The 255,051-nt window shown below is 39.7% G+C and overlaps 7 protein-coding genes and 1 long non-coding RNA gene across 16 annotated transcripts; 4 read left to right on the forward strand and 4 right to left on the reverse strand.

The window, feature by feature from the left end:
• The first annotated feature begins 2,260 nt into the window (after positions 1-2,260).
• Positions 2,261-14,179, forward strand: LOC101483712 (uncharacterized). The gene is made up of 7 exons (XM_004561718.4): positions 2,261-2,274; positions 2,887-2,984; positions 3,235-3,306; positions 10,156-10,461; positions 10,898-10,985; positions 11,315-11,460; positions 13,463-14,179. Exons 1-7 carry the CDS (start codon positions 2,261-2,263, stop codon positions 13,627-13,629), a joined length of 891 nt encoding a protein of 296 aa, XP_004561775.3. The 3' UTR covers positions 13,630-14,179.
• A 1,592-nt stretch (positions 14,180-15,771) lies between these two features.
• Positions 15,772-49,058, forward strand: sh3pxd2b (SH3 and PX domains 2B). 4 transcript variants are annotated; one of them, XM_004561720.3, is made up of 15 exons: positions 15,772-16,131; positions 18,845-18,925; positions 26,119-26,194; positions 32,258-32,334; positions 36,078-36,169; positions 38,888-38,913; positions 39,283-39,318; positions 41,252-41,383; positions 42,316-42,417; positions 43,176-43,259; positions 44,640-44,757; positions 44,958-45,166; positions 45,458-45,504; positions 45,620-45,745; positions 45,839-49,058. In XM_004561720.3, exons 1-15 carry the CDS (start codon positions 16,060-16,062, stop codon positions 47,360-47,362), a joined length of 2,802 nt encoding a protein of 933 aa, XP_004561777.1. In that variant the 5' UTR covers positions 15,772-16,059; the 3' UTR covers positions 47,363-49,058. The 4 variants fall into 4 exon arrangements, with proteins under 4 accessions (XP_004561777.1, XP_004561778.1, XP_004561779.1 ...); XM_004561721.3 differs by lacking the exon at positions 39,283-39,318 and having other exon boundaries at positions 15,773-16,131; XM_004561722.3 differs by lacking the exon at positions 43,176-43,259 and having other exon boundaries at positions 15,774-16,131.
• A 995-nt stretch (positions 49,059-50,053) lies between these two features.
• Positions 50,054-87,677, reverse strand: stk10 (serine/threonine kinase 10). The gene is made up of 20 exons (XM_014414217.3): positions 87,139-87,677; positions 76,198-76,362; positions 71,791-71,839; positions 71,044-71,193; positions 68,239-68,311; positions 67,246-67,440; positions 66,534-66,615; positions 62,258-62,392; positions 60,015-60,368; positions 59,544-59,924; positions 56,488-56,612; positions 55,605-55,728; positions 54,312-54,491; positions 53,985-54,077; positions 53,366-53,495; positions 53,110-53,234; positions 52,801-52,989; positions 52,594-52,719; positions 52,343-52,456; positions 50,054-51,809 (listed from the first exon to the last, which is right to left on the reverse strand). The coding sequence occupies exons 1-20, from the start codon at positions 87,295-87,297 to the stop codon at positions 51,669-51,671; spliced, it is 3,090 nt and encodes a 1,029-aa protein (XP_014269703.2). The 5' UTR covers positions 87,298-87,677; the 3' UTR covers positions 50,054-51,668.
• Positions 87,678-89,766: 2,089 nt separating this feature from the next.
• Positions 89,767-92,058, reverse strand: cytl1 (cytokine like 1). Its single transcript, XM_004561724.3, has 4 exons — positions 91,866-92,058; positions 91,589-91,633; positions 91,210-91,356; positions 89,767-90,553 (listed from the first exon to the last, which is right to left on the reverse strand). The coding sequence occupies exons 1-4, from the start codon at positions 92,016-92,018 to the stop codon at positions 90,509-90,511; spliced, it is 390 nt and encodes a 129-aa protein (XP_004561781.3). The 5' UTR covers positions 92,019-92,058; the 3' UTR covers positions 89,767-90,508.
• Positions 92,059-94,734: 2,676 nt separating this feature from the next.
• Positions 94,735-161,983, forward strand: stk32a (serine/threonine kinase 32A). Of its 2 annotated transcripts, XM_004561725.3 has the most exons (13): positions 94,736-95,056; positions 96,013-96,521; positions 101,392-101,447; positions 103,320-103,471; positions 116,327-116,500; positions 134,120-134,157; positions 140,609-140,698; positions 143,471-143,574; positions 145,852-145,968; positions 147,034-147,159; positions 148,518-148,646; positions 156,663-156,727; positions 159,419-161,983. In XM_004561725.3, the coding sequence occupies exons 2-13, from the start codon at positions 96,470-96,472 to the stop codon at positions 159,534-159,536; spliced, it is 1,221 nt and encodes a 406-aa protein (XP_004561782.1). In that variant the 5' UTR covers positions 94,736-95,056; positions 96,013-96,469; the 3' UTR covers positions 159,537-161,983. The 2 variants fall into 2 exon arrangements, with proteins under 2 accessions (XP_023011293.1, XP_004561782.1); XM_023155525.2 differs by lacking the exon at positions 159,419-161,983 and having other exon boundaries at positions 94,735-95,056; positions 156,663-156,731.
• A 2,626-nt stretch (positions 161,984-164,609) lies between these two features.
• Positions 164,610-210,107, reverse strand: dpysl3 (dihydropyrimidinase like 3). Of its 3 annotated transcripts, none has more exons than XM_076889343.1 (14): positions 209,727-210,107; positions 185,674-185,762; positions 184,313-184,497; positions 182,787-182,951; positions 182,573-182,634; positions 181,533-181,613; positions 179,329-179,397; positions 178,111-178,231; positions 177,184-177,340; positions 176,628-176,769; positions 175,652-175,822; positions 172,506-172,685; positions 170,737-170,890; positions 164,610-166,413 (listed from the first exon to the last, which is right to left on the reverse strand). In XM_076889343.1, the coding sequence occupies exons 1-14, from the start codon at positions 210,090-210,092 to the stop codon at positions 166,319-166,321; spliced, it is 2,037 nt and encodes a 678-aa protein (XP_076745458.1). In that variant the 5' UTR covers positions 210,093-210,107; the 3' UTR covers positions 164,610-166,318. The 3 variants fall into 3 exon arrangements, with proteins under 3 accessions (XP_076745458.1, XP_076745457.1, XP_014269704.1); XM_076889342.1 differs by having other exon boundaries at positions 170,719-170,890; XM_014414218.3 differs by lacking the exon at positions 209,727-210,107 and adding an exon at positions 200,709-200,922 and having other exon boundaries at positions 170,719-170,890.
• LOC143420863 (uncharacterized) lies at positions 201,428-203,388 on the forward strand. The gene is made up of 2 exons (XR_013100616.1): positions 201,428-201,733; positions 201,955-203,388. It is a non-coding gene; the product is annotated as an uncharacterized LOC143420863 (long non-coding RNA).
• A 5,116-nt stretch (positions 210,108-215,223) lies between the features above and the next one.
• Positions 215,224-243,240, reverse strand: jakmip2 (janus kinase and microtubule interacting protein 2). Of its 3 annotated transcripts, XM_004561728.5 has the most exons (24): positions 243,100-243,240; positions 231,446-231,693; positions 229,502-229,756; positions 229,112-229,354; positions 227,660-227,869; positions 227,150-227,248; positions 226,853-226,999; positions 226,605-226,745; positions 224,975-225,031; positions 224,553-224,675; positions 224,189-224,317; positions 223,463-223,546; positions 223,279-223,341; positions 223,089-223,187; positions 221,955-222,056; positions 221,772-221,825; positions 221,623-221,688; positions 221,466-221,534; positions 220,868-220,945; positions 220,608-220,658; positions 220,032-220,184; positions 219,840-219,905; positions 219,448-219,524; positions 217,567-217,705 (listed from the first exon to the last, which is right to left on the reverse strand). In XM_004561728.5, the coding sequence occupies exons 2-23, from the start codon at positions 231,572-231,574 to the stop codon at positions 219,474-219,476; spliced, it is 2,469 nt and encodes an 822-aa protein (XP_004561785.1). In that variant the 5' UTR covers positions 231,575-231,693; positions 243,100-243,240; the 3' UTR covers positions 217,567-217,705; positions 219,448-219,473. The 3 variants fall into 3 exon arrangements, with proteins under 3 accessions (XP_076745459.1, XP_076745460.1, XP_004561785.1); XM_076889344.1 differs by lacking the exon at positions 219,448-219,524 and having other exon boundaries at positions 215,224-217,705; XM_076889345.1 differs by lacking the exons at positions 219,448-219,524; positions 243,100-243,240 and adding an exon at positions 236,947-236,971 and having other exon boundaries at positions 215,224-217,705.
• Positions 243,241-255,051: the final 11,811 nt, after the last annotated feature.

Raw genomic sequence — 255,051 nt, forward strand, 5'->3', positions numbered from 1 at the left:
TTGTTTCAGCACAAGTGCTACTACATGGCTACCTTTTGGTAAATTTTTACTTCACCAGACAGCTTCATTAGAAAATAAAGAGACAGACAGACGCTGGTGAGTTTTTAAAGAGTCTATGGCTCCTTCCACTGTACTTTGATAAGATTTTTGCAACCATATGGTGTAGTGTAGTGTCCCACAGGCTCTGTGCATACACCGCATTATATGATTACATTTGTAGAATAACACTGCAACCATATGATGTAAGGACGCACCTTTGAGGTAGCCGAGGCTTAAGATTTCAGTCACATTCAGTCTCTTGCTCCATTGTCTCACTGCTTGTTACGGCTTGTGAAAATTCACAAGACAGATGAAAAACATAGATGGACATCTGTATATGCTGAAATGTCCTGTCTGGCTAAATGCTGTTGGTTTGTTCCCTACAGATATGGGCAGACTTCAGTTCAATGCCCTTTCAAACATAGGAAATGCTTTTAATAGAACAAATTATTAAGACTTTGGTGCCCCCTGTCTGCTGCCACCAGCACCATCAAGTTTATCCCACACCCTACAGCGCTCTGTTTGTCTGCTCAGGCTGGCTAAATACCCGCTCCCCAAGTCCCATGAATATGTTTACAAATCGACAGAGCCAAGTTGGTGTGACTGGGCCGCTGTGTTGCGAAAGCTGATTTAGACCCTCAAAGCTGTTCCAGGCCATAAACAGACCACAGAGTCTTTTCACAAGCCTGCTTTTGTGAGATGTTCTTTCTACCTAAGCAGCAAAGAGGTGCTAAAGAAATCAAATGAAAGAGTAAGAGTCAGGCTCATGCACATTAACCGCTCACCGTGTAAAAGGTAAAATATTGCTGCATTCTTTTAGTACTTTGTCTGCCAACACTTCTCAGTTGCAGTGCCTTCAACCTTCACAGGGAATAGCCTGGCTGTATGCTTTTTCTTTACAGATGACAGCGGCCTGAATGTCATTTGATGCAGGCCTGGCAGCGTGCTGAAGGGAACTGGAGGGAGAGGGAGGGAGGGTCAGGAGAATTAGAATGTATTTCAGGTCTAAAGCAAGTGCTGCATTGCTGCAACTCGTATCTCAGGGATGGAGGGAGTTCTAGGGGGAGGCGAGCGGAGGAGAGAAGGTGGGAGGAGGAGGAGGAGAAGGGTTTTGCAGCGAACTGTTGCTAGGAAACACTTGTGGCATCTCTTCTCTGTCTCCTTGAAATGCCAGAACTAACTGACAGAGAAGCAGGAGTGAAATGTCAGTTCTGTCCTCCCAGGAGTTTGAAGAATGTGATACATGTTTTTATTTAAGCAGCCATGTTTATCAAAGGGTTTTCACTGAGTCAACACCAGCCTTTCTTTCATGTTTGAGATGCAGATAGGCTAGCTGGAATTTCTGCTGCTTCATTCTCATTTTCTATTTGCCCAGTCGACTGTCTTTGTTATTTCTCTCACTTCCCTGTGTTTTTTTTCACTTGTTCCCTCCCTCACTCGCTCAGTCTTGAGCACTACCACTTCAGCTCTAATTATTCTCTCGTTTTCTGTTCCCTTGTCTTTTATTAGTCTCCCTAATTCCCTCTCTTCTTTTTCAAATTCCAAGCCATATGGTCTATCAGTGTAATCCTCTGCCCAGATATTTGATTATCAAAGCTGTCTGGCTGCAAAAGGCTCAACTCTTTACCGGCTGCTATTGAATCCATTCCTCTGCTCTCAGTAAATTGTAAATTCAGAGAGAGCAACCAGCTGACCACAATACATCAGTAGAGAAAAATACACTTGGACGTACATACAGAGATATAGCCCTTCATTTTTGAAATTAATTTTGATTGGTTGCTGCAACGAAAGAACCACACATTTATCTCTGTGACTCATTTAAACAGATGTTTGAGTTGTACATCTGTTAACTCAATTACTAATTATTTATTATGAATCAACTCTAAATTCATCACAGCAAGGCCTATTCTGAGGGCTTTTATTAGTTTTTGTAAGTGCAGTAACCACATTTTGGGCATTCCCAGTTACTCAAGACAGAACACTTAGCTCCTTTCTTTGGCTAGAATACAATGTGTGTAACCTCAATTAAACCCTTTTTTCTCATCTCTGGCTTTCCCATTCTCTATTCTGCACAAAGCAATGTCTAAAATAGCCTACATTCACGTGTTTATCCATCCATCATTCATCCATGTACGTCTTTTTCACTCTCCCGGAGGGAGAGGAAGAAATTCATCATTGATTAACTTCCATTGCCTCGCGGAGGCAAATTATGCAATGAAAGATGCCAGTCTCACGGTATGAATATAATAATTTTTCTTTCTCCTTTTTTTCTTTTTTCTTCGTTGTTGTTGTCTCATTAAGCTTGACACAACAGTCAAGCACCTGCTGACTGCACCACATATACTAATGAGTTTATTGGAGGGGTGTAATTGGAGCCATGCTAGGAGTCAGAGTTCAGTGCAACTATGCATAACCTAATAGTGCCAGCGGTTGTTCCCACTACTGTGAAATTGGCAAAACAGTATAAACTTTATTTCTTGGAGACAATAAAAAGAACTTTAAAACAACATTTTTTAAATATTATAAGCATTTCATTGTTATATCACCTGTTGTATATTTAGATTAGCCATAACAGCTGGTGCTTTTCCCAAGTTACTATTTACTGTCTAATACATAAAATGAGTTTTTAACTAAAAGTTCTCAAGTAGATTTAATGTTTACTGAAGCCAAGCTGTGTGTGTGTGTGTGTGTGTGTGTGTGTGTGTGTGTGTGTGTGTGTGTCCTAATCTTTAGCTTTTAGTGTAGCAGTAGAAAGTAAGTAAACTTGAGCTTTTTGAGCCAGTAAAAGGGTATGCTTTCTAGCAGCCAATGTCAATATTGACAGTTGGGGGATGTCCTGTGGCTCAGGCGTGTAGCTTCCACAGCAGGCTGGTTTTCCAACAGTCCCTTCTTTGTGTTCCTTCCCACTGAGCTGGGAGCCACTCTTCAGCATCTGCACATGACTGGTAAGTCTAGTTCAATTTTCTATCTCTAAAAAGTCTCAGTATTATTCCATCATTTCCGTGTGTTCCTTTGAGATTTGAGACAGATTTCCTAGTATTATATTTTAAAAAAACCAAAACCCAAGCTATATTTTTAACTTTTTTTATTGAAGGATTTAGCCAGATAGTTGATATTGATACAAAGATTACATTTATCGGACACTTGTTTGATTAGATTAAAAACATTTTCTGTTGTTCATTCATCATTCTACAGAGTTTTTTTTTTCTGACCTGATGATGGGAAGACTGTTTAGGATCTGTGTCATATCTGCGCTCTTATTATGCTGTACGTAAGTCACTTTCGTATAAAATTGCCACCTGCAAAATGCACACTATTCTAGCGTGCATCATAGTGTATGGAATATGTCTGGGATATATTACAACAACAACAACAACCTTTATTTATAGAGCACATTAAAAGCCTAGGCATACCAAAGTGCTTTACAAAAAAACAATAAAATAATACAGTTAAGAGCATTAATATCAAATATAATAAGAACAGCAGACAATGTTCACAGTAGAAAGCCACTAATAAAATGGACTGCAGCACATGATAGAGAACACCAAGAATAAAGGAATACTATTCCTTTACTAATAAAGGAATAGTAAAAAGTTAATGCAATAGGTCGCAGTTAACAGTCAGCATTTAACGGGTAGAAAAGGCAAGTTCAAAAAGATAAGTTTTAAGGCGTGCTTTAAAAGAAAAAATAGAATCAGACTCCCGAATGCCAATCGGGAGGCTGTTCCATAACTCAGGTGCAGCAAAGGCAAACGATCGATCGCCTCTAGATTTCAACCGAGATCTGGGCTGAACTAACAATAACTGCGAGGATGACCTTAAAGCCCTGGCAGGGACATAAGGGTTTAAAAGTTCCTTAAGATAGGTTGGTGCAGTATTATTGATAATTTTAAAAGTAAGCAGCAAAATTTTAAATTGAATACGGTATTTGATAGGCAGCCAATGCAGCTCAGCAAGAACCGGAGTAATATGGTCAAACTTCTTGGTTTTAGTTAGAATACGTGCCGCAGCATTCTGAACTGTCTGTAATCTATGTAGAAGGGTAACATGGAGACCAGAATAGAGTGAGTTACAGTAATCTAGTCTTGACGTTACAAAAGCATGAATGAGCTTTTCTAAGTCATTATACGGGATATAGTGTCTGGCCCTGGAGATGAGACGAAGCTGATAAAAACTAGATCTGACAACAGCAGACACCTGTTTATCAAGTTTAAAGGAGCTGTCAAACAAGACACCCAGATTCCTGACAGTATCAGAGAAAGAACTAGTAAGAAAGCCAAAGGCATCTTGAAGTTTGGCGCGAAGGGCATTACTGCCAAAAATCATGATTTCAGTCTTTTTTTCATTGAGAATAAGAGTATTTGCCAACAGCCATTTCTTGACCTCACTCATGCACTCACGAAAGTTATTTAAAGATAAAGCGAGATCATCATGTAACTCAAAATAAATCTGGATGTCATCCGCATAATAGTGAAAAGCAATGTGGTATTTCTCAAAGATAGCGCTTAAAGGAAGCATATACAGTGAGAAAAGGGTCGGGCCTAACACAGAACCCTGGGGGACACCACAGCAAACAGGTGCAGGGGAAGAGGAAGATGAGGCCAGATGTACCGAAGAAAGCCGATTGGAGAGGTAAGATTTGAACCAGTCCAAGGCAGTGCCCTTTATGCCAACAGAGTGCTCTAATCTTGCGACTAGGATGTTATGGTCAACCATATCAAATGCAGATGAAAGATCCAATAGAACTAAAACAGAAGGACGACCATTATCAGCCATAAGTAAAAGATCATTAAAAACACGAAGCAGCGCTGATTCAGTGCTATGATGTTGTTTAAAGGCTGATTGGAATTTATCATTTATATTATTCTCGTCCAGGTAGGTCTGCAGTTGAAGTAGAACCACCTTCTCAAGGATTTTAGCCAAGAAAGGAAGCTTGGAAATCGGTCTATAGTTGGCAAAATCACTATGATCCAGGTTATTTTTCTTTAAAACGGGTTGAATAAAAGCATGTTTAAGAACTGAAGGTACATAACCAGAAAGCAAGGAGAGGTTCAATATAGACAATAGACAGGGTCCAATTACATTAAAACAATCCTTGACTATACGAGATGGAAGAACATCATGTACACAATTAGTATTGTTTAGTTTCTCAGTTATACGCTTCAGAGTAGGAAGTGAAATTAATTCAAATTGATGTAAGGCAGCAGAACAGTCAGAATTAGACATACTGTCAGCCACCAAAGGAAGCGTAGATCTAAGAGATAAAACTTTATCTAGAAAGTAGTTTGAAAATTTTTCACAGAGACCTGGGGAGCACGAGAGTGGCATTGAGGGACGAGGATTCACCACTGAGTTAAAAATTTTAAATAGGATGCGAGGATTGTCACCATTAGAAGTAATAATCTTAGCGAAGAAGGCTGCTTTAGCCATTCTGGCAGCAGATTGGAATTTCGAGCGGCTAATACGTAAAATGTCATATGATGACTGGAGTCTATCATTCCTCCACCTCCTCTCATCGCGCCTGCACAAACGCCGTAGAACACGGACAGAGTCGTTTAACCAGCATTGCGAGTAGGTTCTGGGGCGTTTGTGTTTGATAGGTGCAATAGTGTTAAGAATCGAGGAACATGTAGTTAAAAAAGTATTGGTAAAATTCTCAAGTGTGTGTGGGATAAAACAGTCCGACATATTAAATGAAGAATTAACAAAAGATGTAGAGAAGTTGACCACAGTATCAGCGTTAATAGTCCGAGTAGGATGGAGAGGAACCTCCAAGTAAGGGTCAGTGATACCCAGGTCAACGTCAAAGATGACCGGGGAATGATCAGAAAGTCCAGTATTTCTAATTTCCTTAATGCATATATCCACGTTAAATGAAAAAACCAGATCAAGGGTGTGACCCTTAACATGAGTAGGTTCATTTACCCACTGGGTAAGATTAAAAGAGTCAGTCAGTGCAGAAAAATAGTAATTGTATTAAGTAGATCATACAGAAATGGACACGTGCATTCCCACAAAATACTTGAATCCACATGCTAAAAGTATGCATTAGGGTACATAGGACACAAATTTTCATTCAGCAGTGTAATAAGATTCCCATTATGGAAACAATAAATGGTGCATAAACATCTGCTTGGCCCTGCAAATTACCATGAACTGAGCCCTATTAGGAGACTGTAAACTCCTGTAAACATGAACCTTGGGGGGTTCGAGCCTATTGCCAGAGAGACTATGAGTTGGCGCAAGTGGATGACACATTTAAAGCATGACTGAGTGCTTAATGCAACATTACATCATTGCATCTAACTAAAAAGCTTAAGGCACAGTAACTCTGGGGGATTGCTGAGCGACATGAAAATGAGACAGCCATCTTTCTACTGAGATGAAAATGATTCGTGCACCACAGTGGACACAACCCTGCAGTTCCATGAGAGGTATCCAGTCAAGTGGAGTTAATGGAAATGTGCTTGCCAATCAGTGCTGTGTCTGTCTTTGCATGTGTTCATCTCTTCAGGTTAACTGTTAGTACCTTAACTGTTAACAGCCTAACACTGCAGCTGCTTTAAAATGTAGTAGAAGCCTGGAAATACATAAACAAACATTTAGTAAAACTGCAGCAAACCTTTAATGCTATCTAATTTTGCTGAGGCAAAAGGCACACTTGCACATGTCAAAAAAATTTGGTCTTTTCTAATTTAGTTCACATGCTGAGGAAAATTGCTTTTCCATGCCACAGCCACAACCATTCTGCCCACTCATTAAGGCCTTCTAGTGATAAGCAGCTTCTTTCAATCACTGAGCCCAATGTGTGTTCTTGTGCCAGGGCAGTGTGATTGAAATATTTTATGTGCTTCTGAGGTTAATGAAGATCAAAGACTCATGCCTGGGCAGGATAATTAGTATGCTGTCAGAATTAAACATACTATGAATAACTGAACTATGACTCTGTCTGTCTATATAGACAAGTAACACCATTCAACCCTGAAAAAAGGCGTCCTACAGTGTGTTAAGACTTACTTGGTGACTTTATTAACTAATCAAGAAAATGCAAGAAAAGTTTTTCCCTTAATACCTAAAAACTGCAATTTTGAAGGTGATCCTTTTAAAATAGTGTTTTTTTGTGGGGTCATTTTGAAGCAAACATCTATGTGAAGTATGACAGAATGTAACTGGTATCCCTAATATCTAAATCTAGTTGTAATATAAATAAACAGTCCAGTGAAAAAGTATTTATCCCCCTTCATGATTTCTTCTTTTTTTGCCATAGTTGTCACTCTTATGTGTTTCGTATCATCAAGCAAATTTTAATATTAGACAAAGGTACAAAACAGTGGATTGGACCGAACAGGTTTGAGCTGTGAAGTGATGTGAAAGACATTGTGGATTTAATCTGGGCAGTAGTCAGATGGGACTACAGGTGGGACCGAGGGTGAATGGGAGTCTGAAGAAGAGGGGAAGGTGGGGAGCTGGAGGACTTATTTCCCGCTAAGCATTCCCTAAGAGAGACTTTATTTCCCAAGCCAAGGAACTGATGATGCAAATAAGTGGAAGGATGGTTTTATTCTCTGAGGTGGAATCAGAGGTGGAGAATTAATGGGACATTGTGTCAGGCTTTAAATTATGGGAGCCAGGTCTGTAAGTGATGGTTAGGCTGAATCTGGTAAAAAGCAAAAGTTTAGATGTTTGGTGGTCTGAAGGTAATGGGGGTTGTCATGGTCGGTAAATACAACAAAGAGATGCTCAGCTTGCTCCATCCAGTGTCTCCGTTCTTTGAGGACTAACTTGATGGCCAGCAGTTCATGGGCGCCAACAATGCACTGAGTGAATTTTGCCATTTTTCTGTTGAAATAAGACAACTCCTACCTCAGAATCTGACGCGTCCACTTCCACAATGAACTGCTGAGATGGGTCTGGTTGAATAAGAACAAGGCCATGGCAAAGAGTTTCACTGGAAGGCAAACTTTGGAGAAGTCAGTAATAGACAAGGAGGTTTTCCTTAGGTCATGGATAGAGTGGCAACATTCAAAAAGCATTAGAGCTCTTCTCTCCATTAACATACAGCTTCTCCAGAAGGCATTGGAGGAGCTGCTGGACTTACAGTGTTCTGAGATGGACTTTAAAAATCAAATTGTCATCCAGGTAAACAAGAATAAAACAAAGAAAATCACATTTCAGAAAGTCACAGAGAATGTCATTGACAAGCATTTGGAAAACAGTAGGACCATTGGTAAGACCAAAGGGCATTACCAGGTATAAGAAGTGTCACAGGTGAGTACTGAAGGCTGTTTTCCTTAATGCACAACAGACAGTGTTGGGAAGGTTACTTTTAAAATGTATTCCGTTACAGAATACAGAATACATGCCCCAAAATGTATTCTGTAACGTATTCCGTTACGTTACTCAATGAGAGTAACGTATTCTGAATACTTTGGATTACTTAATATATTATCGTGCTTTTTACAACAACGTGAATGTACTATTGCTGTGTGATTTATTACTATTACTGAAGGTCCGCGACTCCGAACTGTAGTAAAGGGACCTCTGACTAATACGGCGGGGTCCCTGTCGGCTCATAGCCGAAAAATAGCTTTACTTTGTTGCGTGGGTCAATTTTTCTTGCGAGAGACAGAGAGAGGCGTTGAAAGACTGCTCCAACGGAACTTATTGTTTTCGGAGGAAAACACGAACACGGTGTACAGTCGAGTCTTAATAGCTTACTTACAACTGGGCTCGTCAGGCACTCTTCTTGGCTGCAGTGGTTATTATTATATTTACATGCTTCCAGCTCCCGTTTTTCCTCGACGACAACTCGTACCTTTCCACTCGCCTTTTTCTCCCTCCTCGCGCTCACAGACACATAAAGTGTATGGCAGTCCATTCTCCCTGCAACACGGACTACACTGCCCATGATGCTACATTCTTTAGAGCTATGCTTGTAGCATTCTGCCTGTTAGCTTAGCACAACAACAACAACGAAAAGGCACTCTCTCACCCAGGAAACACACAGTCGCAGAAAGAGAGAGAGAGCGTCGCCCTGTAACCATGGCAACCGTAACGCTGCCGCCTGGAACGAAAGAACGTAGCTGTCAAACAAAACCCAAACAGTCCTGACCCGCGACAAAATGAAACAGGAAAGTACCGCAGTGTAATCCATTTATTTCAACAAAGTAACTGTATTCTGAATACCACCTTTTTAAACGGTAACTGTAACGGAATACAGTTACTCATATTTTGTATTCTAAATACGTAACGGCGGTACATGTATTCCGTTACTCCCCAACACTGACAACAGATGTTATGCATTATGGAGATCCAGCTTGGAAAAAAAAACTGTAGCCCACTGCAGGAGTTCAAAGGCAGATAAAAGGAGCAGTAATGGTACTTATTTTGTGCAAATCTCTGAAATCAATGCAAGAATGGAGAGTTTTCTCTTTCTTCTCGACAAAGAGGAAGCATGCGCCAAAAGGAGAAGAAGACGGATGAATACTTCCATCTACAAGAGAGTCCATGATGTACTTTTCCATTGCTTCACATTCTAGTTTAGTTAAACTGTAGAGTCAACTAGTGGGCAGTGAGGCTTCTGGAAGTAAATCTGTAAAACAATCAAAAGGATGGTGAGGAGGGAGAAAGAAAGCTGGATCGTTTCCGAACACTTCTGCTAAATCATGGTACACTTCAGGAACAGATTATAGGTTAGGTGGTTCAGACTGAGGAGAGAGATTTGGAGGTGAGGCATACTTTAGGCAGTTTTGGTGACACCGTGGACTCCAGCTTGAGATACTTTGCAGCCCCGGTCTATATTGCAATTATGAGTTTTGAGCGACTCTGAATTGGATAAGCAGATGCAAATGGATGTAGCAAAAATGCAAAAAAAAAAAAAAAGTAGAAATCAGGAAGGGAGCATATACTTTTTCACAGACTGTAAGTGGTATTAACTGAACAGAAAGAAAATCTGCTGCTTCATATTCCAAATACTGCATAACTCATTCCAAATATCAGTCTCAGAAAAGTTTGATTTAATCCTTCAACCTGGAAATTTTCTAGCCATTCTCTTTTTTAATCCTTTCTCCATTACACTCTTAACTCTAACTCTCATTTCATTTCATCTCTCCCAAGATGTGGTGTTAAGTGGCGCTTTAGAACATGGAGAGAGAAAAAAGGAACAAATTCAAAGCCCTGACAAGAACAGCAGCAGACTCAAGGTGAAGGGAAATTTCACAAGTTCTAATGACAGGAGGCCAAAGGCTGTGACTCCAGGAAAGAAAGTCAAATCAGGAAGCAAGAGAGTGTTCATGGGACCTAGAAGTGACATCAGCTGCACTAGATTGGGAGGCATCTGCCAGCCAGTCCGTTACATCTGCCAAGACCGATACCTCAAAGACAAGTGTTCAGGGGCCAAGACGCGCCAGTGCTGCATGCCAGGTATGATAGAAATATGCATCTGCCCATATCGAAATGTTACAATAACACAAACCTCCTGCAAACTTCTTCAGATGGTCACAAACACACAGCTCATTCTTTTTTTCTGCCAAGAAGGAATTAAAATGGATTTGCAGAGTTTTTTTCAAGTCTGACTCATGAAAACGTTATTGTGGGAGTGAGGCTGTATGTGTGGGTAACACAAAACTGATGGAGAAGACATCAGTAAATGACATTTGAATAGTGCCTTTCTGCTGTAATTGGCCTTATTTCCACATGAATAGAGCATGAGTCACAGTCAGTGGATGTTAAAACATATTTTTAAAAATATCGTCTTTATGCTTGGCCTTTTGGCGTGCAGTGCTGCAGCTTTTAATATGGTGCCTATTTTGGAAGGAGAAGTATTATCTAACCTATTTCATTTTACCTCTCTCTGTAGTCCAAGCCTGGAGCATGCTTTGTGCCGGTCACCACAACAGAGTGAGGGCTTGTGATGCGTACGGCTGTGGAGCTTTTAACTCCCAAAGGTGACTAATCCTGATCAGATCTTTATCTCAGAGCCCACAGAGGATTACTCATACTGCAACATGCAGACGCTGATACTGCCCCATGTCTAGTTTTGTATAGTATCCAAGCCTGATCCCTACAATGACAAAGCACATTTTTACCAAACCACTTGGAATTAATGATGAGTGAAGCTTTGTCTGGGTAGAAGGCTGACTTTCTGTAGACAAAGATGATGTCCAAATAACTAATCAGAGATTTTTGTTCTGGCCAGATTAAGATGACTAATTGAATCTAGCCTTTTCTGATGGCAAACTAATGCCAGTCTCCTCTGTCACATGTCTTTTTACAGAGGTAATGGCCTTTATAAAGCAGTGGACCATGTATGTGATGACTATTCGATCATCAACACAATATTTTCAGGCTCTCTGGCCGGTCCAGTGAGTCGGAAAGAGCCAGCTGGTTATCAGTTTGATGGAGTCAAACTCCTCAGTGATGGTAAGAGGGACAAGATGCTAGCACAATACCTGAAAGTTAGCAAAGCAAGGAAAATTACAGTGTTTTTAAAACTGTAGATGTGAGTCTCAATCAAAATAAACAGGACAAAGACTTTGCAGGTCTTTACCGATTCCTGTACCAGATAAAGACCTATTTCAGTAGATATTTAGCACATCATTAGGATGAATCAGTGACTGCATGAATAGCTGTACCCAAACATACGTCAAATCATCCAGTACTTGTCTAAATATTTCAGTTGGAACCAAAGTGGCAGACCAGTCAAATGGCCTACCAGAATATCATTCAAAGACCCATGTTGTTAGTATGGCCATAAGTCGGTGTGCAAGTCTGTTTCAATTTCTAAAAAATTCAATTTAGAAGTCCATTGAGATATTTTTATAACTGAAAATAAGCATAAACCAGGTTTAATTAAATCCTTGTAACCTTGTAGTGTTGCCTGTGAATTCCTTTAATCTACTGTATAGTTCCATGGCTAGGGCAAAGGCGAGGCCATGCTATTATGGTAGAGGCATTGCATGAGAATGAAAAGGAATGATTTAAAGGGATTAGTTAAGGTGCTGAAACGCGAGCGGAGACTGCATTGACCTCCTGATAGCCCCTAAGATCGGGGTCTATGTGAAACCCCACTAAAGGCTGTTCATGAGTAATGACCCCCCATAAGGGCCATCATTAGAGAAAAAAGGGAATGCATCTGTGTATGTGCCTAAAATACCCATGTATTCCTTTGCGGTGTATACCTATTTGTATGTGTATATGTGCTCATGCGTGGTAATGTGTTTTGAGACCATCCTGAGCTGATAAGGTGCTGGAATGATGAGTAAACATCATTAGTCCTCATTCTGCCTCTCACCTTATAATTGAAGTGTATTATCAGAAGAACACATGTACTGTCAGCTCCTTTCATCTCCGGGTAAAGCACAGACATGATTAGACATCACAGAGACACATTACCTCACCGTGATGCCCACATTAATGCTGAGACACTGATCATTAAGTGCTTTTAAGATTTAATGATGTTGGTGAGTTTGCTGTAGAACTACTTTTAGGTTGTTTGTTTCTAGGTTGGCAGCCGGCTTGTTTAGGTGGATGGTAAAGGCGAGATCTAAGGTTTTTTTTAGGGTCTTGAGCCTGCATTTGTAACATTTGTAAACGCTGGAAGAGGATTTTAGCTGCACAAGTGAACTATTCATATGCCAACGATAAAGTGAATGCTAAACCCACCTTACCACAGCTATATCCTTCAGCCAAACTAGGGAAATAAGCTAACAGGGTAAAACCACAAGTTGAAAGTCTTGGAGTTTCAGGCACGAGCTTATTACCAAGCCAACCTTCTTCTATCTTGGGAATATTGCCAAAATCCACCCTTTGCTCAGTCCGAAAAACTTGTTCATGCACTCATCTCTTTTAGTTTGGATTACTACAATGCACTTTTTTTCTGGTCTGCAACTTAATCAGAATTCTGTTGCAAGCTTAGTAACTAAAATGCATAACAGAGGGCACTAGTTTTATTAGAGCTACACTGGCTTCCCAATTCTACAGACTTGATTTAAAAATGCTCTCACTTATATAAAATCAAAAAGCCAGACTCACACTCTTATCCCCCACACCCATCTGTCAGATATCCAATACTCCTCACAGAGAAAAACTGGAAATACAGCCATTTTGCTCTCAATTTCTGGATCAGACTGCTGGAAAACATTATTAAGGAAGCAAACTCTACAAATAACTAGAGTTAACAAGCTCAAAATGAGGCCGTCACATTCATACAGAGCATTTTCCTCATCAGTTTCATATGATTTACATGTGATTGATAGCAAGTTATAAAACAGTAAACTCAAACTCTTTGGTGTGTAGTCAATAAGCACTTTATTCAGCTGAGTTAGCTTAAGTCATTGATTTGTCTGAGCATTTTTTTAAGGGTGATATTAAGGAATTAATGCCCACAAAATAATTGATTTATATTTGTTTTGGTCCCATTTAGTACACTGCGTGAAGATCTTCAACATCCGTCCTTATCGTTACTCCGGCCCGGTAACTCAAGGAGAGGCCTTGGGCTATTTACTGCCACTGCAAGAACAGTTCCCTGGCATCACATCACACCTGGAGCTGCAAATGTGTGATGGTACTGATCCTTCACCCTTCATATAAACCTTTATTTCCATGTGTTATACAACTGAGGCACCATGCGTCCTTGTCTTTTTTACGTGGTGCATGCCCCTGCACATAAAATCCCTAATGCTAATAAGAATTTATATAGACTTATTTGCTTTCCGATTTCTTACTATGAGCAACTTTTACTTGGCTACTCTGACACTTTTTGTAAGTGTTAATTCTTCTTATTCTCTATTATAGCCATAAAAAAATGTTGGTCTGTATTTTTACAATAACTTAACAAAGATGCATTGTATTGTTTTTCTTACAATAACACTTATTTAAAACACATTTCTACAAACTTGTGATGACCAGCGTTACTATACTTGATAACTGTCTGTCTCCATTTCTCAGTTTTTACAACCATTTAAATTTTTTGTAATACTTTATATCGAATACAAACAAAAGGATGTTTTCTAAAAAGTTACGAGTCATATGTTTAACATTTTCCTTCTCCTTTTCTGTGAAAAATGTCCCATCTCACATCCCATCACTCATAACCGTGACTTTATTTTTCAACAATGGAATAAATATAAAGTTTCATTTCTTCTTTTGTCTGAAGTGCTTTCTATTTCAAAGTTAAAAATGAGGCTGTCAAATATTTTCCCCATCTTAAAAATAGCAAGTTTATTCAACACAAACTTTATTCAATTTTTTTAAATTATATTACCAATATCTTCCATCATATTCATCTGATATCTACAGATGGGGAGATTTCCACATGTACAGTACTAATGTAATGAGTATGGCACACCAAAAGATGGAGCTATTTTAAAACAAACCTGACACTGGCCCTCAGCAGTCATCCTGGTGACATATCAGCAAAGAAATGTTGACCGTAACTGCAAGTATTCTGAGTTTGTACAAATCTAAATACTAAACAATAAACCATAGAGTGATAGTGTTGTGTTACCAGGATGGAAAAATAAATATTAACACATTTCCAGTTTACTAATCACATCATCTTATGACTAATAATCACATCGAGACACAGGATATCACTTCATGTTTTAAAGTCTGATGTGTGCGTGTTAAGGCATTTCCCACTAACATATGACTCATTCAAGCATTTAAGAGTTTCTACCTTTGCATTAACAACTTGTTGGTGATTTCCAAAGAGCAGTTAAAACATGGCCTCCCCATGTTTTACACCTTCTCTGTACCTGCTGACAAGGATTTCATACAAAAGTGTTCAGTTTAGGTTCATAATGCCATAAGGCCTGCTACCACTGGTTTTCAGAGTAATTCTTGTGTTATTTGGCATCCCTCAGCCTTTTCTCCCCCGGTGCTCTTTCTCACCCTTCCACTGAGATCATTTCTTGTGAGACCTCTGCAGACAGTAGATGTATCAAGTGAGGGCCGGATGGATTTCCCACGACCTGTGTCAGGTCTTTTATGGATTTCTTTCTTTTTTCCCCCCTGTTTCCTAAAGACATAACTTTCAGACACTCAAGTCTAGATATTTCTAGGCCTAACACTTCAATTTTGTGTTATCTTTGGCAATTTTCAGAGATTTAACTAAAGAAATGGAAGAAAATTATGTTTTGCTAGTAACTAAGTGTCTTAAAAATACAATTTAAGGGGGGTTGCTAAGTTTAGTGTTATATATAGACAGCACTGGTTCATCCCAAGAGTGCCTATCTCTTTGATGATTGACTCAAGACTTTTGCACAGCACTGTATATCTGAACGATGTCCTCTGTAGTTTGTAGTTAGCATATGAGTTGAAAAGTAAGCTCAGACTCAAGCCATCTGATTCAGACATCTGCAGCTCAGCTGTACGCACAGTGAGACAACATCCACTCTTAACTGTCATTTAAATTGCATCAGTGTTATTATATTGCTAATGGAGAGCGGTTGGTCGCAAAGAAGGCGAACATTCAAAGTTGCGACAGAGAATTGAAATAAATAGAATTCCAATTTAGTGAGAAATGGGCAAAGTTCGCTCTCCTTAAGTGCTCTTGAGCACGCAGTTTTTGAGTGCTGTCATATTGATTAAAGCCTAACATCTAGCTCTAAGTGTGCAGACTGAAGCCCGAGTGTTCCTGCAGACTGTGGTTTTGCTCTGAAGCTGGAGGGTTGGTCCACGAAGCGTCCCAGTTGCTCAAATGGGAGTAGGCGAGCTGGGATAGGCTGGGAGTTTGGTCGGGGCAGTCAGCGGGTCGGGACAAGGCATGAGAAAGGGGGGGAAAGGAAGAACCGATTATTAACTTCTGGCTTGCGAGAGTCTGAATGTTGGACAGGAAATTTTGACGTGGGCAGCTTTACGGGGAGAAAAAAAGGCGTTTGTTCAGATCGATCCCAGCCATTCGGATGACAAAGAAGCGTCGCAGTGTAAACTTTTTCAGCCGGGTGTGATCGCTCGAAAAAAAACCCGACAGGGATATCTGCTTTTTTTTCAACGGATCCGTAAAAAGAAGGGGACATCATGCCACGGCGCACCGTGCAAGAAGTAACTGTTCAAGATGTCCAGAAGCGGAGGAATCCGAACAAACACTACGTAAGCCTTTTGTGTAATTACCACAACCGTGTGATTTGTTGCGTGAAATGTGCAACAGATCGCGGATATTCCGCAGTCTCCCCCTTTGTCCTGTTGGGAAAAGTAAAAAACAAAGAGAGTGTCAAATTACAGCTGACCAAATCAGCCGAAACGGTCAAGCAGACTTTATTAGAATATGATTTCTGAAAACTTCAGGTCATGCTCAGACTATTTAAATCTGTTGGGATCTTTATTCTTAAGACCAGTAACGACCGACATCAAGATTTACGCTGTTATATTTCAGCAACCTGTACAGTGACCCAAAGTCAAAAGCTCTTGTGTTGTTATCGTTTTTCAGATTGTTTTTGACCTAATAAAATGCTCATTTAAAAAAGACTTGAGGATATCATTAAGAAGCATTCGAGTGGCCGACTCACGTGACCTATGACCCCTTTTCTCAGTGTGCATTTTTTTTAAGTGACTCCCAGAATCACATGCATGTGACCGTAGCCATTGCAGCACCTTACCACTGAAGCCTGCAATGGTGGAAGAGCCCAAGAAACATAATATACAGTCAGCCCAGTCCCCTAACTATCCACACTGGCTAGTTGCCACTGGTAACCAGGAAGTAGGCTATGACTAACATTGTAGGCTATGACAAGTAGGCTATGACTGTGTCAGATATTGTCATTTTTTTTATTACTATTTTTTAAAAATATATATATTTTTAGTTTAGAGAGTTGTGTGTTTCTTTTCCAGTCAACAGTTGGCGAAAGGGAGGGAAAGAAGACGAAGAACTTGGGAATAATTTTCTTTTCTTAATAACCAGACCTTGTGTGGGAGACGAGAATGTCATCAGGACAAAGCCTCTTTTTTTCATAGACAGTAGAGCTTTTATTAGTGACTAGTGAGAGCTAAATGTGGGTGTATTTGCCTGCAATCCTGCACTTAGTATAAAGTCACACATATGACATCACTTGGTGTAGTTGGCCAGAGAAAGAGAGAGAGTCGCAGCCAAGGCCTTAGCAGGTGTTTGTGTTAGTTCCGTGTACATGTTGTGTCACTGTGTGTGTGTGTGTACTTGTATGCATCCATATGGGTGTGCAAATTTAAACCGGGGGCTGAAGGACCAGCAGACCTTGTACCGCTGTGAGTGTTAGTGGTCAAGGGCGCAGAGTTCTTGTGGTCCTGTGTCTTCTCCATCTGTTCGTTCAGTCTCTGGTGTACTGTTATTTTATGCCTTTTCTCTCTTACACAGATCTCAAGGTTCCGGGAAATTTAAAGTCTCAGGTCTGAACATGTAGCTTGAATAGCAAAAAGCTGCGTAAGGCTTGTCTGCTCACCAGAGTTCAGTATATCCTATAGAATTTCTAACACAAAGCTCTAATTCTTAAGAGATATCTGCAAATATCTAATGGCTGAAGTTTTTTTTTTGAACTTGGAACTTTAATTAGGAGGGTTAGTTATGTTTTTTTGTATCAGCTCCTGTTTCCTATGAGTTGTTGCAAATTAGTTTGGATAACAAATATTTCTTAATTAGTTTTATCTGCAGCAAGGACACAACAGGATATCTTTGCACTGATTAGTTTTTCTTCTCATTGATGAGTAATTTAATTCTAGTAGTTGGTCAGACAGAACCTGAACTAGTCCTTTTGGGGAATCTTCTTTTGTTTAATGAAGATGGCCTTGCTGCTTGTCTGTATAGCTCCCGTAGTTGATCAGTCCATCGTAATATCGGATTCGAGTCCACCGAAAAAAGAGAATGAGGCCTGAAAGGGTCTGGGATTGGGGCCAGCAGCATTTAGCCAAACACAGCAAGCCGCAAGGGTGTTTCCAATCACCTCCCTGCGTCTCCCCTTTCATTCTTTAAAGAACCAAATCAAAATCTGCTGCTGTCCCCAAACTCTTGACATTATTTAAAGTGCATTATGATTTACTGCTTTAGATATATGTCTGATTGAAGTTGCAGCTGCACCTACACAGTCAACCTCTTTTTATCTAACCTAGTGCTGCCCATGTTAGAAAGGTAGCACAAACTTTGTGGGTTTTTTATGATTATTATTATTATTATTTCACTCTTCTGCATGTATACAATTATGACAAACAATTATGTTTTCTACAGCAGGAAGTGATGTAACTGCACTAGGAAGTGAAATCATCTGATATCCTTGTTCTTTTCATGTGAACGGATGATGACATTGGGGGCTTTTCATTAGCATGACTCCTGACTTCCCGCACTCAAGTCTGTCTTAGCTCCTCCCAGCTATGGCATGTGGTAGATGTGATGGAGGAAAGGAGAAGTTGGTGGTTTCAGGGTGTTTTAAGTGGAGCAATTTGCTCATAATGGATGGAAGTGTGGCATTTAAATGTCACGACACAAGACTGGAGACTTCTGTGTAGGATGCACCTGTGTTTCCTTTTGCAAGGTTTCTCTGAAAGCCTCCTCTTTCTTTATCTCCTTGAGGTGCATTTAAGGGACCGGAGAGCAATTCTTGGGTCGCTGGAGGCAGTGGGATGTGGGGAAGCATATGTTACAGTAATGAAAACCACTCAGTGACAGCTGCGTGATGCTGCCAGAGAAATGGGATGTCTGCTATATGCAGCCCTCTCTAGGATTCATAACACTCCCAAATAATGGTAGTGACTGAAGAGTGATGCCCCAAGGGCTTTAGTTTTTCACAATAATAGCTGTGCATTAGTTTCAATGTTATTTTCCTTTATTTTGCTTTGCCAGGTTTACATCATCAAAGTGTCCTGGAGCGATGGCAGTACAGAAGCCATTTACAGACGCTACAGCAAGTTCTTTGACCTGCAGGTGAGTGAGCCACTAACTGTGTGCGTGTGTGTCGTCATTTTTGAGTTTCTTTTAATAGTTTTAAATGTGTTCTTTCACTTTTGTCGTTTTGGGGGACTTTTTTTTTTGTTTTGTGCTAGCGGACAAGTGCACAGGGCAGGAAAGGCATGGAAGCACTGTCTCAGTCATACAAGACTAGTACTTGTAGCCAGCCTCTCCCTGCTCCACCCTTATAACCCTGGTAATTATATTGTGCGAGACGAGTCGGAAAATTCCAGTGAAGTTAATAGAGGACAGTGATGAATGCGACTGTGGCACTGATGACCACAGAAATGTCTGAATCATTCTCAGACGTCATGGTGATGGTGCACGCTGCACAATGAGGGAGTCTTATTAGTATCCTAGTTTCCTTTTGTCTTTTTGAAGGTAATGGATCTGAGGGAGGTGGTGGTGGTGGTGGGGGGGTGGCGGCCCTGGCTGCATCAGACACCAGAACATGGACTCCAGGAAATTCAGAAAGGCAATTACTTTTAATGAGCATGTAGTCAATTTCGAAAAGGCGTACTGTCGGCCCTAATTGGATTAAATTCCTTTTAATTGATTAAGATGGTCAATGCATGGGTAATGAAGTACAGAACTATAGTGCCTCACTGAGTTTTCTGAGGCTGCGTGTGTAGCATTTAACATATGGATGTGAAGTATTCATTTCATTCATTTGACTTGACCCCTAGTAAAGCTGCTAATAGAACCATTATCCATTAATTTTGTTTAATCCATACCACCTTTCTGTTGTTGACACAGTATAAAAGCATGGATAAATATGAGCATAATATTACAGATAATGTCGAAAGGCTGCTCTTTAAACATCATCTGTATTGTATAAATGACTGTATATATGTTAGTTGCATTACAGTTGTGTAATTGGTCAACTACTACACACAACAGGCAACACTTTATTTATAACTCAGACTGTATCAGATCAGTGTTTTAGAATAAGAGCGTATAAGATGTGTTATACATAACAGATAATGGCTCATCTTTTGTATCTCTGTATGGTTTGGTACTAATATATAAAAGCCACATTAAAGTTTTGGCATTTCTTGGAGACAAGTAGAAAATTGTAATACTCTGAATATCATCAGTGTCACTATAAGTTTTATATGCAAATAAAGAGTCACCAAGTGCAACTGCAATGGGTGATTCCAGCTTTTTAAAGTCACCATGCAGCATTTATTCCAAGTTTTCTTTGACCAAGTTTAAACTGTACATTTTGTCCACAGCTGCATCAGGTTACATGACCTGCTGTCATGCTCCATTTTATTGGGCTGACAGTTTTTTTTATACAAATAAAATAAAAAGAAAAAAAGAAAAATGAGCTGCAGAATATTTCAATTTCTCTACCATCTGTTATAATTGCATTACTCTTTAATTACACCCCCAAAACACTAGTTGGTGGTGGTATTATTGGGATGCTGTGTGGAGTATCTTAGTGTAATTCTCAGTGTTACAATGCTGACTAAGCTAACCTTGTTGAAGTCGAATAGCTGAAATTACTATAACACAAAAAGAGAGCAGATTTGGAACAAGCTGGGTTTATACATGGTGGCAGTGCTATGAAAACAGCAGATGGTTGCCCCAGCAGATTACTCACTGCTGTGCAAGTGTCAGCATTAGCAACATTAGGAAGCCAATCAGTCCCAGCCCATCACATATTAACATGCATTGTGTTTTAAGGAAGAAAGGTCTCTGTGGGTATTAGTATGCTTTATATTGATTTCCATGATCACACGGTGTCGGTGTATTTGTATCAACTAAAGCAATCACACTAGCTGTTGTCTGCATTGCAGCGTCATGTTGCATAGCTGGAGAGGTGCATGTCAAGCTGCAGGACATGTTAATTAGATTTCCTTGAAATTGAATATATCCAGTGACCAGTTGTGGCTAATCAGCTGGCTTATTCCGATCACTAGCACACTGATACATCCCCCATGTGTCTGATATATTTTTATATTATGTTATCATTTTTCTGTAATCTGTCTAACAGGTTCCTTCATAATGTCTTCCATTATGTGGCTTTGGCTTGTCTTGTAATGCAGATATTAATACATCTCTGGTCATTCCACAGCCTTAGTGTTATGCAGGAAGTGCTAGTCACCACATCCTGTCAACATAACTGCCCTAAGCAGCTGATTCTCTTTCTGCAAACACAGCAGCATGTGCTTTTTGTGTGGCTGGCACAGACTTTGTTGATTTTGCTTCACTAAGGGCTGAAACAAGATATAAAAGCAGTTTTCTCTATTATAAATGTAAGTCTTTTGATGCATGCGCAAAATCAACAATAGCAAGGCTGTTATTTACATATTGAAAATAAAGAACAAATCTTAGGATTAACCATGCAGCAGTAACAAAATAGCAAGTATTTCTTGTTCCTGGCATTCTATCTTTGATCTGACAGATCAATAGCTCATTTCTCTAAGGAAGAGAATAGCTGAGCAAGAGCCAGATGTTCTTGTCACTGAGGATATTTCTGCTACTTTTTTTTTTTTGCACCATCTAGAAATGGAGAATTTTTCTGTTTAATTAACAGCTTTTTTTAATAGATTTTTAACCGTGTTCTCATCAGACAGATTCATCATACTCACAGTTTAAAAACATCAGCTGGGCTGTGACTTAAGCTATATTTACATTGAAAATTGTTACTCAGAGAAAATTAGAAGCCACAGAAAGCCTTTTTTTTTTTTTTCACATACAGTAAACATCCTCTGTCTGGGTAACAAACACTGAGCATGTGCAAACAGCTACTCACTGAACAGACAGAGGTGTGCCTCCGACAGGAGAGAAAGGCACTTGTGCTGTTTTTGAGATTTTTTTTCCTCAGAAAAACAAGAGGGTAAAGTTGTTCCAAAAGTTAGTAGTTGGCAGTTGTTCCAGAAGTGAGAGGAAGGCCAGAAACGTCAAAAACATGTTTAAAACTAAAAATTCTGTTTATTCTATTTAAAATCATGAATTGACCTAAATTCAGTCCAATTGTAAGAAGCTTAACATTCAACCACAAAACTTAATGTTTGTGTTCGGGAATGCAAGTAAACAACTTATAACGCATCTTAATCATAAATAACAATGTGCTTTACGCTTGTTTCTCCGCTTTTTGTAAAACATTACATTTGAAAATGTACAGATAATAACAGTTATTATGTTTTAGCATTAAACAAAACATTAAGCAAAACATCACTTAGAGTGTACTGTCTTGATCTTTGTCAGTTATTGTGTCTGTGTGTGTCTTTGTGGAAAATATCATCCTGGATACACAATACAGTTTAGGGGCTTTTTTGTCTGTCTGTGGATACGTTTTTGTCAACATGATAGTGTCACAGCCATACAAGACACAATCTTGAAACATGACACATCTGCAGCTGAGCTCATGATCAGAGGGGGTGGGGGCACTGGGCCTGGTGTGAGCCCATCCCATGGTGGCTTCTAGTTTCTCTCTTTTTTTTTTTTTCAGTGCATTCATCCTAGCAGCTTTTCAGTTTGCTTCCATGTCACAAAGAACAGTTTCCATTCTGCACACGTGTCCATCGAGCTCTACAGGCTTCCTGCATTCCCGCTCGCCTTGGATAGTGGATATATTTCTACTTTAAAGCTTAAGGGGGGGAAGAAAAAGAAAACATTATTTGCTTATTCAGAGTTGCACAGCTGTCACATATTTTCCATCTGCAGTAATAAACTCAGCTTCTTGAAACGGGGGTTGGGGGGGGGGGGGCAGATTATTTGACTTTGTAATATGAAGTTGCCTCTTGCATTCATTTCACAAAGCAGCAACAATGTGATCATTTCTGTGTACTGTAACTATGGCGATATTTTTAATGTCCTCAACAGTTCATTTGAAAGAAGTAAACTGATGACCTGAGAGAATGAGATGGCTAAAACGAAAGAAGAAAAGTTTCATAAAAATGCTGAACTGAGTGTATCAGGATTATCTTGGGTAGATGAAAATAGACAGTTTTCATGTATATAGTCTATATAATCTTCCGGGATTCAGCTAAATGAATGCTAACAAAGCTATACCAAATGTTATCATATTTGTTAGCTTCATTATGTTCTTGTGCAGATTCATCATTCTTGAGAATGGGAGAGGTTTCTTTAGCAGCATGGCACAGATCTCCAGAAAGTGAAGCTTTGAAATGGGAGCTCTACTCTGAACTTTCACCCCCTGGCTTCTTGTCCACGTTGTTGTCTGCGAAATCACTATCTTTGTTCAGGATTACTCATTTTTGAAAAATGGCCTATTGTTAACTGCTGAAGAGATGACGAGCACAATTGAAACCATTTATTTTTCCCATGTCGTGCATGTTTTCACTTTATGCATTCGAGAAACTGAGGGATCAGAAACCAACAGATCCTCTGAAAATTGGTATTGCTGTAAATTATGAATGTTTATAAGGCATTATCTGAAATTTGTTACAATTTTTTTTTAAATGAGACACATCATGGTGAACATTGCATTGATACTGCACATACCTTCTATTTTGCCCATTGCCATCTTGATGTTTTTGACAAGCAAGACGAGGATCTGAATGTGAAGCTGCATGTTCATTGAGTCAGTCACAAGTGATAGGAAGCAGAAGTTACAATCATCCTTTATATTGCTTATGGCTGAGAGTGCTAACAGTAGCCAGAGCAGGTCTGCTGGCTAAACTAAGCCATCACACATAGTTACCGCATAGTCATTACCCCAAGCATCTTTTTCTGCATTAGAGAACAAGTGTTTATCCGTTGGGATTCTTCATTCTTCATTTGCCAAGTTACTGTGTTAATATGCTTTCGTCTAATTACTTAGTATTAATTAGTCAGTGTTAGAGCTAATTACTATCGCATAATACCGTGGTTAACTTAAATACTTAAAAAAACACCAACAGGTTAAAGAACTCCACAAATGTGAATGGTAACAGTATGTTGCCATGAGAACAGTTTCCCCACAAAGGGTTAAAAAATGGTTTCAGGCTTAATTATGCAGTGAACTGAGTCAGAGAATGTCAGGACTATTGAGACAGGCAAAGAGAGCAACAATTGTTCATGGACCTTTTTCATGCTCAACAGTCTGGAGCTTCTTAGGTCTTTATTTGGTTTTTGATTAAATACTGGTGATGTGGTTTAAAGGGACATAGACAAGACAAATTACAGTCCCTTGAAACATTATGTGACTGTAAATCTGCAAGCAAATGCTGGATGAAATAACAGTGTTTAAAAGATTGCAGGATCATAATAGCCTGGGAATGTAGCATGTAGACAATGTAGAGTTCTGTTCAACTGAGACCTCAGAGCACTTGTGATGCTTGCAGCCGTTACTGGTGTGTTAGTTTACTATTAATATTATTATTATTATTATTAACAGGGAGTCTGATTTAATAGCTTAAGAGGAAGCCTGTTACACAGTGGTCTGGATCTTGCAAGATATATTGGCATGATTGTCTGATCTGAGGGGTTCGGGTGCAGAATAAGGCATTAAGACTTTGGAGCTACAAAGTGGGGCCATTTCATCTAATGATTTACAAGTAATCAATGAAAACTTAAATGCGTCTGTGTTGTGAATGGGACGGCAGTGTAATTCTGCTAGGACTGGAGTAATGCGTTATCTGTCTTGCTGGCTGCATTTAACTGAAATCCGTTAAATACATCAGTTAGGCACGTATGCAGTGAGTGGCAATAATCAGCAAACAGGAGAAAATGGTGCGGGGTTATGGATAGGATGTTCAAGTATGTCATTGAAGAGTATTGGTCTGACCTTGGAAATATTTCTAATCTGTACCAAAATGAACGTAAGATATGTTGTTTGGAGTCAAAGTGTAGACCAAGAGAGTCAAACTGTATTCAGTGTTTCCATTAAAGAGTTTCTTTACAGAATGTTTGCAGGATTTTTCCTTAAATTGTGGAGAATCATAATATTTTCTAAACACCTTTTATCAGGTGAAGAAGCACATAGATTTGGTTGGGGGTATTTTAGATTTTGAAATGAACTTTTAAGTAAATAAATGAATATATTCATTGTATTCCGAGTGCAGTGGAACAGGCACAGAAATAAAGTGCCTAATGTAGAATTTTGGACTTGCATATGTTTATCTATACAATACTAACACATGACTGAGATAAACTCCATAGCACATAACTGAAAAAACCACATTTTAGAAAGTTAAAACCATATGCAGCTTTCCTCTCCTCTGCCTTAGCCTGTCATCCTCACCCCTGTCGAGGATGGATATTTGATGTTGAGTGCATGATGTAAATGGTATGTTGAAGAGATGACTTGACTCGCTCCATATGCCTTTTCTTGTTTGACTGCCTCTGATTACAGAGCAGATACAAGTCTTAGAGTAGACACAGGGACTGGGGTGTGTCTGCACTCGCAGTCAGACACATGGGAACAATTACAGTGTGTGGGGTACTGGCTCCTCTCTGTTTCTCTGTCTCCTTCCCTCACTCTGTCTCTTTTGTCTATGTCAGGCCATCTTTTTGTTTATACAATCCTACTCAAGGTGGTACTGATTCACCGACTAAGCATCTGACTATTTGTCTTGTGATGCATTTCAAGAAAGTACGGAACTCCAGTAACTTGCTTGACTCATGTTCTCTTACTATTCCTGCTTTTGTAGATGAAAGGGATCATTTTTCGGTTCCTTTTATTCGTTTTCATCATATAAAATACAGATTTAGCTTTATTGAGTAAATTAGTTAAATTGCTGTAGCACAGTATTTTGATTTGTAATTAAGCTTGTATTTTATGAACCAGTTTTTGGATTGACCTTCTTGTGATTTCAGGTTTTAACTTAAGGAGAAAAAAAAGCTATAAGAATAGGCTGAGTTTCAGTAAGGTAAATATAAGACTGTTGAACTTCTTCGCTGCCACTGCTTTCTAGCCTTTTAAAAATCATGGCAAAGGAAATGTTCCACTATGTCAGTGGTGGTGCTCCTTAGCTACAGCTACAGCAACATGTGAAGTAGAGGGGGGAAAACCATACCATCTGCTCAGTACATTTATAATTATTGGCAGATCTGCATTTATTGGCCAAATTCCTTGTTGGAACTGCTGATTTGTTAAAAAAAAAAAATCATCAGTTTCTCTTAACCACCCTCAGCTGTCCTGTGTATGTATCCTGCGTGTGTGAGAATGTAAAAACCTTACATGCTAATAACTTTGATTAATCATCGCGTTTCAGATGGAATTGCTGGACAAATTCCCAGTGGAGGGAGGCCAGAAAGACCCTAAGCGCCGGATCATTCCATTCCTGCCAGGTAAGAGTTGAACACACAGTCCCTCAACGACCAATCACAGAAAAAAAAGAAGTGGCACATAACTGGGCATTATTAGGAATAAATGGAGAATACACCATTTTTACAGGCCATCCCAATTAAACTTACCTGATTTAAATTTGTCTAATCTTCCCTTCAAGGCTGTCTTCTGAAGGCCTTGTGATCCACTTCTAGTGCTATTTTTAGAGTCCTTCCTGAAAATCCCATCATGACCACTTATTTTGGGTGCTCTGTGACTTCGTCATGGACCTCAAATGTGTGCAGACAGCAAAAATTTACTTTCATTCAGCAGTTTTCAGTTGAAAGGCCCACGTTTCCCAAACCACAGTGTATCAGGAAACCAGGGTCATGCTCATCATTTTGTTTGACATTCACTGGTTGTGCAGCGTGAATTTGTCCCTTTGTGTAAAGCTGAAGGTGTCGAGCTCTACTTCAATGTCCCGAGGCGTCCTTAGTCCATTAGTTTTCCATTTATGTCCTGACGAGTCTGGTCACGCAAACCTGTGTCAGTTCCTACCGGCCCTACTCAACCAGATTTGCTTCCCTGTCACTTTCTCCATAAAATCAAAATCACATTTAAGGATCGCTGTCTTGACATACTGACAGAGATTCAGCATGCAACACAGAGGTAAAGTGCAAAGGCACAGAATGAGATGTCCATAAAGTGATTGAGGGAAAAATCGGCCAGAATTAAATCAACAAAGTTTAGATTTTTAAGGGCTGATTCACACAGAGCGATTTAACCACAGCTCATGTGCTTATAATACGGAAAGGTTTTTGAACTCCTGTGTCGTGTCCTTGCTGCAGTGTCACGTCCTTGTATTATGTGTGCTCCCTTTGATCCTTCAACCAAACACACTGGGCAGCAATGACTTACTGATGATGACCTTTAAATGAACTGGAGGAAAGCCGAGTTAATCTTTTACACGTGCGCTTAGAAACCAACTAGAACAACCTGAAGCAAAGGTGTTGGGCATAAGCATATTGTTTCTGCCACTAAGCAAGAATATTTTAATGCATGTACTTTTTAAGCATTGGACTAAACCACATTATCTCAGCAAATGGCCTAAAGACACATTATACCATCTATGTGAATCAGTGCTGGAGCCTTTTAGAGAAACAGACTATTTGCCAGTGTTGCATGTATTTTTAACAGAAATCTGAATGTTATACTCCATATTCATTATGATAATCCCAACTCAGCTCCATCATTCTCCTGGCTGAATCATCATTGAGAGAACTGGCTAAAATATCTTCTTTTTAGTTTTCACTATTTTTTTTTCTCAAATACAAATGGCAACAAAGTTTGTTTTGAAAAGGGGGCTTTGGGTGTACTTGACCAACTTTTGAGATCCTGCTGAAAGTAATCCTTTATGAAAGGAAGAAAATCCTTAATGTCAACCCCACCCACATCTCCCCCACCAGGCTTGGGATGTGTGGGGGTTAGGGTTTTTTTTTTTTTTCTTTAAATGCCCATGCAAGTCTGGAACTCATTGAGAGAATGCTCATACAAAAACACACACGCATTCACCCCATTTGATGAAATCTAAGTAGGAAAGGAAGGAGAGGGAGATTTTTTTTTTTTTTAAAGATTGCTTTTCATACCATCCTTTTTACATCTAAGCACTGCATACTGATGCATTAAACATCTACATTGAACTCTGAGCGTGTGCTTCCTGTTTTTATTGCCTGAATAAATTTAGTGCCGCTGAGGATGGCACTAAAGTGCTGCTTCTTTGGTGCTGCTAAGGCACCACAAGTAAAGGTCTGATTGGACTCATGGACATTTGCATGGGACGTCCTCTAGGAATGCTGCTGTGAAGCTGTTTGCATGCTATATGAAGGTTTTTATCCTGAGTGGCTGAATACATGGAGATTCAAATGAAGGCCCATTACTAGCATCAGATCGGACCTCTGTCTGAGAGGGATCCCAAGCAAACAGTCTTCTGAACTGCACAGTATTCATTGACAGCCAAGGGGAAATAAACCCTAAAACATTCACTTACAAAGCAAAAGTCTGGAAAAAAGACGGGGGCCAATCTCACAAGGTACGGAAGTGGTTTTCCCTTTCTGGTTTGGTTTGTTCAAGGCCCCAAGTTGTTTTTACTCCTTGGTATCTCTGCATCAGCAAAGTGGTTTGTCAGTAAGAGTACACACTGTAGAACTTGTGCTTTCTTCTCTTTGACAAGCATTGACAGCATTTTTACTCTGAGGTCAGATTTTGGCCTTTGGAAGGAATATGTTAGAAGTCCAATAAATACATAACTTTATGTATTTTTCATTTACGAAGTCAACTCTTTATCTTTAGATAGATGGTGCCATCTTGGTTTTGTAGATTGATTAATAAATGACATAAAGATAAAATGATACATTTGATGTGTTAATCCCACCATTCAGAGTCAGGTTGAAAAATAGTGAAAATAGTGAAAACCTGTGGAGGAATGTGCACCTGTGTAGTAATTACAACATAGGCGCAAATCAGTATTTCTTCTTATACTCCGTACACGCCTAGACGTTGTGTTATTTAAAACCTTAGTGGCCAAGTCATTTTGTACAAGCCCGATTTAATTACAAAACAAAAATAAGTCACAGAAATATCCTCAGTTTTCTTAGCAACTAAAGTGATATAAGCCATGTCCAAGCAAAGTCCAGAAAATTTCCATGTAGTATGAAAACACGTGGATTTAGAACATTTTCTTTCACGCCGTTGGTGTGCATAGGTAGAGAATAGTATTTATTTTTTAAAAATTAAAAATATATGCCTTTTTGCTGCTTACTTAATTTATTTTTTCCTCAAGACCGACCCTATTTTTACTAAGTCCCGACTGTAAAGTCAAGTAAAATCCGAATACGGTCTCGAGTACACAGTTTTGTCACAAGATCCCAAGTCCTTTTGTGTTTTGTGAAAGTATAAGCAGCTCAAAATCTCCCCAAAAAGGCTAATTGGGTTGGTGAATGTAGTCATTAAGATGTGAGGGATTCTGAGAACAGCTTTCTTTGGGTGAGGTAACAATAACCTCTCTATGTATGGCCATCTTAGCCTGCCTTTTTTCTCCATCTAGTTTGCTCAGTTTTCCCAGGAAACAAAAGCTGTTTGATACTTTTGGTCACTACTGACTCTGAGATTTGCCAAAATGTCCACCGTGCCTCAGCCATGGCTCCAGGGTAGCAGCATTCCACCCTGCCCAAATAAGCCCTTTTCATCGGCTGCATCCATGAGCTGCCGTGCATACAAAGTAGGCAGTGTTGAGTCAGTGCTTCTCTCCTGACCCCAGAGAGCTTTGGAAAACCTTCAAGAACACTTTCTTCTTGAGGAGTGATGAGGGGAGGAGAAGAAGAAAGAGACAGAAATAGAGAAGGAGAAGTGTGTCTGAGGGTTGACTTTCAAATCTCTTTAGTTTTTCAGTGCTGTCCCGACAGCGTCCCCTCGACTGCTCTGGCAGGAGCTTGCCAATGCCATAGAGATTCGGAATGTCTTCTCTAATTCTTCTTCTAGTTAATCTCACTTGTAACAGTCTCCCTTATGTAGTATGATCTTGTTGTCCTTTGCAGTGTGGTAAAATATTAAAGTCTACTGTTAATCAGACCACGCTCGTTGACACTAGATTTCATGTCTTTATTTATTGTTGCAATGCATTTATCTGCAGTATGGGAAACAGTAGTAGCATAATAGTTAACAGCCTTGGTAAACAAACATTATGGATGCATTGCTTATTGTACACATTTTTAAACTCTGCCCAAACACTGAACCTGTGGGATTCACCGAGAGAGATGAACACACCATTTTTAATGTAGACTAAAACTTACAACTGACCGTTGGCATTACAGCAAAAAAATTGCCAAAGTTACTATGCTGTGGCTATCTATTAATTATGTACAGCTTCCATACTGTCCTCATGGGCATGAATGTCGTGACAAATTTAGGATTTTTAATGAATTCTCTGAACTGTTCTTTCTTCAGAGTGGAATGATTTTACAACAAAAATTGGGTGGACAAGCTTGTGTTTATTTTGGACTTTCTCTAATCCACACAGGGTCAGAAAGAAACGTATATGCTCAAATATATACATACATTCACTTAAATCTTTTTAAAAAGTGGTACTATTCTACAATGTCTTTTAACTTGACTAGATCAACTAATTGTTAGTGATCTTGACTGACTATAGCTTGTAGCTTGTCTATGCCAACATAAAAAGGATTTGTTTGGCAGCACTCATTGGATTGACCAATGCTCACTACAATGGGGAAAGTCCAAGGAACTCTGTGAAGATCTAAGAAGAAATTGGAAAGTTCTAAACAACTGCGGATTCCAAGATCATCAGTCAAATCATTCAAACAATTATACATAAATACAAGGTATTTGGATATACAGTATTACCACTTTGCCAGGGTTGGGAAGGAGACCCAGGCTGTCTCTGATGAGAGGAAATTGGTTGGGATGTTTCAGAACAACTGAGGAACCACCAAGACTCAAGCCTGTTATGAACAAGAAACTGTTGGACAACCAATTTTCAATGAAATTCAAATTCACTGACAGAGGCGAGGCTGCCGGACACTGGCGCCACCGGGCCCTCTGACCACCACCAGTAGGCAACAGGTGAAGTGTCTTGCCCAAGGACACATCTGGTAATCATACCAAATCACAACAACAGTCGCCTAAAGACGCTTTAAATTGTAAGGTAAAGTTAAAGTAAAGAGCCTACAATCATACAGAGAAAACCCCAACAATCAGACGAACCCCCCTTTACTTATTATTCCCTGATGGTTAAATTAATATCCACACAAATCAATTTTCCTTTTAACTGACATCATCCGCAGGTTGTTTTTTTTGTTTTTTTTTATATTATAGTAAGCTTCACTGTCTTACTTTTGAGCTTCCTTTTATTGTGTTATTTATACAATATCCTGGGGGGGTTTCCCATTTGTTTTGTCTACCACCTGAGTCAGCTTGTAGGTTGTAGTGAGAGCAGGGATAGTTTGGTAGGGTGTGGAGGTTGTTTCTTTGAACGATGGGTGTTGGTAGTTTTCTGTAAAATGTGCAAGATCTACTTTTTGTTTGGTGTGAAGTCACCACAAATATCTACTCCAGTCAGCAGTATACACTTGTACAACCTTTTATACTTCTGTCTCACCTTGGCCCTTCCTTTCATTATTACTTCTTTTCTTGAATGCTTCAGATTCACAGAACAAAGAGAAAAGTATTAGCATAAACAGTTTTAAGCTGCGTGGGTTAAAGAAGCAGCCACTTTTTTTTGTAACAATAGAGCTTTTATATATGGATGGATGGATGATGTGTCAGCAAGTCTGTTTCAAAAGCAAACACCAGGACTCCTTGATGGCGGTAATATTGTAATCTGTCACCTGCATTTAGGATCTCATTACATACACAACCTTTTGCCCTGCTATACTGTATTTTTTAATTAATATGTCTCAGTGTGTCTATTGTCAAATGAGAACGAAGAAAATATTCACTCTGAAGTTTTTCACATGCCTTTGAATAGAAAAGAGGGCTATTTGTAGCCCTTTCTTGTTATTGTTATGGTGAACTAGCTTGCCCGTGCCTGTGGTAATGCGTGCCTAGCGATAAGAATAAGGGAGCAGTGTTTAAACTGTCAAACGGGCACTCTTTGCCTGTCCTAAATCATTTATTAACTTGGAAAGGCCAGCTATTCACCCACCTCCTTAGCCTCCTCATTGTGCTGTCACTGTTATTGATGATGCGACTGTGTTGTGTCTGCATGCTAATTCACTAACTACATTTTGGGAAAAGCCACGGTTTTCACTGTCCTTCAGTCTACCTGCAAGTTTTTCTTTTAAGTCACTACTTAAAGAAATCAATCAAGGTTTTGTTTGGGTGGGGGTTTTTTTTGTTTTTGTTTGTTTCGTTTTTCAATATAGCTTTTGTGTATTTTATATGAACACTTGCTGTGGAAAAGATTAGAATTATTATTTTTTTCTAAGGTATATGCACATGTTAACTTGACGTATGTAAAGGTAGGTTGCAGTATTTAAGTTCCTAAATCTGATTTTCCTTGTTTGTTCCAGGAAAGATTCTGTTTAGGAGGAGCCACATCAGGGATGTGGCAATGAAAAGGCTAAGACCTATTAATGAATACTGCAGGGTGAGTATTCGTTATGCAATTCTCTACTTATGCTAAGCATCAACATATATACGTTATAAAATGCATTTGTCAAGAGAAAAGAAACCACAATCTGTGTACATTACATCACAGCTAGCTGGGTTCCCCCCCCGTTTTTTTTTTTTCCATCACATTCAGGCCCATTTTTAGTCGTCCAAACACATGCTTATATTAAGTAAAGTCAAGCTTGTAGTCAAACTACAGCATTTGCATAACAGAAAGATTTATACGTTCACTTTGTTGCAGCTTTATGAATAATGCTGCTGCCCTTGCGATCTAAATTGGCACTGTGCGGTGTGTGGCATGCTAAACATCCCGGAGCAAGTCTTTGTGACCGCAGGCATCCACTCTGCCGATGTGTTCTAAAAGGTCCCCAGGTGCTCTGTTGTAGACTCTGACCTTCCTGCAAAAAGAAACACGCCAAAGGAGAATTTTTCTCAAGGGATAGATGTGTATAAGGGGGGAAAAAAGTTTCTATGTAGCTAAATGAGAAGAGAATGTTGTTACACCACACAAAATGTAGGCCTTATGACCCCCTAGAGCAAGACCAGGGTGCAAGCATGCTGTAATGTATGTGTGTGTGTGTGTGTGTGTGTGTGTGTGGTGTCTGTTTTGTCATTTTGAAATACCGCAGCTCATTCCATAAGTGAAAAAAAGGATGATGCAAAACTTGTGCCTTGTCCAACCCATTACATTGCTTTTTACCAGAGAGATTATTATTCACTTAACCTCAAGAAAAGGAAAATCATGCAACTCTACATTCTCAAGCTCCACTGCAGATGAGGTTAAACCGTATAACTGCCAACAGCTAGCAAGTAATTGCTTCATTTCAACAGGAACGCAACCACCACAGCCTATATAAAATAATCATGATTGATGCTCATCTTTTTAGCCTCTGAAGTAAAGTCGAATAGCAGTTTAAAGATTTTCATCTTTCTCAGTGAGGTGCTTTTTTATGGATACATATCTACAAGGCAGATATCTTCTGGAGTTGTGGTGGTTGCCACAGGCAAAGCATTTTCCCGTTGCTGAGCTAGCTCCAGTCAGCATATCCACACAACCACGGGCTATGTTTTTGTTAAATTTTACAGGCGTGACTTGGGGCTTTAAAACATGCACAAACATTTCCTTATGTCTCTCTCTACCAAGGAAACTTTGCTTCTGACTTAGCCTGTACTCGCGCTTTTACGATTTTCAGCTGCCTTATATTTTAATTGCTTTACTTCTCTTACTCCATCAAGACCCTTGTGAAACCATTACGGAAAAAAAATTGCTTCCTAAGGTGGAACTGACTGGTCACTTCTTCACCAGTAAAAACGGCAATTCTTCAGGCCTGAGAGTAAAGCTTTTATGTATGATGAACAATGCAGAGGACCGAAGGGGCTCTGTGTCATCAGGGGTTAAAGGAATGTGCAGCTGGTAGGCAACATCTTTAACCACTTATGTGAACAATAAAGGTAGGGGAGGAAAGGGTAGAGTTGCTGGTTCATGTCTGAGGGTGTGGGTGTTTTATGGGAACGGCTGAGACAATTTCAGTGGAATTGCCACAGTCAAATTTGAAGTTGTGCAAATGTATGAAAAGCCATAAAATATACCTGCTTAGCATTATTGGTTTAAGGATGCCTGCCTTTAAAATGTTTCAGTGCATATAAGCTTTGCTAAAGTTATGTTTAAAGACAGAAGGGAAGCAGAGTGAGACTTAATGTGGTCCAGGAGTGACTGTGGCTCAGGAGGTAGAGAAGGGCATCTACTAACTGGAAGGTTGATGGTCCAATCCCCAGCTGCTCCAGTCTGCATGCCCAAAGGGTCCTTGGGTAATTGCTCTTGATGCGTTCATCAGAGTGTGAATGTTAGCAACACTGACTTGCAGTGAAAAGCACTAAATAAGAGTCAGTCCCTTTACCATATTGCTTTTAAATTCAAGCAATATGGTATCTGTGTCCAACACATTTGTTAGTGATTTAAAACATCCATCAGTCCTTTGGCAGTATCATACATGTCAGAGCTAAGCACTGCCAGCGAAGAAGTTATCGCAGTAGCGGTAAAAACAAGTCAAAACTTTACTGGAGGATCAAAAATGGCATTTCATCCACCCCCACATGTAGTCAGATTGACAAGGTACAACTTTGTTGTTCTTACAGAAGAGCTGAGTCATCTCTTCTGTTGTACAGCTGAGGCTTTGTACTGACTCATTTCAAATTTCCCTGGTTATGAAACCTTGTTTTTCATATTGGGAAGCAAAGTTGGATGAAAGGTTGGATTAAAAAAATAGAAAAAAAGAGATCACTGGGAAGGTCAAATAGCTGATAAAAAACAATCACATAAAACGTCTCTTTAGAGATTTATTTAGACCTCGCTTATACTGTGGAACAGTACAAAAATCACTTATGCAGATAACATGAGCATCAAGATTTTTTTTTTTAACATATGGCTAAGATGCCCTTTATTCTAATTAAACATTCACTATGTGAGAGCATACTATACACTGACCCACACTGCCACAGTGTATTGTACCTTCTGAGAGGTTGGTCTTGCATTTCCATTATATATTTTTCCTTGGAGAATACACACAAACACGCACAGACAGACACACACACGCGTGCAATTACGTTAATGCTGCCTTCTATAAAGAACACCCATAAAGTCCATTTGCCGTAATGTACCCTGAGCCTCCCTCTTGTCTCCTCCCTGGGGAGAATTGTAATGAGCGGTCAAGCCACATGCTCACACGTGGATGGAAATAAATCTAAGGATTGCATCCTCTGCAGCAGGCAGAGATTTTGCACTCTGACCTCAGTTACGGCTCAACATCCTGGGCTGCATGACTAAACGTTGTGTGGGTCCTCTGAAAGTCTTAACAACACAAGATTTTTTTTGAAGCCTAATAGTTTCGAAGCCTAATATTTACCATGAATCAGCAAACAGGAATGAGGACACAAATCTCATCTTTTCTTTAACACAAACATATGACAAGGAAAACATAGTGCATGGGACAAGGACACTCTGGTTACGTCTTTGGCTTCCATTCCACATCCGTCAGTCCTGACGTTACATCAGCACGTGTCAGAGAGTCCAGGAGCTAGGCTGTGCTTCCTGGAAGGACAAAGCTGAAACACTTAGGAGTATTAAAATTAGAGGTAGAGACCAGAAGAGGAATCTTGATGGGTAGCACTGAGCTGATCTTGCCAGCAAATGGAGGAGTTGCATATTTTCTTCATAGCTAAGAGGGATAGTCTCCACAAGGTCATTGATGGGAGTTGTTTTTTTTCTTCTGGTTTGCCACATCAAGCTGGTGAGGTGATTATTCGTTCTCCTGCTCCCCCTTTAGAGGGTTGATTGAGAGCAAGTGGAAAACAGCCAGATAAAAAAATTAATAGCTGCGCATGAGTAATGACTAATAAAGAAAACTGAATGTGGATGTTTGTCTTTTATCTGTTGTCAGGACTCATCTCTCTGCTGCCGGTGATCCTAAAAAGAGGAATAAAGATTTTACCAAAAAATAAAGAATGGAAGATTGTGATTTTGGGATTTTTTTAATACAGCTTTTGTTCTTTCTATTGGAAACCAAGCGTTGCAGGGTAAAATAAGTATGAGAACAGACATAAAAACTTGAGGCCAGGTCAAATGAACACCGTTTTTATCCTCTGGTTGACCTCCCTGTGCACTGAAGTGATTATGCGTGTCAGTTTGTGTGTCTAAGTTTCCTGAAATCTTTGTGCACGCAGGCCCTCATTCAGCTGCCAGTCTACATCTCCCAGTGCGAGGAGGTCAGAGTGTTTTTTGAGACCAGACCTGAAGACCTCAACCCACCCAAGGAGTGAGAAGCACACATGTACCCAAACACACCCTCACATATCTCCTTAACTATTAAAAACCCTTCCTCTTGTATACAATGGTAAATCATTGTTCCACTGGCTCATGGTATGCCATGTCCTGCGAGATCTGCTGGTAATGAACATTCATTATACTCTTTAATGAATATGATTTCATACTCCCGCTCAGCCTTCTGTTGGGGTTTTCTAGCAGAAACACACTTAATAGGTCCTGTTTTTAAAGCTGAGCTTGCATTTTTGCTGGAGCGGCGTGCGGACACCAGCCTCTACACAGCTGAGTCCACATAGTTTCTTGATAATCTCACTCTCAACACATTAGCGCAATATCCAGCACTAAAAGTAACGCAACTGTGTCGTTATTAAGCTTACATTTAGGGCTGTAGGGGTTATGGATGGCTGCCTTCAGCCAAACCGTAGACCCTAGAGATGTTTTATTTAATTAATAAATTTTGCTAACAGCTGCAGAAAGGCAGCGTAGTCATGTCCTCTCCGTCGAAACATCTTGACGTGTGTTGTCAGCTGTTAGGAAATCCACTAGATAAGGCCTGTGACTATATTTATGTATAAACCTATCACATCCTGATGTTTTATAAATGCCATAATGCCATTCAGGAGTGGCATGCACTGAGTGAGCAGCTGGGGGTTCACGCCCAAGGACAATTAACAGGACAAGAAGCTGTTATGAAGATTGAATGTGAAATGAGCTCCTGCAACAGCCTGCCATGTTGTCATATATAATGCGGACAGATTTAATCTTCCTTTGAAGTCTGCTGTGTGCTGCCGTCAAGTACTTTACTGGGGCCAGGCTTTAGGAAGACTGCTTGATTATATTTACTTCACTCTTTTGACAAGATGAGCCACTTTCAGTATAAAATGTGATGAACGTTAGCTAAATAACTGGAATTTAAAACAGCCCTAACTTGTGTGTACGTACTCTTACTTTAAATAGTGAATTCAAGTAAATTTGTGGGGGGAAAAGATCTCTCCCAAAACTGGAATTATCACAAGGATTTGGGTGTTATTTTCCACATGCAGCCCCTCTGTATGAAGAGTTTGCATTTGTGTTCTCTGATATTGGAAAACTTTTCACTCTATTGGTGGTATCAGGATAGCAGATCATGGCAACTGTAAGCTGATACCAAACAAAAAGTGTGTCTAAAAGTTTCCGAAGCCTGTCGGTGGAATATGAATCTATATTTATAAGTTATGACACCCAGTCCGCACTCTTGTTTGTTCTCACACATCTCCACATCTTTTTTTCCCCCTTTCTTACCTCGGGGAAGGTTGCCAAGGACCCATACTTCCCTACTCCTCATACAAAGCCCCAAGCATGTATCAGTAGAGACGGGGGAGAGAGAGGGAGATGTGATTCCTTGAGGCAGATGAATATAGGAAGGACCTTGGTTTGTCTTTATTGAAATTGGATTACTGCTTTCTGCTAGTGCAGCCTGTTGCTTGGCTGACTGACAACAAGGCTGCTGTACAGCAACTGTAGGAGAAGATTTATCATGGCCTATAAATCTACTGCAACGAGTAAGACATGTTATACTTTCTTCTTAAGAGCAGCAGAGAGGAGAGGAAAGGAGAGGACAGGAGAACTCAATTGTAAAGAGGAAGTAGATGGTCAGTGAGTAAAAAGGAAGAAAGAAGTACAGAAGAGGAAGTGTTGCAAGAAGAAGGCAAGGAAAAGGAAAGAAAATGCAAGGAAGATCATTATAGAAAAAAAGGACGTCATATAACCTAATCCAGAGAGAAGATTAGGCACAGGGAGGGATGGAGCGATTTTCTGTGAGCAGTTGTTTACTGTAAAGTTTAGTTTGAGGTTTCAAAACTTCTTCACCTTTATTCTCTGTATGAAAACAAAGTATACACATGCAGTGCACGCGCAGATTCATGTGTTGTAGTCCATTTAGTCGGTCGCCCTGAGTATTTCTTATTATAATACCCTAATTGGCAAGCTTGGGGGTAAACATTCACAGAGATGAGGTCTCTGCAATTAACAGTTCTATCAATCCAATAATCCTTTATGTGGCTGAGAGCATTGATGTTGATGCAGAGAAATGGACACAGAGTGGCTGCCAAGGAAAACAATCAAGGGAGATAAAGCAGTAGGTTGAGCAGACGTGGAAGATGTGAGATGGAAAAAAGGAAGGCACTGGTAGGCTATAAAGTAAGGGTGCGACGTTTAGATAATGAGGGACAAACAGAGCAAATGCTGAGCATTAGCCACCAGTGACTTTTTGAGGCATCTGGCCATTGAATCAGTTCCTGACTCTTGCTGTGGAGTGATGGTCTATTTATCTGGATAATGTCTAAACCAGACACAGCAGATGCTGTATTGAATTTAACATCAGCCCGGATTTTCGGGATCAGCTATCTCAAAGCTTTTTATTCACATTAGCCTGCGTTGCAGACATGGATCTGTTTTCTCCTGCGTGACAGTTTGTAGATCTGATGGGTAAAGAGCCTTTCTTTTTCTCTTGTATTTAATTCCTCCAGCAGTACACGTGTTAAATGATAGTGAGATTAAGTAGAAATGAATAATTGGGGATGCTGTTCTATTGCTGTTGATGTTTGTTTTTAAGTTATTTAAGTGGGACCTTCATGAGTTTGTGAATTATGTTAAATATTATTAGTATGCTGGTTCCATTCCATTTTGGTATGTATGGTGTGGTCATGTAATGTTTTCTTTTCTTTAACAGGGAACCCATTGGGAAGAAGAAATCAGGTGAGATAGCTTTGATTGTGTATTTGAAATGAAAGGTAGGTTAGTTAATCATGAGAATCTTGGCTTTTCTCTGATAAACTATGTATTGAAAGGAATAAAAGCAAGTCTTCAGTAATTACCTCTGTGTCATATGATAGGACGTTATCTCCATCTAGTGGTCACAGGTTGAACAAACCAAAACAATGACTTTATTAGAAGACATTCCTTCTATACTGATGTTACAGTACTGTTGAACCAAGAAACAAACATTGTCCTTCTCTGTTCCTCTTTATATATACTCTGTATCCCCTCAGTTCATCTTTTATTCTTAATTTTGCATCCATGTTATCTTTTTCAGTTTTCTTCTCCATTCATTTTCCTTTCCCTCAGGGTTTGTGGAGAGAGCAACTACTTTCCTAAAGCGAGGTAGTAAACACACTGTCATGCTTGGTCGTGCTGTGTGTGTAACCCCAGTGGGTCGTTAGTGGCCCGTCCCCCCTCTCCTTCCCTGGCCTGGGCAGGTGGGATGTGGCTCTGTTGAGGCTTGGGGCTTGCATTGGTTCTGTTAATGATAAATTGTTGGTGATTGACTTTTGGAACTGGTGTGGGTCATAGCTCAGCTCTATTTATATATGTTGTGTTGGTACAGGGTAGTAAAGTTATGCTCTACTATGAATGCATGACCCTGTATAGTAAGCTTGGTTATGCTAACAGCAATACATTGAATCAGGGAGTTAGAAATAGAAAAATTATATTTTAATCACTAGATTTAAAGATGCATTGAAATGTAAAGGATCGAAGAAGTTGATATTATAAAGGAATCCTTTAAAATTTATACCAGTATGTTTCAGGATGCCATTGTCATTAATTAAGAAATTACAATTAATAAATTTGTCATTTACATTTTTAAATATGGCTCTGTTTCAAATATATCAAATATTATGTTTAAGGTGAGCTAATTACGCTAACCGACTTAAATTGGTTTAGCTAGTGGCGCCATAGTGTAGTGATTTACAAATTTGCCAGAGATCTTTGGTTTGATCCTGGGAGGAAAAAAAAGGTTTGAGGTTTTGTTTGGAAAGGCATCTGGAGTAAAAAATGTGGAACTCAAACACACAATGACTAAGGGAATAGTTGAAAATAGCTTGTGTTAAAAATGACTAGTGTTCCTCCAGTTCTGCTTTAGAGAAATTTGCATTACTAATATTCAAATCTTTAACTAGCACAATGGAGAAATTGCAGATTAAGCAGTACTAAATTTGGCTTTAATCAGATTATTTTCTTAGCTAGCTGCTGCTCACTGAAGGAGGCTAATGTTAACGTATTTTTAAGCTGCCCGATCAAGAAAATCTATTTTGTAATTACTGTACATACTTAATGTTATTATTATTTTGTTATTTTAAATCTGAACTTTTTGTGTGCCATAAACGCATTACTTTAGAATGTGTTTGATAGCACCTTCAGTGATTAGCATGCTGCAATTTATGCTAATGTCCCTTCATCGTGCATTTTATCAGTCAGCCAAGTTTTAGTGTGTGCATTTTTACACAACAAACGTCAATAGAAAAAGCAGAGTTGTTAGAGTTTTTATTTATACATTTTTTTAACAGTGATTATATTGTGAGCCCTCGTTTGTTACTTTATTTTTTTAGTGATGTAGCGCTAACATTGGTGGTGGGTCTTAATGATGCTGGTTTGTTTCTATAGACGTCACAGTCATGGTGAGAAATAAATTAACCATCTACGCTTTTCAATCCATCCCCTTCACTCCCATTCTCCAAATCTTCCTTTATTTCTCTCTCAGCTCGTTGTTTCCCCTCACGCTCCTTTCCAATCACGTACACTGCCTCCTCCGTCTGGACTCTGAGGGAATCTCAGTAATGTACATAAGCCCCCTCTAACAAAAAAACTTTTTACTTAATAGCTTTTGCACAAATTGCGACCTTGGAATTATTCTTGGCATTTCATCAAAAGGCAGTTTTTTTTCCTCCCACTTAGCCTAAAATTGAATTCTGGCTGTTTTGTAAAGGCCTGCTTAAATTGGGTTTTAGTGAAGTTATTCAAAGCCCATATAAAGTCTGACATTTTAAAAGGTCATATTACATTTGGTCAATGAAATGCAAAACCTTTAAAGGTCAATACCTTAAACCCACACTGATGCAATCTTATAATTCCAAGTTCATGGACAGTCCTTTGATATTATGCACATATGAACAGAGCTCTTCAGCGAAGAACAAAAGATATTGAGTGGAGGCTTTTCTCGCATTATTGAGATTTCATTCGTGACTCCCCTAAGAAAGATCAAAGAAGATGTGCTAAACTTCTGTTATGATTTTTTTTTTTATTCTTCCCTTAATAGGAGACTCCTCCTCAGCAGACCCTCTTGTACTCGACCAGTATGTGGCAGTAACAGACTATGAGAAGCAGGAGAGCTCTGAGATAAGCCTGCATGTGGGGCAGGTGGTGGAGGTCATTGAGAAAAATGAGTCTGGCAAGTTTCATACAGAATTAGAACATATATTCTGTACATTTCTCTGATGTTTTCATTGTGGCAGATTGCTGCTTTCACTGTTCAGCTAACCTGTTACGTTAAGTGTTGATGTGGAACTATGCAATTACTTGAAACATTATGGGGGTTTGTGGGATTGTTGCTACTGCTGGACTTGGTCTGTTGCCAGCTATTAAGGTCGAGTTAAATAGGTTTGCTAAAAATACTCAAGAGAAATAGCAGTTGATATATTAATAAAAATATATATTTTAAAAACCTCAGAGTATGCCAGTAATGTCATCTTGTTTTGTAAATCATAGCTATTTATTAACTTTTTAAATTAATTAATCAAATTACTAAAACAAATAGTCATTCAAATATCGGAATATCCGCAATGGTAACATGTACACCCAAGAACAGCGGTCCCCAACCTTTTTTGCGCCACGGACCGGTTTATGTCCGACAATATTTTTACGGACTGGCTTTTAAGATATCACGGATAAATACAACAAAATAAAACCAGTACTGGTACCAAAAAAAGATTTATTCATAACATACAGGAAAAGAACCAGGGAAGCCAAGTTAAGGATAAAAACATTTAAAAAATAACGATAAAAACCCCGAAAACCATAAATTTCACACCCGAGCCTCAACTCTCTCGTACCAAACAACGCCTGGGGGTTGGGGACCGCTGCCCAAGAAGATTAATAGTAATGCATAATAAAAGAATAATTGTAATACATCACATAAACTATAGGTTACGCATGCTTAAAAAAAAAAAAGCAACATATGGTGGTGCTTTGCAACAATCCCAGCAACAAGTCAAATATCAGTCGTGCGTTTTACTGACGCATATAATCCCTTAACTGAATAAGCATTGCATGAGGTGCAGTATCTTGTATATCAGTTTTGTTTTGTTTTTCCTGCCTGTTTAGGGTGGTGGTTTGTGAGTTCAGAAGATGCTCAGGGCTGGGTCCCTGCCACCTGCCTTGAGGCCCAGGATGACCCTGATGACTTCAGTCTTCCAGGAGAAGAAGGTACATCAAGCTTTACATTTGGGTGCTACTGTTTAGATTCAATGTTACCACAAGGAAAGGTTTAGGGTGCAGTGCAGAAGTGCAGAATACACCACATCAGAGGCACATCTTTTGTTACACACCGTTTAACTCCTGTAACTCACTCAGTACTCTGTTGATGGTTAATAAGCAAACCTATTTTGTCAGACTGACTTTTGAGTTGAAGACTGTTGCTGCTAAGACTCTGTGTGTGTTTTGCATTCTAGAGAATTGGCAAAAGAAAATCCAAAAGGATCAGTAGAAAAAAATTACAATTTCATTGCCAAAGCCCTGGTAAGGATATGCTAAAGAAAGGAATATTGTACAGTAAATGACAGGATCTCAAAATAGGGTGCTCTGCCAATATGCAAATTATAGATCTTAAAAGCCTGAGATGTATGAGGTGGCTGGCTGCCCTATCAAAGTCTGGAGAGTTTGTTTGATTCAAACATTCACAGATTTTATTCCGTAAGAGAACAATACAAAATCAACAAACAGCATTATGCTAATCAGCATTCAATTTAAAATGCCACATTAATAAGAAAAATTTTAAAACACCCCAGAGATCCCTATTAACCATTAGATGAAGGAACTATTTGTCAGTTCAAGTAAATAAAAATACCAATTATTTCCCCATAGATCCATCAATACCGAAAGTGTTTTAGGATGAAAATATCCTCCAGATTGCATTTGTAATGTTCACTTCCTATTTTGCCCCAATTACTGTGCTGGGATGTCAGTGCCACGGAGATTCTGGTCACTGCCAAGGCATATGGGTCGTCGCAGAACTTTAGGGGATCTATTCAGCACAGGCTTTGGGCAAGGTGGAGCGCACGCCTTTCTTTTCCCCCTATAATGAATATATGCGTGTGTGTGTGTGTGTGTGTGTGTGTGTGTGTGTGTGTACACACGCATATAAAACTGTGTGCATGTTTGTCCATGTGTGCGCATGAAGAAATGTTGCATGAGTGACCTCAGCATGTAAATAAATCCTCGCATGCAAAGTGAACTGCATATTTGTGTATAAATGTATTTGTTATAAATAATATATATGATAAAAATATATATTTATTTATATATCAAATAAACGACTAGAACAATTTAACCAGCATTAATAAACGCGTGATTGTTCACTGTGTGTAGTATGTAATAGTAGTAGAAATGGTGTTGACAATAGACAAGGCTGTGTTTGATGTTGTAACAAGTTTGTCCTGTGTGTGCGTTTTTGTGTCTTACATTTTCACTCCACAAGATGTTGCTCAAGCCTTGCCTCACTAGATAAGTTATAACAGGTAAAACTAATGTGTGCCTATAGCAACCACAGTATCTCATCTGAAATCTCAATATTAAATTGCTGAGCAGTTTCTGTTAATCAGAAAGAAGTTCCTGTCGTTTTTGCCCTAACAAGAATCTTTGCCAACTTTGTGGGGAAAAAAAGGATGATAGTCTGTGTCTGGTGTTTTTGAAGTTTTGGTCAGAAGCAAAATTCCTCATTTCCTTCTGTGTTCAGTCTTAAAAAGAGAAGGTTTAATTTAAAGTCTGTTGAGGAAAAAGTTGGTCTCAAAAGGCAGCTCAACATCCAACCACCCAGTGCTTGCTTCTGCGTAAATATGTGAAGTTAGAGCTTGTTGTGCCAGTCGTTAGCAGTGGCACAACAAGCTCCACTTTCAGCTTTGTTGGCAGTGTGTCACTGGCAACACGCTTTTACTTGGAGATCACACCCATTAACCTATGTCGACTGCCAGTACTGCCATTAGAGGCGAGTGGGAATAACAAAGATGGCATTCACTCCTATTAAATCCTTTTGAACGCTTTATTTTATTTTAGACTGGTTGCATTATTACTTGAATTAATTTTTTTAAAATGCTGTAACTTTTACTGTCATCTTTGATTCAGTTTCACATTGAGAAAAGTTAAAAAAAAAAAACAAAAAAAAAACAGATCCAGGTAATGGAAATCCCAGACAGTCGACTCTTTTCCAGTCACTTGGTTAAGTGACAAAATGTTTCATCCACTGAAAACGCTGCATCCAGATGACCAGAATCAGCTCTCTGGGGATAAATACTTTAGGCCATTGTAGTTTAAGTGTGTCATTATGTGCTATACGTACCCAGCCTACATTATGCGTTTATTTGTGGCACCCTAACTGTGAACTGATAACGTGTTCTGATACACGTAACAATATTTCCTTTTTCCACGTTCAGAAGAGAAGTATTCAGTGATTTACCCGTACTCGGCCAGAGACCAGGATGAGATCGACCTGGAGAAAGGCATGATTGTTGAGGTTATTCAGAAGAACTTGGAAGGCTGGTGGAAGATCAGGTAGCAACAGCCACATTTTTGTAATACAGTGCAATATGTTCAAATACTTCTTAGTACATTGTTGATAATGGTGGTAATAGGAATGAAAATGCTAATGCATGTTACTGTACAGACTGCAGGAAGGTCCAATTTTTTTGTTTTCGTCCAGCTTTATGTTCATTATATATCAGCCACTAACTGTCCATCTCTCCTCCATTTAGGTACCAAGGCCGTGAGGGCTGGGCCCCAGCGTCCTACCTGAAGAAGGCTGACATGCAGAAGCAGTCAGCAGGCGCTCCTCCTCATGCCAGTACAAATGACCTAGATGGGCTTTCTAAACAAATCCAGCAAAACAACGCCGCTAGAGAAAACCGAGAGAATAGCCAGAAGGAAAACAGGCTCTCGGTTTTCTCTGAGAACAACAAAATCAGTAAGTGAATTTAACAAAACAGTGCCTCTGAGATTTAGTTTTAAAATATTAAAGCAACCAAAGCATGCAAAAGCTTTGCAAAGATAAGCTTGCACACAAGTGACTAAAACCTTTTTTCTGGCAAAGCAACAATGTGCCAAATAATACAGTTTTACCTAATGACAGTCAAAATATTTATTGTGCCAGTGGAGAAAACCTGAATGGAGACGTGTAACAATTTCCCAGAACACATATTGCTAGTTTTCAGTTGGGCTGCGAGCTACTAGTGTGATTTTGTTTTGTTTTTTGCAGAAGTGGGATCAAGACACAGACCTCCTCCACGCAGAGATCTCACCATTGTAAGAATATACCCAGTGGTGATTCTGTATATCTGAAGATAGCTTTCAGTGGCTTAATAAATAAATAAGGTTTTCACCAGTGCAACCTTTATGTGTGCCCTCTCACATCCCACAGCCACGTGGTACAAACTTACCCAAGCCACCCGTCGCTCCCCAAGTTGAGGAAGAGTTCTACACCATAGCAGACTTTCAGACCACCATCCCTGATGGAATCAGCTTCCAAGCTGGAGTCAAAGTTGAGGTGGGTTAGACACGGCCTAAAGTTTTGCTCCTCTGAATTAAGAAAAATGGTTTTTCACTAACATTTGGTTTAAACTACATTGATACATTCTAGGTGATTGAAAAGAATGCAAGTGGTTGGTGGTACATCCAGATCGATGACAAAGAAGGCTGGGCACCTGCCACTTTTATTGACAAGTACAAGAAGACCAGCAATGCCTTGCGACCCAATTTCCTCGCCCCGTTGCCCAATGAGATGGAGAAGCTGAGGCTGGAGGATGGTGGTTGTTCGAATGTTTCAGGTACAGATGACAACTGGTCCAAGCCTTTACCAGATGAGCCAAATGCAGCCTCTGAGTCCTCTACGCGCCCTAAGCTCAGAGATTGGAAGTCCAATGCCAGCAAGGGGCCCTCTTTCTCTGGGCCTTTGCCCCCAGCCCCAACTGCACCTCCCGCTGAGGAGAAACCTGCTCTGCCGCCTCGAAGAGAGTCTATTAATAAGAGCTTTGAATTGGAGGTAGCAGAGAAATCGAGGTCAGATAACTCCAAACCTTTGCCTCCAAAACCCCCAGCTCCTGGGGTCATCGTGCCACTGGTTACACCTAAACCTCCCCCCTTCAAATCAGACAAACCCCCAGAGACCAAGAAAGATGAAAAGAGCAAAGCTCTTCACCTTCGAAATGAGATGGGTCTTGAATGTGGCCACAAGATCTCTGCCAAAGAGGTGAAGAAGTTTAATCTGAAACCTGTGCCTAAACAGCCACCAAAACCCAAGCCAGAATCACAGGAGGAGAAAACCGAGGCACCGGGCCCAGCTGTGTTTATGAAGGCAAAGCCAGTGGTCCGACCTAAACCCGTTACAGCTGCCAAGCCAGATCCCCCAGGGGAGAACAAAGTAGACATCACCAACTTGAGAAGCAAGTTGAGACCATCTAAGCCGGCAGATGCTAGCTCAACAGAGGTGAACCATCAGAATGACGCCTCGCCAGCAGTAAATAGTTCCCACACAAGTTCACCCCCTAGCTCTCCTCCAGTGAGCATCCCACCTCTGAATAACGGTAAGTATTCTAATGAGCCAAAACTTCCACCAAAACACATCAGTGGTCATGGCCAGGAGAGCTCATCGCCTCTTGCAAAACCAGCAGTGCCTCCCCACAAGGAACCCCCTCAGAGACCGCCGGCCACGGTTCCAAAAAGACCACCCCCTCCAAAGAAAACTGATCCATCAAGTCCAACTGAACTTAAATCTCCACCAACTCTTAAAGAAACCCAGGACGTTCCCAAGGCTGGACCACCACAGCTCAGCAGACCACCTCCCCCAAAACCCAAAGGGTTTCAGGCACCAGCAAGCAAAGAGAAGGAAGAGCCCAAGGTGAATAAAGTCCCAATTCCTCCAAAGCCCCAGCTGAAGCCTGGGCCACCCAAGGATAGGCTTCCACCTTTACTCAAGGAGCCCAGCAAGGATGAGCTGTATCTTGCTGTGGCAGACTTTGAAGGGGATGAGCAAACATCCAGCTTCAAGGTGGGCACAGTGTTTGAGGTTCTGGAAAAAAACAGCAGTGGCTGGTGGTTCTGTAAAAACGTAGGAGAAGAAGTCGAGAGCTGGATCCCCTCGAATTACCTGAGCAAGAAACCTTAGGAAGTAAATGTGCTCGCACACATCGCCATATGAACATATAAGTAACTTAATGATCTAAATGAACAAGATCTCACTAATTTCTTGCTACTTAGCCTGTTTTTTTTTTTTTTTTTAATTTATAGGTACATTTTTTTTATTGACACATTTTGTTTTGTTTCATTTTTATACAAATATTTTACCTACCAACTGAACCAGCAATAACACATGACCTTGTTGGGTTTTGTAATGTTTACTTTTTTTGTTTTATGTCAACTATATATGAAATCTTAGGTTAAAAAAAAAAAAAAAGTATCTTGCCTTTGCTGCCGTATGTTAGTCACCGTGTCAGTCTCGCCATTTCTCGGGCTAGAAACTAGAAGAGCAGTAAATGTATCTACACCCTTGCCTTTTAATATATGGTGCCTCAATATTATATGCGAAGTGCTTCAGCGCTTATTAAATGGTATGCAATGGTAGACATAGTCCTTGTTGGAGTCTTGGAGTCATTTTACTATAAAATCAAGAATCGCATTATACATTGCAAGAGTACAGAGTAGACGTTTAAATTAACTCACTGGGGGAGTTCATTGACTACATCTGAACTTTCAAGCGCTAATAGTTGGTTATCTCTTTGCCCAGTGCTGTTTGTTACCTTGGAGACGTGCATATTAGCGTTTCCGTGTTGTATTGCTTTTATTCTGACTGCATAATTAATGTTGCAACGAATTGTAACAGATGTGCACTTTCAGTCATTTCAGCTGAAGTTTAAGGTTTGCACACACTGAAAGAAAGGGGAGAATGCCACGGTGCATTTAGTTTTATAAGCCATTTTCAGACTGCTTTCTTTATTTGTGTTATCCTCACTGTAGCAAAGAGGCTATATTATCCAAACTGAGAAGGCAAGAAGGGTCTATATATCAAAGTATTTTAACATAACTGTTCTCAGAGCCATCAGTGGGATTTGCAAAATGTGAACGGCAGAGCACATCTGCCTATCTGACATAGCAATTGAATACCTACAGTCATTTGTGCAATGATTTACAGTATTGTAAATGTACAATCTGTTCGTAACCGAAGTGTGGTGCTCCGATAACAAAGTATGACCGTTGTGTAAGAATAATGTTTTACATTGACGCTTGACTGGTCTCAAGTATGGTCGGTGAAACAAATTATTTTTTATTGTACAGAAATGAGTCATATCTTAACTATTGTCACTTTTTTTTGATGTTCCATCTATTTTATCCCCCTCTGTGCTGATCAAAGGGTTAGAAGAAGAAAGTTTCAAGAAGGTATTTGGTTGTTGATTTGGTTGATGATAGGATTTAAGTAATTAAGGAAAGGTTTGGGGAAACAACTGGCTGGTAATCTAACAATTGGTCCATATCTCAAGTGTTTACAAAGTACCAATTGTCTGACACTAAAAAAATAAATCTGTTCATAGTTATGAAGATAATTAGACAAGGCTGCAAGCTTTATAACACTAATTCTGTTCTGCTTGTAGTTGCTATAATGTTATACCATCTTCCAATCATACCAAAGTATGTTACCAACTTTAAAAAAAAAAAATCCTAAAGGGAAAGGACAGAAGTACAATGCAAGGCAAGTGTATAGGGGTTATTTCAGTATTGTAAACTGTTTACTTTTTTGCTATGTGTTTTCATTACAGTGTATCTGCTTTTGCTTTAAGTCAATAAAAGTTTTGTGATTTTTCACTTCAGATGCCCCACTGCTTCCACTCAGTGTTTAGCATTTGATTTATTTGGGTTGTAGTTCCTTCAGAACTGCTTAAATTCTTCATTGCACAAATTCTCAGAGATTTTGATCTGTGTCGACATGGTAACATCAGTCATACTTCAGATTTGTCAGCTTCACATCTGTGATGTGAATCTCCCATCGCAAAATGCCATCTACTGATTTGAGATCTGGTGATTGTCGAGGGATTTTCCTGTTCAAGAAACCCTCACCACTGTCAGACAGTATGGATCCATGATTTTGTGGTGTTTAGACCAAGTTTTGTAGCATAATTGAGACTCCTTACAGCAGACAATGTTCCTTCAATCTTCTAAATCTGTGTGAATTGTAGCCTCAGTTTTCTGTTTTCAGCTGGTGTGCTCTTCTGCTGCAGTAACCTATTTGTTTCAAGGTTACATGTCTGAGCTACTGTTGCTCTATCAGCTCAAAGGAGTCTGGCCATTCTCTCACCTCTGGCATCAGCTGGGCATTTTCTCCCAGAGTACTGCCGCTCACTGGATATTGTCCTCTGTCCACTCTGTAAATGCTAGAGATGGTTGCATGGGAGATTATATGCTACCATGTGATTGGCTAATTAAACATTTGGATTTACAAGCAATTGAACATTTGTATCCAATGAAGTGCGTGGTGAGTGTAACAAACTGGAATGTTCTCGCTTCAGTTCCTCCAGCTTTAGCACTGCTGCAATGAATGACTGAATTTGCTATACTATCTAACATAAGTTACATAAAAACATCCTGTATATAGTCACACTCCTGCGTTCTCCACAATACTTTCTTTTTAATAACCTTTCCTTGTGTGTGTGTTTATATATAGAGGAGTTGACACTGGATTTTTAATCCCACAAATCTTTTTTTAACCAACTGTTTAAAAAAAAAAAAAAAATTATATCATCTGACAGTCTTGATGCGTTTTCCAGTAGAACAGGTGGTATCATGTTACAAAGAATCTCCACAACAATCCAGCAATTATAAAATCTGCATTTATTTACAACAGTGGTTCCTTCTGAAAAAAAATTTATTCATACAGTCCCTCCACACAAATAATGTTATGTAAACTAAGGCAGAGAGTCAGATACAGAGCCAGTAAACGGTAAGAAAAGAATTGTAAATGTAAATACTTCTGATATAAGAGAGATTAAGCTGTACCTGATTGTGGACCTGATTCAGTGTAAATCTGCAGGCCAACTGCAGTTAGCTGATGCAAACTGCTCCAATAAAACCGCTCCTCACTCAAGAAATGATGATTTTTGAGCTGCAAACTTTAAGTAGAAAATTAAACAGCTAGAGGCATCTTACAGCAGACTGAATTGTTACATCCCCTTAAAATGATGTGAAGAACTATTGTGTAAAAACCTAAATTATTGCTATTGAATACCTAAAAATTATAAAATGGTTAAATCACTCTTAACCAAAGGCTTTTATTCACCTCCCAAAAAAAGTTAACATATATATTTTTGGGTTTGAGCTCTTCATGTTATTCTTGCTCTCAGTGCAAAGGAAGGCAAAGTTTAAGAAAAATAAACCTCTGTAAGCTTAGCAAAAACATATAATATTGCACATTGGTTAGCATTTACTGCATGTTGCATAACAATTCAAATTTAACTCCCCTCTATAACATCCTGAAAGAAAAACAAAACAAAACAAAAACAAAAACCAAACAGCTCTGGCTTTGTCAGTTCCCATCCAGTGTGACTGATTTCTACAGTAATGATACAACAGAAAAAATAACTGAGCAATACTGAAAAAAAAAACAACAAAACTTGAGTTCCCTTATTAGTTAACAACGAAATCTTAAAAGAAACCATTAAATTCAAAGATACATTGCATTCAGCCTTATCCCTCATTTAAAACAAAAAAGACACAAAATCATCACATCCTTCATTCCATGATTAAAAGACAAAGTAAATCAAAACTATATAGGGGTAAGCTGTATAATGTTCTTTGAGTAAAAATAAATAAAGGCAAACTTTGGCAGCAAAGGCAAAGTAAGGCACAGAGAACAGGAAATAAAAAAATAAAAAAAAAAGATTCAGTAAATCAAAACATTTCTAGAGGAGTTTTTGGTCTTATTTGAAAGATAACCTTGAAAAATTAAGGTAAGCAAGTACTCATTTACTAGGTCGTTAATATTTATAGCATTCCTTGTTATCGTGGAAAAAATGATCTCTGGCTGGGTGCTTTGGAAAAAAACAAAAAACCTGTTGCCTAATCATAAGGTGGTTTTTCTGAATATTTAATCATTAAAACAGATAATTTGGTATCTTCAGCTCACCCCAATAAATGGCCTTTGTATCACATTATTGAGAAATCTGAAGCATGCTTGAAAAGAAAAAGAAAGCAAACACTGTATGGGAGTAGATATTATGTCAGGGTGTCTAATGACGCACATCAGAACATGAATAAAAACATAAATATTTACTAAAACAATAAAGAAACCTAATGGAAGGATCAGTATTCTGCCATTACTGGTAAAGCAAGAGAAAAAAAAAGAAGGCCAGCAGGCAATGGTACCAGTGGGTGTGTATACATTAGTGGGCAGAAGATAATATTGTGTAATGTCACAGCATCTGTTCTCATGTGGTAGTCTCATCTTGATACGGCATAAATTTGGAGACTCTGTTGGGAGAACTGGGGTTTGGACAGTCGGAACTCTCACTCATCCTGAAGAAAGCCTCCTGCTCCTTTTTCCTGGCATTCAGTTCATCTTCAAGGGCCTGGGAATGTAAAATGCACAAGTTTACCTCACAAAGATGTAAACTTTTGCAATGTGAACAAAGTAGAAAACAGAGCACTAAAATCATGAATTATTTGATATATCAACGTTCCTGTTATATGATTGGGAAAGCAGTTATTACATTGTGTCTTGTACATTTAAGTACTTAACTACTACTTTGCTTATTGAATTGCATGGCTACAGCAAAATATGTTATAAGAATGAGCCTGGAACCAGAAAAGTGGAGCTCAGAATGAAAACACTCTCAAAACACCCGAGCAAAAATACCGTAACCATAAATGTTTTACAATTGTTTGCATTTATTACAACTTTAGTAAGAATAAGGGCATTTTTTTATCTTTATCTCAATTCACACCGAGCACATTTCAGTGTGTTTTTGATGAAAATTCCCAGTAAGCCTGCTCTTAAAAATATAGAAATTACTATGATGATAGTATTTTGGGAGTATCTGAGCCACAAAATAGACTCCAATACATTTTTGTTTGTAAGAAATTGTGAGTGGAGACAACATACCTTCTTTTTGGGCTTCAGTTGTTCCCTCCAGTCCTTCATCATATAATTGTGTTGCTCATCCAACATTTTGAGCCTCTGAGTCTCATTCTCAATCAACAGGTGACATTTTTCATTCTGCAGCAGAAAATGTGCTTGTTAAGCAATGTGGGCTAGTTATTATGTTCATTAAGTGTCCTCTATATTCTTTGAAAAAAAAAAAACTACAAATAGATTTGTAATAAAAATGTTTTATTAAATTTGCCCTCACTCACCTGTAGCTGCAGCAGCTCTCTGATATTGCTTTCACACTGACCAGTCATCTCCCTCATCTGGTTCTCGTGCTTCTGCTGCTGATGCAGCCTCTCCGCCTTCTGCCGCTTCTCCTCCTGCTGAGAAAACTGGAGAGCCACGCATGGAGAAAGTTAATAAATAGTTAACTGAATGTGTGAATATGGAGTAAGAAAGCCCCTCTGTCTCACCAGTTTGATCTTCTCCTTGTCCTCTGCAGCACTGCCCGATGAGGTAATGCGAAGGCTCTTTTTGAACATGGTCATTCGAGTCTTTGACTCACTGCGCTGAATCTTAGGCAGTCGGCTCTTCTCCAGCTGCTGGTTAGTTTTCAGGATCTCAACCATTCGCTGATTGTAACTCTGCATCTGTTCCTTTTCCTGCAGGAAAAAACAACAACACAGAATTGGTTAACTTGATTTTGTCATGTAATCATGATTTAGGTGTTACCAAGTTGTGTGTGCAAACTTATTGTGGCAAGATGATATCCACTAGTGTACCTTCTCATGCTTTTTGAGAAGCTGATGCCTCTGGAGGAAGTACTGATCTTTCATCTGCTGCTTCACCAACTGATGTTTCTCATAAAGGTTCTTCTGCTCCATGTCCCACATCGTATTTTCACGCTCTAATCAAATTTAAAAAGTTGACACTGAATGAAATCAAATGGTAACTACAGCAAGGATGGGATAAACACAAAATGAAGAAAACAAAGCTGAAATTGTTACTGTGATTCTGTTTGCTTTACGGATGTTGTACCTCTGATTAGGCTTTGCTTCTTGTTAAGACAATCCCTCTCCAGGTCTGCAATCTCTCTCTTGTTGTTGGAAATGATATTCCTCAGTGTGATGTGCAGATAGTTTTTCTGAGCTACAAGGAATTTCTCTTCCTAAACAAAGGAGAAGGAGGAGAAATTGAGGAGTGGGTGAATAATCAGACAAAAATCAGCAGTTTCATGCAGGTGCCGTTTCCCTTCAAACAATCTACACATGCCAATTACCAGAAGCCTGCAACCAACATAACTCAACTGAGAAGCATGCCATCAGTGTTTACATCTAGTCTATTTCCTGGTAGATGTATACTTCTATTTGCAGTGATAAAGTTGGTTAGTAGTTTGATAGCAAAAGAATAGTTCTTAGATATAGCAGCCATTTAACCAGGTTCATTGTTTCTGAAAAAGGAGCTTTCTCCAGTGCATTCAACATATTTTTTATGATCACGTCACAATTGTAAATATTTCCAAAACTGAGCAACTTGCACCACCAAAGCAATATAGACTGAAAAATAATACTAAATTTAAGAGTTTAAAAAAAAATAAATTTGTTTTAACTGAGCTGTAATTATGCATCAAAATGGCACAAATGACCTAGCATCATACCTCTGACATCTTCATTTCTTGGAAGGAATTCATCTTCTGTTTTAAGGTTTCTTTACGCTGACTTCTGGGCAGCTTATCAACAGATTGTTTTACCTAAAAAGAAAATACACTTCAGTAATTAAACCTCAGACATCAGAACTTCAGAAAGGTATACAAAAATCAACACAGCTGTGCAGTCGCCGAGGTTGAGCACTGAAAGCTTCCTTTGACTTGCACCCTTTCTTTATGTCCTATTGAGATCAAGTGGGCTTAAATAAAGGCAAGAATATGTGAAATAATTACTGGTTATTTTGCTTAGGTGCACACACACACACACACACACTTTACCTCCTTTTTCTTTAGTTTTATTTGGTCCAGGAATTTGTGATAGTCTCGTTCCTGTTCTGCTTTGATACGCCTGGTTTCTTCTTTCAGTTTAACTTTGTGTTCTTCCTCCATTTTCTCAATTGCCTGCTTCTGGTTCCTCTCCAGATTCTCCAGCTCTGTATCAAAGTGCTTCTTCTTGGTCTAGGACACACCAACAGGAGATATGCACATTATAATTTTAGCTGATGGCAAACAAGGAAAATGTTCCTAGTTCAAAAGTTTATTGCAACTGAAACCATCCCGATTTCAGAGTGTTTTGCATATTTGTCACACTTACATGTTTCAGATCGTCAAACAAATTTTAATATTAGATAAAGATAAGCCAAGTAAATACAAAATGCAGGTTTTAAAGGATTTCATTCATTTATTAAGGGAGAAAAGTTATCCAAACCTGCCTGGTCCTGTGTGAAAAAGTAAAAAAGTAATTGCCCTTTGACCTTCTTAAATCATGATTAACTGTGATTAACCACATTTTTTGGAAAATACTCTGGAGTGACGAGACAAAAGGTTTGAGTTCCATTACATCTGGCATAAAACCAACAAAGCATTTTACATCCTACCAACAGTAATATATGATTATAGTGTGACGGTCTGGGGCCGTTTTTCTGCCTCAGGACCAAAACATCCTGAAGGAGCATGTGTGGCCATCTGTTTGTGACCTCAAACTGAAGCACACTTGGGTTCTGCAGCAGAACAATGATCCAAAACACACCAGCAAGTCCACTTCTGAATGGCTTAGGAAAAACAAAAAGCTTGTTTTTCTTGAAGACTTTGTTGTGGTCTTGTCAAATTTCTGGTCTGAATCCGATTGAGATGCTGTGGCACGACCTTTAAAAGGAGGTTCATGCTCAAAAACCGCAATGTGGCAAAATTACAACAATTCTGCAAAGGTGATTACTCCACAGTACTGTAAAAGACTCACTGCTAGTTATTGGAAATGCTTGATTTTTGTTGTTGATGCTAAGGGTGGCTCAACAGTTATTAGGTTTAGTAAACAATCACTCCCCCCCCCCCACACAGGGCCATGTAGGTTTGCATTTTTCCCCCTTAATAATAAAACACCTTCATTTAGAAACTTCATTTTGTGCTTTCATATGGTATATTTGTCTACTATTTAAATTTGTTTGATGACCTGAAACATTTAAGTGTGACAAAAATACATACGACCATAGAATTAATGCAACAACTGTCTGACTAAGTTTTAGCTAAAGACGAAAATGCTGTTGTTAAAGCTGTTAGAGTAATGTGACTCACATTCATCTCCTGGTCAAAACGTCTTTGTATTTGTTCCCTTTGTGTTTCGAGTTTGGCATTCAGAGCAGCCAGGGCTCGCTGCTCTTCCTTCTGCAACAGACGGAGCTCGCGCAGCTCCTGCCGCCTACAAAAAAAACAAAACAAATGTATGTATGTATGTAGCTAAGGACACCTAAAATAAATGAAACTATGTCAGGTAAGATCTACTATAACTGGTAGCAAAATAACACAAGTGCTTAAATTACAGGTTAGAACTTTATCACAGGTTAGATCAGGCCACGGCAGCAGAAAAGTAATGAATAAGAGAGTAGAATAAATTGAGCTTACTTTATAATAAAAACTATGTTTATGCTGGCAGACCACTAACAACACTCTGAATGGTGCAAACCCAATGGAAGCAAAAGAAGATGCAATTTTTGTTCAGCACCGAGTTTCTGAAGATTATTTTCACCAAATTTAAACTAAGAATGATATCGAAATATTACTGCAGCCATAGGTGCAATATCATAGTCCCACCACTAGATGGCAGGAGTAAAACACAGGAACTCACTATGCTTCAGAGGAAGTACAGAAATCAGTTGTTTCAAATGCCAAATACAGATCACCTGAACTTTGACTTAACGAATAAGTAATTTCAGAAATTAAATTTTCCTCTCAGACCAGAGACCAAATTACACTTTTTCCAATAACAGTTCTAATCTCAAGGGACTAAATTCCCAAAGAGCAGGATGACTTAAATAGTAAGAACTAAAACATAAAACAAAAATAAATAAGTCCCAATCCAGTGTTCACTGTGTCCTGAGAACACAAGAGTCCATGCCTCTCATTTAGAGTGAATGAAAAATGGCTTAGCTACCAGGGAATAATAAGATCACCCACATACCTGAGGAATCTCATCTCCTCATCTTTCTTCTCATCGTCACTGATGATCTTGGAGGTGGTCACACTCACCTCCACACCGTCAACAACAAACTTTCTGGTCCGCCTCAGAGTCTTATCTGAAAAGTTCTGATAGGTAGACAAAAACACAGAAAAGTCTGGTTTTAAACTCAGAATTGAACCTTTTTTCATGTACTTTGAGTTTAAATGCTGTTTTTTTTAGTAGTTAAAAGGTCAGTACTACCAGATTCTTTCACTTCCATAGCATAATTAGACTCTCGCAATAGACAGGTTTTCTTTTTGTGTGTGAAAAACAATTTGCAACTTTACTTGTAAAATCTCTGTGCTTATATCAGCCGCAATATAATTTAGTCACAGAGTTGTTTTGTGACTCTTGTGTACTGTGACTGTAAGGAACTACAAACACCCCAATATCGCCCCCCCCCCCCAAAAAAAATCTTCAGATCACTCACAGAAACTATTTTCATGCAAATTCCTACGAATTAACTTCAAATATTTCAAATGTGTCAAGGTTCATCTGTAGTGTAGTCTTTATCTGTTAAAGGAGAGGCTGAGTAAGTATGTATGACAGTGTGTATGTTTACATGGCACTAATATCCTGTATGGCAGGTTCTACTGTAACAAGAAGCAAGATGCTGATCCGTTAGCATAATGGAGAGCGCCATGGAGGTAGTAACAACATCGTATACCAAATATGGCACCATGTGACTTGACTTCTCAACCTTCTTCAACAAGAATACTGGTTAAAGGCCTTCTTTATCCAGACTTGTGGATCTTCACATTGTCCGAAAGGACATTTCTAGACATTCACCCACAGAGCAGATGACCTTTTTCTTAGCCAACGAAGGTTTGTTCAAGTTTGCTCTAGCTCAAAAAGCACAAATCAGGCAGTTCAACCAAACAATGTGCGATGATGTAAACACACATTTCCTTTCAGTCAGTGCATGAGCCATAGCGTATTGTAATTGCAATGCAAAACTGTCACGGTTAACTGGAGCATGTGTAACTGAGAAGTTACGCCTTCTTTGTCCCCTGTCCAAGTCATCCTCCAGGGACAATATTTGCAAAATGATATGAAAAGGTTTACTCAGCAAACACTGGGAAGTTCTGAATGTCGTCACTTCCTGGTGTATAAATAGCTCATATATAATGAAGAGGAGATGAGACCAGAGAAGTAAAGAGAGCGTGAACGCAAGACAGAAGGTATGAAGACAGTAAGAGAAAATCCCAATACTCTCAAAGTTATTTGTGCTTCAATTAAAATAAAAATGAATACAAAACTAAAACAAAAAGCTAATGACAGTTTTGCTTTCACTGTTACATAGTGAATAAGAAGTTATCGCAACTCTTCCTCTTGAGAGAATGATACAGATCTGCCTTGAAATTAAAAAAAAAAGAATGATTTTATTACAAAAAGTAAATCAGAATTATTTTATGTAAACAATTAAGTTTGTTTTATCTTTTAATGTAACAGGGACTTTCTTGTTTGAAGTACTTGTCTTAGATGTAGGCGAGCAGTTTTTTTTTTGTTTGCTTTTTGTATTGTCGGCTTATTTCTGGTCTTTTCTCCATTTTGTTCGAAGAAAACAAAACAATTGGCTGAAGATTTTAAAAAAGAAAAAAAAGAGTAAATATATTAGCACAAAAGGACCCTAGGAAGGTGTTCCCCACTCAGAGGGAATTATTTTGGTTTGCACAAACTGCTGTTCGCCATAACAAAGCTTCCCCATGAAGCCAACACAGCTGAGCAAACACGCTCCATATGAATCTGTGTGAGGCTCCTGTCATAGCTGGCAGCTACCGGATGCTAATGTTGCACTGCTCAGTACTGTTGAATCATTTTCTGCGTAACTGACACACTAACGATGACAATAAGTCTATGTGCTTGTGTGTTCTGGTGTGTTATTAATCGCACATTTACACCAAGATGAAAGAATATATATTCATCACTCTGCATTTCAGCTGTGGCGTTTATGTTTGAGTTCATCTGTGACTGTGCTGACTCCCTGTCACTCTTCATTCACACAAAAACAAAAAGAGTAAACAAACAAAAGAAAAAACACATGTAGCTCTCACACACACCCCATGGATTTATAAGTGCATGTGCACACTGATGTTTGCACTCATTCTCTCATGCAGAAACATAGAAATCATATTAAAAAAACAACAAAAAAACCCCAAGAAAATAATAAAAAGAAAAAAGCTTATAGGCAGACTCGTCTGGTAAATAATCTATTATTTAAAAAAAAAAAAACCCTGACATGTCGAACAGCCATGACTCCACACCCAGTTAATAGGATTTTAATCATGGTCAGTCCATAAGCCTCCAGAAGCAACTCACTGACAATGGGCTGCATAGAAATTTCCACTCACAATAGTGAATGCTGAACTGTGCCCACACAAAGGCCACCACTGGTCTAGATGAACTGAAAGTGTTGCATATTTGGCTTCTCTTTCCCAACGTCTAGCCTCCCAATCGTCTCACTTACAAGGACTGTCAGACATGGATTTGGTGATTCTTAAGCAGAGACAACCTACTATCCTTTTTCAAGCTGGTAAATCAAATAAATAGTCATTTTGGAGATGCCCCAATATGCTTTGTCACCAATTCAGTCCAAACTTGAGAAATAAATCCCAGCAAACCTCAGTCAATAAAAAAAGTTACTTAAGTCCTCATGAATGTAAAACTTTGAGTTTCCCTAAGTGCAATGTGCGTGCAAACCTAATGGGAGACAGGCAATATTCTGTGTCAAACTCCCACACCCTAAAACGACACAATGCTGTTTCAGTTCCGCTATGAGTGCAAAGAAACACTTCTTTTTTTCCCCCCAGGAGGGGTTTTCCTACAGAGCTGCCCTCTGTACATCTTTAACACTTGAGCACTGGTTTTGCCATAAAGATATGTTCTGCAAAAACACTTTAGAGAATGAGGGATCTATCTTCTCTGACCATTCCTTTCTGGCATTTTAAAAAGTTTGAGTAAATGAATCATATGAAAATTCCTTTAAGTACAGAAAGCTTTGATCTGTGTTGGCTCACCCGTGCACTAATGGATGTGTTCTCCCTGTGGACAGACAAATCCATGCTCTCAGATGCCATGCTGCCTGAATAGGACAACTGCTCAATAATCCCTCCATTGAGATAAGATGAACCAGGATCAGCGTTTGCTCCCATTGGTTTCTTCTCAGGGGAATCCTCTATTAGGCTGCCGTTTGCTACCTGGGTGGGAGCAGAGGAAGATGCAGGCGAAGGTACAGGAATCGAAACACCACTTGAAGTTGGCAATTCTCCATTAGCTGGGATCTTGGGGACCTCTGGTTCTGTTGAACCTATAAAGTTTATCGTACATTCCTCAGATCTCTCAGATTCCATATCAAAGAGAGATGGTGGCTGTTCTGTCTCTGGGGTGTCTCCGGCAACCTAGAACAATGATTTTAGTATTAATACTAAAACTAAATAAATAATCCCACTTCATAAATATACACGAGCAGAACAACTTTCAAAAAATACCTTTTCCTCCTCAAGTGTGGGTGTACTCTTCCCATCCTCAATACCAGAGTCTGAGAAGGTAGTCTTGGTTGAGGACTCACTCTCAGATTTCTCAGACTCTGATTTCTCAAGGATTTCACCCATTTTGTCTCCCACCTCATCTGGATCTTTCTTATGGACATTCTGCCGTGGCAGGGGTACAGGGACTGCCATGGTGGAGCCTGGTTCTTCCTCTGTTGATGTATCTGGCTGGTTCAGCTTCCTGGGGAATGGTACTGGTGCAGGTGAAGAAGGTGTGGTAGGGCTTGGGGTGTCCGGGGGCTGGTCACCTTCCAAACTGGTCTGACTAGTCTGGCATGGCTCCTTGGCTGAGGACTAAAGGAACAGAGAAGTGCTGTTAGGCACTGGTGTGACAAAACATTTCATGTTCGTAAGACATTAAGTCATGGGTGGTCTCCAAAATGTTAATGTTTTCAACCTTTGCTTCTGGTCCAAACACTAATGGGGAAAAAAAACATTCAGGCCGTCCACCTTTTTGCTAAGTAACTTCAATCTTTGCTTTAGTATGAATGCAGTCATTCCTGTTTTATACTTGCACATTGCTACTTTTAAGTGTGGCTTAGATAGCTATCTAATCTGCAATGGCGAGGTAATAATTACAGAGGTGAAAAACCTGCGTAAGTCAGGACAGACTGCCAGGACCTGAGAGTTAATGGCATTATCATTATCATTGCTATTATGAAAATCTTGATGCGAAATAATTCAGTGTGCACTCTTTCATTTTTGCATACAGCAGTGCGTTAAATGTATTTTATTATGCAGACAAAGCTGCACTTTACGGTGTCAAAAGTATGTGAAACACCTGCAAATATGCTGCAAAACCAAAACCCAAGACTAACAATCTTAGATAAATTATATTACTGCAGTTAGCATGTACACAGGTAAGGGAATTACATCTCAGAAGCACCCTATCAAATCAGACTAGGAAAAAAAACCCAGCTGGCGTCATACACAGAGAAATAATAACACAAAGTAAGATTTTAAGCAAACCATCTCGTTCAAGTACCATGAAATGTGGACCAGTGTACTTTGGCAGCATTTTAAAGGGTGGTCACACAGATCATTGATTTGATTTAGTTACTTTATATAAAGATAGCTGATTCATCACACCTGCTTTTAAATAACTTTCCTTTCAATGATTAATGTACAACAAGGTGCATAAAGAAGACCTCCTACAGAAAGCTATTCCAAATACCTGTCCAGGTAAGACACTGTTCAATTGTCTAGATGAGAGTGTTTACTGTTCCACCATTTTCCACCAATTTGCACCATCAGTATACTAGAGTCACCCAAATAAAATAAAATAAAATAAAATAAAATAAAAAAGACCCTTGAATGCCACAACATGTACAATAAGGAAGTACAATGTAAAAGGCCATTTGTCTTCATAGAGAAAGGACAAAAATGTATGAAAACATTTGTCTGATTACAGCATTTGTAAGAGTATTTCAAGGATCCTATAAAGACCTGCTATTGCTATGTAGAAATCCCCATGTTTTTGATTAAGGGTCAGAGTATCTTGGCTGAACAATAAGCAACCTAAAATAATTTACTCCTTTAGGGATTATGAGGCAATAGCTGTTTCTACAGGCCAAAAGCAGCACCTATATTTAACCATGTGCGGGTGTGGGTGAATGCCTGTTTTCCGTCTTCTGTTCCTTTGTTTGTGCTCAGGGCAGGCAGCAAAATGCACTTTCATCCTATGTTTCTGTCTAATCTCCAGTTCTCTGTGAATTCATGAATGACTTCAGTGGAATAAACCATCAATCCTTCTGCAGAAAGGCTATATTTAGCAAAATATGCTTTAAGAGGAGGTCAACGAGTCAGGACTACAAACGTGAGGCTCGGTGGTTAAGAAGGAACCTACGTGCTGGGGAACACATGCAGGTAAATGCACGCCTTTTTGTCATTATGTGTGCAAGTTGCAACTTAATTACACAGTCTGGACACTGAAATTAAGGGTAATTTCCATCTCACTGTGTGGTCTGACAGGAAAATGAGGAACGTCACAGAAATGCATTTACTTGTAAAGTCAATACCACTTCTACGTCAAAATGCATCCATTTTCTGTGCCATTATTATGTTTTTAATTTAAATCACAACATTAATAAATTAAACCAATTGAATGGAAGAGCATGGACTGCCCACTCTTGTTTTCGAAACACCAAAATAAAAAGGACAATGATAATGAACAGGTTTGGTACCACAGTAAGGTCCATGCCCTCGTCTTCCTCTCCTTCCTCTCTATTGTCTTCAATTTCCTCCATGACTTCAGCCTTGACCTCAGCCACCAGCTCTCTCAGCGGACGGTTGGTCGTCACCGATTTCACAAAAGGGTGCTGTAGATAGGAGAAGAGACAGTTATTAAGGCTGATCAGAAATTTATTTTAGGGATAAATACTATAAACACTACGCATTTAGTTATTGCCTAAGAGTGAGGCTGACTAAAAGGCTTACAACCATGAAGCAATATTTGCACAAAACACAAGAACAGTATTTTCCACAGGTTTAAATAATTAGCAGATGACACCATTCTGCAACATCTCAACTTTCAATGATATCAATTTCTTTTCAAATAATCTGTAAAACTTTAAAATACAAAATGATGGATCAAGTGAAATAAAATTCTGGTGCTTAAAAACGATACACTAAATGGAACCGGAGTAGAAGACAAGACAACATACTTTCACTGCTGGGAAACTCTATCTGACACCTGCCAGTTCCTGCGCAGCATTAACAATGGGAACATCACAATACAACTCTCCACTTGAGGCAACAGTTTATTCTAACAGAATGCACCTAAAATAGCAACCAGTCTTCAACTCTACTATGTCTAAAAAGAAAATGCATGTTTCCCCGTGCTTCAAGTAAGGCAATAAGAACGCTGTAACAGGAATATAAAAAAGGCAAATTAAAAGTTGAGTGCTGCAAGGATAAAAAGCTGATCATCTATTATTTAGATGCTTTGCACTCCTGTGTAATTTAACTGGAACAGCTGACAAAGGGGAAAAGTCTGCAAGGGGTGCTGGACCATGAAGTGTGTAGAAGTCAGTGTGTGTTGTGAGCCTCCACAGTTGTAGGTTCAGGAGCTTGCTTGTCCTTGAGGACAGCATTACGCTTGAGTTTTAAGCTTCTCCAATGACAAATAACAGTCAGCTATTGCCTAATGAGATGTACACAAATGAGTGCCATTTGACTATTTGTGAGGCAAAATATGAATGCATGGATAAGTTGTATGCTTAAATGCATAGTGTCTACATTTGGATGTCATGATTCTTTCTATGTCAGCCCATTTTATGGCATCAATTGACAACATGAGCAACATAAGATAGAGTTTTTAAATCTCAAACTATTGCTGCACAGCCAGCCCTTTTTGATTTAGTGATTTTTGTAAGAAGAACATCAACATGACTGATGCAGCAACGCTGGTTAATTAAAGACAAACTTCAACTGAAATGGCTCCGATTTCAGCAACCACACGGCCACATCCTCTGTAATCAGCCAACAGATTTATCTTAAAGCCATGTAAACCTGTGGCGTAAACAAGGTCACATGAACATATGGTGATGGCAGTGAATGCTTCAATAATAATTCAGTTTGTCATGTTTGGTAGAGGCAGTGCTGCAATAAATGCATGTTTAAAAGTGAAAGGAGCTAAAATAAACTCAACTTCTGTTTCCACTATCTCAATTCGAAAATTGCAGAGAGAGGCTTTTTGGAAGTAAAATTTCAGACATGTTTTAGATTTACATTAAGCCTAAGCAAGGTGAAACATTGGAGAAAAGAGTTTTAATGTGAGAAGCACTACATTAGAATTACTCCAATTCTGAGAGAAAATAAGGCATCTTATTCTTTTGACATGTTACACATCCAACAAGGTATTTAAGGCTGGGAACTGGCAACTAATTTCATAATCAACTCATGGTTGTTGCTTTCTAATTAAATTAGAGAACTATGAGAAATGTCCAGTTACAAATTCATGAAACCCACAGAAATATCAAAACATCTTTATATCAACTGCTTTAACTAAGAATCCAAAATTTCTGATTTAAAAATGTTTCTCAAATGTTAACAAAATCAAAACTAACTTATAAAGCCATAAAAATGACTTGAAATAAATTCCATTATGTCAATTATCTAATCATTGTTGCTTTAGTAAAGCTCTTTATTTCATTTGAATGCCTACTGAAGATTATAAAAGATATTTTTCTCCCATTGCCATAGAACTTATATGAGGAATGAGTATGAGTAGCTAGTAACTAAAAAAGTAGGAGTAACTGTAGCGTCAAGCACCTACAGCAGTAAACCTCTGAGAAATCTGCTTTAAGCTGTATAATCCAATAAATTATACCAGACCTCCCATACTCCAGGTAAACACATCCTCACTGAGGCAAAACACAGGGCAAAAAGACTAAGTGTTAGCACTGGTGCCTTGTTACACAGATATAGATGTGTATCAGTGGATATATGCACCATTTTATAGGTTTCGCATTGCTTTAGACAGAGAGGGGGGAGATTTGGTGCCCATGGCTTTGTATAAAGATTAAATGTGCACAATATGGACCATTAGGTGACTAGAAGAGAAACCTGCAAAAAGGTCAGGTGTACATGCACAGGAATAAAAATAAAGTGTATGCTTTTGTCCCTCCATCTTTATGGACAGTTTTAGATCTTGAATGATGTAAATTTAACTAGTTATAAAAATTTCATTTTTGAAGGAGGGTTTGGCAGTTAAGACGGTTTTTAGGGTTAGGACTTTAATAAGTTAAGTTAGGGGTAAGAATTTTACTGGGCAAGGTGCAATTTTGGTACTCAACTGACTTGACTTTTATTAACCCAAATTTAGGACAGATTTCTGTCTCAAAGAAGTTGTTTGCAGAATTAGAAGATTACACTTTTGTTTAAGATATACTCTATGAAGTTTAGACAACCAAGATTAACTCAAAGTTCTACTTCAGAAATGTTTATATGCTTTCCAGGGCAGCTCTGCCAAAAACACCATAAAAACCCTGCACATGAGAAACTATGGGAGGAGACGCTGGATTCAATATAATACTAGTCATCCAGACGGTCTCCCGGCCAGCCACACACCCACAGTGACTGATACTGTGTCATGTTTTTTTGTATACATTCCTTACAGCCGCATATGTGGGACAGACGCAGAGTAATTATGGCAAAAAAAGGGAAGAGGTTAAAAAGATGTTTATAACCAATTCTTGTTTCCTGTGAAAAGCTTAGTGACAAAGACTTTGCAAAGCTTTATTTTTATATCCCTTATTTAGTCTATCCAGCACCAGGGATGTTTTTTCTGACTTTTTTATTCACCTGTATTTTTCCACATCTGCTCACTTCACCCTAAAGCCTGTAACATATCTGACGGTAACTGCCGGCAAAGTGACATGATGCAACATCCATCACAAAGCCTCAATCTGACCACGCCCACAAGTGCCTACAGCTGTTAGGAGGCAGTGGACATGATAAACATCTAAAACTTGCAGCACAGCACCAAAAACTGGGCCGCGCCTGTCTCTTTCCCTCCCCACTAGAGAACACATGGAGAATTCCCTGCAGGCCTGACTAGGGTTTTCATCTTTGCCTCGCTCTAATTGGCCAAAGGTGGCAAACTCAAGTTAATCCTGGCACACCATTGGCTGAGAGCAGGAATGTAAATAGCTGGCAGCTCCTCAGCTATGGGATGCAGACAGGAAACTGTGGCTCTGAATTTTAATAGACATTGCTCTTGTTCTGTAATCCACACCCTGCTCATGGCTTTGCTCATTCTACTGGCTCTGAAATCTAGAGTCTGATTGAAGCTCGTCTTTAGATATTTGCATTTCATTGCCACAACTTAGAATTACCATATGATGATGCCTTTAATAATCAAACAGCTGCTTAGAACCATGTCTGCCCAGGATCATATGTATAGTGAAGTCTATAAAAGGCATCAAATAAGCTTGCTGACGAATACAAAATATGGTCAGAATCTGAATTCTGTTTCTGAGATGAATAATGTCGAAAACATTTTTGTAGGGTAATATTTTTTTTTGAGGGTAGGGTGGGGGCATTCGCGAAGAGGCCAAAGCTTCTTATTTCTTTTGTCCTTCCCATCTAAACCTTCAAGGATATTTTATGATAGTGTCTTTATTCAGGATCCTTTACCATTACATTTTGGCTACTGCACATTTTCTACCTAATAATTTTTCACTTTTACACTATCAATTTCTTATAAAGCGTTTCATTTTCACCTGCATGCCTGTGCCCGCCATGGAACACCAACCTGGCACAGATCACTGTATTCAGGTCTTAAAATAGAAGATTAAACTGATCTGTGTGTGTGTGTGTGTGTGTGTGTGTGTGTGTGTGTGTGTGTGTGTGTGTGTGTGTACAAGACAAAGACAGAGTATGATGTTCCATTGTATGTCAAAGTGCAGCACTGTATAATATTCACTACTATTCAGTTACACACAGCATCAAGCCTACCTCCAACATTTGAGCTGCAGTTGGGCGAGTCTCTGGGTTTTTATCCAAACATTTCCGCAGGAAGTCATTAAATGCCTGTGACCTTGAGTAAATAAAAGAGAAAAGAAGTAGTGAAGTGAAGAAACAGTTAAAACAAAAAAATAATTTTAAGTAACATTTCCAACCATTTTAGACCATCTTTGTACGCAGCTTTGTTGTGCAAGAAAAAAAAAAAAAAGAAAAGAAAGAAAAAAAAAAAAAAAGGTCTCAGCAGGAACAATGAATCAGCGGCCCTTTCTAAATCTCCCTCTACCTGATAACTTCACTTTCACAGTAATAAATTCACTGCTACAGCGCATTTAATCTCATTAAAGAAAAGGTAGAAAAAAATTACAGTTTGGCACTCATTTAAGTGCAGCCTCTGCTGGAAAATGGTTGGCATGTGGAAAAAGGGAAGGACAATTTGATGCATGACTGTCTAGAGCAGATTACAGTATACCAAGTGTGCAAAGTACTTGGAAGTGATTGAAATTAAATGACTTGTTGAAATCTAGACAGGGAAATAAAAGTCCCCGTTGACTCCACTTGCCATTTTCTATCGTGTAGCTTATGAATCATGGAGGCAGGTTTCAAACTCCCCACTTTCTGGTTAACAAATTCCTCTTCGCAGCCTGTACATATTATGCTAGACGGTTGCAGGCCAAATGTGCAACAGCTGAATTCAGATTCTCACCATTTCTTTGGCTGCTCCAGGCTAGGAGGCTCAGACTTTGCGATCTTTAATAGCACCCTCATGGGATTGAGCTCGTGGTGTGGGGGTTCAATCTGCGCAAGCTCGATCAGAGTGATTCCCAAAGACCAGATGTCGGCCTTGTAGTCATATGGTGCATCCTTCATTGTCTCACACATGACCACCTCTGGAGCCATCCTGAGACAGATAAATAAGGTTAAACATTAAAGATTGTGGCATGCAAACTCCTCCACAAACGCATCACATGGTTCAGCACATAAATACTCTGTTGACTAAAAACATGCAGCTCCCCATGGGTTAAAAAAATAAATAAATAAATAAAATAACAAAGAATCTAAAATAACCATCAAGATGTAATTAAGTAATAACACATACATAAATGTAATATAAATAAGATACAAATTTTGACTAAGTGTAGTCAAAAAAGTAGCATTTTAGATTAAGTTTTTTTCCCTGATCCGATCAGGACTGTACACAGTTATGATTTAATTGAGCTGGGATGGTGGGGATGAATGATAACCTGTTCTAGTAAATGTTTAACTGTCATATTGGTATAAAGGAAGGCTCAATGGAACAAGGTTCGCTGGGAATCATTTCTAATTTGGAGGAGCACTATTTGACAAGAATGAAGGATTGCAATGAATACTGACTGTATGCACAGTATCATTTTCTCTCAGGTATTAAGTGCTGTGAGCAGTCAAAAAGGGTTGACCCACTAATTTTAAAGTTCATAGATGATATCTTCACAAGTGCTATGTATATGAATTATATTAAAGTAAACATTTAATATAGTTGTTTTGCATAACAGTAATAGATTTACAGATAATGTTGCAAATCAGGGAGCAGGATTGTTATATGATAATATGGGATTTAGAAAAAGTAGAGTGTAATTTATATAGTCATTGAAGGCATTGAATGTAGCGTACTAAGCCAACCCCCCACCCCCAGTGTTGCTGACTGAAACTGTAAACTTACCAGTATGGTGTTCCAATGAAAGAATCTCTTCTTTGCAACGTTTTGGTATTTTTTGCAGACACACCAAAGTCAGCTGCATGAAAAAAAGAAAAACGAAAAGAAAAGTCACGTGATGGAGGAAAGACGTTCACTAGCATTTCACAGAAGGAAGGAATGAAACCAATTCAAAAACTTCCGGCTTTTTTTTTTTTTTTCCACAACCACGCCCATGAGGTAGACAAATACTTTTTAGCTTGTAAAGCCATCCTGACTGTGTGATCTTTGGAGTTACAAATCCAGAAACAGTAAATTTATAGCAGTCCTATTTCCTTAAAAAAGTTGCCAGATTTCCAGATTACAGGGGTCTTGTTTTCACTTTAGTTTTTTCCTCCCGCCTGTCAGAAGGAATATCATGTGTACCATGCCGGGGTTAGAGAAGTGCTTGGCAGTAGCGCTTAGATTTTGCACACAAGGCAGCAGGGTCACATCTTCAATTACAAACTGGCATGTTCTATTATGGGTTCTTAAATGACTTTTGGTTTTGTAGACTACAATTCAAAATCTTTGGCTTCACTGTCAAATGCATCACTTGAAACAGTCTGAGCTTTTGCAGCAAGGATTTCTACATCTCAGAGACATTGAAATTAAGCAGTCCTTTTATTTTACATTGAATAAGAGTTAACACTATGTTTTTGGTAAAAACAACACAAAACAGATTAAATAGTTGTTCATTACCTACAACAGGGCTCTCATTATGTTCTACACTTCCAGGAACTAGTGCACAATAGCAGGTTTTAGCAGGAGTCCCAAAAGAAGTGAAGTAATGTTAGTGGCAACCTCTATGCTTTTATCTTTTACCACTTCAATTATGCCCATTAGTCAGAGTTTATACTCATCAAATTTGAGGGTCTAAGTGTCAGATGCTGCTTGCTGCCTCTTGAAGCCAATTTCTGAGTTTTTCCTTTGTTCCCGCTGCCGCATGTCTACTACATTAGGGTCCAAGATTAACATCACTAATTCAGTATTCGACAAAATATGTAATATGCTCATCTTCCATTACAGTGCTGAACAATGTTTTCTTTGCATAACATTTTGATAGCAAAATGAAGTAGACCATTGACTTTAGAATTTATTATGACCCAAATAATTATTACATGAGATCACATTGACCTTTAAACGTCAAATTCTAATCAGTTGATCCCTGGGTCTAAGCCTATTTTAAAGACACGTCTCAAGGATTTCCTGATGAGAATAAAATTACAAAATTGTGATGGGAGACAGATGTAATCACTGACTCACAAGCCCTCACTGTTCACAGGTTATCATCATCATCAAAAACTGAATTGAAATCCACTGAGAACGACAAATGTGACGTTGTGTTTGAGAAAAATCTGTGTGAAGGTCATCACTGTAGCAAGTCACTTTAAATTCTGACCAGTACTGTAGGGAGTTGTAGCGATTCTTGTGAATTGACGGACAAACGATGGATACAACAACATGGCATAACCGGATTGGCAAATCGTATAGGCTAAAAATAATGTTTCCTTCATGACGATAGCAGGAAGGCATGATACCTCTGATCCAATATTCATTTGCTTTTGTTTTTATCGTTACCTGGATACAGCAACAGGAATTATGAGCAATTTTTTTTTGCCATCATCAACAATTCTTGGCACTGGTCACAACTGCTGTAAATAAGTTCGTAAAAATCATTAAAGACTTTTTTTAATCCAAAAAAAAGAACTGCATGAATGCTTCATGAAGATCAGACATTTTAGCTGACCTCAAAGATAGTTTAATTGCTGTCTTGTTTGAATTAACATGTATTTAGATAAGTTTGAAGACCGTAAATGAGTCCATGTCATGACATAATGGGTTTACAGAGGCAACTCCCAGTGATTATAGGCAACTGTGGTGGAGCTGGAGAAGAATGTAAGCTGGAAAGATTCTTGGCATGCAGCTTAATGAGCACACTTTTTGACAAAAATGTGTCATATGAATTTCTTTTTTTTTGGTCTTAGCTCAGTAAAAATGATCAGAGAGTCAATCAGAGTAAAGAAGGTAAAACATCACGCCACAAACAGTTATCTAAAGTTTCATATCTGAGGATCCTAAATGTTATGCAATCATTTAGACAATTCAGCACTTGCTTACCTGGCACTTAGACAAAGCACTGCACTAGAACACAACACTTCAATCTAAAACAAACTAGAGTGTGGATCCAACTTTTGTCGTCCAGCCATAAAATTTGAAGAATGTGAGGAACGCTTCAAAAAGCCAATAAATGAATAAAAATATGCAATGTTCTCAGATCACAGTTTTCCCACACAGTGCTTGCGATTCGCTGACAGCAGCAAAGGAGGAGTGCAGGACCTCTTACTGTGCATGTTATGTGTGGCATGCATTTATGTCAAAGAAACAATGAACCTAAAGATTAGCCAAGACCCCAGAAATAACCTTCAATAATCAATGTGAATGATACATTAATCTGGGAATTAGTCCCACAATAATTAATTTAGCAGTAAAATGCAACAGTTGAAATTCACAAATGTTTTTTAAGAGGTTAAAAAACTGCTCGAGTCAAATAAGAAAAGCAACCAATACTTTGTATTAGTCTGTACTATATTTTCTGCCTGAATATCAAATAAAATCTCAGTTTTCAAAACAGTACTGCAGTTTTCTGACTGTTCATACAAATGTGGTTGCAAAAACAAAACATCATTTTGTCCACCTTGATGCCTCTATAATAAAAAAAATGATCAATGCATTACACTCTGCTAGAAATGAAAAACCTGAACATCACAACATCTAAAACTAAACACTTACCCAGTTTGATGTCACCATCCAGCATTAGGAGGATGTTACCAGCCTTCAGGTCTCTGTGGATGATCTTCAATCCATGGAGGTAGTCTAGCGCCTCCAACATCTGGCGACAAACTACCTGAATCTGGGGCTCTGTCAGCCCCCGATCCAACTCTGATATGGGCAGGAGAGGAGGAGAGGTTAGAGCAACAGAGACGGAACACTGCATCCTTGTAATTCATACAATCATGGCAAAATAAAGAGTACAGAGCTACCGTGTGAGCTCCATGAGAAAAAAAAAAACAACACTAAACCCACCATAGCAGATCAGGTAGTATTACCCGATAAGTAATCCCAGATTAGAAAAACCTTCACACATCCAAGATAATCCTGCCCTGTAGACTTCGTTTCATCTCTGTCTGTGTTTGGTTAGCTGCAGATGGGGTGCAGGCAGTTACGAGGATGTGGATTACCCAGTGAAAACACCAGGGGGATTTCCCACACAGGAGGACTCCACTATGTCTGACTGTTTCAAGGCTTCAAGGTCAAATTAATAAAGCTGTAGTATGATGCTGTTTTTCAGGATTTTCTGCCTGATAAATTTGAGATTTTTAAATACATATACGGTCATGAAAGCTAAGAACTAATTTTGACTTAAAAAAATTTTTTAAAAAGACAAAAAAATAAAAACACTCTCTGAGGTTTGGAAACCAACTGTTGTTGTAAAGGAAAAAGATTTTTAAATGAAAATACAGAGACAGAATGGCCTACCTAGCATGGCGGCATCCACAGCGCCTCCAGGGCAGAACTCAATCATGATCTGGGGGGGGAAGAGAAACTGGTGTTAAACTTAACCCAGGAATTATAAGTAATAAAACTGAAAGCTGAAAAACAGTCAGTGAAAGTCTGTGTTTCATGAGTTTGAACTTAGCTGTTGATGAAGCTTTTAATGTGTCTGTGATAGCAGAGACATCAATATACTTTAAGATGAAGGATTTTCAGTGGGACATAAAAGCAGAAAATCTAAATTTATATCAGAAGTGTGTCCTTCCTGTTAAATTATGTCATCACTACCTGTAGAGGAAAAACTGCCAAACACACATCAGTTCAGCAGTAAAGTAAAAGAAAAGGCAGATGGAGGAGGTAAAAACTGAAGAGGTTTCCTAAATGGAGTCTTATTAGCCATGTCCTCAAACACACCTATTAGAAAACCATAGTAAGATTGAACTTCTTTCACAGCACATACTTCATTTATAATTATGTTTTGATTCCAAAATTGAACTCTTGGTACTACGAAGCATACCTGCTGTGTGATCTCATTTTATTTTTTACAATCATCAGTCTTTCTTGCTATGACAACACTGCCAAAGCATCAGCCAGGCGCTGGACAAGGCGTGGAGTTTCAGCCCAGACAAACCCGCACAATGAACGACAAATACCAAAAGGTGAAACCACACCATTGCACGTCTGACGGTATGAAACTATGCATACCTCTGTGTACACGCGGTCACGTGAAGGCGCACATACTTTGCAAAGAATCAGAATATGAGGGCTGCCATTCTTGGCATTGAACACCAGGTGGAACAATGCTCTTCTGTCACGCTGACAAACTTCATTAGTTTGGGCTCTGCCATGTGTCATCAGCGATCTTCCATTTTGCTTAGTCTGTTTAAAAGTTAGTCTCATATCAGATTTTTAGTTTTTTTAAATAAACAGCTGAAAGACTGTCTGGCCTGTGTATGACGCATGTTTCCAGCTTTTATATCTTTGAACTAGATCGAAGTTTTACCACGTGTTTAAGTTGTTTTACAGTAGCTAAAAACCTGTTTTAAGATTCCACTGTTTGATCAACAAAGAAGAAACAGAAATCTAACATAGGTCAGGTTTAGCATTTTATTCTTCAAGTAAGAAGATTATTAAGGAAAAAGAGTTTCGCACACACTTCAAAAATTAACATTTCCTGTTGATATGCATCCTTCCACCATTATGATCTGTAAAAGTTAAATAAGAACAGAATGTATTATTTTAAAATGTGTACCAACTGATGTGCAGTTTCTTCCCATCAATATTATCAGTATATATACACTCTGAAAATATTTTGTTTATTCTACATATTCTCAACACTACAGAGGGTGGTTAATCACACCTTTTATTACAAACCACATCCCTGTTCCTGCTCACCACTGCCCATTTTTTTCACTTCTGTTTAAAAACCACTCTCCAAGTTAAACGAACTGCACTTTAGTGGTAGCACAAAGCGCTGGCCAAACTAAACAGCTGTACATTACTCGGCTGTGACAGAGGCAACTGGTTTGTGTAGTCATCAGTGTGTCTGCAGCAAAGATTTGTTCTCGCTGCGTGAAAGAATCTTGGATGATGTGTGATGCTGTGGGTAAAGAATGCGCTCCAACTGGTCAAGCTGCATGATATTCATAACCACTGTGGGCTGAACACACACATACACTCAGTGTCCCTGTGTATTTGAGTCAGAGTGAGACTTTAAAAAAAAAAATAAAAAAAACTAAACAATAACCCAGTGTACTTCATCCCCTGTTTAAAGATATATCTCACATTTTACTCTAAAGGGGTGATTTTTTATCTTCAAGTGTCTTAAAAAGCATTAGGACAATTTATGAGTGTCTTTTTCTTCCGAGTACAGCTGGACACAACTTGATAAAGTCTACAAACCCCTAAAAGCTTTAAAATAAATGGAGCAGGCTTAGCTGACACCGCAGTGTTCCTCCAGTTCGCCACTCTGTACCTTCACAGTGATTTCTTACCTCAATTTAACAGACGGCAAAGGAAAGTAAAAGGCTATTTGCCAGCAAAAAAAATGTTATACAATCGAGGATAACTAAACCTTCAAAAACGCAGGCAAGGTGGTGTAAAAAAACAAAACAAAAAAAAAAACAACAACCCAAAAACCCTTAGAAAGTCTTCTTTCTTTGTCAAACTGTACAGCGCTTGACTAGAGTAATGCACTTACAATTTCTCACTGTATCTAGGACTAGGTACTGTTCAATGACCTATTTAAGATTATATATAATATTATGAATTCAATATAATCCAGGCCTACAGACTGTGGGTGATCTTGATTCCCTCAACTTAGCCATAAGCCTGTCTTAATGGGCAAAACTTGAAGAGTGTAGTGGCATTTAGGCTGCACCCGGTCCACACACACAAAAAAAAAAAAAAAGACTTGACCCATTACCCACTTTAAGCCTACCTCATGAGTTTCTGACCACTGACACATTTGACAGCGCCAAGTTGCACATGCCTAAAGTAACACAGATTTTTGTAGTATTAGACCGTTTAGACATAGAGCACTCATTAGGGGGAAAAAAAAAGAAAAAAAGAAAATTTGCATAGCTAACTATACTAAGGGATAATGTACTTTTACATGCTAAATGATATGAAATATTCTCTTAGCTGTTTAAATCCTCTCTTCTCCTGCGTCTTTCTTTGCCTCTCCCTGTTTGTTCTTCTCGGTGCTGACATCAGCAATCCCATCTCCACGTTAAAGGCCCCGTTTTTCTCACGCTGTGGGCCAGACTGCCTTGCTAACCTCCAGACCAGATTGGAACAAACAGCCTCTCACTGTCTTCTCTCTTTGTGGTAGAAAGCAGAGCGGGTGGGTCGTCACTGGAATGCACTGACTTACACTGCCCAGTCCACCCAATTGGAGGTAACCAGGGCCTGACCACCAGTAACTACTGGGCTAATTGTTGTGCTTACAGCAATGAGGTGTAGAAACTTTTCCAGATTGTGCTCTTGTAAAGACTAATTACAGACAACCAGTTGTCACTTCAGTGACAATCTTTAACACAGATACTTTACATACATTTTAAAAACATTTCCAATACTTTTAAGACACTGAGTGTAATTATGTGTTAGACAGAGAAACACATTAGTTACTGGAGACAGCTCAGAATTCACATGACAAACAAGGCCTGTTACTCTGAAGCCACAAAACACAGGAAACATGTGGTCTGAAAGCAACGGGCAGAGAGGTATGTACATTTAACTTATCAAGCTAACCTAACAGTTGCACAGGGTCCAGCTTTGACTCATGGGCAATGTTCAACCCCCTCCACATTTTATTTAGGTCAACTACTAAATTCATTGTTGGTTTAATGCATGTATGCAATAAAGCATAATTACATTGTGTTTAGCAATTTTTAGTACATTAATTCTTTATTAAAACATGAGTTTGGCTTTGTTGCGTTACACCTCTGGTAAAGTTTTGACTGATCAGCAGTTCATTAAGTGTTAACTTGAATTTTAATAGCTTACGAGTTCTGTCATGCTTGATTTAAGGCTTACAATTCTAATGCTTAATAATTAACTGAAAACTAACAGAAGAGTCACAAACATGCCAAACTAAACATCTACATTTTGCACTTCTAGTAACCGCAATAATCTTTATCTTTAGCTTTAACACTGCCTTGTAATTCTTCAAATATTTAAAATCATGCCCCGACGTGAGGTCACCATTTGTCTTGGCCAGATAGAGTGGGAGATTACAGAGGGAGTTGAAAAGTTTACACTTGACCCAGTGTATGTGTGAGAAGAAGGAATGATTCAAGAGCAGGGGAAACATAGCTGAGATTAATCCTCATTCTTGTAGTATCATCAGGGTCATTTCTGATGCATTATGTCAGCCAGGGGTTCTTCTGTCATTCCTATTTAGGCAATAGACTCTTCTTATCACTATTTTTACAACAAATCTTGCATACGGAGGAGAAATATACTCAAGATAAAACTGTTGCAATAAAAACAGTTGTCACAGAGTGAAACGGAACATCCCACCAGCCGTTCAACATGCACAGTGAAAATATTTGTTTTGACCCTCTTCACTGACTGTTGAGGTTTGTGTGTCATGGCTTTTTTGGGTCCTGGTTATGAGTGGTTTTGAGAGGAAGACGACTGAAGTTCCTTTAGTGCATTATGCACCAATCTAATTTCAGCCTAAAATCATTGAAAAAGGTCGAATTTATTTAATTGCTTTGTTTTGTTTTTCTCCATCCAGATCATGTTAAAATGTGTAAAGATAGTGTGTCAGTGTTTGTGGTTAACCTCTTTGACAATGTTCAGCCAAAGAAAAATAAAACAAAGAGCCAGAGGGCAGCAAGTCTGTGGTTTGTCTGATTTGCTCATTCAGATTTCAGCATTACCTACCCAGAGTTTATTCTCATAATAGAAAGCATCAAGCAGCTTGACAATGTAGCGGTGGTCACATTTAGCCAAGATGTCAATCTCGACTATGTAATCTTCCAACTCTTCCTCAGATTTGGTCTCGATCACTTTGGCAGCAGCCAGAACTCCTGTCTCCTTGTTTCTGGCCTGTGAAAGGAAAACAGATCAATGTTAAATGAAACATGCATGAGTAATGGCAGACCTTTTTTTTTAAACTCAGTTTCCTCCCGTTTTTGTGCTCAAAGACTTTCAAAGCAAAAGTAACCAACCCTGTGAATTTAAGTGTTTCAGGTCTCCAGAGAGACCAATTTTTATCATTTAGTTATACAGAAAACATCAACAGTGCGGGAGGTTATTGCCAACATTAAATTTTTCATGGCCCATATAACAGGGAAAAATAAATAAATACACAGTATGACCAATGTTAAGATTAAGGGCCACATTTACAGTTCAAAGGCCCCCTTTTTGTTTGAAAATCTACAGTTGGTGATTAACTAAAGAGGTGCAGTGTCATGGCGTAGTCAGAGGTATTTTTCCAGCTAGCCATAATTAATACAAAATGTGTTGGTAGATGATTCTGTACATTTTCCACAGTACTTAAAATCATACAAATGTGAATTTTGCAACGTGCAATTTACAGTAAAATGTGCTAGGGGCGCATCTCATTTTGAGCCTCATGTGACTGTGATAGTTTCCCGTAAGAGTGGTAATTTATTTGGAATGTCAGGCGGTGAAATTATCAAAATGAGCTCATAATTGACAAAGATGGATGGCTCAAAGCTCGGAGCTAAAGCATTAGCTCCGTCCTTAAATGAGTCTCTCAATGAGTTCTCACTCTGAGTTTCTAGAGACAGAACAATGCCTGAGATTAGGCACACAGCACAGGAACATCTAATGATAAATGAGGTTTGGCTTGGACGGTCTCAGTCGTTGTGTCCTTGGGCAAGACACTTCACCCGTTGCCTACTGGTGGTGGTCAGAGGGCCCGGTGGCGCCAGTGTCCGGCAGCCTCGCCTCTGTCAGTGGGGCCCAGGGTGGCTGTGGCTACAATGCAGCTTGCCATCACCAGTGTGTGAATGTGTGTGTGAATGGGTGGATGACTGGATGTGTAAAGCGCTTTGGGGTCCTTAGGGACTAGAAAAGCGCTATACAAATACAGGCCATTTACCATTTTTATAACCCTCCTTTGGATAAATGCTGGACTCCACCTGAGTTGTCAGTTTTATGCAGAGATAAGATGAGATGCTCAACAGCGAATTCTAACAGTAGAGTTTCTTATATCAAAAACATATTGATTCTCCTTCTCCAGTTGCCTCTCTTTTATTTGAATTACAGTTTCCAGAGAGAAACACATGTGTAAAACCTGAGCATACACTATATTATCTTACTCACTACCTTGTCAAGTCTGCTCATTTTTGGCAAAACTAATTTGCTCTGCTCTTGGTAGACTGCATTAATAATCTTTTTAAATGAACTAGCTGCATTTATAAATTAGTACGTAACTTTCCACTCCCATCAATGCACTGGGGAATCATGGTAACGTGCCCTGCATAGTTTATCTGGCACCAAGAGTCTCAAGTCTTAGTTTGTTCAAAAGAGATAACTTTGATCACAATCTGTGCTGGACTTTATTGTCCATGCTGTAGCCAAACGGAAGAAGACACTCCAAGATCCACACGACAGCAATTAAAATGCTGACTAACATTTACAGGCAAAACTGGAAAGGAAGCTCCACACCCTCCCCTGAGCAACTGAAGAGTCAGAGGAACTGAAAAGAAGAAAATGCCACTTTAGCCAAACCCATCACACGCATAGACAAAGAATTCCTCATCGCTCTGAGTGGTAAAGAGAAGAAAATAAAGCAACAAAACATTCAAACGGTAGAGTGACTCAAACAGCATCAAACACATGACGCTCTCTCGTGTATGAGGCAGGCTTTTTTCAATGTGTTTCTACAGTCAGAAGTAAATATTCACTCCAATCATTGTTAGTGTTCAACTGGAGACAAATGAAGACTTAAAGTGAAGTCAACAACAAATAGCTAAAGGCGGGGTCATCTGCTACACCTCATTTAAACCTGCCCTAAAAAAATATCAATTCAATTTCTTTGCTGTAAAAATCTAATATCTAGGAAGTGATGGTTTCATCACGATCATGAATGTTGTCTGATTAATATGGTCAATGCATGTGCATATAATGAGCACAAGTGTTTGATTTTATGACTAAATAAGGAAAAAACAAAGAAAAAGAAACAACTGCCTATCCTGGTGAAATCTGGACCCTGTTGTGGTCTACATCCACCCAGTGGGGCCTGCAGAAACAGACTATATTAAGTCTGGTATCTGAATCCTTCATGGTTTACAGAGGCTGTGGGAAAACATCTGAACAAACACATGAGGTTCACAGCGACACATCCTCATCGCAGTACTCCTTGGACTATGCGCGTTTACCTAACAGAGCTCCGGAGAAGTTAAACTTTCACCAGCAGATTAACCTAAAGTGTGACTCAACAGGATGCGATCTCTTGCCATCAAACAATCAGTCTGTTAACAAGTCTCAACAGTAAACACAGACACCAAACTCTTGCAACTGCTTTGCTAACATTACAGCTCTCTGCAATAGCGCTGTATCAGCTTCAACAAAGTCACCATCTGGGGTCAGATTTCCAAAGAAATGCATGTTTTGACAAGCTAACAATTCCAACTACATGTCTGTGGAAAGCACATCTGACACACACAGTCAACACTGTGTGGGTAACCTTATTTTTAGTACAACAGATTTTTTTTTTTTAAGTTCTTAACTTCCTTGTACAAAATGAAACTCTCCAGACACTTAAGAAATTCGAAACAAGATATTTTATTCTCATTTAGTACAATTCTTCCTTGTCAGACCTGCCTTCCTTGTTAAGTAAAAGGTAACTTGAATTCCAGAAGGTTTATTGGAGTTCTAGTTACTAGTAGAGTGTAAAGTAAAATGATTCAGAGAAAGGTTAAACTTACACACTCCTTAAGCATTTTTTTAATCCATCTAGTCCAACTATTACCCATGTTGGGATATTTAAAATTCCAATATTTCCTTTTTTCAGATATTTGCAACTTCCCTGTTGGCAACACAAATGGAATATGTGTTTGGAATATCCCAACACACAACAATATCGCAAACACGACAACAGGGTAGACAAGAACAGTTGGGCAAAGCATAACCGAGTGAGCAAATAGCTAAACATGACAAATGTTAGGGGAGTCGGTGGAGTTTTTATGTGTTTGAAAGAAAAAGAATACAAATATTGACGAATACATTGAAACATTTAATGTTTAAGTCGAATATCCATATCAATCGTTTAATTAAAAAATAAAAAATAAAATCATACATCAGACAGACTCTGCTCAGAAAGGCCCGTCTCTCATGCACACATGCGGGCATGCACGCACGCACATACACACCCCTTTACATCTCAGTGGGAGCAAGGCAGAGGAATGTGCCTCTGGGCTTCAGCTGGTTGGGGGTAGACTCAATGGGCAGACTGAGAGAAGTGAGTGTCCTGCAGTTATGTGGTCCTTTTTGTGTGGAGTGAGGAATGCATTACGTCAATGAGGATCCTCAAGCATGGTATATAAACACAAACGTGTTTATATATGCACCTTACCATCTGTATACATTCCACTAAAAGGAACAAACATCAAATCTCAAAGGACAAGCTGAATTTCTGGAAACTAGCACCACATCAGTGCACAAGTGTACGCAGTCATATGTGCACGTTTTGGTGTATAAATGGTAATGTGCTTATTGCACCCAACTAAAAAATTGAAAATGTTTTCCACCACATCATCCCATATAAGAAGGATTGTACCTTTTTTTGCACTTTATGCAAGAAATATGACAACATTTTCTAACTTGTAACAGTTTTCCAACTTGCAACTCCTACACAACTCATCTGTTATAGAGCAGATGACACACACACTGATATCAGCTGGCCCAGGGGCCACCTACAGCATTCTTAACATGTTCACTCATGACATAACTAAAGTTCCTCCACTTTTTAAAAAGCATACTCGGGCACCAGATGTTAAAGTTGAATAGGGAAAAATATCACGCTTTATTGAAAACATAAATATCTAATTTATTACATAACGACGGCACACCCACAACCCCTTAAGGAGAAGAAATATAGTCAACTTGATACTGTAGCCGTTGCCATCCCACGAGACAACACTGTTTCAAACCCGATGACTCTTTACTTCCTCTGACTCTACTCCAGAGGAGAACAAATGTCTTAGGCTTTGTTTTGGTCTGGTTTCCATGGTTTCTACCTAAAGAACTTGTTTCTTGTCTGTCCTCATGGTTCAAAGCTCTCTGTCCGTTTTACCATTTGCTCTTGTGGCATTTCAACAGACGGCCTAAGCATTTGTTCACTTTGAATTTTGTAAATTCTGAAAATATCTGATTAAACCACACATCAACTAACAGACTACAGAATGCTGAGTTATTAACCTGGACCACAGACTTATAATTTGGGCTGTTGGGCAATTAAATACTGCCATTATTTAATCTGCAGATTAATTTGGTCTATTAAAAACCAAAGAGTTGCCAAAAAATATTTCATTTACTCCAACATTGCATAACTCCAAAGATTGCAACAGAGTTACCATTTGTGAGCCTGTTGCTATCAAATTCTTAGCATTCAGATTGGAAAAATTATTATTTCCCTATCAAAATAGTTTCTGGCAACCTTTAGATCAATAATATCTCAGAGACTGTGAAAAGAAAACATTACTTCTGCATCTTTTCATTTTCTTTATGTTTTTTTAATCAATCATCCACCAGCCTACTATCAGAGTGCCTCTGTACCCATCTTTCTGAAGGTGATTTAAGTCTCTCATATGGTTTTCAGTCTACTTAATGTAACACATGTGCAATAAACCCAGTCCATCCTCCTCATTTTGTATGCAAAGCTGTAAATATAAAATGTGTCTGCCAAACCTGCCTGACTTAGTTTCCCCATACTACTTTCTGAAGCTCCTGCTAGACAAAAGAATTAAAAAGGGGCAAGGACAGATGTTACTGTCCTGTGTGTCCACCTCCACACATACTGTAAGTACTGATAGACTAAGTAAACATAAACATACAAAAGCACACACTTCCAGTCTCCTGTGTTTGTGTGGCAGTCTTTTCAAAAGTTAATCAGGACTGGAAGCAATAATGTTAAATATCCTGTGTTGACTAAAGTATTAATGATTAATGTGGATGTTTTGATTCAAAAGCACATGCCTGGATAATACAGCAGCTAAAACCCTAATCTCAACCTTAAAAATAAACTTAGATTAACGTTTTCCTCATTTTTAAAATGTATCTTTGTTATTGTTAAGAACATTTAAAAAAATTAAGTGACATGTCAAGGGACGAGGTGACCTTATGTGACTGATTACACAGAGAACTTTCTCTGGGGTCACTCACCTACAGGCTGAACAGGCACTAAACACATACAGCTCCCTTCAGGAGAATGTGTGCACGGTAGACCTTTGTCCCTTTATAAACCTGTGAACCGCCTCGCCCCTACAGGCCCTTCCCACATGTCTGCGAGCAAGAATGTGGTTCTTAGCTCACATATACAACTCACACCTCTTCATTACTGCTGGGGATGCCTTTGACTCACTTTTTGTAGTCCTAATTTCCTTTTTATTGCCTCTGCCACCTTCACATTTCCAGTATGAATCAGAAAGCAAATGCTTCTAAAGTGGGCTTGACACTCGCTTAAAGGTGGGAAAGAAATGAGCTGATCAAAATAATTAAAGCTCGTCTGAGTCACCTTTTGCTATTGTTTGCGTACAGCAATTAGACCTTATAGGAAGTAGAAGTGACTGAATAGTGCATTTGCCTGGATTCATCCACCCAGTCAAGTCACCAGCTCTCCTATCTTCTTGGTAAAGGTTGTTGTTCGCAGCTTTTGAGAAGGGCCCAAGCCACTATCTTGGAGCCCCCCCATCCCCAAGCTCCCTACACTTTAGGCCAAACTGACAAACCACTACGGAGTAATGGATTGTGTTTTTTGTGATAAAAAAAATAGAAAATACTGATTGGGCGTAAAGGTCAACAGTATAAATGGTTTATGTGGAAGTATGTTACCCAGTAAAGTATGAAAACTAATGTAGTCATCATCTTTTATTTACTGGATATGATGCATTCATGTGACATAGTAAAAATGTTCTTCCAAAAAAAAAAAAAAAAAAGGCACAAGGAAGCATACCTATAACTCTCACATGACATATTTTTAACAGGAAAGGAAATTACTAATTTGCCACTGCTACTGTTTATTAGGTTTTTTAAGTTCCAAGACAGTAAAGATGAATGATAAAAAGCCTTCAGTGTGGTTGTCACTGCTCCTAAGAGCAGGGCTTCTCTGGGTCTAATCTCAAGAAGAAAGTAAAGTAAGAGAAGAAGAAAAGTGACTAAAATGTTTCAAGGCTGCGTAGCCAGTGCTTACCTTTCACCTAGACATGTGAATGGCTCTGCAAACCCAATCATTATGGCTAACCCCTACCTTAAAAAAATAGATTAAAGACATGAATGTAGCTATGGCTCTATTGTGAAATACCAGAAGCTCTTACAGCGAAACGCATCAGTGAAGAACAAAGATTGTTTGACATATTTTCTTCTTTCAACGCCAGAGCATGACTCTTCCTCCTCTATCAAAACCACTGACTGTAAAGACAGCACAAATGTATGAATTTAGACTACTACTGGGACTACTGGGCAAAGGATACCTGACTGGAACAAATTTGTACAAAAACTGCCTAACAATGAAGCAATGAGCCTTTTCAGGATGTGAAAGTTGTGATCAACATTGCAACATGCCCCAAATTCAACCCCAAAGTCACAAAAACAAAGCAGGTCAGGGAGGCAGGAAGTTATAACATACAATACCACAGACAGCCTTGGAAGAAAACCTGTAACACTTAATTCTTTAATCAGTGATACACCGGCCTTCAAACCTTGACTTTCATGACAAAGGAGTCAAACTTCCTGAGTGCAGACTAGAAGAATTTAAAGCACACCACAAAACCAAGCTCGGGCAAGTACTGCATGATTACCAGATTAATCAGAAAAAGTGTACAAGTGACACAAATGTAGAAAATCTGATATAACTGAAAATTCTAAATCTTTCATTTTCTCGATTGCTAATGCTGTCCGAGTATGAACTCACACATATCAGAAATTATCATGTAGATCATTAACCTCACACCTACAACTAGAAACACAGATCACGGCTTTTGTAAATGCCGATGACAATGTCATCACGAGGATAACAGGGACTCCAACCATTCTGAGCCCACACCCATCCAGCTGGGCTCTTATCAGTCACCGTGGGCCCAGCTGCTCCCTGAGATTAGACCCAGGGAAACCCTGCTCTCGGGAGCAGTGACGACAATGCCACTGAAGTCTTTTTAAACATTCGTCTTGGAGCCACTCTTGATAACTGTGAGCATTTCATATGAACCTTGCGGCTTTCCTTCACAAAAAGGAAGTTGCAACCTTTGCCCCCTCCTACTCACCATGTGAGTTTCTCTTTGACTTCACAGTAGATGGTAATCATATTTTAAGTGATTTTCTGCAAGTCTTACAAAACAACTACATAGAAGAGAAATGTCTTGTTTTATGCCTTTAACCAGTCCAGGATTTCCCACAACATTTTGGCCCGGTGTATGACCACATTTCTCCAACCTAATGTGCATAAATAGAGTTTTTTAAAAGTTTCAAAGATGATCAGATCCGTTACATTAAGTACTGTGGCCTAAACACTTGGCCGACTACCGTACTCGTTTCGTTTTTGCCATAGTTGAGGCCACCTACACACTTTCTACTACACAACATCCAGGCTGAACACACTGTCAGACCAACAGGGACAAGATTCACTGCGCTTTTCATCCCACAAAGGGAATTTGACAGCGCGTAACCTTAAAGCCTGTGTGTGTCTATGGAAACATTTCACTAGCAGCAGCAGGCTAGTGTGCTCAGTGGCACGTGGCTCATTAATTAGTGAGAAGGGCTATACAACTCAATTGTTTCATGCCTCACTTGCAGCCACAACACCTTCATACACAAGCGCAAGACTCCTTCCAACAAGTGCAAACACGCACAGAGCAAAGACATCATCCTATGACACACTGAATCTGCAGGAAGTGGAATATGAAACTTGATTAGCCAGTGATGGTTTATAAAAAAAAAAAAAAAAAAAAAAAGCCTACAGGGAGACAGAAGTGTCACAGTGTTGTGGATGTGTGCATTACATTGCGAAACAAACCAGCAAGTAAAAGACTGATAACAAGCATCAAAATCCAATTTAGCATTTAACTAGTGCTAATAAAATTTAACTGCAATTTGAATCTAAACGTAGCACTGATTGCACACAGATTTTTTTTTGTGGTCAAAACTAACTTACTGACAAGTAAAATGTGCTCTAAGGTTAAAGATATGTTTGGCCCTCGAGTGATAAATGCAGTGTTAGAAACATCGGCTTTCCATTTAGCTGCTCTATAATCCCATTTAACTGCTGCTGGACAGTGATACTTTAACCTCATTAACAGAGCACCAGAAGGTGTAAACAACAGCATGTTTGAGTACATGTTTGTATCTGTAGCGTCCTGTGATACTCAGACTCATTAACAAAATGAATATTCTGCATTCAGGTAATTTATGCATCAAAGTATCAACCAACACAAGTGCACGCTTGTACTTATAGCACTTGGATGACAGATATTTGCACAATATTTTGACCCTCAATCTCCAGCAATAAAAAAGTTAGAAACACAGGCTTAAGTTTTATAGACAGTCATATTTTTTTTCCTAGCAGCCTTTCAATAATGGAAAAGTACACTTTCACCTACAGGGAAGAATATATTCGATAACTGGGGGAGTATATTGCATTTTATGAGATCCTTCTTTCACACTGTTCCTGGGTTACAGCCATGCACACACATAGATTGATTTGTCCTTAGCACTACCCTTAAGCCTGGGAGTTGTTATTCTCCTGCTGGTGACATTAACCTTTGGAGAATCAGCCTGTGTGGAGCACTCGGTACTCTCTAGCAAAACTGCACAATTACACAAATCTGTCCTCAATCTCAAAGACCGAAACAAAAACAAAAAAAGCTCTACAAGCAGCGGTGTCCGACAAATGAAATTTATACTTTCTTCTCCTGCTGCCCATTGCACATCAACAGCCATCTTTTTTGTGACTCCTGCCCTCCCCCAAACAGTTTGACAAGTAGATGATCTCACAAGTGACAGGACACAGAGCCTCCTTCCCTCACGCCTGCTCTATCAAATACTTCTAACATCTGAAAGCATGTACAATTCACCACACAAGGCCTTTCCCTCCCACAGATGGGCCAATTATTCTGAGGTTTGGGAGCAGCGAGAGGAAGCCGTCTCCTGATGCAGTCCCACAGTTTCCTCTCTTGGCCATCGTCTGCTCTTGCTCTGCCTCCCTCCACTCCATCTGACAGCTGCAGGTGTGGAGCTGTCCTCCTCCAACCAACTGAAGGAGGAGAAACAGGAACCCAGGCAAATATAGTGTGGAAGGGACATTACATTTTGTAAGCTTGCCAGTTGTCTAAGTAGCACTTAATCACACTAGATGTACCAGCCACTTTCATTTGGCTTTAGCTTTAAACACTTTGGAGCTGAAGTGGACTGTGTGTACTTCTGCACTTAGAAACCTGAGTAATCCTTAAAACCTGAGTAATAAACAGCAGCTTATTAAAGGTTTCTTCAGATTTAAAGAACCTTGTACCAGGTCCCTGCCTTAGCATCTCAGGAAGAAAACTCAAAGCACTGTGCGTTTTCATAGTATGCTTCACTGTTAAGATAAATTATGCAACTTCACTTCTAGCTATAACTTGATCGCCATGTTACTATTTTCTTTTCATTAAATTGCATCCGTGGCAATAGCTTTGCTGGAATAGTGAGCATTATGGTGCTCTTCACACCCATTTCCCCACATGTATGTAAACTTTCCAGTAAAAACAAAAAAAAGAAAAGTCTAAACAAGGTGGGGTCCTCTGAAAAGACTGCGCTCTCTGTTCAGTGCAGAATTCTGCTTAAAGCATCACTTCTTCCACTGAGGCCCCTGATGTGTCAAAGACCTTCACTGTGCTCCACTGGGCTGTGTAGACACAGAAGGCCTGTGCCCCGCGTTGCAGAGGGCAGTGAATGTCTTACAGAGCCAGATTAAATATCTCCACTGAGTCAAAGTGCTGATGGTGGTGGTGCTGCTGGTGGTGGTGCTAAGGTGCTTTCACTGTCCCTGCAGGCTGACTCAACAGTGGAGTCACATCATGGCATTTTTCTAAATCCTCCACATGGCATACATAATTTCAACTGCATTCACACAAGTTCTGAGAGGTCAGACCTGAGAGAGAAAAGAAGAGAGGTGCATCGAGGAGCCACACAGAAGTAGTAGTCACCCATGCTGATTCTAAATATTTAGCAAAACTTTCACATGACAGCCAAAGTTAATGTAATGACTGCATGGGTCTGTTTAACATAAGAACTCTTGACCAGCAACATAGTTCAGATATCTGTCATATTACAGCAATGCTGGGATGGTTCAGCACCCACAGGTGAATGGAACTAGTCCACACCCAAAGGATGCAAGGCTTTAAAGTGTGTGACAGGTGGGGGAAAAATACACAGAAACACCCATTTGAAATGAAACTGGTATAAAGTATATATTAGGACGTTTACTACATTTTGTCAGAGTAAACTTAAGTAACTTTTTGATATTCAAGGAAGTTTTCATAAGCACAAACAGGCAACTTATCAACATTTCGAGAGGACTACTTCATTTGAGGACAAATGGGGTTCTTGGGGTTCTACAGCATTGTCAGACAACAGGTGCCTCGTGTCTTTTGAGAACACACTTACCTTGTAGACCTTTCCAAAAGCACCGTCGCCCAGCTCGCCAATAATTTCCCAAATGTCGTTGGGATTGACGTCCCGATTGACGTGCTCGTACTGTTTGGCTTTCTTTTTCATATCCATGGTGGGTAGACGAAATAGTTTACTGAATCTACCGAACGCCATTATTAACAATGTACTAACTTCAACTTTAAAAAGAAAAAAATATATTAAAAAAAAAACAAAAACTGTCAACAGTCTTGAGCACGAGAGCACTAGGCACGCAGAAACGTGCAGTCCGCTAAAAAGAAAGTCTTATCTACCAATTTACAGCGTCACTTTCAGCGTCCTTGAGAGAAGAAAAAGAGAACTGGGCTGGTTCACAAAAAAAGAAGAAAAAGTTAATCTATTCCGTCCATTTCAGCCCGTGGGCTCTGTCGTGGAAACTTGGCGTAATCCAATTAACAGGCTGTGGTTAAGTGCTGGGCGCGCGGTGACCACCTGCTGCTACGAAGACACGATGGAATTGCTGCTCGCCTGTCTGGCTGGGCAACTTGTTGATTCAAAATAGCCCCACCTCGTTTCTGAACAGCGCTCGCGCTGCCGACATGGAAATGTAGGAAATGTAGTTCCTTGGGTAGAACGAGTCGGTTGATATACAGCGTCGAGGCGGTAAAACAGGACTTCATGTCCGGGTTGATGCTCGGCGTGCTCTCTGACAGCGGCGGCGTCTCCTTCAACTTCAACAGCTGTGCTGTATACCAAAGTATAACCCCTGTAAGAACATTTAGACTGCATGCATGAAGTTAGGACACCATTATATACAGATTTTGTCTTCTCGTTCTCCTGTTTAGGTGTTCTGTTTGCTTTTTAAAAATATATCATTAAAGGGCAAAAAAGAAAACAAATTTGGGTGATTTTTTATTACAGCTCGTTTACAGTTTTTAAAGCTCATTAATCAATATCAAAAAGAAAATGCACTGGTTTCTTCTTACTTTCGTTTGTATTTCCTGTTAAGCTACATGCTGGTTAAACTTCACTCAACTGAAAAAGCAAGGCCACACCGCCCTCTAGTGGGAAAGTCATTGTTTTTCTGCGTAGTATGTGGGAAATTTGACGTCGGGAGAATGAAGAAAATGATGGTAATGGTAATGGTAAATGGCCTGCATTTGTATAGCGCTTTTCTAGTCCATAGGACCCCAAAGCGCTTTACACTACATTCAGTCATTCACCCATTCACACATGATGGACATATTATCAAGGAGACTTGTCGTCAATCCTGATATTTGTATAAATACGTAATTATATAAGTGGTGTCCGTGGGGCCCTTTCCCAAAAGAAAAATAATGTAATTTATTATTATTTCAACCTCTAATTCACTGCCATTATCTCATTTTCTCTGAAGATCCTATCACCTGACACATTTTCCATGACTTCACATTATCGTGTGAAAGACAATGTTTACAACATGGTAGTGTGAACTGTTATAATGTAAGCTTGGAGACGGTGGCACTGATAAAAAGAGAAGAGGTGGACTTGGAGGTGGCAATCTGACACACAGCCAGCCGTCCACATCAAACAGAATATCAGGGAGGTTATCTATGTTTCTGAAAATGACCTTCCATGACAACTGAGTAAGATTGTTTTAAAGATTATTGTATGAGTATTGTAAAATTTCTTTGAGTGTTGAAATATCGGTGAGAAATAAAACAAGTAATATATATAAAAACGTGTAAACATGCATGGAAATGCAATATTTAAGGCAAAAACAGAGTGTGTATAATTCTAACAAGCTTAAAAGTCAGTATTTTATTCATGAACTCTCTTAGCCAGACTTTCTACTAATTTCTTTAAATGGTCTTCAGGATTAGTTCTCCATGCTTCTCGCAGGACATTCAAAGCTCTTCCTTGGATATTGGCTCTCTTCTGCTCTGTTCTCTGTCCCACACAGCTTCAATAATGTTCAGGCTTGGGCTTTGGGGAGACCAATCCATGACTGATGTGTGTACCATTGTGTGTTTTCCCATCCATGTATGCTTTTACTGCAATGGCAGTGCATTTGGAATCATGTTGAAAAATTAAACCTCTCTTGAAACCTAGTCATCTTCTTTTTTATTTGCATGGCTAGAGACATAAGGAGAATACATTTTTGGACAACTCAACTGATTTAACTTCTATTCTTAGGAAGCCAGCTTGCATCTTCTTCTTTCAGCGGCTCCCTTTAGGGGTTGCCACAGCAGATCATCTGCCTCTATCTCGCCCTGTCCCATCCTCTTCTGTCACATCAACCCTCTGAATGTCCTAGAATACCAGCTTGTATATTAGGTACAAGAAAATGTGTCTTATACTTAAAAGTATAAGAACTAAATCACCAGTTCTGAATAAATCAGCTTGTTTCACACAGTAGATAAAACAGAGGGATGTTTGTTTCAAAAATGTAATGACTTATGAAGTGAAAAAGACCGGTGCACTGTCTTACTGGGGCACAAATGATATTTTCCTGCTATGGCAAATGAAAATGACGGTTGCAGATACCTCACAATCCTTACTGTTGCGTGTCATGTGTTCCAGTTTTGACTGTATTTAAAACATGTAAGGCACAAAAGAATTACTGTGATATTTCCATCGTAAGATGCAATAAAGCTTACTGCTGGATCATGCTGGAGCTTACTTTTAATACCAAACCTTATATTGTGTTGCAAAGTCCATTTTACACATTGGGAACATATAAAAGCAGAACAGTCACACCTCAGCGTCAATTTAGTAGCTTGTTTGTGGCTATTACAGATGTTTTTAAAGACGACAAAAGCAAGATAGAAGTGTCTTGGCTGACAGATCTTTTACTTGTCTGTTACTGTTACTTAAGCGCTGCCCTAATACAGTCAGTATGACCTCCACTATGCACTATGCAATATGCTTATCTGGCACCCTGTGTGTGAAAAAACCCCTGCAAGAAATATAATGAATGCTGTCTTTTATCACATTTGGCAGATCAAAGGTACTCAGAAGGCTCAGTTTTAATTTGCTTCCATAGGGGTTTAACTCATTAGTCAGCATTAAAAGTTTTTGCATACTTATTCAAACAACTGTCTATCAACCAAACATGTGACTCTATTCATTCTATAAGAAGCCTGTGTAATATTAAAAAAAATAATGCATCTTATTCTGTAAAATATTTTGCTTTATCATCTAGTTGGTAATAAATGCCATTACAAAGAGAATGCATGCTTATAACATCAGAATCACAATATGGTTTACTGAGGTGATCTCATACTCATGTCTTCCAGGTTTTTTTTTTTTCTGTCATTACTTGAAGAAATAAAGAATGTCCACTGAGACTCTCGCTGTCTATCAACGTTCTCGGTGAGCAGCTTGAAATATTTCAGCATCCAGGATGTCAGCGCTCCAGGGCAGAGCAGTCAAAGGCTGTGAACACCAAGTCCTATGAAAACAAAACACACCATGGGACACCGGTGAGGGAGGTGTGAACATTTTAGCAGTGACTTGTTTTTCACTTGATAAATAATGTTTGTATATGCTTTATGTAAGCCACAGCAGAAGGTTACCTTTCTCTCTAATGTAAGTGAATTTACTCTGACCCTTCTCTGAGGCATTGTGGCCTCGGCTAGACGGGCAGATCAGTCATGTCAGGACACCAGTAGCAGACCCAGATGGGTCTGACATCACAGATCAGGTGAGTGGGATCAAATGCTCACAGAGCACAGAAGGTTATTCATAATCTGCATCATAAACCCTGCTTAATCCTGCGAAATCACCAAGTGAGTGACCCAGTAAACAGCAGTTAGTTTGAATGCATCTCATCACTGTTAGCCTGTTTTCAGTTTATGAAACTATATCAGGTGCATGGGTGAGTTAAAACGCAGCTCAGTGACTACATATTCAATAAAAATCTGGTTTAATCAGAGCTATACGTTTGATCTTAACTATGAATTGTAATTTACTTTATGACGTTTCTAGAGTTTCCAGGCAAAAATGCACTACACCACACTTAAGTCCCACAAGATGGGATGTTAATATCTGATATATGATTGAGTATGGCACAGTTTACACTTATTTAGACAGCTTGTCTTGTCTTACCCCGTGGCATCTCTCTGACATGATGATGAAGAGCTGTCGCATAGTGACACCCAGCTTCCTTACGTCTCTGGTGTAAGCACAGCGGCGCTGTCGCAGGCCCTCCACCATTTGGAGGTAGGTGCTCATTTTGTACATCACACAACCATTCTGTCATGAGTAACAATTAGTGTCCCTGCGCATGATTTACTGCAGCTAAAGTTTGGAGTCAAAATACCACATAAGTGAGCGTCAAAAATGCAGGGACAGCCAGATTACTCAAAACAATGTGTGTAGATCATCGACAGAACGGAGAGCGCAGAAAACATTTTCTTTTCGGAATGTTATATGGCAAAAATCATGCCATTTTATTATTCTTTTTTAATAATAAAGACATACTTACATGAACATCAATGTAGAGATTTGGCATGCGTGCCATGCAGTAACTCTGGATGAAAAGAATGACAGCTATCAAGTCTCACAGATTTTACAACCTTTCCTGACTTTCCATGATTTCTTTGAAATTATGTTTCTCGTGTCACTAAAGCCAGCTGAAATAATATACAATTATGTATGTAAAGTACAGAATCTTTATTATTTACAAGTTTTTAAACAGTTAGAATAGTTATAAAATACCACTTAAGTGTAAAGTAAAATAAAAAATTACCAAGCTGACTTACAGTCTCTGGGTCCCTTTTCAAATCTGCTGCCCACTGGGTGAGGTCCCGGGCCATGCTCAGCACCTTAGTATAGCATGTTGGAGGGTAGAAAGGGTAGCTCAATATCAGCGGCATCAAAGATGAGATAAACAACACGTGTTTAAAGATCGCCATGACTCACTGACACCTTGTGTACCAGCAGAGCTTTGGTTTGGTTGTGTGACCAACGCTCACATGGAGCCACGTATGCATCTGGATGGATTTTAACACACCCTTTGTTTACTCCAAAATAACTGTGAAGGAATGACAGGGGAAGATCCTTTGTGATGCAATAACGCAGATTTGCATGCATTGTGTGCATTTGAGTTCAGCATCGATTCTCCTCTTCTAATGGATACAAATTTAAAATAAAGTAAAAGATACAACTTTGAAGTTGTATCTGCATTACTGCTCAGTAGCTAGAAAATATTTTTTTTTATTGTTATATATGAATCTTTAGAAACAGTGTTTTTTTTCACTGACAGTGATAACTGTTGGGAAATGAACTACAGATTCTGATTATGTGTAGCATTTGGTAAGTGTTCTCTCCACCACAGATGATACATTTTCATACACTTTTTTATGTCAACAATTTTTATTTGTATAATACATACAAACTGTGAAGCTAACTGCACACTATGAATTTTCCAACTCAGCATAGAGTACTTTTCGCATTAAATTGGCGCATGTCTTAGTCTGTATATATATTTTTAATATCTTCTATGCAGGAGGAGAGGAGTCCAGATAGTTTAGATGTTGAATATCCCAATGAAGGCATTGAATTAGTTTTCCATTAATGGCTGGAGCATCAGCTTCACAATGATTTTTACTAATTGCCTGATCAGAACTAAACTAAAATACCAAATAAACAAATGAATAAGTAAAGAAGAAACATAGCAAACTCTTCTTTAACAAGCTAATGTAAGAGCTAGTGATGGACTTAAAAAAATCACTATATATTACTGGTTAATTTAGAAAAAAAAGCATTTGTTTATGAATATGGGAACAAGTGGTTGTTAATGTCATGTGTGGTCATACCAAATAGCTTCACTGCAACAACTATCAATTTTCAAAATGTAAAGCAGATGAGTTGTACACTTTTTTTAAAGCTGGCATTTTCTCCCCCCCTTTCTCACTGTCCCTCTCCCCTTCTGTTTTTCCTTTCCTTCCTCTTTCTTTCTCCCTTTCCTATCTCTCACTCATGTCTGTCCCGTCTGTAACATCTGAAAATAAAATATAATAAATAATAAAAACAAAGATCGACCAAATGGACCAATACGGCAATGCCACGATGATCCATTTGGCAAAGTAAATCCATTGGGTATCCTTGTTGGTCTTCAGACAACAATTCTGATGGCTAAAGAACCAAATGGGACAGGCGAAAAAAAAAAAAAAAAAAAAAAAAAGCTGGCATATAACAGTTACTTAGCCTAGCCTTGCCAACTACCCTTGCTGTATAAAGTTTGACTGCAGTTAGGCAACAATCTCATTTTTATCCATTAGATGGGGCTAATTTCACAGACTTGTAGGCTCTATAGTTTCTGCATAAAAGTTCTGCAAAAAAAAAAAAAAAAAAAATCACCACTCCTCTATTCAAATCTGTATCCAGTATAAATGGGCATAACAATGACAGCTTCCCTTTTCCAAATAAAAATCTCCCATTTTCACTTACAAAACTGGGAAAACAGGGACGCATTTTATGACCTCAGGCATGTTATGTAGCTTGACTTCATCTCTGCCCCTGTGTGATCTGAGCCTGCCGTTATTCATCACATCTAAAAAACATGTAAACTTCCCAATGCTGTCAAATGCCCAATAAGGGACTGGCCTGGTTTTGAATGATATCTGCTCCCACTTCATAGCGTGGGGCGATCTTGTCAGTAAGATGGATGACCAACTCTGAGCATCTTAGCATGACGGGCATAAAGAGGAAGTGCAATGTAAGCATGTCTTGCATGCCCCAGTCCCACTACTCAGCCATTCTCCTCTCGACCTTGGCTTGCTCAATTAGCAGGGGGAGGCAGGAAATAGTGCAGTCCTGACTATGGATGGATGTGTTTTACAGTTAGTAGTTAATGGCTGCAAATGTTAATATATAATCAGTGGCTGCACTAAAGAACTATGGCCAAAAGGAAATCCAACTGCATTGCAGTAAGCAACATACTTCACATATTTAATGAAGATCATCATCTACATCATCATGTATAGGTAAAGATGTAGGTCTCTGCATAATTATATATTATAAAATGTGGAAAGACTGTCACTACCTATGTGTCTGTTCTCACAGGTAGGCAATAAGAAAACTTATAACGCTTTTGACTATTCAAGAATATGAACTCTGTATTGATAGCTGGCATGAAACAATACAATAAAGTACACTAAGATCTGCACAGACTCAGAATGGAACACTAGAGGGACATTATACATGGAGAATTATGGACGCTAATTACTATTTCCATATAATTTTAAAAGCTATTATGGTGCAGCAGGCTCAGCTGGACTATAAAGAGACTTTCACCTGGGGCACCTGGTGGAAACAGTTCTGGTGCCAAGAAGTGGTTACAACTTCTTGTCAACACAGTATGAACACTGACTCCATGGTGGCAACTATAGGGAAATGAGCAATATGAGGCAATTTCAAAGTGATGGTCTATACAGTAAGAGAAGATCAGCATTGGGTGATTTTTAATAGCTGAGCGGGGGGGGACTGAATGGGAAATCTGATTTTTCTCAATGTGGAATTTCACTAGAGAAGTATTAATGACTAAGGATTCGTGGAAAAAAACCGAGGGAAACCTCAGCCCCCACTACAGCAGCCCACGAAACGTGCCTCTCCCAAGGCGCACGCGGGTGGCCAGCTCTTGAACAGGAGGTCAGCCGCTCATCAGTGTAAGCAGCCCAGTAGCAGCAACCCCCCCCCGCCGCCAAAATATCTGTGTTTCGTCGGCTCTGTCGTCTGTCCTGTTGTCCTCCAGAAGCACAGCGCAGGATTTCGCATTGTCGGCACATCCCGCAAGTCACGTCTTCCCGTGTGGTACCATTTGTTTCCCGTGGCAGATGTCCCGGTGCGTCGTCGTCCGAACACGGGACTACAAGTGATGCTTTGAGCAGCACTGTTGCTCTTCACCTCTCTGCAGCAAAGCGGACTAGAAATGGTCCTATGCTCAACTAAGGTAGGTAGGTGCCCACGGCTGTCCTGCATGGAAGCGTGGGGATACTTTATATTCAGCGCATGCTTTCCTATTTGATCAGATAAGGGCTCCCGGCACAATGTCCTCTGCGGGGTGCTCAGCACTGCGGCTTCCCGCACTACTTTTTTGAATATTTCATATTTACCCAAGAGGGACATTCACCTTCGCGGTGGTGACCTTATCACGCAGTCTCAGGATGACATTCATTAACGGGCTTCCCCAAAGGACTGCATGCAGGCAGTTTACCTACATATCACATTTTAGACCCTCGTTCTTCCTGAAGATACTGACAGGCACTAAAGCGTGACATTAAAGGATTTAATGGAAAACCACTGAAATATGATACGATGTGTTAGGAAATTATCATGCCATTTAATCACTTCAAGTCACTTCTTTGCAACTCATAATTGCATTGTGCATAACTGTTCTGTAAAAACTGAATTTTTCTTTTCTTTTCTTTCTGGAAAAAAAAAATAGAGAAACTTTTGAAATCTCCTGTCCTAAAAAGGCATCTGAATGGCTTCCATTCACAGTACATAACACCACCCTAAATCAAGCCTGCAGCTTTTTTGCTCTTAATGGAAAAAACCTTACCATTCATCACACTTGCACTGTTCTGTGGGATGTGCTTATGATTAAAATATATAAATTCAATTATTGATAAATGATGGGAAAAGTAAAGGAGGAAGGAATGAAGGGGTAGGAAGTGGAAAAGAGATCTGGATATGTAAGAAATGCAAATAGCAGTTATTTTTTTTACCTCTTTCACTAACTAAGTAAATTTCCTAATCAAGCCTCAGTGAGTTGTTTATGTACTGCTGCTATTAAAGTTTGTTTATTGGTATCTTTAAAGTCTGCTGCCTCTTCCCCCTCTTCCTCTCTGTCCCGCCTTCTCTCACTCCGATGGCGGTGTCATGTTTGCCTGCCTTCCTGCACAGGTTAGACTCTCAGTCATCAGAGGGTCAGAGGCAGAGGCACATCACCCACCCGCCTCCTGGCTTGGACGAGCTGCCCGTCTGCCTGCAGTCGCCTGAACAGCAGCGAAGACAGACAGGGAACGTACGCTGTAGTTGTGCTGCCTGTGTGTGTGTGTCTGTGTGTTTATGTGTGCGTGTCAGCACTTCAGTGCCTTTAGTGTTTTCCCCAAGTCCTTCACTCTCTGTGGGCGCGTGTATGGATCCAGTGATGTGTGGTTGTGTCGAGGTGGGCAGTTAAGAGGAAGACGGGACCTATTCAAGTCAGCAAAACGCAATCGAGCACGTGAGGCTGTCTGTGTGTATGTGTGTGTTGTTTGGGGCCAGTTGTTGACCAGGCTATGAGTGAGTCTCAGAGGGAGAGCTGTTCGGTGCTGAGTTGAGTTGAGCACAACAGGAAAAATCCACAAGAGAAGCAACCATGGGGCTTGGCCAGTCCAGCAAGGCTCCAGTCACAGAAGACACAGATGAGGGTGAGTATTAAACCTTTAAAATAGTTCTTGTTTCACTTCTTTTCTACTTTTAGTGTCTTTACTTTGAGATTAACATCTAAACGAAACCAAAGACAGCAAAGGATGGGAGCAGGATTCACCACCACTGAGTGATTGGCTTAACCCGTCTTTTCTTCAGCTTTTTTTGATGTGCAAAGATGTTTCCATCCTCTTTCCAAGATTAAGAGCACTTACAGTTAATGCATAGAAGTGTAACATGCTGATTAGGTCTGCAGCCACTCCTCATCAGTAAGGAAAAAGAGGAATACCTCTTGATATACAACTGTTTAGCTTTAATATGACCACAACAGTGTATATATTTTTTGCAAATATTCTTATAGTTAGGCGTACAGGAGAGAAAAACAAAAGCTGTTTACTGAATGCCAAAGACATTCATCAAAACTCATCTGTTTTTTTCTTTAATTCTTTATTCTTTACATCTATCATTATTGATCACCCAAGTCTTGCATGGTTAGGAATTGTTTTTCTTTTTCAGGCTGATTGCAGTCAAGGGAGCCTTTAATAGGACTAGTACTTTAACTCGGAAGCTCCTGGTTTGAATAAATTTTCTTTTTCTTTGTGTCCTGAGTAGATAATAGTCTGTGATGTTATTGATCTGAGTCAGTCTCGGAAATTAATTCCACTCTGGCGGAACCCCAAGGCCTTCAAAAAAGTCTGTGTTACATGAGTCAGTAATTTAGTCAGAAGTGGAGTGGTTTTTCCAGGTTTTCTTACCTTCTTCTCTATATCCAGTATATCAGGTGATGTGATATATTTGTGTCTTTTTATAAAGTTGCAGACTAAGGCTGCATTTAGCCAAAGGTTTAAGCCAGGGCAGGATGCTACTCTACTCTCCTAATTATCATTAGAATTTTAGAAACATAGCTATTATGCGACCAACCAGAGTCCGATTTTTCACTCTGGCCCACACTCTCTAATGAAATCTGTTGTTTTCTCTTTTTCAATCGAGGCAACCTTTATCAAAGATCAAGTAATTATTCATGGTTAACCCTGATGCTTAGTCATCTCGTGTGCTATTCTGGAAATGTCATTCATATCGGAGCTCCTCTGAACTCTCGAGTTAATGCCATAGTGTACCTTCTTTGACACTTCTCTTTCTCACAAATAAAGCGTGGGTTATGAAGCGCCTTGAGGCGACTTTTGTTGTGATTTGGCGCTATATAAATAAAATTGAATTGAATTGAATTGATTTCACTGAGAGAGGGTGAATATAAAACACATTGTTGAGAAACATTGTTTTGATTTTTTTTAATAGCCCTGCATCCTCGAAAAAAAGTCATCCCGTCACTGATGAAAGTCCCGTGAGCGACAGGAAGAGATAGGTGTCCCTTACTTTACTTTTGTATCCCCTCATTGCTCTATACTGTCTAGATTACCTAAGATACCTGAAACCCAGTGTAATTAGGGGAACAAGGGGGATACTAAAGAAGGCGAGGAAAGATTATTGGAGAGACAGAAAAGTGAGAGACTGCTCCACATACAATGGTACAAGTTGGGTTTTTTTGGGGGGGTTTTTTGCATGGCTTAAAGGTAGGGCAAGCACGACTTCCAAAATTATTCAACCTCCTAACCTGCCAAGAATCTCCACTTCTAATCTTTTCTTTTGACAATTGTTGGTGGTCCGCATGTTAATAATGTGCTCGCTGCTTTGAGTAGCAATAAAGATGCAAATTGAAGTATCGCTTCATGCTTCAGAAGCGTCAAAGGTCACTGTGAGGTGATACCAGTCGCAAACCAGTTTGTTTGTAAAGTCAACCTTTATAAATGGTCATATTTCAAAATCTTAGACTATCATTGTGTGTCAGATAAAAAAATAATGTGTTGATTCTCTATACATTACACCTGTATATAAAGAGATAAATGATTTCTCGTTTATTCTGTTGTTAGCCATAAGGGAGCTAACAGTAGTTTGGAGCTTCTAACACTGCCAACAAATATCAGGCCCAAGGCTTCCTGTTGTGTCTGTTGCCACTGTTTGCACATGCAGCTAATTTACATTTAAAAACCTATTAAAAAACTAAATAGTTGCTAGATAACAGCCGATCGTTTCAAAAGTGCCCTTAAATAGATGCAATCTGTTGTTTGCTCTCAGTTCATGCAGCTGAAGCCTGGTCAAACATGATTGGTCAGTGCAGCCCAGACTGCAAACGGAAACCAGAAACCTTCTACTTATCTACAGGTTATTTATACTCACATGCAGAGATTTATGGAGATTAGTAACTGACACAAATGAATGTGAGATTGCGCGCTTAAGCTAAATACGCAGCTATGCAAATATAGATATATTTCAGTTTGTGCCATTTTCATGTGCATCCCCTTTCTTTTTCCACACTCAACCGCAAATGCATTTAAAGCAATAGTAAGAAAACGTAGAAAAAAATAGACATAAACTAAACACAAACATTTTTTAAATGTATTTGTTGCTCATTGATAAATCCGACCCTGTAATCAATTTATCTGTGGAATAATCTGTTTTCTGGGCTGGCGTCAGTGCATATTTTCTAGCTTACACTCAACCCATATTAGGTGATTTACACAGAGGTGTGTGCATGAAGGTGAACTCTGTCAAGACACGTTTATCTCCCCTGGGGAATGATGGGTGTGCTTCATGTGTCCCTTATGACACGTGCACGTGCTACCTTGTGCAATAGTATATTGATGAGTCCTGTTTACACCTTCCCGTACTTTAGTGAGATTAGAGCAGACTGACCAGCTGATTCTGTTTCAGTTGTTAGAGCAACTGTTCTAGAAAAGGATGATATTTGAAATGTTCCCAGCCTGGGCACACTCGGACCGAGTAAGAAAGAGTACGTACCAGTCATGCTGAGAGTGTGAGAGACTGTGCGAGGCTCAAACTGACCAAGCGTGATTATTTCAATCCAAACTGATAAGCACATGTCAGTCAGATTCAAATTGACTAGCAGATGAGTGCCAGAGTCAGTCACATGACTTCCTCAGCTAGTTTAAGTCATGGAAACGCTGTCAATTTGCCAATTCCACTCATATGCAGACTTGAATCATTACATGCTCTGTTACTCATGTGTCCATCACATTAAACCATTCAAAGCACTGCTAGTAAATTATGAGTCTCCACCTTGCTCTCACAGCCTCTCTTTCTGTGTCTGCCTTTGTCTCTATCGCTCAATCTCTTGCTCTCTCTGTAGTCTGTCTGCTTCCAACCACAATCACAGCTGTCTTTATAAAAAAATAAATAAAAAAATAAACAAAAAGCATAAGCTCAGCAGAAAAAAATGACTATGTTTACTAAAAGTGTGGCTCTATATGATGAGTTCATGCAAGTGCATCAGTATATTGGCTGCTACAAGCATGCATGTGCATCACAAAGCAGACCTCATATGGAATAGGTTGTGTAAACACTCCAGTGCCGATAGTGTGAGACGAGGATGTGCCAGATATACGTGACTAACAGAGCATAACATTAACTGTCACATCCAATACATCTAGTGACTGCAGGCTGAGTGAGTGCGTGTACGCACGGTACACTGCTGCAAAAGAGGCAGGTAATGTTTTAGGTCAGCGCTATATGTCAAAAAGCAAGCGTGTTTTTGATAATGATTGTGAATGCAGCCGATAATTCATGTGCGCGTGCCTCTTCCCTCTGTCTGTGTGTGAGTGTGTGACCACGCTCGCGCACAGACAGATGAGTGGAAAGAGTGGGCAGCAGCTGTTCCATCCTCGGGGAAACAGCGGAGAGGGAAAACCTTCTGTCCTGGTTGTCATGACAGCAAGAAACAAACATCCCCATCCGGTTCCAATTGGCGATAAATGTTGCTGATAAATGGATACTGAGATATGGAGTTAAGCTGCGGTTCAGGTTGCGTCTGTCTTTGTGTGTGGGTGAGACACAGGGAGCGAGGGAAGGACGCAAAAGCTGGCAGCAAAGAAGCAGAGCTACTGAAATGCTTAGGTTGTCTGAAATGGGTGTTTAGGAACAGACATCATATCAGACATCTTTGTGGCTGAAGGTTATTTCATTTCTCTGTCACATTAGAAACCTGCGACTTCTGGTTGCCCGGGAGACCTCCATCTGTTTCAGCATGACTGGTGCATTGTTCTAAAATGAGCTTAAAGCAAACCTCACAGTGAACCTACTGTAACTGGTGTGACACATGCAGGTTTTTGCATTTATAATACATCAGTGACCTAGTTTTAAAGGATGCACACTTGTAATTTCACTTCCTAAAGGTTTGTATCTGCCCCTAAGTTATTTGCAAGTAGTTCACTTTTAGTCCTCCAGGAGCAAATTCATGAAGCTTTCTCAAGCACAGTTCTTATCATGTTTACTAGCCCACCTATCATGAAAACAACAAAACAGAAATGCTTTAGAAATCTGCCAAAAACAAGCTTTGAATTTTTTTTTATAAAACAACAAATTTGGAAAATTCTGGATAACTACAAATATATTTTAGTATTAAAAATAACATTTTAATTTAAGAGTGTTCGCATACTTGTGGCTTAACCTTTACAGAAAAATAAAAAAAGTTATTTTGGCAATTGTCAATACTGTAAATTTAGGGTATAAACCTTACAGGTTGTGATCCAATGACTTTCATGAACACAGCTCTGTAACCGAGGATACAATGTCATGCCACGGACTCACTTTGATAGTGAATGAGTAAAAACAACACAGGTGTCTAACTCAGGTGTCTTAGCTGAAGAATTACTGGGGTGATTTAAAGAAATCCCCTGTCACAAATCTATAACACCATCTTGTTACAGTTACATACATAATATTTTAGGTCTTAATTTCTGTTTTAGTTTTGTGTTGATTCTAAGAAACTGTTTTTTTTCTCCTTGTTTATGCCAACAGTTAATTTCGACCATTTCCAGATCTTAAGGGCAATAGGAAAAGGGAGCTTCGGAAAGGTAAGTTTCTTTTCATAAGAAATTAGATGGAATATAAACCCAGATTAGCTGGAAACAACAGTAAAACACACACACACACACACACACACACACACACACACACACACACACACACACACACACACACACACACACACACACACCTTGTTCTGGAGTTGCACTATCTGTCTTTGTTTTGTTTTCTAGCAATTTTTGCACACTTGTACTTTATGTTGTCCTGTGTTGATTGTCTGTTATATGTACCGCCATGGTCTTGGAGGAGCGTCTCGCTTCACTGTGCACTGTACCACTGCACATGGTTGAAATGACAATAAAGCCACTTGACTTGACTTGACTCAACTTGACAATGCACACTTCCAGAAGACTGGTGTTGCTTAAGATGTCGCCCAGCCAATAATTTGAGAGAAAACTGCAACAACAAATATATAATGGAACTATAAAACTATCAATTTTATGGTTGGATTATTGAAATGTAAAAAATCAGTCACAAAATGAAAAAAAAAAATAGTTATTACATATAAAACTAAGTCTGTGTTTGTTGTGACAGCATGCAGGCAAACCTCTCAGGTTGTTCCTAAGTTCCATGTAATCCTAGAGCTGCAGCCACTGATTAATGTCATGGCTTATTAATTTGCTAATTTTCTACATTATTCACTGTGAAATTAATGGCCATTTTAATTCCCTAAAGCCAAAGTAGATGGATGTTTTTTGACCAATAGTCCATCCAGTTTACCGTCAGATTATCTGATAGAATCTGCACAATGTAGAGGCTGAAATGAGGAAAATTTGATGTTTTGCTTACAAACTGATAATAAAACTAATAATGAATTCTCAGTATGGTCCCCATTTTTCTTTCAGCAAATCAACCACTTGTTTGAGTTCTGCACAGAGCACAGCATGTTGTCGTAAATAAAACCACACCCCGAGACGTGGTAAAAGTTTTAACAGCAGCACCATGTTAAGCCAAGTGCTGCATAGTAATTCACATCAGCACCTACAGTACATGTAAGCACATATAGAGATGCAGGCACTCCCATGCACATGCAATAACCTTCACACACAACAGAGACCCGCACAATATCGACACTGTGTCCAGTGACAGATAAGCAGTCTAATCATAGTAGATGGCAAGCTGTTCAATGGGAGGAGTGATGTGATCAGGGTTTGGCTGATTAACTGTGCCAGCTGGTCCGCAGATCACTCTCTTAGCAGCAATCACTGGCTTATTGACGCTTGTAGCTCAGACAAACATGACAACAAAAAAGTGTAGTGTTATTACAACTCTACATGTTAATAAAAATGCATGTGTTTCCCTGTTTGAGTCGTCATATACCGTCTGTATGCATTTGATACACAACAGCAGCTTTTCACATCGTAATGGGTTGTTATATTCCGCTGTTTCTTTTTGCTGGATCATATAATTAATGCTATTTATTTGAGAAAACTGACTGCATTCCCCACTGACACACACTAGCAATTCTAATGAGTGCTAACCTGATGTTTCCCATCTCTAAAATGCTAAATATGCTGGTGTGAAAAGTTAAACATCTTAAGAGGGGATTAAATTCTTGATCACTGGCTTAAAGACAAATCTTTTCCTCCCCAACTTTCCATCCAACCTTTTTTGGTAGACTGTGTTTCTGGTTATTGCAGAAGTGTTTCAAATGGTCCACCTCTTCCTTTGTTGGTGGAAAAAAAGTTTTTAGATAAGTATGGATGAATGATGGAAACATAAGTCATACTGTAAATTTGTTAGTCTGAGTATTTTTAAAAACAGAATGCTGTTTTTTGATTCATATCACAAATAATGAATTAATAATCAACAGGAATTTACCTTACGCCATGTTGTCACATGTGATCTTGTCACTTAAGGTCTGCATTGTGCAGAAGAAAGATACCAAGAAGATGTATGCCATGAAGTACATGAACAAGTTAAAATGCGTGGAGCGGAACGAAGTGAGGAACGTCCTCAAAGAACTCCAGATCATGCAGAACCTTGAACATCCTTTCCTGGTCAACTTTTGGTAAGTCATCATGCTGTAATAAGTGCAGTTGTGGTCAGAAGTTTGCATGCACTCATTATGGGCAATGTCATTGTAATAAGCATGCATCAGCATACATCCTTAATGACTTTGAACAATAAGAATTGGGCGCACAAGTTTAAATTCATTTTGGATTTTCTCTAAGTCACATCGATACACTTTACTTTTATTACGTGATGCTTAAGGTTCTGCAGTGTCTTTTAACTTGTCAGGGCCGATTACAACTGGTAGTTGCTCTTTGCTAGCATAAAAAGGATTTGCTTGACAGCACTCATTGGATTGACCAATGCACAGAACAATGACAATGTCCAAGGAACTCAGTGAAGATTTATCTATATTTTATATTTAATCAAGTTGGGAAGGTATTTTAACTGGAGCTTTTTCCAAATGAGTGCCGATTCCAAGACCGAGCGCAGATGGGTGTTTCAACAGGACAATGATCTCAAATACACAAGTGGATAAAGCATTCTTATATTAAGCTTACAGACTTTTTCCAAAGCTCCGACCTGAACCCTGTTGAAAATTTGGGAATTATACTTAAAGCTGAGTCCATGCCAGGAACCTGAGCAGTTTAAATGCTGAAAGAATAGTGGTCAAATATCCAGGCAGAGTTCTGCCAGACACTTGTTGAAGGCTACCAAAACATCTAGTCAGGATGCAACATTCTAAAGGTGATCTAACCAAATAAGAGTGGAGGTGCGTGTATATATTTTGAGCCTGTATACATACTTTTGATCCAATGTGGATAAGAAAAATGATTTCAAACTCGTGCATCCAATTCGTCCTGCTTAAAGTCGGTAAAGATGCATGCTGTACAATCATTCCACCCTGGTAGAAGAACATTTCAAAGGCATCATTAAAAACCCCAAATTACCATGACATTCATGCCCATGATTAGTGGATATAAACTTCTGTAAACAACTGTATTTAGATGTTTGGTTGGGTCTTTCTTTCATTCTGTATGTGTGTCTGATAGATTCATGAATGCATGAATGAATCTTCCCAGGGTCATTTCTGTCAGAGATTTTGGGGACTCTGACAGAAATGTGTTGTTTTTTTTTAAAATTCTGGCTCAGAGTGTATTGAATTTAGCACTAAGTGACTTTAGCAGAATACTGCTGAATTCATTAAATATGTACACAAAAGGCTGCTGTGAAATTATGAATGCTTTCCATTTCAGCAGCTGATCTCAAAGGCTTGTGTTTCACACTGGTTATTGCCATCAGCTATAAATGCCCCGTCGTTGGTTTAGTAATGCATTCCTTCTCACTTATTTATTTTATATGGTGACTGGATCCTATCAAATCAGTAAATGCGCAGACCCAATGAAAGAGTGTGATCAATTAAACAAAACAACAAAAACAAACCCTTTTTACACAGTCTTGGAGTGAGCCTGCAGATTCATCCAGAAAGCTGTTGACCACTGAAGAACAGCAAATGTATCTCCTCTCTTGGCAGCTTCCCACTTGCCTCACCGCATCTCGGTTTGAGGAAATCTTTTACTCGACAACTGTACAAGCTCATTCAAACTGGGAATGCTAATCTAGGATGACTCATCAGGTACCTTTAACCAGCCATTCGTCATAATATTGAGCACCAAGAATCGTACTGAAGATGCCTGATAAGTATAGCTTGTTAAGTTTTCTTCTGAAAGGCGTCATTAATTCTTGATAAGCACTCCCACACTGCAACGTTTGAAAGGAAGCCACCCTGGTCTTCTGTCAAGCTGAGAGGCAGAAAGATGTCTTTCCAAAGACGAAGAAAAACAGCAACAACACACACAGTCTGTTTTTTAAAGATTGAAAGATAGTTGTTTGTTCAGTTCTGTTACAATGATAGTGATGATTATTATTATTATCATTTCCTCTTACATATTTTTTTGATTTTAAAGGTATGTCCTTCTGAACACTTGTGAGGTATCAGGTATTTTGTTTTCTACTCTTTATCCATTGTGTCACTTTTATATAATTGATTGCTAGTTTGACAAAATTAATGCTTAATTTTTAATTACCTATATGATGGAAATAAAACCTACTTTGGTGAGAATGAATAACAAGTCATTTAAGCACATTTTTTCAAAAAAGGAGAGGAGGAGAGGATAGATGGACACATGAAAACACAGAAAAAGAAAAGAAGACCCAGGCAGAGTGCAGTGCAGTCTGTGCAGTGTACGGACTCATCAGACAAACAATACCAGTGCTTGCTTTCTTGCTTGATTGCATGCTGTGTTGGATGAAAAAAAAAAAGGAAGTTAATGCTGTTGGCAGTGTAAGCCCCTCAGGGTGGGGGTGATATCCTCTAGAGATGTGCTTGGGTCAGCGCTATGCCCACTCTCTTTCTCTCCCTCTCTCCCTCCCTCTCTCTCTCTCTCTTTCATGTTGAGTTGGCATAAGTTATGATTGTCCTGAGGTAAGTGCTCAAGGTCAGAGAGAGGGAGAGATTACCTGCAAGCGTATGAACTGCACTGAGCCAGTTAGATGCAGAAAGCTGCCTCCTGGCTGTCCTCTCCTCTTCCTCTTTTCAGTCACCTCTTACGTGTCTTCTCTCACCTCTCCTATTTCACTCCCTCACCACCTGCTATACTTCCTTTTTGCTCCTCTTGCTGCCACTGCACTTGCGACTGGGCATTGCCTCAGAATGTCTGGAAACTGGGCAGCCAAACAGCAATGCATTTGAGAGACAGGAGTGAAAACAAAGCTATTTATGCCATGTTATGCATTTAAAATGTAAAAAGTATTGGTTTTGATCGCACCACAAACAGTAAAGCAGCCAGTTGGGCATGAAAGTCATACATTGTGGTGTCAACCACTCGTTGGCATTACAATCCTTTGACTAAAAGGGAAGGGATACTGTACAGTCATGCTGCGAGGAACACAGAGAGGCTGCAAGTTTCAGCTTTTAGGCTTGCTGCCTGTTTAACTGTGGATTTAGCATTCGATTTGTTTGTTGACGAGGGTATAACACAGAGGAAGAACTTTTTTCAAAGAGCTTGTTTGTTGCTTAGTGTATTGGAAATGTTGAGCACTGGTTGCGCACTCGTTTTGTTTGTGAGCAACACTAGCCTCAAGCAGAGAAAGTCAGTCATGCAGTAATTTTGACTGTTGTGGGCTTACTTTAGTACTTCAGAAGTCTCCATAATGACATCTAGGGCTGATCCAATATCCCCGCAATAATACTGGTATCATTTTTTACAAATTTAATAAAAACGTCATATCGCTGTATCATTGCTATAGCAATGCTAATTCGCACAACAATGAGACCAGCCCAGGCATGTCTGAGAGCCAGAGCGGCCTCTGATGGCAGTTTAGTTGCTAAGAAGGGAGCTACTTCAATAACCTCCAGCAAACCACATTATGCTGCAAAATATGCAAGAAAATTGTTCCAGCTACAGGTGCAAACAACAAACTTGTTTCACCACTTGAGGCAAGAACACACACTAATGAGTACAGTCAGCCTACGAAGGAGGAGATACTAGCACTAGTTATACTCCATATGACAGAAAGGGCAAACAGTAGGTGGAAAATACTGCTGTGGTTACGTGGTGGAAAAACAAGGCTTCAGGCAGCTGGTTAAAAAGCTCAAACTAAAATGTAACATCCCAGGCATAGATAATATTTTTCAGTTTTATTAAATGACAATATCGTGCAGACTCCTGAAGAGTTACAAGGTTAGGCTACTGTACTTTAGATATTGAAGTGTTTGTCGGTGATGTTACAATTCCTTAAAATTTCCAGGGAAACAGGCTAGGCCTTAGGCTGTGTCACTGGAGATAATGTTGTTGTTTCTCCTGCTGGCACCTCGTTTCAATTACGAACTGTGTCATCAGTGACAGAAGCTCATGGGAAAGAAGAAAGGAAAATGCTCTTCATTTACTTACACTTACACCTGTAAGTTGCCTGCATCAATAAAATGTTATTACAAATTTAATACCTTGATATAAAGTTTGACCTCTAATTGACATTGCTAAATTCTGGAACCAATACCTTCATGATATAACATGCCAATTATAAAAAAAATAGTTGTATAACAGTCAAAGGCAGAAAGAAAGAAGCACATTAGCAAAAGTCTGAGACATTGTGAAGTAAAAGCTTCATTTGCTTTAGGGAGTCCCTCTTTTGCATTATGTAATCTTACTAATGCACTAGATTTCTATGCAGAAAAAGGCATCATTCATCATTTCTCATTCATGTGCATCTTTGTTCTCAGAAGCCACGATGTCCTCCCACACACACACAGAAAAAGGCAAAAAAGAGGACTATTCATCTAAGAATCCTTATATAAAAGGTTCCGCAAACCAGACACATTGTATTCTGCAGAACTACAGTCTGCTTAGAAACAGGATGCATTTTAGAAGATTGGCACAACCAAAGAAAAGCCCAGCTCCAGACTCGAATATCACGATTACTGTAACGAGGCCTTCTTGAACGTCAGGTACAAACAGTATCCTTGTGTATCTGCGAAATTTGTGTGTGAAATCCTCAATTTACTTTTAACACTGCAGCCATCGCTGAATGCTTGAAGGCAACATGTCAGCACGTCAATTATTTGGTCTTCAGTCAAGGTGACCTGAATCAGAAAATATGATAATCAAACACGGTTGCTGATTCCCTGAAGACTCAAGCACACAAGTAGGAAAACCTGCTGATAAAAAAATGCAAAAAAAGTTAGTTGATTAATATTTTTATCATTTGCTAAATTATTGAAGTAGTATTTCTTATTGCTTGTTTAAGTGTAATAGTTTATATATTTGAGGGCAAGAATTTAGCAATGCACTTCTTTTTTTAGACGCAGACTGATGGAAGCTGTCAGTCACAGGGAGGTGTTGGAAGATTGGGTGGGAGGAAGGTCGGAGGGCTGTCGGTTTCGATCCGGCATGTCACAGTCTGAGCGGTTGACTCTCTCTGCCCATTTCAAACAAGGTGTGGTGGTCAGATTAGGCGTGTGTGCATCTGTATAGTATTTATGTCTGATCACTATAATTGCATTACTCTGTGGTGAACAACAAAGTCCTGATTAGGCATTTTATCACTGAGATTCACTGGTGTGGTTGTTATGCTGCGGGCATTCAATAGATAAATGTTAATGAGCAAAAATCACTCAGCAGTTTAGAGGGAGTTTTAGTTCATTAACTTCACAAAAGGTGTATGGAAGATGGATTACTGCAAAGACCAAAAGTCTGTCGTAAGTGCTTCAATATTAAATTTAGTGTTAGAAATACAAGTGAGGCAGTGGCTATATTATTTTCCTTTTATTATTTAAGTATGTACTAGATGAGAGTTTCATTCAATACCGTATAGAAATTCAATTCAGTTTTATTTATATGGCTCTGATTCAACACAAAGTCATCTCAGGGCGCTTTATATTGTGATGAAAATATAAGGCCTTTGGAAACTGCAGCATATTCAGTATTATTTCATTAACTGTGTAGCCTTACATGTCATAACTGTTACCTTTGACAGAGGGAAAAGGGAGTCTTTTTGTAAGGACACGTTACCATTAGGTTGTGAGCCCCTGTGGTTTCTTCCATTACTAAAATGGCCCGGGGTGTCTTTGCTTCTAAAAGCTCCATGGCGGATGCTCTCCCATCGGACCGGCTGCCTGAAAGCCACCAAAGGGTCACATTGAAATGCATGTGTGGCACAGTAGAGCTAGGTACAGAAAGAAAGAATATTATGGAGGTGGGAGCGGTTAAAAGACAAGCTGAGGAAACAGAGAGAGCTAGCGCGCCACAGAGACACCAGGCTCGATGCCAGGAAAGCGAATGAAAAGTTTTTCACAGTTTCAACGTAATGCACAGGTGCTAATCTGCAGCCTGATGACTCTTGGCTTCTGTCAGCCCACAACTGTGGTTGAAGCATCAACAGCGTTATTTGCTTGTGGATGTCTGTTCTTTCTGCAGGTGCAACGGCAAATGGAGACGGGACTCCCATTACTGGCTGATTATTTTCCATTTCATTCTTGTACAGCTTTTCATCTTCATGCCATTATGTTGTTTATGTCATCCATTATTAACAAGTTTTGTGAAACTTTATCTGTCTAGCTGCTATTAATCTAGGATACAACAAAAAATGTGTTCAGAAAAGAAAAAGCAAACAACTACAGCTGTGATTGGACTACCACTTTTAAAAACAAGGTTATTTAGAAAGGGGGGTTCTCTAAGTTGCTAGGGTTGTTTTCGTTTACATACAGTGATCAGCGCAATGCACAGTTTTAATATGAGACAGCGTCAGTGGTAACTCAGGTAGCTTCTGTGACCCAGACTCTACCTGTGGCAAACAACATAATCAGTGCCATTTCTAATTCATTTTGACAGCAGTGGCAGCAGGTCACTAAAGACTTCATTCATATTCAACTGCCTTCCAAGTACCAGCTCCCCATGGTCAGAGAGCGACTGAGAGGGAGAGCACATTCACAAGCACCGTTTCTTTCTTTCTTTTTTGAAAAGAGTGCTGAAATAGCTGAATTATAGAGCTGTATTAATACTAAGTCAGTCGTCTCCAGATCAATGTTGATTATTATCAACTATCATTAAAAAACAAAATACTTAATGCACTCTAATCGCAGCGCAAAAACCACAACCATAAAAACAGATAGGTCTGTGTGAGTGTATGATGGTTTGTCTCTTTTATGTGGAAGTCTTTGGCAAGTCAGTCACTCCTCCATTTCCACCCCACCCCCCCCATCCCCACCCCCCATTTATGGCTAAGCCCTTTCAGTTTTTACCACCTTGTCTCTTTGACGGAAATCCTAGTGGGACAGGAAAACATGGAAACCTCAGCCAAGCGTGAGAGTTGGTTTTCTACTCGATTAAACTGGTTTCACGGACGGCTCTAGAGTGATATCGATTAACTTGATGGCCTCGCTGCCCTGAAGCCAACACAAAGTTGTGAACTCATCAAGTAGTTGAACAAGTAATACATTGAACTTTCATATTAACGTATGTGTTATTACAATACATCGTTATACTGACCATTGATAATCTACCAACCAACTGAACCCATCCCTCAAAAAACTCTTGTATTTCTTTTTTCCTTTAACAAATGACAGGAACATTTAAATCCTGTAATGCAGGTAAAGTGAGAGCGCCATCCACAGTTTGATTTTGAAACATTTAAAAAAAAATTATGCTCACACACTGCTTTATTAGATACATCTTAGTCCTTCTGTTACCTGCTTTAATTCTTCATGGCCTCGATTCGATTGTGACCCTTTTTTCTCATTGTAACATTGCTGCAGATTTTTAGCTGCACATCCATGATGCAAATCTCCTGCTCTACCACATCCCAAAGGTTCTCTGCTGAGTTGAGATCTGGTGACTGATGCCGTATGAGTACAGTGAACTCATTGTAATGTTCAATATCCAGTTTGAGATGATTTGAGCTTTGAAACATGGTGCATTGTACTGCTAGACGCAACAGAAGATTAGCACACTGTGGTCATAAATGGAGGCACATGTTCACCAACAATATTCAGGTAGGCTGTGGTGTTTAAATGATGCTCAGTTGGTAGTAAGGGGGCTAAGCATTTATCCCCCACACCATAACCCCAATGCCAACATCCTGAATACAAGATACAAGGCAGCATGGATCAATGCTCTCATTTTGTTTTTATGCCAAATTCTGACACTGCTGTTCAAATGTTGAAGCAGAAACTAAGAATGACCAGAATATGCAACAATCTAATTTTCAGTTGTCCAGTTTTCCTTTGACGAGTAGTTATTTGAGTTATTGTTGCCTTCCTATCACCTCACTGCAATCTCATCCAGAGATCTATGCTCATTGGATATTTTCTCTTTTTTGGACCATTCTCTGTAAAACCCACAGATGGTTTTTCATGAAAATTCCAGTAGATCAGCAATTTCTGAAATACTCAGACTGGCCCATCTGGCACCAGCAGCCATGCCACATTCAAAGTTGCTTAAGTCACCTTTCTTCCCCATTCGCATGTTTGCTTTGAACTTTTGCAGGTGATCTTGACCATATCTGCATGCCTAAATGCATATGGTATCTGGCATGTAATTGGTAATTAATGAACTATTTGGATGTATAATGAATTAAATGCAAAGAATAGGAATGTCCAATATTTGTGACCCTTTTTTCTCATATTTGTATTTCAGCCTATTATAATATACCTAAATCGACACAAACAGAAATCCATAAGATTGGCTCATGATATCTCTAGTATACATGACATAAAATAAATAATTATTAAATAGTTAGTAGTAATGAATAAATTAGCAAGAAGCACATTTAATTCAGATGTAAAGATCAATTCCCCTGTCTTAAAAAAAGTTGCTGAACTCAGCACATTAGAAGAAATCATCTCTTTGTATACATATTAAACAAGTAACTCCTTTTCTTGTTTTGTGGCCAAGAAAAATGAGCAATTAATGTCCCGTTTGTGTCTCCTAAATACTTGTGACAGAGTCCTGTTGTATTCTTTACCTCCTTAAATTGGCTCAGTTAGAGGTATTTACACTCCATGTGTGTGTGACAGAAAGAGAAAAACACTAAGGTAGAATAAGAGAGAAGGGATGAGAGAAACAGGAGACCGCAAGAGAGCAAATGAGAAGCAAAGACAGTCAATCAAACGATTAGTAGATGGAGTAAAAATAGAGTCCATCCGACAATCACTAAAAGTTATCTGGCGCACACTTTAAACAAAAAAAGGCCTATTTTTCCTATCTTGGTTTGGAGTCTTTGGCAAGATTTTCAGATTTTCAGTCATCAGTATTTCACACATTTTCAGCATCGCATTTAAAAATTTGCATACTTGTTCCTGCTATTTAACTCCTTACAGTTTATTTTTCTATAATTCTTCTGTAATTGAGGTACGCAGTAACAGGATAGCACCTAGACTGGCATATCCAAATGTGTGGTTCATTAGTTCTTCACATATCTTTGTAAACAGAACTAGAGCAATATAATTAGCTAGAACATTTTTACTCTCCCTGAACACAGTTGGAGTTGTGTCATCCGAAAAAACTACAAATCCTGCATCAAAGTCAAGCAATGCAGAGAGTGTGGTGTTAATATGATGCGGGTTTGATGTGTGTCTCTTCCTTCTGTGCCAGACTTAAGCGTCATATCGTTTTCCAACTCACTCTTCCTTTCTTTCATCTTTATGCACACACACAAGCATACATGCCAAACCACTCTGTCACTCTAGTTATATCTGCTGAAACTTTTCTTTTCCAGAATAAAATCTTGGTAGACTCCTGTTAAAGGTCCTCTTTTCTGAATACATTTTTATTCTCATTGTCCCAGCACAGCTTTTGTACAATGCGTCATTATTCATTATGACCAGTTTTATTCTTCATCGCAACCTGAACTCTGTTAGACAAGCTTCTCTGTAATTTCTTTAAGACATCGTTCTTTAGAGTTTTTGAAGGACTTTCAAAGTACTTCTTTGACGTTTGGGTGCCTTTTGTTCTATTCTGTGCCGAGATGACCCCCCACATTATTGAAGTCCAGGCTCTAGGGAGACCAATCCATGACTGATTGCGTTCCATTGTGTGTTTTTCCATCCAGCTATGCTTTTACTACATTGGCAATTTGTTTGACATCGTTGTTATGCTGAAAAATGAAGCTGTTAACAAAGAGATACTTTCCAGATGACATTATTGTTGGATTAAAATCTGATGCGTTTCTGCCTTCGTAGTTCCATCAGTCTTAAAACTATGACAGAGCATCCACTGTGTTTTACAGATGGCTTTAAACACTTGCTGTTGTACCTCTTGCCAATTTCAAATATGGGTTTTTCACTCCATAAGAACTGTTGCACTGATTTTCACTAAAATTCTTCTGTAATATGATGTGTGTCAGCCTTTCCTACATCTACACACACTGAGACTTTCTGATGAGGCTTTTATTTTCTTATTCATAAGGACATGACTTCCAGATTCTGTTAATCTGCTGTAGATTTGTTTTGGCTTGACACATTTTTAAGGATATCTTGCACACCATACTGAGATATGACAGGTTTTTGGCATAGATCTCTTTTGGAATCACCTCGTTGGTGCAAAAATAACATATTTTGCCTGATTCAATGTAGTTGACTTTTGGGTAAATAGGATATCCTAAAGAGAGTCAGAAATAGGATTATCTTTAGGATAAATATTTATTGTTGCATATAAATATATGCATCTCCAGGATGTCCATGCCACAGATAGTATTTCCAAACTCGGAGGCTGCGGCAATCAGATGTTGAGTGGTCTCAGCATTATCTGAGCCGTAGTAGACAGTTTGGAGTCAGCTTAATCAATCTCCATCCATCCAGTTTAGAAAAGCTTCACCTTCAGGGTGTTCACCAATACAGCCAAAAAAAGACATCCTTGGTCATTACACTTTGACTTTTAGCCAAGATGATCCTTTTCTGCCGGCAATAACAGAAATGCTCTTTTCAAAGATGCAACAATTTCAGCTGTAGGCTGTTTGCATCCGATTAAATCCACATTTCAATCGAGTGTAGCAGCAGATCTGATATTTTATGCAAGATATGAACGTGGAAATGTAGGACACTGTGTTGCCAACTGTATGCAGAACAAAACCCTAGGCGAGCTTTGGAAAAAAAAGCAGGCATCTGCGATTTTTTTATACAATTTTTGCATAAATTAGTCGTGGGTGAGAAACTAATTAAGTCATTGTTTAAATGGAGTGAACAAAAAGTGCATCCCCGGTGAGAAGCTCAGCATGTAAAATCAATTATTTGTGCAACAGCTACTCAAAGTGCAACGCAGCGGACTTCTCGCTGAGACAGGCTGGCTGTGCATGCTGGAGCTTCAGGGATGAGCAGACTGATGACCGCAGTCACACGCAGCGCATTCTTCACAGATTAACACCAATACAGGACTATATATAGGCAAATATTAACTACCGTGTACTGTAAAAACTGTAAAAACTATGCAAAATTGAGCCCACGGAAAATTTAAGAGGAAACAAGAATAGTTAGCAAGCTATTCATGATACAATGTCATGTGGAGACAACTAAAAAGGCACATTTTTTATCCTTGCCATACAAGTGTAAGGATGATAGTGGCTCACATTATATTTTTAAATCGAGTGATGATGTACTTAAGTATATCTCAGGTGTATTTATATGTAATTTGAAGGCTTTGTGCAGCACTTTGGTCTTTATAAACGGAAGAAGATGGATGGATGGAATGATAGTTATTAAGACTGACTGACAGGTTATTATGATTAATAATTATGACCCAAACAAATAAGGTTGTAAAAGTAGACATTGTCCAATGTCTATTTTCTGTAAACTGTCATCTTAGAGGAGAATTTTGCATTTCAGCCTGGATTTTCCCATTGTTATTGTCATGGTTGGCTGTGTGGCAGGCAGGCAAGCAGGAGTGGTGGATCCAAAATGCAGGACTCAGACACAGAAGTTCAACTTAAAGCGCAGCTTTATTGCTGGGAAAACCTCTTACTAAACTAAACTCACCAAAGGACAAACAAAAACACTGGTGGACAAAACACTGAAGCAGAAATACTGAACTGGAGCTAGAGCTGGAAACAAAACACTGGTAACACGGAGGCAAAACACACACAGCTTGTTGAGGGTACGACGCAACACTGACTCAGAGAAACACAGGGACTAAATACACTGGGAAGTAACGAGGAGAATGAGACACAGAAGGAGGGCACAGCTGGGGGAAATTAGAACTGACGAGACAAGCAAAGCAGGACACATTCACATAAGACACGGACCTACAAAGTAAAACAGGAAGGATCACACAGAGACGCGAACTTGACACAGTGGAGACAGCAACTAAGAAACACAGAGACATAAACCATAAGGCAGAGGACTCTAAGAACCGAGAGACACAGAGGGGAACTCAAACATGCAGACACAGACTTACACAGAACAGAGGGGACATAGAGAAACATGAAGGGCAAGGGATCGAAACTAGAAACCATAGAAACTCACACCAAGTACAATAATACAAAAATCACAATGAACTAAAACGCTGGGTCAGGAGACCCAGGACCCTGACAGTTATGGCTTTTCAGTCAATCCAATAAACCCCATTCATGTAACATTTGTGCAACATAACATTTTCCTAAACATACCTGTACCCATGGAGCCACATGGATGGGGGAAACACCTGGAATTCTTCTTTAAGCTGTACAAAAGTGCTCAACCAAGAGTGTTGTTTTAGCTGTCTCACATGCCTCCTGTGTAGCCACTTCTGTGGGATTTTCTCATTTCTCTGAGCCTTAAAAGTGTCATAACGACCTAGACCAAAGCATTCAGTTTACAGTAAGATTAGGGAACTGATCAGGGAACCATCCCAAACATCACCTGAGAGCAGTGAAAAGGGGAAAAGGCAAGAGAGAGGAAGGGAGAGAACAAAAACCCCCAACCCTGACAGAAGGTTAATGAACTTTGCCACAGGCGTCACGTAGACAGCATTTTCTGCAATGTGAAAGACTGTGATGAGTGTTTTTCTTTAGGCCTGGACTTAGAGGAGCACCTGTCCTCTGAGAGTATGCAAGGCTTCCGAGGTTGTTTTTAATAGAGATCATGTTGTTAAAACCCCGAAAGGTTTTGCTGAACTCTTTGTTCTTGTCAATCTTTTTATACTAAGGTGTTACACACTATCTTAAAAAGGTTGATTTGCCTGAGGTGCACAAACCTGGCATGAGTTCAATTTGCGCTTGTTATCTTATTTTTTTGCTGATGGGTTTATCACCCCTTGATTCCCTAGTTCTTTTCCCTCCTCCTCTTACATGTCTCCTCAGTTTTTATTTCTTTCTCCAGTTTTCTTTGCCATTTCCCTGACTCTTTGTTACCATGTCACTCTTCTTTGTGACTTATCTTTCTTTATAGGTATTCCTTCCAAGATGAGGAGGACATGTTTATGGTGGTGGATCTGCTTCTGGGCGGAGACCTGCGCTACCACCTCCAGCAGAATGTGCACTTCTCAGAGAGCACTGTCAAACTCTACATCTGTGAATTGGCTCTGGCTCTGGGATATCTCCGCACCAAGCGCATCATACACAGGTAAGAGGTGTTTCTATAAACTGACATTTTTATAACTCAATATATAGTTTTTTGTAATTACCTTTAATGATACAGTTAAGGGTTTGTTGCCCTCTGTCTCTTTAAAAATAACAGGACGGAAATAGTCTTCAGCATGCGTCCTCCTTATGCTTCCTGCCTCATTTTTCACCAGAGCTTGGGCATTGCGCACTCCTCTTTTCTCCTTGGCTGTTTTCATCCACATAGTTTTCTAATACTGCTCCACCACAGGGCAAGGTCAAGATGTCTTGACATTAAGGTCATCCCTGACACAACAGTTTACCCTCTGCCAGAGACTACGGCCATTATCAAATGCGCCAGTTCCATCTACAGTGGGGCAAAAAAGTATTTAGTCAGCCACCGATTGTGCAAGTTCCCCCACTTAAAATGATGACAGAGGTCAGTAATTTGCACCAGAGGTACACTTCAACTGTGAGAGACAGAATGTGAAAAAAAAAAATCCATGAATCCACATGGTAGGATTTGTAAAGAATTTATTCGTAAATCAGGGTGGAAAATAAGTATTTGGTCAATAACAAAAATACAACTCAATACTTACATAACCTTTGTTGGCAATAACAGAGGTCAAACGTTTACTATAGGTCTTTACCAGGTTTGCACACACAGTAGCTGGTATTTTGGCCCATTCCTCCATGCAGATCTTCTCGAGAGCAGTCATGTTTTGGGGCTGTCGCCGAGCAACACGGACTTTCAACTCCCGCCACAGATTTTCTATGGGGTTGAGGTCTGGAAACTGGCTAGGCCACTCCAGGACTTTCAAATGCTTCTTACGGAGCCACTCCTTTGTTGCCCGGGCGGTGTGTTTTGGATCATTGTCATGTTGGAAGACCCAGCCTCGTTTCATCTTCAAAGTTCTCACTGCAGGTCATTCACCAGGTCCCCCCGTGTGGTTCTGGGATCTTTGCTCACCGTTCTCATGATCATTTTGACCCCACGGGATGAGATCTTGCGTGGAGCCCCAGATCGAGGGAGATTATCAGTGGTCTTGTATGTCTTCTATTTTCTGATGATTGCTCCCACAGTTGGTTTTTTCACACCAAGCTGCTTGCCTATTGTAGATTCACTCTTCCCAGTCTGGTGCAGGTCTACAATACTTTTCCTGGTGTCCTTCGAAAGCTCTTTGGTCTTGGCCATGGCGGAGTTTGGAGTCTGACTGTTTGAGGCTGTGGACAGGTGTCTTTTATACAGATGATGAGTTCAAACAGGTGCCATTCATACAGGTAACGAGTGGGGGACAGAAAAGCTTCCTACAGAAGACGTTACAGGTCTGTGAGAGCCAGAGATTTTCCTTGTTTGAGGTGACCAAATACTTATTTTCCACCCTGATTTACGAATAAATTCTTTACAAATCCTACCATGTGGATTCATGGATTTTTTTTTCACATTCTGTCTCTCACAGTTGAAGTGTACCTCTGGTGCAAATTACTGACCTCTGTCATCATTTTAAGTGAGGGAACTTGCACAATCGGTGGCTGACTAAATACTTTTTTGCCCCACTGTATGTTGCTGTGTTGATGCCTTACTTAATTTTCAAAATGCAAGTCAAGTGCTTTTCAGGCAGAAATATCTGCTGTTATGGCAAAACCACAACTCAGAGAGCCAATAAAAGTGTGCCTACTGCCAAATGTTATTATTTTAAGTTGCTGAATAACTCAAAGTGCATGAGATGTTCCATTATTGGCTAACGTTTGCTGCCAAAATACATTAAGTACATTGAGTGTGCAAAATGTTAAAAAAAAACTGCCTTACTCGTGACATAGTAACAGACAACAATACAGCAACCCTGTATCATACAAAGAACTCTCTTCATTTACCCGGTTTATGCTTTACAGGATAGTTTTTGTACATTTTATGAATTAGCAGTCCATGAAAATTAGCTATTAATAATGATGTTCACTGAAGCAATGTAATGTCTGTATTCAGAACACCACTTACTGGGAATCCACATTACCTGAGTTAATTCCCACTGACTCAGGCCTCTGTTTAGTGTTTCTGTCCTGAGAACAAGCTGTCTTCCAAAGCGGACCTTAAGGAAGGCAGCCAGACCCACTGTCTACACCAGATTGATGGAAAAATTTCCCATATAAAAACGGTTTTGATGATGGCTCAGCAGAATAAATCATCTTTTACCATTTTTCATTCATTGATTTTAGAGGGCACGACAGGTTTTAGATTGCGTGTCGATGGGCACACTTGATGAAATCCAGACACTACTGACTGACAGCAAAAACAGTTGATAAAATGCTTTCTGTGTATATTGGTCTTTAAAATTACTCCTCCACTCTGATGTCTGAGCAAAGACACAAACATAGGAAAAAGACCTTCTCAGATCATGACTAATAGGAAACATCACTGTAACAGAGAACACTAATTTATCAACACCCCCAGATAACAAATTACACCATTTAACGTTAAGCAGGCTACTTGCTCTTGTCCACGCTCTTAAACCTCCACAGGAAAGAGAGGAGGAGAAATAAGTGGGACGGATTAATAATTTGCTTATTCATTCAGCCCATTGAGGGTATGAATATTTAAATTATGTTTTCTATTTCAGTCCTGGAGAGGACAGACTTGCCAGTTGATGCGCAGGTGTTGGGGGCGTTTGTTTAGATGGAATCAACATCTTTTCAATCTGCATTCATTAGCTTCAAATAGGAAGAGGAGCTGAAAGTAACTCTCGGCTCATCTGTATGGAAATTGAATATATAATTTCCTCACTCAGACGTGGACGCGCTGACTTGGGTTCGCCGAGCGAATGCGTTTCAGTGGACGTTTGTGTGTGTATGCACCTGTCTATATGGGTATAAATACGAGACATACAGATTCTCTTTCCGTTGGTCTTTAATGATTTTGATGATAATTAGGGGAGCAGTGATGATAATGACATTAATCACATGCAACACGATCACATGTTAATTATGTCATTTACAAGTTTGATCATGCCAGAGGTAAAATACGCATGGCATTAGCTTCTTCCATATGATGGCTGGATATCAGCATACGGTACTGATGCTTCTACACACACGTGTGTATTTATATCGTTGTGGGGACATCTCATTGACATAATGCTTTCCCTGGCCGCTTACCCTAACCCTAACCATCAAAAATGAATGCCTAACCCTGATCCTTACCCTAAACCTAACCATAACCTAATTGTAACCCTGACACTAAAACCACATTTTGAGTCTCAAAAATGCCTTCAAACTCGTGGGGTCCCCATGAGGGCTGTTTGTCCCCACAAGTATAGTAAACTACCAATTTTTGGTCCCCAGGAAGATGTTAATACCCGTGCACACACACACACATACATACACAAACCCCTTTACTATTACATATATTATTTAAGTTATTAGTTGGTGGAACATTAAAATTTCTCGGATTGTGTCTAGTTTGAGTTTGTGTTGCAGCTCGTATGAGCAAATATATTGTATGTTGTTATAATGTTGCTGGAACGACACAATTCTACTACAACAGCAAAAAGCACTGGACACCAAGCAGAGCTCTTTGTTTGATCTCGTGCACGAGGGAGAGAACTGTGACGAGCGCCGTTCCTTCCGCTCGAACCCCAGTCACTCTCGTCTGTTCCCTCGTAACACTGCTGTAAACAAAGAGTACCTTGTCTGTGTGTATGTATAGATGTGTGTGTGTGTGTGGTCAAGATGTGACCCTGTGAAGACTCCCCAAAGCTGGTGCTAGGAGTCCAGCGGTCCACCTAAACAAAGGGCTCTTATACTTAAATAGATACAGAGTAGGTGTCCTCCTATACCATAAATCAGTAAGAGAAGGTACGACCTCTCTCATGACCTTAAGATATGTCTGTATGCCAGAGTGCTCTGGGAGGCACACAGAGTCTTTGCAGACTGCTAAGGATCAGACCTCTATCTTTATGCAATCAATTATAAAAATCTAAGCATATATGAGAATATATTTCTAAGCATAAATGACAATCCAACAATATAAACCTAACATATTTATGTTTGTTTTTTGAATCCGCAGCCAGTCAGATGCTTTCCAGATTGTAATGCATGGTGGATGAAAATCTGACAGTACTTTTATGTATTCATAATTCCATCCATTTTGAAAAGATCTCCAACACTACATGCTGAAAGACAGAGCCAACACCGTTTTACTGTTCCACTCGCTGTTAGATTTCTCTCCTGACCTCCTCTGTTATTATTACACTAATAATAATCACTAGTGAACGAAAATTTTCTAATTTGGATTCATGACTCCATATGATCTTCAGTCCAGTTCCTGTGCAATTTGGCATACCTCAGTCTTTACTTCCTCTTTCCCTTCCTCAAAAATGGCTTCTTGACAGCCGCCCTTCCACTGACAGCGTTTCTGATGAACCTTTGATGAACCGTACATGGATAAAGAGCCAATGCATCTCTCAGGTCCCGTGTCAGATCTCTGCTGTGATATTTTACTGCTTTTTTCTTAAGATCTACCATAAATAGGCCTGGCAATTTGCCTTCCACTTGTTTTCTTACATTTTTTGAGGACAAACCGCACACACTGTTTATGATGCTAGCTCCTCGGGGATCACTTTGTTACAAAAATACAATGTGATCCCTGTAAAACGATGTTATCTTGGGCATTTTTCAAACTCAACTAAAGAAATGAGAAGAAATTATATGGGTTTTTTTTTTACATCAGGCTACTAGAAATGAAGATACCATTTAAAATGAATTATTTGCTAAGATGTCCGCTATGTGTAAACACAACACTGGTTCATCCATTGAGTTTGGACCTTTTTTTATGCTTGAATGATTCATAGGTCAGTGTTAAGTAGCTTAACAAGCAACAAAAAAAAATCCCCTCGCTTTGAAAGACCTTCATAACTAGAGAACTATTGATCAAGAATTACAAGAAATTACAAGAAAGTCTGATTCCTTAGAAGCTGAATAATGACATTATATTGATAACTAGATAATGGGAGGTGGCTCGAGGCTTTTGCATAGTGTATGTAGGTTTTGGTGTGGTTTGAGATCAGGGTAAATGTCTTTTATGCAGTTATGTCCCAGTTATATTCTGGGTACCATAATAACGAGACAACAATGGCAACATCAGCAGACATATCTATGTAATTTTCAATAATGAGTCCTTGCACGGTATAGTTTGCTGCTATATGGAAACATGAACGGTCCCATGGGAACATTCAATCTTAGCAACAGTCTTTCAGCTCATCCTGTAAGGAGGGAAATTAGTTCAGTGTCATCAAGGGACAATAGAGCAACCTCTGAGCATGAAACACAAAGTGGAAATATGTTTAATGGAAAATAATATTACCTTAAAATAGACTTTGTAAGTTTGGTATTGCATATGCTATTACAGTACAGAGGTACAGGTGTTGAACAGGTTTTTAAACATGGAGCCATAAAACAGATTTGTACAATAAAATGAAGATGACACAGCTTATTCAAGTATGAGTGCTTTAAATTTCATTTGTCAGATATACCAATTCTACATTCTAGATGGTCAGATCTTGCACTACTACATCACATCCTTTAGACATTAAACTGAAGCGGGAACTGTACCCAACTACCTGATACCTTTTACTTCTACCTTTTACTCCTTTATTTTGTTTTTAGTTCAGTATCACATAAAGCAGTTAAGGGTATTTTTGCAGTTAAACAACAAAAACTCTCTACACACCTAGGCTTGTTGGAATATGTGTGTATCCATACTATGACTAGTTCAAAAGCACATATATAGTATATACATAGTGCTTAACGTGTTTATTAAGTCACCTGTCATAAAAACAAGCAAGCAAAAATATTTTTGAAATATGTCCAAAAAATTATTTAAAGCAAAACCTTATTCAATTTAAATTTTTATGCCATACTTTTTGCATTTTAATTAAAAAACTAAATAATGGGATTTACTAGTCTATAGGCTTTATGGGCCATTAATATTTCTCATTTTCTGGTTCTCCTATATCTTGTAAACCTAATTCTGCATTGCTTACTGTTTAACATAAATCTCTGTGGGAAGTCTGAATTATTTACATTAGACTGAGTCTCAATTATATGACATCTTCAGAGACTTGACAAATCCTTCCAAACAAGTGGAAAGATAAATGGCAAGAATGCGGTGGGGGACGTGTGTGTATTTGTTTGTCCGTGTGTGTGTGTGTGTGTTCTGTGGTTGTTTACCTCATCCCATCCTCTTTGACGTCAACAACAATTATCTGTGCATCCTCGGGTGCATTTCAGTGTTTCTTGGAATCCTCATAATGGAAAAACTTACATGTTGTCAACCAGTCTGTGCTCTTAACGAGTCAATATGTTGCAGTCAGGAAACAGACTGCCCATTAAAGTCGTTAAAGGATTAATCGTTTGGCTTTTTTAAAAATGCCTTTTAGGACTCCCCTGAGTTAAGTTTTTAAAGTGCATTTATTGGGGTTTTAGCCTTTATTGTGTTAGGATAGTGGAGAGAAGACAGGAAAGCCCACAAGGGAAAGCATGCAGGCCAGATTCAAACCAGGCCTCTGCTTTAACACTATGGGTCACCTACTCAACTCAGTAAGTTAAACCCGAGCTACATGCAAGTTTAGTAAATAGTTACTTGACATTCAAATGAGGCATTAAGTTCAAAGGTTCTTCAGATGCTCCTTTATTTTGAAAGGGTCCCCACATGAGGCAGAACCACATGTTTGATTTGACAGAGATTTGGGATCGGCACTAGGCTTACACTAGCTTGTGACCCCTTGAAGCTGGGTTTGTGTCTCATCTCAGTCTCAACTGGGGGACTTTTTGTGTGTTAACCACTACAGCGTGGAGCCACAGCTGTGCCAAAGTTGCTGAAAATTACAAGCAGTGCATGAAAACAAGCACTTATATGGTAGAACTTTAATAATATGCTATAGCACTGATTGCTGCTGCAGTGCATGCAATTATGGATTCTTTTATTAAAGTTGTCTTCATTTGCTATCTGCACTGCTTTTTTAATGTACTGAGAGATAGCAATGTGACGAACTCTGACTGAGTGAGACTGGTAGTGCAGTACATTCATCTTAAGCAACTGTAGTTGATGTTCTCTTTTCCATTTCCATCATCTTACAGCATCCGAATGTTGAAGCTTCACAAGGACACTGTTCACTTTTCTATTAAGCTTACTACAAAACTCTGTCTGTCACACCTAATCACATCTCCTCATTTCAAGGCAAAAGTCTAAATTGCATATACTTGCATCATCAGATAGGCGTGGAGCTTTTGATCAGATTGCCTAATGGCAGCCAGACTGATATAGAATGTGATGATTTATTAGCTAAGCTTGAGCCAGAACCCCACCAGGGTACCAGCTAGCTGCATTTTGAGTTTGCTGCTCACCACAATGGCAACGAGGTGCTGGACAGTGGCTTTGACAATGCGCGGTTTATTAAAGGATGAACAGGAGGGTTTGTATTCAGGCCAGCATGCGTTTGCTGCTATGCCAATTGGCCAGGATGGCAGCAGAGGTTCATGGACTCAGTTAAAGGGGTATATTTGAGTGATTTTTGGGCTGTAGTCAGTTGGTCACCACCACATTTTTTTTCATCAGCCACTTCAGTTGCCCATTGTGTCCTCATGATAGCTACAGTGCACTAGAGTGCTGGGGGGATTCTAATTGTTTTGGAGAAAGATCCAAACTACAATATTGGTACATTTCGTTTGACCAAGTCACTTTTTAACTTGCAATAAGATTAACATTTTATGACATGAAACATTTTTGCTCCTTCTAATCCGGGAGGAGCACCTTTCTTTCAGACAATCTGTGCAAGGGGAAGGAGCATCTCTCACTTGCTGTGCAGCACGCTGGAGGATTGTGCTTAGTGAAAATGGTGGAAACAACTAAATTTTCAAAAGTGTGGCTATACTTAAATATAATCAATGCTGACATTACAACAAGAAATCTGCACGTACATTACATCCTGCAATGCATGTATGGAAAAATTCATACAGGTATGTACCTTGGCTCCATCTGATGCTTTCATGGATATGCCTGGTAAAGCTGTAAGGACCATTAATATACAGATGATTTCTGTCATTCATATAGATAACTTTAAAGTTAACAATACAGTGCTCTAAGACTAATAATACAAAGTAACCAGTAATACAAAGTCTAATTGCTTTAATATAAACAATTTCTTATTAAAAGGCCTTGACAAATATTAAATTGGTCTTACATTGTTATTATGTTGTATTGTTTCCTGTGGGATAGACCTTTGTTCTTGTCCAAAAAGTATTTTAAAAAGCTTCAAACTAAACTAGAGATGCAATGATCAACCAGACAGGAATTGATATTGGCAGATTTTTAAGCATTCTTGGCCCTGACCCGCTGGTTAGCCTCATGTATAACCAGTTGCTAGCTGATCGCTTTCATGCATGCACAACATCCACACAGTACTGCCGTTAAGTAGACACAAACACACACACTTGTAGCCACATGCTATGTTGTTAGCGTGAAAGCTCTTCCCTCTGAGTTAAGATGAACACCACAAACGAGATTGTAAGAACAAACTTAATCAAATACTTAAATTGCTTTCATTCAGCTGAACACAAACATTTGAAAGAAGCCAACAAAGGTTAAGTGGCTAAAACTATCCAGAACTTAGAGTCAGCCACCAGCCAGCAGCCTCAGAAACAGCCTCAGTATGAGCATAAGCATAGGTAACTATCAGACCAAGTGACATGAAACATCTTCTGGACCTAAAAACTAAGTCAAAAGAGTCAAAAGATGCTGAAAAAACTGACAGATCCCATTGTTTGCTGTTGCCTCTGTGTGGAAACTAACCAGTCTATTTATTGACATTACTATTTCTTATTAAATGAACTGAAGCATACTGAGACCCAGCTGTTGCAGCAGCAACCCTATTTCAGCTAAAGAGGCTCTGCCTTTGCAAGCTCTGATCTCTTCCCCTCATCTCCTCTTTGAGCCTCTCTCTCACATGTATACACACATGCAGTACACTCTACCTTTCCCTCATAATCTCTTTCATTATTGCTGCCTTTTTTCACCTCTTGTGCCATTTCCTCTTCCAACTTCCTACTGTATTTCTTATCCATGCTCTACTCTTGTACATCCTCGTTCTTTGTTTCTTCTTGTGGATGGTCTCTTTCTTTCTCAGAGGGATTGGCACAAACATAGCTGTGCTTCAAATAATTTATTTGCTCTTTCCGCCCTCTTCTCCTCAAGAGACCTTTTGCTAAGCTGCTGAAAGGGAATATGATCTTAATTCACCTATCTGCTTAAGTGAAGGTGAAAGGAAGTGGGTCTTCTTGTGCTCTAAAAAAAGGATAAAACATAGTAAATTGTATGCATGGTTGCAGACAAAGTCATTACTCTTACTCTCCATCAGCTGTTTGAGATGGGGAGCATTTGTCAGGTCTTCAAGTGAAGTATCCTTTATTCATGGAGCGTGTTAATGTTTTATTTCCCAGCAGATGAAGAAAAAGAAAAAAAAACAAGAGGGAGGGAAGAGAGGGAGAGGAAAATTATATGCTCATATTTCATAAATGGAGATTAAAGTGCCAGCTGGTACTAGCTTTCCTGATTTCCACCAAAAAAAAAAACAACAACCCAAAAACAATAACAACAAAAAAAAAAAACGGTGAATTGAGCGTTATCTTTTTCGAAAATCTCCTTCAGCTCAGCCTCAGCTCACAGTAACAGATTAAAGGATGGGAGGAGGTTTGTGCTGTGAACACGATAGACTGTTTACAAGCAAGTCTGTTCCAAAAAGATCACTAATTGGCTGTTTGTGTATTTAATTCACAAGTGTTCTGTAGAATTAAAAAAAAAATAGAAGGAGGAAGGAGAAAGCAGCACATTCAGGAAATCTGAGGCAGACTGAGAGACAAGAAGAAGGTGATGAAAGACAAAGAAAAAGGGCAGAGAGAGAGAAAAAGATGACATTATTTTTCTTTTGCAACAATCTCTGAATGTTTCTGACTCTGTGAATTATTCATCACCAGTAATTGTGATGTGAGTTTTTAGCGCTGACTGGCTGCTTCTCGTGTCTGCTCGCCGCTCTCCCAGAGTCCGGGAACTCGTCATGGCCAACTTTGTTAACCGGGTAACAGTCGGCATTTATTGTTGAATAAAGAATGAACGTCTCTCTTCTCAACTGTTGGTGCACGCCAAATATTGTTTACACATGTGGATAAACTAGAGCACAGACACACACACACACGCACACCTGTCTCTTTCTCGCACTTGTCAGAGCTGCTTGCCGTTAACATGAAGACGAAAGGGTGGATGAGAGATGCAGCAGTTTGTTGGATTGGAGCAGTTAGTCTCTGTGGATCAAGTTGGGCTTTCAATTCACGTTCAAAGGCAGCGGCTGTCTGACTCGCTCTTCAGTTGCTGGTGGGCGTGGGTGCTGAGAACTGAGGGATTCTGACACTGTGTGAATCTGTGGTCGCGTGCATATTTCTGCACACAAACTGTGCATATCTGTGTTCATGTGTGTATTGCTTGTTGGGCGAGTGTGGGATGTAGCTGAGCTGAGGGCTTTCTGGGGCTTCCAGAGCTCCTCCACTCTCCTTTGTGACAGAGGGGGAGCGGCACGAGCTCATACAGCTCCCCGCTTTTATTCCAGAGGGGAGAAGCTACTAAAGCGGCCGAGCCATGAAAGAGCCTGTTATTAAACTGCCAGCAGAAAACTAGTACCGCCAATTTCACTGTAGAAGCTATGAATCGCTTTCTTTTTAACGTGGAAAACAGCAAGATTTAAAGGTTTCATAGCAACAAATTTTGCATTTTGTTCAAAGTTTAACAAAAAACTAAAAGGAAAAGTCATGATGCCAGGGCTGGGTGTGTAGTGATTTTAAGGTTTTGCCCCTTAAAATAGTGATTTTCATTATTTCACGTTAAATGGACTAACCGACTGTTAAATAATCAAGAAGATAATGGTCAAGTTAAATTGTAATAATGTATTTGCTATGTGGCTTTAAATGTTTGATTTGGCTTCATTCTTTAGATCTTCCTGCAAATTAACAATACAATAAATACAACAATGAAGTCATAGTCACAGGATGTGCGTGTGGGCTAATTTTAGACCGACTGCTTAGTGTTTTTGTCATCGCATGTGGCAGATTGTTTGCCACTTTTACCGCAACATGTCAGAACAAGTCTGGCTTTCTTCCCCTAAAATCCCCCCAGGAGCCCTTACTGCTTCACAGTTCACATGTAAGCAGGTGTGCTTCTGTCTTGTTGGTTTCGGCATGTGTATTATTACATGTGCTTTTTTAATGGTCTGACCTGTGTGTGGGTGTGAGTGTGCGCACAAGCCTCTGTTCTCAGGTGTGTTGGCCTGGTCGAGTATCAGCGTGGTGTCGTATGACCGGGTACAGGGCTCAGTTACTCCTATGCCTCTCATAGCATGCTGTAATGAGGCCATTAGATCCTGCTAATAGCTTGTAGGGTCAGTCAACTGAGAGAAAAGCTAAGGGGATCAGCTTTCCCTGGCCCTTCATCAAATTCCTCACTCAAAGGAGCCCAAAATTTTGGTCACTTTTTCTGTTTCACACTTTATCCCTTTAATCCTACTTGTTTAATTTGCTCTTTGTTCCTTTCTTACTTCATTTTCCCCTAGCTTCCTATATTTCTTCCTATTTCTTATTCATACCACACTCTCATTCGTCCTTTGCTTCATTTTCTCTGTTTATCCATACAGAATATCAATGATCTATGCATTCTGTGTTTTCTTAAATCGCCACTGTTCCTGCTGTTTCTCCAGATTTAATACTCTAGCTCTTTAATTGCATGCCTCATTTTTTTTTTTAGCTTTTATGACTTAAACACTCTTTTAGTGTGGCTATTAGACCTCAAACTATTTCTTCAAATTTAGCACTTTTATCCCCTATATTTAAATTTGTATACAGGACTTTAGATATAAACTTAATATCTCTGTGCAGAGCGTCACAGCTGTCAAACTATATGTAAACTGTCATGATACATGCTTTACTTTTTACTTTGGCTGAGAGAATTTATTTAAAAAACATCTTGTTCATATAAGCAACAATTCTGCAGTACTCCAGCAGTGACAAACAATGGCTGATGATTACAAGTTTTTATCTCACAGTTTAGTGGTTGTCAGTGCAAGAACGAAATATATTAGTTTTTTCCCCCCCTGCAATTTCCATTATAGAAAGGAAAGGAAACAACTATAGCTCTTTCATCCCTTTTGCTGTGGATTAAGGTGTAACTTAACCAAGCAGTCCAGTCGTCACACAGTCCTGGTGTGGCTAAGGCTAAAACAGACACATGTGTTTTTTAGCACTAATAGGTGCTGCATTGCAGTTATCCTGGCTAATGCACACCTGACAAACAGCTAGCTGAAATGACCGGGTGAGATGTCTCATGTCCTCTGCAATGAAATTGGATTTTAGGCCATAGTGACCAGATACCTCACATCCAGATCACTGGAAACAAAATAATGGGAATTATTTTTCAAAATCCCAAGAATACTCAATGGGCTTCCACTACTCCAACTGTGATTATGTGGTCATAAAAACAAGGTAAACGGCAGAGTAAACATTCTCTGATTTAGTGCTGAGTCAAGGAAAAATAAAACTGTGAATACTAACACTGCTTTTTCCCCTAGACAACATTAGTGCAGAGCCGTCTGACCTCCTTTTGATTATGTGTGATTGAATTTATGTCAGCTGCTGTGAAAGAAAACTAGCATTTAATTCATGGGTCTTTCAACTGAATGCAAATTAGAATTGGTCAATGGGTTTTTTAATCCCTAGGTTTATAAAAATATTGGCACTTCTTTTGCAAAAGCACTTTTATAAAGGGTTCAGCCCAACCAGTGTGTGGGACAATTCATTCTTTTGTTATATTTTAAACAAGAATATGTTATGTTATTAGCTTAGTTCCCTTTAGCTTGTCTAAAACTGTGACTTGAAGGTGAGTTGAAGAGTTTTAAGTAATCAGCAGAGATCCCTGTAATTGCAACTGTAGCTGGATGGATGGGTGGATTCTATGGATCATGTGAGTTTTTGAAAATACAATGGGAATATTTTCAAGTCAAAACTTGCTGTTTGCTTGCTCATTTATGTCGACTGCCAAAAGACAAAGTCATTCGTGGTCATCATGGTCATCACCTCTATCTCAGCAGCTCGGCTTTTACCATGCACCAACTCCTAATGAGACTTGCCGCTTTGCTTTATCTCTTAAGCCAGGTGTGTCGGCCCCTGCTGCTTCCTGTGGCATCACAATGACAGCTTGGACTTTAGCAGTAAAAGATGCTCCCTTGTTCTCACTTGCAGTGTGCTTTTTTAGCGGCGACACATGCCCCTCCTCTCCCCCTCAGTGCCAGCCTTTGAGGCAAATGTCAGCTAATTAAGGGTTACACGGTCGACCTTTCTTACCCCCGCCTGGGCCTGTGCCACTCGATCTGCCAGAGAGCCAAGTCTAATGCTACAGGTTCTCCTTGTCTCCAAGAGTGTTCAACACACACAGACACAAATGCACACAAAGCCACACAGAGAGCCCAGGTCAGTGTGGCCTTTGATATGCTAAGTCCTGCTGTGCTCCTATATGCAAAAGACATAATTAGATGAGACACTAGGGATGGGTATTGAAAACCGGTTCTTGTTGAGAACCGGTTCCCACTGTTTCAATTCCTTGGAATTGTTTGCCATTTTTGCAAACGATTCCCTTATCGATTCCAGTTGCCCCGAATGACGTCACCACGTTGCGGAGCGTCATTTACCTGGCAGGAAACACGGCGCGTAAGCGGCTCAAACGCTCAAAAGTTTACGAGAACGGATGACAACAGGGCAACTTGCAATACTTGCATAGTAGATACTTAATTTAAGGGAGGAAACACTACGAATATGCAAAAGCATTTGTTCACAAAACACGTGATGACCTTAAATGAATGTCATGTTTTTAATTCCGCTCCGGACTCGTGAATCTCAACGCAGCAGCAGCGGTAACGTTTGCACGTCCTCTCCCGTTAATGCGGCAGGTAAATCATCAACTAACAGTGCATATTATGTTAGCGCGATCTGCCTTATTACAAGACCTGCCAGTCTGGCTCAGATGCTGGCAGTTCTCGCTGCAGTAGCGTCTCCTTTCAGGCCAGGATAGACGAATGTCACCGAGCAGTGACTAAGTTTGTGGTAAAAGGCTTGAACCCATTTGCCACAGCAGATGCCCCCAATTTTAGGTAAGTGAATGTGTTTAATTGTAGGCAGGGACATTACTGGATATTCTTGTGTAATTGCTACAGAATAATTTATGTTATGCTTTGTTATTGCTACAGAAGAATATTTATTTTATTATTTTACATTTACAATTTTTTTTCCTGGGGACCCGGTGACACCCCATTGAAGAGCTGTAGGCTGTGGATCTCTTAAGATCTCACTGTTGGGTTTGTAAGGCCATGTTACTCCTAAATTTCTATCTTGTTCAAAGAGAAGATATAAAACAAAGTTCTAAGCTAATCGACCTTAGTGTTCTCCTTTTTTTAAAAGAATCGATAAGAGAATAGATAAAGAATCGAATCGTTAAACAGAATCGAAAATGGAATCGGAATCGTGAAAATCTTATCAATACCCATCCCTATGAGACACCCACTAAAAGTGAGGATGCGCAACCCAATATGTGTAAGGTATTATTCAAACACTGATAAAACTTCATTTAGCATGGACTACTACTATACTGTTTCTGTCTCACATTATGAAATAAACCCATAGCCTGATTACAGATCACATTTTTACATGAAAAACACTCAGGTCAATTGATTGTGTTATCATGATCCGATTTAATGCAAACACAATATGCTCCTCTTAGATGTCTTCATTCAGTAAAGTTGATGTCAGAACGAATGCTGCTAGATCATCAAGCAACAGTGGAACATTTGAGGAGGGCTCTGAATATTGAATATCATTGCTCCAGTTCAAAGCATTTTAGAGCAGTGGTGATATGTTCCAGAGACAAGAGAACAGAGTGAAGTTGAGAACACAATGTACCCTTCCAGTCTTTGAATCCAGTCTGCAGCCACACCGGCACATCAGTCTCACACAGGGAGGATGGTAATTAGCAGAATATGACACTGTGCGCCACTTTTAAGTTTGTGCTTTTGTGTGTGCCTGAAGAGTTTTAGGTTTCAGTGTGTTTGCTAGAAGGCACCAAGGTGAAAAGGTGAAATGCAAAGAAGTGTGTAAGCACATAGGATATTAGGAGTAGTCCCAGTGGAGCAGACAGAGTCATGGTATGGAAAAGACAGATGACGGTGTCAAATACAGATAAATGAAAACAAGGAAAACTGGAGAGTAACGATGCTTTGAACTTTAAAAATGGCCAGGAGGGAAATCATTGGACACTGAACTGTTCTTTGAAGTTGCTGATTGTCATCAGGGATCTTGGTATTGTTGCAGATGCTTTTGTCACTATAACAGTTTGGGAATCAGCAGTCAGTGTTTCTCTGTTCAAATTAATTTTCACCCTGACAGTTAACTTCCTGTAGTTCTATGGATTCTTTTTTTTTAGTACACGTTACCGGTACTGAGTCCTCTTGTTTTCAATGAAGAGGAGAAAAGAACACACTATATTAAAAACATAAAACTAAAAATAGGAACAAAATCTCCTAGCAAAAATAATCTGTGTGATAAATGAATATTTTTTTCCAGTTAAAAAATAAAATAATAAGATAAATAAAATGTAACGAAATTGAACCTTTCACTGGAAGCAGATTCTTTCTTTCTTTTTATGTGCTTTATTTTATTTTTTGCTCATTAAATAATCTTTTAAATGCTTTGAATACCTCATAAGAGTAGAATAGGGCTATTTATATTTAAATTACAATTTAGATCTAATTCCACAAACATACATTGCTTCAGCAGGACGGTGAGGTGTTACTGTGGTGCTTCTTGATGATAAACATCCACCAGCCACTGTTGATTACACTTGTTAAGCTGCTTATTAACACAAATGTCTCATCGCTTGGCAGCAATTAAGTTTATCTGGGCATATAGAAATGTTTAAGACGACCTGCTGAGGTTCAAAGCGGGCTTCAGAATCGGGAAGAAAGGTGATTTAAGTGACTTTGAACACGGCATGTTTGTTTGTATTAGACAGGTTGGTGTTTTCCCACACAACCTTCTATAGTGTGTACAGAGAATATCTGAAAAAGAGAAAATATCCAGCGAGCCACAGTTCTCTGACTGAAAATGCCTTGTTGATTCCAGAAGTCAGAGGAGATTGGCTAGACTGCTTCAAGCTAACAGGCAGGCTCAAATAGCCACTTGTTAAACCAAGGTATGAAGAATCTGTGAGCACACAGGTCAAACCTTGTAGCAGTTGGACAAGAGCACACTGAGCGTCACTCCTGTCAACTAAGAAAATAATTCTGAGGCCACAGTTCACATAGGATCACCAGAATTGGACAATAGGTGATTGGAAAAACGGTGAGGAGTCTCGTGATCAGATCTCAGTTCAGTATGCCATCTTGGATGGGAGGTTTGCCTCATGGATGGCAAATTTGCAGCAACTCCATAGTCCAGTACTAATCAGCTATAAAGTGCCTAGTAAGTGCACGTTGGGTTAAAAAACATGTAAAAATGTCGCCCCCCCCCCCCTCCCCCCCCAAAAAAAACAAAAAACAAAAAACGTGGTAGAAAATAGGAGAAAAACAAGGACATGGTGCGGAGAAGCTGTGACTTTTGAAAGGGTCTCGGCCCACACCTGCCACTCTTCTCAGGTTTCAGGTTTCTGCTCCCACAGTTTAACCTGACGCCCCCGTTCTCTCATAAATGGTTAAGATTCATTTGTGTTCATCACACAGCGAATGTAAGAGATCACCATTTTAAAGTTTCCTTATTAAATATTGTTTTTTGCTTAAGTGAAATGATTCAAAAGAACTGCATGCCAGTCAGCTGTACATTCACCTCCTTTTTTAAGCAGATATAAGGCCTTTTTAGGATAAAGAAGAGAAGAATTAAGTAATTAATATGAGTAATCTCAGCTCCTTGGCAGAGATGACAGTGCCACCTACAGAAACTCAAACGTCACCAGCAGCAAATAAGACATCAGAGTACCACCCACGCTGTTTTATTCACAGGTGAACTGCGGGAATTGCTATGCACACCAGAGCCTTGTGCGCTTATCACAGTGGATGACGCAACACACCAACGTTTCAGATTTCACAGATTACTACTTTAAAGAAGACCTTATCACACAATTCCCCTGATTGCACTAAAATGACAACAGCTTCAAAGTTATAGCCTTAGTTGGATAAAATGTTTAATGTGAATGTGAAAGCGTTCTTATAATTGTGATTTTGATGCATTTGAAACTCGTAAGCTTTCATTCTCCTGATTGGATCTCGAGCATCATAGTCATTTTCTAAGGTGTCTGTTCAACAAGTAATCAGTACTTTGATCCACTGTTTATTTAAGAAACACTGTTTTTTTTTTTTATAATTTTGATTATTTTGGGGTTTGAAAATCCCAATCATGCTTCTTCTACAAATTGTGCTGCATATCTGCACAATCACTTTGTGATTTACAAACACAAATCTGATTCCGATTTGTGATATCCAAAGATTAATTTTACTGTATTCTCTGTGTCCCTTTTCAGAGACATCAAACCTGACAACATACTACTAGATGAACATGGTAAGATGCCCTGTTTCTTTATATTTTTTTATTAATTAATTAATTTCAGTGTCAGTGAATGAAATTTCCATCAAAAAGACTCACCGTTAAAAATTCAACACTTCAACTGCATCTAACTAAGAATTTCACCCAACTTCTAACCTCTGGGTTGCACAATTGCACAGATCAAAGTAGCTGCAATGCACAGAGACAGCTTTCACATTTACTGACTAGATAGGTCTTGCAACACAAAACAGCACAAAGCGGGAAAATGCCTCTTACCAGAGAAGGCCTGCACAAGTGAAATCTTATGTTTTGTCCAAACTGTCAGTTTGAGTTGGCTGAAGCTGTGTGACATTTAAGCAAAGCTTTTTTTCTTTCTCTCTGAACCATGGGATGAAATAAAATGGAGCGATGTAACGGGGAGTGGAAAACAAGGTTATATTCATCATGTCTTCTCCATGTGCGAAAAGAGAAACTTAGAATTCTTGTGTGTGTGTCAGAAGGATGGAATTATCGATAGAGTTTCATAACGGGTTTTAGTGTCAGCTCTCGATTCAGTAAGTAGACGATGTTTTATTATTCTGTATTCTTCACTGTGAAGAAAAGAATGGGAATTGTTCTTATGTAAGAACGGCAAAAATAAGCTTGAATTCCAAATGTTGTTATACGAGGGAAGACTCAGTCATGACACTATGACACACAGTCGCTTGAAGTTCAGGGATTTAATCTAGAAGCATAAGTAGATAGCTGCGAAAGAGTCCGGAGACAACATTTCAAATGCAGCATCGTCCAGGTGGATGTTTTTGTGAGGTATATTCTTGACAAATGGGTTGCATAGTTGTGGATTGTGAGAACAGGTCCTACTAAAGGATATCGGGCTCTGGTGCCACCTTAGTGGATTTTTTCATCTTGGTCAGATAATTAACCTGCTGGAGGCCAGTTTGTTGGGCTCTGGTAGTGCTCCTCCTGTTCCTCGTACAAAAAAGCAGATTCTGATCCTGCTGCTGGGTTGATGGTAAATGGCCTGTATTTGTATAGCGCTTTACTAGTCCCTAAGGACCCCAAAGCACTTTACACATTCAGTCATCAACCCATTCACACACAGGTGATGGCAAGCTACCACAGCCGCCCTGGGGCACACTGACGGAGGCGAGGCTGCCGGACATTGGCGCCACCGGGCCCTCTGACTACCACCAGCAGGCAACGGGTGAAGTGTCTTGCCCAAGAACACAATGACCGAGACTGTCGGAGCCAAGACTCGAACCGGCAACCTTCCAATTACAAGACAAACTGCCAACTCTCGAGCCACGATCACACGATGGCCTTTTGTGGCCCTGTCCAGCTCTCTATGTTTGAAAGCACCCATCTTTATATCTTCACCACTTTTTAAACTGTCCTTAGAGACACAACAAACCTTCTTGTGAAGAATGTGATGGGTGTGCAATTTTGAAAGATTTGGACTATCTGTGCAACCTGAACGGGCTACAGGTACCACTCGTACACAAGTAAAAACATGGCATTATTAACAAAAAACGATCTTATTTATGCATTAATTATATTTTTATTATTATATCATATTTATTTGCACTTGTCTTTTAAGGTCATGCTAGTTTGTTTGTCATATTCCTGTTTTCTCTGTTTCACCGTGTTACAATTGATGCAAATGCATCAATTGCTCTGCAGTAGGTTTTAAATCTAACTTAACAGGGACACGACTTTTAAGGTGTTTTTGTTGGTTATTATAGCAAAGGCTGTCTAGCAGTGCACTGCTGATATTTAAATCAGTGCATAACTAATTCACTAACTAGACTGGAGAATTATTTCCTTTGTTTTAAAAAGCCGCCTCACATCAAAGTGTCCGTTTTGTTCATATACTGCAGTGTAGTGCACACATGCACAGACACACACCCCTAAACTCCTTAGATATCAGAGGGCATGGGGCAGCTGCTCAAGAGAGCCAAAGGGATATGTGGGATGGCAGCCCTGCTGTCACAACAGGCAGACAAAGAAAGACAGACAGAGAAAGAGCGTGAGGCGAGGATACGACACAAAGGAGGAAAGTGATGAACACACATTTCTGAAAAGATTTATCAAAGGAGAAAAAATGCAACAGACAGACAGAGATGCATAAGGAAAGAACAGAGATAAAAGCGAAAAGCAGAGAGAAAGAGCATTTGAGGGGGGGGGGGGAGGCAGCATTGACAGCTCCTGCCTAATTTCCACAGGACAACAGACGTTCACTTGTGGTTCCTGCCTGTATGTGTGTGTGTCCTTTAAAACTCACTAAGCACTTCTCTCCTCGTCATGCATTCTGCCCACACTCTTGTTTTTTTTCCCTGCATAGACCTTTAGTTTACCTCTTCACTGAAGTCTAAAACAGCATGAGGTGTCAGAGGGGGGTAGCAAGCTGTTTGCTTCTGCATTTTGAAAGCTGGAATTGACCTGTGCTCCTGTATCCCTCTGGGAGCTGCTTCATATAGAGAAAAACAATTTACTCGTGCACATGTGACGTTGCTTTGTTAAACAGCATAGCGCTTAGGATGCTGAGTGAAGCTCCAGGAGGGCCAGGTCTATTTTATCCTCTGTGAGATTATATGCACCTTTCCTACGAAAACGAACACACAGCACATTAAAAGAATATTATGATTGAAACCACGGGTCTCTTCTCCACAACCTAACAAACACCGATAATTGCATCTGCATACGTATGGCACGTCAGCTCACATCTGACTCATAAAAGGTAGCATGCGATCGTTCTGTTTTAGAGAAAGCAGGGAGCTTTCAAGCTAACACACACCTGCAAGCTAAAATAGTAATGACTTCCATGTGTGTGTCAACTAGCAATTTTCACAGCATGAAAAACTATCACTTGAAATTGAAATTGGTGTTCTGGAATACTGGCTTTTACCTTAATGAGGAACATTAATGATTAGTATGCTTGAGGTTACTTTAACAGTCTCTACATGTGTTGAGTGAAGGCAAAGCATGTCTTCATTAAAACAATTAGATATGCTTTATTTTTTCATTATTTCACCATTATGATTTGACAGCTCAAGTGCTTCTTGTTCATTGTGGTATTATGTGGCATAAATCAGATTGCACAACAGCGTTTCGGCACACGGGGATTTGAAAGGTGGAAAAGGTGGCACCTGATTGCAGAGTTTACACACACTGCGGTGAGACAACCCGACACCAATGTCATAAACAAAGATTATTACACTAGCGAGATACTGACTGAGAAAAGCTTATTTCAGCAGACTTCAATCCATGGTCTTTGTTTTGGCATTACCTCAACAACAGCTCACAGATCAAAAAGATTATGAATATTAACACATTAATTCCAAATATTTCTGATGCAGAACAAAATCCTTTTTGGCTCAAATGCTTTCAGTGTAATAATATTAATATAAAAAAGACTGAAACGAGGCACCAGTGCTGATTTAGTTGAGGCTCTAGACAGTTTTATTAGGAAAAAAGAGAGATGCACTGTGTTATGCTGTTTAAATAACACTTAAGAATAAACTGTAGGGGTAGTTTTCTTTCAGTCCTCAGATGGGCATTGCAACTGAAAAGAGTCATTGGTTAAAAGTGTATTAATGAAGAAATCTCTGGTTGCTTACATCTCACATGTAGTGCACAATTTGCTGGATGATGTCACTTTTTGGGAAAAATTCAGACTTTATGCTGTATGGCCCTGCAGTAAGTGTTAATACATATAACTGTGGCTACAAAAATGGATCCAAGAAATTGATTTGGGTGCATGTTGTGAGGTATTGGTAATGAAAGCCATACTAAAAATAGAAGAGCTATGCAGCAGCAGGATATGGCCTAAGCAAAGCTTGACAGTTGTCGTGGTAATCCCATAAAACACATTAGATAACTAAGCCACCAGGCCTCCTGCTGAACCATTGTTCAGTGGCCACTTAAACACTCACAAGCAGGGACAGTGGGAATGGTACTTTAAAATAAAAAGAATCACCCAGGGATCCACTTAAGCTGAACTCATAATGCACCCCACGAGTCAAGAGCCGCTACTTTATTAAATCCATCCACTGTAACTGGCAAGTATTCCATGGATGCCCAACTGTTGTGACGCACCTCTTATGAGGTATTCAAAGCAATTCATTAAAATCCTGCCGCTTAACAAGATCAACAATAGGGAGTTGATTGGTGATTTGAGAAAAAAAAGGTACTCATACAAATACAAATACACACTCCACTGTTAAATCAATGTATACTACATTGCCAAGTGTATTCACTTATTCATCCCAATCATTAAATTCAGCAGTTCCAACCACTTTCATGGCCACGGGTGTATAAGATCAACTACTGAGGCATGCAGACGGCTTCTACAAATATTTGTGAAAGAATGGGTCGCTCTCAGGAGCTCAGTGAATTGTAGCATGGTACCGTGACATGATGCCACCTGTGCAACAAGTCCAGTCGTGAAATTTCCTTGCTGCTAAATATTCCACAGTCAGCGGTTAGTGGTATTATAGCAAAGGGAGTGAGAGCAACAGCAACTCAGCCACGAAGTGTTAGGCCACATAAAATCATGGAGAAAGTCAGCGGATGCTGAGGGACACACAGGTCACCAGCTTTCTGCAGAGTCAATCACTAAAGACCTCCGAACTTCGTACAGCTTTCAAATTAACTCACTCACTCACTCATCATGGAATTGGTTTCCATGTCTGAGCACCTGCATCCAAGCCTTACAACATCAAGCGCAATGCAAAAAAGTCTAACGCAGCAGTGTAAGTGTAAGCAGTGGAGACGTGTTTTCTGGAGTGACAAATCATGCTTTTCCTTCTGGAAGCCTAATGGACGAGTCTGGGTTTGGCAACTGCCAGGGGAATGGTAATTGTTTAACTGCAGGGTGCCAAGTGTAAAGTTTGGTGGAGGGGTGATTATGGTGTAGGGTTGTTTTTTAGGAGTTGGGCTCACCCCAGTTTGGGGATGGTCCCTTCCTGTTCCAACATGGCTGTGCACCAGTGCACAAAGCAAGGTTCATAAAAACATGGATAAGCAAGTTTGGTGTGGGAGAACATGACTAGACTGCACAGAGTCCTCATCTCAGTCTGATAGAACGCCTTTGGGATGAATCAGAGTGGAGACTGCAGGCCAGGCCTTCTCACCATCATCAGTTTATGACTGATATTAAACCCTATGGATTGAGAACAAGATGTCAATCAAGTTCAAATGCATGTGATGGCAGACGAGTGAATACTTGGCAATGTAGTGTATGTGAAGTGGGGTAAGCTGAGCTCTTTGAGGTTCCTGGGTTTTTCTATATCACAGAGAACTTGTCATTGTCATCGCACTTCTCCATTGTTGTAAACAAAGCTCAGAAAAGACTGTAGTTAAGACAGGAAACGTAGAAAGCGAAAGTCCTTCGCCAAGTTATTGTAAACTTCTGCAGGAGAAGGATCTAAATCCCCAAACTCGTGCATAGCTCAAAGCTAGAAGGCTCTGCATCTTTTGATTAATGCTATTAACACAGTAATATCAGTGAGGTGTCTGCATAGTGCCAAAACAATGTCATCCACAGCCTGTTCACCCTGCTGCCACCATCGTCCCTGTTGATCGAGAAGTTTCTGCTAATTCTTTCCTCAGGCTATGAGACTGAGCTGAATTCATTCTCCACATTTCATCACTTATAATATGCAGCATTTTGAGGACAGCTGTCTTTTTCTTCTCACTCCTGCGGTCTAAATTTCCTGTCTAAATCTGTCTCCTGTAAAGCAAAAACAGATGAAAACATAGAGAGATAATTTCTAACTGCTGATCTATTTTAGGTATACAGGGGTCTTGGACTTTTCCAAGCTGTGCTAGGGTGAGAGGTGTGGTATACCATGGACAGTTTGCCTGTCCACCACAGGTTTAACAGAGAGACACATACAACCACAAATACTCACATTCATACCCACAGCCAAATTAGGGACACCACTTGCCCTAACATGCAGACTTACAAACATGCAGACATACAGAACGGCCACATCCGTCCTCAAGCTTCAAATCAGGAACCTTCTTTCTGGGAGGTGACGGTGCTAACCACCATGATACTCACAGGAAAATAGGCGGAAACACAAAGAAAAACAATAAAGCCTTACTCGTACTCAAGCATCATTTGAGTGTCAACTGCTGTTTAAGCTCTGCTACACAGCTGTCACAGTGATCCAACTTCATTAACAGAGCTCCTTTGATAATAACAGAAAACTAAATATTCGTCCATGTGCTTTAGAAAAGTCACACACCAGTACCTGAAAATACTTCAGACTGCAAAAAAGCAGCAAAAGAAATGGGAATTAATAGAAAAATACATGTTAAACTTCTTGGTTTTATAACACACTATATCAGTATCTGTGTGCATGGCAAACCCTGCAGTATGTGTTATATTGCAATGCAATATGACACAGGTCAGTTGTCAAGAATGAGACATTTGAGGTAACAAAATCTCTCTGTTCTTTAGGGCACGTCCATCTAACAGACTTCAACATCGCAGCCATTGTAAAAGACGACCTCAAAGCAACATCCATTGCTGGAACCAAACCATACATGGGTAAGAAAATGACATTTTGACAAGAAAAGGCTACTGGAATTGAAACGGTTTGAAACTCTGCCCTTTAATCTTAAGAAATCAACACAATAAATCTTCCTCAGCTTTCGGTGAAGTGGACTTCCACCGCTGGATGTTCCAAAGGCTGCTTCAATTTTCAGTTAGAAAAAGAATTGTGCAAATGCTGTTGCAGGGTCGGCTCTGAGATTGAGGCGGTAGTTTTAAAAAGAACAAAAACTCTTTAGTTTCAAAAATATTTAAATTATACTTTCATAAAATATTTAAATACACACGAAAAAGAGATGAAAGATGGATAGTTCACAGAGCTTGACTGAGTGAATTTACATCTGTCACTTTAATAAATTATTAATAAAAACTACATCCAATAAATAAAACTTTATTTTAAGGTGAACTTTGGATGTTAAAGCTACATTTGTATTTTTTGATGGGACCAAAAAAACCCCCAAAAATATTTGTAGTTAATATATATGTAAATATATATGTAGTGCATTATTGAGTCTTTATTGCATACTGTAAGAATCATATAATAAAATTAAATAAAGGACTTGCTTTCACTTGTTTCCAGCACATCTTCAGTTTTGTCCTTATCGTGAGTCTTAAATCAGACTTATGTGGATTCAGCTCCAAAGAGATCAGATAGGTTGAATAGGATTTGAGGCCAGTATGAATGATGACCATGCATTTGGATGTGTTTGCGTGCATGCTTAAAGGGGACATGTGAATTGTGAGCTTTTTTGTTTTCTTTTTCCCTTAAAAATTGTGCATTCAGGTTAGAAAATGACCTTGGAACAATGTGCGACCAGACTCCAGGTGAATTCTCTACAGTATAATAGATAATTCATGGCTGCTCTGGGGAAAAAAAGAACCCTTCCTCCCCTTCTCTAAGAACCTTTAGTAGATAAGCTACACTTTTTCCATTTCAGCAAGAAGGCAGAGCAAACCTAAAGGAGAGGTGGGGGATTTGTGTGAGAGCCTGCATGTTTCTGAGTATAGTTCCTCACAGTCCTGCGTGTAATATAGATAAAGATCCGCAGACGAAACGGTAAGAGATTAGCCACAGAAGGCTTTTCTACTGACTATTTAAAATCACAGTTGACTAGATAATTCGCTTCCACAGAAGAATAAAAAAAGCAGTTTTATTTGTTTAATTGGATGTTTTTCTTAATCTGTTATTCATTACAGAGATAATCTGATATAATATAGTTCAAAGAGCATGTCAAAATATTTATTTTACCCCTGGGAAAAAGAATGAAATTGATGCTTTCCATCACTGAACCCTAAAAAAAATACTCAACAGAAAATGACTTAATCTCTTTTGTGCACAAGCAACCAAGGCACCGTGTACTAGACAACTTAAATGACATGTACAGATGTTACGCCTGTGGGTATGTTGATACAGATGCTACGCCTGTTTTAAATTAGTCTTTAATTAAGTTACCTAACCTGAACCCTCTGAGAAAAAAGACCAGGAATCATTATTTTATCTGCAAGAGAATATTGACCTAAAGATTGGTAATTGTGTAAAAAAAAAAAAAAAGTAACAAATAAATACATCCAAGTATATAATTTACTGAACTCATTATTATTATTATTAAAGAAAAAGTAAAGAAAGAAAGAAAGAAAAAAGGAAGTGTTGAAAAAGATACAGGTACAACAAAATGATAACAGTTAAGATGATGACACTTACGTTACCTCACTTGACCACTGTTTGAGATCGAGTACAAAAGTGCTACCATGCAAAGAATTGTTAGCCTAGCAAGAGTGAAATACCTTTCCCAGTATATATGTTCTTAAGTATATAGGCTAAAAAAGATTTACATTACATTTTCTTAATTATTAGATGCTACTACAATAAACTGATTACTTTCAAAGTCACTTCTGTTTGAGTAGGTTAAAATGACTTGTTTTTTATTGTTACCATTTTACCCACCAAGTAGGCTGTTGTAGCACTCTGACTTCTTGCATTAAAATGAATAGTCTTGGAACAAAAGGTGCTCTGTGTCTTCCAAACACATTGACCCTACGATCCAACGTCAGAGTCTCGACTCATCACGTGAATCAGGCACTGATCCGACACCTCAAACAGCTGGGGAACGAGAAGCTCAAAACAAGAGCCCATAGCAGAATAGGCTGTTTGACATTGGCAGAAACGATTTGGGACAAAAGGTTTTCATGGTGGTAACTCTGCTGGTCAACCCACAAAATGCATTATTTAAGGCAGGGGTGGGCAATTCCAGGCCTCAAGGGCCAGTGTCCTGCAGGTTTTAGACATTTCCTTGATCTAACGCAGCTGATTTAAATGGCTAAATGACCTCCTCAACATGTCTTGAAGTTCTCCAGAGGCCTGGTAATGAGCTAATCATTTGATTCAGCTGTATTGACCCAGGGTAATATCTAAAACCTGCAGGACACCGGCCCTTGAGGCTTGGAGTTCCCCACCCCTAAAAAAGGGGAAATAAACAGGCTTTCCAATGGTAGAAGATTTATTGCCAATAAGCATTGTCACAGCAATGAAAATGATCAACCAAATCTTTTTTGTGCTAAGTTTATTTATCAAACAATTCAAGTACAGATGAAAAAAAATGCTACAATATCCCTGGCCTCCCCCTATTTCATGTCTGGAGGAATCCTACAGTTAAAATAAACCCATCCAAACAGCCCGAGAGAAGGGAATGAAAAAACATTAATAACACAAGATGTCATAAAGTGTTATAATGCATTATTTATGTTGTACAATATTTTTTTGTCCATCAGCGCCTGAGCTCTTTCAGTCCTTTGAGGGGTCCCACCCCGGCTACTCCTTCTCTGTTGACTGGTGGTCACTGGGGATTACGGCCTATGAGCTACTAAGAGGACAGGTAATTTAGACACATACGGAGTACACCACAATGTCTACATCACAGATTACTTCTGTGCGGTCTGACACACTTAGCTGCATTCAATAATGCATAGGACGCTGAGTGCTAGAAAAATCCTGTTAGTAGGAGTTTAGACAGCCTCTACAAAACAAAAGGAAGATGAAGTTATAATTGAATCTTATGTTTAAGCTGACCTTACTGGGATAGATGTTTAATCGTTTAGTCGTGGTGCGAGACCAATCGCTGCAGAAGAGTGAGAAAATCGAATCGGGAGTTATTCAGAGAGCCATATAATTGGAATTGATTTTCAAAATGATATTTATTTATCTTGTGCACTTCCCACCTGGAGAGTTTAGTTCTGATGTCATGGAAGCAAACACAGGACATGATCTTTTTCCTCGGTCCTCCTACTCCATTAGGCTGAGTATTATTAGAGCAGTGTGTTTGTTGCGGACTCAAATCCAACTGCAGCTGCATAATTTCTTCTCATATTTTAGGAGAATTACATAAACTACAGTAACCTCCCTCTGCAATGACAAGGATTCTAAGTCTTTGAAACTTATGGGAAACTGTCATGAACTTTTACTGAAATTTTCTCTTCTCACACATCTATGTATCTTTAACTGTTCAAAGTTATTAGATCTCGTCAATGTTATGGATTTTTTGGGACTTGACACCTCTTTTTAGTAAGGTCTCACTATTCCCAGGAGGCCTGAAAGGGTCAGGTATGATGGAGTCTTTTTTAGAACACTATGACCTGACCGTCTTCTGTTTGGTGTCATCAGTTTGTCTCTGTAGAGGCTTCAAGGACAGTCCAGGTGCTTCTTGACAGTGTAGAAACTCACTCTGTTCTCTTATCTGGAGCACTGGAACAGGAGGGGGTATAGGAAAACACCCTTTGGAAGGATAAACTGCCTTCCTTCCTTCATACCAGCTGCAACATATAATAATAATAATAATAATAATAATAATAATAATGGATTGGATTTATATAGCGCTTTTCAAGGCACCCAAAGCGCTTTACAATACCACTATTCATTCACTCTCACATTCATACACTGGTGGAGGCAAGCTACAGTTGCCTCCACCAGGCAACTGTAGCTTGTGTGCTTCTATCGCTTCTTCTCGATATGAAGTGTGTCCGTGATAAGTGCATCTATATTTTATACTTTATATTTGAGTCTTCTGTAAGATTATTTCTGCATGAGGAAAATCTGTTCTCACAATATTTCCAGAACAATCACTTTCCACTCCCCTTTATATAAAAAAAGCATTCTGTCCTCTTTCTGACCTTAGAGCTGCGTCTTCACTTGGCTGTAATATCTTCTTTCTAACCCTTCCATTACCTTCTCTGAATTTTTTGTCCTTTATCTGACCTCAAAAAGTGACATATTCTTTCTGCCTTCATCATCCCACAAAGCTGTGTCCTCTGCTTTTGCAACCATCACTTATTCAGCAGATTATTAATACCTAGAAATGACATAGCTTCACTTCTCTAGTCTTTGGGTAGTTCCTTTAGTTATCTCCCCTACTTTCTTTTATTCCTCTCTCTGCACATCACCTTTACCAAGACAATATATTTTCACCTCTTCCCTCTGTCTCCTCTGGGTTTTAACACGTTTTTCATTTGACTGACGCGCTCGAACATCATCCATAAAGCAAAAGTCAGTTTCTGGGTGTTGAAAACTGGTCTGTTGGATGTGACAAAATTATTTGCCTGTTATGTACTTTCAGGTATCTTTTCAACTTCCATTCTCTCTCTTAAACTCCTGCCACTTTTTAATTATAATATATTACTCATAATATTGTAATAATTGAATTCAATCTTAACTTTCCCCCTGGGTTTGACCATTGGTTGAATGCTGAGAGTGCTAAATAGGTCACAGTTACTTAGCCTGTATTTCTCCAGCCTCAATTTTTTGCTAACTAGTAGCTGAGCAGTAGTAAATTTTGAAGACTGACACACAAACCTTAGCACTGCAGCCAGTGCATTTAATAAAAAAAATGCAGATTTTTCTTTGAAAGCACATGGCCTCCGGTTCCAGTTTGTAAAAGTACAGGTGATCACAGCAATCAGCTAGGGACCAAAGTAATCACAAGGAGGTTTTTGCCAATCAGTTTGGCAATACACATTTTTCCCCCGTGACGGTGGTTGCTGGTCTCGAGGCCTCTGTGACTGGAGCTTTAGCAATTGATTTCCCAGTGACAGTCTCAGGTTGTCATGTCAGTAACACCATATCCCCTCACCTGTCTTTTTCTCTACTTTCCTTATTTCAGAGGCCATATGTGATGAAATCTAGTACACCAGCCAATGAGATCCTGCAAACATTTCACAAGGTCCATCCTAGTTACCCAGCAGCCTGGTCTTTGGAGATGAAGTCTCTTCTCAGAAAGGTAAATAAGCAGCAAGTGCATAATAAACAGCAACATAAACAAATTATATTGTTCATGCCTTTGTTTTTCCTGGTACTCTTATTGTCAGTGGGTGTCTTTGCTATTTTGTATGACATACGCTATTTTGAATTTTTCTCCAGTGTGGGAAATCTTTGTCTCCTCTGGGAAGACCATTATCCATATCTGACACCAGCACACTGAGGCTACAGAATCTTAATTAGGAGGTCACTTTCATTGCTACAGCCTCACTTGAATGCAGCACAACTTTAGAATTATAATGGAGTAGAATCAGTATTCAAACATTTAAATTAGTGATGTAGGTGAATGACAGTGTTAACTGTTAGCGGTTACTTGCATACATAAATCAATAAGGTACTATTCCAGAACAAATGCTAAAGCTGAAAATGTAGAGAGACACAGAAAAACAGACACAGGGAAGCTTATACTTCAGTATGTGTGAATAAACACTAAATACCAGCCTAAAATTAGAATAGTCTACGTGTTATTCAGTATGTCATTCAGCTGTCAAACGTGTCTTCGTCTTGTTGTAATGCTTAAAAGATGCACGGCTGTTGTAGGATTTGGCTTTTATCTTGGCAGCGATCCACTGCAGTCAAACTGTTGCATTGCTTCGTGCTCAGACTCCTCGAAGCTCATTGGCATTCCAGTTGCATGTGTATATGTGTATGAGGGAGTGAGCAGGAGAGTATAGAGAGAGATGAAAGAGATGTAAAGAATGTGAAAATGCCAGGGAAGAATTTCAGGCCCACAAATTTGTCCTTCATCTTTTATCCTTCACAAACCACTGCGTTATCCCATCACCATTAGCTTTCTATATGAGTTTCATTTTTTTCCTCCTCCTTTTGTTTCCGCCCTCTTCCTCAAGCTCCCTCCGCATGTCCCTTCTCCAGTACTTCCAACCTCCTTTGTCCCTGTATCCTCATTCTCAGACACATCCTTAAAGGCAAACATGTGCTCATGTCTCAGTGAGACTCTCCTCCTAACTTTTCAGCCATGCCTCCCCGTGGACAGTTGTTCTTACTTTAATCCTTTTGTCGCTTTCAGTTGCTGTGCATAGATGTCCAGAAACGCATTTCCTGTCTAGCAGAGCTACAGGATCTGGACTACATGTCAGACGTCAACTGGGATGCTGTGCTCAGCAAGCAGGTCCCTCCAGGTTTTATTCCAAATGTGAGTATCAGACATAAACTCAGCACTGTGGCAGTGTAGTGCGCAGCAAAATGCTCACATCTGAATGTTTATTTTTCTGCTGTATTACATTTAAATGACACAAATACAACATTGCTGTAAATCAAGGTAAGGAGCACCTAAACAAACATATACCACACTTTAAATAATCCATCCACAGAAGTCTTAAATGACCTTAAAGCTTATTTAGAGTATCATGACACAAGTTTGTTTTTTAACGTATTAGATTATAAATACCAAAGGTTTTTCTGCCATATTTTTCCCATACTTATTTCCATACCAGTATTTCAGATATTTACCCTAAAGCGGGTAGTGAAAAATAAAGATGAAGCCACTGTTCAGTTAATCTTTTGTACCCTGTCTGTAAACACTGCCCCCTGCTGTTTAAGTTGGCCCAACTACTTATTGTAGATATCCAGGCAGAGTGTGCAGATGCAGAACAACAGAAAGAGTCTTAGACACAACTGAAAGCAGCTAAAGAAGCTAAAATGTGTATCTACCAGCAGCTATATAGTCAATGAGTCATTGTGGCAAAGTGGATAAAGCTAATAATGTCATTAGACAGGGAGTCAAGCTGCTTGGCTGACAAGCTCATGTAGTATCTTCTGTAATGTCAGGTTCTTCCAAGCGTTACAAAAGTTACAGCTGGTGATTGAAGGGTGTAAATGAGAATCTGCAAGTCCAAAGTAAATTTGACAGGCTCACAGAAGAGCTTTTAGAAAGAAAAGAAAACCTGTACAATAATGTGATGATCAAATAACTTTAAAAGTCTCCTAAAAGGTGACAGTAACTGTTAATGCTTTGCTCCAGAATGGAATAAATAGAGATTAATGACTGTTGGAAGTAAACAGTTAACTAAATGACTTTATCTAGTTTCAGTCTATAGCAGAGCAGAGCAGCTGGTATCCCCAGCGGTCAGGCTACCACAGCAGAGGAAAGGCACAGAGGATCGATGGGGAATTGACAGTGTCTTTCTGTTTAATTATAGGCACATGCACAGTCTTTAATCCCTTCCACACTATTAATGTTTGAACACTGAGGGAAAACTCAGCCCTTATGTTTTGTTTCCTAACTTTATAGCACTCAGCGTCTTACCTTGCTTCAGTTTGTTTTTTATCACATATTACTGTGTTCTGAAGCGCTGTTGAACATTTCATTGTCAGATATTTAGTGGTACAAAACATTTATTGATGCAAAATTCTAAATTTTCCTCATCACGTTTCTAATACAACACGGAAACCTGCATTGCCATTTGTTTTTTGTCTTGTTTTTTGACACCAAAATAGCCACGTCTATGCCTTTGATTATATGTCTTTCTTTATATGAATATGTCACTGTAGAGGCGAAGGCTAAACTGTGACCCCACATTTGAGCTAGAGGAAATGATCCTGGAGTCCAAACCACTTCACAAGAAGAAGAAAAGACTTGCTAGAAAAACCAAGGAGCATGGCTCTGATGGCTCTCCGCAGGTAAGGCCATAAATTTATACATTTAGATCATATTTACATTCTGTTATGTTAGGGTAGTTAACATATGTTTGATATTGATGATCGATAATGCATTTTTTACAACTGTGTTTATCTTAGGAAACTAACATTTCACTTAATGTTTTTGGTTTAGAATATTTTTCTCTCATTATTTTCATTAATGAGGAATGAAGAAAAAGACTGGAAGGTAAAAGGTCAAGTGAGATATGGGAGAACATACCCACACAATTTTTTCATGACGACAGTATGAACTCAGAAAGATCAAACTAGAATAAGATGCATATAAATTGTACAGGAATGTGTGTTGGATATGTTTATACTTTACCACACAACAGAAAAATATCAGATACGTCACACCTACAGTTGGCACACACACTTCAAAAAAAGGCCCACGATCTAACCTGTTGCATGCACGCATACAGCCAATGCCAAAGTTGCAAAGTTTGCCTCGACTCTGACCCTTTGGCACAGAGGAACAATTTATGGAATTCTTTTTTTTAATAGAAGTGAAGCAATCTGTGTGGTCTAGACTCTAGAGCACACTCTTTGCCAGTTTGCAATAAGAAGTCTGAGCTGGCTCAAAGTGCACCATGTTTTATGAAAGCTGACAGCTGCTTGTGGAGGCTTGTCTAAGTGTATATATCAGTAATATCTCACTGTGTGGCCAAACAACATTTCTAAACACTTGATCCATTTTGTCAGAGAGTATGTCACCTGTTCTAAAGAAATAATAATAGCAGACTTTCAAAGAAATGTTTCTTCTGTCTAAGCGAAGGCTAAACGGAAGCAACTTTTGAGTCATTCTAGTAGTATTTAGGCAAAATGAAATGTAAGATGGCTACGTTAGAGCGCTAGTGACTCCCAACAAAGGTATCTTTGGGTTACACGGAACAATTAGCCGTAAAAACAGAAACTGCATTTTAGTTTTAAAGGACTGATATTGGAGCCAATTTTAAGGAAGTAAAGAAGCTAACTAAATGGTGTGGATTAGTAGCAGATGTGGACGTATATGTAGAAAAAATAAGATGATAGGGTGATTAAATAAATAAATTAAACATAATAGATAAGTACTTGAAATTAGTAGCCAAATGTGGGGATTAAAAATCTGGGATGTGTTTACCAAAATGAATGGCTAGCAGTTGAGGTGTTAGCCAACAGTATGGATTATGTATTAGCTGTTACAACAACCAGGTAAAATTAAAATTGTTAGCTAAAAACAATAGATAAACTGTTGTTTGGTAACTGAGTGCAATGGAATAAATAACTCTTTCATAGAAATGGATATTTCTATGTGTAGTTAGTTGTTAACTCTGCACGATTCTGCTCAGATCAGCTGATTGATCCGAGCAGAATCAACCACATCTTTCTCACATCTTTCCTTTCCTTTATTTATTTTAAGTTATTGGCTGCTAAAAATGCTGATACAGAAAGATCGGCAAATAGCTAATATCCCACTCTGCCTACTTTATTAGATAGTAAGTAAGGAATGAATGATTGAAGTGATCATTTATGTGAGCACATTACACGAGAAAGATTGGAAAGCATTACTTTAGCCCACTGTGACGTTTGTGCCATAATGTCACTGAACAGTGGGGTATTTGTCTTCCCTTTTAAATTGCTTTTCAAATACCAAACAGATTTTTTCTTTTATAAATGTTGTGTACAGAAAGCACAGGTCTTCCTGCTATTTCCCATGTAGACCCATTTCAAGTTTTCCCATCTTATATCTATTCAGGGATTCTATTTGCATGCAGTTTTTGATGTTTGGAGCCTATTCAATATGATGTGGCCAAACATCCTTTTCTGGAATCATATTTTGCAGTGTGTGCTAGCTGTCAGGCTGAATACTCACTTTACTGGCTATAAATATCAGTTTGTGTTTGTGCAGTGCTTTACCATATCCATTTACGCAGGGCTACTGGGGCCACTTGTGATGGATGCTTATAAGAGACAGACAAAAAAAGATTGTGAGTGTTTGATATATGTGTGTATGTGTGTGTAAGAGAGAGGGTCTGAAGCACAGCAGATCAATATTGCATGAAGAAAACTACCCTAATGCCTGTTCCAGCCTCTTACTCATTACCTTAAAGCCATCTGTATTCTTTTTTTTTATGTTCCTCCTCTCCTCTTCTCCTTTCCAACCTTTGCTTTTCTCTCCTTTCCGCTGTATCCCAGCACAAAGATATCTATATGTCACTATAACATTTTCTTGTACAGAAAGTGTCCCGTTCCTCATCAATTTTTCTGGTTGAACTTTTATCTTTTTGCCTCCCTCTTCCTTTCATTGCTCTCATAATGTAGCATGGAATTAGCTCCGTTAAACCACTGATAATATACAGCAGAAAATTGGACTGCTGTGAGAACAAAATTAATTGTCACACTGAAACTTGCAGACACACACACACACACACCTCGCCTAATCATAGGTGCCATTCAAGTTTATTGCATGTGTGAGATAAAGTGGAAACTTGACATATAGAATTAATTTGTATAATGTGTTCAGGGCTGGAGCTGTTTTTGCTACTCAGTATGTTCTCATTGTTTCTCCAGGCTGCTGTTACTATGTGTGCATCAAGTTGTAATTTTATGTTTGCTAGGCTAGGTTTTATTATAGGTGACATTGGTGACGTTATTTTCACAATGCCATGAAAGTTTTAAAATATGAAATGGGTGAAATCATCTTCTATCTGATTCTCAGCATATTGCAATCACAGGAGGTTTCTAGTATGTTTGAATTGCCTGATCTGGTGACAATAAGTTGACGTTTACCATAATAGTCTAGTGATTGTATTGGGTGCAACATTTTTGCTTGTTGTAGAGTTTTTACTGCAGTGGTTATGATGATTAACTTTATATTGAGAAATGACTATATGAAGATTACTGGGTTAATGTTGAATAAGTCGTTAAAATGAACATGCAGAGAATTATCACCTACAGTATTGTGCAAAAGTTCTAAGCCATCCCTCATTTCCTTATATGTCTGTGTGTCAGTTTACATATTACAACAAAGAGCAATAAGAAGCATTAATAAGACAAGCAGACAAACACAAGCTATATGTTTAATAACTGGCTGTAAGAACTTGTAGTAAATACTACAGTATCATAGTCAATGGAGTAAAGCTGTGTGATAACTGCACAGAGGAAATTAAAACCTGTTTGTTGCTGTATACTGTACATTCATACAACTCTATAAAAACAAAACTATTATAGCCCCTTTTCCATCAGTTTCTACTCGGATCGACTCACCATGACGCACCTCGGATCGACTGATTTTCCATTACGATCGAGTACCACCTAATGTGTGTGGTCGTTCGTCCTGCTGCTCGGTCGACCTGATGCTTGGTCTGTGGCTTTTCGTCAGACTCAGGGACCATGGCTTTGATTTTTGGTATCAATTTCCCTTGTTGCTGGGTTTCAAAATTGGCAGTTTTTATTTTCGTGAACGACATGCTCTCGTGACTCACCGAGTGACACCACTGACCAGCCAATAGGTGGCATGAAGTCTGATGACGTCACATTTTAGTACCTGCTCGGATCGCTTGGAACCCCAGCGGAGTAGGTACCATTTTAGTACCTGGTACCAGATACTATCAACTAATGGAAACTCTGAAAACCGTGGCTAACCATACTGAGTCCTAATTAGTAATAATTGGGTACTAATGGAAAATGGGCTTCTCATTCTGCTCATCTGGATACTACTATTGTTCTTTATTATTGTTCTGTGCATGTATCTGTAGCTAATGAGAATGTAGGCATTTAGTTTGTAGATTTTTGTTTAAGATCTCTACCTACTCCCTTTCAGACTTAAAACATTCATTTACACCATTATGAGTTTGTGTATGTCTGATTCCAATCTCACTCTGTATCTTGTTTTACTTTATTTTATGATTTTGTTCAAATCTATTCTTCCAAGGAACCAAACCTTGGAAGAATAGACCAATTTTTTTTAAATTGGTCTTGAGAAGCAGTGCTCCATTGATGCTTTTTCACTCATTTTCAGTCCGGTCCTTGTATCCGACCATTTTCAGAGGAATTTTCGACTTAAGTCATTTGCACCATGTTTTTGGTTTTGGTTCAGTCTCACCACTCGTTGATAATTTTTGTTTACATCCATTTTCAAAAAGTGGCTAAAACCTACCACACACAGCAAAACAGCAGTTAATGAAAATGAGATATAGCTTGATGAAAATGCCATCAAATATGTAAATAGCAGGTAGTTGGTAGTGACCAATAATAAGGCTAAAAAGAGAGTGAATGCTTGATTAAAAAGTTACTGCTAAAACTGTAAATATAGTAAAAGTACATCCATTATTTTCAATGCAAATTTCAAAATAAACAGCAGTTTTTGGGTGGGGCATTGGCAGTGAGTTGGAAATAAGGCACTAAAAGGTGCAATCAGCGCCATGTTTCAGTATCACGGAGTCCCATGGAGAGAAACAGAGAGATGGGAAAGGCTGTCTTCAGGCTGACATTAAGGTTTTCACAGGATAGAAAACAATTTTTGTTCTTTGGGTACAGAAACAAAGTATAGTACAGTGACAAAATCTATATGTGGTTGAATGAAGTTTTTTTCTTTAAGTAAGAAAAAGTGAAGAACAGATTTTTTTTCAATGATCTCTTTCAAATATTTCCTCTCTCTTTTAATTATAGCTTAAAAAATAGAATGTCTGGTTGTTCTGAGTAAACAAAAGCTTCATAGAAGTAGTGTAAAACCAGTTAATTAGCACTGATGTCAGATAAATTGATGGATCATTGGAATAGAGAGAGAGCTGCATGTGCATCTGAGGAAGCAACTCTGTGTGTGCCACTGATTAAAAATGCAGAGTCAGAACTTGGCTTTGGTTTAGGTCTGAGGGAATATCATCAGGAGAAGTCAAACACATGCAATTTAAGAAGTACTACTTGTACAGCAGATATTTCTACACTCAGCAGTTGAATCTGAGCTGAAGATTTTTACTGTTTAAATTATGGTTAAAGCATTCCTTCGATCCATATTTCATTATTCACCACTAACTTCACTATTATGTCACATACAGTTCCCAAATTACAGCATATCAATCTTCTCAAATGGCTGTGATTCGATATGCCATTTATGTGTCAGGCAATCTACATATTTTAATACTATTGCTCATTACCAGTCACAACAAACATCAGCCTCAGCCTTAGCAATGGACCTTGAGAAATGTTCCTGTTAGGCTTTCATCCAACAGAGCACTCCCTGTTGGTTTGTCTCATTAAATGGAAAGTTTAATCTACCATTTGGAGCAATTAGCTTCTGAACTGTCTTTTTAAAAGCATTAAATAAAGAAAGGAAGGAAGAGACAAAGAGGAGAGAAGAAGTAGTGAAATGTCAACGGTTAAAGCAAGGCCAGAGCCTTCTTCTGGCAGATTCCTTTCTGACCTTCTCATTCCTTGTCTCCATCAATTTATACATCTGCCCATATTGTACAGTTACAGAGGAATGAATCAATTTACATCTAACCCTCGATTTTTGAATCGAGGGTTAGATGTTCTAACCCTCGTGATTGAATAAATGCATGAATAACAATTTCCAGTGCAGAGCCTGACACACTGGAACTCAATTTGTCAATATTTTTTAAGTGATGAAAGCAAGATCTAGGACAGGATTCAAGCTGTGAGCATCCAAAATAGAAGCTGAAACAAAAGTTACCGAAACATTTCTGATAGAAGATGTAGCTAATGCTGCAAAGGCAAACGAGAGCTTAGGTACAAATCTGTAAGGGGCACAAGCAAGGACTGTTCCTACAAATTTTAGTAGAGTCTGAGTACCTCTGCAAAGTCTGTAGCTTAGAAACGTCTTGGGGCTTAAAAGAGATATATAGCTGAATGTTGTCTGCATAGAAATGATAAGAACTATGCTTAAAAGTGCTCAGAGTGTGTTCAGTTCAGTTCAGTTCATTTTTATTTCAAACATTTCAAGCATGTGCCTTCACAATCATTACAAAATATCATTCCATTATTTGTTTGAAAAGGAGTAGGCTGAAGTATTTACTTATTTGTCCCTACCCCCTCAAGTTTTACCTCTCATTCATTTAATTTTTTTTTGTCTTAAATTAAACAAACAACATATGAAACATATGAAACATATGAAGTAAAACAAAAGGTATCTAATATATCAAAAAAAGTAAAGGCCCCAAAACAGAAAACATGTGGCACAGAGACAAGGCTAGACAAGTGGAGGATGTCCTATACTTAGAAGCTGCTAAAGAAAAAAGCGAAACATGACGATCAACAGTGTGTAAATGTCAAATTGTCCAATCATAACAGTTCCTTCTGGGTTCATCATAGATGTCTATAGTTGTTTAACTTCTTATTGCTGTCACTGTTCTTGAACAGGTCAATACTGATTATCAGCACCCTGTGGATTGGCGTGACGTGGATGTATTAAGTCAAATTTGGATTTTATAAATAAATTAATAATAAATGTTCTTCACAGCTTTACAACAGGAGATCACATGGAAAAGACCAGGAGGTACCACAAAAGTCAAAAGTGTGAATCAGGCCCTGGAAATATATTTTGACATAAAAAAAATAAGCTCACAAAAAATGTATTCAGTCAAGTCTGACCGGCGGTACCCTAAGGAGGAGCTCCATGACTTTACAGCAGTGCGTTTTTTGTTCAAGCTCCCTCTGCAACTTGAACGGAAACTATATGTCCTATCATGGGTTATATCAGTACAGACAATGTTGGACAAAGGTTTTTCTTTCTTTTTTTCATGGGTCCTGTCATGCCTTTAGATCTTAGATGTGAAGCATCATTATGACACTGTTAGAAAGAAAACAATATCTTTCTTCATGCCTCATCATGTCTGTTATGTATCAGATCTATAACTCATGCCTGACAAATAATGTGTAACACTGCGTCCCCCCACTCTGAGTGTCTGCCTGTTTGTTTCTTTGTCCTTTTTTTGTCTGTATCGCTCACACAAAAGCACACCCTGTTCTGACAGTCTCTGTCTGGGTGGTTGTGTCAGTATCTTTTGGGTTCATGCAAATCTGCTGTTTTTCTTTTCTGATACTGCACTGAAAGTGTCCCTTCACTAAAACTCAGAGGCTCGCTTGCAGTCAAGATGTATACTAATCATAGGGCTGTTTTATCCTTCTCTCTCTCAGGCATGCTTGCAAAATCACAAAATCCACTCCCAACTTTTTCTGCTCCTCCTTTCCTCCAGCTTTGCCTCTCCTCTCTCTACTCTCCAGTCTGTCTTCCTGCCCTAAATTAGTTGATGGCTTTCGGATGCCAGTTGCTCCCCCCCTACTGTGACAGCACCTGTACAGAACCTCTCTGCTAGGCTGTGTGAGTGACAGCTTTGGCAGGAAGTAAGCCATTTCGAAGTGTAGAGGGCCAATCTAACTGAGCTTGAGGGGGAAGCACCACATGCCCATACATGCATGTGCAACTTTGAGTATGATTCTTTTTACTAAGGATGAGGCCTTAAGACACCCTAAAAATTAAACAGTTTAGGAAATTCAATAAAGGTTTGAAGCAGGGGCAGCTTTATTACACTTAATTTAGGGTTATTACATATTCAGTTTTTCTCTATTTTTCTCTCTTGTGTTGTATCTCCTAGTCTCTCTTTAGTGCCCACACACAATGAATACAGTGTGATAATGATGATGTATTTCTGTGATCTCTCCTCATTGCCTCCTAGGGAAAGTGAGAAAGCACCTGTCTCCTTGTCTTGGCATTAGAGTAGTCTAACATCATTAAGTGGGCCAAATATGTCCCGAGTAGGCCTGCATTAAGCAGGTTCAGACATGCAGTCTTATAAGTTGGGTGAATTTTTTCAACTGGCACTTTTTGGACAATTCAAACAATTTGCGCTGTACTGTGCACCAGCACATATTACAAATCCAAGTCACCAAGACAAGAAGAATAACCATGATTAATGGCTGGATGTGATTTTATTGTTGCTTCTTCACAACTGCCAGTAATGAGTCACAGCTGATTTTTTTTTACATTTGTCTCTCCCCCAGAATGGGCAGCTGCAGCAGCGTTTGGATAATGTCCAGAGAGACTTCATTGTCTTCAACAGAGAAAAGTAAGAGCCTATTCTTTCTTCACCAGCTAATACTGCCTTCTCATGGAATAAATAGCACTGTAGCTTTCAGTAAATGAAAAATGAGAAACAATGACTCAAAATGAAGGTAACACTGTAAATACTATGCCTTTTCACCATCATTAGTAATAATAATAACAACAATAATAATAATGATTGTTTGGTTTGCTGGATATGCGGTTTAATAAATATGCTAGCTGTAACCAGGAATAATAGAATAATCCTTGCTGCTTGGTGGAAGCATAAAGGAAGGTATTAAAAAAATTAACAACTGGTAAAGGCTGCCCAGTACTGAATATATCCTGTATATCAGAAGTTTCTGGAAGTAATAAGAGATATGATTCACCACCATAATTTGCATAAGGAAATGTTCAGGCAGGTGCAATGTTGACTCACGCAGTGGCATATTCTACAAGAACATAAAATAATTTCATGATTATTTCAGTCTATCTAAATCATTTATCAAACCTTATTATCCCAAGCCAAGCCAATAGTACACAGAAAAGGCATAAAAACAGATATTAGAGGCTATGAAATTGTTGCTTTGAGGAAATTAGTTTGACTCAATTTGCTGTAAAATAAAATGGTAATTTAGTCTTCAGCTAGCTTAACCTGAAAGTGTAAATATTTATACTTTATTTCATGAACTTCTATATTCATTATATGAAATTAAATGATATGTAGTATTATCAACATACAAATAACAAATTAAACAGTTGGAAAGCTGGAAAAAGACAACAATAGAAAAAAACCTAAAAGCTTAATTTAGAAAATATATTTTAGTATTATTTCAAAGTGCCATTGTTATTTTACAGGATTTAAGGTATGACTTAGATTACTTATGGACTTTTTGGCAGTATAATGTATGCTTAATGATGTATACAGTCCTGTGAACGGGTTCTATTAGGGTGTAGATCATCCCTCCAGTAAAGCTTTCTGTGCTCCTAAAACAAGTTGAAGTTGTCTATAAAAGTCAACTCATAGATGCCACAGAGTGAGGAGAGTCAGGTGTGCAAGCTCAGCAGGCAGCTGGAATAACCGACTCCACGGCTCAGAGTAGAAACTAGAGATGAAAAGCTCACTCTTCTTTACAATGTTGCTTCAGGTCATTAAAGTTTGCAGGCATTCTTTTATGCACAGTTCTCTTGATTTCTTGACACAACTTATCAAGTGGATCGAGGTCTTGACTTTGGCCCATTGTGCCACCTTACTTTTTTTCTTTTCAGCCATTCTTTTGTAGATTTGCTGCTGTTCTTGTGATCATTGTCCTATCACATGACCCAGTTTGGAGTTTTAATCAGACATATGTCCTCATATTATATTCTAAAATGTCTACATATAGACTCTACTGTTTATGTATAGAGTGGCATTCATGGTGGATTCAATGAATGGCTGAAAAACAGATCCAAATCATCATCCCTCCAACACCATGCTTGACTTTTGGCATAATATGTTTGCCATTTGGTCTGGGTGGGCGACCGTTGTTCAGCGGGTTGGAAAGCTCATCTTGTAACTGGAAAGTTGCTGGTTCGATCCCCAGCTGTTTTGGTCGTTGTGTCCTTGGGCAAGACACTTCACCTACCGCCTACTGATGATGGCCATTGGGGCTGATGGTGCGATATGGCATCCTCGCTTCTGTCAGTCGGTCCCAGGGCAGCTGTGGCTACAACTGTAGCTTGCCTCCACCAGTGTGTGAATGAATAGTGGAATTGTAAAGCGCTATATAAATGCAATCCATTATTATTGTTTGTTCGATGCAGCTTTGCAAACCTAAATCGAATTGCTGTGTTGTTTTTAGAGAGAATAAGATTCCTACTGGGAACACTTCTGAACAAACCTTGTTCTTGTTCTTTTCATGCTAACCAAGGCTTGTAGAGTCTCTCATGTAGCTATTGGCTTTTTGGGAATTTTTCTGAGTATTGTGGTCTGATCTTATAGTGAAATTGCTGGGACGTCCATGCCTGAGATTGGCGAGAATCTTCAATGTTCTTTACTTGTGAATAACCTTTCTCACTTGACTTCAAATTGGGTGGAAATGGCTTATAACGGTTCCTAGGTTGGTGGGTAGCAACAGTTCCTTCTTTAAGGTCATTGTGTTACATTTTGTGACTACCAAACTGCTAAAAGCTCTGCTTTTACAGAGGTGTTCACACTTGTTGGTGATTAGCTAATCAAGTGCATTTGATTAGCAGCGTCTGCTTGCTACCTACCCTCTTAATTCCTATGGACGCTAATCTAAAAATTGATGCTCCTGTAAAAACATCAATTTTTAGACTAGTGTACAAGGAGACCAAATTTTAAGGTAACAAATAGCTAAAATTTTGGTTGATAAGGTAGGAGAAAAGGTCAGTAGGTTTAGCTTTAAAAGAACAATTACTGTAAAATAGGACCAGCTACATGTTTTTGTCATCACAGGGAATAATATCTGTACCACCAGCTGATACATGTTTCCCTCTTAAGTATCCATTTAAAAAAAAAATCATAAAATGCCAGGCTAGCAATTACAGGTTGAATGTCAAGCTAAAATGATCCAATTTCAGTGCAATTAGTTACTAAGTCATTGCATGGAAGATGAAAAGATGTGTTATTGTTAACTTTTACAGTATTCTTGCAGAATATAGCAACAGACACCGGCTGACTTTATATCTACTCAAATAAATCTTTCATCAACAGGTCAAGAAAAGCAGTGGCGGACACCGAGTCCTCTGAATTGTCCACAAGTGAGAAGAACAAGGCAATAGAAGATGGACAGAACAACAATATCGAGCCAGCTGCCTACTTATCAGGATAGATCTCATGATGCGAGATCCCTGCTTACTCCCTCATCACTTGCACCTGCCCACGGCTTATATCTATCTGCAATTTGCACCCAGACACATATTATTCTATGAGCACAGGCACTCGAAACTGGCCTTCAGTGTTCCTGCACCACTTTGTTATCCACAACACAAATGCGCCACAGTATGCACTTGTGCATCTCTGTTCACTCACAAAAAATTAATTACGAAGAACTCCAGGACTGCAGGAGTGAAATGGACTCCTGGAGCAGCAGCCATGCCCGAGCGAGGCATTTTTCCTGTCACCAAGAAGAATGGCTCTCAGCAGAGTGTCACTCATATAATGTTCCCTTACATCCATCTGGTGCTCTAATATCTGCTCAGCCTCTACTCCGAGCAGTTGCTGAGGTGAAATGGTAGTCACTTCCCTGCCTGACAAAGCCACATCTGATCAGCTGGTCAACCATGGCCAAAAGCTATATGTGCTGCTGCTGCTTGGATGGGAGACTTTTTAGTCCGTGGTGGTTATGTAAGTGTAACATGGTTCACCAGTGCTACATAAAAAATGACAACAAGACGGAATTAGACCGACAACATAGCAGATGGGCAGCAGGTGTTGAAGAACACTGAGGATGACGCCATTGTACAGTGTGCTCTATTTAATATCGGGACATGAGCATGACAATAGGAGTGCAAAACATTAAAACTGAACAACTTTGAAACATAAAACAAGATATTTGATTTAACACAGCAAACACTAGTTCCTCTAAGAAAAAATTCTATGTAGCTAAATTGTAGAACTGAGCACGAATGGCTCATTTTATCAGAGCAGCAGGTACATGTTGGTAGTGGTCATGTTGCATAGCTTTGCCAGTTAACAAAGATGATAGGATTTTAGCATTTGGTTTGAAGTCCCAGTTCCAATCAACAGCAGATATAAGCAAAGCATCCCATATGTTTCCTTGACTTGCTTATGAGTCATGATGTGTATTTAAAATGCAGCTACCAAACTAGCTTTTTCTCTCAACCTTGGATGTTTATATGGAGCTTTTACGTTTCATGCTGACTTTAATCAGTGTGTCCTGATGGAAATCTTCATCAAAACGCTGACATTTTGGACTAACCTTTGCTTCAATCTGCAAATGACAAACTGGGTCTCCACAAAAAGGTTCACTGCGATGAAAACAGAAAAAAGCTAGAGGGTAGATGTTATATGTTCTGCACTGAACCTCGCTTTGCACATGCTTCTTCATAAAGTGTAGCATTTATGCACAGAGAAACAAAAAAAAAATAAAGATCTTATGCTGTGAGTGAATATTTATCTCCTTAGGGTGGTTTTCTAGATGATAATTAAGCTGACTCCTAGACTGCATTCATTTTTCAGTTATTGTCTGCACTCATGTCTGTTTTTGTATTTTTTACTTATGTTCTTCCTGTTTTGTGTTGGATACAACCAAATGCATATGTGCCACCAGATAAGTCTGCAAATTTGTAATCGCTCTTAATTGCTCCCATAAAAAACTGAATCCATTTGCAATCTGTCGCTGCATCAACACATTTGTGCAGCTGCTACAACACTGATATAAAATTTGGCAGCATCCAAATGAATACAAGGCGTGAAAACACCCTTCTTTCGTTCAGTAAGATTTGCCATAGACTTGTTCAATATTATATCCGAAAACCACACCTGCCTCTGAGGTTTGCAGAGGGGTGCCTTAGACCATAGATATGGCACACAGCTGGTTCCCATAGCTATATGTGCATGTTTTAAAAACCTGAGCTCTTTTCACAATCTGTAAGTCAATGTGATTTATACTAATCCCACTGTGCCACTCTATTGACCTTGAGCTTGTCTAGCTGCAGTATCACTCAATCCTTTCAAGTCTATGATCTCTTGTAATTACATTTAAAATGTAGTTTAATCTCTAATTGAATGACTCTTGGCACTTTTCTACTGAAGACAGGTGCAATGTTTTTCAAATTACTTTTGTGGTGTCGTTGTTGTTGTCATAGATGTGATTTTAGAAATTCAAAGGTGGGTTTCTGTAAAAGGTGTCTGTATATTATAAGGTGGGATAGTTCAGTAGATGGAATAATCCTGGATACACGTCAAGCAAACAGTATTTCAATTTGATCTTATACGGGTATCAAAATGTTGGAATTATTGCCTCAATGTGGCACATTTGCCACCTTCAGAAACCAAAAGAAAAACAACAACCCCAAAACAAAACTCAATGGCAAATGGTACTTGACCCAGGTAATATAATTTCTCAACAAAACATATGTGTTAGAAGAAAAAGAAGAAGAATTTATTCTGAGAATACACTTGTTCCACACATGTGAATCTCACCCCTCTTACGGTTTTGTTGTCCTTCAGTTGTCACTGTGTGTTTATTGTAATTAAATGTGTTGGAGTTGCAAACTGTTAAGGTGTGCCTTAAATAATAACTTTCTTTTTCTGAACCAACCTGACTGTCCTTGTGCTTTATTCCATTAAAAAAAAGAAAAGAAGTTTGATTCGGAGATTACTCTGCTCCAGTCTAAAGATAATGCTGCCCCCTAGTGGTAACTGACTACAGGTACAGTGAGTCTTGGATTGGAAACCTATGGTTAATGTGCAAAAAGGAGAAAGTTGAAAACATTTTTGGTATCACATGTGGAGAAATCAAAACCAAGCTAATGTATATTGAAAAACCTGCTTCAGTGGCCATTGTTTACTGTCAGTGCGACACTAGGCTAAATTGGCAGTGGATAAGTGTCTCAGGGAATTCCTTTAATGCAGTCAGTATCAAACAAACTCAAAGCATTTCCTGTCCCTTCTCTCACCCACATGCATCTACAAATACAGACCTGAGACCTGAGACCAGCCCTTCCCTAGGTTATCTCGAAGGCACAGTCCAATCTCTCCTCCATAGAAACCAGAGCTGAGGCAGCACTTTCCACATAAATGGCTGATCTGAGTTGGTGGGGATGGGACTCTCAGCTGATAAATACTTCCCCAATCTGCTGGGCATCAAACAGATATAATCAGCAAACCTCAGCTTGATGATCTCTCTGCTTATCAAGAAGGTAAGGGAATCGCTGCCAGTTTGTTAGTGCGTGTGCAAAAATGAGAAAATGTCCACTGTGTTTGATAATAATGGTGATTTATTACTTATAATCTATAATTTTCCAAGGCAAATAAGAGCGCATTAACGCTCTCAACTATTAATACATTTCCAATAACACTTAAAGTACAGGAAATAATAATACTACACAGTCAAACCCCTTATTTTATTACTACTGCATGACTGGCATCAGCACTACTTCACCAAGTGGGAAATGAAAGGACTGGATGAGTCTCACAGGCTCATCTGAAACAATCTGAACTCCGTAAGTTAAATGTAAATGTTAAGGGAAGGAGAGATATTCATAACTCGTCCTGTTACAGCGTTGTTTGTTTACATCAAGTGTTTTTGCAGTTTTTGTGCATGTCTGAAGATGCTTGACAAATTTCTGGAGAGTATTCTGATAATGATGTGAAATCAAATCACAGTGTGCACTTACAGCCACCACGCACACTTCTGTTTAGATTGCGGTTGCAGACTCATTGCTCCGTCTGCTTTTCCCCATCATCACAGTGATGTCATGAGACATTTACTCACTACCTAACAATCCAAGAGGGACCTCGCAGAAGTTTTACTGCTGGACCATAAAACTGAGGGCATGTGTATGTAGCCCCCGCTATGAAAGACCTATGAGAGACTATGGACACTTTGTCCAGCCAAAGTAGTCAGATTTCATTCTTTTTTTCTCTGTCGTGGAAGCACATGTAATTTTATTATGTTATTTTCTTAACCTTTGTTTAAACAAAATGCCAACATTGCCTGGCATCCTGAGACTTAACTATGATTAAATTTCACTCGAGGTGTGAGTGGTACACCTTTCTGTACTGCTGGACCTGCACACTGTCATTCTTACAGTCCCTTCCTCGCTGCAGCGCTGACAGTATGTTTGCTGAAGTTTTACTGCAATGATTATGCTAATTCTATTGTTGACAGTAATAAGGTGTTTAATGCATAATAAGCTGCTTCACATTTCCAAGGCAGTGGAAAACCTTTTAGGATTTCAGGATAGAGAAATACTGAAATCCTGCACAAACTGTGCCACAGCTATGTTTCCATACCAGTAGCTGCAGGAGGCTGAGTTTTCCATAATGAGCAAATACATGACACATGCAAATAGTTAAGACAAAAGCAGACACAGTTCTGACACTTTGACTGAGAAACCTGGATAACAGGCATCTGGCACTAATAAACTTTGCTCTTAGAATAAATGTTTTAAACCATGAACCTTCCTGGAAGTGCTTCTGTATTATTAGAGTGCTGACCATTCTTGCTAAATCATGAACACTGAGCCTAACAGAGGCAGATGAGGCTCTTTTTGCTTAATAAACAAAATCAGATTTCAAAATAAGTTTTGTATTTACTCAGGTTATCTTAATCTACTACTAACTTACTTCAGCACAGCACTGTAGATCTTGCACATGTGTAGAGATGTCAGAAGTTCTTCGATCATCCCCGGAGATATGCAGGCCAATAAAGCAGAAACTGTGGCCACATAAAGATGTTTATGCAGAGGTATAGTGCTGCAGGGCTCTAATCACTATTTATTGGGAAGTGAGTCATGGCAACTTTTCACAAAATACATAAGAATGACCTAACACGCGAAGTGCATATACCATGATGGTGCCAGAACATTTGTCCAAACAACATCCAGAATTAAAAAGTAATTATGGATGCAAAACAGATGTGAAGTGAAAGAAGCAAAGTTAATCAAAGTAGATCATTTTTATAGTGTAGCGTACAACTTTCATTTGCTGCTAGAGCATTTGTTGTAATATTTTCAATTATATATTTGCTTCAAACGATTGTTTGTTTGTTTTTAAATTTACATTTTATGCAAAATGCCAACTTTTTTGGAAACAGGGTTGTAAAAAAACTGCCTTGAAGCCTTCCCTGCTTTACACACTCAAACTAGTCTATTAAATATTTCCATACATCTTGATGTTAAATAATTAATATTATAAAATAAAACAAGTCAGCCAATAAGTTGCAACTCATGTTTATTCTGGAAACAAATCATACGTCCAAAGCACACTGTATTTTTGACCTGCCATCTCTGGGTTTCGATACAACAGTAAAAAAGAAACAACATAAAAACAGTAACAAAGGTTGTCAAAGTAACATAAATACAACAAACCACCTGCCAGATTAAAAAAAACACAATCGTCTTCCCCTCTCCCCCCACAATGGGCCAACAACAGAATACAAAGCTTACCTTACTGCACTGCAATCCTCTGCCTTATCAAGAAACAGCAAAGACATGAAAAAAACACAAACGCCCCCCAACACAATCACATCCAGAGTATTTAGGTAAACTGAACTGGGCTCAGTTATATTCGTGCTGATGTTAAATGTGCTGCATTAGAGGGCTATGCTGTGATGACAGAGGGAATGACGGGCTTCCCCTTGTCCTAGTCTTGAATGAAAAAAATAAAGCCAGAGCTAAAGTGTTATCATAAAGCAGGTTTGTTATACTTCATCAATTCATTGCATCAGTCTTTTTTGTTGCCCTCAGTTGCAAAGCTCTTCAGTTAAAGTCGTAGTTACAAGGGACCGTTACATTTATTTTTAATTCGTGTGATCATCCTTTCATAATCTTTTTTCCCCTCCCTTTATCCTTTTCCAGATGATTCAGGATTGCAGAAACAGCCAGTAAGTTAGAAGCAAATGCAAAGGACGGTTTCTCGCAAAGCTCTTTTTTTCTAGTGACGATGGAATGCAGGAAACAAAAAACTCATATAAACGTTTTTTTGGGATTAAGAAAAAAATCTGGAAAAAAAAATGTTTCTAATAATTCTTCTTTCTATTCTTTTGTTTTCACATAATCTTTCCCAAACAGATTTGTCCATATTCCTTTTTTTTTAAACATCAATAATCAGTACAGTACATCATGGGGATGGTAGTCACCAAAAAGCAAAGAGGAGGAGTGCAGCAGTATCATGGATCACGTCACCCATATTAATGTGGCCCATGCAGCTCCATGCCCGACAGCACTCCTGCCCTCAGATTCGATAACTACCTTTAACTTGGTCCAGGAAACCCAAACAAGCTGCAACAACATCATCCACAAAGCTACATCACATCTACCATATGTACAATGCCACCTAGAGCTAACCAAACATACTGCAAGATAATACATGGCTACCGTGGAATCTAGTGTTATGTTTTGCTGACTATGGAGCAAGCAGGCTACTGAAAAGGGGTGACATTGAAAGCCGAACAGGATGAACGAACGATAGCGTCATTCTGAGACATGTGGTATCCGTTTTCCTTTGCGAACAGGGTTTGTTTTTTTGTTTTGTTTTTGTGTGATTATACTGAGTTTTCCTGATGTTTTCACATTGCCAAAGTACCAGATAACTATTCCACATAGATGAGTAATGAGACTTAGATCAGTCATGTGAATTTGGTGGAAATTTCACACTTTCAGTAAAAAAAAAAAAAAAAAAATCCCAAAACACAACCATCTATATACTTGACGCTGGTTCACATTCCAGAGGAAAAGGGATACTTTTCTCATATGAGCATAGTAGCATTGTGACAGGTAAGGCATGAGGATTCAGTGTTTTGCTTTTTTCTTTTGTTTGTTTTTGTAACTTTGAAATAATCGTGGTCCTCTGCATCTCCTCCCCCCTCCCCTCTTCAATCCTGCACTCTGGCTGTTGTCATTTTCTTTCTGCGTGTCCTGCTGTTTAACTGAGAGATGTGATGTTGGAACGACCACCAGGGGGCACTACGATGCGCCTTCCAGCAGGCCTGATGGGGATGTCATCAGGGGTGGGAGGACCTGCAAAGAGAGAGATGGACAAGATAAAGAGACCAAAGATATCGGCTGGGGGGTGGGGGCAGAAAGCAGAGTCAAAGAGTACAAAAAGAAGACATCTGCAGGGTTTCTCTGAGAAATGAACACAGATTTCTAATTAAATCCAATCAAATTCCTATAAATTACTTGTGCTTGCATGGAAAACACTGGCAAGCAATTTAGATATGGGAGGAACATACATTTACAAATTTAGTTATGCACTGATAATCTCAAGTGCATGTTCATGAAATTAATGGTAAAGTGTCAATTACATATGTCTTTGTGTAGTCTACTGTTTACTTTAAAACCCCAATTTTTCTTAAAGCTGTGAAAATAGGTAATAGGGTAAATATTTATCATACAGTCATGAGTAAAATGTTCTTTTACCATGTAAGATCTAGAGCATTTGGCCTATTATATGTTTGTTTAATCTCAACGTCATAATCCTATGAAATACTACGCTATTGGTGATGTCTCAGGAATGTATAAAAGTTATATGATTACTGTATTAAAATAAAAAATAAAATATCCCACAACAGGATTAAAATCTCACCAGACCCCTCATTTGAACCCCAAATCAGTTCTCCGGTGTAAAAAAAGTAAGCCCCTAGCATAAAGTGTTACAAAGATATATAATCATCTAATATTTTGCCCCTTCATATCTGATTGGTTAGGCTTTATGGAACTAAATTAATTTCTTAGGGTGACTGGGTTGAATTTAAGCTCTAACAATGTTAAACCATATCAAATGAGTGTAACGCGATCAGATATACAAAGCAGTCGGAGCGCCTCTGCCCTTGTACAAATTAGGTTATGCTGTGTCGTTTTGTTGAGATGAAAGTAACATAACAAAACCACCGAGATAGTCTTGTATGTTGGGACTACAGTAATGTGAAAACATGTGACAGATTAAATAAATCAGAGAACTGATGGTGGGATTTACTCCCTTTTGCCCTCCACTGGAAACCAGTAGCAGCATTTGTCAATCCTGTCAGACAGGACAGCTTTCATGTCATCACGGCACACAAATAATTGCCATGATGCACTCACGTTATTACTTTCCCAACACTAGAGGGCTTCTTGAAACACATCATTATCTATGACATATGGTATGTATCACTGAAGTGACAGGGGGATGCAAATGTGAGTAGACCTACTGCTGTACGAGGACTGTGAAACATTAACAAAAGATGCTTAAGTCTGACATAAAGAATGGTGTTTCCAAATGATAAGTCAGGTTGCCTGGTCTAACTAATGATCAGTGCGTGTATAAATGGAAAGTGGAATGATGTCAGACTATGATACACTGTGTCTAAGCAAACAATCCTTCCCAACTTCTTCCAGACAAGCAAATGTACTCTGCAGGCAACTAACAAGGAAAACTATAACAGATCAGACTCAGTGAGAGAGCATGCACACGAAGGCACATACAATTATACAGCAAACTTACTTAATGTTAATATTTCAAAGCCTGGGAAAGTAGGAGCAGTCTTACTCCCCTCTTAAATCATGTACTCAAATTTAGAAATTCTTTCCAGTGGAGGTCATTGTCTTTTTTCATCTCTGAGTTCAAACACTTGCAAAGACAGGTTGCTTAATACAGTAAATGCCAAACTTCATTAAGTACAGTTGTTTATCCAAATGAGTTATCAGCTTTTAAAAATGATCCATATATTTGTAACGACTTCCAAAGACTACAGTGAACCCAGCTGTGGTCTCTCCAGGTTAACCAGAGTTGCTCTCACTGATGTAATGCTACACATGGACACGTTTAGTCAGTCAGGGAGGACAGAATCAGCTACGGTCGCTCTGTTTGATTGTAAAACAGCGCAAACACTGAGTGGCTTGGGATTTTAACACGCGTATGAAGCGTCACTGCTTGGTAGCTTGACAAAGTGCATTTCTCACATTTGTTTACTTGAAGCTAATCTAGTGCTGCCCTGACAAATGGGCACAATCATACTGTCACTCAGCAGCCCAGCAAAATTTAACAGATGTCAAACGTGAATGTTATTGTGAGCTCTCACATTATAGTATCTTAACAAATCAGGTCCAGATGACTGCAAATGCTGTACTTTTTAAAGCTTGAAACGTAGGTTCAAATGTGGTGAAAACTTCATTTCCTGCAGCTTTCTAAAAATCTTTTCAAAGTATTTTCTTTTATGCTACCTTGTTAAATGTATTTGTTGGCTTTTTGCCTTTATTTAACGGACACATTTTAAGAGAGACAGAAAAGAGGATGAGAGAGAGAACGACAGAGAGGAATTACAGGAGGTAAAGGACCCGGAGCAAAACTAAAAAACTAAATTAAGAATATAAAAAACAGACACAAATCTTAACACATATCCTGGCTTTGCAAAGCCTACAACAGTTCATGTTGCTAAAATATTAAGAGGGCTTGAATTCTATTAGAGAGGCTGTATTACTGTAGTTGATGTTAATGTCAACATGTGTTATCTTTGCCAATATCCATAGATTCGTATAAAGAAATTGCTGACAGATACAATTTAAAAATGTCTGTTTGTTAAGTTATCTGCTATGTGCAAACACAACACAGGTTCATCCCTCGAGTTAGGTGACTTATTTATGCTTGAATGAGTCATAGGTCAGCGTTAAGTGGTTTAATATAAACATTCCTCTGAAAATAGTCAGGTACGAGAACTAGACTGGAAATGAGTGAAAACTATGAAAGACCTTTGAAATAAAAATGACGAAACTGTCTTGCTTCTTGGGAGCAAAATATAAAGTTATATAAAGTGGATCAAGACTTTTGCACATATTTTAAACGCTTTTAACATTAAAGGCGTGCTTAATCCAGGGTCATGTTTACTTTACATCAAACAACATTAAAGTGAAAACTTTTACTGACTGTGTTAGAAATTTAATTTACCGTAATTGTCGGGCTATAAGCCGCTACTTTTTGCACAAGCTTTGAACCCTGCGGCTTTTAGTCAGGTGCGGCTTTTCTATAGATTGTCCATGATTTTTGTGATATCGTAAGACGATTTGTTTTGTTTGTTCCGCTGTTGTACGGCACTACGTTGCCTGGCGGAAGGATCGGGGTTCAAGAGTGGTATGTTGGTCACATGTCCGTCCGCCAGGCAACATAGTGCCGTACAAGTAGCGCGAAAAACAAACTTCAAAGTAGCGCTATGCGTTCAGCGGGAGTCGTGGATGACGAGCGGCGATAAACTTGCGAAAAGCAAGTTGTGCTCAACTCTACCGGTGGATTCTGACAGCGTGGAAAAGTGTGCAAACATCCACGATCACCAACGGATTTCGAAGGGCTGGACTGCTGCATGATGAAGAGGAGGACACCGCCACGGCCCTTCAGAGGGTGTTCGACTCCGACACTGACAATGACAATAAGGATTATCTTTGGTTTTGAAAGTGACAACGAAGGAAAGGAGCTGAGAGTGGATGACGAAGCCATCCTGAGCCTGTTCGTTTCCGACACTGGAGAAGAGGACTTTGGTGGTTTTAGTGCGCAGGAAGATGGTGGTGAATGACTGACTTTTCTTCTTGTTAAAGCCGTGTCACTGCACCTGAGCCTAAAAGGTAGTCCGAATCTATTTTTCTGGTGTGCTGTAGGTTATTGTTATGTACTACATTTGTTACTCATTTATGAAGCACAGCACATGTGCAAATATGTACCCATAACTTGATTTTCAAAATATTAATAAAAGGGGTGTGTCTCCAAACAGCCATCTCTTTCCTGACAATTCGCTTTGTGCATATTCTCTTACATATGATAAGTCAATATTGAAACACCTGCGGCTTTTAGTCAGGTGCGGCTAATGTATGTACAAAACAGGATTTTCCCCTGATTTTAGCTTGTGCGGCTAATATTCAGGTGCGCTTTGTAGTCCGGGAAATACGGTAATAGAGTCTTCAATCAGACTCAAAAGAATTCAAGCAACTGCCTTAATGAAATGCACAAACAAACAGCTCTTTTTGGAGCATTATGTACTGCAAGCAAATGCATGCCATACTGTGCAAATTGCAATGCATGAAACGAGATAATAAGACATTATTGGGTTACTCTCCAGTCAGCCAAGGACTTTTAATAAATCATTGACAAAACGCAAAGACATGATGAGAATCACACGACTGTTATCTGACTTCATATAATGAATTAGTAACTGAGTTAAAATAGAAGAGGATGAGGGTGGTTTAGCTGATGACCATGGATGCTCCTCTAATGTTTGTACGTACAGTATGTGGACAGATACGTGGAAGAAATGACTGGGTAACACAGGGATTGTTGTTCTATTAAAAAAGTGGTCTCACCGCATGGTGCAGGGTTACCTGCTAGACTAAATCCAGACTGGTGCAGGTTTCTGACAGGCTGTTTGGTTGGGGAAGTACGGGCCGAGGCCGAGGGGGTACCGCCACGGGACATGGAGAATTCAGAAACTGGCCCATCGTACATTCCCCTGGGCACTGCCCTCAGAACAGCCAACTACAGGACAAACAGAAAGAGCAGAGATGGTGAAAAGAAACATAAAGTATGGCAGCATGTAGAAACAGAACCAACATGCAGGTACTAGGAGAAACATTATGGCATTTTGCTGTGCAACAAAAGGTTAAACGCAACTAGCTTCACACATGTTTAGCATTACATGGCTGTCTGTATAACTGTTTGTGTGTCTAAATTATATATGCATCTTTTCCTGCCAAGAGTCAGCTCCAGATTTACAAATCCACACAAACATACACAGAAACACGCAAACTGAAACACGAACACACACAATCAAGCCCTTCTCGAGGTTATAGAACAGAAGAGTCACCAAAATACAGTTATGTATTCATAAGCTTTCAAATCAAGTTAAAACTATTAGCTGACTGTGAAAAGCCATTGTCTGTATGTCTGTCAGTGGCGTGACTCAGTGGAATCTTGGAAGCTCGGTCAACACTTAAAAAGAGACATCTGTGAATGAAGAAAAGCATAACAGTAACTGCTACCAAGACAAACAGCACACTGTTACTACAGCTCCATTTTTTCATCAGCAGCCAGCTGTGAATTAAGAAACTGTTGGGCTATGAGATTTCTCGGGCCGTAAGAAAGATGGCAAGAGAGCAGTAAGCAGGGGCTGCTTTAAGTATAAGCTGCTATACATCACATGGTTAAATGGGCCCATTTCTCACACTTTGAACAGATGAGTAATACTTTAGGGTGGGTGTCTAATGAAATAGTGCTACTTGACTACAGTAGCTTTCTGGGTTTGGCCCTGACTGCACATTAACATTTAATTTACCTTTAGTTTGGGTCCTCTAAGTTTCTACATGTTTATATTTTTCTATTCGGATATTTTCACAAGTTCTCCTTGATTTCCCACCTATTCAGGAAATAAATATGGACAATATGTTTTACACCTTACTGCCAACTGATACCACTCCCATGTCTGTATGCTGAGTATGAAGCATCAAGCATGTATAGCTTAGCATAAAAACAAACTCCCTATGTATCAAGAAAGCATCAAGTTCTCTCCAACCTCAGCTACTCAGTGGCTCTTGCTGTAATCAAAGCCACCTTCCTAAATATCTTTTAAAATCGAGAGTCTAAAGTTAAAATGCAAGTTTAATAGTATGAGTAATCCTCTTAGCGTGTGCGGTAGGTCTCTCTAAAAGTGTTATCCAAATCCAAAGTCAATGTATCTTTATTAATCCGAGATGACAAAGCCATGACCACCCTCAGTGTATGGACCTTACAGCGTGTAAGCACAGTCAGTGCCCTGTGGCTGAACCTTGGAGGGTGATGTCAGAGTTATTATATCTCCCCCACATCCCACTTCATTGCCTCCTCCATGGCTGCCCTCTTTTCTCCCCGCCATCCTTACTTCCATTTCACCCTAGACTCTCCTTTCCTTTAGGTACATCCTAGAAGGCCTTAAAGTCCTTCACTGAGTTGTTTTCCCCATTTCCTTTGTATTCTATGGTTTTCTAGTTATGTTATTGTTATTCTGGCAATCTAACAGTGCTGTAACGGAGTTCATGTTGTTCAGTTCAAGTTTTATACACTAACTATATTACCACATGTAAAATGTAGGCTTTAAAAGAAGAATAACTGCACTTACCTGCTTCCTGGCTTTAATACGCTTATAGGCAAAGTCAGGGAAGGGAGAGCAGGGAATGAAGCGGCCCACTCCGGAGGTGGCGTGAAGGTTTCCATCTTCCAAAACGATCTTACCCTGGCAAATCACCACTAGTGGGGCGCCACGCAGCTCCATGCCCTCAAAGATATTGTATTCAGCAGCCTAAAAGCACACATATGATATTGTCAAAGATTGTTGCAGCGGCAAAGAAACTAGTGTTTATTAGATAAAGTTTCCTATTAGTTATATGCTAAATGTACTCTTCAATGACTGAGGAGAAGAGGTTAAAACTTAACTCTCTTTCTCGAATTCGTTATCATTCATCACCTAGTTCTTTACACTTGTCTGTTTGGCATGTACAAACAGCTGCCCTCATCCAGCTGGGCTCAGATGCCTTCATAGTACTTTGTAGTATCACCGCCCTTCCCTTCTTCTGGCTCCGTATGCTCTTTCACTTTTCTTTCTAATGCTCTTTCCAGTTGTCCACTTCTTAATGTTTTCACTCCCTTGCCTTCTCTTGCTTGATTTCTGTAATCCTTTGCATTTTTTAACCATGTTGTGCTGTTCATCCTCCTCCATTTTTCCTTGTGCCAACTTCCTTTTTTTTTGTATGTATGTGTAATCTCTGATGGTCCCCTCCCCTCATTCCATTGTTGCTTATTTCCTCTGCACACGGCCCTGTTTTCTACTGCCATCCAAATTCAGGCCAGAACAGGACATAACTAAGACTCGCTGCATGCCAAACATGATGTCATGACTAATCTGAGCGGGCTCTCAGTGTCCAACAGTAATGCTGCCTGTTCTTCTCTATGTATCCAAATACCCTTATGCACATCTATGTATTTTATGTTGACAACAACAAGCAATCAAAACCAGATGTGGGTTTACTGATAACACACTGAGATATAACACAGTTCAGGGAAAGCATTCCCCAACACAGTACGCTGGTAAGCAGGTCAGCTCCCGTTTGATTTTGCTGCCCATTAAGGCAAGACACTTGAAGACAATAGGATACAATGTAGACTACTTAGCTTACATTTAGACAATCTAATGAAATGTGTGCTTATGTATATTAATGTCCAGTAGACTAGTTGTCTTTGAATAAGCACTTGAACGTGTGTTTTGGAAACTTTTTTTCTCTGTAGTCTGAAAGAAAGCATGTCGCTGAAGAAAAACAGGCCCCACATTTAAAAATTGATCAGGGCACGAAAAAACAATTGTTTTGCCTGCAATGGTTCTCCTTAAGAGAGATTTATTTGAAGTGGGAGCTGCTGTGATTCTGGTCATCTGCTTCTCTCTGTGGTTTTACAGCTGGAAGGACAACTAGGAGGAAAGGAAAGGGGTGACATCATTATGCAAGAACCCATGGATCCTCGGTGGATGTACTCCACATTTAGAGAAGGCATATTATTAGTCCACTTCTCTCTGTTTCACGTCTTGTTCCTCCATCTGGAGACAGCGCCATAGTCTCGTCTTCCAACAAAAACAAATGTCATCGAGCCTTTAAGCAAGACAAACTGAAATCTACACGTTTCAATTCATCATTCCTGCGATCAATTTAGATATTACTAGCTTTTCAGCTAATGCATACTCTCCCTGCTCGTGGACAGTGTTTATGCAAAAGCAGGATTTGTCCTAGGCTGCTGAAGCCGTAATTTCCTGTGCGGACACTTCCTCTGCTGCTGAGCGGCCCGAGAGGAATCTTTAACATCTGTGTAATGGCAGAAACCTCATTACTCATATATACCGTGCATACTGTACACATAGTGTGTATGTGCGGAGCACAATGTGTGCGAGGCCCTCGGCTTAAACTGTAAGAGTGTACAACAGGATGCAGTTTCACATTTCTAATGTAATTTCACTTTCAGTATCGAACTCTGAACTCATAACTACACACAAAGACGCTCAGATTTCGAATGGCCTTAAGTGCAGTTTAAAAGGGTTATTCATTTACATTCTGCTGACCTTTTTACACTCGTTTCCACCCGCTCTCTTAGGAAAATGTGACAAAACATTTCTTTAATGTGAAAAAAAAACCCCAAGTGCTAACCTATAATATTATACATAAGTCAGTGCATTGGGAAGCAGGAGGAAATGGTGTGCACTATCACCTCTGGTCCAGGCTGCATATTGTGTGAGATGTTTCCCATGAAATCAAAAATACATTTCAACCAAAGTTGCTTTCTACTTATGAGACGTGCAGCTCGCCAACAAGCAGTGTATACAGATGTCCAAAATCTCCAAGGTTTTATGAAACCAGCTGAAATATTAGTGTTTACAGTAACAGAATCTCATACAATGAGAGCCATTCTTTAAACCCACTTTTCCAATTATTCATGTATTTTGGAGGATCTGTGCAAGTGAAAGTGATATAGAGGAAGGAAATACCTCTTGATTATACAGCACATACATTCTCTGTGGATTAACTTCAGTTCTGCTGAACTAGACATTTTGGCAGCATTTGCATCATTGTTTGTTTGCTGTTTGTCTGATTTTGTTGAATAAGCACGGCATAAATCTTTTTTTTTTTTTTAATAAATAACTGCTTCATCATTATTAAGGAGTTTTGAATGTATTGAGTCTCAGCATTGAGACCTGGTCTTGTGGTGAGCCCAGTGTGGAGTGGAATTAGTGAAGATCCACTGAGAATTCATTTCCGTTCCGAGGTACTCAGACCTCTCTGGAAGCTGCTCAAAAATGTGCTTTTTTTTCCCCTCCCTAACTTACTCCCAGTCTCCCTTTCTCCCTCTCTCTTCCTCAGTCTCTCTTTTTCTTTGCCTCTTGCACACAGATGCAGACACTTACCTCCGATCGTACATTCTACTTGTCTGTCCCCCTGCCCAAAAATACATCTCACCCTTTAAAGCACAATTTTTCTTTTTTTCTTATTTTAAAAAATACCAGATGTTTTGGGGGGTTTTTTTGTAACACAGCTGTTATATTTAACCAACTAAATCAAATAAGGTTTTTGTGAGAACTTGTGAAGCATTACAGTGCCTATGGTTTTACAGCATAAATGTAAAACAAGTAGAAAGGGAAGCAAAAAAAGTTAAAAAAAAAAAAAAAAAAAAAAAAAGAGCCAGGACCTGCGAATTGAATTTAACTGATACTTTGGTCTGAGTACATACTGAGTTGTGTGTCTTGGCAGTGATGGTGCGAATGGCGTCTGTGTCCCAGATGACCAGATCGGCATCAGAGCCCACAGCAATCCGACCCTTACGAGGGTACAGGTTCAGGATCTTGGCTGCGTTAGTGCTGGTGACGCCCACAAACATGTTCTCATCCATCTTACCTGTAGTCTGAGAGCAAAACAAGCACAATGCACGAGCAAATATTACTGGAAATGTTGAGACTGTATCCATTATCCATATATTAGCATTATGGAGCACACCCTACAGCATGTAGTCCTACTACTGAAGACACATTATTCAATTAGCTGAATGGTGTATTTGTAGTATTAATGTAAATGCATGGAGGACGTTTTTAAACTTTGAGAAAATATCCATAAAAACAGTTTCAGATGATGCATTTTTCTTACATTTAAATCTCTCAACATAAGATACTATGTGTAAGTGAAGGTTCAATATTTTAGCATTAAACTATGAAGCTGTCATTAATGGGGGATTTCTTAGAAGATGAGTGGAAGCAGGGAAAACAGCTAACCTTTGTCAACCTTTTAAAAATAGGCCTACTGACAGTCGGTCCAAGTTTGGTGTGAGCCAGGATTCTAAGTACTTGTGCTGAGGAAATGTATTGAGTTTTATGTTTAAAAGCCTACCCAAATTTCAGAGCCAGCAATGCACTTTACGGCAAAGCTAAACAAGGCTGCATGTTAATTATACGGACACAGTGATATAGAGAAAAAAATAAGGCTAGAGTGCTGTTTAAAGGGGAAAAACAGACATGGATGGACATGTAAAAGAGGCACAGAGAGTGACATAGTGGAGCTGCTGAGTGAAACACAACAGGTGACTGCTAAAACAAAGCTAAGGGACATAAAGTTGCTGATGTTCCTCTGGGAAAATCGTAAAAATAAAATGAATCAAGATAAAAATAAAAAATAAACGTCACCATGCGCCTCTATCAGTATGTGATTGTCCTCACCACAGCTTTGTCCCAAATGAGAGCCATCCTCTCCTCCACTCCATTGACACCTTCTGGGATCTGGGTGAAGTCATCCTTGCCAATGGCCTTCTGGGCCACGCTGAAGGTGCAGTGAGCGCTGCCAGTCACACTCAGGTCTCCACTGGGAGGAGAAGAGGCATACTGAAGGTATTACACCAGGACAGTAAAGTCTGTGTACAGCATTAAAGTTCTGTAAACATAAGTAAATATGCTTCTACTTCAGCAGGAGAAGCAAAACAAAACAGAAGGGGGACTGAAAGTAAAGAAGTATGCAGCGTGCCAGAGTTTGTCCTTCCAGTGTAAACCATTACTAATGTTTCCTGTTTCCACATGAAGCAGTAACTCACTTACCAGATGAAGTCCATTTCTTGCACAACAATTGCTGATTCTTCATAAGAAACACAAACTTTGGATGTATCTAAATCTAAAATCTAAACTTTAATAGCTATAATTTTACAACACAGTGGTGTTCATGGCACTTACAAACAACAACGTTTCTGCACATGCAAAATGAAGTTGCAAAGGGGATGTGTACCTGGACAGGAGTGTGTTCAGATAGTCTGGAGTGGTAGGATCGGGGCTAAGAGGAGGTGATGTTACAAAAGAAGCTGCTTTGGCCCAATTCTTGCTCCAGTAATGTGTCCCATCAGTGCCCAGACTGGCTGTGATTGGCTCCCCAAACACAACATTTCCTGGGAAAAGAAAATCAGTCAAAACTTTGTTAGACGTCAACAAAGTGCCCAGTGTGAGGGTATCCATTTGCATAATCATCAATTGCGTTAGTGCACCTTTATTTTTATTTTGTCAGCAGTTTAGTCTCGCTAAAAGCTTTGGCAATTCATGTGAAAGTTTCCAGCAGGGGAACCATGCCAGCATTGGCAATGCACAAATTCCACTTGCTCAGTTGCAGCTGAGGTTGTTCTCTTTCATGCACGGTTTGAGTCCTGTCACTAACACGTGTGCTCTTATGCTTCTTCATAGTCCCTTGCACTAACATACATTATTATTTCCTGGTTTTCATATAACAGCTCGGGAATGGAGCCAAACAAATGTGTCAAGCTCATAAATGCTCCTAATGGATTCACCTGAGTGCAGAGAAGGCTATCTGAGGTCAGCAATCTGGTGTGTTAAAACCTCATTTGGCTTTCCACCAAAGACATTCAAACACATATTGTTCTTCTCTTCTTGTTTTCATTACATTCTCAAAAATTGTTAATTTCACAATCCATCTATGCCAGGCAGGCTCTTGGTTCACATCTGTTCTATCCTCTAAGGAAAAGTGTGTGTGACAGCTCAACCACAGAAAAGACCTGAACAACAAAGCTGAATGTTACTCTAAGAGTGGGATATTTTTTTCATTATACCAAACAGAGACAACTCAGCGTGCACATTTCTAGTCTTGGAAAACACAGAAAAAGAAAAAAAAAACATATAAAGGCCCAGGACAAATTCTGCTTTTTACCTTTTTTCCGGGCCTGTGAGATGATGTCAGCAGCACTCTTGCTCATGACCCGTGTCACGTAGAGCGGACAGTTGGTTTGGCTGGCGATGGTGATGGCACGAAATACCGCCTCTGCCTCCAGCTACAGACGAAAGAGCACAATGCGGTTGACTCGGGAATGTTTTTCCCATTAAGATTTTGTCAAACAAACTTCAAATATCACGACCACAGCAAATTATACATTTTTGGAGCTGTATCATTTGAATAATTTGTTTTGAACCCGAACGACAAGGAGAAGCTTATAATTTTAAAACTGGGAAAGTCAAGGATTGTTTCAGTTATATTGTGTTTGAGTAGTTAAATTTAATGCGATCAGCAAACAAATGTTTAAAAGAAACTTAAGTGAGGTCAGACTAACACCCAGTACTTGCAGATTTTCTAAGGTGGGAGGCTTTAAAAGCAAACATATTGGACACATTTTAGACACATGTCCACAACGAAAAGCACCTGGTGTTTTATTGTGATTATTGCATTTCTGAAATCTTCATCTCCATATTTGTAAATGCTGGCTAACGAGAACTAAAAATGACTTTAAATACAAAATTCTACAAAGGTTTCAAGTAGAAACGTCACTGCCTCCATATGATGGAAACACTGTTTTCTTTGAGTCCAGAGGTTCAGTCTGGCTTCAATGACCACTGGATTAGTACTGAATAAGATAGTGTACACTAATAGAGAAATACTTGTCTGACTTTGCCTGCTTAAGAAAATCATGTTACCAATTTCTAGATTCTTAAGACTCCACTCAGCTACTTGACATTATGATACTGGTGGGACCGGAACCCTCTGCAGCAGCACAGAATGGAAAATCCCAGACAAGTCGTTGAGCTGAAAGTGTGGCTTTGATTTTTGTTGTTTGCTGAAGAAACATTCACAGCAAAAACTGGATGGAACAAGAGACTTTTTTTTCACCCAGTGTCTCAAATGTATCTGAAACCACATGTGTGTAACAGGAACAACGTGTGTGTCTGAGGACCAGTCCAAAAATGTCACTGTGCAGAATGTGATTCTTTACATGCACAACCATGTTTGTACTGTTTGCACAAAAAAATGATAAATTATAACATGGCTAATTTATTTGAATACTTTTTTAGGACAGTCCCTTTCAAAATGCTTGCACATGCAAATGATGCATAGTAGCTAATATTTAATATAGTGTATGATGTGTGAATGTTAGACCTCTTCTGGCCTGCTCAGCACATGCCCCTCTGGTCCAGTGATACCCATCTGCAGCATCCGGGCCTGCTCCTGTTCAACACACATGCAAAAAGTCAACTGTTAGCTGCTCAGTTTATAGACATAATGTACAGTATGTAGAACTTTCTGGGAGGTCTTCATCAGTCTACAAACTTCAGAATGATAAACCGTTTCTGATTAGTTCTGCGTGTGTTAAGTACACGAACAGCAGTTTTAACATGTGGGTCTGTGCACGGCTCAGAGCAAGGAAAATTTCACTTTCAGAACATCACCTAAAAGCAAAAACTCTGCTTTCAGGTTAGTTTTCTTAGGCATTAGTTTGTACCTTTCCTTGCATAGTGTCATTTAGAGCGACTGTCTGTGAGTTGAAAATGTATTACGGTGACATGCTTCTGCAAATAAGGCTTTAAGCGAGCATCTCATACCAGTGGAAAATCAGTAATACTCTGTCTTAGAAGCCTACGATTGGTCAGGCAGCTAAAATTAAAGACTGAGACTATATCAGCCAAAGGCAAGACAACTTGTACTGTAACTGAAGAAACTAGTGGCATTCCTGTGGTCAGTGCTCCCCTCAGCTATCTGAGGAGAAAAACTTTGTTGCAAGGAGCAGGACCTGTTGATGACAGACACGGAAAATCTAGACATGTCTACAAATGAGAGGAATCCCAGCTGTGTTACTACACGAAACAAATTTGTGGCTCTGATCAACATTGCTGCGCTGAGACTGTTCCCCTTCCCCAAACTCACACAGAAGAGGCTGCCTGGCTGCCTACATTGGGCAAGCAAAAGCAGTTACAACCTAAGTTTTTCAAGGTGCATTTCTAATACTTATGCTGCCTTCAGGAGATGCTCATGAAGTTGTTACAATAAATGGCCCTATGGCTAAATATGTTTGGAAAAGTTTAGAAATCTAGCATTGCTGATCTCGCTCCAAGGAAACATAGAGTCAGGAAAAAGTTATAGGATATGGGAATTATGGAAGTTGCAAACCCTTTCAGGAAAAAAGTAACTGAACTTTCAGTACATGAGCTTTGAGAGGGGAGTTTATCTCAAACCGGCATTTATTGGCCATTTGAAGATGAGAAGCTGTCCTTTGGCATTTGTTTCTATGCTTTTCCATGGCTGTTGTTATAACAGAGAGCTTCCCAAGCTAGCTGAGAAGTGGGGTGGGGTCCAGCCAAAAGACCAAAACACTCACCTAGGAGGGACACTAGTCAGATACCTAATCCACCTTAACAGAGATTTTTTAATGCAGAGTAAGAAGAAAGACTGAACTCTTCTAAGGATGTGTCCAGACACCCATGGGAGAAAGCTAATTTCTGCCACTTGTAACAGCAATATTATATTAATATTCTTTTGGCCATTGTTCACAACTCATTGCCAAATATGAAGAAGACCCTGCCCCAACCTGGACTAGTGAATCAGGTTGTAAAGCATATCCTCAGGTTCAGAGTTGCTACTTCTCCCCCTGCAGCTTTGCACTTGGCCACAAACATCTCCAGTGTATGCTTAAGGTTGAAGCCAGTAGAACCACATCATCTGCAAAAGCAAAGATGTGACCCACCCCTTGGGTGCATCTAGAACTTTGAGTAATAAAAGCTTGAACATAATCAGGGGCGGCTCTGGCAGCAAATCTAAACAAGACACCTCTATCTTAGGTGGTCTAAAGTACAGTACATGACATAATCAAGTGTTCAGACATGTTGGTCTTACAGATGGAAATCAGACTTCCAAGTTAAAGTTGCAAACTGGATAGGAGAGCTGAGAATTGCGATGAATCAGATCCAACACGCACCCGCATACACACACAGTGACAGAATCCAGGCATGGTCTGGAGCTCTGACTAATACCAGCCCTCTCGATCCATCACCTATTACGGTTGATTCACTTTCATTTGTCCACAAAACGGCACAGCCCTGTATAAACTACACCCACACATTACAGTCCTACAGGAAACAGTCTCCCTCTCATCAGTGACAGTGTGTTTAGTCTCTAAGTAGTGGAGATGCACTGTGATAAGACTAGAAAAGTGAACTGAAGTGAACTAAACTGAAATAAATCATACTAAACAAAAACATATCACAGAGTTGGACCGGGCACAAAAGTTCAGAAAAAAAGAAAAATGAGGCAGTGAGGAAGCAATGGAGAAGAAAGGTGTCTGTTAGTGCACTCGTTTCCATTGTTACCTCAGCGATGATCTCGCCATTTTCAGCGTGGACCTGAGCGATGCCTCCCCGCTCTGCCAAGAAGGTAAAGACCTCATAGAGCTGGATGAGAAAGATAGAAAGATTGAAATTACAGTGGCACTTCTTTTATATTTCAAATCCTGCCTCACTGTTTACTCAAAGAAAGGGCACTCCTTTTTAACTCAGAGGTCACCCATAAGCCACAATTTAAAAGAAGCCCACAATTTACATGATGTCTACTCCGACACGCTGCAATTATTGTGTGTGGTCTCCAGAAATGGTGAGAGTCATGTGGATGAACTGCAGTTGTTGTTATGTTGCTGTGCCACAGTTCCTTAGCGAGCTGCATGACATCAGTTTTTCAGGCTGGACTATTTCAGTTGAAACGTGCTCCTTTGACCAACCAAATTAGGTACGGCTGTATGAGAAACAGAGTCCTGCCTCACACCCTCTGGCTTTCCACTGTTTTTTGAGTCCTTATAAAATCGCAGTACGCATAAATCAAAGGCTGTGAACAATAATTACGTAGTCCTTTTTTAGACACTTTGTCACCATTGGAGCCAAGTCACGGCCATTTCTTTTTTGCATGTTGACTGTGAAGTTACAGGAAGTTGGCAATGACTCATTTTACATTGACTGCAACTGGGAGTTTGTGACACGGTGAAATAATAATAAAGGCCATGAAGTGAGCCCTTTTCTAATGTATGATGAATTGAGGACAAAAGCAACAGTCCTCAACAATTCAGTGCAAAACTAATATTAGGCCTTCGGTAACTTAAAATAGCTTTCAGAATTAAAAAGTTGCAGCTGTGTCTCTTCAAAGGCACCATCTCGTCGCTGAGCCGAGTTGGAAAGATAGCAACACCAAAGCAAATTTTGCACTGAGCCTGGCATTTTTCAAAACTGTTGATTTTTCTCCCATCCCTGCACATCAAACATGCGGGGAAAGATGACTGCTGAGAACAAAAAGAGTTTTAACACAGATATTAAAACAGCAAAACCTGGTCTTTAAAGTGTGTGCTACATTTAAGGCGCTCTACCTCACTGTTGCTCATCTGGTAGTAGTCCTTGTACGCCATGTACACCTGGAATGAGTTCACTCCTGCAAAAACAGTAAGTCAACATGAGAGAAAGATAAAATGTGAAACGTTTTATGTAAAGTTTAATTTCTTTAACTACTTTTAAACAAAATCTCCCAAAGCACTCCACCCCCCCTCACCCACGAAGCTCTTATAGCACGCCATCAAGACCCACCCTTTTCCTTGATGAGATTATCCACCTCCTGCTTTACGCTGTCATTCCAGTGGGTGATGTCCACATGGAGAGAGTAGTCGCAGCAGGCTTTCTCATCAGCCCACTGCCTCCACTGGTCATGGGCCTCTATCAGACTGGTACCAGGTTCTGACATCACATGGTCCACTGAAGAATAAAGGAAGACAAGTATTATCAGACAGAAAGAAGATGAATGCAAAAAGCGAAATGACAGATGAAGTGGCAAAGAGTTGACACAAGTGGGGTGGGCATAGTCACACGTAAGGAGACAAAGAGAGGGCAGCGTCAGGATCTGTCTGCTGGTGCTTTTACTTTCTCCCTGCATTGTTTATCTTGCATAATCAGCTGTCTGTCTGAATTCCTGCAGTGCTCAGCCAGTGGGAAATAACCTTGTCAGATGTCACATTGCATTTTGTACATCTCTATCTGGGTACAGGTGTCCTTGCACAAAAATTGAGCGACTTTACCTACTTTTATATTTTCTGTGTAGCCACGATCACATTTTTTATTAATAGGAATGGTGCACATTTCGATGCAAGTTCTTAAATGCATCATGAATGCTTTGCATGGATGCTGCTTGCATAAGCACAAGCACATATAATTACATACATAATGTGTATATTTGCATGGTTTTCTGTGCAGATTGAAAAGCACACAGTACGAGTTTGTGTTTCTGTTTGTGGACACAACAGGATCACAGTGCACAAAATATCCTGCTACATCTAACTCAGCTCTAATAAAATAAGGCCTCCTGCTGCCTTGCCACCTGACTGCCTTCTTTATCTTATTAAAGAAAACCCAATCTGCTTATGTTAATAGGATATAGCTGAAAACAGCAGTCGCATACATACACACAGACACACACACACACAAAACAATGGCAAACGCTCAGTGTCCACACTTTTTTTGTTCACCATCTCTCAACACAACCTCATTTGCTAGTTAAGACAGACATGTACGATATAAAAAAACAAAAAACACACAAGCAGACAGCAGAGTACACATTTCCACTTGGAATATAATCCCTCTATGAATGGAGCTCATGAATAGAGCTTACTACAGTAGCACGCCTGTTAGTGGCTTTGTCTGTTTGAAAACAGGGCCAACAGGCAGCAGAGGAGCAGTCAGCCCAAAAGAAGTTTTAATGAAACTGCAGCATCTACCAACTGTGACAGCATCTCATCCCTAACCTACATGAAGTTCACAAATCCACAAAAGAAAAGGCTGTAGTCAAACCAGACATGGGAGTACGACACTGATGCCCTATTTCTTTGGGAGTAGTGTTTCACTCTATAACCCCCACCAGTCATCGCCCCCTACGCTCAGTCTTTTGTATGGTCCTCTTTCGTAGTGGGACCAAAACCTTTTCCCATGCCTCCCTTTCTCTTTTCCTCTGTCTGGCGTTCAGCCATCCCTCCCCTCACTGCATTTTCTTTTTAGCTTTTTTTCTGAAAAAGCTTTACTATTATCAGCTTCACTGCGTGGGTGACCTTTCCTGCAGCTCTTACCGATCATGGTTGTCCCACCAGCAAGAGCGGCCTTTGATCCCTGGGCAAAGTCATCCACAGTTGTGGTTCCACGGTACGGCATCTGGAAGTGGGTGTGGATGTCGATACCACCAGGGATCACCATCTTCCCGTTGGCCTCAATGGTTTTCACACCACCAGGCACAATCAGATTGTCACCAATCTGCCTGTCAAGTGAAGATGATGTTATCGTAACTATATTAAAACCTGTCCATAAATGTACACAAACATAATATAAGTATTACTTCCCCTTTTTGATTATTTATCAAAGCTGAGATGCCAATTATTCAAATTCAGGGAACCAAATTATTCCAGAAAGGAAGACAACATAGTAAAAGGCAAAAAAACGTTTAATGCGTATAAATCTAAAGCAGAAAAAAACTAACTGAAACAAAGTCAACCTAGCCTGAAGCGGGACAATGTCACCATCCCAACACATTAACATTTCGCTTCTGCTAAAAAGTATTTTTATAGAAGACACAAGTTAGACAGGCAGGCAGAAGCCAGAGTCTCTGTGAGTTTGCCAACAGTCCAATAGTGCCGCCGGCATGTGGGTGTTTATCATGCAACACCAGTCTTTCTGTGGGCTCCTCTCTCTGAGCTGCCTCACTTAGGGGCAACAGGGACAACTGGGAATTCAAGTGGCAACAGAACAACGGGGAAAGCGAGTGAGACAGTTCCACTGTCCTACCCCAGCCCGGTCAAGAACAGCTGTTATCAGTTTAACTGTTACCGCAACAAGTTCAGATTGTTAGCTTCATTCATTCAGTCTGCATTCATGTCATAATTCTTAAATTGTTTCAGATTTCCTCATCAGTGTTTTGGAGGAAGTGTTTATAAGACTGCTATTCATTATGTAGCTGGTGTTCACTTAGACTGTAATATCTGCTCTTCACTTAAACTTTAAAACTATCATTGCAAGTGGAGCAACCAGTTTTTAACCACTACTGTCTTAGGATCAAATAGCATTCAAAAACTAACAATCTAATCATGATTAAACTCTTGAAGATAATCTTTAAGGCCCAAGGTGCTCTTTTCACATTTTTTAATACTGTTTTACCCTGGTATAGATAATTATTTCAAAAGAAGCCCTTTGATTTTGAATTTCTTCAAGAACTTTAGAATTATCTGTGTTTCAGAGTTTTAGAAAAGTAAAATATTTGAATTTCTACAGCAGCACTATGCACCTTCAGGGGAGAGAAGGATTTAAATATAAAGGGGACAAGTAAGATACCACATAGCCCAGATAGAAAATAGTTGATGAGGTGAACTATAAGTGGAGGGACGAAACCAAATGGGAAGAGGTGTGAGCAGAGCAGAAAAGAGGACAGTGGAATACTTACTTAATGAGGCCATCCTCCATGTAGATATCGGCATGGAAGGACTGATCATCATTAACAATCCTTCCGCCTTTGATCAGAAGCCTGTCGCTCTGTAGAGAAAGAGATGGGCAGAGTGGAGGGAAAAGGAGGGAGGGTGGGGTTGGAGGGGATGAAATACGATAACAATTATGATTCTATGCAACGTTGTGCCAAGAAAATTTGTTTAGACATAGTAAATCATCCTCTACTGGAAATTTACTTGCCTAAGTCACAATATTACTGTACAAGAATTAGAACTGTACTCTGTTTGTCTGTAGTGAGATTATCTCCTTATTTCTTTCCACCCACAGGATATGAACAATGTTTCATTCATGGCTGCTAGAGAGGGGTACATGTGGTGGCCGTGTCACAAGCAAACACATCTCACATAGCATAACTATATGGACCACCCAGTAAGTCTGCGTGCCCAGAAAAACAAGCAAGATTTGGGAGGAAATGTCTTCATTTATTTGATGAACATCAACTAGTGTCAACTCATTACCCACTTTTCAGATGGCAGATGATTACATGACATTCAATATCTGGATCATGTCAGATCTGTGACAAAATACTGGTTGCACTGATACATAAACTGACTATGGACCCATATATATGTGAAGAGCTCTGGGTACAGAGTATTATAACCTCCTGCATCCACACATGGGGACATTACATCCTGGCTTTGTTTGCATCACACACTTCATTCTACTTGTGTTGTGCTGTAAAATAAACCTAATGTCCCCTTGTGAGCATGTTCTCACAAGGGGACATGCATGTAACAAAGTATGTAAAAAGAATTCACACATAGCTAGAAAAAAGTAAAAAGGCTCCCCAAACAACAGCTCTGGTGTCAGGAGGTTAAACAGCATCCTTCAGTCTTTTGCTCCTTTACTTGAAAGGGGGTCCAGTAAATCACCATAATTTGCAGACCTTTCCCTTCTTTTAAAATGAAAATTTCTCCAGACAGGGATGTCATCTGGGAGGCTGATGTCGTTGAAGCTCAAGCCGCTTTTAAGGTCATGGATTAACATCGTAACCACATTTATCCAGATTCTGTTACGCAATAATTTTAACCGTCAATGTTTTTTTTCTCAGCGTAATCATTTTATCCAATAGACCGAATGCGATCACCAACTGATCACTCAATCATTTCATAAAGCAGACAATTTCTGATCTGTGTTACAAAATAATGCAAATATTATATAATCCCTACAGTGTTAACGAACATGTTCCAAAGTAAAACTAAAAAAGCAACACTAAGTCTGAGGAGCCTTTTGCCAACACCTTTTGATGTTTTGTGGCCTGATTTGGGTGTTGTCATGACGCCACACAGTCAGACAAGAACAATTTGCTGCTGCACCATGGGCCGACTCTAGCAGGCCATTGCCATGGCAACAGGTTGACGAGAGGGAGAGAAGCAAGAGAGGAGAGACAGGGTGCGCCTGGTTTCGCTGATATGCTGGCTTTGCTGACTGGTTGAATGTACAATTGACTGTACAACAGGGTTAAGGGTTTACAGACGTGCCCTTGCTCACAAAATGAGCAAGGGCAAGATATCTTCTTCATACAGGACTTGCTCAATAAAACAAATATGATGTAAGTAATTGAACATATTAATGCCTTAGGAAATTTAGCCTTGGATAACCTTATCACAATGACTTCATGACAAAGCTTTTTTCCCTTCACTTCATTCCACCACCCCAATCTTCTCCTTATATGTGGAGCTCTACACTTATGATTTAACAATAGGGTTCAAAGGTATATTTATTTGGGAGAATCCATTCTCCTGTCCGCTTCCTCATTGCTGCTATAAATGGTCAGTTTCTTAAAGTATGTCTGAGTTAAATTACCCAGTGAATTTCAGGCACAATCAACAAATATTTGCACTTATCTGCTTCACAAATTTTAAAAAACTGCTTTAATTATCAGGATATAGGTTTAATTCTTTTCTGTTTAGAACTGTTTTTAGGACAAAACAAGGCTTCTGCACATGTCATCCTCAGGTGTTGGAGCTTGTGATGTGAGACTTGTGACATTTTTTCGAATAGATGACAAATAAAATAATCAATACTGAAAAATTTGTTGCGACCTGCAGTATTTAACTTCCGTGTAACCTTCACGAGATAATTAGTTATTTTATTTTTTATATTTATTAATTTTTTACTAAAATGGATTAGTAATCGAATTAGTTCTTTTAAAAAAGCATCGACATTACACTGAAAACCAAAAAATATAGCCTTATTTATATACCCAGTCTCTAAAATGGCAAGACTTGGTCTTTCCTTGGTCTGCTAAGAGGAACACACCATATTTTCCCATCAGCAGATGTGTGCAACAATTTACAGCCCCTGGCCGTGGACCCAGAGTTTCATCATTATAATAAACTGCAGCAATTCCTTTGAACATAACAACAGGAAAAATAAAAGTATTATCGTGTACATAGCTCGAATATCTGCTGAGCTAAAAGACACACAATGTGGCTATTCATGAGTTGTGTGGTAGTGATTGCACATATTAGGTGGTGGTGGTGGTAGTGATGGACTAGTGCGAACCAGAACCCAGAGTCTTCCCAAGCAACCACACCCTGAAGCAACACATTACAACACACAGTCATCAACTCCTGGAACACCACACTAGCATAGATCATGCTGCAAAGCTCAATGCCTTCATTAGCTTAGAGAGAACGCCTTCCAAAGAGTGCTCTGTCATAATAATTTAACATGACAACATTACTGAATGTGAATAGGGAGTGCACACAGACAACTTTCATAGCATTCCAGTAAAGGAAACAGACGATAAATTTGTCAGTTAATCAAAAAAAGGTACAAAAGATGCCCAATGTTGTAAAACTATTGTAACAAAATCAGCCTTTGCATGTGACTAAATGGTATTTTCCTCATCGTTTTTTGACATTCTTTGACAGATCAACAACCTAAGATGACCATAACCCAGAAAAGATTTTTCAGTTATTGTTATAATGACAGCTCCTGATGAATTTGATGTTAACCAAGTTAATGATCAATTGTTGCGGCTCTACAGCTGTCAGTTTAAATGGTGGTGAAAAGCAGCTTGTAATGAGTCAAAGGAAAAATACATTAGTTGCAGCTGCCCACAAAAAATTAATGCCACCAAATCTGATTCTGCAAAATCTGAAATCTGATCTTGTCTCCTGGTCATGACTTATGGTGTTAAATATGAGACATTCGTTTTTGTAAAATGTTGTGATGTATCAATGAAGTTGACCTCTGATTTTTGTAGATTAAAAAAATTATTTTGTGGTCTCAGTAGCTTTGACATTCGCCCACTCAGTTCTAATCAGTTCATCCTTGAGTCCCATGCCAGACTCAAAGAAAATCCCTCAAGGATTCAAAAGCTACTGGACTACCTCGGATCTCTAAAATTGGAAGTTTTTTTGTTTTTCTTTTTTAATCACTCGGAACATATGGTTAAGAGTCACTGCTGTTTCATTAACATGAATAAGAATCACTAATATAAATATTATTGAATTAATAGTCAGATAGAGACCTGCTTACATCAGCAGCATCAGACAAGAAGAGGTTTTACCTGATTTATAATACTGCAGCGATGGGTGTGCCATCATGCATGGGTGACTTACTGAAGTGCTTACACCCCCTCCCCCGTCCTCTCTCTCTGGCACGCACACAAACACACACACTCATTTTACCCTTTTCAATTTCTGGCCACTGGATGATGACAACATGCAGGAGACCGCAATCACTTAACAATCAATAGCTTTCCATTTCCGTTACAACCCAGTAACTGGCCATTGCTGAATTGCTCAGGACTGCATTTCACATTAGATTCTTTTTACACTCAGCGGAAACTAAGATGCTGAAACGCTTCATGCCAGCAGCTCATGTCATCGGTGCAATATCTAACAAGACAGATATTTTTAAAAAGCAAAAAGCATGCCCAAAAAATTGTTTCAATAATAATACAAACCATGAACTAGACGCAGAATGCGTGGCCAAACTGTCAAGCCTTTTTAAAGACACATAATAAAAACAACGCGTTTTCCACTGACATTTCTTCATCACACTTCATTAACAGAAACTCAGACTCAACATTTACTGTGGCTTTTACATCAATTCTGTGACAAACAGCCACAAACTGTGACAGTAACCATTTCATCTGACCACAAACAGCAATGTTGCTCATATTATTATAACAAATATATGTCATGTGACATCATGGCGGGTGAGATTGTTAAAGAATAGATATGGAATATTTCAAAATGTGTTTTCTACATCACATTCATGATTATCAAAACAACATACAAGAAAGAAAATTGTAAGTAGTGAGTGAAGGGAGATAGCTCATCACCTCATTTCTGAAATTCTTAGTCCAACTTTTGTCTGTTAGTCTGTCTATACCACAAGACAAATGTGGTTTTGTAATAGTGACACTGGTGGATTCCAACCCTCTGTGCTATCCTGTGGTTACGGGAATAAACCAAAACATTTGTTACATCTTTAACGAGACAGTACTGTCCACATAATGAACTCATGCCACAGCTGTTACTTTTTGCTGCAGCTTCGACAAGAACTATTAAATATCATTCAGTGGCTAATGTGGTATTCACGAGTCCTGAGTCTAAGATTGGACTGCATAACCACAGCGGGCTTAAGATGGTGGATTCAGTGCACGGCTAATAACATGCTTTGACAGTCTTGATGCAAAAAGGAGAGTAAAGACAGCTTAATGAGGTCCTAAGACAAAGAAGACCTCATAATTTTACTTTTTTCTCTAACTTTGTTGAGCAAAGTTGCCTGTGCTCACACATAGCTGAAGAAAGGTGCTGTAGACTAGTCATTGTGGATTTTCTATAATAGCCATTGATTTAAGTTTCGAAAATACAATGTCTGGCTACTGTTTTGAATTAACTTCTTCTCTTACGGGATCATTCGACTGGTGAGGGACCAGAATTTCCAGGTTGACAACATTCTTGACCCAGACTGGTTACTGGTGGGTTAGCCTCCCATGTGTCCAATTATGAGCTGGTCCCTTTCATACATGCGCAACGCACGCACAGGGTTGGAAGCAAACAGTCATCTACACATCATTTACAGCCACATGCCAACGTAGGCTATCATTAGGAAGCTATTCAGTACAAGTAAATGTTTCTGAGAACAAGCATAATAAGACACTTAAAATGCCTACACGGATATTTTTAAAGAAGCTAACAAAGGCAAAATGGCTAACACTGAAGCTAGCTAAAGCTCAGAGCCAGGTAGAAGCAAACAGCTTCGGAAAGAGCTTCAGTATGAGCAGACAAAGGTTGAGAGCAATTACAAGGAAAACTAAGGTGTGTGAAAAAGAGAAAAGGGCCCTGTTGTCTGCTGAAGTTATAAACATAATGGAAAATGTAAGTAATTGGTATTTGTTTTGTTATATAAATCTGTTAAACCTTCTTTTATCTGGTAAGGCAAAATATGCCAGCTATAGAAACTATTTTTTAGTTAATTATTTGTACTTCATTCCTCTTTTGTAAAGTTTCATTGTCATTTCTTTTATTATGAAAATAAAAATGTCATAATAAAAATATATTTTTTGTTTGCATAAACGTAATTTCTCAATATGTACCATACTGGAGTTTACAGAAAACTGGGAAACAGAGCATTTTATCCATATCAGTGCTAAAATAAATAATTTAGTCACTAAGCTGTTTCCTGACTGAGTCAATGGTCATACTGAGACAAAACCACGTCTTCAAGCCACTTAAAGAAGTCCAGACGCTTTTCTTTCCAAGCTCCTTAGACTTCTAAAAATCTAATGACATAAGAAGAAAATGTTTATTTTACCTTAGAAGGGTGATAAATGCTATTCTGGTTTTTTGGGGGGATTTTTTTTTTGGGGGGGGGGGGGGGGGGGGGGGGGTTGTGGGATTTGGCTCTTCAGAATATGCACAAGAGACATGAACGATGTTGATCTTGATCTTGACTTGCTCTTCCCAGGGTCACTAACTATGTCCTCATTTGTCAATCGCATAACTATTGCAGCACCGACTCTTTGAAATGGAAAGGTCTCCCTGGGTTGGCAGTAAATAGTAGCCACTATTAGAAATTACACATTTGCAAGGACTACTCCATGCAGCCGATTCAGTACTCAAAGTGTACCAGTTGTTTTCCTTCCAGTTTTTTTTTACAGTTACTATTTATGAAAGTCAGTACACCAGTATAAGTATATACTGCACTGTACTTGCATTGTTATATATAAATATAAAAAAAACACCCAGCACGCCCCTACAGGCGGTTTATCCTTCAAGCTCGGGTCCTCTACCAGAGGCCTGGGAGCTTGAGGGTCCTGCGCAGTATCTTAGCTGTTCCCAGGACTGCGCTCTTCTGGACAGAGATCTCCGATGTTATTCCCGGGATCTGCTGGAGCCACTCGCCTAGCTTGGGAGTCACCGCACCTAGTGCTCCGATTACCACGGGGACCACCGTTACCTTCACCCTCCACATCCTCTTGAGCTCTTCTCTGAGCCCTTGGTATTTCTCCAGCTTCTCGTGTTCCTTCTTCCTGATATTGCTGTCATTCGGAACCGCTACATCGATCACTACGGCCGTCTTCTTCTGTTTGTCTACCACCACTATGTCCGGTTGGTTAGCCACCACCATTTTGTCCGTCTGTATCTGGAAGTCCCACAGGATCTTAGCTCGGTCATTCTCCACCACCCTTGGGGGCATCTCCCATTTTGACCTCGGGACTTCCAGGTTATACTCGGCACAGATGTTCCTGTACACTATGCCGGCCACTTGGTTATGGCGTTCCATGTATGCCTTGCCTGCTAGCATCTTGCACCCTGCTGTTATGTGCTGGATTGTCTCTGGGGCATCTTTACACAGCCTGCACCTGGGGTCTTGCCTGGTGTGATAGACCCCAGCCTCTATGGATCTTGTACTCAGAGCTTGTTCTTGTGCTGCCATGATTAGTGCCTCTGTGCTGTCTTTCAGTCCAGCTTTGTCCAGCCACTGGTAGGATTTCTGGATATCAGCCACCTCCTCTATCTGCCGGTGGTACATACCGTGCAGGGGCCTGTCCTTCCATGATGGTTCCTCGTCTCCCTCCTCTTTCTTGGGTTTCTGCTGCCTGAGGTATTCACTGAGCACTCGGTCAGTTGGGGCCATCTTCCCAATGTATTCTTGGATGTTCGTTGTCTCATCCTGGACTGTGGTGCTGACACTCACCAGTCCCCGGCCCCCTTCCTTCCGCTTAGCGTACAGCCTCAGGGTGCTGGACTTGGGGTGAAACCCTCCATGCATGGTAAGGAGCTTTCTTGTCTTTATGTCAGTGGCTTCTATCTCCTCCTTTGGCCAGCCTATTACCCCAGCAGGGTACCTGATCACGGGCAGGGCGTAGGTGTTGATGGCCCGGATCTTGTTCTTACCATTCAGCTGACTCCTCAGGACTTGCCTGACCCTCTGCAGGTACTTGGTGGTTGCAGCCTTTCTAGCGGCCTCTTCATGGTTCCCATTTGCCTGCGGGATCCCCAGGTACTTGTAACTGTCCTCTATGTCTGCAATGTTGCCTTCTGGTAGTTCAATCCCCTCAGTTCTGACTACCTTCCCTCTCTTTGTTACCATCCGACTACACTTCTCCAGTCCGAACGACATTCCAATGTCATTGCTGTATAGCCTGGTAGTGTGGATCAGTGAATCGATGTCTCGTTCACTCTTGGCATACAGCTTGATGTCATCCATGTACAGGAGGTGGCTGACAACTGCTCCATTCCGTAGTCGGTATCCGTAGCCAGTCTTGTTAATGATCTCACTGAGGGGGTTCAGGCCTATGCAGAACAGCAGTGGGGACAGAGCATCTCCTTGGTAGATCCCGCACTTGATGGTGACTTGTGCTATGGGCTTGGAGTTGGCCTCTAGTGTTGTACGCCACATCCCCATTGAGTTCCTGATGAAGGCTCTTAGGGTCCCATTGATCTTGTACAATTCTAAGCATTCCAGTATCCAGCTGTGGGGCATTGAGTCATAGGCCTTCTTGTAATCAATCCAGGCAGTGCACAGGTTGGTCAGTCTGGTCTTGCAGTCTCGGCTGACTGTTCTGTCTACCAGTAGCTGGTGTTTTGCGCCTCTGGTATTCTTGCCAATTCCTTTCTGTGTCCCACTCATGTATTGACCCATGTGCCTGTTCATCTTAGCCGATATGATGCCTGACAGGAGCTTCCATGTAGTACTGAGGCAGGTTATTGGTCGGTAGTTGGAGGGGACCGGTCCCTTCTTGGGGTCCTTGGGGATCAGGACCGTCCGACCTTCGGTTAGCCATTCCGGGTGTCTCTCGTTAACTAGCAGCTGGTTCATTTGTGCTGCCAGACGCTCGTGGAGTGCAGTCAGCTTCTTTAGCCAGTAGGCGTGAACCATGTCGGGCCCTGGTGCTGTCCAACTCTTCATACTGGAGACCCTTTCTTGGATATCTGCCACTGTGATGGTTACTGGACCCTGTTCAGGGAGGTCGCTGTGGTCTGCCCTCAGATCCACTAGCCACTGAGCATTGCCGTTATGGGTTGCGTCCTTCTCCCATATGCTCTTCCAGTATTGCTCCGTCTCCAGCCTTGGTGGTGCTGTTCTCTTATTGTTCCCTTGCCACTGAGAGTACACCTTTGCTGGTTCTGTGGAGAACAGCTGGTTTATTCTCCTGCCTTCTATCTCTCTGGTGTACCTCCTCAAGCGGCTGGCCAAGGCTGTGAGTCTTTGCTTGGCAGTTTCCAAGGCCTCAGGTATGGACAGCTTGCTGTATTTCTTATGCACCTTCTTTGTCGCACCTTTCTGCAACTCCGTTAGTTGGCTAACCTCCCTCCGTGCTACTTTGATCTTGCCCTCTAGCCTCCTTCTCCATGGAGGGTACTGCCCCTTGTGGCTGTTCAACTTGTAGCCAAGCATCTCACTGATCACTGCTGCCGTATTGTAGATCAGCTTGTTAGTGTCGGTAATCGTGGTTGTAGGTATTGTCCGTAGTGCTGCATTAACATCATCTAGCAGACCTTCTGAGGGTACTTCACGTAATCTTGGTAACCGGCTACGGGGGATCCAGGTTTCAAGCTTGGCCTTGCAGGTGCCAAAAAACATAAATCATTAAAAAAATTCAGCATCAAATCAGCAGAGCTTAAATTACATTTGTCTTAAAAAATAATACATTACAAAAGCTTTCAGATGATTCAGTTTATTTCCTGAATGTGGCATTGAAACAGCTTGAAATGAAGAAATAATATTTTATACATATAGTTTTATTGGAAGATTTTCTGGATATGATAAAATTTATAATTAATACACTGTGTTTCCCTGCGGGTGACAATCTAAGCACAATTTTTACCAGAAACTTATGCCCACTCTATGAAGTGCGCATGACCTATTCTCAAAGCTTTGGCACTGATTAAACTGCTGTCTTAATCACTAATTTAGTCCAGCTGGTGGATTAGCGTTAACACAAGAATCATGCAAACATTACAACTATCTAAAGTCGCTCTCACAAGTAGTATTCTCAGCTCAAACAAATGTAGAGGCTGTTAATGCCTTTCTTTAAACTAAGCTGATGAAATTATGCTAGAAATCTGAATTATAAGGAAATGTGTTCCTTCCACCTGCTTTTTTTCTTTTGATACACTTCAGTCAGTAGTGAGATCTTTTGTCTGCTACAGATACAACTTCTTACAAGTGCTGATCTGTTATATTTCTGGAAGCAAAACACTGTGAAGTTCAGATGGAAAGAAATCCAAACAAACTTGTCATTCAGCTCTTAACAAAGAACAAAGTGCCAAAAATAAAACGCCTATTACTGCACGGGAAGCTGTCATTTTCTGTTACACAAGCCGGCAGTAATAAAAAATAGACGGCAGGATGTTGTTCTTACTACTATGCTGACATCGACACACACGTTTTTTCCACTTTCACCGGACTGGAGGGAGAAGCGCTCATAAAGTGGGATGCAAAGTACTAATATCTCCTTCATGGTGCTTAATGAAAGGGAACGGTCCTGGAAAACTCGAGTGCGACAAAATAGGTCAAAGGGGGTGAGGAGGAGGAGGACATTAGAGGAGACCTCCATTAGCTGTGGCAGAGATCCTCGTGTCTGTAAGGAGGGGGGCATGGGGAGGCAGGCGGGGACCAGTGGAAGAGGGAAGTCATCTTGAATCTGCACCAGTGCCTCTGCTGCAGCCCTGTTGCCTAGCAGTCAAAAATATTTACTGTTCAGCAAAAAGTGTGCAGCATTTTTTTTCACATTCTGGAAAAGTGAAAACAATGAGACTTATCCATCTAAATTAATCGCAGGGGCCCCTGCCAGTTAAGGTCTGGAATGTTGATCTTGTGATAGGCTGGAGTAGTGTAACCGTGCAACAATCTGGATCTGATTGGGTCAGACAGGTTGAATTTTTAACTCTCTCAGTCAAGAAGTTTGAGAAATGCCTGTTTGTGCGCATGTGTGTCAAAACACATCCCCGCAATGACAAACCGAAGAAGGGCTGTATTTTCCTGCCATCACAACTGTATGTTTGTTTCCATGGTGAGTTGCGCGGATATGTCTGGGTGGCCGTGGGGTATTTTGTTTGCACTGAAGCCCACTTTGCTGCAGTCTGCATGGTGACGGTACAGTCTGGTGTGGCAGGGAGCTGATTTGTGGAGCGTCGACAGGGTGAACGGGTTTCACCCACCGATGCTCACTCCAGCTGGAGGGGATTACGGATGACATGTAACCGCCTGGAACAACACTGTGGCTGCTGTGAGTGGGTATAAGGAATAAAAGGGACCACACCTAGAAAAGTGACAGGGCAGATCTAAAACCCAAACGAAATGAAAATGCTGTAATAGAATGGACAGGCTTGGAAATAAGGAGTCGGTGTCAGGAAGGAGGCTTAGAAATAGGTAGAGCGTTTAAGGTCCTCCTGTGTAAGAATTAATAGCGGCTTTCACACACGAACTTCAGACAGTTTCTAGGGAATCAGGTTAAGAGGCAGCACACACTACATCCACTCACCACTAAAGAATGTACCAGACAATACAATATTCACACACCAGCATACTCCAGCATCGACAACATCAAATGGACCTCTGTTGAAGTACAGATGTGAAAACAGCTTACAAACGCAATGATTCCATGGCATCAAAACTCTATGAAGAGTTGTTTGTCCAGTTACAGAGTTAAAGGCCTGTAACTGGACAAACAACCTAATCATCTGATTCAGGTGTGTTGACCCAGGGTGATATCTAAAACCTGCAGGACACCGGCCCTTGAGGCCTGGAGTTGGACACTCCTGGCTTACAGTGAAAAAAAAGGTTATTTTAATGCAACAGATGCCAACCTCTGGGGCAGCAATGGGGCAGAATCACCTTTTAAATCTAAACATAGTGATATGATATGCACACAAGTAGTTCTCTGGTGTCTGTGTAGCCCCCATTACTAATTAACCAACCAACTAACCAAAAACTAACTACGCCAAGCATAATAAATTGCTATTCATTATATTTCCATTTTTTATTGCTTGTGTATATAGTAGATCTTCCATGTAATTAGCAAAGCCTGTTGTTTCCTGTTGTTTGGGGCCATAACTGCATTTCGATCGTACACTCTGTATAAAACGTGGATGTACTCCACGGTCATGGCTCCTTTTGTTGGGGAAGTTCTGTGTTGAAGCCGCAGCCTGAACATTTCGGCTGTGGCCATCTTGTTTTTTTGAAACCAGATGGAAACTGACTGGTCATACAGTAGCAATTTGTCAATTACAAGGTAGCCATGCCTTGATGCATAACCTGCTTTATCATCAAAGAAATTTAGTTTCAGCTGCTCTCTTACTCACAAGGAGTCACAAAGCAGATAGGTCTGCATGGTTGATTTGGTAGATTTTTAAACCAGATGCAACCCCAAAAGGATTTGAAGTGGACTCTTTCACTTGTTGGGAAATATGTAAACCACTACACTGCGGAGCCACTTAATGTCTATTAACATGATGCGATTTTAATAAGACTTGAAACTAGTTTAAGAACATAAACTCATTAGGAAAGGCCAGTGGCTCATGTGAGCAATGGGCTCATTTCCTCATAAACTTCTATACAGTATGACCTCATTTTGTAACTCAAGAGTTCGCCCCTTGCTGGCTATAACAAAGAATTCAAGTTCCTCTATACTGGCTTTAGCTCTCAGACAAGAAGGCTATGGCCATCTTTTATATACATGTTTATGGTTTAGATACAGAAAAGACAAAGACAACAGTGCTTCTGTTATTTATTTGAAAAACATCCATTACTTGTAACAAGAGGTTCTTGCTTTAGTCTGCTTTACTGAAACAACGTGACACTTTCAATTCTCCTGGCTTGTCTGCGTCTGAATAAACCAATAATGCAAGTATTGTGTGTTTGCATTTCTAAGAAGCTGATCAAATGGTTGGAGGGGAACTACTACTACCATAAACTCCAAATCAAACAACAACATGTGTTGTTAGTCCATACATTGTTGAACATAAAATACATTTCTCATAAAGTTATTGGAGGTGGGACTCACCAGACCCCCGACGATATGATACTATCACAATATTTCACTCACGATACAATATTATTGCAGTTTTTGACATTTGGTGATAAGCTCAGTATTGCAATAGTATTGCAATAACATCTACTGCAATTTATCACCTTTTTTCAACTGCAAATGATGTCCTCAAAATAAAAATTTGTCAATATCGGTTTTATCCAATAACATAAAGTTATCGACGTCGTTTTTGGGGGGAGGGTTTTTTTTGCTCCAAAATGACACTGTCAAGCAACACTGTCACTAAAACCTGCAATAAATGTTGCCATAAGATGGAATCAGTCTGCCATGAATCTGATATCAGTCTGCAATTGAATAAGATCAAGTGGAAATTTTATACTCTGTCAAGCTAAGTGTGTCCAGGGTCGTTTCAGCCAATTTATGGTAAGTTTGCTCGACTAACCTTGTCTCGGGATGACGGTGCAGAAGACGAGCCCTCTTGGCCCAGGGTCATCGCTTGTTGTTAGTCTAATATATTTTCAAGTATTTGTTATTTATTCATTTATTAATATCAATATTATCAATATTTTTATACAATATCGCCACACAAAATATTCCAATATGCCAAACTGTTTTTCCCCTACATCCTTAGAGGCTATGGTTATAACTTGGATGTAGGAAAGAACGTAGTACACCCTACCTTGTCAACTGGACGCAAACAGATTTGGGAGCAATCCACTCAGTGGTTGACCCAGACATTGTTTCAAATCACTTTTCAAAAGCACTTAAATATTGTTGGAATAGTCACCCATATGTTGAGATCAAACTATAATTAAATTCATAAAACAGTGAAAAGTGTGGTTGCTTACATCATAAATTACTCCCCTTCAACTGAAACTGCATGAAGCAGCTTTAGGACGTCCATGAAAAACTTGTATTGTGGTACTTTCTGTCAGTCTGTGTTAATGTGCCGCTTACAGCTGGAGCTCTTCTAAATCCACAAAAAAGCAAGCTCAGTAACCAAATATGATATATCTTGAGGCAATCAACCAGCATAGCTTACTCATGTTACTTTGGCTGGTGATCTGCTAAATGCTTTCTGTTACTTTATTGCTGCATGTGTGTGTATTTTTGACACAATTAGCATTCCCTTTGTATTTTTAAAACCCCCAAACCTACAAAACATCCTTTACCTTAGCGGTTATCGTCATTCAAATTGGCAGCACTTCTAGTGACTGTTAAACATGCCTTCACTATTTTCATAGATTTTCATATATTATCGACATCTCCTAATTTTACAGTAATAATGTAATTGTGTACAATTAGCTGAGGAGATAAGAAAAAAGCAAAGTCTCCCACATCTGAGCAACACACCCCGAACTGCAGCCTGAGCTTCAACAATGAGTGCTGGAAAACAGGCGTTTCAGATGCTCACACACAGAAAGAAAAAAAAGGAGAGGGAGAGGTTCCTCTGCAGTTGTAACACACACCAACACCCAGCTGGCTGGCTGTGTAACACCAGTCTGCCCTGAATTCAACCCCCCACCCCGCTCCACCCTGAATGCTCTGAGCCGACCCTGAATCTTTCTCCTTGTGGTGATGCAGAAATACAAGCACCCCTTCACAAGGCCAGCTTATCACAGATGGGCGTGTATTTACCCCACCTCTCTTCTCCCCCTGTCCCTCTCACTCTCTGCTGCTGCACCAGCCTGAAAGACAAACCCTGTCTATGATTTCCGAGGCCCCCCTATGAAATCACAGAGAGGGCTTTTTTTCCTGCAATAAAACAATTAAGGGCTTCAGGCGAAACAATGAGTTCATGTATAATAAGTGACCATTATTTTTAGGACCCCCTCCCCCCTCCTTTTTCAGTCATTTGCAAGCGTCCAGGGCATTGTGACCAGAATGTGCATTGATACTTTTATGTATGTCATGAAATCACTGTGCACCAAAATGGCAAGAAGGGTATTCGAAAAATGAGATCAACATTACTGTTCAAAATCCTCCCATGAACAAGACCGGCTGGGCCTTAAAAAGCCCCACAAGGGTTGGACACGTTCTTCTAATATCTTTACGCTGTAAATCTAGGTGGAGTGTAGGGGAATAAATCTAATTAACTGCATTATTCTAAATATATAAGAATGAGTTACATATTTTAAATCACCATAAAGTCTCCGTTATGCACGGTGATTTTTTTTAATGGGCGAGCCGGTATCCGTTCTGCACAACGGCATGGATCGCTTCAACAAAGAGGATGCAGGACACCTTTAAGAAAACGCCTTATCTCCCTGCCTGACTGTCACTATGGTAGCCAGACATGCCATATCATTGCGCGCATTGTTCCAGCGGCTTCCTGCAGTCGGCTCTGACAATAGAAAGAGCATTTTCATGTTGCTCTGAGCTTGCATCGGTGTATGTGACAAAGATCCATCGCAGCGGCGCAAAAAAACGCTGAAACCTTCTGCAGTGATTTGAAGCAGCAGCCATCAAAGTTCCTGCAGCCAGTGAAGGAGAAATAACTCTTTACTCACTGTGATCTTTGGGATGTTCTTTTTTCCTTGATAAGACATCTTCTGTTCGATTCCACCTTTTCTTTTTTTAAAAAAAAATACCGAGCTTTTAAAAGCGATATTCCTCCGTTTATGGATGCTGCAGCGGCCCTCGCCTGGATGGGAGCTTCAAGGAATAGTCGCCCCTCTTGTCAGTGCGATGTGGAGTGGCTCGCAGAGTGCTATAGGAGCGTCTGTGGTCCAGGCACACGGCCCCTCCCTCAGTATGTTCAGTTTGGAAAGCGTGATGTCACAATCTTTCCACCGGAGGGCGCAGTGGAGAAGCTGGTGAACAGCCTCCAGCAGGCATCCTCTTCTTTGCGTTACACTGCTGTCACACGTTGTTTTTTTGTTTTTGTTTTTTGTTTTTTACATAAAGTGTGCTGCGTATCCAATATCTGTCATCACTGACCTATCCGAGAGAAATAGCAAAGTCCTTGAAGCAGCTGGTTTTGAGGCGCACTAGTTTGTGGTGTAGTCTGCGCCTGTGTGTTTACGGCTGAAGTCACTGAGGTCTGATTGATTAGGGGAAAATTGGCAGAACTAAGAGGAAACAAAGGAACATGGGATAGAAATCACCATCGTTATTATAAACAATATGTAATGGAAAGATTTACTCATTTTAAACATGTCCACTGACTTCACTGCCGTGTGTTAATCATACATATTGGATGTTTAAAATTTTGCCAGTCTGCTAAATAGATTTAATGGCAAGAAAAAAAAATATTCCCTTTGAAATTGTAGATTTATATCAGTCATAACCAGGAGGTTGTGTGTTTTGTTTTGCGGGACACAGAAGAGCAAAATGGTGTGGCAGCTGTCACAGAGCTTGCCCGTAACATTGCACACACACACACACTCTTTCTCTCTCTCTCTGCATGTTCCCACCCAGCCATGTGTCTCCATTGTTTGAACCTAAAGTGGGTCCCTCTTCGCTCTGCCACTCCCCTCCTCAGCTCTAATGCAGCCATAATGAGATCCTGAGAGTGACATGCATGTAGAAGCAGGTGCGTGACAAAGGGTGTGCCTATTTGTGTGTCTATATTACACTAGCAACTTAAAATATGTATATATATATATCATACTTTCATTTGCTTCATTTTGTCTTTTTTTTTTAAATATTGCTTTACAGAGTAATGTAGGAAGGTTTTACAGCACAGTTCTACCCAATTGTTGTACAAAAATAAGGGTTTAAATCTTTCTTTCTTTTTTTTTTTGCTACAAGCAGACACGGGGCCTTCATCCTGGCATGTCCTTTCATGGCAGTGAGGCAGAAAGGCATTACCTCAGCATTTCCAGGACTTGGAGAATGCATCAGCGCTACACACTCAAGTTTGCAGGATTGCTACCTCTGCAGACCACATTAACCGGCTGACACTGACAGACAGACAGGGTGCAGACAGATCAGGGATGCAGAAAAGTCTCTGTCAGGTCATCAAGCCTGTTGGAGCACATTTCACACCACAGTGAATGGAGTGAGAAGCTTCCAGTTCACTACCCAACAATCATATAAAATTATATTATCAGTTTACACACAAGCACAATCATGCTGACCACCTCAGCCACTATGTGATCTCTTCATATAGACGACATTGGCGAATTGAAGAAGACTAAATGATCTGGAGTTGTTTTGTGGTAGTGGGACAATTCTGAAAATGCGGGGGGAGGATAAAGAAAATAGGCTACGCAGAACGCAGAATTAAACCTCCTAAAATTTTGCTTAACTCTAAACATTTAAGGCTCTATCAATGCTCAGTCTTGACCGATATGAAGACATATGAAGCAGCATTCTTCTTAGTGTTTATTTTTGGTCCCTTTTATGATTCATTCTCCCAAAACACTGAATATATTTATGATACAAAAGCATCTCTTTACTGCACCCAATATAATTAGAGTTATTTTTCAGACTTAACCAGAGGGAGGCACAGACATCCTCTGTTTCTATCTGCTGATTATAAAGACTAAACTGAGTGTTATATGCAACATTAGTAGAGTGCTTATTTCATTTGCTCCTAGAGTATCTCTGTGACAGCTTAAAGAAGCATGTGTGTGCATGTTTTAATTTAGACAAGTCTACATGTCAGTGTATATGTATAGTTTTATGCTTTCTGAATACATGTGTCAATGTGACTTCCACCCTGCAGGACATCACAAAAAAAAAAAGAAGATGGGGTTGGAGCCATTTCCTCTCTCTCTGGACATCTGGTTAGCCAGTCTCCATTATTCACTCCACTGCAGCAGCTCACAGGACTAATTAGCCCACCAGACAGGAGGAAAACCAGTAAAATCTATAATTATGATTGTTATTGTTCAGTATTACTACAGCGAACAGGGAACAACACAGGAACACATAGTGAGCAGTTCAGTTCACCATAGCCACAAAACAACGAATGATATTGAGAGTTTGCATGACAATGTCAATAATATCATGACTTACTGTAGTTCAAATCAAAGTGAACCAGGTGTAATCAGATAGGAAGGAGGGGTAACAACATTTGTCATAAAAATACAAACGGGCAGCTTTTCCACTCGTCATTTGTTTGCCAGACAAAGATGCTGTTAAGTTTTACTGGCACGCTAAATGTACCAGTTAATAACAAAGGGATAAACACATCCTGCCTTCCCTGTGTCCTCTAACAATTTCCAAACCAGGGGGGGGGGGGGGGGAAACAAAAACACAACCTTACTCTATTGTCTGCTGGTTTCTGCTGAATCATCTGGTCCCCTGAAAGCAGCAATATTGCAGTTCAGTATCAGGCCACATGAGGGAAAAAGGCCACCTGCCACGCTGAAGAAATCTATGTTTATTTTTTTTACAGTATTTTAAGACAATTAAAGGCGGGAATGATTCAGAAGGCGGGAATCAAATATATCATAAGGATAATGTGAAGATTTAAATGCAGATAAATGTAGAGTGCAGCAGCTTAGTCTCAAACTGTCTGAGACTGAATGAATAACAGCACTAGAACCACAGACGTGTAAACAAAAAAGGGAACACCATTTAACTGCAACGGTGGGGGGAAAAAGCATGTAGAAAACCTGTACTCAAAGAGATACAGCTCCACAGCTTCAGTCAGTTTACTTGCATTACTCACACAAAGGTCTGTCAGTCTACTGCTTTGTTGCTGAGTCTCTGTTAAATGAAAGTTGGATAAGAGTGCAGATCTGCCTGTGCAGCAGAAACAACAGCAGGCAGTCATATTTTAATTAGTGACCAATCTGAAGATGAAGGACTTGCATCATCAAGAAAGGCAATCTGTGTCAGAGAGTTTTGTAGTTTTAAAGTTTTTAAAGTGTAAACTGACAATCCCATTGTTTTCCAATCTTTGTAGGAAATATTAGCAGCCAGAACTTCCCCACATTCTCTTAAATGCTGTGTAGCACATAACAGCAAACCTTAAAGCTGAAATTCAGCTCAAACATACTATGCGGGGATCATTTTAAAATGTTTACCAAGGTGTGCTACTAATTTCATTTTAGAGTTGACATCACCATAATGACTTTTATTAGATTCCATTTGTCTGTAATCTATGACATCTTGCTCTATATTAACTTATTGTGTAATCTGCTTAACTCTTTCCTGGTCTTTTTAAAATCTGTTTTCTCCGTCCGTGCTTCAAAGAAGTACTCTTGTGTGCCAATAAATGACCACATTCTGGTGATGAAATGGCAAAATGGTAATCACACCACTTTGTCTAGTCCAGTGATTCTACTGCTCTCAGCCAAAATTGTGTGTGTGTGTATTGAACAAGAGCCAGAGAGCGAGACATGAATCATCATCTTTTGGTGCCTAGAGTGTACTGCTCTAAGCCAGTGTCAATTAAGAGTGGATGAAGTGAATTTTTAGAATAGTTGCTAGGTCACACATACAAATATTATCATCAGTTCTTGTCCCACACTTATGTTATGGCAAAAAGCAGTACTCATACATTTAGAGCCCCGATGGATTGACTTTATCCAATGTATTTTTTTTTTACAAAAAAGTAGCATTACAAGTATCATTTTCTTTCCTTGAATGTAGAATATGGAAACACTTCAGAAACAACCTTTTTAAAAAAAAATAAATAAATTGTACTCTCTAATAGCACAGTTAGAGAGTAACTCTAATTAAATTCCAATTAGGGGTACAAGGAGTTCATGAAGTATGTGAAAAGCTTATCTCAAGTAATCTGCCAAAGACAAAATTCAAATTTATTAATTGAGTGCGACCAAAGCAGAAATGTTAAACAAAAAAGGAATAATTACAAATATAAAAAAAGCAATAAAAGAGCCAGCTTAAATTACAACAGCTGATTTTTTTTATTTAGTAGCACAGATAAAGAGTTCAAATAGACAATAAATAGCTTACGTGAAGAAAACCAATAAGTAGGAAGTAATAGCTAAGAGTCAATGGTAAGCTGAAAGTAGTACAGAAATTAGTAAAATAACTTGAATTAATTTGTTAAGGGGTTAAGTAATAAAAAAAAAATTAACTAATTGCTGAAAAATTTATTTCCACTTTTGGGTAGTTAAGCGTAAAGTATAACTATATAAAATGAGTTTAGAAAATTCCATCTGTGCTGTTGTGTTGTCTGGTCTACTGGGTTGATTCAGATAAATGGGTTGTGAACCACTAATATAAAGTAATTATTACCTTTACTTAGCACTGGATTCTTTCCGTGGTGCTTTTGTTTGTGTCTCTCTCTCCATGGTGCTGAAAGACTTGTGTCATTTTTAATCACACATAACAGACACAAACGTACCTTTTCTCAATATCAAAAATTAAAATGCAAATATTTAAACGGTATAGAGTTTCCCAAATAATTTGTAAGGACTTTAAGCATAATGGAAAAGGTATCAAAGATGTTCAAGTGTAACATAAGTATAAGTATTATTAAGTATAAATATAAGAAGCGTTAAGTATTAAAGGAGTATTTCACCAGACTAAGACACAGAAAACATTATTCATTTAGATACTGGTTCTTTTGTGGCGATCCAATAGAATATGGATGCTTATTGCTAGCACACACTACCTTTATTATATATATATATATATATATATATATATATATATATATATATATATATATATATATATATATATATATATATATATATATATATATATATATATATATATATATATATATATATATATATATATATTTTGGGAATATAAAGCATATTTAATCTAAACAAGGCTCTTAATTGCTTTCTCTGCAGTTACACCTGTTAGTAAACCATACAGTTGTTCCCAGTAACACTCCTACATTTGGTAAAATATCAATATCATCATCACTATCATAAATGGCCTGTATTTATATAGCGCTTTTCTAGTCCCTAAGGACCCCAAAGCGCTTTACACATCCAGTCATCCACCCATTCACACACTGGTGATGGCAAGCTACTTTGTAGCCACAGCCACCCTGGGGCGCACTGACAGAGGCGAGGCTGCCGGACACTGCCGCCACCGGGCCCTCTGACCACCACCAGTAGGCAACGGGTGAAGTGTCTTGCCCAAGGACACAACGACCGAGACTGTCCAAGCCAGGGCTTGAACCAGAAACCTCCCGATTACAAGGCGAACTCCCAACTCTTGAGCCATGATCGCCCCATCATCATCATAGTAAGCAGTTCTGTGGGTTTTTTTTTTTTAAAAACAGGACTTATGTCTTTAGTGGCACAAGCCTGTAGTGATATGATATGATAAAAATTGTAATTTCTCCAGCTTTGAGGCTTTCCAGTCATTCTCCTTTTTTTTTCTCTCTGTCTTCTACTTTATCATACAAACCTAGTTCTGAATATGATGCGTAAAATGTAAGTAAAAACAGAATGCAATGATCTGCTAATGTCGTACACTCACGATTTATTCAGAATAGTACACAAAAAACAAATCTTACGGTTACTTTGTAACCTTGGTGAGTGGAGTGGAGTGAGAGACTATCTCTTCCAGCATGGGGTCCTGGTGACCTCAGGCCTCAGCTGAAGCCACAGACATAGCGCACACATGCAGGGGAAAGCTGAAGGACGTACAGCCAAGGCAAGTGGTGCAAGATGCTGATGGTCCCCAAGGTGAGGTAGGCCATCAATGTCAGGGACTGGTTTGCAACTACTGACCTGAAGGACACCTACTTCCAGATTCCTATCTGGCAGAAGCACGGTCGGTTCCTGAAGTTCAGATTCGAGGACAAGGTGTTCGAATTCTCAATCCTCCCCTTCAGCATCTCTCTTGCATCCCAAACCTTCATGCAGTGCATGGACGCTGTCCTGGCTCCTATTAGGCTCAGGGGCCGCAGGGTCCTGAACTATTCAGACAACTGGCTGGTCTGTGCCACATCAGTAGAACAATACCGCAGCCATGTAGCTCTGTGTAGCATGTTCTGGCTATGGGGTTGTGCCTGAATCTGAAAAGGAGCAGGCAGCAGCCTTTAATAGTCACAACATTTCTGGGCATATCCCTGGACTCCATCAGGGACTCCATGTCCCTCACTGTGGAGCGAGAGCAGGCCTTCAGGGTGTTCCTAAACCAATTCAGGTTACACTCACAGGTTAGCTGGGGGCTATCTCCACCTGATGGGCCACATGGCTCCCATGGTGTAGGTGGTTCTGTTAGTGCTCCTAAACATGAGACCTCTCCAACGGCACCTGCTGAGCCTGGGTCTGCTCGCAGCAGTCCCACAAGACAACACTGGTAGTCTCTTGAGGGCTCCACCAAGCTCTCTGTTTGTGGAGAGACTTGTCCAACATGGAGTAGGGCCAAGCGGTAGATCTACTTCACAGTTAGTCTAGTTAGTCTTCACAGATGCCTTGTGCAGTCGACGAGGACTGTGGGGTCAACAGCCACTGGACTGGCTTTTGGGTGTCCCAGCACATAAATGTACTGGAGTTGCAGGTTGTTGTCCTTGGCATTACAGTAGTTTCGGCCTCAACTGGGTATCACGGTATCCTCTGCAGCTACCAGGCTATAGCGGTAGGCTCACCCCACTCACTGACTCCCTGATTGCTGGCATGGTGGCAGCGATCAGGCCCGTTTGCGTTGGTCACTCAGAACTTAGCGATGCCGACTCCTCTTTAGTTTCCCAGTTCTTGAGGGGAGCCCAGCGGCTTACAGTTTGCAGGCCTGGGTACCCAGTTCCACCCAGTTCCTTGGCACCTTTTAGCGTCCTCATTTTGAACCACCATGTAGGTCTAGAAGGGTCAGTGAGCTCCATGCTCTGTTGGGCCATAGGGATTGCTGTGGGTGGTTGCCGGACTGGAAAGGGGTGGTCCTCTTGCCCATCCCTGCATTCTTGCCAAAGGCATTGACCCAATCCTACCCATCACAGTCGGTTGAGCTATGAACAGCTCTCAGTGACGGCTTGGAGCAGTTGACGGCTCAGTGCCAGGCTCAATTTGCCCTGTCCGTACTTTGGTGGTGTATGCTAGGTGTACCAAGCTGATTAGGAGAACAGACCAACTGTTTGTTGGTTTCCACTAGGTTTCAAAGTAAACATGGGCAGAAGTAAACAGGGGAGGTTCACAGAGGTTCACAAATCTTCTAAAAATATTGCCTCTACGAGTTGTGAAATGATTTCAGAATAATGCTCCTCAACACACAAACAGACTTTGATTTTCACATCATCTAATATCATAATCACAGTAAAAGAATCCAGAGAAATCTCTGTATGCAAGAGACAAGGTAAAAAAAATTATATTGGATCACTGTGATCTTCGGCCTTGGCAGGTGTGATTCTGACATGGAAATCACTGCACGGGCTGAGGAATATCCCTATCTGTGAAAAAAGTTCACTGTGCCATCCACAAATGCAGGTTAAAGCTCTGTCATGCAAAGAAGAAGCCATATGTGAAGATGCTCTAGAAACACCATCATCATCTCTGGATGATGATACAATGGGCTGATGCAAAGTGGAAAACTGTTCTGTGGCCAGCCAAATGGATATTATTTTTGTGAAACATGGATGCTACATACTACAGAAGAGGCTTGTTATCAGCACTGAATTAAAAACCCTGCTGTTCTGATGGTATGATGGATGTGTCAGTGCATGTGGAACTGGTAGGTGGTACATCTGAAAAGGCACCATCAGTGCTGAAAGGTATATACAGATGGTTTCTTTTCCAGGGAAGGTCCTGTATATTACAGCTAAACAATGCTGAACTGCATCCTACAGCTATGGAAATGGCATAACTTTAATACTCGAGGAGTCTAGGTAATGAATTGGCCTGCATGCAGTCCAGACCAATTTAAACATTTGGAGCAAATATAAGACAGAGATAAGACTGTTGAGCAGCTAAAATGGGATAACACTCCTCTCATGAAAGTCCAGCAGCTGGTCTCCTCAGTACCCATACATTTATGGACTTTTGTTAAAAGTAGAGGGGATGCTACACAGTGGTAAGTAGTTTGTATTGCACAATTTCTCAGTTAAAACAAAAGTTAATGAATGTTGGATGGATAGTGGGCTGTTTCCCAGACACAGCTGATTGTTTCTTGGTAAAATCTTACAAATGAATATTTTTTACTAAGAAATAATGCTAAGTCATAAAATCCTAATGCCATTTATTTCATGATTGTTTTACGTTCTGTGGCTTGTTCTATGCACTTCAACACCAAGGTTATTTCTCCAAACAAAATAGTGTCTTTAATTACATAGTGATGTGGCATAATGGCACATTCAGTCAACAGAATTATGGATAACTCAGCTTCTTATACTCTTTGTAGATTGTAAGGACTGGACAGTTTTTGACTTCCTATTTCAGTTTTTGCTCTCATGGCATGTCATTGTGATTATTCAGTGACAAACTTGAAAACTCAACTAAAGGACACAGCGAGATCTATAATATGGACTCTTATAATGGAAACAATTTTATCATTTTCATTTAAGCATAATTAAAAAAAAAAAAATTCAGGGTAGCTGCAGAGAACTTGTAGGAAAAACAGTGACACACAGTGGAAGCCACCTCTGTCATTTATGCTGAAACAGTTTGTTGCAAAAAAAAAAAAAAAAAAGTTAGTCTCTTTACCTTCTCATCTTCCAGGTTCTGCAATATTTCTTTTCCGCCGCTGGTTCCGATCTTCATCTGAGGGGAGCCTTTGCGTTCTTGCTTGTCTGCTGTGGGACTTTCCACAGCAGGGGAGCTCTTACTGTCACTCGCCGGGCTCTTCGCTTCCAGACCGGTTAGCCGTTTGGTGCTCCGCGGGGTGCGGGATCCCCTTTGCCCGACGCTAAGGGCATCAAAGTCTATCGTTTTACTCTCGAACGCGTCCTCAATGCTGCAAAACAAGCCTCCGTGTTTCTGCCTGGGCACCTGGTCGGCCGTGCCGGGCCGGGCGAGATAAACCGGCAGGTCGTCCCCTGATTTCTCCCAGTTTCTCCTGCGCTCTGCCATAGTGGAGCCCTGCACAAGTGGCCGAGAAAGACGGGGAAACTAGTACTGAAGTGCTGTGTGTGTGTGTGTGTGTGTGTGTGTGTGTGTGTGTGTGTGTGTGTGTGTGTGTGTGTGTGTGTGTGTGTGTGTGTGTGTGTGTTGAGCAGACAGTCAGGCAGGAAGGAATTGAATTAAAGCCAAAGGTGGTACTGCAGTGGCTCCTGATGCATAGGTAATATATGTGTATTTGATTCATCTTAAATTTTACAATGAAATCAAGCACACTCATGGTTGTGGCTTAAGACTAATGGAAGGCTTTGTTTCTCTGAGTTTATAGTATAACACTGAAAAGAGAACGAAAGAGATCGGGACACATTTGGTTAAAGAGAACACTCGCCATATTTATGCACACATACGTATTATGTCTGTAAAGGTAAGAATTAACCTAATAATCAAAATATAATTCCTTCTAGCTGATGCACTGATACTTAGATTAACTTGAGCGGACACAGGTGTGCGCCTAGCAGGTATTACAGGTGTCCTGAAAGACGTCCACTTTGGCGCTGTCCGTTCAGCACTTGCGCGCTTAAACAACTCCCAGCGAGATCATGCTGATGTTTCTTCAAGTGCTTGTCTGGCCCCCTCACCGGCGACACCTCAGGGTGCTTAGAATACTTAGGCCAGCACAAACGAGACAAGATCGTGTCAGCAGCGCGGCAGACGCGCAGCTTTCAGGCGGCAGGTCTGCTGAGTCGAGAGGGCGAACGAGGGAAGCAGGAGTCAACGAAGTCAGTAAACAGGAACGTAATTATGTAACGGCCAAATATCTACATGTTCCACAAATCTCCATGGGGTCAAATTTAGGACACTGGTTCCGTTAGGACTTTGTAGTATATTGATAACTGTGCCTCGTGTAAGTCTCATGAATAACATATGTCAGAGTAAAACAGCCTTCTAATAAAAAGTGGACAGAATAATGACAGTTTGGTATTTTATTTTATCCTGGTACAGCATGGGGGTGACTTTGGCTTCACAGAGAGGTGAAAGGACTGGTGAAAACTTTCATCAAGTGGATTAGAAATAACACCGACCTGCCTAACCTGTGTGTGTGTGTGTGTGTGTGTGTGTGTGTGTGTGTGTGTGTGTGTGTGTGTGTGTGTGTGTGTGTGTGTGTGTGTGTGTGTGTGTGTAAAAGAGAGAGGTGAAGAAAAGAGCTCTTAGACTCCACAAATCTGAAAAAGACTTTCAAGGTCAGTCACACTGTGGGCTACAGTGAAGTCCAACAAGCCACGTCCTCAGGTCTCATCTAACAGGTTGTCATCAGTGAATTAAAGCCGTGGCTGTTTTCAGCCAAAGGGCCACTTCACTGGGGCAGCATCTGAAATTTCCAGGAGCTCCTGATAAAGAAACCGACTAAGGGCACAACAGACAAAATCAAACTCAAATGACTCAAGTGACCAAGCCTGAAAAATGAAAATGAGAAAATGTAATTGTGTGTTTATTTGTTTGAGTTGTTACCAAGGCAGCCTCTATTTTTGTGTGTGGATTAAAACCACAGGAGAAGATTTTATCTGTATAAACAGATAACAGACTAGTCAAAAGGTTTCACATTGGATAATTTACAACAGGGAAAAGTCTGCCTGCAGGGATGTGCAGACATGACCATCTTTTCTTTTTTTGCATGGAAACATGAAGAAACACAATCCTACAAATACAAAAGCATATCTAACACACTGCATGATCATAGAATGCACAGGAGAAAGAGGAAAATAATGATCAAGCACGATGCTTTTAAAAGATAGCAGAGTGTATTTTTTTTTTCAGTGTACTGAAGCAAAATTAAACACAAGTAGCACTATTCTCTGCTGAGTTCCACTGTGGCAGTTTCCGTGGCTCTTTTGGCATCTAATGCAGTAACTTGACAAGGCAGAAGAAATTTCCCCTCACATGAATGTGATTAAAGCGTCAAGGTTTGCAGAGATGCCAAGAGCCTGCTAAAATTCCCTGTCTTGTGTTTCCTCCAGTATCTTACTCGGTTTAGACGGTGAATAATGCTGATGGAAGAGAGACAAATGACTAACAGCGTTCCTTGGAGTTTCAACCTTGTAACAAATTTGTGTTTTGGCCGGCCACACATTCATAAGCTGACACCGACCGCTTTGAGAATTAAACATAATGTGAGAGAACAAGGACAACGCTCTGAGGCCAGCGCAGAGTGTGTTTGTCTTTAAGTGTTCCCTGTGGTGTGGGGCATCAGCAGACTGACTGGGAGGCAACAGAGCCGTCAGCACGCAGTGTCTGGCTTTCAGTGTGTCACTGATGTTGTCATAGCTGCAAACCATAAAAACAAAACATTCAGTCGGTTGTTTACTTTACTGTCACTGTCAAAGAAAATTCCCCGTGATCACGATCCCAATGAAAGACATTGTGTTACTTCCACACATTCTGAATTTCCTGCACAAACCCATATTTGGCACTAAGTCAATAAGTTCACAAACTAACATCATTCTGAATTAATGTGGCTTTTAAAGTAATGACTGCATCACTGGAGCAGAGCAGGAGACTCACTCAGTCATGATAGTAAACGTGGATGTAAGGTAAGCCAGCACCATACAACAATGGCCTTTATTCTGCTAGTGGGTTAAGTGCATGCTCATTCGGGCATGATTGAAGCATGGCAGGTAGGACAGAGTTTGGCAAATTCACACCCAGTGGTCTTCATGGATTTGGCACAAGAGGCCTTACGGCGACTTAGACCTTTGAAGAAGTAGGTAAGTGGGCCACAGTTCCACAGATAAGTCGACAGGGCTCAATTCAAATGGTACACAAAAACACATAAAATCTCACATTCCACCACAGGTAGGTTTCTGGTTTGAGTTTGATTTAAAAAAGATCAAATATTCACTGTCAAGTTGTCTTGGTTATGTAGCAGCCATGCACGTCTGTTAAATCATGGGATTTTTTTTTCCTGCCACAAAATGTCATTCCTACGGCATTATTAGAACAGCAGCCTAAAATCAGAAGCAGCAGTAAACCATCAGCATTATACATCAACTTATATAAATGCCTACTGGCCTGATGTAGCCAAATAAAAAGGAATGGCAGCCCAGGGTACTGCAGAAGCTCACATCTCGGCTGTTTTTCTTGTTTTCACTTTGCTTGTGAATTTACCCAAAAATTGCTGAATTGTGCAAATCTAAATCTATAGTTTCAAAAAGTGAAAGCAAAAGCTTGAGGTGGCAATCTCACAGAAGTATGAACTATAATAATAATAACAACAACAGATTGCATTTTTATATAGCGCTTTTCTTGACCCCTCAAAGTGCTTAACAATACCACTATTCATTCACTCTCACATTCATACACTGGTGATGGCAAGCTACAGTTGTAGCCACAGCTGCCCTGGGGCAAACTGACAGAGGCGAGGCTGCCATATTGTGCCATCGGCCCCTCTGGTCAACACCAGTAGGTGGTAGGTGAAGTGTCTTGCCCAAGGACACAACGGCCGAGACTGCCCGAGCCGGGGCTCGAACCGGCAACCTTCCGATTACAAGACGAACTGCCAACTCTTTGAGCCACGATCGCCCCGATTGCCCCTTAGCAGTCCTGACTATGAAGTCAGGACTGCTAAGCAGCTGGGGACACCAGGCCAGGCAGCTGCATCCGCCTGGAATGGTTTGGCTGCTGACCAGCTGCGGCTGAAATAAGGTTAAAGAGCCTCCCAGGATGGATGTGTCAGACTTTTCAATCTTGTATCCCTAACAGTCAGGCCGGCTTCTTAGCACATGAACAACACTGAAGTGTTCGTGCTATCTGTAGTTTGACTTTTAAACAACCCACTCTTCCGACTTGTGTCAAATGTGCTAAAAAGGTTTGTGCTGGTAAAGCATTTATTGTGCAGAAGAAGCAGTTTTCATCTGCACCCAGCAAACGTGTCATCAAGGATTACGCTAGAAGGATAATTATCCGTCCATCCATCCAAACTTCCTCAACACAGTATCTCTTTGATGGCAAAAGTGACATTGTGACAAAACATACTTTTGGCAATAACTATTAATGGCAATATTTCACTTTTAAAAGTTTAGTCACATGAACTGATGCAGTGATGATAGGTTATACTATGTCACTATTTGACTATGATATCTTATAGCTTTTTTAAAGTAGCCACAGACTGTGACCATACAGTTGGTAGGATTCATAGTTAGTAACACTAACATCTGGGGACACCTATAACAGGTTCATATGATTTACCACATAAATCACATGAACCTGAACAGATCTGATTTCAACTGCAATTTGAGTGATTAGCAGAGGCATACAAGCACAAAGGGGAGTTTCATTTAACTTATTTAGTAGTGTTTTCCCCCTCTTTTATTCAGTTATAGGAGACAGTTGTTCAGTCAGACGATACACTAAATATAAAAGTGACCTCTGTGTAAGCGGTGAAAGGAGGACAGATAAAAGTGCTTTCATGACAGATGTACTTTGGCAGAACAAAGCCTGGCTCAGCCTCTGTTCTCATCAGGATTGTCAAGAACAGCCATGACTCCAATTTTTCTTTTTTAAAGCAGACTCCTAACCTGGACTGACTCTTCTCTTTGTACCATACAGCTTAGAATAAGCTTAGAGTATGAAAAGCCTACTATTTAGTAAACTAATGAGGAAACTGGAAAGCTGAAGCCTTCAGTGTCATCTTCTTTAAAGTAAGCAAATGACTCAGCAATGCTCAACCAGACTTTTTACCCTTTAATATTAAGTAACTTAGAGAAGCGCCAGTAAACACGATATTTCTGTCAAGGATTTCTGTCCGTTTTTGAGCGGTACATGCTCGGAGAACAAAGATGTGAGTAAGCCACCCACCAGCTACAGCTCAAAGCCTATGCTCTCTTTTTATGAAGGGGAAGGAAATCTTGTTACAAACAAAACCAGTGTGAGAAAAAGATGTTTGACACGATGATACGGGGAGATATAGAAATTACTGACTTTGGAAATAGTATGTAAAAAAACATCTTTTGCTAAACACTTAAATATTTGAAATACATAATAAAACAACAACTAATTGAGCGTGACAAAAGCAGATTACGTGTCATTAAAAAAGGAGTTTAAAAAAAAGCAACTGTTTTGCAGAAAGAAGACAAATTAGTCTTCAAGGTCATAGGCCATATTTTTTTATTTAATCTTTTTTTGTTTTTTACAGCATTACGTTTTTCTGTTTATCAAATAATCTAAATGAAATTAGGAGGGATTATATATTCTCCTTGGAAGACAGACAGAAGAAGGAGAAAAGAAAATCTCTGTAAAATAAAAATAAAAATGAATACACATTACATGTAATGTCACACATTACATTCTCGTAATGTATATTTGTGAGATACATAAATGACCCGAAAAAGAAAAAATTGATTAAACATGGAAATACAGGCAGAAAAAGGGGGGAAAGTGCATTTAAGGCAACTGCTGTTGAGTTTGCACAATATTTTCAGTCGCCCCCCTCGATAAGTTAAAGTGAATGTACTGGGCTGTAGTTACTGTCCGATGTGTAATGAGATCCAATGAGAAGGTACCCTCGGCCTTACAATAGGTGATTCAGTGGCAGATACAGTAGCTCGGGTAAAAAGGGGAGCAGGCAGAGTATTAGTAGTAAATATTTTAGGGACTGGGCAGAGTCAGCTTAGCGGGAGAGAAGTGAAGCAGGTGTTGTGTTGCATCCACTTTCTCCTGTTTCCTTTTGGGGGAAGTGGACACCTAAGTGGCCAGCAGAGTTTAGCAAAACAGGGCCATTAGTATCAAAGATGTTTTGGTTAGTAGAAAAAGAAGAGACCTGCAGTTTTCTTGGGATAAAGGAAGGTCTGATGTTGTAGTGTTGTTTTATAATTTTTTCCTTTCATCCTTACAAAATTCAGAGTATGGAGTGAAATTTTGCCCAACAAATACGGACAACATGACTGTTACATGTTGTTTTGTGACCAGAGCTCATCGGAAACCAGTCTGAAATATTTACAAGTTTGGTAAAAGGTCATGTTTCTTTAAAGGGCAAATTGGGAAAGTTGCACAGGTCGACAGCAGCACCCCCTGCTGGCCAGCTGGAGCAACACGATATAGACAGTAGAACAACAAATCCAATACACGGTATGTGATAAAGGATTGGGGGGGGGAAGGAAAGGGGTGGCAAATATTTATATTATTCCACATTCATATTAAAATTATTTTTTTCATTTATAATTTTCAAGGAAACAATGTTCATCTTTGCAGCCATCACCACAATAAAACAGAGCAATTTACACCCTTGTCAAGTCATTTCTAAACTGCCAAGTACATCAACTGTTCAAGCTGCATCAGAGAATAAACAAAAGTTTCCACTATTCACAGAAAAAAGGGGAGACTACATGAAATTATTCAGACACATGTACATATTAACAATGTATATATTACAATACAGAATGGGGATGTTTTCTCTTGGGCTGTCAGTGGTAGGAGCTGTAAAAGAAAAACAGAAAGGAGGGGAAAAAAAGACAACCAGGGGGTAAAGCTTTTACAGTCTGCTGGCTTTTGAGAAAAAATGAAGATGCAGTTTGACAATCCGTATGTTCTCCTGTACAGATCCAGGCTGAGTGGAGCTGAGTGGATCCAAGTGTGGCATTTCTCCCAAAATCTATTTTCACCTTCCTTCACTCGAGTCTGTTATGTGTGTCCAGTGAAGACATGTCAACCTGAGTGTCCCGTATCTCCCATTAGTGTCTGTACACACCAGCTTCTGCAGTGTAGCTGTGTCCTTTTGCAGACGTGACCTCTGGAGAGTGCAAGCAGTGTGTAAGCACCATTCTCTGAACAGCAATGTCAGGGCAGTTGGTTGAAGAAACCAGGTCCCGAAAGTTCCTTGTTATAATCTGACCTGAGACCAGCACTGTTTAAATGGCCTCTGCGTGCGTAAGGCCCTGAGTTGGCTCGCTTCAGTTCACCGGGTGGTTGCATTCAAGAACTTCTTTTCAGGTTTGAACGCCAAAAGAACAGAGGGGGGAAAAGAAGAGCGGCCTGTGGTTTGTTTTCCTTGTTGTTTATGAGCTCTCTGTCTGTTTATATTCCCACTGGGGCTAAATGTTGGTCAGTGATATATTATTACCCTGCATGGCAGAGAGAACATATCCCAGGCTTTGGTTTTTAAATTGTCAAAGCATGTGTTTGCAACTGCATATGTCTGTAAATGCATGTGTGTCTGAAAACTATTTATGTGTGTGTGTGTGTGTGTGTGTGTGTGTGTGTGTGTGTGTGTGTGTGTGTGTGTGTGTGTACATGTCTGAATGCACTATATCTGTTTTCCCAATTGCCTGCCATTCCTTGCAGTCTGTATTCTCAGCTGCTTGGAGAGATATTTAATGTCCTAAAAATATCATCCTGGGCAGCAGGATGAGAACCAACCTCACCCGGTTAAAAAACAATATTAATAATAATAATAATAATAATAATAATAATAAATCTGAAGTGTGATCCGACCAGCACACAATACATCCAGCTATACCGACAGCAGTCACTGATGTTATGACACGAGCAGCCACTGCTACACACACCGTTTCACACTTGTCCAGAAAATAAATAACACTGCAGTCACAAACAAGATCCCCAAGCTGACATACCACCTGAGAGAAAGAGAGAGAGAAGTCATGAAAGATTAGATTAGAACACACAAAACGTGCAGCATGTGGCACATTTTTATCATCTTTAGATATCGGTATGCTCAGTCAGTAGCAGTAGAGTAGCCCCTATGTCAAAAGATTATAATCTCTGTACTCAGCTGTCACTCATGAGAATATTAGAATTTTACTACTATTTGTTTTTGCTTTACAGTCTACGACTAAACTCACTGGCCACTTTATTAGGTATGCGTTTCTAGAGCTGCACTGTGGTCATAAAAGGATGGATATGGTAAGCAGCGATATTTAGGGAGACTGTTGTGTTGAAACAATCCTCAGTTCGTACTACAAATCAGAAAGAGTGTCAAGAAAATATCCCCCTCATCATTACATCAAACAGCAGCAACCTGTACTGTTGATATAACGCAGCATGGTATGGTTTCAAGTTGTTTACGCCAAATTTTGACCCGGACATCCAAATGTTGCAGCAGAAATCGAGTCTCATCAGATCAGGCAATCTTCTACTGTCTACGTTTGCTGAGAACGTGCAAGATGTAGCCTCAGTTTCCTGTTCTTAGCTGACAATAGTGGCATCTAGTGTGGTCTTCTGTTGCTTCGAAGTCCCTTAAATCACCTTTTTTCAGCATGCTGATGCTTGATTTGATCGTCAGCGTGCCGTCTTGAACATGTCTACAAACCTAAATGCAATAAGTTGCTGCCATGGGATTGGAACTAGTAACATATAAGGAGTTGTTTGTATCTAAACTATGTGTGACGTGTAAAGTACCAAAATAACACCTATATGAGACACATTTTTAGCTTCTAATGTTAGAGATTCTGCAGCTGGTTTTGGGCTGTGCAGGGCTCTCTCTTCCAGAAGATGATTGAATAAAGAATTATAAATGTTTTGACCACTCCTGAGTCGGGTTTTCTCTGTTCTATCATGGGGATCAAAGAATCGGGTTTAAGATAAGTCACTTGTGTTAATGAGTGATTGAAGAGGTGTGCCTAATAAAGCGGCCATTGAGTGTTCTTCCCAGTATTCTTTCCAGTCAAAGTGCTTTTGCTTGCTTTTACACCTCTTGTAAACCACCTGTAAAATTTCTAACCTTCCACGCACAAACAGCTGAGCAGCAGAGAACAAACCAGAGCAAAAAGGTTAGTGAACACTGGACTTGTTATCTTCAGCTAGATGGGAACATGAATTTTTTTCTCCATATATTGTTTTTACATCAGCCATAATAAATTATTTGGTAACTTTAGTTTTAGTCTATAAAAACACAAATTGCTGGGTGAAAAACAATCATCTAGAACAATTTCACAAACCTCAAAGGGTTTCTGCAATGCAGGTATAAACAATGGTAATAACCAAAGAGTTGACAATGAAGAAATATATAATGGATAGAAAGGTGCTCATGGTATCTGCTACCAAGACGGTAAAAATAGAATGTAAACATGGAGCGAAACACAGAAAACATGGAAAAAAATATCACGAAACTGTAACAAAACTGCATAGGTGGAAAGATGATGAGAGTACAAAGAAAAAGTAATGACAGATGAAGGAAGGTGGGAGAGTGTGCAGACCAGGGTCAAATCTTTTCTTGATTCTGAAAGACACAGAGCCACCCAGTGGTCAATTTGTAAAACTGTTTGAGGTTTATGGCTTTCCTCAGTAAAATATTTAACCAAGGTCAAAAAGAGGGATGGCAGTGATTTGAATTTTCTACCGAAAGCCCAACAGGACTCACCTCTGCTACAGGACACGCCAAAGACTTCAAGGCCAAAGGATAAAGGCAAGAGAAAAGAACAAGAACAGAAACAGAAACTATAGGAAGAAAGAAAGATGAAGGAGGGACAAAGGAAGAGAAGAAGAGAATTAGAGGAACACTTGAGACATGTTAGTCACAGAAGGGACAGGAACAGAGGTTCACTGTGCAGCGGGCGTGGCTCATTGTGAATTATGAAATCATATTTATGAATATCACATGATTTGAGACTGATTCCCTTTTTATCTTTTCTTCTAAACTATCAAAATTCAATTAGCGTTCCTTTATGAGTGTAAAGCCAAGCTGCTGATCATGAGAAATGAGATATTTCTGCATCCAATTGTTTTCACATTAGGCCATCAAACACATCCTACCTTTTCCTCCAGGTCTTTAATCTGCCTCCTCTGGATTTCTGTCTTATCTTCAAGATCACGAATTCTCTGCAATTATTTAGAGAGGGGAAAAAAATAATAACAATACCAGTATAAAGCATGTGACCTACAAACCTACTTCCACGCAAAGCTCTACTGTATCATCAGCAGCCACATTTACAGACAGCAACAGACCTGATGGGCCTGGTGCAGAAGTTCCATCCTCTCCTGGAGGATCTGGCAGTCGTACTCTCGACTCTTCCTCAGCATCTGCCTCCTCAGCTTCTCCACCGCCGTCCGCAGCTCGTCCCTCTGAAGCTCATCCAGAGGCTCGCCGTACTTTATCACCTGGTGAAAAGAAGACAGGCGTGAAGCACAAATACTGGATTGTGATTGATCTGAAAGACTCCTTACACCTCCAGTGTTACTGCTCTTTATCAGCTGAGGCTTTATCAAATCATAAGAATCCTTGAGGGCTTGTAGAAGCCTTTTCTGTTTCTTTATCTCTGTTAATAATCTCACACCAGTCATTCGTTTACCAAGAACTAGCTGTGCCAACAGCTTCGATGATCCAAATTATTTGGGAGGAATTTGGCATTTCTTATCTTAATTAGATAAACCTCACCCACTGTATCAGATGACTGTGGTGACATTTCAAAAGATGGGTGAGACTCAACAAAGCTACAACTGTTTTTGTTTTCTTTAGCCTTTTTTTGGTAAAAATGTATGGCTGTACGGCAATGCATAAATGCATGATGGCAAATCAAAGACCTTGTCTTGCTGCAGGGCGTTGTATAAGGTTGCTTCCAACTCCTGGATTTGCTGTGAAGAGAAGCAATGTAGAAAAGTGTTGTTAGTTAAGTTTGTAAGAACTTATTCACTTTTCTTCAAACGGCTACACGCCTAACAATACTGTCATGATTCTAATCATAAGATTATGTGTCACCTTGGGAACTGAAATTTAGACCCCAAATAAAACGAGGCACTGTTTTCTCAGCCCCAGATGTACAAGAGACAAAAAACACACCCACCATGTATGCCTGATCCAGGGCCTGTTTTCTGTAGTCCAGCTCCTCTTCCAGATATCCTTTCTGTTTGCAAAACATCTCCTGTACACATGGAGCATATTAGGACCAGTGTTTAGCAGAGAAAGAAGTGATAACATAAACTTAAACCACTTCCTAACATGTGGTTTAACTGTTTGAAACTATAGGATATGGATCTGTGAAGAAAACCCAACATCAATGACAGATTTTTTGTTTGTTCGGTTTACTAGTCATAACTTACAGGAAGGATCTGGGTACAACGTGGAATATTCAATAAACCATCGTCATTATTTCTCTTCTTTCCTTTCCTATCTATTCTTTTTTTTTTTTTTTTTAACTGAGCCCAGTGCCACTAAGTAACATTTAACGCCTCCCTGTTAAAGTGTCACGGTGCAAGTCTAGAACTTAATGTGCAGCAGGCACATGGTGCTTCAAATACTGGTTATGGAGACTCTTTGGGTATGATGTGACTTTATCCAAGGAATGTTAATTAAATGTCTTAAAGGCAGAAGGTTAAGCAGAAGAATCAGTCATATCACAAATGATAATCATGAAACAAAGTCTGCCCCTTGTTGTGTCCCACCATCTCTATCTCCAGGTCCATCATCTTCTGGTGCAGTGCTGCCTCTGTCCCCTCAATCTGTTGAATCCACTGGAAAATAACAAGCAACAAAATATGATTTATTAAACAACAGAACAATCTGATGTTAATTTAAACACAATGTAGCTTCCAGCCTTACCTTTTCCGCAAGTGACAAAACAGTGCTAGCCTGAATAATAGCCACTTGCTCCTCATTCCTTAAGTTCTGCACAAAAAAGACATTTAAACCTTAATAATGTAAATGTTTTAGCGACGGAAAATGAAATGTTAAGTTCCGTATGAATTTACCCCGTTGTCTCCGAGGATATCCAGCAGTTTGATGAGATCTGGTATGCATACATCCTGTGGAAAGAAGACAATAAAACTGATTAGGGTGTAAATACATATAAATTCCTTTAATATTTAATCTTTGCTGTTTTTAGCTACTTAACGATAAACTATGATAAAGCATCAGCCCGTCTCACTGCGCACCTTAACTCCTTCCTTCATACAGTAGATCTGCAGTGCACTGACTCCCTCAGAGAAAGGATGCATTCTCAAATGGTTGAATGGAGGAGACCTCCTCTCGCGCTCCTAAAACAGCAAAAAGAAACCCACTTTTTATTATGCAAAAAGTCTTCTGCAAGCCTCCTATGAATTATAACAGCATTATAACATAATCTCTATCATAGGAGCCTAAAATTAATATTTAAATCAGGAGAGAAAAAAACAGGACGAGTGACAGTCTTACCCGGAGTTCTAATGATGGATTATATCAGTCCCTATCAGTTTCTCTTTGCATGCTTGAGTTTTAGTACGCAGCACTGTCTTTGTTCAGCTACAAAGTTTCTAACTTGGTTCACAAGTTCATTGCAAACGCTGTCATCTGACTAGTGACATGCCAAGCCTGACAGCAGCGCTGGAGGTTTTTAGTTTAAACCGAGGCTGAATCACTTTGATGTTGCCAGAGGTGAAATCAGGTGAATGTGCACGGCACGTCCGAGCAAGAACTTTTCCTCTGTGTTCACTAGGTGGCAGTTAAAGCCTTGGTAAGGTGCTGTCAGTCACTGCACCAGAGCGAAGCCAGAACACAGAAACTGCTGTCAGCTGGTTATCGAGCTTGGAAATCAGAGACTCTTGGAGCCATTCCAAGACACGAGGCATGCACCCTGTTAAACAACGATTCTGCTCTTCTCCACAGTCCTCGAGTTAAAGCAGGGATTGTGTTGTGTTGTTCTTTTAAAACCTCACTGTGTTCAACTCAAAGTTTACCTTGTACTTTTACGAAACGATATAATCCCCAGCCTTCAGAAAAAATTCGATAATTTCGGACACCACTTCTTTTCCCCTGTAAAGTGGCTACAGTCTCTCCTGATTTGCCATGAAATATTTCACTGTGGTTTAATTCACTTTAATAAAATCTATGAAATGTAAAACCAATGTGGCTGCTTTAATCACCAGAGTGTTGTTTGTGTAATAATTACACTAAAATCACTTTTTCTCAGCTCTTGGGAAAGCAAAACGTTTTTAACTCAGTAAAAAACACACAAGTTATTTAGGCTCACCTGATTATTAGGCGCACAGACAACCCTTATCTTACTTGGTAGAAAACCCTTTGTGACGTACCTCTAGCTCCAGTATCCTAAACTCTAACAGTTCATTTTGATCTTTGGAGTCTTGAAGCTCCTGCTGCAGCCGATTACAGTCTGACTCCAACTTTTCCACCTGGGTGCCACAAAGGATCAGAATGAATGTGTCTGTTTTCATTTCCACTATTTCATTGTTCACTGATTATCGAAAAAAATGTGAGTCCAACCTTTTCTAACAACTCCTGATTCCTTCTTAGGAACAGCTGCTTCTCTTCAACCCATTTGGAGTCCTGATTAGTGGAAAGGTACACATCATTTCATATATTTATTAAACAAATATGGTTATTTTTTCCAATCCCTTCATGCACACATGCAAACACCTTCATTCATACGTGTGTTTACGCATCCTACCTGTCCCTTCAGGGTTAGTTCCTTCTCCAAGTCCTCTATCTTGGCTTTATACCTGAGAACCTCTGCTTGGAGCTGTTCGTGAGCCTGAACCAGGAGCAAAACAGATATTCATTAGAATTTTTTACAAATCTTGCAAGATTTTAATTTTTGTCTGACATTCACTTCTGACTGCACTCAGGCTCTATAATGGGATCTGTTTAAGCCACACCTAAAACTCTCACAAATGTTGTTTTGGTTTTTTGAGGGTTTTTTGCAGCATTTCAACCCGACATACAACGTACATAATGTCGCTATATGCAGACATTAAAAGAGAACGACTGAAAAGTCTAAAAGAATGTTTTGTGTCCTGGTCAAGCATGGGACATTACCCAATCAATGACGGCAGCTGAACTAATTAAAAAGTACGTCTGACATCCACATGATGTGGCCACGCTCAAAATGACTCTTTTACAGCCTCATACGATAGAATAAATGTCAAAAAATGATTTTATAAATCGTGTGTTTAGATGAATACTTCAGACTAGTGGTAATAAAATTCTCAATAACTGAATTTCTCACTGCTAAGGCAGACAGACGTAACCTTGAATGAACCGTGTTGTACCTCCAACTTAAATAATCCTCGGGGGGACATTAGAATTTTTGGGGGATTGTAACTTTACAGTTTCAGACCAGATCAGAGGTTTCCAGACTGAGCAGTAACTAGTTAATTAATCTTTATACATGTACCTTAGCTTCAATTTCAGCATCCAGTAGGCCTCCTTTCTGTTCCTGCAGCAGGGCGTAAGCTCGCTGTAAGGCCTGGTATTCCCTGGTGAGCTGACGGAAACGTAGCTCTGACTCCTCGTTGGCTAGACTCTTGATTGATACACACAGGAAAAAGATCAAAGGTTATGATTCTAGGAGACAGCATCATTATACTGATACATCTGATGAGCTAACATTACCCAGCTGGTATGACTGAACAAATTTGATGTTGATAGCAGAAGTTTAAAAAGTAAAAACACAATTGAAGGCCCTGATGTGAATATAAATGAGATTACTGAGATTAATGCTAGACTATCTTTTGGATATGATAAATATAAGCTCATACATCATCCAGGTCTTCCTCAGGAGTAGCAGGAGTTCTGTCCATTCGAAATGAAGCCACTGAGGATGTCTCTGAGTCCATAGACTCTTCATCATACCCAAAGAAAGTATCAACCACGATATGCCTCTGCAGAAAATAAATACCAAAATCTTTCACGATAGAGCAATCAATACACTTTTTTTTCCTTTTGGTGCTTCACATTTAACAAAAAGCCATGTTTTGTGTTAAATACTGTCAATTTTTAGTTTTGTTTCTTGCATTATTAACAGGTCGAGTTTCTCCTTGCACTCATTTGTTTAACTACAGTTTACACTCTTATTGAAACAATCCGCTCAAACAGGACTGACTTCCATACTGTTTTTTAATGCACACTTTCTACACACACTTTAAATTAAGCAGCCATTAACAAATCGAATTTATCCTACCTTTATTGGCCTTGAACTTCTTTTATGCCGTTTCTTTCTTAGGAGTTTTTCTCGGTCCTGGAAAATCAGACAGATGAACAACACACTTTAACAATACGACTAAAGACACAGTTACTTTCTTTGATTTTCTTTCTTTAGGTTACATGATCAAATTTATAGAAGCAGCAAAATTACAAGAGCTACCCCATAGCAAAAATGCTATAGGTGTGCAAAAGTCATGAGCCACCCCTCAATTCTTTATATTTGTTTCCAAGGAAACAAAAAGTGGTCTAGAGCAATAGTTCTCCAGGCTTTCTGAATATCTGTGAATGTTTACACACTGGTTTTTAACTTAATTTCAGTCCAGTACTAATTATTTTCAGAGAAACATTTTGTTTGTTTGTTTAAACACGTAACACTGACCTAAGAATCATCCAAGCATAAAAAAGGCACCTAACTCAATAGACAAACCAGTGGTGCATTTCTTTAGTTGGATATAATAAAAAATGATGACGATAACACAGTTTGATATGTTTCAAGGTGATTCTCAAAGAGCTATTAGCAAAAAACCTAACATATCTCGCATGGTGTACCGACCGTGTATCCTTGAAAGAAATTAGGCAGCTGAACAAGTGAAGGACAAAAGAAGAAGTGGCAGGGCTAAAAAGGTTCCTGCAACAATATGTGAAAGTCATGACCTTTGAGAAACAGATCCATCAAAGACCTGACACCGGATCTGAGATCCAGCTAGTCCTTCAGTTGATCCATCAAGCCTCATCAGAGACGGTCTCAGTGGAGTAGCAGCTGTTTCCTTCTTAAGGAAGGGAAAGAGAAATTCCATCAATTTTGATTAAAAATTGGTGGAATTATATAACTTGAAAAGTATCATCCATATTTTTATTTACCACACAATACCACCTGGAAAGGCTCAGACTGGCAAGAGCTTCATTTTATTTTCAGCATGATGATGATCCCAAACACACTACCAGTGCAGTAAAAGCACATTTAGATAGAAATGTTGGCTTCCCCAGAGTCCGGACCTCAACATTACTCCAGCAGTGTGGCATCATTTTAACAGGTGAAGCAACAAAAGGCAGCCAAATCCATAAGAGATTTGGGGTGTCCTTCAAAAAGCCTGGAGAACTATTCCTGAAGACAAAATGATGGGTGGCTCGAGACTTTTGCAAAGTAGTGTACTACAGATGTAAACAACACATATGTGGTTTTAGAATATGTGTGATTGAAATACCATCAAAATGGATGATTGTAGACAAAAAACTCATCTGAAATTCCTGCTATGGGTCATATTTAGCAAACCCAAACATATAAACTGGGATATGCTCTATACTGTGCTTGATTTTCTAGTTTTCTAGTAAGGATAGTCATGGCAATACATTTTCACAAGATTAACAAGCATTACACCAATTTTCAGCAAACTATGTCCTGTTTGGAGCAGGTCCCTACTGTGGGTCATCTTGACCATGATGTCATAATAGCTCATTATCCTCTGAAATTACTTCCTTTTCATCTGAATCTATCTGACCTAAGCAGAAAGATTCAGTGTTGTATCAGGACTGTGTCAAAATGTCAGAGCATCACGGCAACAACATGGCTTAGTTGATAAATTACTGAAACACTATAAGAAACATACTCTTGTCAGTTCATCAATCATGCTTTGCTGCTCCAAGACTTGAAGCTTGAGAAAGGCTATTTCCTGGTCATCATGGGCTTGGTCCAGGTCATTGAGAGACTTTAGCTTCTTCAGTGGAGGATGAGAGTTTATCCTCTCCTTCTGCAGATCCACAAAAAACACAGAGAAGTGTCCACTGAGATCACACTATTCAAGTGTAAGTCAGCGTGCGTATATACAGAATGAGGCTACTGATACTTTGTGCAGACCATCTCAAGGTTTTCTTTCATCAGGCTCTTCAGCTTCTCCTCCAGCTTCTGGATCGTCTGGGTCAAATCGTCATTCCTCTTACTCAGCAGCTTGTTCTTGTCCAGCAGGGGCTTACACTGCTTCTCTGACTCTCGAACACGTTTCAGCTAGTGAGGGGAAAAAAATCATAAATTTAATTTAAATGGTGATTAAGGAAGACCCGTAAGAAAAGAGATGACAACGAAACAGCAGCTGGGAACTTTCAAGGAAAAGCAGAAACATTAAAAATGAATTAAGTTTCTTGAATTTCATCGTACCAGTTCATTCCTCTCATCCCCCAGCAGCGAGTTGCGGTCCTCCAGCTTGCGTATAGTCGCATTGAGTTCAGCCATACGCCTCTGGTTTCTCCTCATGTCCTGAAACAAACAAAATGCAATCCTTTATCATTTGACCAATCAAGTCACAAGGGAAGTGTGAAGAATACGTGATGTAATGGACTGCAAAACAGAACAGTCCATCCTGTCTTGTAGTGGTTTTGTTTTGCACTGATTAAAATTAAATTATAGCTTGGAGCTGATTCATGTGCGGACCGCCCCTCTCTTATAGTCTTTTATAGTTTGGCACTTACAGAAATGCCTGAGTGTGTACATGACATGGTTTCCATTTTGACTATTAGACTTTTAAAACAATCTAAACCAAGTGCACTCAAGTGCTTCAGCAAAAGTATTGAAGTGAATTCAAGAAGTAAGACAGTTTCTTTTAAATTAGCAGTTTAATATTATTTGTTTTAATTCCCTGAGCTGCTTCTCGATGGTTTCTCTACTTACTGGGCTGCCACAGTGCTCCGCACCATCTCCAGCTCTGCCTGGGATTTCTCTTTTCGGGCTTCCCAGGCCACACTCAGCCTCCTTAACAAGGAATAACTGTTCATCCAGGGCATCCTTCTGAAGCTGCAGCTTCTGTAAGTAACCCGATGTCGATTCCAGTTCTTTTTCCAGAGCGAAAATGGTGCGGTCCTTACCTTTGATTTCGTCCACCTGTGGTGTGGGAGAAGGAAATGGAAAAATCATTAAGTAATGGCTGAAAGGAAGGCGTTTTATTTCCGATGCTATCCGAATTGTTCCCATCACTCTTTATGACATTATGATCAGAATTAGGGTTTTAAATGTTAGAACAGAAAGTTTAATATGATTTTTGTTTGTATTTTCTTTTAATGTATTTCTAAAAAACTAACAAACAACTGTAAAGAAACCAGACCGACTTACACAAGTAGAGAGGAACAACAGACCCATAAATAGTTGACCCTAACCATGTTATGCTTGAACCATGAAGCAATTATGAGAAATTCTTTTGAAAGTGCAGTGTTTATTGAGCCTTCTGATTAAATTTTAAAATGACATAAATGTAATATAAAATTGAATATATGACGTTTAATTTGTATTATGTTTGCTACATCTGGCATTGTCGTGCAACCTATCACTTAAAGGATGTATTCCACAAATTATTTTGCAATTATTTTGTTATTTTCAGGGCTTGATCAGTATTTTTAAAGCTTGTTTTAAAGGTGTGAAAAGATTTTATGCAGATATTTTAATATCATGTTGTTGTTGTTTTTTTTATTGGCTAAATAAAAGCTAATTTTAGGCATTTCGACTGACCGATAAATTACAAAGACTGCCTTGATAGCAATTTGGAAGGAAATTTGCAGCATTAGATGTGTCCATAATTAAACTCTCTCAGCACCAGGTTTCTACGTTATGCAGGTTACAAATGAAAATGTTTTCCCTGCTGCTCTTTTGTTCTTACATAGGTTGCATTAAACACAAATGTAGCTCATTTAATTAGATAGAAATCTACCCCATTCTTCTCTATGCAACTCGCACTAAAGTGCGGACTACTGTATACTCTGTTGTAGACACAGGCTAGCTAGAGAAACTATTCAAGTAATGATTCCTGTTAAAATTCTTTGAATACTTCTCGAAGTCTCGTGAGAGAGTGAATCCATTATAGAGTTGTGTCTACTAAAGCTCAAACAATAAAAGATTTTAAAGAGTATACCAACACTTATTTTTGGTGATTTAAAAATCTGTTTTTTTTCTTTCAAACACATAAAACATAAATAGATTTCCCTAACATTTTTTATGTGTAGTTATTTATGAGTCCTAAGGTCACAGATTCATGGACGCAGAAATTTTGACATGCTCATTATTCATATGTTGAAGATACATGTGAAACCTGTTTCTAGTTTTATGGTGTTTATTTGCAGTGACTGTTCATACCAGTCTGCGGATGTCTTTCTCACAGTCCCATTTGATCTTAGAGATCTGCTCCTGGTGCTGCTGGTGCTCCACCCGCAGGTCCCCAGCCTTCATCTTGTCAGCCTGGATCATGTTGCTGAGAGCCTCGTCAGTCTGCTTTTTAGTAGACTTCAGCTCTGCTATCTCTTGCAGGAGTTTAACTCTCTCCTGGTCAAAGAAACGACGTGCGTCCTCCTTGGCTTCAAGAGTCAGTGCTGTGCGTACCTGAAAAAGTGAAGGCAGAAAGAAAAAGGTTGACTAGGTTGATAAGAGTTTTATTTATTTATTCTTTTTACATTTTTCTGAAACACAAGTAAGTGTAGGGTGGAATGAAAATCTTAAAATCTGTTTAACGGACATCTTTAAACTCACCTTCTCTCCACTGCCATCACGCATGGCATTCAGTGCTGCTTTCAGCCTCTGGTTTTCCTGGTCTTTGATTTTAGCATGGCGGGCCAGTTCTTGCTCGTGCTGCCGTGTCAGGTTTTCCCTGAGAGCCTGGAGCTCCTTTTGCTTTTCCTCATGCCACTTTGCCCGCTGCTCTGTTAGCATGGCAGTATGACGGTGCTGCTCCTGCTCTCGCACCCGCTTCACCTCTTGCACCTTGTCTCGCTCCAGTTTGCTCACCTTTAGAGGAACACGGAAGGAAGGGTTTGGTTATTTTTCATAAATACATACTATAAAAATTTCTCAAGCTGTCAGTGATGGTTCTGAACATTTTAACATTTAAACTTTATTAAGATTTTAAAAATACTGTATTTACACAGAAAGTGGTCCAAGAGATAATAGTCCAGATATATATATACACTCAACAAAAATATAAATGCAACACCTTTGTTACTGCTCCCATTCCCCATGGGATGGACGTAGAGACCTAAAATTCATTCCAGATACACAATATAACCATCCCTCCCAAACAGTGGTCACAAATCAGTCCAAATGTGTGGTAGTGGGCACATCTGCTATATTGAGATAATCCATCCCACCTCACAGGTGTGCCACATCAGGATGCTGATCTGACATCATGAGTAGTGCACAGGTGTACCTCAGACTGCCCACAACAAAAGGCCACCCTGGAATGTGCAGTTTTGTCTCACAGCAAAATGCCACAGATGCCACAAGCAATGAGGGAGCGTGCAATTGGCATGCTGACAGCAGGAATGTCAACCAGATCTGTCGCCCGTGCATTGAATGTTCATTTCTCAACCATAAGCCGTCTCCACAGGCGTTTCAGAGAATATGGCAGCACATCCAACCGGCCTCACAACCGCAGACCTCGTGTAACCACACCAGCCCAGGACCTCCACATCCAGCAGGTTCACCTCCAAGATCGTCTGAGACCAGCCACCCAGACAGCTGCTGGAACAATTGGTTTGCACAACCAAACAATTTCTGCACAAACTGTCAGAAACCGTCTCAGGGACGCTCAACTGCATGCCCGTCGTCCTCATCGGGGTCTTGACCTGACTCCAGCTCGTCGCCGTAACAGACTTGTGTGGGCAAATGCTCACATTCGATGGCGTCTGGCACGTTGGAGAGGTGTGCGCTTCACGGATGAATCATGGTTCACATTGTTCAGGGCAGACGGCAGCTGAGAATGTCCCAGTTCTTGCATGGCCAGCATACTCACCGGACATGTCACCCATTGAGCATGTTCGGGATGTGCTTGACCGGCGTATACGACAGCGTGTACCAGTTCCCACGAATATCCAACAACCTCGCACAGCCATTGAAGTGGAGTGGACCAACATTCCACAGGCCACAATTGACAATCTGATAGACTCCATGCGACGATGTGTTGCACTGCATGAGGCAAATGGTGGTCACACCAGATACTGACCGGTTCTGGGTCCCCAGACCCCCAATAGTGCAAAAAACTGCACATTCCAGGGTGGCCTTTTGTTGTGGGCAGTCTGAGGTACACCTGTGCACTACTCATGATGTCAGATCAGCATCCTGATGTGGCACACCTGTGAGGTGGGATGGATTATCTCAATATGGCAGATGTGCCCACTACCACACATTTGGACTGATTTGTGACCACTGTTTGGGAGGGATGGTTATATTGTGTATCTGGAATGAATTTTAGGTCTCTACGTCCATCCCATGGGGAATGGGAGCAAAAACAAAAGTGTTGCGTTTATATTTTTGTTCAGTGTACATACTATAAAAATTTCTCAAGCTGTCAGTGATGGTTCTGAACATTTTAACATTTAAACTTTATTAAGGTTTTAAAAATACTGTATTTACACAGAAAGTGGTCCAAGAGATAATAGTCCAGATATATATATATGTATATGAGATGTAGTACAGTACCTTGCATTTTTCTTGGTGCAGCTCTATCTGAATGTCAGTCAACTTGGACCTGAGATCTTCATTAGCTGCCTGTAAGGCAGAAATAAGGGCTTCGGGCTTCTCGCCCTTCGTACGCCCTTTCTTAGCCATTGATTCAAGAACTAGAGAGGCTGTTCTAATGCTTTCATTGAGACTTCATATAAGCGTTCCGAGGTGCTCCCAAGGTTTCCAGTTCCTCCTCTTCCTCATTCTCCTATTAGACACAAGGGCTTGGGGTAGGAGGAGAGACAAAAGAGTGACAGAGTTAGACAAAGCAAGTCCAGATTTACTTTAAACAGAGTATGATTAAGATTCTTGTACTTTGAAATAATAAATTCCTGGAAACATAGCAACAAAACTGATGTTTTGCCCCGTCAGACTTCAGACAAGCAAACCAAAAGGTATGAAACCACTGTAGGAATCACCGATTAGGGGAAATACAGTGTTTTAGCAAGCTTGTCCTGCTACACTGTATAAGCCCAGATAAAAAACACTGGTCTCACCCAGGATTAGGACAACCATGCATTGTTAACATCGCAAGAGCACATGGAAGAGAGACAAGGGTGGAGGTGTTAATGCTAGGCTATAACCTAGCTAAAACCTAGCCCTAACGCTAAGCTCCTCAAACCAATTTCCACCACCAGCTTGTTGGCTAACGAAGGCTATTTCATTTTTAGGTAATTATATAAAAATGATGAATGAAGTCTAATCTTATCTAATGTAATCTGAAATATGTAACTGAAAAATACAGTAACAAACTTGGGAATAGTGCATATTTGGGCTAAATGTTCATGCCAGTTAACAGGCTCAAAATGAAAACATGCACTACCTTAGTTTGGTAGAAAAGACAACATGCTCCAATTATTAAACGTCAGTATAAATGGTAAAAAATATAAATACACTACAGTTTTGTTGGGCTTTTCAAGTATGATTGACCACTTGGGACTTTTTACCGTATCTATCTATCTGTATATATATGTTATCTGTTCAACATGCAGACACCACTGATACAGTTTTAAAACTACCAGCGTAGTAATTAGTGGTCAACCTCTACTTTCTGAGTAACAGTTACCCAAAAAGTCATGGACCTACTAAATTCATTAGGACTCCCCTTGGGGAGACCAGCTTTCTTGCAGTTTGGCCACATGCAGTTGAGAAGTTGTGGAATTAAAATGGTAATCCTTCAAAGCCACACTGCTAGCATGGCATAAAAAATGGAGATAAGGGTTTTTTGAAGAATTTAGTTCTAATTTGTTAATATTCAGATCTCCCAGCAACCCATTTAAGGTTAGGGATTAGGCTAATATTAGCCTCATGTTTATGGAATTTTGCACTTGGCTTACCTAAATGGAAAAGCTCATAATTATGACAATATTAACTTGAATGGCAACATCGGTTACTTTCTGATTTATTTGTTTGAAACCTCCTGTGAGCAGTTTCCTCTGCACTTATACAGATTTATCTCAGGAGCCCCTGCCTTTTTGCTTTCAAAACCATGTGAGACACCTTGTCCCGTCCATTAACTGGGACCTGTGAAAGGAAAGCCAGAGTTGGTCCCTGTTTTTTTTCCTCACTTTGTGGCATAAAGCAGTTTGATGCCACTTCCTAAAAGTATTTTGTTCTCAGCCTTATAGAATCTGTTATATTCAATATTTTTTTATGCCTGTAAATTCCGCATGTCCATAAAAAAGTTACATAAAACCTTTTAGAACTGTAGTTCTTTGTGACTGTTGCTCGGTCAGCTTCTTTCATGTGCATTCGATTTCTTGTTTGACTACAACTGTTACATGCCTAATTATAGTCACGCAAGAAATTATAGTCACTCATTAACATAACAAAAAAGCAGTAAACACAATGCACACAATAGAAACATCCTCATAATTTTTTACTATCAGTATGATGACCTACACATGCATGATGTTATGGTAAATCCCTAAGGTCATACAGATCCAGTGTGTCACAAGAAGCTTTGCCTAGACAGAAAGAAGCCAATAATGACAATTTCTGTGGCAAGAGATTTTCATTTGAGAAATTTTGCGGTGTAAATAAAACCTGAACAAGCAAGTAGGAAGTGAAATTGTCCTGATCATATTGGCTTATTATCAAACCAAAGTGGTTTTGGAACAGATGGTTGTCTGGATATGCCGAGTCAGTGGTAATCCTTCCTGCCCCACAATCTGACTTCTGTTTGTGCACAGCCTGAGGTCATCTGAAAGCCAACGACCTGCTAAAAGCCACAGATAGACTTGTGCAGCAAATATAGGACATTTGGGCTAAAATAAGACTATGAGAGACTTGTCCTATCAGTTTACTGAACCCAGTCTATTTTCACACATTCACACACTAGTCCGGGGTAAAATAATGCTCAGTTCATTTCAATATTATTTATATAGGACCAAATCACAACAACAGTCACCTCAAGAAGCTAAGGTCACCTAAAGATGGTAATGCAGGCCTACCGCACTTACTGCATCTGCGTGTAAGATGTACAGTAAGGCTTCAATGTCTTGCTCAGTGGTAGAGAAAAATAAATGGCAAACTCATGAGCCAAAAGGACAGCTTTTAGCTCATATATATGTTGCTTTACTGATTAAAACAGACATTGTTCTTATGGCAATCAAATTAATTACACAAGAAGGTAAATATAGGCTTTACCTTGACCAATCTGTCTAAAAAAAATAATAGATAAATAATAAATACTCAAATTACCATCTGGAGTTGCAGTCTAAAGATTACAGGTTTGGTGCCTTTTTTAATGTATTATGCATATGCTAACATGAAATATGTTAATTATGAAAAACAGAGTATGATGTATTGCGTGTGACTGTGTGTACAACACACATGTTTTATTTAATATTAGTCATAAAAATGTATTCTGCTGAAATTTTTAACTTTACTTTTAATACCTTATGAAGAACACAGAAATAGATAGTCCCTTGATGATTTGGATGATGAAGGTTAGCCATTACTAGGCTCTTGTAATGGCTGTGCTGCTAAAATTCTTCTTAAATGGCATATATATACATATAAATATGACTATCAGCTATTCGTGACTTTGCCTGTTCTATGCAGATTCAACCAAAGGTTTATAGATTAAACTGTTTCTAAACTCTTTGGAAACATTGTTACAAGGTCACTGTTTTAACACATTTGTAGAGACGTGCAGACTGTTTTCCTCTAATACACTACCCACAAAATGTTCATATGAAAGTGAAAAAGACTGTGCATTGTCACAATGACTCACAAGGAACTGGACTACGTCCCTCATAATCTGAAGTGGAATGACATAACATTGCTTAACAGATTTGACGATGCAGATTAGAGATGAAGTAATCATCACGTTTAGTCCACACGGGCTCCTTATTTTGCAGTTAGTTTACAGTGCGGCTTTTCAGAAGTACTGCTGACGTTATTAAGCATCACTTCAGGAGGCTGTCCAAAGTAACACTAATGAAGTAGCAACAAGTAGCAACTTCAAAAATGATTTGCAATAAGAGTGCAGGACAGTTATGTCATGTACATTACCATTTTAACACCACTGTCTGTAATCTATGAACGAATTTGAAAATGTTTGCAGAGGAAACTTGAGCTTACTCGAGTTTGCATCTTCAGTAGATTTCTAAGTATGATGTGAAAGTATAACCAGATTTGCACCCTTAAACATGAAATATTTCAACAGATATTTTTCCTGCCAATTCAATTGTATATATATATATATTTGTTTTCTTAATATTTAATTAATTAGATCGACTATTATGAAATAATTAAATATTTGGCCATATTAACAAGTCCCTATAACAATTTTTCCAGAGCCACAAGTGATGTGAAAAACACTTTTTGGAGGATTTATGTAGTTTTCATGTTGTTTTGAAGGCAAACCGGGTTGTTTCTTCACCCATCGCGTGTGTTTTTGAACACAGAAAAAGCAAATGTTGACTGGAAAATATACATTTGATATAAGTTTACATTGGTGTATTGTACACAAGTTTTTATAATATGGAAAATACTAAGGCAGTTGAGGTACTCTACATTTACAGGAACACTTCCTGTTTCTTTGATATTCATAATGTTGTTATACAATGTACAACACTCTCCTTTGTGGCATGAGTGCAATACCCATATATGAAAACTCTAATAATAGTAATGCTGATAATTCATTGACAAGTCATCTCTTTTCATTTTGGTTAAACTGACTAGACCATCATCATGCAAAGCCAACCGCCTCACCATGACTACTAATACTGTATTAACCTACAAACCATCCACAGAAGCCAGATACTGTTCTGGAGGAGTAGGCTAGATATGTATTTGCGATAAGCCTAAGTCAATTTGATTGCAGTTACGTTCCCCAGCAGGGAAATAAGATAAGATAAGATAAGATAACCTTTATTAGTCCCACACGTGGGAAATTTGTTTTGTCACAGCAGGAAGTGGACAGTGCAAAAGTTATGAGGCAAAAATTAGAATACAATAAGAATAAATACAGTACACAACTGTACAGAATAGAATAAAATAAAATACTATATACAGTAGAATAAAATAAAATAAATATACAATAAGATAAAAATAGAATACAAATACAAATACTATATACAACTGAGTAAAAATACAACGATGACAGAAAGGATGATCTGTTGGCTAGCCAAATTAACATTATTCACCCACACAGAGGCATTATAGGTCCCACTGCTCAGTGCAACACAAGTACCCACTTTTTAACCTTACAGGCTTCTACTTCTAGTTTTCACTTTCAGTATCAGGCATCCTTGGTGACTCTCAACAAGATTTTTAGGGAAGGATTGTGATTCATATTTCCTTGCTTGTTAACAAATAGCAAAAAAATCCTTCAGAGCTGTCATTTGTGATCTATATTTCCCTCAGGAACAGCCAAGTAATATTCTTACTCAGCACTGTCCTCTTTTCCAATGAGAGCCAGTTTAATATTTAAACATGGGGTTTTATAGCGGGAAGCCTTGCATATAAAGTAAGGAATTTTTTGGAAGCTGCTAAATGGCAGGTAATGGACAATTTAAGCTAGTCTGAGAGGCATCTCTCAGATATATTTTAGTATTATATTATGATAAAATTATAATGCTGTGATTGGGGATCATCATCATAAAAACTGTAGCTCACTAGAACACTAAACTCTAAACCTATATCTTATATTTGGACAAAGCTGACTGGTTACAAGCCATTTAGCAAATTATTCATGTTTCATTTGCATAAAAAGTTTAAATAGATTCAAATGAGGAAATAAATAAAACAATAAAGGATGCTAAGACAACACAAGACTCTTTTGTAAAGAGACAAATTTCAACCCTAATACTGCAAAAAATGACAACTTGCTATATTTTTAAAAAGTGCAATATACACTCAACATACTTCACACAACACAATCACTCAAAATCTTTACAACAATATTAGCAATCAACATCACACAAGACTAAGAAACTATATAAAAGAAAATCTTAGAGTATCAGTACCTTATACAAGCTTCCTGGTAGCCGTCGAAACTAACTGTAAGAAACCCGACAGCTACAGCAGCCTCTTGGATAAGAAATGACATAACTGGGTAACACTTTATGGACTCACAGACTAAGACAAGTTAATGAAAATGCATCTTTCATGCCAAGAAGGGTTTAGGGAACCAAATCTTTCAAACTCTGTTGACAGTATTCCTCTAAGAACTAGTGAGCACTCAGCAGATCAAGAAGATCAAGCATCCATCACAGCAGCATCACTTGAATAATACATTTTTAACTATAGAGATTTAACCATTATCTCTAAAATGTATAGCTCATGTGAGCAAACCAGGATGCTAATGCTATGAGCTCAAATATATGTGGTGACCATACCTCTTTAATCCACAAAGACCACTATTTTATGCATTTGTGACCAATCACGTTCACCTTCAATTCAGTGCTGATATTTAAAACATGTTTCTTGGACTGCTGTCTATGTTCCCAGTGTTTATACCGTATACAAGGATATCTTTATAGGTCAGTACTGCATGGTAAGCAATCGACTTGAGTTATGTGGAGATGACAGGCAAAGAGATGCCAACCAAGTATAAAAAAACCTTTAAAATACTCAACAGCAATTTCTCCAACAATTAAATGGTCCATAATTCTAATTCAACAATTGTTTAATTGCACTTGAACAAAGATGGACATTTATTTATTTATTGTCAGTTGATTATTTTGAAGTTTTTAACAGGGTCTTAAATATTGTTGATATAATAAACATAAATGCATAATATCAATTAGAAATCCAACTTACCAAAATATTTTGTCTCACAGACAGATAGCAAAAGCAATTATTTTGTCTCATGGTACTACTGTACACCTGACAAGCAGAGGGTAAAGTGAGATTTGGCAGGCGTGAAAAGATTGTGTGTAGCAGTGTATGGGGAAAAGAACCACCTAGAAATAAGTCACAGTAATTTTCATTGTGAGATTTGTTATGTACAGGCTGTCATCGGCTGACCAGATTCTCTGCTCTTTGTGGATTTAGTCAACTGAATTCAAACAAATAAGCAAGGTTACACGAGCTACCGTGGCTGCTTTCCAACACCTAGACAGCATAAAGCTAGTGCAAAAGGAAGGATTTGGCAAGTGAATCTAATCAGTGTCATCACCTTAAATTTAAAGTGATGTCTGCAATCCTAGATGTAACCTAACACTGAACATGAACACCACAGCCACTCTGCATCCAGCATATAGTGGTGCATTACTGGAAACTTCACCGCAGTCTTTCAAGCTAGTGACTTCAGCCTGCTCTAAACGACACCCTCTGAAAAACACAAAGTTCTTATACTTCACTTTGTTTGGAATGACTTTCACAGTATAAAAAAAAGAAATTTGCAACATTATGTTTCGATCCAAACACTACAGAATCAATTAGGACATTACAAGAAGCTTTAAAATTCCAGTTTTTCAAATGTCCTTGCAGTTTCTACCTTTGAAAAATCTCTTATCTTTCTCGCCTTTCCTCACTTTCTTACATCTTTCTCCATCCCTGAAAATGTCACAGATGTTGTAATGTAATGGATTTCTTTTTCCACTCCCTGAAAAATAAACCGACTGTACGTCTACCTAGCAGACACGCTGTGGCAAGCTACATTAAAACATGTTTTTGTGTTTGGTGATATTTGCTTTTTTATTTTTTATTTTTTTATTACCTCACTGAAGAAAAACTCCTTTTACTGTATTATGCATAAATCCCCCTATCAGGTTTAGTTGCTCTTTAACTGAAGGTGCCAGAATGCCATTAATAACTATTAGCCCAAAATCCACTTTCCTTTTGGTATAATTTTCATCAATTCCTGAGAGAGAAAAAAAATCTACATCTCTAGTGTCTAAGTGCTTAACTATGGTTTCGAGTTAGTTGATATTTTTGTCGGCTATTCAGTCCTAAAAAAGTTCCAGGTGAGCTTGAAGCTTCACTAAGAAATGCATGTAAAACAGGAAAAAGTCACAGCTGTACTGAGTGACTGCTACTGCCTTTTGAAGCTGTATGGTAAATGTGACATCTTAAAGACTTCTGGTATTCATTTCGAGGCAGATTTTAGATCACCTAAAATAATAATATTGTAACTGTCCAATTTCTAATCCAATACTGAGAAACAATGTGTTGATCTAAATGTTAATGCAATTTGTTGCTGAGCAAGCAGAACAACAACTTTATCTGAGCTTTTCAATGATAGTAGGGGTCAGAAGCTTCAAACAGAGTTCATTAGAGTGTCACGACTAAGCCATGAAGTCAATACACTACAAAATACATTAGAATACACAGAACAGAGAGCTAAAATGTGAAAAAGCTCTAAGGAACTGCACAGCTGGACAATGACCTAGGAGTTTTAAAGTGTGATGGCATCATTCACATTATAAAATGTCCCTAAGTTAGGCTTCAACAACCACTGGTCAAACACACTAAAAACAAAACCATGTAAGTGGAACACGTTTTGTAGTAATAGTACTGTGATGACTGGGAGATATGATTGGTAAGTCTTAACTAAAACCATCCATGCTCACAGTAACTGATTTTTTTAATATGAAAAAAATAGCTAAGAATGAAAAAGAACTGATTTTCTCTTTGCACTCTGAATGAGTGTATGTGCATGTATCATGGTGTTGGTGTATCAATGTGAGCTTGTGTGCATTAAATACTACGACACGAAGCACACTGGCACCATGACCCACTTTTGACTCCTCAGACATTAAATTTGGTTGTTAGCGCTGGATTTTCCAGCAGACTATCAGAGGGAGCATTAGAAATACGAGCCGCAGCTTCAGTGTGACTGAAAATAGAGTTAAAACACAGAAATGATTGATGGTCACAAGGATGCATTTTTGCATTGTTTGAACAATTGCTAGTGATTTAATGTTAACCTGGACTACATGCTGATTCTGCATATAGCAGTGTGTGTTACAGTTTTGCCAAATGCATTTAAATCAATGGCAGCTAATTCACTGCCATTGATTTTATGTATCATAAAGAGATTACATACAATCTTTGCTCCAAAACGGGACCCTACTGATTTCTGCAAACATTTATTTATACAGTATGTGGTAAACAGTGGTCAAGCTTGAAGATGACTGAAATAACCCCTTTATATGTAAACTTACTCTTGTGGTAAGGGCATGTAAAACACCTTATCTTTTTCAGAAAACAGGCGTCAGCACTACTTGTAGGACTATACCTTTTACAGTAAGCTTTTTTTAAGTAAGCTTTAAGCTTTTTACAGATGCTAGAATTCTGTGGATAACATTCTGAAAAGGTTCATTTTCCCCATATCGGGATTTTCTCAAAGCCTAGCCAAGCATTTTTTCCCTAACCCTGTCCAAACAGTCACATGGTTGGAAGTCTTTTGTTTAATATGTGCCACCACCAAGCCTTCCACCTATTGATGTGGATTTTTACACTGCTTTACTATGAACACTAGTAGTGCAAAACTGAAAACATACATGCCAGCCACTTTTTAGGTACACATTGCTAGTACCAGATTGGATCACAGTTTCATGCAGAAAATATCCCATTAGCGTCACACCACTAGCAGCAACCTGAACTGTTGAGGATGAATGGATGCATGCTTTTATTTTGTTTACATCAAATTCAAACATTCGACAGTTGCAGCAGGAATCGAGACTGATCTGACCAGGCAACGTTATTTCCAATCTTCTATGGTCCAATTTTGATGAGCACATATGGGTTGTAGCCTCAGTTTGCTGTTCTTAGCTGACAGAAGCAGCACCTGGTGTGGTCTTCTGCACCCACAACCCATCTGCTTCAAGGTCCAAGGTATTACATGTTCAGAAATGCTCTTCTGCATACCTTGGCTGCAACAAGTGTTTATTTGAGCTATAGTTGCCTTTGTTATTAGCTCTGTCTGGCCATTCTCCTCTCTAACTTCTGGTTCAGAGAACTGTGAATCTGATAATTCAACTGTCTGGACCATGTCTACATGCAGGTACAATGTGTTTCTTGTATACATAATTCTCTGCCAAATTCAAAGCACACAGGAATAAATACCCTACTGTATGTTCAGTCATTCAATATGATTCATAAATGTCACAATCCACCTAACAGTTATCACTTAAGGCTCACAGATATGATATGATATGTGTAATATGATTTTGTAAACACAGACTGAACACTGTTGGCAGCTCGTGTTCCAGATGTGAAGCAGAAATCCAACCTCCTCCCTAATACCAGACCTAGACGCACAGACTGATCTCTTTAGCACTGTTATGTCCACGTGTTTGTGACTGCTCAACCAACTGTCACTTTCAGCTTTATCTTTCTGTCATGTTCTTTTTTCAGCAAACACAATCTTGCATTTCAGGACTATTTTTGATTTAGTTAATCCCCGTTATGCAACCCTCTCAGTAAAAGTTAGCCAGACCAATGCCAGTATTGCCCCAACATCGAGGGGCAAACTAAGTTTAATCAGTCTGGTATAGAGCTGTGACATAACCTGGTTCAACGTGCCATCACTTTGGCTGAAGTGAAGAAGAACTGTTCTTCTTGTTTTCGGATTACATTTCAGTCCTGACCAAAAGATGCTTTCTAATCCATTTGCCTGAGGTCAAAATACCAACCCTGTGTATAAGCAGAGCTCTGCTAATGCTGGAAATAGTGCAGGAAATGGATCTAAATGACTATGGTGTACATCTGCTCCATGTTTAAAATACTTGGTTTTCTTTTCATTTTTTTATTTAATAATTCATATTTAAACAAATTAAAGTTGAAAAAGTAAATATAATTCTAAAACAATAGTTTATTAATAAGAGTAGGAAATAAGGTGTATCTTGCAAGATTAACAAATTGAAAAATACATTTGTTGAAACAGAAAACAGAGATGGTGGTTTGCATTGTTGTTATTGCAAATTTTAATTTGTAATTTTTCCTGTATACCTGGCTAAATGTCCACAGACATTATAACATCTACAATATGGCTGTAATATGTAGTGATGGCTTGCAATTATAGTATGGCATTAGCATTGACTGTTATGTTAAAGCTGCAAGCTTTTGTAGTTGTTCAGGACGATAAATTCCTCTTTATACCCAAAGTAATCCTTGATGATGCATGGATAAGAACTGAAAATAGGATTCTAGACTTAATGATACAGGGATATATATAACTTCCTCACCTCTGCTCAGCTGGTTCTGACAACAGCAACATATTTAACATATTTATAAAGCATTATTATTAGTAATAAGCCCACAGGCCCAACCAAAGAAAAAAAGGTCTTATCTCATTTTTTTCGTGTTTTTGCCATCTCCTTTTGCCACATTTTGCTATTGGTGTTTTGTATTGGATGACTCTTGCATTTATAAAGCAATCTATAAACAATTAGCTTGTGGTCAGTTATTAGCCTGCATCTGCCCTGGCCATGAAACAATACTGTGACAAACACCTTCCCAGCTGGGGTGATGTCTGTTAAATCAGGCCAGTGTAACACCCCGAGGCAGTTGTAGGCTACAGACTCTGAGCCTCAATCTGGAGGCCTTGCCAACCCACTGTGGACTAGCATCCTCTTGCAGCATCACTGCAGCATCCTTTCCTTTTACGACACGGCCAGCAATGTGTAACGATCTGTCAAGCAGAAGAAGAAGGGAAAAAACAGAACTCACGTCCAGAAAAACCACACGTGCCTAATAATTATAGAAAAGGATGCTTATCTGTCTTTACCAAGAGGCACAAGCAACACCACCTGGGATCCACACAGCACAACAATCACGGCTACGAAAAGCTCGAAATATGCTCGATGTAGCGTGAGCATCCGGCTCTGCATGGCGAGGAAAATCCGGACTCAGGCTCCATCCTCGTCATCTTTAAAGGGTTTGCTGGTGTAGGCCGAGCTCTGCCACTTCGGACAGGCAGGCTAGATCTCTGCTGCCGGCTAAATAAGACACGCTTTAGGGTTTTATGCCACAGAACGCGATGGTGGCCTCTCCTCGCTCCAGTAGAGGTGAGATTAAAAAAACAAAACCAGTTTATATCTCTCGCTTCGCTTCTGGGCTGATCAATGTGAGTCAAGCCAACAGGCCCGCTAGTCTCAGGAACTCCCAGTTCAGACGGTGATAAACCTCAACTACAGCAGCCACACTGCCGACAGATTTCATCGCCTTACCTCACAACAGATTCCCATCCAATGTGAAGACCTAACGGGTGAGAAACCACATCCATGGCATGCTTCCGTTACTAACTAAGAGAAACACAATCGCCTGCTATGATCTCTGCATCAGCAGCAGCCCCGTACAATGAAGTGATGGCCGGTGGTGATGATGCTGGGAGCCCCGCCCTCCTGTCAGCGTAGCCAGAATGAGCTCACTGATTTTCAGCCCAGCCGGCTCCAGTACCGCTGCAGTCCACCAGTGCAACGGCACTGCTGTACAAAACCTGCAGCTTTTCTTTGCCTTTAATTTTTTCCCCCAGTAGTTTGTTTTCCCGTATTTGCCAGATGACATACAACGCTTAGTTAAATTACATGCACGTCTTAAACACACAAATATCTGTATGACTTCTAATTTTCTGCTTCTAAACTCAGTCAAAACGGAGGTTATTGCACTCAGCCCTAAAAATCTTAGAAGCATGGTGTCTAACCAGTCTAGATGGCATTACCTTGACCTCCAGGAACACTCTAATTAAACTTTGAGACATTTTTGATGTACAGTTTGCATATTAAACAAATGTGCAGAACCAAAGTTTAATTTAATATCCTTCTCTTCAGTTACCAGGTCTTGAATAATCACACATCATTATATTTTAAAAACCTCATAGTACCTTATTGTTCTAAGTTCTTTGCTCTCAGACTGCTGACTTACTTGTGGTTCCTATAGTTTCTCAGTGTTGAGTTTGCAGCAGAGCCTTCAGCTTTCAGGCCCGTCTTCGGTGAAATCAGCTTGCAGTTTGGATTCAGGACACAGACACCTCCTTTACTTTTAAGATAAGGCTTAAAACTTTCCTTTTTGATAAAGATTATAGTTAGGGTTTGGATCCAGTGACACTGAATCGTCCCTAAGTTATGCTGTCGTAGACTTAGACTGCTGGGGGCTTAGAGTTTCTTCTTCGTTCATCTGTTTTTCACTTAGTGAATATTTTTTAACTCTTTTTTTTATAGTTTGTCCTTTCTCCAGTCTCCCTCTGCTCTGTTCTTTTCCCCCTCATCCCCAACCCAGCATGCCAAATGGCTACCCCTCCCTGAATCTACTTCTTGATTTCTTCCTGTTAAAAGGGAGTTTTTCCTTCCCACTGTCACCAAGTGCTTCAACATCTGTATTGACTGATATTTAGGGTTTCTCTCTAACATATTGGGATCTTTAACCTATTATATAAAAAGGTAACAGTTGAGGTGACAGCTGGTTTTACTTGTCACTATATAAATAAAACTGAATTAAATGAACTGACATTTTGCAAAAGTTCACAGTTGGGGTGCTTCAGTGTCATCTTTCTGCCTTTGTATCATTTTCAGATCCTTGGTATTGAGTATTAGCGCAGTTTAAAGAGTAAGACAACTTATCTCGATCAGAAACTGCCAACACATGATAATTCATGATAAATAATTATAATGCATAACAAATAATTCTGCCCTGCCTTAAACAGTTAATTTTAAGGAGTCAAAGTTCTGAGGCTTATTGATTTAGAGCTTTTCTTCTGTTTGCAGGAGTAAACAGGAGTAGTTGCTTATTTTCTCTACAATAAATAAATAATGTGAAGATGCCTGTTAAAGTTCAAGGGCATGTCTATATCTTTACATTACTTTATTTATTAGTCAAACCAATAAAATAAGCAGAAAATTAAATGCGTATTATTCTCAGTGTGACATTTGGACTTTTTTGTGTTATAGAGAGCTGTGTGGTACGAAAAATAATGTTATAAATAATGCCACCTAAAGGTCGATCTAAGAATTGTGCGTAATTGCCTGTTGTTATGCACAATTCTTAGGTCCGTTAGGAACTATTGGCTGGACGTCGATTTTCTTATACAGAAAAACAAGACATTTAATGCTAAACTAAATTAATATGATAAATGTCGCTAGACTCTTCAGCTGTCTGAATCAATTTTTGACATTTTTTTTGAGTCAAAACAGTTTTAAAGGTCTTCTCTGAGTTCGAGATCCAAGTAAAGGTAAAAATCTGTTGTTTTTTCTGCATTTATTTGTTTACCGTACTATGAGTTAAGATATATGAGGCTATATAAAATAATAAATAAATAAATAAATAACCTCCTGAGAACCAGTCTATTCATTTATATCCTCTGTAATGGACATTTGTTTTTTGTCTTTATCTTTCGACTTATTTGAGCTACCCTATAAGTCCATAAATACTAAATAGAGGAAATCCCGGGATTTCCATTGGTATCTGATTTTGTGTCTTTTATCTCCAAAGAGGAAGGAAATAACAAAAGAAAAGGTTTAATTGAGAAGATTCTTTTTTCCTTTATTCTCAGAAGGATGAATAATGTGTTGAAATGTTCAGTACCCCAGGCTTTGTTTTGCTGTCGGTGTCGGATGAATTAAGGCGGAGCAGTAGACCCCATCACAAGCTTCTTTCATCACTCTTTCCCCCCTGCACCCCAGAAAACACACATTTCTCTGCAGCTTAAGTAGGCGAGTACCCCTCTCAGCCAACACAAGTCACAGTAACAGGGCCAGCGTATCAGTGCCGTTGCCACATCAGTGGCATCTTTAGCTTCATATTCACCGCGGTAAAGTGAGCCGTCATTTGTGAGCCGCGGTCAAGCCAGCCGCCTCCTATCCGCCCCATAAATTTCCTTGCGCTTTTACACCAGTCTTTACGGTAGCGCCTTTTCGCTTTATGTGCCGATTGAAAGCCTATACCCGCGCACACGTGCACGCGCGCGCACAAATTACAATGTAACGGCCCGATACAGTCAATACAATTATGGAAATGTCAGAAATTCATTAAAAATCATCCTGAGTAGTTGATGTACAACTTTCAACACATCCCCCCTCTGGGACACCTACTGTACCTGTGTGCCAGGTTTCAGCCAGATTTACTGTAGAATTCCTCAGAAATTAAAGGGTACTTGTATCCAATGCAGTCGGCCAATACACTACAATTATGGAAATTTCAGAAATTCATTAAAAATCATCCTGAGTAGTTGAGGTCCAACTTTCAACACATCCCTCCTCCGGGAAACCTGCTGTACGTCTGGGCCAAGTTTCAGCCAGATTTACTGTAATATTCTTCAGAAATTGCAGGGAACTTATGTTCAGTGCAAGAAAGGCTGAAAGACGACCACCACTGAACAAGACACACAAGCTGAAACGTCAAGACTGGGCCAAGAAATATCTCAAGACTGATTTTTCTAAGGTTTTATGGACTGATGAAATGAGAGTGAGTCTTGATGGGCCAGATGGATGGGCCCGTGGCTGGATTGGTAAAGGGCAGATAGCTCCAGTCTGACTCAGACGCCAGCAAGGTGGAGGTGGAGTACTGGTTTGGGCTGGTATCATTAAAGATGAGCTTGTGGGGCCTTTTCGGGTTGAGGATGGAGTCAAGCTCAACTCCCAGTCCTACTGCCAGTTTCTGGAAGACACCTTCTTCAAGCAGTGGTACAGGAAGAAGTCTGCATCCTTCAAGAAAAACATGATTTTCATGCAGGACAATGCTCCATCACACGCATCCAAGTACTCCACAGCGTGGCTGGCAAGAAAGGGTATAAAAGAAGAAAAACTAATGACATGGCCTCCTTGTTCACCTGATCTGAACCCCATTGAGAACCTGTGGTCCATCATCAAATGTGAGATTTACAAGGAGGGACAACAGTACACCTCTCTAAACAGTGTCTGGGAGGCTGTGGTTGCTGCTGCACGCAATGTTGATGGTGAACAGATCAAAACACTGACAGAATCCATGGATGGCAGGCTTTTGAGTGTCCTTGCAAAGAAAGGTGGCTATATTGGTCGCTGATTTGTTGTTGTTTTGTTTTTGAATGTCGGCGAGGATTCCGCACGGCACTCCCCTCCATTCACCTCGCGAATCTCCGCTCTCTTCCAAACAAAGTCGACGAATTACTGCTCTTAAACTGGACTAACAAGGACTTTGCACGCTCTGCTGCCCTCTGCTTCACTGAAACCTGGCTCAGTGAGCGAGTCCCAGACGCTGTCTTAAATCTGCCGGGCTTCCAACTTCACCGGGCGGACCGCGAAACAGAGCTCTCAGGGAAAACAAAGGGTGGTGGAGTCTGCTTCTACATTAATGAAGGTTGGTGTACTGATGTCACAGTGTTACAGAAACACTGCAGCCCACACTTGGAAAGTTTTCTCATCAACTGTAAACCTTTTTATTCACCGCGGGAGTTTTCTTCCTTCATGCTGGTCGGAGTTTACATTCCTCCACAGGCCAACGCGAACAACGCACTGTGCGAGCTGGCTGACCAGATTACTACCCTGGAGAGGAAATTCCCGGATTCCTTTACAATTATTCTTGGGGATTTTAACAGAGCAAACCTAAACTACGAACTCCCTAAATACAGACAGCATATAGACTGCCCCACCAGGGACAACATCATACTGGATCACTGCTACACCACTCTAAAAGATGCCTATCGCTCTGTGCCCCGGGCAGCTTTGGGACATTCTGCTCACTGCATGGTCCATCTTATTCCAGTTTATAGGCAAAAACTCAAACGTGCCTGCAGGAAATCACCAGCTACAGACGCCCCCCACCCACTATTGAAGCAAACAAAGACCTGGCCAACGAGTTAAACACTTTCTATTGCAGGTTTGAGACGGACAGACTCCCATGCCCCACCCTCCCCTCCCCAGGGACATTGCTTCAGACATTGACCCCCAACACACCTTCCACCTCTCCCCCCTTCACCCTGCCCCTCCCCAATCAAGACTCAACGACCACCCCCACCCTCCCCAATCCAGACTCAACGACCACCACCACCCTCTCCAACCCAGACTCAACGACCTCCACCACACCTCTCACCCCCCTTTCCTCCTCCCTGAAACTAAGAATGCACACTCAGGATGTGAGCCGACTATTCCAGAAACAGAAGCCCAGGAAAGCCCCCGGACCAGATGGCGTCTCACCCTCCTGCCTCAAAACCTGTGCTGAACAGCTGGCTCCCATCTTTACTCGCATCTTCAACAGATCCCTGGAGCTGTGTGAAGTTCCCTCCTGCTTCAAACGCTCCACCATCATCCCTGTTCCCAAGAAACCCACCATCACAGGACTGGATGACTACAGACCTGTCGCCTTGACGTCTGTGGTCATGAAATCCTTCGAACGACTGGTGTTAGCCCATCTGAAAGACATTACAGGCCACCAGCTGGACCCTCTGCAGTTTGCCTACCGGGCAAACAGGTCAGTGGATGATGCAGTGAACATGGGGCTGCATTACATCCTGCAACACCTTGACTGCCCGGGAACTTATGCCAGGGTCCTGTTTGTGGACTTTAGTTCGGCTTTTAACACCATTGTGCCTGAACTTCTTTCCTCCAAACTCTCCCAGCTCAGCGTGTCACCAGCTACCTGTCAGTGGATCACCAGCTTCCTGACAGACAGAAAGCAACAAGTGAGGCTGGGGGAGATCACCTCTGAAACCCGGTCCCTCAGTATTGGTGCCCTCAAGGATGTGTCCTCTCACCACTACTGTTCTCCCTCTACACTAACGACTGCACCTCCAATAACTCTGCTGTCAAACTCCTAAAGTTTGCAGATGACACCACTGTCATTGGCCTCATTCAAGATGGTGATGAGTCTGCATACCGGCAGGAAGTTGAGCGGCTGGTACTCTGGTGCAGTCAGCACAATCTGGAGCTGAACACTCTTAAGACTGTAGAGATGACAGTGGACTTCAGGAGACATCCCTCAACTCTGCTCCCCCTCACCATATCAGACAGCCCTGTGTCGACTGTGAAGATCTTCAAGTTCCTGGGTACAACCATCTCCCAGGACCTGAAGTGGGAGACCAACATCAACTCCATCCTCAAAAAGACCCAGCAGAGGATGTACTTCCTGAGACAACTGGGGAAGTACAGTCTTCCACAGGAGCTGCTGATCCAGTTCTACACTGCGGTCATTGAGTCTGTCCTGTGCTCCTCCATCACAGTCTGGTATGGAGCAGCCACTAAACAGGACAGGAGCAGACTGCAGCGGACTGTACGGGCAGCAGAAAGGATCATCAGCACCCCCCCTGCCCTCCATCCAGGATCTGTACCTCTCAAGAACCAGGAAACGGGCAGGGAAAATCATCGCAGACCCCTCACACCCTGCACACAGACTTTTTGATCTGCTGCCCTCTGGCAGACGGTACAGAAGCCTGCAGACCAGGACCACCCGACACAGGAACAGTTTCTTTCCCCTCGCCATCTCCCTTCTTAACAGTTGACCTGTCACACTGCTCCCACTGCCAGACTGCAACTGCACCTTATGTACATTTTGTAGTATTCATTCCACCTCATTCATTTCTGTATTTTATGTATATAAGGTTAGATTCGTTATTTATAGTTGGTTTACATAGCTTTATGTATGTATGTGTAATGTGTATATATAGACACTTGTGTGTGTGTGTGTGTGTGTGTGTGTGTGTGTGTGTGTGTGTGTGTGTGTGTGTGTGTGTGTGTGTGTGTGTGTGTGTGTGAGATTTACATTGCTGTGCTTGAGAGCCACCATCTACCGGAACCAAATTCCCTGTATGTGTCTGCACATATACAGTGGGGCAAAAAAGTATTTAGTCAGCCACCGATTGTGCAAGTTCCCCCACTTAAAATGATGACAGAGGTCAGTAATTTGCACCAGAGGTACACTTCAACTGTGAGAGACAGAATGTGAAAAAAAAATCCATGAATTCACATGGTAGGATTTGTAAAGAATTTATTTGTAAATCAGGGTGGAAAATAAGTATTTGGTCACCTCAAACAAGGAAAATCTCTGGCTCTCACAGACCTGTAACGTCTTCTGTAAGAAGCTTTTCTGTCCCCCACTCGTTACCTGTATGAATGGCACCTGTGTGAACTCATCATCTGTATAAAAGACACCTGTCCACAGCCTCAAACAGTCAGACTCCAAACTCCGCCATGGCCAAGACCAAAAAGCTTTCGAAGGACACCAGGAAAAGTATTGTAGACCTGCACCAGACTGGGAAGAGTGAATCTACAATAGGCAAGCAGCTTGGTGTGAAAAAATCAACTGTGGGAGCAATCATCAGAAAATGGAAGACATACAAGACCACTGATAATCTCCCTCGATCTGGGGCTCCACGCAAGATCTCATCCCGTGGGGTCAAAATGATCATGAGAACGGTGAGCAAAGATCCCAGAACCACACGGGGGGACCTGGTGAATGACCTGCAGAGAGCTGGGACCAAAGTAACAAAGGTCACCATCAGTAACACACTACAACGGCAGGGAATCAAATCCCGCAGTGCCAGACGTGTTCCGCTGCTGAAGCCAGTGCATGTCCAGGCCCGTCTGAAGTTTGCCAGAGAGCACATGGATGATACAGCAGAGGATTGGGAGAATGTCATGTGGTCAGATGAAACCAAAGTAGAACTTTTTGGTATAAACTCAACTCGTCGTGTTTGGAGGACGAAGAATACTGAGTTGCATCCCAAGAACACCATACCTACTGTGAAGCATGGGGGTGGAAACATCATGCTATGGGGCTGTTTTTCTGCCAAGGGGACAGGACGACTGATCCGTGTTAAGGACAGAATGAATGGGGCCATGTATCGTGAGATTTTGAGCCAAAACCTCCTTCCATCAGTGAGAACTTTGAAGATGAAACGAGGCTGGGTCTTCCAACATGACAATGATCCAAAACACACCGCCCAGGCAACAAAGGCGTGGCTCCGTAAGAAGCATTTGAAAGTCCTGGAGTGGCCTAGCCAGTCTCCAGACCTCAACCCCATAGAAAATCTGTGGCGGGAGTTGAAAGTCTGTGTTGCTCGGCGACAGCCCCAAAACATCACTGCTCTCCAGAAGATCTGCATGGAGGAATGGGCCAAAATACCAGCTACTGTGTGTGCAAACCTGGTAAAGACCTATAGTAAACGTTTGACCTCTGTTATTGCCAACAAAGGTTATGTTACAAAGTATTGAGTTGTATTTTTGTTATTGACCAAATACTTATTTTCCACCCTGATTTACGAATAAATTCTTTACAAATCCTACCATGTGGATTCATGGATTTTTTTTTCACATTCTGTCTCTCACAGTTGAAGTGTACCTCTGGTGCAAATTACTGACCTCTGTCATCATTTTAGGTGGGGGAACTTGCACAATCGGTGGCTGACTAAATACTTTTTTGCCCCACTGTACTTGGCCAATAAACACGATTCTGATTCTGATTCTGATTCTGAGATGTATATTTGTGAATGTGGAGATGTTATATTGGTTTCACTGGTAAAAATAAATAATTGAAATGGGTATATATTTGTTTTTTGTGAAGTTGCCTAATAATTATGCACAGTAATAGTCACCTGCACACACAGATATCCCCCTAAAATAACTAAAAAAAAAAAAAAATACTTCCAAAAACATTCAGCTTTGATATTAATGAGTCTTTTGGGTTCATTGAGAACATGGTTGTTGTTCAATAATAAAATTATTCCTCAAAAATACAACTTGCCTAATAATTCTGCACTCCCTGTAGGTCTGTTGACAGAGCTCTGTACAGGTCTGCTCGAGCTGACCTGAAAAGGGGTCCCACCTGTCCAGCAACAACACATGGCATGGAATAATAGACATCATAAACCACAGAGGCAGAACTGTGAAAACAGAAAACCTGAGTGTGCAGCTAGCAGAGGACATAAACAGCTTCTTTGCCCGCTTTGAAACACCACAACAGCAGCATTCATCTGCCTCAGCCCTGCTCCCATCCTCATCCTCACCTGGTTCCTGCACCGCTCCATTCACTGTAACGGAGCACGATGTCAGATGAGTGTTCCTAGCAGTGAACCCCAGGAAGGCGTCCAGACGGAATACGTGGTAAAGTGCTAAGACCATGTGCCCACCAGCTCACCCTCATCTCCACCAGAATCTTCAACCTCTCACTGGATGAAGCAGCCATCCCATCCTGTCTAAAATCAGCCACAATCATCCCAGTACCAAAGAAGTCTCCCATCACCAGCCTGAACTATTATTGCCCTGTGGCCCTCACACCGGTAATCATGAAACTAGTCCTTCAGCACACCAAGGATTACCTCCCCCCAGAATTCGACCCCCACCAGTTTGCATACCGTGCAAACAGATTCACAGAAGATGCCATCACCCTCCACTCGGTGCTGAGTCACCTAGAAAAGCGGCAGAGCTACGCCAGAATGCTCTTTGTGGACTACAGCTCACCCTTCCACCACTCGCCCATTGAGAGCCTACTAACTTACTGCATCACAGTATGGTACAGCAGCTGCACTAAGGCGGATAGAACCACCCTCCCAGCATGTTTGCAATGAGTAGGAGATGCTCTGTATCTCACTGTACAACTGTATAGTGACAAAGGTATTGGGTTCTTTTCTAAAAATTGCTATAAACAGAGGAACCCAAACTGATGAAAAGTGGCGAATATTTTTTTTCAAATGACTATTTTTAGTGGATTTTTGATATAGAAGCAGAATGACAGAATGTTAAAAGAAGTTACTTTTAGTCATTCTAAGCTGGGCATTGCGTTCTCTGGCTGTTCAAAGCCATGGAACTTTAGACTTTCCAAGCAAATAATGATGGCCATACTGATGTTCTTTTCAGTACATTTTACTTTATGTTCATTTTCATTTTTATGATGTTTCTATTTTTACATAATTCCTCCCACATAGCAAAATTGGTATGGCCTGGATCTGTCCCACACAATGTGCTTACACATGGCCTGCGTACCGCAAAGAATGACGGCCCTATGGTGGCCCAGATCTGGTTTACCAGAGGTGGCCCACACATGAGCCAGCACAAGGCCAGTTGCAGACACACTGCTGGCCCTGTGCTGGCCCAGAACAGTTTCAGCTCTGGCCCCAGATGTCAGCCTAATGTGTACCTTAGCCATGTAAGCCATGTAATAACAACATGTGCTGGAACATAATAGTGCAAAAGTAACATGACGAAACTCTGTTCAGACAGTGAATGGACTGATTCTTATACAGCACTTTTTTACTCACCCATATTACTCAAAGTGCTCTATATGCCAAATGTGGCATGCCATCACATAAACAGTGCCATCTTACCATGCCAGAAGTCAGCCAGCAGTGCCGGCTTGACACCAGATCCAGGCAAGACCCGTCTGCTATGTGGGATGACTTGTTCTTTTGGCATTTTAGTTGTGGATTGTGTTTGGACTGTGTCTCTTGCCCTTTCAGTATTGTTTCCTTGTGCTTCTAAGTGTCCCTTTGTTTCTTTTTAGGTTATGTAGTATGGGTTAGAGATATTTTGTATGTTGTTTTTGTTTAATAAATCCGCCTTTTGGATTATTCCCTGATGTGCCTGAGTTCTGTTATTTAGTGTCACTTTGAAAGGACACACAGCCAGCATTTACATAGAATTGTTCTTTCAATTTTTGATAAAGATTACACTGAATTGAGATGTAACTTGGCCCAGAGGTACGGTAGGACGCCCAGAGTAAGAAAGTGTTGAAAGTTGGACCTCAACTATTATGGGTGATTTTTAATGAATTTTTGAAATTTCCATAATTGTAGTGTATTGACTGTATTGAATTGAATAAATGTTTCCATTAATTTCTGAGGAATTCTACAGTAAATCTGGATGAAACTTGGCACACAGGTACAGTAGGTGTCCCAGAGGGGGGATGTGTTGAAAGTTGTACATCAACTACTCAGGATGATTTTTAATGAATTTTGGAAAATTGACATAATTCTATTGTATTGACTGTATTGAATTGAATATAAGTTTCCTTTAATTTCTGATGAATTCTACAGTAAATCTGGATGAAAATTGGCACACAGGTACAGTAGGTGTCCCAGAGGAGGGATGTGTTGAAAGTTGTACATCAACTACTCAGGATGATTTTTAATGAATTTCTGAAAATTGACATAATTCTATTGTATTGGCTGACTGCATTGGATACAAGTACCCTTTAATTTCTGAGGAATTCTACAGTAAATCTGGCTGAAACCTGGCACACAGGTACAGTAGGTGTCCCAGAGGGGGGATGTGTTGAAAGTTGTACATCAACTACTCAGGATGATTTTTAATGAATTTTTGAAAATTGACATAATTCTACTGTATTGGCCGACTGCATTGGATACAAGTACCCATTAATTTCTGAGGAATTCTACAGTAAATCTGGCTGAAACCTGGCACACAGGTACAGTAGGTGTCCCAGAGGAGGGATGTGTTGAAAGTTGTACATCAACTACTCAGGATGATTTTTAATGAATTTTGGAAAATTGACATAATTCTATTGTATTGACTGTATTGAATTGAATATAAGTTTCCTTTAATTTCTGAGGAATTCTACAGTAAATCTGGATGAAAATTGGCACACAGGTACAGTAGGTGTCCCAGAGGAGGGATGTGTTGAAAGTTGTACATCAACTACTCAGGATGATTTTTAATGAATTTTTGAAAATTGACACAATTGTAGTGCATTGGCTGTATTAGATTGAATAAATGTTTCCATTAATTTCTGAGGAATTCTACAGTAAATCTGGATGAAACTTGGCACACAGGTACAGTAGGTGTCCCAGAGGGGGGATGTGTTGAAAGTTGGACATCAACTACTCAGGATGATTTTTAATGAATTTCTGAAAATTGACATAATTCTATTGTATTGGCTGACTGCATTGGATACAAGTACCCTTTAATTTCTGAGGAATTCTACAGTAAATCTGGCTGAAACCTGGCACACAGGTACAGTAGGTGTCCCAGAGGGGGGATGTGTTGAAAGTTGTACATCAACTACTCAGGATGATTTTTAATGAATTTTTGAAAATTGACATAATTCTACTGTATTGGCCGACTGCATTGGATACAAGTACCCATTAATTTCTGAGGAATTCTACAGTAAATCTGGCTGAAACCTGGCACACAGGTACAGTAGGTGTCCCAGAGGAGGGATGTGTTGAAAGTTGTACATCAACTACTCAGGATGATTTTTAATGAATT

This window comes from Maylandia zebra, linkage group LG10 (genome assembly GCF_041146795.1).
Source record: "Maylandia zebra isolate NMK-2024a linkage group LG10, Mzebra_GT3a, whole genome shotgun sequence".
Taxonomy (NCBI): domain Eukaryota; kingdom Metazoa; phylum Chordata; class Actinopteri; order Cichliformes; family Cichlidae; genus Maylandia; species Maylandia zebra.

Bases quoted from the DNA above. Each gene is read 5' to 3' on its own strand.
- LOC101483712 (XM_004561718.4), top strand. The intron at 2,985-3,234 runs GTAAGTCTAGTT...ATCATTCTACAG, and splicing joins TCAGCATCTGCACATGACTG to AGTTTTTTTTTTCTGACCTG. The intron at 10,462-10,897 runs GTATGATAGAAA...CTCTCTCTGTAG, and splicing joins GCGCCAGTGCTGCATGCCAG to TCCAAGCCTGGAGCATGCTT.
- sh3pxd2b (XM_004561720.3), top strand. From the start codon at position 16,060: ATGCCACGGCGCACCGTGCAAGAAGTAACTGTTCAAGATGTCCAGAAG. The intron at 18,926-26,118 runs GTGAGTGAGCCA...ATCGCGTTTCAG, and splicing joins GCAAGTTCTTTGACCTGCAG to ATGGAATTGCTGGACAAATT. The intron at 36,170-38,887 runs GTGAGAAGCACA...TTTCTTTAACAG, and splicing joins GACCTCAACCCACCCAAGGA to GGAACCCATTGGGAAGAAGA.
- stk10 (XM_014414217.3), bottom strand. From the start codon at position 87,297: ATGGCGTTCGGTAGATTCAGTAAACTATTTCGTCTACCCACCATGGAT. The intron at 67,441-68,238 runs GTAAGTTTACAG...TATCTGTCTCAG, and splicing joins TTCATTGGAACACCATACTG to GATGGCTCCAGAGGTGGTCA. The intron at 54,492-55,604 runs GTGAGTCACATT...GGTGTGTCCTAG, and splicing joins GTTTTGACCAGGAGATGAAT to ACCAAGAAGAAGCACTTTGA.
- dpysl3 (XM_076889342.1), bottom strand. From the start codon at position 210,092: ATGGCAGAGCGCAGGAGAAACTGGGAGAAATCAGGGGACGACCTGCCG. The intron at 176,770-177,183 runs GTACACATCCCC...TTCTCCTCCCAG, and splicing joins CTGAACACACTCCTGTCCAG to TGGAGACCTGAGTGTGACTG. The intron at 166,414-170,718 runs GTGAGACCACTT...CTCTCTTTGCAG, and splicing joins AGGTAACCCTGCACCATGCG to GTCCTCCCACCCCTGATGAC.
- cytl1 (XM_004561724.3), bottom strand. From the start codon at position 92,018: ATGGCGATCTTTAAACACGTGTTGTTTATCTCATCTTTGATGCCGCTG. The intron at 91,634-91,865 runs GTAAGTCAGCTT...CTTTTCATCCAG, and splicing joins TGAAAAGGGACCCAGAGACT to AGTTACTGCATGGCACGCAT. The intron at 91,357-91,588 runs GTAAGTATGTCT...TACTCATGACAG, and splicing joins ATCTCTACATTGATGTTCAT to AATGGTTGTGTGATGTACAA.
- stk32a (XM_004561725.3), top strand. From the start codon at position 96,470: ATGGGGCTTGGCCAGTCCAGCAAGGCTCCAGTCACAGAAGACACAGAT. The intron at 96,522-101,391 runs GTGAGTATTAAA...TTATGCCAACAG, and splicing joins CACAGAAGACACAGATGAGG to TTAATTTCGACCATTTCCAG. The intron at 145,969-147,033 runs GTAAATAAGCAG...TGTCGCTTTCAG, and splicing joins TGAAGTCTCTTCTCAGAAAG to TTGCTGTGCATAGATGTCCA.
- jakmip2 (XM_076889344.1), bottom strand. From the start codon at position 231,574: ATGGCTAAGAAAGGGCGTACGAAGGGCGAGAAGCCCGAAGCCCTTATT. The intron at 227,000-227,149 runs GTACGATGAAAT...TCCCCTCACTAG, and splicing joins GGGATGAGAGGAATGAACTG to CTGAAACGTGTTCGAGAGTC. The intron at 223,188-223,278 runs GTTGGACTCACA...TGTGGCACCCAG, and splicing joins ATCAGGAGTTGTTAGAAAAG to GTGGAAAAGTTGGAGTCAGA.